Source organism: Tenrec ecaudatus, chromosome 2 (genome assembly GCF_050624435.1).
Source record: "Tenrec ecaudatus isolate mTenEca1 chromosome 2, mTenEca1.hap1, whole genome shotgun sequence".
NCBI lineage: Eukaryota > Metazoa > Chordata > Mammalia > Afrosoricida > Tenrecidae > Tenrec > Tenrec ecaudatus.
Window position 1 is genome coordinate 191,864,819 of NC_134531.1, and position 282,495 is coordinate 192,147,313.

The 282,495-nt window shown below is 45.5% G+C and overlaps 6 protein-coding genes, 1 non-coding gene and 3 pseudogenes across 12 annotated transcripts; 3 read left to right on the plus strand and 7 right to left on the minus strand.

The window, feature by feature from the left end:
* The first annotated feature begins 31,803 nt into the window (after nt 1-31,803).
* NSD1 (nuclear receptor binding SET domain protein 1) lies at nt 31,804-183,749 on the plus strand. Of its 5 annotated transcripts, none has more exons than XM_075542015.1 (25): nt 31,805-31,991; nt 33,146-33,579; nt 33,994-34,083; nt 98,841-98,976; nt 107,960-108,132; nt 110,041-112,618; nt 126,741-126,865; nt 128,578-129,174; nt 130,056-130,320; nt 131,931-132,040; nt 136,773-136,848; nt 139,556-139,674; nt 140,578-140,721; nt 143,296-143,419; nt 149,212-149,412; nt 150,769-150,948; nt 159,722-159,878; nt 160,879-161,084; nt 164,711-164,823; nt 171,486-171,755; nt 173,704-173,820; nt 174,471-174,612; nt 178,062-178,168; nt 180,021-180,225; nt 181,838-183,749. In XM_075542015.1, exons 2-25 carry the CDS (start codon nt 33,163-33,165, stop codon nt 183,463-183,465), a joined length of 8,280 nt encoding a protein of 2,759 aa, XP_075398130.1. In that variant the 5' UTR covers nt 31,805-31,991; nt 33,146-33,162; the 3' UTR covers nt 183,466-183,749. The 5 variants fall into 5 exon arrangements, with proteins under 5 accessions (XP_075398128.1, XP_075398130.1, XP_075398131.1 ...); XM_075542016.1 differs by having other exon boundaries at nt 31,806-31,991; nt 33,146-33,259; XM_075542017.1 differs by lacking the exon at nt 31,805-31,991 and adding an exon at nt 32,057-32,080 and having other exon boundaries at nt 33,146-33,259.
* LOC142441139 (small nuclear ribonucleoprotein F pseudogene) lies at nt 40,875-41,164 on the minus strand (annotated as a pseudogene).
* LOC142442051 (U7 small nuclear RNA) lies at nt 70,697-70,741 on the minus strand (annotated as a pseudogene).
* Nucleotides 183,750-187,006: 3,257 nt separating the features above from the next.
* Nucleotides 187,007-191,169, minus strand: RAB24 (RAB24, member RAS oncogene family). The gene is made up of 8 exons (XM_075542021.1): nt 190,729-191,169; nt 190,576-190,644; nt 190,299-190,377; nt 190,116-190,183; nt 189,937-190,036; nt 189,684-189,734; nt 189,487-189,549; nt 187,007-189,395 (listed from the first exon to the last, which is right to left on the minus strand). Exons 1-8 carry the CDS (start codon nt 190,843-190,845, stop codon nt 189,331-189,333), a joined length of 612 nt encoding a protein of 203 aa, XP_075398136.1. The 5' UTR covers nt 190,846-191,169; the 3' UTR covers nt 187,007-189,330.
* Nucleotides 191,170-191,258: 89 nt separating this feature from the next.
* On the plus strand, nt 191,259-193,916 carry PRELID1 (PRELI domain containing 1). Of its 2 annotated transcripts, none has more exons than XM_075542018.1 (5): nt 191,259-191,520; nt 192,046-192,271; nt 193,164-193,301; nt 193,410-193,488; nt 193,673-193,916. In XM_075542018.1, the coding sequence occupies exons 1-5, from the start codon at nt 191,429-191,431 to the stop codon at nt 193,819-193,821; spliced, it is 684 nt and encodes a 227-aa protein (XP_075398133.1). In that variant the 5' UTR covers nt 191,259-191,428; the 3' UTR covers nt 193,822-193,916. The 2 variants fall into 2 exon arrangements, with proteins under 2 accessions (XP_075398133.1, XP_075398134.1); XM_075542019.1 differs by having other exon boundaries at nt 191,262-191,520; nt 193,188-193,301.
* A 515-nt stretch (nt 193,917-194,431) lies between these two features.
* MXD3 (MAX dimerization protein 3) lies at nt 194,432-198,395 on the minus strand. Its single transcript, XM_075542020.1, has 6 exons — nt 198,223-198,395; nt 197,896-198,001; nt 197,199-197,228; nt 196,957-197,071; nt 195,136-195,319; nt 194,432-195,061 (listed from the first exon to the last, which is right to left on the minus strand). The coding sequence occupies exons 1-6, from the start codon at nt 198,290-198,292 to the stop codon at nt 194,934-194,936; spliced, it is 633 nt and encodes a 210-aa protein (XP_075398135.1). The 5' UTR covers nt 198,293-198,395; the 3' UTR covers nt 194,432-194,933.
* Nucleotides 198,396-204,319: 5,924 nt separating this feature from the next.
* Nucleotides 204,320-204,458, minus strand: LOC142441787 (U1 spliceosomal RNA; annotated as a pseudogene).
* A 3,814-nt stretch (nt 204,459-208,272) lies between these two features.
* LOC142441574 (small nucleolar RNA SNORA61) lies at nt 208,273-208,393 on the minus strand. Its single transcript, XR_012782943.1, has one exon. It is a non-coding gene; the product is annotated as a small nucleolar RNA SNORA61 (small nucleolar RNA).
* A 31,493-nt stretch (nt 208,394-239,886) lies between these two features.
* Nucleotides 239,887-252,906, minus strand: LMAN2 (lectin, mannose binding 2). The gene is made up of 8 exons (XM_075542022.1): nt 252,662-252,906; nt 252,407-252,525; nt 243,406-243,523; nt 242,644-242,723; nt 242,389-242,550; nt 242,195-242,309; nt 240,744-240,863; nt 239,887-240,471 (listed from the first exon to the last, which is right to left on the minus strand). Exons 1-8 carry the CDS (start codon nt 252,861-252,863, stop codon nt 240,311-240,313), a joined length of 1,077 nt encoding a protein of 358 aa, XP_075398137.1. The 5' UTR covers nt 252,864-252,906; the 3' UTR covers nt 239,887-240,310.
* Nucleotides 252,907-259,271: 6,365 nt separating this feature from the next.
* Nucleotides 259,272-272,784, plus strand: RGS14 (regulator of G protein signaling 14). Its single transcript, XM_075542023.1, has 15 exons — nt 259,272-259,565; nt 265,530-265,551; nt 265,720-265,892; nt 266,163-266,255; nt 266,344-266,487; nt 267,468-267,611; nt 267,756-267,867; nt 268,166-268,272; nt 268,679-268,894; nt 271,002-271,078; nt 271,291-271,417; nt 271,497-271,578; nt 271,666-271,712; nt 271,795-271,900; nt 272,117-272,784. Exons 1-15 carry the CDS (start codon nt 259,521-259,523, stop codon nt 272,305-272,307), a joined length of 1,686 nt encoding a protein of 561 aa, XP_075398138.1. The 5' UTR covers nt 259,272-259,520; the 3' UTR covers nt 272,308-272,784.
* The last annotated feature ends 9,711 nt before the right edge of the window (nt 272,785-282,495 follow it).

Sequence of the window (282,495 nt, forward strand, 5' to 3'; positions counted from 1 at the left end):
CCCACCATCGGGCTGGCAGTCTCAGCCAGCCTCTTAGACGGCAAAAAGAAAGCAAACGCATCCAAGCTGGCCAAGAAGCAGTAAAACTCTATTTGCAGATTATAAAATTCTACATGTGGAAAACCCCAAAGCTGGCAAGAAGCCATCTAAAGTGGTCTCTCCCTGGCTAGAGGAAAGATGAGTGATCAAAATGAAGGACACATGGAAACAGTTATTCCAATCCACTAATGAATCGCATGAGCCCCAGTCTCCGGAAGAGCTAGCTGGTACCTGGCTACCACTGCCGCGTGCTCAGCAAGGCACTGAGTCTGACCAAGGTCCTGGAGAAGGCAGGAGAAATTAAACTCAGAATCATGCCAGATACCACGCTTGCTGGCCCCTGAAACGACGGTCCTTGGTCACCCTGCCCATCTGAAACTGAACTCACCTCGATGGCTCACACAGGTAATAATAACACCATCGGCAGGCGCACACCTTCAGTTCAGCAACCACTTGGGATCAAGGCCAAGGGGGCAGCATTTGCCGGAAGGGTGAATGGAGACAGGAAACCCAAGGGATGGGGTGAGGTGGCTTGTGTCACAATTGCAATGACTGGCTTTTCCGAAGCAGAGAGCCAGGGCTCACTGCACGTGTTCTCTGGGGGACTCAAACCTCCCAGGCGCTCGTGTGGCTGCAGTCCCAGGGTCTCCCCTTCCCAGGTGCTGGAAGCTACTCTGGTTACTGAGGATGGCCTCTCTTCTGAGGAGTGTCCAACCCAGAGAGGGAGACGGACGTGGAAAAAGCACCGCCTAAAATGCTGAATTTAATGAAACAGCGCAGAAGACCCTGGCAGGAAGGTGAGAGGGGCCATATGGGCTGATCCTAGCCAGGTTCCGAAAGGCTCATGAGGAAGAGGTGTCCACATCGCAGGAGTCCTGGCCAAGGAGCGCTTAGCCTGGGGCTAAGGGGGAGGGGAAGCACACATTCTAGGACGGGCAAGAGTCTACAAAGGTCTGAATGGGAGGAAGGGAATAAGAATCAAAGGACCAGGAGTGCAGCTGGAGATGAGGCAACAGCCTAGGCGGGCAGAACCCCGACCACTCCCCACCCCCTCTCCCCCAATTCTGCCCCCCCCCCAGCCTCCTCCTCAGCAGTCCGCATGCACTTTTCCCTCTAACTACAATTGTGCCCCGAAAATGCAGCCCGGAGGCAGGAATTTCCAAGAAGTTTCTACTCCAACCCCAATCCCCTTCCCATTCTCTGAACGGGGACCCAGAGTCTCTGCGAGGAAGAGGGTAGGAAGGTGAGCTGAGCGGGACCCTGTGTGATGCTGCCACCTCCTGGCAGACGGAGGAAGTGCATCACTTCCATCTGGAACTGGGAAGTACTTGGGGCTCTAGGGCTTCAGCCGTTGTCTTACTTAGATGGGGACCTTGAGAGAGGGTGTCTTCTGCTAATAGAGCTGGGCCATTCCTGGAGGACGTCCACTCTCTTATGAATATTATGTGTTTTAGGAAAGTGTGGATAAGTCACTCTCTTGTCCAGGGAAATTGCAGGTGAACAAAATTACCCTAACGGCCCTGTTCAAAATGCTCCCAATGCCCTCAGGATTGGACACAAGCTCCTTACTACAGGACTGGCCTGGACTCCCCTCAGCCCCTCCCCTCAGCCCTCATTGCCCTTAGTTTGCTTCCCCACCTACCCTCACCCACCTCATCCCCCACCCCCAAACATGTCCACGCAAACACCAGGTGTTTGCACAGGTTGCTGCCGCCTCCTCCTCCTCCTCTTCTTTTTGTTCATTTCCTCTTCGTGGAACACTCCCCCCTTCCCTGGTGGGTACCCAAATTTCTCCTCCTCATTCGGATCTCAAATGCCCATCCATAGCACGTCCACATTAAGTAGGCAAAGGGTGGGGTGCGCATGCAGAGTGACCCAGGTGGTGGGAAGACTATGTAAAGAAAGGCCTGAGATGGAAGAGAGCCGGCATGCTGGAGACCAGAGAGGCTGGCGGGACTGTGGTACAGACCCCAGAAGGCTGTGTGGGTCATGGTGAGAGGTTTGGACCTTGTAAACAATGAGGAGATAAGATGATACAGCAAAGGGCATGCTTAGTCATGTGTTTGGGAAAGGCTACTAGGACCGCCAGGTGGGAAGGGACTGAATAGGCATGAGTGGACTTAGGGTAAGCAGGCAGGGGGTTCGTGCATGGGGGATGTGGGGACATGGATTCCCCGAGGCCCACTGCATGCTAGGTGGGCCCTGAGCTGGGTGCCCGGTGATAGGCTCTAGTCTCCCTGGTCAGGGAGCAGACCTAGATGGGTCCAGCCCAATACTACTTCCTGAGGCCCCTGAGAGCCCGTGGCTTATCTCATCATGCCCTCCCTCCACCTCCCACGCCCCACCGGTGCTGGATGTCTGGTGTGACCTCTCCCCTGCCCACCTAAGCCAGTGCCCACCATCACATTTCACAGAGGAAGAAACTTGGGTTCAAAGTTGGCAGGTCAGTAGGAAGTGCCAGATTTGTGGATCTGTCTACTCTTTCCTCTGGACTAGATGGCCCAGTAGTTTCAGGCAGGGCTCTGCTCCTCCCTCAATGCTGTGTGACTCGGGGTAAGTTGATTTACTCCCCTTCTCTCTTCAGTTCCCTCTTCTGCAAGATGGGTGGAGTGTGTCAGGAGCCCAGCACAGAGCCAGGAACATAGCAGGTGCTCAATAAACAGTTGCTGTTCATACACATCATGTCCCAGGAACCTAACATGCTCACTGGGAAATGGGCTTCAGACTCCTGAGTGAGTGAGGACAAAGGGGGTGGGGACAGGGAGGCGAAGGAGAATGGAGAATTTCTGGTTTTGGTCCAAGCGCCAGGTTGGTATTCAGGGCATCAGCTATAAAGGGTCTTCACTGTCACATTTAGGGGCCCCCAGGTTCTGGGATCCACCACTTGTCTGTCAATTTGACCTACTGTGATGAAACAAACCATTCTGTCTTGAACGAAGTACGGCCAGAAGGCCCTGTGGAAGCCAGAATAGTGAGACTTCCTCTCACCTAGTTTGGACATGTGGTCAGTCCCTAGAGAAGAACACCATGCTTGGCAAAGAAGAGGCAGAGAGAAAGAGAAAGACCTTTGACAAGATGGACGGGCACAGTGGCTGCAACGGTGGGCTCAAACATAAGAGCCATGAGGGTGGCACAGGGCTGGGCAGGGCTTCATTTTGCTCTTCATCGAGTCGCCATGAGCCATAGTTGACTCAACAGCACCTAGCGACAGCAGGCTCAGAGACGGCATGGTCATCGCTCAAAACTTGGGGGTGGGCTCCTCTCTCTCCACAGGTAACAGCGCTGATCCTGATGGTCTGAGGGACTGTGGACAGCAGAGGAGGGCAATAGTATCAGGGAGCATCATTTTATCCTTCAGAGAGCTCCAGCGTCCTGACACCCTTGCCCCAGGCAAGGACCTCCCCCATGTAATCGCCCAGCTCGTCATGCAGTGGCGACAGTGCACCGTGAAAGCCTAGTTTGTCCCTCTAAGCAAAGGGATCAAAGCAAATATCTTCTAGCATCCATAGGAGGTCTCGCTAACTTTGAGCTCATTCCATTAGGCTATAAATCATCACAGGAGCAGAAAGCCTCATCTTCCTCCCAGGGAGCGGCTGATGGGTTTGAACTGATAACTTTGTGGTTTGCAGCCCACTAAGCCACCGGGGTCCTTTCTGTATGAGGTAGAGTCCTAAACCAGTTAACTTCCTGCCACTTCTGACACATGCTGAGCCTGTGTGGTGCAGAGTTGAATTACTCCACTGGGTGTTCAAGGTTTGCGGAAGTGGATGATGGCCAGGCCTTTCTTGTGAGGAACCTCCGCGTGGGTTTTGAGACGCCAACCTTTCGGTTAGTAGTAGAGAAGTAAGCATTTGCGGCACCCAGGGGCTCGCAGAGTCCACTGATTCAAGTAGTCCCTGGCGCACCACAGGGTTCCGTTTGTCCCATCACTTGGTCCTAAGTCAGTTCTGCATAAGTCAAATACCTCTTTTTACCCCCTTTGTAAAAAAAAAAAAAGGCATTCAACTGTGTGGATCACAACAAACTACAGATAGCCTTGAGAAGAGTAGTGTATTGGACAGGGTTCTCTAGAGAGACAAACCAGATTGCTAGTAATTATATATAAATATATTTATAAAGATAGATATATAATTCAAGAAATAAACCGTTAAATAATATACAGATAGATAATACAAGAAATTAACAATTAAATTATAAAGCAGTGAGACACTAGCAGTCCTTTAAGGCTTGAGAGCCGCCAGTTGCCAGTCCCCTTCTGTAGAGAGAGCTGGGCTATATATATCCAGGCAGCAAACAGCAAGGCAGGTCCCCAACTGTCATCAACTGTCAGTCCCCAGCTCCAGAGATGAACATTCCAATCGTGTGGGCTTAAAGGGACCTCGACTTACAGCGACACAGTCCACAGGGTAGGCATCCCACAGGTAGTGTACCCCTTTAAACTGAGGCACAGAACAACCAAGGTGAGGCTCACCGAGCCATTTATCCCTCTGCCCTTCAGTTAATCCTACTTGTGTTTATCGGCCAGGCTGGCACAATAAACTATAGCAAGTAGGAATTCCAGAACACTTCCTGGTGCTCATGTGGATCAAGAGACAGAACCAGGGAATCCTGAGTGCTTTTTTAAAAAGCCTGAGGGTGTATGCCCGAGTTCTGTCCCCTCGCCATATTTATTCAGTCGGCATGCTGAGCACATGATCCAAGCCGCTGGACGACGTGAAGACGGAGGCTTCGGGATGAGAGGAAGGCTTATTAACAACCTGCGCTATGCAGGTGACATAACCGTGCTCGGTGCAAGTGAGGAAGAGTTGAAGATAAAGAATTGCAGCCTTCGGTATGGATTACAACTCCGTGTAAAGAAAACCAGAATCCTCCTAAGTGCACGAATAGAAGACATCATGATAAACAGAGAAAATATTGAAGTTGTCAAGAACTTCATTTGGCTTGGATTCAATGCTCACTGAAGCAGCATCAAGCAATCCAACGCTCTATGTCAATGGGCAGTCCCGCTGCACCAGATCTCTTTGAAGTGTTGAAAACCAAACATGTCCCTCGGAGGATGAGGGTGTGGGCGCCCCATTCTATGGATTTCCAGTCACCTCCTATGAAGAGGGACACTGAATAATGAGGAGACAGGATGGGTCAATCAATGCCTTTGGTTTGTGGTGCTGGAAAAGGATATCAAAAGTGCCGTGGCCTTCCAGGAGAACATGAAAACCTGTCTTGGAATAAGTACAGCCAGAAGGGTCCTTAGAAGTGAGGATGGTGGCCATCTAGCTCAGAAGCAACAAAGCCCACATGGAAGAAGCACACCAGCCTGTGCCATCATGAGGTGCCAAAAGGATCGGGCATCATCAGAGCAAAAAATTTTACCATAGTGAATGAGTGGGGGAGTGTGGAGTGGAGACCCAAAGCCCATTTGTAGGCCACTGGACATCCTTTGGCAGAGGGGTCTCGGGGAGGAGATGAGCCAGTCAGGGTGCGATGTAGCAACCATGAAAAATACAACTTTCCTGTAGATCCTAATGCTTCCTGCCCCCCCCCACCCCCACACTGTCACGATCCCAATTCTACCTTGCAAGTCTGGCTAGACCAGCGGATGTACACTGGTACAGATAGGAACTGGAAACACAGGGAATCCAGGACGGATGATCCCTTCAGGACAAGTGGTGAGAGTGGCGATACAGGGAAGGTAGAGGGAGAGTGGGTTGGAAAGAGGGAACTGATTACAAGGATCTACATGTGACCTCCTCCCTGGGGGGTGGACAACAGAAAAGTGGGTGAAGGGAGACTTCAGACAGGGCAAGATATGACAAAAATAATAATTTATAAATTATCAAGGGTTCATGAGGGAGGGGGGAGCGGGGAGGGAGGGCAAAAATGAGGACCTGATGCCAGGGGCTTAGGTGGAGAGCAAATGTTTTGAGAATGATGAGGGCAATGAATGTACAAATGTGCTTTACACAATTGATGTATGTATGGATTGTGATCAGAGTTGTATGAGCCCCTAATAAAACGATTTAAAAAAAGAAGAAGTGCGGATGGTGAGACTACATCTCACATCTTTTGGACATGCCATCAGGAGAGACCAGTCCCTGGAAAAGGACCTCATGCTTGGTAAAGTAGAAGAGCGGCAAAAAGAAGACCCTTGTCAAGATGAGTTGCCACGGTGGCTGCCCGATGGGCTCAAACAGAGGAGCCACTGTGAGGGCGTGCAGGACTCGGTAGGGTTTCTTCTGTGGTCCGGCAGTTTTGCTCTGAGTCAGAGCTATCTACGGCACCTCCTAAAAACAACATCTTCAGCAGTACCTTTCACTATGAGTAGCTTTTAAATCCAATCTTTGTTTGGGGGGTTGGAAACATTGCATATGAACATCTGCAGTGAACATCTGAGATGAATAATAGCAAATTACACACTGTAAACTGTATGTGGTGAAAAACCAGATGGTGGAGAGTGTGGTCCTGGTAAGTGGACTACGTAGTTAAATCAGGGACTACCTGTATTCAGATTTACAAAGAGAAATGGTCACCCAGAGAAGTTAATAGCATCCCAAGATGACCCCCAAAACAAACTCGCTGCCACCAAGTCAATACCGACTCACAGTGACCCTTAAAAGGGCAGGGTAGAACTGCCTTTGTGGGTTTCTAAGACTGTAGCTGTTTGCGGGAGGGGGAGGGGGGGCAGAGCCTAGCCTTTCTCCGAGGAGTGGCACATCCACCGTGCTGCGGGCCAGTCAGGATTTAAAGGATTTAAACGCTGGCCTACAGCAGCTGCTGACTGGGGGCGGTTCAATAGCCTGCCCCCAGCGTTGGCCACGCGGCTGCCTTCACTAAAGCTAGCAGACTGGACGCCGGGCCTCGACATGTTATTAGGTGGAAACAAGAGGTCCCCCATTTCTCTCTTTCTCGAGTTTAATTCAGGTATGCGGCTTTTGCATTGGTGGGTGGGGTGATGTGACGGTTCTCACGGGCGGTGGAGGTGGGCGGAGCTAGTGTCAAGGCTCTCCTGCGGGGGCGGGGTGGGGGCAGGGTGGGGGTGGAGGGGCGGAGGAGCTGGTCGGAGGGCTGGTCTCTCCGGGCTCCCAAAGCTCCCCAGCTGACCCCGACACCAGCTTAGGCTCCAGGGACTGAATTCTCAGGCCTCTACATCAAAAGAGGGAGGGAGCTGACTTTGCCCCCAGCACCTGTTCTGGGCCAGACCCGGTGCCCACACATCCATCAGAATGAAGCACTGCGCCGGAGCTTAATAAACATTGATTGTGTGAATGGGACTGAGGTACTTGTACGACTGTAGCTCATCTCGGGAGACACCGAGGCTAGAAATTGAGGCTCAGGCACTGCTGGCATTTAAGGGATATTAGTGATGCATAAATGGGACCCCTCAGGGCGCCTCAAACGGGCCTCTGGGGTCGTTTCCCTGGCAGGAAAACGGGGAGTGGCACGGCTGAAGTCTCTGGGTGGTGGCTTGTGGGTGAAGAGGGGTTGGTCACCGCGGTGGTAAAGGACAAGAGAATGTGGGATGCCCTGAACATGCTGCCGGTTCCAAGGGGATGGAAGAGACCAACGCTGCTGACCACGAAGCAGCCAAGGTTCTAGACTCTTCCCTGTGGGATTCCGCTGGACCGAAGCCAGCCGGGCTGGGTGAGGAGGGAGAAGGGACGTTCTGGGCGCGGTTGGGAGGTTTCTTTTTTAGAATGGCGGTGAGTGGCACCGTGCCCGGAAGGAGCCAGGAGACAGGAAGGGGCTGGCGTTCCTGGGAAGTGAAAGGAGCAAGATGCACAAAGGGAACGATGGGGCGGGAGCCTGTGCTCACGAGGAGGATCGGCTCCATCTGTCTCTTTCTTTTCCTCGGAGCGTGGCGGCATGGGTGGTGGCGAACTTATACGGCCCGGAGGATCGCGGGGGGATGTGGGGGGCGCCGGGTTTCGTGGGAGTCGGAGGCCTGCATCAGGACCTGCCTAGCGTACAGACGACCTCTCCGCAAGGTCTACACGGGTGCGGGGCGCGCGGCCGCCACACGGCCCTTGGCGGCTGCTGATTGGCCCAGGGAAGACACCTGACTGCGCCGGCCAATCCGCGTGCTCTCCCAGGAATGCGGCCCACGTGGGCTTGGAGCGCTAGCCGCAGCCCGGTTGGGCCCGGCGACCGTGCGGGCCACGTGCATGGGAGCGGACAGTCGGCCTCCGTCGCCCGGTGGCGCGGCCCGCCTCCCAAGACTTCGTGTCCCTTTGCCAGATTCCTCTCTTCCCTCCTGCCGATTCCTGCGACTCACCCCTTGTGGGTGCTTCTGAGCATTAACTAGTCTAAAGTAGGTGACTGGCTTAGAAAGGAGCCCTGGTGGCACAGTGGTTAAGCGGTTGGCTGTTAGAACGGTTGGCCCCCACCAGCTGCTCTGTGGGAGACGAGACCTGGCGACCTTCCCCCATAAAGATGACAGTTCAGGAACCGCTAAGGGGAAGTTCTGTGTCCCACAAGAGCTCAGGATCAAACTCAGGCAAATTTAGTTTTGAGGCTGCCGGCCGCAGTCAACTCAGGGTTGAACTTCTTTGAGCCTCAGGTTTTCATCTGTAAAATGACCTGCCAAGAGGGTTTGGGCCAGGATTAAATAGAAGGCCTGCAGTCCAGCTGACCTGGTCCATACAGTTGGGCCCCACATTAATTCTCCCTACCCTTGAGGAACTCCCAATTACTGCTTTAGTTATGTCTACCTTTGCTGTGGTGAAGGGCTGTTGAGAAATCTGTTGAGTTGTGTGAGACCTTGAATTGTGAGCACCTCAGCATGCAAAGAGCTATGGATGGCAGTGATCTGCTAAAATCCGTTTCATTAATCAAAGATGTAGACCATCTTGCGCTTAGGGAGAGTGCATGGACTTCTGCCTCTCCAGCCAACCCACGTTGGGGCAGGTAGTCTCTCTTAGGGGCTTCCCTGGCTGAGCCCTTGATGGAGCTCACCAAAGAGGAGATGGTGCAGTGAGTGGAGTAGCCATGGGGCATGGTCATGGTCAAAAGGGATTCATTGGTGGCTTAATGCACTCAGTCTTGGTCATGGTTATGGTTATGTTCAAAAGGCCCTAGACTGATCTTGTAAGCCCTTCCATCTAATGTGTCCCAATCCGGGTCCTGTTCCTGCTGTAACCCCACCTGTAACTGATGGACTGATAGGCGACCAGTCATGAGTTTGTGACAGTTTCCTTTGTGTTTCATGCCTGATTTTAGCAGTTGTGTGACTACGAATCTTTGGATGACATCTTGACCTTGTGCTATGACCTCCTTCATCCAGGTGATGGTTTTGTGTCTTTGTCTCCTGTAAGACTTAATATTCTCTTTCAATTATATTTGAGATGGGGGTTTCTTGTACCTGAAAACAGAGCTTAAGTTCTAAGTACCCAAGTTTGTAGGCTATGAATGACAGTGAAAACCCAAAATCCATTTGCAGAGTCACCAAGTGGATAAAGCCACCATTGAATCTCTGGATCATTAACTAGGGATGAGGGATAGCCTTGATCACAGGCAGAATGCATTGGAAAGTAGATTTTCCGGCCAGCCCAAGAAGACAGTCTCCCTGAGATGCTAACCTGGCTGTGTCCTGGATGGAGATCACCCTGCAGGTCAAAGAGCCATGACTTATGCCCTGACTGCCTTGGTCAGAAGGACCCCTGGACTGATCTTGCACACTCTTCTGTCTAATGTAACGTATGTGTCACACAATCTTGGGCCTGTTCCCATTTCTGTAGTCGCACCTGCAATTGTGATGTGTTGTTGATCTGCCACTCATCATTAATCTGTGAACGTCCCGTGTGTACTTGGCCTTGAGCAGCTATGTGTCCACGAATCAATCCTTGGTTGCCACTATGAGTCCCTGCTAATGGTTTCCCTCATCCAGAAAAGACGCCTTTGTTTTTGTCTGTTTAATACGTGTGCTCCTTAAAATTAATTATATTTGAGATGTTGGTACCCTACAACACTACTCTGACACACAGTGGCCCAGTGTAGGAGGGGACTTCAAAAAGTCTGTTGAAAAACGGAATAAAAATATCATGGAAATTTTCCATGACCTTTTTGACATTTCATCCTATAACGGAACTAGAGGTTGCCCAGTCTTGTACCATCCTTTAAGCAAGCCCATTGTGGTGGACTCCTTCCCACTCACAGTGACCTATAGGACAGAGCAGAACTGCCCATGGCCTTCCGAGGCTGCAAGTCTTTCCAGAAACAAACTGCCACCACTTTTTCGTACAGAGCAGCTGGTGGATTTCAGCTACCTCCCGTAACAGTGCTTAGCCACATGCGGCCAGGGCCCCTACTTCCCTCTTACTGGCCTGAAAACTACTTGCCAGGAGGGCTCTACCCTTATGCCTTTTAAGTAAAGTCTTTTCTCCCTAGTCTTCACCCGGCCCACCCGTTCACTTGGTCTGACTAGGGTAGACTGAACCTATAGAATCATGTGGTTGATATCATAGGGAATCCTAACATTATGGTGATAATAATACAACCAGGATATACTGGGAAACCATTTTGTCAAAAAACTGCCCTGTACAGCCCCCTGTAAACTCTAGAAGAGCTGGACCTGTCTGGACTTCAGTAGTACGATAACCATGACTGCAACTGTCGGAAGACTTGCCAGCTGCCAGTCCCTGTTCTGAATTACCAAGGAAGCCTCAACAGCTCCGTTTCACGGAGGGCTCGGGCACAGAGAGGTTCTGCCACGGGGCTAAGGTTGCAAAGGGATGCAAAGTAGCCCTGCAGGCTAGAGTCCGAGTTCAAAACCTGACACGGTTCTCACTAGTGCAGGCAACTAACACACCCAAAACCAGTCACCTGGGACTCACAGGCAAAGGCTTCTGTGTCCGGCAACCCAAGGTGGCCAGTGGAGCTGAAGGGTGGAGAGAAAGGGGGTAAGGAGAGAGGGTGTGCCTGGGCTTGCAGGCGGGGCCAGATCTCTCAAAGTCCCTTAGGGCACTATGAGGAGCTGGAGTCCACATGGGGGAGGCATGTCACTGGGTTCTGCAGTATTTCAAACCACCCATAGTTCTTCGGGAGAAAAACTGGACTTTCTACTCCCATAAACAGTTACTGTCTCAGGAACCCACAGAGGGTGACTGTGAGTCAGCATCAACTTGCTAGCAGTGAGTTATTCACCGTAGCTTCATCTCAGACCCTGCCAAGCCTTGAGGCCCAGGGCCCATCCTAGTCCTAAGAACTCTGCGTGCTTCCTGGGCTCCGTCCTTGGGCAGAGTTGCAGTCACCTTGAGGCCACCCAGCTCCTTTTTGGTCTCACCTTTTGTCTTGTTGTTAGGTGCTCTCAAATAGATCCCAACACATAGGTACCCTATGCACACAATACACAACACTGCACCGTCCTCACAATTGTCCCTGCGCCTTAGGTTTTTTTAAATAGGACTCATTAGGTCTTCTGGCACCAACCAGAATAGTAGGGCTATCCATGTTCTGACCTTCCACTTTTTATTTCAGAGATGCCCTATCAGAGGAGCCCTGGTGGCGTAGTTGCTGCAAGATGGGCTGCAATCAGCAAGGTCAGTTCAAAACCCCCACCCACTCTGCAAGAGAAAGATGGGGCTTTCTACTGTAAATGGTTACAGTCTCAGAAACCCACAGGGGCAGTTCTACCCTGTCCTATAGGGTCGCTATGAGGCAGCATGGACTCAATGGCGGTGGGTTGAGTGAGTACCATTTAAGGACTCTGCAAGTGCTCATCAACTCGATTCACGAGCTGCCTTCTCAGGGGAGAGTGGTGGTTTGGGAATGGGGAAGAGCAGAGCTTCCGGCTATTGGGTCTCAGGTGGCCATCTCGTTGGTCTTGTCTTACCCCTGACTCCTCTGGAAACCTCTCTCTGCATTCTCCTCCTCAGAGTTCCTGGTTCCCCTCCCTTGCCCTCCCATTGCATCTACGATGAGCCTCAAGGTACTCTCCCTCTCTTACCTTGTTCCCCGCCAGATCTTCAGACCACATTTATATCCAACCAGTAGCATGACTTCTGCCCTTAGATGACCTTCAGGTTCTTCAAACAGACAATTACAAAAACCCACTAGTATCTGCCTTTCTTAAGAAACCTTGTCAGAAATGTTTAGCCGAAGTCTAGTAGAGTCCCGTGGACAGGAAAAGCCAGTGACAGAGGCAAGCGAAGTGTCACCACGAGGAAACATCAGCCACACATAGTCACTTCCATTGTCCTGGAAAACACAAGGCGAGGGATACTTTTAGAAGGTAAGTGAATTAAGAGATAGAAGAACCAGTTACAATATATGATCTCAATTAGAATATAGTTCAGCAAAGCCATCTGCCAAAGGTATTTTGGGAGAAATTCCACTGGATAAAAAAGGTATTGGATATTAAGGAAGTGTGGTTAGTTAGTGTGCTGGTTAGGAACACCGCTGCCATAATGGGGGACAGCTCGGGCAGCAGTTTGAAACCAGCAGCAGCTCTGTGGGAGAAAGATGAGGCTTTTTACTCCTGTAAAGGCTTCCCCTCTCAGAAACCAACCGGGCAGCTCGATTCTCTCTTAGAACTCTTAGAACTCACACCATGAGTCACTGCTGACTCACAGAGACCCGGTAGGACAGGGCAGAACTGCCTCTGTGAATTTCCAAGACTGTGTTTTTTTTAGGGGAGTAGAAAGTCCTGTCTTTCTCCTGCAGAGCAGATAGTGGTTTCAAACTCCTAACCTTGTGCCTAAGGTACAACCACTACCAGGGCCGCTAGGGTCAGGATTAATTTAATGGCAGTGGGTTTACTTTGTGAATATTTTAGTTATATAGCATGTTCTCATGTTTTGTTAAGTATGTGAGTGACAGGTGTGATGTATCTAGTTCCCTTTGAAATTGTTCAGAAAATAAAACTATAGAAAGAAAATACAGCAAAATGCTAACCTATTTTTGATCTCGGTGGTTTGGTTTTATACATACACAAGAGGACTTCAAAGAGTTTGTGGAAAATGGAATGAAAAGAAACTGGAAGTTTCCCACAAACATTTTGAAGCCCATGTAGATGTAAGGGTGTCAAAAATATTACCATTAGGGTTCCAGTTCAAACACACCAGTTTATTCCAAGAAAAACATTGTTACAAATGTTGGTGTAAGCAGTGACAAGGCCTCTCAGGAATATGCTTGTCTGAGTCCCATTCAGGTGCCTTCCAAAAGAGGCACAATCAGAACAGCAGCTTCGAGGGGGTTCTCCTAGGCCAGTTCATTCAAGCCTCAGGAGTCAGCTCAGAAAGCCACGGCTATTTGGTCTCCGAAGGGGTCGTCTTGATGGAGTTCCTCAAAGGACACAGAGTGATCATGGGGGATTATTATGAAGAAGTGTTAAAGATTAAAAACTGGATTGGTGAGAAAACGGCCAAGAAAGTTGTGCTCAAGAAAAAACTTCCATCACAACAATGCACTTGCTCATGTTTTAAGGGTAGTGAGAATTGGGCATGAGAATTTTATTAGGAAACCCCACCCCATCCATCCTACAGCCCTGGCTTGCCCTTCCAGACTTCATTTTGTTCCTCAAACTCCAAGACTCTTTCAAAGGCGCACAATTTGACTCCCTTGATGATGCCCACGTCATGTTGGCGTAAACCAGAGAGCACAGAGGAAGGATCAGTTGTACACAGACCTGGATGGAGGATGTGTCAAGACACAATAGCTTCAATAGTGCCGGGCAATCAAAAGATACAGCGTCTGGGGTCTTAAAGGTTTGAAGACAAACAGCGGCCATCTAGCTCAGAAGCAACAAAGCTCACATGGAAGAACACACCAGCCTGTGTGATCACGAGGTGTAAATGGGATCAGATATCAGGCATCAAAGAACAAAAAATCATATCATTGTGAATGAAGGGGAGTGTGGAGTGGGGACCCAAAACCCATTTGTAGGCAACTGGACATCCCTTACCAAAGGGTCATAGGGAGGAGATGAGCCAGTTACGGTGCAGTGTAACACCAATGAAACATACAACTTTTCTCTAGACCCTAAATACTTTCTCCTCCATTATCATAATCCCAATTCTGCCTTACAAATCTGGCTAGACCAGAGCATGTACACTGGTACAGATAAGAACTGGAAACACAGGGAATCCAGGACAGATAAGCCTCTAAGGACCAATAATGAGAGTAGCAATACCAGAAGGGGAAGGGGAAAAGGGGGAACTGATCACAATGATCTACATATAACCCCCTCCCTGGGGGATAGACAACAGAAAAGGGGGTGAAGGGAGATGTTGGACAGTGTAAGACATGACAAAATAATTTATAAATTATCAGGGGTTCATGGGGTGTGGAGGGGAGGAAGGGCGAAAATGAGGAGCTGTTACCAAGGGCTCAAGTAGAAAGCAAACGCTTTGAGAATGATGCGGGCAACAAATGTACAAATGTGCTTGACACAATGGGTGTATGTATGGAGTGTGATGAGTTGTATGAACCCCCAATATGATTATTTAAATTAAAAAATAGCTTATTTTGGTATTTTTACTTAATGGAGGTTTCAATGATATTTGTAGCAATTTTAACTCCGTGTGTGTATGCTTCCAAGCTTTTCTGTATGTTTGCAAAATGCCACAATTAAACACTTTCAAGAGTTTTATGGAGATATAGTTCACATACGATTCAATGGTTCAGTCGCAGTAAGAAGGTCTGTGCACTCACCACCACAGCTTTGCAACGGTTGCTCTTCTTGGTAGCTTTTGCTGTTGACTGGCTATCCCCCACCGCACCTTCACATTGTCGTGCTTCATGGCAGCAGATTTAGACCCATGCTCTGGAGCTCCTCCTGGGCGTCTCGATAAGCTCTTGATCTCTTCTTTCCCCTCTCTCCTCTTTAGCCCTACTCAACAACTTGAGCTCTACAGATGCTGAGACTGTCTCTCAAGACTTCCTGGAGGCTCAAGAATATTACAACTTCTTATGGATTGAAATGTGTTCTTGAAAAATGTGTTAGAATCTTAACCGTTATACCTTGTGCACACAATCCTGTTTTGGAAATAGGATTTTCTTTGTTCTGTTAGCCATACCCAAGCAGGATGGGTTCTAAACCCAGTCACTTCTGAGTTAGGAAAGGAGATTAACCTCCTGACTGGATTGCATCTTCACTCTTGATTGGCTCAAGCCCTTCGAAGGGCTTGGCCAATTCCCGCCAAGGGATACTGCCTTCCCTCCCCCACCCCCTGCTTTGCAAGTTCTCCTACTTGATTGGCTCCTGTGTGGCTAGGCGCTCCTCCCTTGCCCCCCGGTGTTCAGACACCTCAGGGGGTGGGCGTACCTTTGCCAATTTCCTGACCATTTGTTCCTCCAGCCCCCTCTGGAGCATGGCCCAGGCTCCTTGCAGGCCCCTCCTCACATCGGTTCCATCCCAGAACAGCTGCTAATCAAAACCAAGGCCATGACGTCATATGTTCTCTCTAGCATCTCACCCTGCGATTCCACATCTGTATGCCTACCTTCCGAGAAACGAGTAGAGGGTGTGTACTGGTTAGGCCCAAGCCAGGGGTAGGGTTCCTGGAGCCCGCAGTGGCTCCCTCAACTTCCTTCCTTTCTCACTGCCTCACCACGGCCTCACCTCACAAGTCGCAGAGGATGAGAGCTTTCCCTTCTGGTCCAGTTTCTCCCAGCATCCCTAAGCACACACCTTACACCTCCTTGACCTGAGTGAACTCACCGCTTTGTTTCTCAGGCTCTCCAAACTCTCAGTTCTCAATTGCACTGGACTCAGTCAAGAACGTGTTGGGCCAATCCACAAACTGTATTCAGACCCAACTCTGCAGCAAGCTTTGTGCGAGGCCCTGGGAATATCATGCGGGTGTTCGTTGCTATCAAGGGGACTCCAACTCATGGTGGACCCAAGTGCCAAGGAACAAAACCTTGCCGGGCCCTGTGGCATCTCACAGTCACCCGTATGCCTGAGTGTCCATCTTTGCAGGCCCTGGGTATCTTGAGTGCCTTCCTCTTTCAGCATTGTGCCCAACACTACTCTGTGTTCATTGGCTCTATTAGGGTTTAGCTCACCAAGTCCTTCTGTTTAGGCTGTCTTAGTCTAGAAGCTCTTCAGAAACGTATCAACTATGAGTAGTCCTGGTGGTGTTTAAAGTACCAGTGGCATAGCGCCTACCATTGTAGCAATAAACAAGATGCCACAGTATGACAAACTGACACATGGGGGTACTTGTGAACATCCATGGGGACAAAGTAGTGAAGGAATCCTAACCTCTTAGAATTTAAACTCTAGAGAGACGTTTCGCAAATAGGTGACACCACACACCACACCCTGGGACGTGCTGGGCCCATCCAGTGGGGGTAGGGCTGGGAGGGGGTGGGCGGGGCTACTGCAAAAGCAGATACTTAGACTTTATCCTGGATTCTGGGCTACAGTACAAACGTTTTCCATTGCCAGGAGGGCATGGTGGTTTGGTTTGTTTTGTTTTCCTGAAAAGGGAGGAGAAGGCTAAGTAAGTTTGGGAACCTATGCTTAAGAGCAGTAATTTTGCTACTGTTACGAATTGGGCGGCCCCTGTGAAAGGGTCATTCAACCCCTAAAGGCATTGCGACCCACAGTTTGAGAACTGCTGCTCTAGAGAGATGAGATTGAACCAAGAAATCCCATACAATAAAGACAAAGCAATAAGGTCAATGAAATAGGATGTAGTTTGTTCAGAAATAAAGCCATACTTACATTCAATGACATTTCACTCTGGGGTCAAGACAATTCAGCAGGGGAAAGAATAGTCCTTTTCAATAAAGATTGCTGTGACAACTGGATATTATTCACATGTGTAAACATGGCATGGGGTGGGGCAGAGAGAGCCCCACACAATCATTGGTGGTCATTATAAAGCCAGACAAGAAAGGCCACATGTCAATGATCCATTGGAGTACAACCCCCCCCCCCTCGCCTCCTGCTTCTCTAGCCATGAGTCTTGCATGCGTGGAGCATAACTTCTGTCTCTCAATTACTTTACCATTCTAAGTCGGTCCTTGGTCGTTGCTCTTTCCGGAGGAAGAGCCCTGAGGGTGAAGATCCTCGGCTGCCAGCCACTTGCTCTCCACGCAGCCATCTGGTCTGGTTAGGCTCTCTAAACGTCATCACGCTGCACTCTGCCTGGGATCTGCTGAAGTTTAGCTGAGAGGAGATTCTGCCTTGCTCTGAGCCTCATGTCACGTGGTGTCAGTGTACCCAAACCTTCCAGGGACGTTGGGCTTGGTCCCCGTACTCGGGTCCAACAGCTTAGTTCACTCAGGCAGTGCCGTCCTAGAGCTGCTATCACCCAAGGGGTGACTCGCGGTCCTCAACCCTCTCCCATGCACATGGCACACGACCCTCCTCCTGTGCCAGGCCCCGCAGCACCCTTAGTAATGGTCATTATCACGTAACCCTATGTGGTAAACGGTCGCACAATGCTTAAATTCAATATTCTTAGGTTCTATGAAAACTAAGCACAAAATTGATTTGTAAAACCTTTCTACAAATATTGAGTGACAACATTGTTAGCTACATACAGAGCTATTCATAGTGACCCTACAGGACAGGGTTTCTAAGGCTGTTAACTCTCCATGAGAGAATGACCCCTGGTCTTTCTCCTGAGGATTGACTGGCGGTTTCCCGTGGTGGACCTTAGCATTGGTGGCCCAACTCATAACCACTGCGCCACCACACTTGGCTGCATGAGTGGGAGTTTCTGTTCACAGTATTATTAGTTACCGAGTAGAAGTAGAACTTTTAACATTTTCCTCATTTCTTCCCTTAAATTATGACTTTATTCTCAAAAAAGTTACTGGCCCGGGTTCACAAACTCTACTTGCCATGATACTGTAGGTCAAACACAAGAAAACGGGGCCAAATCAGTGACTATAAAAACATCTGTGGCAAGGAAAGCCGCAGGTTTGTGGCGCATGCAGACAAAGCCATGTGAATTGATACACAATTGTTATAGGCTATTAATAGCATTTCTGATCTTGGAATGAATTGAATGGTTCAAAAAGTAAACTATCATAAAGCCTTGTTTTGGTACCTTGATATATGTAAGCCAGACTTACCATAAAAATGTTTTTATTATTATAATTAGCTACAAGTCTACTTTTATTTTAAAAAAGAATAAATTAAACATTGCACAAACGTTATCACCCCTCGCATAGTGTCACTCGGTGTGGAGGTCCACCTCCTGCACACACTCCCTAAGGCTGTCACAGAACAGTTTTACATCCAATTAGCCCTGCTCCCACTCACAACTAAACCCTAGAATCCTGCCAGCACCTTTCCCCACTGTCTCTTTCCTGGCCCCAATCAGGGAAAGAAGAATCTACCCTGTAGAGCTCCTCCTGGCTCCCCGGCATTTTGAATGCAAGCAAACACACAGAACCATAGAAGCCAGCCCACTTCCTGCTTGGATCCTCCCATTTTAGATAACCTATTTCTAAAGGACGTGTCTCTACCCATCAGGACTCCAAAGAGACAAGCATGTTCCTTGAAATGATGAATCTTCCGTTCCAGTAATAACTTTGGGCATCTGCATCTATGAGCAAAGTCCATCAAACTGGAGTGACCTGCACCAGCTCATAGTGTCAAACCTCTCTTCTCTTCCCTCTTTATTTGGAACCAGATCATCTGAACTCATCTCCTCCCCATCCCCATCCCCATTCGGTGGAGGCCAGCTCATCCCTAGCCATCTAGACTAGATCAATGAGTACCAGATCTGGGTTCAAGAGTCCACACACCTCCATGCACCTCAGATAGGTCCCTTCACTCATTCCTTGGTCACCTAAGCTAGGTCAGCTACTTTCAATGGAACATATCCAACGCTCAGGTACACTTCCCCTACTTCCACTATTTATCAGGGTCCAGGTGACCACCTCGAGGAAGAAGCATACTAAGCTGCCAATTCCTTTTAGTGCTAGCAGGACGTTCTTCTGATAGACAGTGACCTCGTTCATTCTTGCTTAGATGCATCCAGTTGTAAACCACTTGCTCAAAATAACCCCCAGCCCACTTTGCGCCTTTCTTCAAAAGCAAACGTCTTGCTCTCTCAGCAGTTCTGGGTTGGTGGGCTTATCTTTTCAAAGGCAAATTTCTTGGCTGAAAATTTGTGCACCTCAGGTTTTTCACCTAAGTCCCCAATATTCTCTACACAGGGCTACTGGGTTCCAGAAGAGGGTCTGAAACATGCACTTGTCCACAGAGTGCTTAAAGCCAAGGGGAGAACTGACGAAGTAAAAAAGCTGAACAGAATATTTCAGGGGGGCGGGGGGGGGTTTGAAAAGAAAACTATTATAATGAAATGTGCAAATATTTGGCATTAGAAAAACCAACAGGGAAGAACACGGTGGACAGTTTTCAAGCTGACAGGACTGAAGAAAAACTTCAACCTGGAGTTGCAGTATAAAGGAATTCTGTGGGCAAGGGTGTTCTCGGAGGACTGAGGTGCATCAGACCCAAGGCCTGCTACTTCCATTGCCTCATTTGCATGTGAAAGTTGGACATTGAATAAGGAAGACCAAATTGTTGCATTTGACTCATGGTGCTGGAGAAGAATATTGACAGTGCCATGGAGCGCCAAAAGGTCAAACACATCTGTCTTGGAGGAAGGAAGGCCTGAGTGCGCCTCAGAGACAAGATGGCGAGACTTCCTGTCAGGTTATTTAGACATGCTGTCAGGAGAGCTCGGTGCCTGGAGAAGGAAATCATGCGCGGTAAAATGGAGGGCAGAGAGAGAGGGAGGCCCTCAAGTAGATGGGCTGACCCCGTGACTGCAATGGCATCAGGCATGGGGACGATTGAGAGGCTGGCGCAGGACTGGGCAGTGTCTCGTTCTGTTGTGCACGGGGTCACAGTGACTAAAAACCAACTTGATGGTATCTAACAACATGGGCAGTATAGTGAATGACAAAAGAAGCATTAAAAATGGAAGGAATATACCCCCAAAATGTGGTCAATGTGCAACCATTTTAGGTGGGAACACTTAATCCAGTACCACTGGTATCGAAGGAAGAAGTGTACGCTGCACTGAGGCAGTGGCAAAAAAAAAAAGGCTCCAGGCATGGACAAAATACCAAGTGAGAGGCTTCCAATAAACAGATGCAACTCTGAAAGCACCCACCCATTTGTGCCAAGAATCTGGAAGAGATCCATCTTTGTGCCCATTCTACAGACAAGGTGATCAACAGAAAGGGGAGATTTTCAAACAGCATCAATATTATGTGGAAGTAAATTTTAACAGAAGATAATTAAAAAATAATTGTAGAAATAAATTAACAGAGATGAATACTAACCAGAAATTTAAGCAGGATTCAGAAGAGGACATGGACTGAAGGCGCATCATTGCTGATATTGAATGGATGGGGGTTGAAAGTAAAGCATATCTGAAGGCTGTTTATGTGTGTTTTGTTGACTATGAAAGCAGTGAGCTGTGCGGACCATAATAAACTCTAACTCACCTGTGAAGAGCGAGAACGTCAGAATACTTCATTTTGCTCCTGCAGCACCTGTCCAATAGAACAAGGCAATGCTGCATGGTGTAAAGTCTGGAGAGCTATGTGCCAGGACTATATCATTCCACCATATTTATTCATTCTGTACATGTGCAAATAACCCTGAGAAGCTAGACTGTCAGAAGAACTGGGCATCAGAAAGGGAGGAATGCAGATGACACAAAGTTGCATTTTGAAAGCCAAGAGGACTTGCAACACTTACTGATGAAGATCAAAGACAACAGTATTCAGTATGTATCACATCTCAACACAGAGAAAACAAAACTCTTCACAAGTTGGCCCGGGCCAATAAGTAACATCATGATAAAAAGAGAAAAGATTAAAACTGCTAATGATTTCATGTGAACTGGGTCCATAATCAACACCCAGTGAAGCAGCAGTGAAGTACTGCACTGAGCAGACCTGCTGCAAACAAACTCCTTTACAGTGAGCACTATGAGGCATCTCAACTAATGCGGGGTTTTAAAACACTGTTCATATGCACGCGAAAGCTGGCCAATGAACAGAGGAGCAAAGCAGAACTGATGACATGACATGATGTCGGTAAGGAATATACCATGACTAAAGCCACCACCCACGGGGTCAAGTGTTACTCTCGTCTTTGCATAATTCACTGCAGTATGTAACTTCCCTTTCAGTATTTTTTCAGAAAGGAGCAGCAACATCCAGAAGATAACAAGCCTAAACGAGACTCAGTTCGGACCCCTATCCAAACACAAGGCTTTCCAGCCAATGGAACCAATTTGTTAAACCCTGCGTGAAACTCCCTGCTTTCCCCGGAGCACAGATTCTGAACACTTTCTTTTTTTTCCTGAACACTTTCAGTACACCTGTGTAGTGAAGTAAAAATTGCATTGCCTTTTAAACCTAATCATACATGAGCACAACCAATCCCCAGTTTATCCCACCCCTTTCATAAAGATACATAGTCTTGCCCATTTCTCTATATCTCTGAAAACCCCAGCTATTTGAAGCATCAGAGTTGAAGAACCATCTTTCTGGCTCTGTGCTTTTCAAATAAAGATACTTTCTCTTACTTTGAATACTGATGTTCAGAAATTGGATTTCTGTGCAATGGGGCAGGAATGCTTTTGGTTTGTTTATTGGACAGCCAGAAGACTCCTTCAAAGCAAGAGTGATGAGACTTCGTCTTGTCTATGGACTTCGGCTCATATGCTCCAAAAACAGTTTCCGGAGAGGGACATCATGCTTATTAGTAGAGCGTCTGTAAAACAGAGGAGGACCCTCAGCAAGATGGACTGATATACTAGCTACAACAATGGGTTCAACCATAGAAAGGATTGTAAGAGTGTCTCAGGACCATGGAGTGTTTCATTCTGCTGTAAGCAGGACTAGGGTTATAGCTACTCTCACCACTGGTCTTGAAGGGATCATCTTCCTGGATTCCCTGTGCTTCCAGTTCCTGTCTGTACCAGTGTACATCCTCTGGTCTAGCCGGTTTTGTAAGGTAGAATTGGGATCATGATAGTGGGGGAGAGGAAGCATTAAAGAACTAGAAGAAAGTTGTATGTTTCATTGTTGATACCCTGCATCCTGACTGGCTCATCTCATCCCCACAACGTTTTTGTTAGGAGATGTCTACTTGCTTACAGACAGGCTTTGGGTCTCACTCTGTACTCCCCCTCATTCACAATGATATGATTTTTTTGTTCTTTGATGCCTGATACCTGATCCTATCAATATCTTGTGATCACTCAGGCATGAAACTCTTTCTTATACCCATATGAGTGTCTATGAATTTTGTTTCTCTGGTCAATCCAGGCTAACACAAAGAACTTCATCAAAATAAAAGCCTTTGTACCTAGAAGAACAGGATGAATTAAAAAAGAGAACCTGGAGAATTGGAGAATATACGTATGAGTCTGATATCCCAAGTAAATGAAACTCTTACAGTCCATTAACATAAAAGACAAATGACCTAATTTAAATTATAGGCAAACAATCCAAATAGACATTTCTCCAAAGAAGACAAATGACCAATAAACGTATGAAAAGATTCTCAAAGTCCTCGTCAGAGAACTAGGAGTGTAAAATACAATGAGATACCATTTCCAACCTGCTAGAGTTTGGTTTTGGAGAATAGCTCTATTTAAAGGAAAGAAGTGCCTGAGAGCTTGTGGAACACCTGGAAGATCTCTACCTCGCTAATGTGAGTGTGAAATGGTGCAGCCACTTGGGAAACATCAGTTTCCCAAAAAGGTAAAGAAAGAAAAAAGTTGAACATAGAATTAACGCATAACCAAGCATTTCTTCTCTCAGGTATATGAGTAGACCCAGGATAATTGAAACTGTATCGACTCAAAAACATGCTGTTCATAGCAATATTATTCTTAATAGCCAAAGAGCATAAACTGATGTTCAATAAGCACTCATCACCCGAGGAATGAATAAAGAGAATGTAGCATAACCACACAATGAAATATTATTCAGTCAGGAAAAATGAATGAAGTTCTTGGATGAATCTTGAAAACACACTGACTAAGAGAAGCCAGACACAAAAGGCCAAATGTGTGATTTCATTTATATGAACTATCTCAAGTAAGCCAATCCATAGACAGAAAGTACTGTAGATTCATGGTTACCATGACTACAGGGAGAAGGGAATAGGATGTGACTGCTACTGAGCACAGGATTTCTTTTGAGGGTGATGAAAACGTTTGGAATTTGGTCATGGTCACGGTTGTACATTTTATGACTATTCTAAAAATCATTGGATTGCATACTTAATTTAAAGGGGTTGATTTTATAATCTGGGAATAATATCTAAATCAACAAGAAGCAGAGAAAAAAGCAGGCAATTTCAGAGAGTGGGGATTACTGTAAAAGTCGATGCAAACTTGTACACTTGTGTTATCACAATACTTTTTACAACAGCCAAGTTAAAAATACCAAAAGGTCCACCAACAGATGAATGGCTACACAAAATGTGGTACAATGAATAAGTCAGTGCAGTGAGCATACATGCTAAATAGAACATGACTCGGCCTTTAAAGCAAAGTGAAGCCTTCATGCAGACCACAACATGTGCGAACCTTGCCAAATAAACCAGTTCACAAAAGGACAAATGCTAACAGATAGAAACCAAAGATGATTAGTGCTTACTAAAGGTGGGAGTGGGAGAGAGAGGGGGCTTTTTGCTCAGGGAGCGTTGAGTTGATGTTACTGGTGGTGAAGGATTTGGGAAGATCCAGATAGGATGGCTGCACAACTTGAAGCATGTAATCAATGTCATTGACTTGTGCGTGTATCAGTTGGTGAGATAGCATGTGCTTTGTTACCTATAGTTTTACCACAATTAAAAATACAAGTCAATGCAACAAGCATGTATGAGAAAGTGACCTGGGGACTCCTCAAGGTGTGGGTGGGCCAGGGCTGAGCTATCTCAGGAGACACTCCTGTGCCTGCCCTCGGGAGAGCTGGGACTCTGCTCTGGCTGAAACCCAAGCCTGAGGGGAACTGTCTCCTTCAGGACTTATCTTTTCTGCCTCCCTCCCCCTCCCCATCTCTCTTCAACCTACTAATGCTGTTTTACAAAGTAATACATTTCTAATGCCGAACAGTCTTTAACTGAGGGGTGTGACAAATTTTCAGGTTGTTGTAAGCCTGATGGATTGTCTGGAGACCTTTCACTTCCAGATGAACTCCTAGGTCAGACGGAGAAAGCTTCTCTCACTAGCAAATCGGTCTCATTGGAAAGAATCTCCCTGGGGGGAGTGGGGGCGGGGTGGGGAGAAAGAGGAAGGATGACTTTTCCAGGACTTACCTCACCCAACAAATACGGACCAGGCCTTGGCTTGCTTGTCTCTCTGCCCTAGAGGTGGAATCCGTCCTGCAGAGGGATGGTTGTCATAGGGGCACGTATTAGCAGGCTGGTTTTAACTGGGAAATGGCTGAGAGTCCGTCTGGGATTTGAAGACGGGGCTTGGGTTTGCCATTTGAGACCCAGGGGGGACATTTTAAATACACAGAGAGAGCCAGATTTACAGCTTCCAGGTTTTGAGGAAAAAGGTGTTTTGGTTTTTTTAATCATTTTATTGGGGGTTTGTACAATTCTTATCGCAATCCATCCATCCATCCATTTTGTCAAGAACATATGTACATTTGTTGCCAACATCATTCTCAAAACATTTGCCTTCTACTTGAGCCCTTAATATCTGCTGCTCATTTTCCCCCTCCCTCCCCACTGCCCCCCACCTCATGAACCCTTCATCATTCATATATTATAATTAGGAAAAGGTAACGTGCACACCCAGGACACCAGGAATTATTTGCCACATGTGACTACATGAAACAAATTAGATGCTGACTGTCACTGTGGGAGTGGATCGGACATACCACTAACCAGTTGCTTTTGAGTTGACAGTACAACTGTGCTCCATACGGTCTTCAGGAGCTTGCTTTCTCAGAAGTAGATTACCAGGCCTTTCTTTGACTCGCCTCTGAATGGACTCGAATTTCCAAACTCACGGTAAGTAGGCAAATTAGTAGGCAAGCACATGACCTGTTTGTACTCCAGATTATCTACATACCATCTCCAAAATCATTGCTGAGTTGCTGCTAAGGGTGATAGTATACTTGGGAAATGGGTAACGAAAAAGATAATTAATCACCACTGATCTGTATACATTTAGATTGTTGAAATGTCAAAGGTTTTGCTTTCTATCTATATATATATGAATATCTCCATATAAGCTACCGCCATTGTGCCAATTCCATATAAATATATGAACATATAGGCATGTTCATGTATACCATGATAAAAATATACTATATGATATATATGCCACATGACACATATAATGTATATTCATATATACCATGATAAAAAATTTTCTTCAGAAGGGTACTTGATCGAAAACTTTGGAATACCATTCATGGTCTTCTCCACACTTCGTGTTTATTTCTTACTCTTGATTTACCACATGCCTGAAACAATTTCCTCCGCATTCACCAACACGTTACTCCCAGACTGTTGATCTCTAGCCTGACCTTTGCTGACGTCCTCGAGCATTTATGGAGCAGCTACTGGGTGGAAGCTCTGCCATTCCATCACTTTGCAGCACTGGGGGCATTCACTAGCCTCCTCTCTCATCTGCCACTGTTTCCATCTGCAATATCCTCTTCCTGCGGAGAGACAATGGCTCTTCTTGCAGAGGGACAATGGCTAGGTGAGTTGTAGGCCAATAATCCTGTGCTGGCCTCTAGGCACTCACTTTCCTGGCCTCTGGCTGCAGACCCTTCCTTTCCCTGATGGTCTTTGGGATGCAGCCTCCCGGAGACAGCATTCTTCCACCCCCCCAGTATCAAGTACTGGACAGGTTTGGGGTGAGGAGAAGGGGAAAGAAGAAGTTGGGGTGCGGAGCATCTGGAAGGAGGTGTCCGGCTGGCAGTTTCTTGGTACTGGGCCCATACTTGAAACTACCCCCTTACAGATTTGGGGAAATACACTCAAGGAAAGTGAGTGTTGTGGCTGGATTGACTCCATATCTATTTGACTCCAGAGCCCATGGGCGCGTGGGTGGGGGTAACAAAACAAAACTTGGGTGGGTGGTGGGGCGGACACATCATCATCATTAGGAAACATTTCCTGAGCACTCACTTTGAGCTTCACCCTCCGGGGCTTGGTCACTGGAGGACAGAGAAGTTATTCTCCGCCCGTTGTGTATAACATCACCAGTTAGTTGGCCGGGACCAGATTTCAGAAGCCAGTGCAGGGGCTTATTTAGGTAAAATGACTGCCTGTAAGAGGAAGGGCCAGGGGGGATTTCTTGGAGAAGTCTTCAAAATAGGCTCTGATGAGGGACGAGGAGTTTGCCTGACGGAGTGTGGGCGAAGACAGAGAAGCCGCCATAGGCACAGGCTAGATGGAATGTGGCCTGTGCTGGTACAGTGGGCACACTGGGCAGGTGGGAGGAGTGTTGAGAGTAGAAGGGCAGGGATCAGTGACCAAGACACATGGGGCTTTGGAAAGAGGATATTGGAGAGGAAGAAAACTCTGAAGTAAACATGTAGGACCGTGGGGCTACAGAGTCAGCTTAGCAGACAGACCGTTGGTATTTGGGGAACACAGTAAACTTTGCTGGACATGGCTAGGCTTTCCTTGATCCCGAGTCAAAGCTAGGTCCAGTTCTGGGGAGACTCCTTGGAGAGGAAGGAGACAGACTCATTATCCTTCCTCTACAGAAAATGGGGAGAACAAGTGTCGATCTCATTGGATTCAGAGAGGATGCCTCCAAGAGTGGCTGAAAGAGGAGCCCCAAATACTAGTGGAACAAGACACACCAGGGACCTGGCCCTTGCTGGGGATCGGGACACTATGGAACAGTGAGGGAAGAAGATGGGCTTTCTACTCTCATGAAGAGTTACAGTCTCAGAGACCCATAGAGGTCATTCTGTCTTGTCCTATAAGGTCATTATGAGTAAACATCGACTTGATGGCAGTTGAATTTTTTTTCGTTCTCAACTTTCCATGGCTCCTTACTGCCCTTCAGATAAAGTCTAAATGCTTTAACTTGGCCTACAAAGCTTTAGTGAGGTCTCTTACTGCGCTCATCACACATTCCTGTGGCCACACTGAAGTGCTCTCAGTTCCTCCAAAGCCTTGTTTCTCTAGGCTCCTCTGCTGAATCTTCTCCCTTCTTCTTATTTCTGCTTATCCTCCCAGACGTCCTCTGGGCATCAGTGCTTGGAAAGGCTTGCCCTGACTGCCTCAGAGACTGATCTAGAGGCCGGCCTGGCTCCCCCAGCTCAATGAGCCCAGCTGCCTTGCTCTTATATTTCTGTTTTCTCTGTCAGGCTGTGAGTGAGCTCAATAGGATATGTCAAGTGAACGAGGAAAAGGGGTCATTGTGCACTGGTGAAATGTTCCCGTGGGCATCTATCTATTTCAGCAGAGTGGGACCCATCAGGAACTGCAATGTACAAGGGAGGAAACTGAGGTGAAGGTCACTCACAGACACATTCATGAGCACCTACCTGCGTATAAGACCCCATGCTGTGTCTCCCCACGGGCACAGGCTGTGGGTGAGCACCCTCAGTGAGCAGGGAATGAGCCACCCACACTAGGCAAGTGTCAGTGTGCTAAGATCGTGCGGAGAAGCCTACTCTCTTGAACCTCAGCTCTTCACAGGGTAGGTGAAGGGCTTAAAGGACTGGCGCAGGGAGCGTGCGTGTCGGCAGAGTGCACAGTACAGGAGCGGCTAGCAGTTATGGATTCTTAGCTGTCTTGAGGCTGGGGGAGACAAGCTCGGAAAGGGTACCTGAGCTGAGACATAGCCCAATACCTTCTTCCCCCACTTCAGGATCCACAGTCCTTGTGGGAGCAGAGCTCTGTGGGGCCCTCCGCCTGGTTTGGGCACACGTGAGGGCCTGGCCAGCTGGGACTGCTGGGGGAGGCCTCTGTGGCCACGCTCTGTTAGAATAGGCAGAGACAGTTTCTCTTGAGGCCTGGTGTTCTGAGGCAGGTTATCTCATCTTTTCTTTCTCACACCCACCAGCAAAGTCCGTGGGACTCTGCGCACTCAGACCTGATAGTACTGTTCCTCTCAGCCAATCCTTCGGTAGCTTCTCCACCTCTTCCACGGAGGCCCTGGGTGATGCCGAGGGTTCCTGTGTTTGGCCGCTAAGTGAAAGGTTGGAGGTTCTTCTTCACCCAGAGGCACCTGGGAAGAAAGGCCTAGCAACCTACTTTGAAAAACTCAGTCTGAAAACCCCATGGGGCACAGTTGTCATCTGGTACACAAGGCTGTGTGGGGGAGGCACCCTAATCCAAATTGATTAGAGGGCAACCGGTTTCCTCGTCCCCAGGGCAGGATGCTCACTGAGAGGGTTCTCGAAGGGCAGTGATACCCAGAGGTCTGTTCTGGCAGCAGCCTGCTGGCTCCTTTTCACACCTGCTGCCATCAAGTAGATGCTGACTCATTTGGGGTTTCTGAGACTGTAAATCTTCACAGGCACAGAAAGCCTCATTCCCTCCCCCCCCCCCCCCGCCCCGGAGCAGTTTAACCCACGGCATCACCAGCACCAGGCAGGGCTCTGTCATACACCACTGCTGTCGTGAGGCTCCGCAATCATTAATTAATCATCTTGTCCTGAGGCCTAGGGTGCTCCATTAGGCAGCCTTTCTGCCCCAACACCCAGGACACTTCCTGCACTCAGGGAATGGCTGCTGAGTAAAGCCAGGAATTCCATTTTAGCTTTCATCCATTAACCCCAAACCAGAATGGCTCCCGTGAGTTTCCGAGACTATAACTTTCTGGAAGTAGAAAACCCGAGGAGCAGTTGATGGTTTTGAACTGCTAACCTTTCAGATGCAGCCCAAGTCCTAACTACTGCACCACCAGGGCTCCTGCATTCTTCCATAGAGCCACCATCCCATGTTCACGCTGCAGGAAATGCGGCTTAGTGCCTCAAGGACTTGTTTCAGGCCACACAGTAGTGGCTCTCGCAGTGACTGGTGGGAAAGCAAAGGGCTGAGAGGATGGATGGAAGCAATCGACAAAGACAGGAGCGCTAGTGGCACAGGAGTTAAAACACTCCCAAGAGAAAAAGGCAGTCAGCTTGTCAAGATTCACAGCCTTGGAAACCCTCTGGAGCTGTTTCCCTCTGTCCTACAGGCTCTCTCAGTTGAAATTGACTCAATGGCAAAGAGCTTTTGCCTTTTTTGGTTTAATTTTCACTTAGACATGCCTGGATCAAATGACAGAGTGTGAAGACAGAATCTCTCAGAGCTTCCCCATTGGATTGTTCCGGAAGGGTAAGAGTAACTCCTTAGAAGAACCAAAAAGGCTAGTCCCTAGAGGGTGGGCCCCTGGGGTGTAGACTTACTTTTTCTGCGACTGGACCTGGCCTGGGCACTGCCAACTTGACTCTGTCCTCGTGAACCCTCTGTGTAGTTTCATCTTTTGTTCCAAGAGAAGGAGAAAGGGGGGTCCTCAGCGTCCTCATCATGCTGGTCTCTAGAGGCGCTCGCTCTCCCATGAACAAGGTCCACTGGCTGCGGCTCGTTAGGACCTTCATCCCAGCACTTGCGCCCTGGGTGCTACCCTTGTTGACCCGTGTGCCTGCATCGCAGGGCTGTGGGCCTCAGAGAGCTGGAGGCATGGGGTAATTTGGAGCCCGGAGCTCGTTCTGGCTGGCTGCAAGGTGAAAGTCCCAGAAAGGCTGAAGGACTGTTTCTGGGGTTCAGTCCTGATGCCGGTTCGGTTCAGGGAAACCCCAAAGATGGTCTTTCTCCTAGAGGGCTCACGGGTGCCAGATACCTAGCTACGGTTAAAAGTACCGTGCGCCAGGGCAAAAATTACACACATTTTCTAAACCCGGGGTTGGATTTTGATTTGGGAGGAATGGAAGTCACGTGGCTCTCGAGGGCGGTGCCCTCGGTTTTGAGATGGCTTTAATCCTAAGGCTAATCACCGAAGGCTTTCTGGAGGCGGTGGCATTTTTTGGGCGGTCGATGGTGGCTGTCTCTCAACAGTGAGGACGCTTTTAGCGCTCTAGATTCCACTCGCTCACCCAGTGAGCTTCTTGCCGGGGAGCAAGGCGCTCGCACCGGGCTGGGGTAAGAGCCTAGGGACCGGAGTCGCGAGGTCAGGCCCAGCCTGCGTTTCTCGGCTCGACTCTCCAGGCCCTTGTCTTGGTGGCTCGGGCCCATTCAGCGGCCGCGCGAGGCCTGTGCCGCGGGGCCCAGGGTGCAGCTGCAGGCCACGAGGTCCCCGGGGCCGGGTGCTGAGAGCCCTCGGCTGGGTGTGGGCTCAGGGCCCGGGCCCCGCGAGCTCGGCGGCTCTCCCTCCCGGTGCCGTTGCGCTCGGGTGCCGACGCCAGGCCCGGGCGCGTGCTCCCCGGGGAGCCGGGTGCGTGGGGGCGGCGGTGGCACGGGAGGGCCATCTGCCTGGGCGCCGCGAACTGCAGCGTCCGCGCTGCGAGGCGCCGCTCCCCGGGCCCCCAGCCTGCGCCCGGAGCCCGGGTGCCAGGCCCAAATCCAGACTAGGCGCGGGGGGCGGCGCAGGGACCAGCGGTCCCCTCCCCCGGGGCACCCCCCGCCCCGCCAGGACCCTCGGGCCTTGGGTGGCGTGGGAGCTTCGTGCCGGCAGCGCCCGCGCTCGGGGCGCAGTGTCGCGGCGGGGGCCGCACGGCGGCTGGCCGAGGTGCGGGCGAGCCGTCAGGCTACCGCCCGGCCGGGCCGCCGGGGGTGGGCTCGGTCCGGGGGTCGCCCGGCCACCCCCGCCCCTCCAGGCGCAGGGCGCGGCCCGCGGGCACGGCCCGAGCGGGTAACCCGACCCGGCTCCCCGGAGCCGCTCACCCCGCACGGCCGGGCAGCGGGAGGGAGGGGAAGGGGCGGGAGGGGGAAGGGGCGGTGGGTGAGGGGCTGTGCGGACCGCTGGGCCGCCTTGCCAGCCCGGCCTGCGCGCCTCTGGGCGGCTGTCGGCGGCGCCCGGGACGAGCCGGCGCCCTGCCTCGCGGGCCTCGGGCCTGCGGCTGGAGGGAGCCCGGGGTGCACGGGCTTGACTCGGGCAGGCAGACCCGAGCTGCTGCCTCCATTTTGTTTCCTGCTCAGCTTGGTCGGTGGTGGTGGTGGTGTGGGCTTGGGGTGCGGCCGGGCAGGGGGTTCACCTGCGGCGGCGCCTGCTCGGGGCCTGAGGCCTCGAAGACCCCGGCGCCCAGGTGAGCCCCACGGCAGGAGGGGGGTTGACTGGGCCTGGGGCCGGGCCGAGCGGGCTGAGGGCAGGTGCCCCGTGGATGGGGAGCCCGGGCTGTAACCTAAGATGGAGGCCGGCACTGACGCGGGCCCGAGCGGGGCTGGCGGGGCGGTCGGACAGGCCGAGGCCGGGCCAGGTGGCGTCCGCGCTCGGGGCTCGAGGCGGGTAGGGTGCGGGGGTCGAGGGGAGCCCGGGCCCGGCCCAGCGCCCCGAGGTAGGTGAGGGGCCTGAGTACCACCCACGACGCCCGCCGGCCCGGCCACTCCCGGGAGGCGCGCGAAGCCCCAGGGGAGCCCGCCTCAGGCCCCGCCCGTGCAGCCAGGCCGGCCCGTAGGCCCGGGCCGCGAGCGGGCGCGCGGGGGGAGGGGAGGGGGCCCGGCGGCGACTCCGCTGATTGGGCAGCGCGCTCGCGAGCCCGGCTTCACCCGCCCTGAACCCCAAAGAGCGAGGCGAGGGGGCGCGCGCGGCGGGGGAAGCGGTGCGCGCGCACTCCGGGCCCCAGCCGCACGCGGGCCAGCGCGAGGCGCTCGGTCGCACGCGCCGTGGCGGGGGCGCGCGCGGTGGGGGTGTGAGGCGGCGGCGGCGGCGGCGGCGGCATAGGCCGGGGCAGGTCGCGCTCGCTGCCTTCTCCCCTGAAGAGAGACGCGGGGGGAGGGGGGTGCGGCGAGCGGCTCCTCTGGCTCCCCTCCGCTCCGCACGCGCCCCAGTGTAATGAGGGTCACCCCCTCCCCCCAGCTGGCCCGGGAGGGGGCGCGGGGCACGGTAACTAGTGCGCTGGGCTGGGTGGCGGGCAGGCGCGAGGAGGACGTGGGAGGAGGCGGCCGGGCGGGGAAGATGGTGGTAGCTGCGAGGTGAGGGCCGGCGGCGGAGGGCCGGGCGCGGCGCAGGGTTGGTGGCCGGCGGGCAGCCGCCGGCCGGGGCCGTCACGACCAGCGGGCTGAGGCCTAGCCGGCCGGGCCGCCGCGAACTTCCTCCGGGCGCGGCCCGTGCCCCGGCGGGCGGCCGCGCGCGCCCCGGCCCCCGCCTCCCGTCTAGGTGGCCGGCCAGGGCCGCGGGGCCGGCTGCCCTCCCGCAGCAAACTTTGCTTGTTGCTGAATATTAATGAGTGCGATCGGCCCGGCCGGAGGTGCAGCCGCGGCGGAGGGAGGGAACGAACGCAGTCGGGGCAGGCGGCGTCGGCAGCAGCAGCAGCAGCAGCCATGTTTGTCAAGCCGTAGCAGCTGCTGCTGCCGCCGCCGCCGCCGCTCTGTCTCGGCTTCGCCGGCTGCCTCCGTTGCTCCCACTGCTGCGTCCCGCCCCGTGGGCCCTGCAGCTGCAGCTGCAGCCCTAGCAGGGCAGCCGTCTGGAAGGCGAGCTTCGGGGTTGCAGCCGACGTCGGCCGACTCGCCTGTGGCCTGAACCCGGCCGCTGCAAAGGCGCTGGCGCCGGCCGGGCGCAGGGTGCAGCGCTATTGTGACCGCTGTGCCCGAGCCAGCCTGGAAGGCAGGGGTGGGGGGGGCTTTTTGTGCAGCGTCCGGGAGCCCCCCTTGGATCCCATTGCCTCCTCCCTTCCGGAGATCTGGCTGCTGCTGAACGCGAGAGGGGGGATGCTGACGCTTCCTGTTGGAGATTTGGGAATTTCGACTGCCAGAGGGATTTTCATTTTACTTCTGCCAAACTGCCCACCAGCCTGCACTGCAGGAAAAAGGGACGGGCTGTTTCCATGTGGCAGGATCTTCCCAGCTCCGGGAAGATGGAGTTTGCGGAGGCTCACCGGGGCCATTTTCCCGTCGTCAGCCGGGGGGAACTTTTTCTGCCCATGGAAGTGTAGCAGAAAGGCATCGAGGCCACTAGGCCTTGCTTAGTGGCTGCCATTTTGAAGAGAAGAGCTAAATGGCCTGTTAACTCAGATTAATTGCTGTGTTTTTGCATTCCAGGTTGATGCTTGCCCAGGATGGATCAGACCTGTGAAATACCCAGAAGAAATTGTCTGCTGCCCTTTTCCAATCCAGTGAATATAGATGCCCCAGAAGACAAGGATAGCCCTTTTGGTAATGGTCAATCCGATTTTTCTGAGCCACTTAATGGGTGTACTATGCAGTTACCGACTGCCAGTGGAACATCCCAAAATGCTTATGGACAAGATTCTCCATCTTGTTACATTCCACTGCGGAGACTACAGGATTTGGCCTCCATGATCAATGTAGAGTATTTAAATGGGTCTGCTGATGGATCAGAATCCTTTCAAGACCCTGAGAAAAGTGATTCAAGAGCTCAGTCGCCAGTGGTTTGCACTTCCTTGAGTCCTGGTGGTCCAACAGCACTTCCTATGAAACAGGAGTCCTCTTGTAATAACTCCCCTGAACTCCAGGTAAAAGTAACAAAGACTATCAAAAATGGCTTTCTGCACTTTGAGAAATATACTGGTGTGGACGATGTAGATTCTGAAATGGACCCAGAACAGCCAGTCACAGAGGATGAGAGTATAGAGGAGATCATTGAGGAGACTCAGACCAATGCCACCTGCAATTATGAGCCTAAAGCAGAGAATGGTGTAGAAGTGGCCATGGGAGATGAACAAGACAGCACATCCGAGAGTAGACACGGTGCAGTCAAACCGCCATTCTTGCCATTAGCTCCTCAAACTGAACTACAGAAAAATAAGCAAAGAAATGAAGTGGACGGCAGCAATGAAAAAGCAGCCCTTCTCCCAGCCCCCCTTTCACTAGGAGATACAAACGTTACCATAGAAGAGCAATTAAACTCAATAAATTTATCTTTTCAGGATGATCCAGACTCCAGCACCAGTACATTAGGAAACATGCTAGAATTACCTGGAACTTCATCATCATCCACTTCACAGGAGTTGCCATTTGTAAGCAGTTTTTGGTACAACTTAAATATATACAGGCAACGTAAAGGGAAGCTTATAGCTAATTGACTTTTGGTTCTTAGGAGTTCTCAGCTGAAAGCATTTGGGGAGATTTTCCTTTGATTTTTAAGTTTCCGAGTTTGGATCTTTGCACCTATTCTCAAGTAACCCTCTTGAAGATTTGCTAAGTGTTAAACTTATGAAAGTTCAGATGTAAATTTTCAGGTGGCGGTGATGTTTGTTTAGCCCACCCCTCCAAAAAAAAAAGTGGGCTCTGGCTTGCTAGTGTCTTTTGCGTTTAAGGGAACCAGTTTATTACCTTGAGTCCCGTTCCCGTACAAGGCATGGCTTAGGTTTTCTCTTGTTGGAGTGACCACTTCCTGAAGGTGGAGGTGCATTCTGGGCACAGATTGAAAGTGGCCCAGATGAGAAAGCTTACTTTCTTGGATGTCAGTCAAGTTTAAATTAGGCTATTTTCTGAATGACTTTGAAGGTTTCGCAACCTATGCTTTTGTTAATTGGCCCCATCAGAATTGGCTCTTGGAATCTTTTCTAGTTCTTAATTTTGAAGTGTGGATTATATGTATGTAAAGAAATGGAAGAAATCAGTTTGAGTGATTTCCATTTGTTGCGTAATGCTGTGAAGGGGGTTGTAAATGATGAGCATCTTTTATGTTTGAACTTAACGCAGACTTTTGTGACTATCTTTGGTTAGTGCCTTTTCTCGCCCCCAGCCTCTAAAATCTGAAACTGCTTGATGGCTGAAAGATTTCATTTTAAAGCATTTGACTCTGATTTTATTTTTGGCTAGATCACCAGTAATGTCATCAAAGTTAAAGGAAAATTAGGGGCAAACAAATAATTTTGAAATACAATGTCAGAAAAATTTTTGTGTATGTGGCGACCGTCATGAGAGTTACCATCTAGGCGGCCTGTTTTAAAGTTAGAGAGGGAGAATGTGGGTGTGTCGCTTTTGTTTCTGATTCATATCATAAACATGCTTTAGTACTCCTTGGTTTCTTAGCGTGGCGGTTCCAGATTAAAAAAAGAAAAACAAATTATTTTTGTAGTTATCTTCGTCTGTATTGTCCTAGAAATTGATGTTATTTACTAAGGCGGATAGGTTATTTTGAAAATCACTTGGCAGTTCAAACAAATCCTTTTTCTTGGGTACACATTGAAGCTTACTTTACATAAATACGGTTTTGTCTTTGTTTTCGCATCGAAACCCAACAGATGTTTGTCTGGAAGTGTACTAGTAGAAATGTAGATCTGTTCTTCTCATCAAAGAAATATCGTGAAATAATTGGTTTTACTTACAAAAAGTAGATATATGGTCAGTGTGTTTGTGATCTAAAATAAGTGTTAGTAAACTTTAAATGCAAAAAAGATTTCAGGGAGGAAAGTCCACATTGATGAGACTATGAGCTTTAAGAAGTATTATTAATCTAATCTCCAAGATTGTGGTTGAAATCAATTACTTGTATTTTTTTAATTACTTGTACTTTTGCTTTGACACTTTTTTTAAACCTGATGACTTCAAACAGTGAGATCAGTTTCAATAACATGTAAATCTAACCAAACAATAGCCGAGGAAGGTGTAATTGAAGAGCACCCCATGTGGTGTTAGGCACTTTGGAGCTGGTCCCGACCATGCTCCTTTATGTTTAGCAGAAGGAGACATTGTCTGGCCTGTGTGCACTGTGATCGCTGTGTTAGAGCCCATTGCGGCAGCCGCCGAGTCAGCGCACCTCACTTGAAGTTCTTCCTCTTTTCCGGGATTCTTTGTCAAGCATGATGCCCTCCAGGGGCTGGTCCTAGCATGTTCAAAGTCCATGAGAACCATCTCGCCACCCTCACTTGTGTTGACATACTCAGACTTCACAATTGCTACGAGTTCATAAATTAATGCAGCAGATACAGAGTCTGTGTTAGATCTGTACTTTAGAAAGGCTTTCGCAAATAAAGTGTGTGTGGGTTTTCTGTAATTTTGAGGTGCAATAAGATTTTTCCTTTAGGATAAGACCAGTTTTTAGGGTTGTAAACTCTCTTGGGTTAGAGAAATTAGAGTACCTATTTGAGGAAGAATGACTCAAGATTCTATTGACTGTTTTATGTGCCCAGCTGTAAACACACTGCCTCCTGCCAATGACTGACTGGCTTCTTCAGTTTACCACTATGTGCGCTTTAGTTTTCCTGTCTCTAAGGATTACACTCTTGACTTGGTGCTTTTTAATATTTAACCTGTTGGACGGCTCCTTTGTGCTTTCTACCTAGTAGATGCTTGATAAAATCTTGAAGGTTGGTCTCAAAAGCCCTGAGTTCCAAACAGGCAGTAACTTGCGGTTTATTAAGTGCATGAGTCTCTATTGTCTAATAGATTGATTCATCATAGCCTTCTAGTGGTAAAAGTCAGAACACATAGGCCAGTCTTTAAGGCAGTGGAGTCTTTAGCGACAAGACTGAAACGCTGAAAATCACAGACTGATGTGGATACCAGTGGCTTTCTGTAGTGAGCACTGAGAGTCTGGCCTTCTTCCCAGCCCTGAAGTGAGTCCTGGCTTTCTCTCGGGACTGGTCGGCAGCACTTGTTTCCTTCTCTACTTTTGCTCACATAGATTTTTATGGTCCTCCGAGTTCTTCCGGAAGCTAATTTCAGGATGGTCTGACATAGCACTAGACTAGTGATCTTTTTTATCTAAAGAAAGTTCACCAGAAAGGAGTTCACTTAACATGAGGACTCAAGTTTCACAAGTAATTATGGGGGAAAGGTTTATTTAGGTTTTATATTGATAACAGGTAATTAAGAATCATGGGGGAAAGACTTTCTTTAACCTTTAAAATTTTTTGTTGTGTTGACAACTATTTGTCAGAATAAGGAGAGAATCAAGGGGACTTTTTAAAATGATCAAAACTAATGGGAGGGTGGTAACATTTTACGTTTCACTTATAAAGAGGGGACGTTTGTAATAAAATTATTTGGATGTTTTAGTGATGTTCTCTCTAAAAACATTTATTAAGGAAACCTTCCTGCCAAAGAAGAAAAAGCAGTAGACTTTTCTTCACCAATCTTGTTTCTGTCCCCATTATACCACTCACTCGCATCTCTTGATCCTGGAATGTTTGCCAAGTCACTCTCCTACTAACATCCCAGTGGTTTTTCTCCTGTTTGCTGGTTACTGGTTTGATCTAGATGATCTTTCCTTGCCTTGTAATGGAGTGGTTCTTTATTATTTACATGCACTTTTATGAAATGCTGGATCTTGTCAGTTTTGTGTGCAGTTTTGACTTGTACGTGATAGATGCTGCTTTACTGGGTGAAGAGTGAGATATCCAAGGCATAGATTTTTTTAAATTAACCACTTAAAAATAGTTTTTTTTTGACATTGTGACATTCGTTTCCCTCTCTAACTTTGGTGCGCGCGCGTGTGTGTGTGTCAGAAATACAAGCTCCCCTTTGTGCTATGGATGTCTAACTGGCTAGGACGTTGAATGGATGTCTAACTGGCTAGGACGTTGAATGAAGAGCTGCACAAGAAGAGAGTCGAGGCTTCAAGAAGTGAGACTGAAATTGACTGCCTGGGTTGTGCTTGGTTACAAGTGGAGAATTGAATGAACAGGCATTTTCAGAGTGTACTTGAGGGGGATTGGCTGGGGAGGAAGGGGGTCCATAGGTAATAAGTCCTTTGCTCTTATTGATGTGATATGAGTGGATTTTAGTTAGCTAAGAGTGATACTATCAAACTTGTATTTGGAAAAGTCTGGCTAATGGAGATTAGAGCTAAGAGTCTGTTGTGATAGTGCTTAAGGAGTGGACTCAGTACTGGAAACACTGGGTAAATCCAAAAGATTATTTCAAAGTGAAAATATTGGTAGGCCCTTTTGGGTTTGCCTGGATTGCAAGCACAAAATTTTAATATGCTTGTAGTGTTTGTGCCTGTGAGGACAAAGGTTCTTGAAGAATCACTACTTATTTTCTTAATTTTTCGGAGGAAATTCACACTTGTCTTCAAATCAGATTCTCACTATCCAACTACCCCATTTCTTAGTGGGCAATATTGTTTTAGATTGTGCTTTCCCTTTTGTCTTAATGATGACATCATCGCCTGCTCATCACAAGGCTGGAAATCTTGCAGTTGTTTACCCATTTATATGATGAAAATACCAATATTCGAGTATCTCCTATGCCACCTCCCCAGTAAAAGAAAGACATAGTGTAAGCTTTTAAGGAACTTACCTGGGGAAGATTAGTGTAAGTAGTAACAACACGAGATATTAACTGGTCCGGAATTGATGAACCCTGGCCATGAGAGAAAGGCATGTCTGGAGTAATCAGGGAAGGGCTTCACCAAAGGTTGTATTTATTAGCAGTGATAATGTGGGCAAGCAGGAATAGCTTAAACAAATGACAAATGTTTCCATAGGACTCTGGTGCAAGTGGGGTTGTCAGGAGAGAAAAAGGTATAATGGTAGGCCTTGTATGCTGTACTATAGAGTTTATCTTGTTAAAATATAGCCTTAGCAATCTTTTTCTTTATTGTCATTCTATGAAGTCTTTACTCACTGATCATTTTTATATCATCCTTTTCTTTAGTCTGCTTACTATGTAATCATCCCCTACTGCCACAGTGAGAAATACGGGATATCTTTTTAAAAGTTTGACTTTCAGTGCCTCCCACCTCCTCTTCCCATTTGGCTAATAAACCCAAATTCAGTGTCATCTTGGACAGGATTCTTCTATCCTGGCCTGCCCAGATCTGATATACTGTAACCTCTCGTGCACCTTGGGTTCAGCCAAAGGTAAGTGGCTCCTGCTTCACTCTCTACCCTAGCCTCATGTCGCAGTCATTTTTCATCACTTAAAAAAACAAACAGGCCGTCTCCACATGTACAGTTTAGTGACATTGATCATGTTCTTGGAGTTGTGCAGCCCTTCTCATTTTCCTTTGCCGAGTCTTCCTTCCCTACCAACTTAATTCACAATTCACTGCCCCGTCAGGTTCTTCTTCTTTTTTCCTTTTATCGGTATTAACCTTTTTTTTTTTTAAATCGTTTTATTAGGGGCTCATACAACTCTTACCACAATCCATACATATATCAGTTGTTTAAAGCACATCTGTACATTCATTGCCCTCATCATTCTCAAAACATTTGCTCTCCACTTAAGCCCCTGGCACCAGCTCCTCATTTTCCCCTCCCTCCCTTTTCCCCCCTCCCTCATGAACCCTTGATAATTTAAAAATTATTATTTTGTCATATCTTGACCTGTCCGACATCTCCCTTCCCCCACTTTTCTGTTACCCATCCCCCAGGGAAGAGGTCACGTGTAGATCCTTGTAATCGGTTCCCGCCCCTTCAGGCTCCTAACTACTCTAATTTCTATGGCCAGTTTGATCTCACAGTGATAGTTCTTAGGTTCTAATGCTCAAGGCTGACCTTTTTTTTACAAGTTCAACAATAGCAGACACTGTTGCTCAATTTTAAGATAACGTCAGGGCCTATTTTGGCGTAAGCTTTAAAGATTATCTCAGGGCAGCAGTTTTCAGGTGTTCATCTGTCCTCCAGGGCCCCAGAAAATTTATAGCATACACCAGGATTTGTAATGTTGTTCTGCATTTTTATTTTCCTCTTTTTGATCAGGATTTTTTCTATGGAATCTTTGATCAAAATGTGCAGTAATAGTAGCTGGGTACCATCTAGCGGTGTACTGATCACACAACAAAGGAGGCAGTTAGCCACATGTTCTATTTTCTCCTCTTATTCATGACTCATTCTCTTGTTCCAGGTGAATAGATACCAATGGTTGTGCCTCAGATGGCCCTTGAGGTGGTTATACATTGGGCTGCTAACTGAAAGGTCAACAGTTTGAAACCACCAGCCACTCAATGAGAAAAAGATGAGACTTTCTGCTATAAAGATTTACAGCCTCAGGAATGCACTGGGACAGTATTACTCGGTTCTTTAGGGTCACTATGAGTAGGAATTGACTTTATGGCAGTGAGATGGCACTTGAAAGCTTTAAAGACCTCAGAGACTCTGCAACTGAACTAGGAGCACTTAGACGAGTGGTTCTCAACTTTCCTAATGCCGTGACCCTTTGATACAGTTCCTCTTGTTGTGATGAACCCCCCAACCATAACATTATTTTCATTGCCACTGTAATTTTGCTACTGTTATGAATCGGGAGACCCCTGTGAAAAGGTCATTCAACCTCCAAAGGGGTTGCAACCCACAGGTTGAGAACCACTGACTTAGACCAATTAACAGGGCTAGCCTATGAAACCTCCAAACCAAGGAACTAAATCCCATGGTGTTTGGCTGTACTTAAGCATCCCTAGCAGCTGAATTTTTTTGGTCATTGTTGTAAATATACAATTTTTGCTCATTCAACTTTTTATAGGGGTACAGTTTATTGTGTGCAATTAAAGTAAATGGCTGTTACCTTATAATCGTGTGATTTTTCTATCACTGCTAATCATTTTTCTCTTGCCTCTGAAATAATTTGATCCATTTTTTGGTTTGGTCATTAGAATTTAATTTGTGCAAAAAGAGTCAGTAGCCGTCTGTACCCCCACTGTTAGTGGTATAAATTTATTGATTTTTTTCTTTTGGCTGATTGCCTTTTGTCATGGATATAAAAATTTCATTTCTCACCTCTGGTTTTCAGAGGAGCCCAGTGAAAAGGATGCCCCTCTATTGTTTCCTGAAGGCTGGATTTGAATTGAATGGCTTTCCCCCCTCTATTTCTAATGTGTTTTTTTTTTGAAAACCAAACAAATCTTTATTGCCTAGAAATACACATATAAAAAAACCCCACAAAAGATGTTATGCTCGCATTTCTCCATCTTCTTCCTCTTCTTCAACACCTCTGATACAAAAGACATTATTACACCTTATTAAGACTTCACCCAGATGTCCAGACAACACCCCATCTATGAAGTCTTCTGTATTGCAAGCTGCGTGTTCATACAGCCATCTGCAGACACCAGGTAGTCCTCGCACTCCACTCCCCACTTCAGTTCACCTTCACTGGCTTTCCTGTTAATCCGTTCAGGAAAGGTTTGGGACTGAGGGGTAAACTCATCGCGACTCCTGGTGAGTGGTGCAGGCTCCTCTCCGCCGACCCAGCTGCCGCCCGGCCCTCGTGACTATTTATACAGCTTTATTTATTTTTTAATCTTGTTAATGTTCAGGCATTGGCATATTGTAAAACAAACTACATAAACAGAGCTTGCCTGTAATCTAGGAAAAAGAATGTCAGAAGTCAACAAAATGTGATAAAGTGCTAAAAACAGAAGGTTCTTGACAAAATCTTGCACAGGTATTTTTGAAACTTGACTAATAGTCCCAAATGTAGACTTTTGAGGAAATGTGTATTTCTAAATTAGAAAAATAATACACGTCAATGGTTAAAACCCAAAATTTAAAAGTGCAATGTAAAAATCTCATTACTTAATGTTCCTTTACACACACACACACACACACACACACGTTCTTTATCTTTTTTTAAAACATTTTATTAGGGGCTCATACAACTCTTATCACAATCCATATATCTATATATATCTTCTGTCAATATGGCTTATAAGATTGTCTTTTTACGTGGTGCCCCAACAGACTGGACTGGAAAACGCTCCTAAGGGCCAGCAAACGATCCCTGAACTAACTACAAGCTTTTCTCTTGTGAAAAAAAAAAAAAAGATTGTCTTTTTATATAAAGTAGCTTCGGACCTCTGGAGCTCTGGTGGTATAGTGGGTTGAGTTGGGTTGTTAACAAGGTGAGCAGTCAAAACCTGCTAACCATTCCAGGGAAGAAAGATGAGGGTTTCTGCTCCTATAAACAGTTTGTGGAAAAATTGAATTTAGATATAATGGAAATTTTTTCCCCCACATAATGGAATTTTTGAAGCCCCTCTGTAAATAGTTGTTTCTTTGGTAACACAAATGGTTTGTTGCGCATCTTGTTTAAAGTGCTATCAAGTCGATTATTGACGCATAGTGACCCACTATGATAGAACTCTACCATAAGGTTTTCCTGCCTATAATCTTTATGGAAATATTACCAGGTTTACCTCCCTTGGAGCCACTCAAAAACTCAAGCTCTTGCTAGTCAGTCAGTTCTGACTCAGTGACTCTGTAATGTCAGAGTAGAATTGCCCCTGTGGGTAGAAAGCCTCATCTTTCTTGCTGTGAGCGACTCGTGGTTTCACATTGCTTAGCAGACCAGGGAACAACATGCTATGACTCCCCCGAGGGCACTGGATGGTTTCAACAAACTGCCAGCCTTTGGTTCCTATTTGAGCACTTCACCATTGTGCCACCAGAGCTCCTCATGGCACATATAATAAAGGAAACTGATGATACTCTCAACAACCGCAGTGAATCTCATTGGATGGATTATGCTGAGTGAAATTATCAATCCAAAAAGGTAAATGATTCCATTTAAGTAACTTTTTTTTAATGGCAAAATTCAGAAACAGTACCAGTGTTAAGAGTGGAGGATTGCTGAGAGGGAGATGATTGTGGTTATAAAGGGGCAACAGGAATGAAACTTTTGGTGTTGAAATGATTCATTATCTTTACTGTGATGGTGAATATCCAAACCTGATATCAATTGTGATCACGTAGCACATGTGAGTGTTGAAGTAAAACTTGAACTATGGCAGTAAAATTTGTGGATTCTATTAATGTCAGTATCCTTGTTATGATATGAAATGTGTTTGCCAAAAAGGTTGCCAGTAGGGCAAACCTGACAAAATCCAAAAAGGAATTACTATTATTTATTTCCTAACACTGCATATGAATCTACAATGGTGATAATAGGGGAAACGTGACTCTATCTAAATGGTTACTTGAAGAGATGGCCTTAATGTTAACAGGTATTAATAGTAATAATTACACATTTTAATACACTGAAAATGAGATCTATAAGTTAAGCCCTTGACTCTTACCTGGTGGTTTAAAGGGACCCTGTGATTCTGCAGGAGAAAGGTGTGGCTATCTGCTTTGGGAAAGAAAGCCCTGTGAGGCAGTTCTGTATATGAGTCTTAAAACCGACTAGCTGGAGCCGAACTCCAGTGTTACAACAGATGTTTAATTATTCATTTACGGAAGGTCATCTGGACTGACTGCCAAAAACAAATTCATTGCTACCAATCACTAGTGACCCCATTGGACAGGGTAGAATTGTTCCCCTGGGTTTTTGAGACTGTAACTCTTTTTTTGGACTGTAACTTTACTGGAGTAGAAAGCCTCATCTTTCCCCACTCAGTGCTGGTGGTTGTAAACTGCTGACCTTGTGTAGGTCAGCACTCTGCTAAGAAGTTCCTCTCTTGAAAAGCAAAGGGCAGTTTGCATGCTGCACAGCAACCCAAGCTCTTGAATGGCATAGTTGGATGAAACAAGGTGCCCCTCTCACAGATGGTGCGGACCATGCTGTCTCGAATTTGTGCCACTCTCAACATTTCCGGTACTAATCCTGGCAGAACTGAACCTTCCATCTTCCAAATTTCATTCTAGGGCTTCAACCCCTAATGTTTTACCATTCTAGTTACCATGCCAGTATACCCTGCATCTTGCAAATTTGCATGTGGTACAGTTTCTGGCATCAGCCGTGATTGAACTATTAGCGCTTAGAAGAAACCCTGGTCATAAACAAAGCTGCTATGAACCTTGATGTACATGGTTTTTCTTTCTTTAGGATTAATGTTCAAGAGTGCACTTGCTGGATTATATGGTAATTGCTTCTTCGTTTTATGAGAAATTGCCAAGCTGCATTCTAGAGCTCACAAGCAGTGTTGAGTTCTTAGTTTTCTATACCTGCACCACAACAATTGGTATTGTCACGCTTTTGTTTTAGCCACCTTGATAGGTATATAGTGGTATATTGTGGTTTTAATTTGAATTTCCTGATGATGGATGTTTTCTTGTGTGTTTGTTTCCATTTGCATACCATAATTTGTAAAATATATTCATATCTTGCTCAGTTTTGGATTGAATTGAATTTTCTACTGTTAAATTTTGAGAATGATAATGTAATTTAGAAGAGCTACATTCTTTGTAATTGTTAAAAGTGCTGATGAGTTGATTCTGACTTAGTAATTTATGTATAGCAGAATGAGGCTGCCTTGTGCCATCTTCAGAATTGTCACTCTACTGGAGCCCAATTTTGGTGCCACTGTGTCAAGCCATTTCACAGAGATTCTTTTTTGCTGATTCTCTACCAAGGGTGATGTCTTTGTCCAGGGCCGGTCATACACTCATTTCTCACCCCCCCCCCCCCCCGCCCCAATAATATGTCCAAAGTACATGAGACAGCATCTTTCTTTCTGCTAAATGAGGATTCTGGCTATGCTTCCTCCAAGACAGATTTTCCTGGTCATCCATGTGATATTTAGTATTCTCTACTAAACCATAATTCACAGAGAGCAGTTCTCTGTTTCAGTCTTACCATTGTCCAGTTTTCACATGTACATGAGGTGATGAAAAGATAATGGCGTGGTTTAGGTGCGTGTTGGTCTTCAAAGTGCTATCTTTGTGTTTTAACTCTTTGCAGAGAGGTCTTTAGAGGAACCCTGATGGAGCAGTGCTTATTCACTGCTGCTTATTCAAAGGTTGAAGATTTGAACTTAAGTCACTCCATGGGAGAAAGATGTGGCTTCCACAAGCATTTCCGGCCTTGGAAACTCAAAAGACACCTCTACTCTGCCCTACAGGGTCCTTAGGAGTTGGAGTCTGCTCAAGGCAGTTTGTGTGTATATATAAAATTTTTTGCAGTAGATTTGTCCCTGCAAAATGTCATTTGATTTCTTGAATGCTGATTTCATTGCATTAGTTATGTATCCAGGTAAAGTTAAATTGACAGACAAACGGTGGGCAGTGGTCCGCTGGAATAGCTGTATGTAAATTTTAAATAATGCTTTCATTTCGGGGCTATGTGTTTTAGAATTAGTAAATCATATATACTTGTCATCTGCCTTTAGTTTTTTGTCACTGTACTAGCTGAGATTATTAAGATTTGTAAAGTTCATTTTACATCTCCAGTGACCTTACATAAAATACCATAATGCTCTCTTAAAGATTGCCAGAAGGATAAAATATGTTTTGGAGGATGAACAATTATATTTACACATTAGATTAAATTAAGAATAATTACCGGTTATGTGATACCCCCTCATATACCAGGAAGAACCTGCTGGTAGTCATCCTTTGTAAATTATGAGAGTTTATTCCCTGTGTCATCTCTGATTTCTCTTGATGCTGTAATTGGAGCTGTTGGGGCTCCCTGGTGAAAGTTGGCAAAGTGCAAGTTATATCTGTACCCAGTGAGAATAACAGACATAAATGCTGTGCTAATTGACATTGCAATTGTATATCCAAAGGCATTTTTTTGAACATTGCAGTTGACTCAATTGAGAACCCATTGAGTCTCTTTTTATAATTATTATATCAAGGAATAGCATATCTACTATGTCATGATCTATAAAGAATTGTAGAATAGTTGTTTTGAGAGGTAATAAAGTTTTACGGTTTAAAATACTTTTTCTTTTTAACAGTAGAACTTGGAGGCAGAATGTTACAGTGAAGGTAATTAAACCACTGAAATTAGTTCTTTGGGGAAATAGATCTTGGAGCTCTAAGTGAAGTCTTTTAACAAGTACCTGGGAACCCGAGGGGTGTAGTGGTTATGCCTTGGGCTGCTAACTTGAAGGTCTGCAGTTAAAAGCCACCAGGAGAAAGAGGAAGCTCTCGGTCCCCATAAAGAGTTCCATCCTGGGAAACCCACAGGGCCAGTTCTGCTCAGTCCTGTAGGGTCACGATGTTTTAGAATCAGCTCAGTGGCAGTGATAAGTACTTGATGAATTGTATACTAATATCTGTGAAATTCTTTCTTAAGATGTTGACAATTGAATTATCGGGGCAAAGGGTTACACATTTTTGTTCTTGATGTACTTACTTTTTGTGTTTTTCTAAAGGATTGTGCTATTTTACACAGTTTACATGGTGTATGAACGTGGCATTTGTTTCATAATAAGCATTGCGTGTGAGTAGATTCTTTTAATGAAATGTATAATGCAGCATGATTTAATTAGTGCAACTTTACAGTGAAATGATTTATTTTTGTTTACTGTATGTATATTTTCCTATGATTCTTAAATCTATAGTCTTTGTTAACTTATGAATTTAGATTTTAATATTTTGCAGCTATTAACCTTTTATCTCATTAGCATGACTTGTTTTTCCCCACTCTGGTTTTCATTTTAATTAATTTTCTGTAGTATAGCAAAAATTTCATGTGTTATGTATTCTGAGTTTGGGGGATGGTTTCTTTTGTTGAAGATTGTGCTTCTAGACATTTGATAAAATCACCGTTACAGATTTTTGTAAAGAATTGAAGATATTCTGCCAAAATCTTACCTTATTGATTTAATTTTAATATCTAGCACTACCCTAGAATCATTTAATGTCCTAATGTCAATATTATTTTTGAGAACATAATTTTTTTTTAGACATAATTTCTTAAAGATGTGCAAAGAATGTTTTTCACAGTACTTTCTATCTCAAAATAGCACCTTGAAACAATTCAGAGCTAGGAGAATGACTTAACTCGGTAGTTTTGGCTCAGTCTTTCGTGAAGTTGCTGTCAAGTTAATCGCCAGGACTCCAGTCAGCTCAGTTCCTTGCCATGTCCTCTCCATAGAGCTCCTCACAACGCGACAGCTAGCGCTCCTCAGTGTGAATGACCCAAGAGAGAGGTGGGGACCAAGCAGGAAATGAAGTGCATTCTGTGAGTTACTGCAGCCCAGCCCTAATAGAGTGTGGAAGGGAGACCACCTGGGCATGAGGGCCGTGAGGTAGAGCTCATTGGGAGCCATCTAGAGGACTGGTTATACCCACCCAACACGCAGTTATTTTCTAACAACATTAGAAGTATTAAGTGTTCAAAATAGGTTAACCAGTATATGCTTTTATTGTTTTAAGCTTACTTTATTCCCGAGCCTTGGGTTTTTGCTTCTTCCGTTTCTTCTGGGAAATCTTTTCCTTCAGTGCAGCCTCCTCTTCCGGTTTAGGAACAATGTGTTCCTTCTCAGGCAGGATCATGTCAACGTGGCAGGGGGAGCTCATGTATGGGTGGATCCGACCACGAGCTCTCTCAGTCCGGCGGCGCATCCGGAGGCTTTGTTCACATCTAAACCCTTTAGTTCGGCATTACTTTCTGCGTTTTTAAGCATGTGAAGCAAAAATTCAGTACTCTCTTTGGCCACCGAACCTGTAGGGTTTTGTTGGTCAAGTGAGTAGCAAGCATTTTGGCAGGTCACCTCAGGCCGCTACAGTAGAGCCCAGTATATACTTTTAAGGAGATCTAATGGACCTTCTGTTTTCAAATTAATTTTTGAATACACAGTTATAATATGTGACTCAAAGGTATTTATATGGCCCCTAAGCTAGACTTTGTATCTTCTATACTTTAGATTCCTAAGGCACTTGATTTTGATGTTATTTTAAATGAATACTTTATATTTAATCAAAACTATATAATTAGTGGTAAATGCATATATATATATATATAATCTAGATATTTCACGTCATAAGATTCACCCTTTCAAAGTGTAAAGCCCAGTAGTTTTTAATGTTAACAGATTTTTTTTTTAAACCAGTCTCCACTGTTAATTTCCAGAGCTCTATACCCCATTGCTTATCCTTCAACCCTGCAACCATGAATCTTACTGTCTGTTTTTCTGGTTAACCTGTTCTGGGTGTCTATAAATGTAATCATGCAGTATTATAGCCTTTGTATTTGGCTTCTATAACTTAGCATTATAATATTTTCAGATTTATACATATTGTAGCATTTGTAAGTACTTCATTCCATTTTCTTGTCCATTTTTAAAGAGAGGCAGGACTTTTCAGTACATTGCAGATGTAACAGAAAAAACTTCACTGTCATCAAAAGAACTTCCATTGTGGGTTTCTGAAACTAACTCCTCTTTTTTTCCGTGGAGCTGCCGATGTTTTTGAACTGTTCATCGTGGCAGTTTTCAGCCCAACGTGACACCCACTGTGCCACCAGGACTCCTGAAACTAACCTAGTTGGTGTGATTGGTGTTTTACTTGGGTTTGATTTGACTTTCCCTAGTGAGTAATCAAGAATTTTGGGCAGTATTGTGGTTAAAATGCACAGCTACCAAATGAGAGGTTGGTAGTTTGAGTCTACCAGCCGCTCCTTGGGAATATGAGGGGGCACCCCCCTAAAAACCTGGATATTTTCCCCCAGAGCTATATTAAACGTTTTTAAGACAAAAGATCCTTATCATTTTCAAAATACTCTTGATTACACTTAATACATTTGTCAAATCTGTGATTTTATTCTTGGGAACATTTTTCAAACCCATCTGTTTGGATGGCTGATGGCACCTCCCTTGTTTTTCTATTCACCTCTTATGCGTCGTCAATTTGCTGTCCTTTCATGTCTCTCTTCATTCACAGAAACAAAAAGAAGTCACACAGCAAGGTTAGGTGAGCAAGGTGCATGGGGCAAGAGAGGCATGCTGCTTTTTACACTTGATCTTAGCCAAAAGGCCAAGAAGCAATAGAGCCATCCTGTTGTTTGCCAAAATGGGCACACTGAAATGGCTGTGGGAGCAGGTGCATTGTCTTGGCAAAGTGGTAAAATCATTACCTTGTCTGCCTCAAATCAGGACCTTTGTCGCACATTGTTGTGGAAACTTCGGAACCTCTAAATAGAAAGCTTGATTAACAGTCTGACCTGGTGTAACCAGCTCCAAATACACTAGGAGTTTGGGAAGTTGATGGATGTCCAGGACGAGGTTTGTCACCAATCGACAGTACACTTTTTTTTTAATGTATGTTTATTTAAAATGTATATTTAACATTGTTTTATTATTTTTAATATTTTATTGGGGGTTCATACAGCTCTTATTGCAATCCATACATACATTCATTGTGTCAAGCACATTTGTGCATTTGTTGCCATCATCATTTTCAAAACATTTTCTTTCTACTTGAGACCTTGGTATCAGCTCCTCATTTTTCCCCCAGCCTCCCTTCCTCTCTCCCACCCTCTCTTCCTCACGAATCCTTGATGATTTATACATTTTGATTATCTTTTCATGTCTTACACTGACTGATGTCTCCCTTCACCAACTTTTGTGTTGTTCATCCCCCTGGGAAGGGGTTGTATGTAGATCATTGTGATCAGTTCCTCCTTTCTCCCTCCACCTTCCCCTTCCCTTCCTGTTGTTGCTACTCTCATTATTGGTCCTGAGGGGTTTATCTGTCCTGGAGTCCCTGTGTTTCCAGCTCTGCTCTGTACATTCACCTTTTTTTGAAGGAGAAAACCACGCGTTTGAGTTTTTCCCATAGTGCTGTTCTTGTAAGCTGTGTTCAACATCACAACAGCTTCTGTGGCGTCTCTCCCTCCCTCCCCCTCCCCCTCCCCAACCATCCCTGCAGAAAACAAAATTTTACAGCAACACGCTGTTCTCTTAAATTAGCCACCACAAAAAGTAAGCTTTGGGTAAAACTGCTTTTTGGAAAAATTCACTGTGACCAGGCGACACCCCTGGGTGCAGTAACTGAGAGTTACTCAATGATGATGCCTGTAGGGGGAAAATGCATATTACAAAAACTCCACCCAGTGGAGCTTTTTCTTTCTTTTTTGGGGGCGGGGTGGGTGGGTGTTGGATACTGCATCATTTGTGTGTCTTCTTCTGTAACGATTTATGGCCTCGGATGCCCTATGGGTAGCTATTCTGTCCTGTAGGGTCACTCTGAGTAGCATTTGACTTGACGTCAGTGGGTGGGTTAAAGATTACTAAAATGAAGTTCCCTGGTTGACATATGCTTTGCTCTTAGCTACTGAGCAGTTGGCATTTAAAACCCACTCAGTGGTACTGTGGAAGGAAGCTCTGCCTCCATACGGATTACAGCCAAAGAAACTTTGTGGAGCAGTTCTGCTCTCTTAACATGTGCTTACCATGAATTAGAATAGACTGGTGAATGACAACATTTAAAAAATAACTAATGGTGAGCATCCCCTTTCATGTAGTTATTGGCCATGTATTTATATCATCTTTGGCAAAACATATAAAGTCTATTTCAAAAGCATTAGGTTTGACGTTGTTGAGCTGTAGAATTTTCTTACATGTCCTAAATTCAATAAATTCCTAATCAGATACGCAATTTGCAAATATGGTACTTATTCTGTAAGTCTTTTGACATTCTTGATAATGTTCTTTGCACAAAATTAAAAATTTTGGTTGTGTCTAATTTCCTTTTAAAAATTTTTTGTTGTTGCTTGTGCTTTGGGTGTTCTATCTTAGGAACCATTTCCTAATCCAAAGTCATGAAGATTAGTTTTCTTGTAAGAATTTTGTAGTCTTGATGTACTTGTAAGCCCGTATACTTAGGACTTGGATTCTGCTGCTTTTTATATATGCTATGAGTTAGGGCTCCAACTTCTTTGCAGGTGGCAATTCAGTTGTTCAGAGTCCTGGTGACACAGTGGGTAAGTACTTGACTATAGAGTTTGTTGGTTCACTCCCATCAGCTACTCGGTGGGAGAAAAGTAAGACAGTCAGCTTCAGTGAGGAGTTATAATTACTGCTATCGTATCAATTTTGACTCATAGCGATCCACTGAAACATGTCAATGCCTTTAACAGGAACCCTTGTGGTGTAGTTTGTTATGCATTGGGTGTTAATTGCAAGGTCAGAGATCAAAATCCACCAGCCATTCCTCAGGAGAAACATGAGGTTTTCTATTCCTGTAAAGAGTTAGTTCTTGGTAGGGTGTGATCAAGGGCGATGTAACCAAGAGGAATTACTGAATGGGACAAGAGGAAAGTCTAAGGAAATGGAGGAAAGGGCCAGGAGGCAAAGGGCATTTATAGTGGTCTCAATAAAGGCATGTACATATGTAAATATATTTATATATGAGGATGGGGAAATAGATCTATGTGCATATATCTATATATGAGGACGGGGAATTAAGTTAGCAGGAGGACATTGGGCTTCACTCAAGTATTCTTCCTCAATGAAAGAGTACTTTCTTCTATTAAATTGGCATTCTATGATGCTCACCTTCCCGAAGACAAAGCAGGTGAATAAGAAAATGTGAAGAAAGCTGATGGTGCCCCGCTATCAAAAGATATAGCATGTGGGGTCTTAAAGGCTTGAAGATAAACATGTGGCCGGCCATCTAGCTGAAAAGCAACAAAGCCCACATGGAACACACCAGCCTGTGTGATCATGAGGTGCCGAAGGGATCAGTTATCAGGCATCAAAGAACAAAAAATCATATCATTGTGTGCTCACCGCCCTGATAGGATCGCTGAAGACGAATGGGTGCATATGCAAATGTGGTGAAGAAATCTGATGGTGCTCGGCTATCAAAAGATACAGCGTCTGGAGTCTTAAAGGCTTGAAGGTAAACAAGCAGTCATCTAGCTCAGAAGCAACAAAGCCCACATGGAAGAAGCACATCAGCCTGTGCCATCACAAGGTGTCAAAGGGATCAGGCATCAGGCATCATCAGAACAAAATATTTTGAATGAGGCAGGGAGTGCGGAGTGGAAACACAAAGCTTATTTGTAGGCCACTGGACATCCCCTTACAGAAGGGTCTTGGGGAGGAGATGAGCCAGTCAGGGTGTGATGTAGCAACGATGAAAAATACAACTTTCCTCTAGTTCCTAAATGTTTCTTCCTCCCTCCCCCCTCCCCATCATGATCCCAATTCTACCTTACAAATCTGGGTAGACCAGAGGATGTACACTGGTACAGACAGGACCTGGAAACACAGGGAATCCAGGGCAATGATCCCTTCAGAACCAGTGGTGAGTGCAATACCAGGAGGGTGTAGGGAGGGGTAGGGGTGGAAAGGGGGAACCGATTACAAGGATCTACATAGAACCTCCCTGGGGGACAGACAACAGAAAAGTGGGTGAAGGGAGACTTCAGACCAGGCAAGATATGACAAAATAATAATTTATAGATTATCAAGGGTTCATAAGGGAGGAGGATGTGAGGAGGGAGGGGAGAAAATGAGCTGATGCCAGGGGCTTAGGTGGAGAGCAAATGTTTTGAGAATGATGAGGGCAATGAATGTACAAATGTGCTTTACACAGTTGATGTATGTATGGGTTGTGATGAGAGTTGTATGATCCCCTAATAAAGCGATTTAAAAAAAAAAGTTAGTTCCAGAAACCCATAGGAGCAGTTCTCTGTTCAATCGTGATGTTATGAGTCAGTAAAGATTACCGCCTTAAAAAATCCTATGGTGTAGTTTTATTCTTCGCTACAGTGGTGCTATGAGTTGAGTTTGATTTGATGGCAGTGGAGTTTTATTTTAAAACTTTTTAAAAATTGTCTTAGTGACGTTTGTTGAAAAGATTTTTCTTTGTTGCATTGTCTTGTCAAAGTTCATTTGTCTGTGAATGTATTCCTTTGTGTTTGAACTCTCAATTCTATTTTATTGATTTGCTACTGTTCTATGCTACTGAATCCAAATCTACTTGATGGTAGTGATCGTTTTGGTGTGTAGCAAGGCTTGAAATCATGAATTGTGAGTCCTTTAAATTTGCTCTTTTTTTGTTGTAATGTTTGCATCCAGAGTAGGACCAGCTCCATCGGAGGAGTCACTCCACTCTCAAAGGTGCAAGATGCTGCCCAGAGGTTATGTGACCACAGTGCTTTTCGTTTTCAACATTATTGTTATTTTATTTTTGAAGGTCCTCTGATTTTTAATTCCTTAATAATTTTTTTACATTAAGTCATTTTATTGGGGGTTCTTACAGCTCTTATAACATTCCATACATAATTGTATCAAGCATATTTGTACATATGTTGCTATCATCATTTCCAAAACATTTTCCTTCTACTTGAGCCCATGGTATAAGCTTCTCTTCCCTTCTCCCCTCATTAACGCTTCTTCAGTTATATATTATTATTTTGTATCTTACACTGAATTGTCTGTCTCCCTTCACCCACATGTCTGTTATTTGTCCCCTGGGATGGGGGTGGGGGCTATTTTGCTTTTTTGAGGTCTCTTTCATTTATTTCCATGTAACTTTTAGGATCACTTTGAAATTTTTCGCAAAATTGGGAGCCTGGGCTGTTGGATAGGCTTTGTGTTGATTCCGTGTGGGATGTACCATATTCACAGTGCTGTCTTCTGATCCATGAACATGGAATATGTTTCTTTTAGTCATCTTTTATAGTCCTTAATGTACACGTTTTGTACGTCTTTGAAAAATATAATCTTAAGAACTTTCATTTTTGGATGCTATTGTAAATAGAATTTCTTAATTTCATTTTTGAGTTGTTAATTTTTAGTATATATAAATACAAATGAGCTAGTTGTATGTTGGTCTTGTATCCTGTAATCTTGCTAGTCTTAATAGTGCTAATGTGCTATCAAGTTTGTTTTGAATCATAGGGACCCTATGTACAGCAAGACAGAACAATAGCTTTTTTGTTTACAATAGCTTTTTAAAGGATAGGTTTCTTAGGATTTTCTATGTATGAGAGAAGCTTCAAAAAGATTGTGAAATAATGGGATGAAAGGATAATGGTTTTCCCATGAACTTTTTCCCCTATGAACTTTTTGAAGATTGTTATATATGAATCGAGATGAGTTTCTCCTTTTCAATCCGAATGCTTTTGCTTTCATTTGCCCAATTGTCCTCCAGTCAAATGTTCAATGAATATGATAAAAGCAGGCATCCTTTTTAATTCCTTAGAAGGGAGGGAAGCATTTAGTTGTTCACTATTAATTATTCTAACAGTAGGTTTTCATATGTATCAATGCATTTATGTTTCTTACGTATCCTTTATAGTTACTCTTGACATTTTCAATTAAAAGTGAACGAAGCAGGTATACTTCACAGTAATTTTGTGTTTTGATAATTGTTAAACGTTAACTGGCACAATGCACTTATTCATCCAACCTTTAGTTACTTGTTTGCTTGTTTTTTACTTGCTTTTTCTGTGCCAGCAATATGGAGATAGTTTGGCAGCAGGACAGTGTGTGCTTGACTGAGAGAAGTGGATCTAGGATTCTGCCAGGAAGAAGCTGTTGCCTGGAAGAAAAAGGGGTGTTACATGCTATAATTATGAATGAATATGGTATAGACCTTAACCTTTATTTTCTTATTAAAATGTGTGTGTGAGTGCATGCTTTATTGTTATACCTGTTGTGGTGTTTGATTTGTTTTGTTAGTGTTATTAACCTGTTTTTGTTTCTTAATTTTTGCTGCTATTTCAATTAGGAAAGGACCATAGATTAAATCAACATTTTAAATGTCTTAAATCTCTGGGTCAGGCCTGGCATTTACCCTAAGTATGTTTATACTTTACTGTAGTAACTGGAGATCTGGTGGTGTAGGGGTTAGGTGTTGAGCTGCTTGCTAACTAACTGCAAGGTCAGAAGCTCAAAACCACCAGCTCTTCCTTTGGAGAAAGATGGGGCTATCTACTTCGGTAAAGAGTTACAGTTTTGGAAAACTCACAGAAGCAGTTCCACCTTGGCCTATAGGGTCAGATTGACCCGAGGACAGTGAATTTATTTGGTTTTTAAACTGGGAGTTTACTTAATTTCTGCCACAGTTGAGGACTACTGCCAAAAGCGCTAAAGATAAGTAATCTCGAGGCTGCTTGGCAGCGTAGAACAAATATGGTACTTTAGAATAAGTAACCTCGCAACTTATAGAACAAATATGGGACTTTAGAATAAGTAACCTCGCAACTTATAGAACAAATACGGGATTTTAGAATAAGTAACCTCACAACTTATAGAACAAATATGGGACTTTAGAATAAGTAATCTCGCAATTTCTGTTTTTAAACTGCAAACAATTTTTAGAATTAATTGATACCAAATGCGTGACACGTAGTGGCTATTTGCTGCTATGGTTAAATATAGTAAACGTCATGTTTATCATATACCAGGCAGTCATGCTCTCTACTAAGCATTTAATAAATATTATTTAATTCTATGAAGAACCCCCCACAGCTTCTAGTTATCAGCCATTGTTTCAGTTTACAGATTAGGAAATTGAAACAACGTGGCCTTGATTCTAATTCTACCACCATCACTTGTGTAACCATGTTGTTTCAATTTTCTCCAGATTGCTTGTAAATTTGGTCAGAAGACAGAAATGGAAGATAGACCAACTGTAAAATTATTCTTGTATTCCAAACACAAATATAACTTCTTGTAATTTGGGGATTCATTTCTCCCTTTGACTATTGATTTATTGTATGTGGTTAGTTACAAATAACTAGTCTAAATATGACTAGACAGTAATGAAACATTCTTTTTGTCATTCCTTTAAGTGACATTTAACTCAAAGTAGTTATCTTGGATGATTAGATAAATGCTATTTAGTTTTAAATTTCAAAATCTAGGCAAAAGTCAAACTTAAAATCCCCCATTTTAACTCTTTAAATTGCCTTAGTCATTGCTTTCCAGTACGTTCATAATGTGCAATCATCATCGCTCTTTAACTCCAGGGTATTTTTATAACCTCAAAAAGAACACCCCCCCCCAAAAAAAAAAAAAAAGAAAGAAAGAAACTGCTTATCCTCCCAATTTTTTCAGCTTCTGATCTTGCTATTTCTGTGATTTGCCTATTCTGGACATTTCATTTTGTCTTGGCCTGCTAATTAAATGGTTGTTGGTTTGAGCCCTTCAGCTGTTCCGATTAGTGAAGCAGCTTGCTTCTGTAAAGATATATTGGAAAACCTGTGGAGCAGTTTTCCTCTGTTTTATAGGTTCACTGAGTTGGAGTTTATTTGTAAGGAGTAGGCAGTTTGGATTGGACATTCCATACAAATGGAATCATAAAATTGTTACCTTTTTTTTTTTTTTTACCTTTTGTTTTTAAACAGTTACTTTTTATGTGTATCTGGTCACTTTCATGTAGCGTGCTTTCCAGGTTCATTCATGTTGTTTCAGTTAACAATATTTTATTTCTTTTGTGGATAAATAATATAATATTCCATTGTTATCCTTCAGTTTATAGACATTTGGATTGTTTTCACTTTTTTACTGTAATGATGAATGTTGCTATGAACATTTATATAAAAGTTTTTGTTTGAACTCCCTTTTTCCATTTACTTAGTAATGGATTTAATTTAAAGTCAATGTCATTGAGTCATTTCTAACTTACAGTGTCTCTAGGACAGAGTAGAACTGCCCCCATGGGTTTCTGAGATACATTGTATGGGAGTAGCAAGTCTCGGCTTTCTCCCATGGAGCAGCTAGTGGTTTTGAACTGCTGGTGAGACATGACTACTTATACTTTGGACATGTTATGAGCATAGACCAGGCCCTGGAGGACATAATGCTTGGTAAAGTAGACAGACAGCAAGGAAACAAAAAGCAGTCCCTTGACAAGCTGGATTGATACAATCTCTACAATAGTGGGGGCTTAACCCTAAGAACAATTGTGTAGTACTGACCTGTGTTTTGTTCTGTTGTACATACCAAAAACCTCACTGTCATCCAGACCATGCCAACTCATAGGGACCTCTCTGTGGATTTCCGAGACTGTCCTTGTTTATGGGAGTAGAAAACCCCTTCTTTCTCCTGAGGAGCAGTTGGTGGTTTCCAACTGCCAACCATGCAGATCTCAGCCCAATGTGTAACCATTAGGCCAACAGAGCTGCTATACGTTGGAACCAATTTGACAACACCTCACAATGAGAGTGCACTTGTTTGAACTGTTTTGAAGTACCAATAGACCGTTGTCCATCGTGGCTATACCGTTTTATTTGCCCACTCTATATTTTGACCGTTTGATTTTCCTTTGTCAATACTTGTAATTTCCTAACTTCTTCTCTCCCTCCCTTCCATGATCATTTTGAGTATCACTATAGAGCACAGCTTTATTTTACTTCACATGGTTTTGATCATGAATTCTACTTTATATGGGGTTCTTCATGAATTGCAATCGATTGGACAGTAATTTGTTTTAATGGGTGTCATGTGATTTCTCCTGGTGTTTTTTGTTCTCCTCTCCTAATTCGATGATGTTAAGCATTTTTTTGGTATATCTTGGCCGTTTTTATGTTGTCTTTGGAGGTATGTATATTCAAGCTCACTATTATGTTTTTTCTCTTTTTGTTGTTGACTTCTCAGAAGTCTTTACATATTTTGGATACTGGACAAATCTCAGATGTAGGTAGTCCCTGAGTTGCGTACTTCTTTTAGGATAACTCCTGTCTACTTCAAGCAGATTCAAAGCAGCATGCCATGGCCCACAGAAACAACAGGAAGGGACCTACGTTCTTTATAGTTAGAGTGATTCATCATGGTGATCATGGCTGACCTTGGTATTTGAGATATGGGCGGTCAGCTTGGAGCATCACAGTAGCTCGCAAGCTCCCACAGTCTGACAAGCTGACAGGCAAGTGATGTAATTGTTTTCCACTCTGACTTACTCAGTGTCTTAGCGCTACTGTAATAGAAACATAAGTGGGTAACCTTAAAGGGCAGAAATTTATTATCTCATAGTTCCTGAGTTACCCACTGCCATTGTCAGTTTTGACACATAACAATAGAGTTTCCCAGAAGAAATCTTTACAGGCACAGGCAGCGTTCCCTCAGCTTTCAAATGCCGGGTGGCTGGGGGGTTTGAAACCATAGACCTTGTGGTTACAGCTCAGTGGTGAACCCTACAGCACCACCAGGCTACTTAGTTTACTGTTGTTATTAGGTGCCATCGAGTTGGTTTGGACTCTTAACCACCCTGTGCATAGCAGAATGAAACACTGCATGACCCTGCACCGTCCTCAAAGTTGTTTCTGTTTGAGCTCCATGTAGCCACTGTATCATAGTTTATCTCATTGAGGGCCTTCTTATTTATTGGTGCTCCTCTACCAAGCATGGTGTTATCCAGTCACGGGTCTCTCCTGACAACATGTCCAAAGTATGTAAGCTGAAGTCTTGTCATCCTTGTCATCCTTGCCTCTAAGGAGCTCTATGGAGCTCTCTAGCCACACTTCCAAGACAGATTGGTTTGTCCTCTTAGAAGTCCACAGTACTTTCAGTATTCTTCTCCAGCACCACAGTTCAAGTGCATTGATTGTTTTTTGGTCTCGCTTATTTAATGTCCAACCTTCACATATCTATGAGGCAACTGAAAATACCATGGTTTGGGTCAGGCACACCGTAGTCCTCAAAGTAACATCCTTGCTTCTCAGCACTTTGAAAACGCCTTAAGAAGCAGCAGATTTACCCATTGCCATACATCTTTTGATCTCTTGATCAGCTACTTCCGTGAGCACTGATCCTGGACCCGAGCAAGGCAAAATCCTTGACAACTGGAATCTTTTCTGTTTATCCTGATGTTATCTATTGGTAAAGTCGTGGGAATTTTGGCCTTTACACTGAGTTGTAATCCATGCTGCAGGCTATAATCCTTGATTTTCTTTTTTTTTAAAAAAAAACATTTTATTAGGGACTCATACAACTCATCACAATCCATACATATACATACATCAATTGTATAAAGCACATCTGTACATTTCTCTGCCCTAATCATTTTCTTTTTTTCCCCCCTCTTTTCTTTTTTTACATTTTATTAGGGGCTCATACAACTCTTATCACAATCCATACATATACATACATCAATTGTATAAAGCACATCCGCACATTCCCTGCCCTAATCATTCTCAAAGCGTTTGCTCTCCACTTAAGCCCTTTGCATCAGGTCCTCTTTTTTTTTCCCTCCCTCCCCGCTCCCTCCTCCCTCATGTGCCCTTGGTAATTTATACATTGTTATTTTGTCATATCTTGCCCTATCCGGAGTTTTAATCCTTGATTTTCATCAGCGTTTCAAGACCTCACTTTCAACAAGGAAGGTTGTGTATAAGCCTTCTCCCAATTTTAATGATGCACTGTTCTTCATATAATCCAGCTTCTCTGTTGATTTATGAGGCTGGAAGTCTGAATTTAGGGCTTTGGCTTTAGGGCAGTGGTTCTCAACCTGGGGGTTGTGACCCCTTTTGGGGGGGGGATGTCAAATAACCTTTTCACAGGGGTTGCCCATTCCTAACAGTAGCAAAATGACAGTTAATGAAGTAGCAACGAAAATAATGTTATGGTTGGGGGAGGGGGGAGTCACCACAACATGAGGAACTATTAAAGGGTTGTGGAATTAGGACAGTTGAGAACCACTGCTCTAGGGAAAGGCACTTGTCAGTTTTGGGTCAAGATTCTTTTCCTAATTCCTTATGATCATTTATCTTTCCCATTTGTTCTTTGTGCTATGTCTTTGTTACTCATAATTCAGGTTTAGGATACATCCTATCCTGATATTGCCTCATTAACATAACAAGTAAAACTTTAATTCCACAGGTGTACCCAAAACTCACTTCTGACACATAGCAAACTCAATTCTCACACATAGTGACCCTATATGGCAAAGTAGAATTCTCAGTCCTCAAAGTAACAGCCTTGCTTTTCAAGGATGTTCATTTCCCCGTGGGTTTTTGAGATAATAACACATTTTTCACGGTGAAATCACTTTTAAAATAAGTTGCATATACATCATCACAATCAGTTCTAGAGCTCCCTCCCACTGCCCTGCATTCATTGCCCTCCCCACCTCTTACCCTCGCCTCCACATCCCCGAGAAGCCATCGCATCAGTTACTAACTCTCTGCATCGACTCCCTATGTGCTTTGCAAACTGAGAAACCCAATAGAAACAAAAAAACCAAAATAAAATGGTAAGAAGAAAATAATAACAACAATGTAAAGATAAAAATATAAGAAAGAAAAGACTGTCAATATTTTAAAAGCCAGAAAAGACATTGTTTTGGAATAAGCAAGAAATACTTGAGCCTGGAATAAATTCAGGTTGGTCAAGAGGGAGGTCAACTGACCAAGTATCAAATGATTCCATGTTGAGTCCACCATAGTAAAGTTTATAGTGCTCTCTCTGATAGGAAAGAGCCCCTTTCCTGTGGCTGGAAGGGAACTGCCAGAGGCGTAATGTGACAAGATACTCTGCAGATGGAATTTGGGCTCCCACTGTTCTACTTTGCCTTTTACAAATTGGGTGTCCACAATTTAAGCTCTGATACTTTTCCCTTTATCACATTTGGATGTTTTTATTGTCATCTGTGGATCACAAAGGCTGGTGCGCTTCTTCCATGTGGACTCAGTTAACTCCTCACTTAGATGGCTGCTTATTTGAATACAGGCCTTTATGACCCCAGACACTATTCGAAATCCTAGCCCTGCACCATTTTCTTTCTTCCCGATGCTCTGCTTCAGTGACCCTTTCCTGTAGGCAAGCCAGGGCCATGTGATCAGAGAACTAACTGTTCTTGGCATTGGGGCTAGAGTTAAGTGAGAGCCTAGAATCTATCTGTCCACGGGTTATGAGGGACTCAGGTTTGCTTTGGAAGTCCTATTATGACAGAAGCAAAACCCCACAAGACTAACAGCAACAAACAAACAAAAGGCAGAAATACGAAAAAACTAAAGAAACAGAAGAAAAACCTTGTCAGTCATCCCTCTGGGGTGTAAGGCTATTTGCATTGATAACATCAAGTTGGCAATGACAGAACTCCAGTCACTAGTGATAGAAGGCCTCTGTTTGATCATCTCCCAAAGTATAGCGCTCTGCTTACACTGAGTATGGGGATTGCTGAGACTAACTCTTTAGGAGAGCAGCGGCTGTGGATTTGTACTGCTGCTGATCAGACCAAGGAGTAGCCACTATCAGGGATTATAATTCCACAGATGGAGAAGTGGCTAATCATTTTTACCCCTTTTTTAGGTGAGTGAGCGAGTGAGAGGTGATTGTGTTAGTGATACGTGGCACATGAGTGGTGAATGAGTGGTAAGTGAGAGAGTGGTGAGTGAGTGAGTGAATGTTGAAGGAGTGAGTGGTCAGTGAGTGTGAGTGGTTAGTTGAGTGTGAGTGAGTGAATGGTAAGTCAGTGAGTGAGAGGTGAGTGGTCAGTGAGTGATGAGTCAGTGAGTCGTGAGTGAGTGGTGAGTAGTGAGCTCTGGCTAATCATTTTTAACTGTATGTTTCGTAGTTTCTGTATGTGCTCTATAATTTGTTGATCAGAACTGGTCATTTTGAATATTACAGTGCAAAAAAAATTGGAAATCAAGTATTGCCCTCTTTTCTAGGGTTTGTTATTTTTGCTTATTGTTATTGGTGTTGTATGTGTAATATAATTTTTGAACCACTTTTGTAAAGTCTTTATTTTGTTGTGTTCAATTTAGATATCTTAGCTGTTACTTAATAATTCATGAGAGATTTCCCAAAGAATAGTAAAACACTCCCAATTCTATACTGATGGGTTCTCTTTGTGTGTGTTGAGCACAGTTTTGAAATTTTGTATCTTGCTCAGAATCTGATTATTAGTAGAGGTAAGAGTTTAGGGCCTTTTCAGTTTTGTTTTGTTTTTTTGCTTTCTGCATGTGAGACCTACCCAAGGCATTCATGGGTAACCCTGGCTTTCCAGGAATAAGTGGAAAATTTCAAAGTCCATATTCCCCCGAGTATCTCAATCCCAAGCTTTTCTATTTATTTTTCTTTTTAAAAATCATTTTATTGGGGGCCTCATACAACTCTTCTCACAATCCATCCATCCATCCATTGTGTCAAGCACATCTGTACATTTGTTGCCATCATTCTCAAAACATTTTCTTTCTACTTGAGCCCTTAGTATCAGCTCTTCATTTTTCTCCTCCCTCCCCCCTCCTTCCCTAGCCTTTGATAATTTATTGTTATTTTGTCATGTCTGACGTCTCCCTTTACCCACTTTTCTGTTGTCTGTCTCCCAGGGTGAGGGTTATATGTTGATCCTTGTGATCGGTTTCCCCTTTCTCCCCCCCACCTTCCCCTTCCCCTCCTGGTATGACTACTCTAATTATTGGTCTTGAGGGGTTTATCTGCCCTGGATTCCCTGTGTTTCCAGTTCTTATGTTCCTATCTGTATCAGTGTGCATCCTCTGGTCTAGGCTGATTTGTAGGTAGAATTGGGATCATGATAGTGGTGGGGCAGGCAGGGAGGAGAGGGGGAAAGCATTGAAGAACTAGAGAAAAGTTGTATGTTTCATCATTGCTACACTGTCCTAAGCCTACCTTTCTTGGCTTACAGAAGTGTCAACTGCTCTAGGGGCAGTGTCTAAAACATTTCCTTGCAGTTTTTTGTGTGTTGTAAAAGTTATATAACAAAACATTTGTCATTTCAACCACTCTGTGTATACAAGTCAGGGCCCTTGCTTTACACGCAGCATATTTTGCAATCATCACTACTGTTCCCGTTTTTTCCATCTCTCAACAGAAGCTTGTACCCCTTTAAACCATAATTCTTTGCTCCATCTCACCACCTCTGATACAACCACCAGTAAACTTTAGTTTTGATTCACTTGCCTATTTATTCTAGATATGCATGTATAAATAGATTCATACAATATTTGTTCATTTGACTTTGCTCAGAATGCTTTCAAGGTTCCATCTATGTTGCATATATTAGAACTTCATTTCTCTTGATGACTGAATAGTAATCATCAGTATGGATATACCACAGTTGTTACCTATTCCTCTGTTGATGAACATTTAGGCCGTTAGTACCTTTGACTATTGTGGGATAGTACTGCAACAAACATCGGTATTGCCATGAAAGTTTTATGACGAACACTCCCTTAGGTAGTGCCATCTGTGCTCAGGGAGAGTTGTGGATTAGGTATAATAAAGAGTATAATACTTTGCATTAGAAATCCTAGATAGGTGAAAAATAAAGCCACAATTCTTTTGAGAACTAGGTTTCTCTGCTACTTCCATTACTACGGTATGCCCAGTCAGCCTGGACCATTATCTTCGAGAATGCCAGTAAACTAAGGAGAGGAAGATGTCAGCTCTTACAAAACCAAAAACTAAACTCAGTGCCATCGAGCTCATTCCGATTTGTGTGGACTTTTGAGGCAAGGGTAGAACTGCCTCTGTTACTTTTGAGACAACCCCTCCCCTTAATTTTTTAAAATCATTTTATTGGGGGCTCATAGAACTCCTCTCACAATCCATATATCCATCCATTGTATCAAACACATTTGTGCATTTGTTGCCATCATCATTCTCAAAACATTTGCTTTCCACTTGAGCCCTTGATAATTTATAAATTATTATTACTTTGTCATGTTGCACTGTCCGATGTCTCCCTTCATCCACTTTTCTGTTGTCCATTCCCCCGGGAGGAGGTTATATGTAGGTTCCCCCTTTCTACCCCACCCTCCCTCCACCCTTCCAGTATTGGTACTCCCACCACTGGTCCTGAAAGGATCATATGTCCTGGATTTCCCTGTGTTTCCAGTTCCCATCTGTACCAATGTACATCCTCTGGTGTAGTCAGATTTGTAAGGTAGAATTGGGATCATGATAGTGTGGGGAGGAAGCATTTAAGAACTAGAGGAAAGTTGTATGTTTCATCGTTGTTACCCTGCACCCTGACTGGCTCTTCTCCTCCCCAACCTTTCTGTAAGGGGGTGTCCAGTAGCCTACAGATGGGTTTTGGGTCTCCACTCTGCACTCTCTCTCATTTACAATGACAGGACATTTTTGTTCTTTGATGCCTGATACCTGAACCCTTTGACACCTCATGGTCACACAGGCTGGTGTGCTGCTTCCATGTGGGCTTTGTTGCTTCTGAGCTAGATGCCACTTGTTTACCTTCAAGCCTTTAAGACCCCTAGACGCTGTATCTTTTTACAGCCGGGCACCATCAACTCTCTTCATATTTGTTTATGCACACATTTGTCTTCAGCGATTGTGTTGGTAAGGTGTGCATCTTGGCATGCCAATTTAGTAGAACAAAGTGTTCTTGCATTGAGTAAGTACTTGAGTGGAGGTCCAATGTCCATATGCTGCCTTAATACTAAACCTATAAATATATGCACCTACGTGCATCTATTACCCCACCATCCTATATAAATATATTTACATATGTACATGCCTGTGTTTAGACCTCTATAAATAACCTTTGCCTCCTAGTTCTTTCCTCTATTTCCCTTTACTTTCCTCTTGTCCTACTATCATGCTCAGACTTCATTTGGGTTTTTAGTAATTTCTCTCGGTTACATTGCCCTTGCTGAATCCCTACCAGGCCTCTCACACCCTGCTTGCCACTAATTTTGGATCACTTGTTGTTCCCTTGTCCTTGGGTTGGTCAACCCCACCTCCTATCCCCTACCTCCCCCTTTCCCATGTGCCCCCTGAACCATCAGTCCCATTGTTTTCTCCTCCAGACTGTTCATCCAGCCCATCTTATCTAGATAGATCTGCAGAGATTATAATATGCACCAAAAAACAAGGCATAGCAAGACAAAGCCACAAAAGAGAACACAACGGTGACAACAAAAAAGAAAACCAATGACCCAGAAAAGAATACATTATTTAAAAAGAGAAAGAAATAATTCTACAAATTTTTAAAAGAAAGAAAAACTGTAAATAGATCAAGGTCTGATTTTTGACCTCTAAGTATGTCCTCCAGTCAAGTCCAATGGGGTGCTTATGCTCTGCGCCCCCCATTGCTCTGCCACATGCCTTTAGTGTTTTGCCTTGGGATCAGACCTGGCCAATTCCGACACTGAGTCTCCAGTGTTGTCCCCTTGTGGAGCTAGAGGGTTTGGACTGCTGGCTTTGTGGTCAGCAGCTCAATATGTAAGCACTACAACACTGGGCTCCTTCTTTGTGATTTTTTTTTTCTTCTTCAGACTAGCGTTAGTGAGGGATTGACATAGCATATAACCCCCTATTTCAAAGTGTACAATTCGTAGAGTCTTGCTAATAAGTATGTGCAGCTAGCACCATAGTCAGCTTTAGAACATTTTTATCAACTCAAAATGCATGATCTCTTGTTGACTTTAGCTGTTACATCCCTCCTCTTCTTTAGATCCAGGATGAGTATTCTTTTGTCTAGTAACCTCCCTATTTTGGACTTCCTTATAAATTCATTCAGTATCTCGTCTGTGACCGGCTTCTTTATTGCTTTGAAAACTCATCTATGTTGTCACATATCAATACTTTATTTCCTTTTATTGATGAATATTTCATTGCACAAATAGGATATTGTTTATTGACTTATGAACCTTTTTTTACCTATTATCTTTAGTGAATAATACAATTAAAATATTTGTATACAAGTTTTTGTAAAAAAAAAAACTTTTTCAAAAAAAATTTTGGTGTTGAGCCTATAGAACAGCGGTTCTCAACCTGTCGGTTGTGACCCCTTTGGGGGTCGAAAGACCCTTTCACAGGGGTCACCCGGTTCATAATAGTAGCAAAATTACAGTTATGAAGTAGCAATGAAAATCATTTTATGGTTGGGGGTCACCACAGCATGAGGAACTGTATTAAAGGGTCGCGGCATTAGGAAGGTTGAGAACCACTTAGAAGGAGGCTTCAAACAGTTTGTGAAAAAATTCCATTAACTTCTAATAACATTTTTCTCTGAACTTTTTGAAAGCCCGTTGCACACAGCTGAACACGCACCCCTTGAGCAGTTTCTCCATGTGCAGCCATTCTCACCTTTTCTGAGTGGTCTCTTCTCCCTGAGCACAAATGCACTTTCCCTAAGGTTTCTGTCTAATGCCTCAATTGCTGTTTGAGTTTGATCTCCCTCCCTCCCTGTATTTCCAGATTTCCATTCCTAACCCTTCTGAACTTTCTCCTTGGGTAAATGCTGCCCTTTGGTGGCAAATGGTTGGTACTTTAGAGTGTGCCTACTTCACTCGTGTTATTGTTCTCTAGATAGAGCTATTTGGCTGAAAATTGACCAGTGGAGTGAGCTCCCTTCCAGACATGAAAGGCCATAATCTTGAGAATTTAAAAAATCTATCTGACCAGTATGCCTAGTCTATTTTATTATTAGAAGCCAGCTGGACTGAGTTTAAATGTTTCCAATTTTGTTGACAAAGTGGACCATCAGATGCCAGGTGACTTTCCTTCCTTCTCTTGTGCAGGCCTGATTAAGGTGTGGACCATGGCTACATTGTGTCATAGAGCTTCTTTACAGCCTGTTTGATCTGTTGCTTGTTGGCCTTGACATCCACAAAGGACACAAACATATAATCATCTTCAATCTTCATGGTCAATAGCCAGGAAAAGTTGATAATGGCATAGTGATCAAGTTTGTCTCTCCCTGGGCTGCTCTTTCTAGGATGTTTAACTGCCTTTTTAGCCTCAGTGTCTTGTGCTACTGGGAGGTAGGTGACGTGCAGATACTTTTTAAAAATCATTTTATTAGGGGCTCATACAGCTCTTTTCACAATCCATACATACAACAGTTGTGTAAAGTACATTTGTACATTCATTGCTCTCATTATTCTCAAAACATTTGCTTTCCACTTCAGTCCCTGGCATCAGGTCCTCATTTCCCCCCCTCATGAACCCTTGATAATTTATAAATTATTATTTTGTCATATCTTGCTCTGTCCGATGTCTCCCTTCATCTACTTCTCTGCCGTCTGTCCCCCAGGGAGGGGGTCACATATAGATCCTTGTAATTGGTTCCCTCTTTCCACCCCACCCTCCCTCTATGTCCCCAGTATCGCCACTCACACCACTGGTCCTGAAGGGATCATCTACCCTGGATTCCCTGCGTTTCCAGTTCCTATCTGTACCAGTGTACATCCTCTGGTCTAACCAGATTTGTAAGGGAGGATTGGGATCATGATATTGGGGGAGGAGGAAGCATTTAGGAACTAGAGGAAAGTTCTATGTTCCATCATTGATGCATCGCACCCTGACTGGCTTGTCTCCTCCCCAAGAGTCTTCTGTAAGGGGATGTCCAGTGGCCTACAAATGGGCTTTGGGTCTCCACTCTGCACTCCCCACCTCACTCACAATGATATGATTTTTTTGTTTTGATGATGCCTGATACAAAAGTTTAATAGAGGTCACCAGCGGTTTCTATCTATGTACTTTTTTGGCAACTACTTCAATTATCATTCAATTTAATTGTAATCATATTAAGAGTTGTGCAATCATCACTACAATCAATTTCAGAACATTTTCTTCTTTCTCATACTCCTTGTTAGCTCGTCATTTCCCCCAATATCCCCTGACATGTCCCTAGGTAATTACTAATCCAGTTACTGTTAATTTACCTATCCTGGATTTAATCTAAAGACCATTCAAAACACAAACAAGATGTGAGCAAAAAAAAAAAAAACAAAAAACCCAAGACGAGGATTAGAACCAAACAGAAAAACCTCAGTGGAAAAGAAAGAAAATATTAGAAACTGAAACAAATTTAAAATGAGTTAAAGCCCATAAAAAGAGCTGATACCAAGGACTCAAGTAGAAATAAAATGTTTTGAAAAGGATGATGGCAACATATGTACAAATGTGCTTGATACAGTGAATAGATGGAGTGTTAAAAGAGCTGTAGGATCCCCCAATGAAATGATTTTTTAAAAAGTTAAAACGGAGATCAAATGATAAGGCTTTACATTTTTTAACCTAACTACATCCACTGTAATCAATTTTTCCCTTTCCTCCCCCTCTTGTGAACCTTTGCTTATTTATAAATTATTTTTATTTTCATTTTTTATACCATCCTCTCTAATTTCACCTACGTTTCTGTTTGTCCCCCTGGAAGAGGGTGTGTGTGTGTCGGATCATTGCTATTGGTTCCTCCTTTCCCCCTCTCCTTCCCCCACCTTTTCCCCTATCTTTCATCTCATTATTGGTCCTGAGGGGTTTATCTGTCTTGGGTTTTCTGTGTCCAGAGTTCTTTTTTGTTTGTTTTTAAATCATTTTATTGGAGCCCTCTTACAGTTCTTACAGCAATACATCCATCCATCCATTGTGTCAAGCACATCTGTACATTTGTTGCCATCATTATTTTCAAAACATTTTCTTTCTACTTAAGCCCTTGGTATTAGCTTCTCATCCCCTCTCCCCCCACTCCCAACCCTCTCTCACAAACATTTGATAATTTATAAATTACCTTTTTTTTTTATGTCTGACACTGACTGATGTCTCCCTTCACCCACTTTTCTGTTGTCCGTGTCTTCCAGGGAGGGGGTTATATGTCCATCATTGTGATCTGTTCTCCCCCCCCCCCCACACACACACCTTCCCCTTCCCCTCCTGGTATGGCTGCTCTCATTATTGATCTTGAGGGGTTTATTTGTCTTGGATTCCCTGTGTTTGCAGCTCTTACCTGTACTTGTGTACGTGATCTGGTCTAGCCGGATTTGTAAGGTAGAATTGGGATCATTATAGTGTGGGGTGTGGGTGGGAGGAAGCAGTAAAGAACTAGAGGGAAGTTGTATGTTTCATCATTGCTATACTGCATCTTGATTGGCTAGTCTCTTCCTTGTGACCCTTCTGGCAGGGATGTCAAATTGTCTACAGATGGGCATTGTTGTCTCCACTCTGCAATCCCCCCATTCACATTGATATGTTTTTTTGTTTTGGGTCTTTGATGCCTAATACCTGATCCCACATGTGGAGAGCTCTTACCTGTACCAGTACACATGCTCTGGTCTAGCCAGACTTGTAAGATAGAACTGGGGTCACAATTGTGGGGGATAGCATTAAAGAACTAGAGGAATGTTGTATGTATCATAGGTGCTATACTACACCTTGGCTAGGTTTCCCTTCTGGCCATCCTTATTTGTGTCAAAATGGTTGTCACCTCGTGATCACATGGATTGGTGTGCTTCTTCCATGTGGGCTTTGTAGATTCCCTGATAGATGGCTGCTTGTTTAACTTCAAGCCTTTAATATCACAGGTGGTATATCTTGTAATAACTGGGCACCATCAGCTTTCTTCACCACATTAGCTTTCACCACCATTTTTCTTCAGCGTCCCTGTTGATCCTATTGAGAAAGTGAGCATCACAGAATGCCAGATTATTAGAACAAAGTATTCTTGCTTCAGGGAGGGCATGAGTCTCTAGAAGTTCAATGTCTGATGCCTTTTTACTTAACCTATAAATATATGTACATAGGCATACCAGTATATCCCTATCTTTACATATGAATATATTTACACATGTACAACCCTATGTTTATACCTGTATAAACTTCTTGCCTCTTAGTTTTTTCTATTTCCTTTTACTTTCTTCCTGCACACCATCATGTTTGACCTTCTTTCACCTCTCTGAACGTCCTCTCAGCTACAGTGAACTTCTGAACCCTACCAGGCATTCTTTGCCCTCCTCCTCATCGATTGTAGATTTTAAAAGATCCCCCCTTTATTTTATGGTTGCAGTTTCCACATCTAGGTCCTTAATCCATTTTCGTTTAGCTTTTGTGTATGTTGTGAGGCATGGATCCTGATTAATTTTCTATGTGGAAAACCTTTTATTGAAGGATTTGTTTTATTCTGCCATTAATTGAAGGGATACTTAGAGTTCTTTTCCATTGGTCTATGTGTATATTGATGTTATTATCAGGCTGTTTTAATTTTGAGGTTGGTAGCATAGTGGGTTAACGTGTCAGGATGTGAAGTGCAAGGAGAGCAGTTTGAAACCACCAGGTTCTCTGCAGCAGAAAGATGAGGCTTTCTAGTCCAGTGAAGAGCTACAGTCTTGAAACTCAGAGGCAGTTCTCCGTTGTCGTTTTGGGGCACTATGAGTCAAAATTGATTGATGACATTGTTTGGTATAGTAAGCTTTGAAATTGGAAAATTTAAATCTTTGTCTTTGAATATTGTTCTTTAAGGCTTCTTGCCTGCCATTCTATATAAAACTGAGGTTGGTTTTTTCCATTTCTATAAAGAAGACTTTGGAATTTGGAGTGTGTGTGTAATAGATTGCTTTGGGTGGTGTTGATATGAAAATTGAATCTTCCAATCCATGAAAACAAAGTTTTTCCCATTTATTAAATCTTCAATTTCTTTCAGCAGGATCTTGTAATTTTCACTGTAGAATTTGTTTTCACAAAGTTTTTTTTTTGTTTTGTTTTAAAGTTTTTTTTTTAGAACCAGTGAATGCTTTGTTGTTTTGCTAAACGGTTATTTTCACTTTCTTTTTTGAAGTACAAAAATGGTTACTTTTTATGAAATATAAATTAATTTATTTGATTCTCTTTGTTCATGCGTTTGCAATCATCAGCCAACATTTCTTCCTTAATAGATTATAGCTGGACAACAGAAAAGTGCGTGAAAGGAGACAATGGTTGGTGTAAGACATGGTGGGCGGGGGGATTATAAATTATCAAGGGTTCATGAGGGAGGAAGGAGCGGAGAGGGAAGGGAAAAAATGAGGAGCTGATACCAAGGCCTCAAATAGAAAGCAAATGTTTTGAGAATGATGATGCCAACAAATGCCAACAAATGTGCTTGACACGATGGATGGATTGTGATAAGAGTTGTATGAGCCCCCAATAAAATTATTTTTTAAAGTTTATTTAAAAAATCTTCTGCCGATGGGCATCTATTATTTAGGTCTTTGTGCGAGGAAGAAGGTAGGTAAGAGATGAAGAAACAATCTCTTAAAATAATCTATAAGGTTAATTGTACACTAAAATATATTGATGCTGAATAAAAAATAGAGTTAAAAATAGAAAGAAAACATGATTTTTTTTCTAATGTGATGTGTAGAACTGACTTTTGTGATTTCACCTGCTAGACAAATTCTAAAAGAGCTGTAACACTTGACTTTAGTGATTTCTGTAATCACCACTTGTCTTTTGTGTAACACATAAGCTGAGAATACTTCATATCTTTTCAAATATTTGAAAGTCAAACTCACATTTCAGTGTTCATATAAAAAGTTGTATTGCAACATAGCAACTCATTTATGCTTTGTTTGTGACTTAACTTTTGTGCTATAGTTGTTGACTTTAATAGTTCCCAAAGAGACATATGTTTTATAGAACCTAGAATACTATTTGATCCATAATAGAAATTATTTAACAGTGATTTTTGGTAAGACCTTGCTAGAATGGAGTGCTCTTCCCCAAGATTTGCTTCTACTAACTTTGTTGTGTGTCTGAAAGTCTATTTTGTGCATAGCGTATCTAATATTTTACCTTTCAATCAATTGAAGCAGTAATTTGATAGGTACAGCTTATCTGGCTAGTGGACAAGGGTGTTTATTGAGAGTTTGGTATTCACAATGTTTTGGTCAGCGTTCTTATTCTTTAATGCTTTCTCTTGGACTTCAGTAAAGAGGGTAAAAGCATTTTTTCTTTAGTGATTTCATAATAGTATGATAGATATTCCAGACGCACTTTGATTATTTTATGCACTGTATCTGTACCTAATCTTACAAAATCTAAACCTCAAATAACTCCAAGCTTACTGCCATCTAGTAGATCCTGACTCATAGTGATCCTATAGGATAGAATAGAACTGCCCCTGTGGGTTTTCCAGAGACGTAACTATATGGGAGTAGAAAGTCTTTCTCTTAGGAAGTGCAACTGGTGGTTTTGAACAGCTTTCCTTGTGGTTAGCAGTCTAATGCGTGATCCACTAAGCCACATGGGTCCTGATAATAAAAAATAATAGAGTAAATTTCTGTAATTTTATGTGAGTACGAAGATAGTTTGGGTGCACATCTAATTTATAGAAATATAGTAGTCTGATGTAGAGGATTTTCAAAGGGAACATAATAGAGTTTTTACTATATTTGGTTTGTCATGTAAGCTACATGGAAAAGCATACCTTCTGTGCCATTTAAATTAGTAACCTGCAGATTAAAATTTCAGAATATTAATTTGCAGAATGAGAAGTAATGTCATGTTTGTAATTTAAAGTAAAGCATATTTGTAATATGAGCAGTCAAGTGAGAAAATCTTACCTTTCCACTTCAATGTCGTTCAGAAATACATTTATTTATCTATTTATTTGTTTGTTTATTTTAAAGACCATTTTATTTGGAGCTCTTACAGCTCTATTAAAACAATCAATTGTATCAAGCATACTTGTACATATGTTACTATAATTATTTTCTAAACATTTATTTTGTATTTGAGCCTTTGGTATCAGCTCCTCTTTTTCCCCCTTCACTCCCTCCATCCTAGAAATACTACTTTTAATGGATGTTTTTCACAGTCATTGTTTTGAAATTGAGGAATTAAAAACTAATTATGATATTTTCTATTAATATTTCTATGATTATCAGTTGCACCAAAAATACTTAAACTCTTTGTCATAAGTACGGTAAAAATCTAAATGGACTCTGTATGTTAAGATGAAATTGGAGGAAAATTGGTTGTTATTTTTAAATAGTAAAACATGAATCAATGATGTTAACAAATTGAGAGGTCAGTGACAGATCAGGTTCTAAAATTTGCACGGTGGAATCACCTGGGGAGATTTAAAACTACTGCTGTCCAGAGACACAGTGTATTTTCTCTCCAAGTGATTCCACTTTGGGTCAGATTGTTATTGCTTTGAGGCAACTTGAGATAATTTATGTGATATTTTCATGTTTTCTTTGCTTTGTATGACATGTCTTAGTACTACAGACAAATAGGGTTTTTTTGGGGTCTTAGTTGAATGAGTGTTATTGAAATTGTTGCCTGTAGCTAACCCTTACTTTCTTAAGTAGGGTTCTTTCACTTAGGGCTTATTTTGTATAGGTGGACATTCATGTATTTTAGTTTAAAAAAGGCTTTCCTATAGCTATGTATTTTTTCCTTTTCACTAGAATTTTAAATTCTAGTCCATTGGCTAGATTAATGATATTCCTAACATTATCCACTGTTTGTAAGGTATTTCTCGAACTAATAATGCTACCTGTAAAGTGTATTATATGTGCTTGTATTCTCATTCTCTCTCTCCTCTTTCCCCGCTCCCTTCTCCCCGCTCCCCTCTCCCCTCTCTCTCATCAGTTGTCAAACAGCTCCACTATGGAGCAGTAAGGTTTTGGGGGAAAAATTCTACAGTGTTGTCACTTTGATCTATAGTTGAACTGAAAGTCAAGTTGGAAAAACTTGTATGGGCTGAGAGCAAGTTACGAATTGTATCTTGCCAAGGACACAGGGGTGACTCACATCAGCCTTAAGCACTGATCTTGCACAGATGGCAGGCATGTAATGCTTTAGAACATTAGTCATTGTTGCCCCCACCCCTGCGCTCTATTTGCATAAAATATCGTAACCATGGCTCCACAGAAACTTAGTGAGACCAGCATTAAAGCTACGAGGAAACTGGAGAACCATGATAAAGTTAAAGAAATCATTACGAAATTTGAATGAGATCTCCGCTTGTCTGATTTGACTGCTGAATGCAACATGGCTAAGTTGACATTATCAGCATTTTTTTTTGGTGGTGGTGGTGGAGTGACTAAAGCAGCTAATGTAGAAAAAGGCGTGAAATCACTGACCACAGAACAAAGAACCTGGACTATGAAGAGTTACTGTTAATTTGGCTATATTGGGAATGACCTGATGGCGGCAGCATATCTGAGACAGTGATATGCAAGAAGCCAGAGTGAATTTATAAGTGTGATTTTTGCGTCTCAGAATCAATTATTTGGTTTTCCATTATAGCTTATGGGAAAAATAAATATGTTCAGTCCTCGAACTTTTCCGTGTTCAAACAGAAATTTGGAACGAGTTGAGTTCTGCACCTGAGGTATCACTGTGTTTGTATATTAATATATATTATACCACATATTGCACATACATTGTTTCTGATATATATATATAATATATATAATTCACCTTAGATAAATGAATGAATTTTGAGCTCACTTTATCTAAGCCTTTGTTTAAGAGCAGTTAATCTCTGCTCTATACTAATCCTCATACAGTGTTCACTAAAGATAGAGATGCTATGAAGAAATGAGATGGAATCCAGTTATCAGAAAGAATAGCATTTGGGGTCTTAAAAGATTCTCTTAAAACAAGCAGCCATCTAATTGAGGTGTCAGCTAATTCCACATTGAAGACACCAGCTGGTGTTGTTAAATAATTATTAATAATATAATCCATGGTCATGGAGATTTATAGTAGTGCTTAAGTTCTGAACACCTTCATGCAGAAGGCTATAGTGGCAGTGAAACCCAAAATTCATTTGCAGACTGCCAGAGTGGATTAGCTCTCCATTGAATTAATTCTTATCATTAACCGAGGCTATAGTTTTGCCTTCAGGCAGAGTACGTTGGAGAGTGGATTACCTCTACCCTGTTCCAGGCAGCCCAGAGATTGTCTTACCTGGGTGTATCCTTGATGGAGATGACCTTACTGGGGACAGAACAGGAGGTCTCATGGTCATGAGGCATACATACCCTTTTAGCTGGGCCCTGACTGTCTTGGGGTTAGAAGACTGGGCTAATCTTGTAAGGTCTTCTGTCGAACAATATGTGTGTCCCAGTTAGGGTATTATTCTGGCTTCTATAGTCCTACCTGTAACTGTGATATATTGAACTTCCACCAATTATGATTTTGTAACAAAACCTTTGTGAATCCTTGGACGCCATTTTCACCTCATGCTAATGGCCTTCATTATCTGGATGATGTGCTTGTCTGTGTATTGTCTTTTTTAAGACTTAACAAATCCTCTCCTTAAATTGTGTTGTGTTTCGGGTCTCTCTTGTATCCTAAAACACCTTCTGTGTATTCATATTTTAGGATGAATATTTGTATTTTCATACTTAATATAATATTTAAAATAGGAAACATTTTTAAAATTGGAATTTAATCCTACCCTAAAGTGTTTTGGAACTTCTAGAAGTTTTTTTTAATTGTTGTAAGTTTATATGTATAGCAAAATATTTGCTTCATCATGGTTTACGATTTGTGCAAAGAAAACATGCAGCTGCTCAGGTTAGTTACTCGCAGATGTTCAGAGGCTAACATTGTCATACATAAAATAGGCGCTTGCAGTAAAATGGCCAGTAAGGCCTTTGCGGTCAAGTAATTGGAAGTTTAGAGGGAACCATCCCCCAAATAATAAATGTGTAAAACAAGGTTCAATGAACTTGATCTGAAGTGTGTAGGCAGTACATGGAGAAGAAGGAAGCCAGTCAGCTGTGTCTGTGGTGTTTTGTAACTGAGTATTAAGAGATGAACATAAATGAGAAGAAATCACATACTGAAATCAATGCAATGATACGATGTTGGGGAATTTGCTTCAGAACAGTTCAGGCACAGGGTGGTGTTATAGGGTGGAAATGGCTGGTAAGAAGTAGATGAACAAATTTGGCCATAATGTGGGGTAGTGATTCCATTTTATATAGGATTCCATTTTAGTTTTCTGCTTTTAATGTAAACTTGATATTTTTAAAGTAAAAATGGAAAATGAAGAGTAAAGTGAAAAGTTCTGGATAATTTTTCAGTAAGTAGGAGTTGCTTACTAATGGATAATTTAAGAATTATAGACTACTTAGCCTGAGAAATGTGTTTTTAAATGTGTTTAAAACTAATTTCGCTCTATCTATGAAAGAGCCCAGTCATTTTCCCAGTGTATATATTTTAAGGATACTTCTTTCTCGTGGTTATTTGCCTATTTAGATAGTGCTATACCTGACTATACCTTTTGAACTTAGTAAGCAGAAGGATATTAGTCATTATGTTAAAAAGTAACTTTAGTTGATTGACAAGTTAAGTCTGTTATCAGTTGTAAATTATGCAAGGCTTTGGGATTAGTTTTAATCCATTAGGAAACTTGTTCTGATAGTAACTTAATATACTAGCAACTTGATTAAAGTGTTGCAGTCTGTATATATTTATGTGCTTATAGTACTTTTAAAAATTTGTTTTGTTGTTGGATATACACAGCAGAATATGCCAGCTCAACAATTTCTCATCATAACCAGTGATTGTCCGACTCTGAATCGTGCAGCCTTTCGCATCCTCCTTTTGGGTTGTTCCCTTTCACTAACATAAACCCACTGTCACCTCAGTTTCCTATTCAGTCTTTTGAGTTGCAGATGTCCGTTTGGTTCCACATAGAAAGAACTTAGAACATAATGCTAAAGGCAGAATTCTTTACTAGTTAAGCTAAACTTTGCTTTTAAGAAGATTCAGGAAGTAATTTTTTGGATAACGTTTAAAGATGATCTAAGGAAGCAATGGTTTTCTCTACTTAAAGAAAGTTGGGAGTCCTTCAGCAATTTAAATTCTGTTCTAATATTTCATTTTGATTAAGATTATTTTATAGAACCCTGAATAAAATGTTTAGTACTATTAGCAGGTCATCTTCCATTTGTTCTGATCTCAAGACAAAGGAGACTGTTGTGAGGTTATCAACTACACATTTCAGGTCCTTCTCCTATTCCTGATTCTTCTCCCTCTGTTGCTGCACTTTGGAGCCCTAGAGGCGCAATGGATTATGCACTGGATTGCCAACCTTCAGGTCAGCCATTTAGAGCTAACAGCTTCAGGAGAAAGAGGCCTTTTACTCCCCTTGGTAGTCTCTTCTACCCTATATCCTATAGGGTCATCATGAGTTGTAATCTACTTTATGGCAGTGAGGTGTGTGTGTGTGTGTGTGTGTGTGTGTGTGTGTGTGTGTGTGTGCGCGCGCGCGCTCCTTTAGTGGCAGCTTGCTAGCTCTTAAGCACTATGCAACAAAACACGATTAAAACAGGACTAAATATGTTCCTAGATCTTTACCTGGGATGTCCGTGACCTTAAACCTCCCAGGACAAGGAAATAAATTCCATTGGCAGTATGTGAACAACTTCAACAGTTACTCTTTTTTCTTTTTATTATTTAAAAAAATTTTTTTTCTTAAAAAAAAACCATTTTATTGGGGGCACTTATAATACTTATCACAATCCATACATACATCCACTTTGTCAAGCACATTTGTACATTTGCCATCATCATTCTCAAAACATTTTCTTTCTACTTGAGCCCTTGGTATCAGCTCCTCATTTTTTCCCCCTCCTTCCCTGCTCCCCCTCCCTCATGAACCCTTGTTAATTTATAAATTATGATTATTATTTTTTCTTTTTGGTCTTTACTGTAACAGCAGTTTTGACCATAGTTGATTAGCTAGGAACTGATATCAGGTTGGTATGATTGACCCATTTTTAGATGAGCTGTACAAGATCACACATTCTCGGATTTAGGGAATGGACCGCTGCTGGAGAGGCTTAGCTAGACCTGGACTAGCATCACTGTTTATGTGGAGGTCAGGCTCCAGAACTGAGGAGCACACCAGAGAACATAGCCAAACCTTGAGCTAAACGGAGTTTTATGCTTTCTCTTTTAGGGAGAAATTGCGTCTAAATTATTCCTGTAACCCTAGGACCTAACAGAGCTTGTTGTTAGAGGTTATCGAGTTTTGTGTGAAAAATTGTAAGTGCCCTGTGGAGTTTTCTTGGTGGTAATCTTTACAGAAGCACAATGCAACCAAGGATTTACTGCTGTGGAACCATTGGGAGGGGTTGAATCGCAGTCTTGTGATTAGTAGTGAAGTGCTTAACTGTTGGTGCCACCAGGCTCCTTAGCATAGTCTGATGGTCAGTAATTAATGAATGTGTACTATTATGCAGGTTTATTGCAGTTTAGTTCCCCCCCTCCTCTGCAGTTTAGTTTTATAAAAGGACACCCTCCTCAATAAAAACAAAACTCACTACCTTGTTCTTGTGAGTCATGTACTGTGTCCTTGCTGAAGCAATAACTGATTTGGAACAGGCCTGGAGGGACTGCCATAGGTATGTCACCAAGCTCTAGTCTCAGCTTTATGTGCTTGAGCAACTTCAATCCAAACCTTCAAGTAACTTCATTGACTTGATGACCAAAGCTTGTTTTTGACATAAGGTTAAATGTCACTTATTTGAATCATGAGTTGTAGATGAATTTCAAAAGTACTTAATTATTCTAAGGCTAAGAAATGTGCAATATATATCCATTACTTATTGTCTGTTTTGTGACAGAACTGTGCCAGACCCTCTATAGACATTTATAGATAATCACCATACTCCCCATTTTACAAAAGAAGTAATTGGGGCCAAGAAAAGTTAAATAACTAGTCTGAATGGCAAGCAAGTGTTACAGTCCGCAGTTTGTTAGAGCAGCCTGTGCCAACAATTTTGGCTCCTGAACCTCTCCATTGTTTAAGAGGGATGGATATCGTACAGTTGAAGAGCTAGTGCATGACTTCTGGGAAAGGGCACAAAGAATAGATAGTAGGTCTGTTGTTTTGAGGAAATTACTTAGGTGGGTCAGAGCGTTTCATTTTATTTGAATTTTTAAAGGTGGGTATAAAGTTTGGAAATAAGTAAAATTTCTTTTAAAGTTTATTTTTTTTACTGTGAGCTGGGTAGAAATTTACAAAGCAAGTTCCATTCAACAGTTCATGCAAATTTGTTTTTTTTGCATTGATTACAATCCCCATTGTACATTTCTCACTTCCTCTTTTTCATTGCTTGGCTTTCCTTTCTCCTCTTCTGAGCTTTATCCCTGAGTGATTGCTGCGCTTTTGATCTTGTATCATTGATTGATAGGCGTTCTACCTCCCTGATGTTATTGTTCACTTTTCAAACTAGCAAACTCACGGTCACAGGGATGGAGTAGAACGGCTCCTTTGGCTTTGAGACTTTAAGACTTTATAGGAGAAAATGACATCCCCCTACCCCCACCTCTACCCACTTCCCATCTAGGAGCAACTGGTGGATTTGAACCAGTGTCCTGTGGTTAGCAGTTCAATGCTAAGCCCACCAGGGGTCCATTGCTTACTTTATAGGCCTTTCTATTCTGCTGAAAGTAGAGCCATGGGGGCTCATTTCGAAGTAGCAGGGCTAGTGGTATAGTCTGGCGGGTGGGTGGGGGGGCGTTCATACTGTCTTGATATATGCTCTGTTGTATGCTCTATTTGATTTAGGTGGGAGTTTACAGAGCAGGTCATTAATTTTACATTCAACAATTCAGATACATTTTTAAAAATTAAGATACAGTTTGTATCAACTTATTTATTGCAATCCCTTCAGTTTATCATCATGCATTTTACTTCCTCTGTGTTTCCTGTGTCCATTTTTCCTACTATCCTAACCCTCTGAATGTTGTCCCTGGGAAAATGCTGACCTTTTGATCTTCATGTTTGATAAGTCTAACCTGAGTTCAGTTCTAGACCTAAAAGGACCATAGTCTTGGGGCCCCTGGGGTGTGTGTGTCTTACTACTGTCTCTGACCAGTAAGCTAGGTCTCTATGATTTTGCATTTTCTTCCCCATTTTGGTCTCAGGGTTGTGGAGACTTATTTGTGTGATCCATTAGTCCATTGGACTGATTAATTGTTTCCGTATGTCTTCAGATTCTCATCTCTTCTGGATAGGGAGAGACCAGTAGTTGCACCTTTGTCTGCTCACGATCTCTTAAGACCCGTTGTTATTTCCAAAGTAGGGTGTTGAACATTGTGTTGGACATTGTCTTTTTGAGCTATGTTAGACCTATTGACCTTGTTGTCCCTGAGACTAGACTCAAGTTTATCATTATCTATTGACTTAGCCTATTAGCTATTAACGTGTTTTTATCCACATAGTGCATAGATGTGTGTGATAGGTCTGTTTTCAAGAGATTTTAAGGGCTATCTTCCTGGAGCCCTGGTGGAGTAGTGCAGACACATTATACTCGTTTGCAAGATTAGCAGTTCAAAGTGACCAGCTGCTCCGTGGAAGAAAGAAAGTTCTTTCTACTCTCTTAAAAAGTTACAGCTCCGGAAACTCTGTTCTGTAGGGTTGCTGTGACTTGGAATGGACTCTATGGCAGTGATGAGTGTGGGGCACCTTCTGTTTGTTGAGTTTTGAGTGTAGAGATGTTTTGAGGAATATTTTGCTTGGTGAGAATTTATAAGCAAAATTCCCTTATGGAATGAGAGGTCTAGGACACTAACCATCAAGAGGCAGTTTTTGTCTGTGTTTGACATTTTGGGGAAAACCACACATTAGTTGAACAAACATGGCTTTCTCTCCTTGGTATTTGGCCATCTCACTTTCCATTTCTGATCCTTAGATTCTATACCTAGACCAAGGGATGGTAATTATATTTGCGTCATTATCATTATGAACTTTAAAGTAGACAAAATATGAACATTCTTGGTGTTTTTCTGGGAATTAGGCATTTAATAAATGCTTCCTTAATTTCCCTATGCGAATTAGACAACATCAGAAATAGAGTAATTATAAAATTATTGGGTTAGGTTCATACTTTCTTTAAGACTGTTCTGTCCTCCCTCTTCCCCCGCAAACAAGTAAATAATTGCATCTGAGAAGTAACTAGTTCTAGTACAGATTTGTTTTCACCATCACTGTTCATTAGAATTACCAATGAAACTTAGGAGGGGGGAAAAAGTGTCAGATGTACTAAATCAGAATCTCCAGACCTGAGGGAGGAGGTGGGGTGATGTTTGGGGAAGGTTGGGCATGTGTTAGTTTGTAAAACTCCGCAGGTGATTCTGATGTAGTTCTGGGGTCCAACCAGAGTTGAGAATCATTGATCTTCCTTAGCACACAGGAACAAGACCTAAAAAGTATATATTGAAACAGAAATCAAAGGAAAAATAGGTACTAGTCCATGTTCAACAATTACACGATGGTGTAATGATAATTGAACATTGCTGAGTGTACAGTAGGTTCTCAAGGATTGAAATAGATATTTATTGGTAGAAAGACTGTGCAGAGTAGTGTGAGCACTTGGTTTTCTTTTGTGGTCAGTGTTATGAAGTCCCCAGGATTGAGTGCCCACGGAAGGCTCTGAACGATTGTTTTGACTCATTTATTTCCTTTATAACATAGTGTATTACAAACCTGTACACAAGTTTCTTTTGTTGCCTCAGGCCAGAGGGTATAGCTCTCCTCTCTTTAAACCTCCTGAGGTTACAGAGAGCAGTACCAGTCTAGACCTGTTCTGTGTACTGTAGCCAAACCTGTTTTATTATGGGTGTATTTATATATGACACAACCAAAGACCTGGGCTAGCAGCATTGCCTTGGTCTGGATATTTTTCTTGTACTTCTTGAGCTTGCAGGTTTCTCTCCTACTGTTGATGATTTTGCCGTTTGTTGATAGTCTCCTAGCTGCAGTCCTACCTCTGGGTCCTCAACCAAAATTTCTGTAATTAGACTAGCAGCTGTTCTACTTTCCAGTTTTCACTGAACCTGTTTTCGGTCTTCCTTTTCCCAAGATTTTGGCAATTACCTTTATCTATAACCCAGACACTCCCTTTGATCTATTGTTCCTGGGATCTAGTAAGCAATCAAGCTTCTCATATTGCTTTCATAGTAACAATGATCCTTTTTCTCAGTTATCTGTAGTCTTTTCACCTTACATTGCTACAGGCTAAAATTATAATATGGCTACAGAGATTCTTTGTTTAATTCCTCTCTTGCTAGATTATTTTGACTATGTGGATCCCAGGTGTAGCTTCTTGTATTATTCTGCCAGTATTAACAAACAGATGACTCTGACTTGGCTAATGGCGGGGGGGGGGGGGGAGGGGGGGGGAGATTTGGTGGTTAGAGAATTTAAAAGTTCCTAAGTTTCCCCCTTTGTTCTTAGTCTCTAAACTTAGTCTGCTTAGTCTCTAATCTGCTTTTTGCCAAGGATGCTAAACTTCCTCCTTTGTAAATAGACAGCAGTTTTATGTCTATCTCATCTAGTTGTTTTGGAAACTCAGGTTATAATAACCAAAAAACAAATTCAACTGTCCTGTAGTGGATTCCAGCTCACATCACCCCTATAGGAGAGGGAACAACTGTCCCTGTGGGTTTTCAAGACTATAACTCTTCATGGGAGTAGAAAGCCTTAGCTTTTCCCCCTAGAACCCCTGGTGGTTTTGAACTACTGACGTTGAGGTTAGCAGCCCAACATGCAATTAATACATCAGCAGGATTAGGGTTCTTACTCAGGTTATGTAATACATTAAACGTGTTTGATGACTAGAAATACATTAATGTATTTATTCTATTGTGTGGTTATGAAGGAGACAGGATTAATGCATATGTTCATACTAAGTAGTTTTTTTATTTTTATCACATTATTCTAGACTTGCAGTTTTGAGTTGGATGCTGGGAAAGGAAATCATAATTCTAGTAGGGTAGAACTGTAATTGCCAACTAAAATAGGCACTGATTATTGCTGCCCTCTACTACTAAACTCCAAAAAACCTCACTGCCATCAATTTGATCCTGACTCATAGTGACTCTACATCGTTTCCCAAACTAAATCTTTATGGGAGCAGACCACTGCATCTTTCATGGAGAAGGCCAGTTGTTTTGAACTACCAACCTTGAAGTTAGCAGCCCAGTGCCTAACCACATTGCCATCAAGGATTAGGCAGTGACAATTCCTAAACCAACACCAAGACTATTGTCACCGGGATAATTCTGACTCCCAGTGATTTATTTAGAGCTTCAGAGGATATTTTCATGGGAGCAGATAGTTTCTCTTCCATAGAAACTCGTGGGTTTAAACTGCTCACCTTGGTGGTTAGTAGTCCAACACATAACAGTTTCACTACCAGGTGTCCTGCTTTAAGCTATGTCAGTTTGCCCTCCAGTTGAGGCAGTTCAATGCCTATTTGCAACATACTTATCACTTTCACCTTCATTTACTGTTCATAAAGCTTTTAAATAACTGAAAATTACTTTAGCCCTTTCTTGCATTTAAGTAAGTCTAAATAAGAATTATGTGTACCTCGTGTGACTTACAAATTATTGAAGATGGTTATTAATCTCACTCACAACCAGGGGACATGCCGATAGGGAATAATCAATTAAGATTTGTGACAGTTGTGATACAACTTCCCACAAAATAAGGAGGCAATATCATCCTAATTTTACAGGTAAAGAAACTTAGTTTACCAACCTGAAGTAACTTTACAAAATCTCATAGGAGATTAAAGGTAGTGTAGGAAGCCCATGACTTTCCAATGTGACAAAGCATCTCTATTATGGTGGCATAGAAAGTGTTAACCTTGTGTATAGTTTCTCTTATTTAATCAGAAACAAATTATCTAAATTTTTAGGTTCCCTGGTTCATAAATGCAAGAAATAGTCTTGATACTTAACTTTTGACCATGTCATCAAATCAGTTCCAAGTTCATGATGACCTTTTATGTGTCAGAGTAGAATGATGCTCTATACCAGCAGTTCTCAATCTGTGGGTCATGACCCTTTTGGGGGGGGGGTCGAACGACCCTTTCACAGGGCTGCCCAATTCATAACAGTAGCAAAATTATAGTTATGAAGTAGCAAAGAAAATAATGTTATGGTTGGGGGTCACCAGCACATGAGGGACTGTATTAAAGGGTCGCGGCCTTAGGAAGGTTGAGAACCACTGCTCTGTAGTGTATTTTTAGTGTGAATCAAGTGTGGGCATTTATATGTCAGATAATCATTTTGGCATTCAGCTACTTCGTGAAGCTACCAATGGTTTGCCTTGTCCCTCCATTCCCATTTTCCCACCACCTCTTGTATTATCTTCCCATTCGCCCTGGTTAACACCTGTTTATCCTCTAGCCATGGAGCCCTGGTGGAATTGTGGTTATGGATTGGGCTGTGATCTGCAAGGCCAGGAATTTGAAACTACCAGCTGCTCTGAGAGAGAAAGGGCTCTCTTCTACTTATGCTAACAATCTCAGAAACCCACGGGGACATTTCTTTTTCTTACCCCTCCTTCCCTGGGGACAATTTTACCCTGCCCTATGGGGTTTTTATGATTTGGGCATTGACTCAGCTCTCATCTTTCCCTCCCCTCCCCTCCCCCCCTGAAATAAAGTCTTTCCCTTTTGGTATGAAAACTTTTTCTTAATAAAAAAAAAATAACAGTGACCTCATACAACATTTGACCTTTTGTGATTGACTAATTCCATCCAACATTTGTCCTCCAGATTCATCCATGCCATGAGTTGTTTCACAGTTTCATTGTCATTCATGTATGGATGTATTGTATTTCACTGTGTATATGTAACAAAGTTTGTTTATCCTTTGTTCCACCAATGGGCATTGTTGGGGTTTTGGGGGGGCTTTTGTGAATAGTGCTGTGATGAACGTGTGTGTCTATATCTCTTGTACTACGTGTCTTATTGCTATAGGACATATATCAAGTAGTTGGATTTCTGCGCCACATGTTATTTCTGTCCCCGATTACTTGAGGAAGCTCGACACCACTTTCCATAATGGCTGTGCCATTTTACAGTTCCACTAGGAGCGCTTTAGAGTTTCAGTCTCTTCTCACCCACTCCACCGTTGCTTATTTTTTGCTTTTTAAAAAAAATTTTGCTGTCACTTCTAGGAGGATGTGGTATCCCCTCATTTGTTTTTCCTGATACTCAATGACTAGCGTAGTGATCATGAGCATTTCTTCATGCTTGTTGGCCACTTGAATGTCTTCTTTCGTAAATGTGCCTTTGCACTTAAACAATTTTTTTAATGCCATTTTATTGGGGGTTCTTACAGCTCTTGTAACAATCCACACATTGGTTATATCGAGCACATTTGTACATATGTTTCCATTATCATTTCCAAAACATATTCTTTCTACTTGAGCCCTTGGTATCAGTTACTCTTTTTTCCCTTCCCTCTCCCACCCTCTCACCCTGGTGAACCCTTGTTAAATTATATATTATTATTTTCATATGTTACACCGTCTGCTGTCTCACTTCACCCATGTTTCTGTTGTTCCTCTGGGGGCATTGTACACCGATCACTGAGATCGGTTCCCCCTTTCTCCCCCCACCATCCCCCTACCCTCATGGTATTGGTACTCTCTTTATTGGTCCTGAGGGGTTTCTCTGTCGGGATTCCGTGTATTGAGAGCGCTTTTCTGTACCAGTGTTCATGCTCTGGTCTAGTCAGATTTGTTAGATAGAACTGGGGTCATGATAATGGGGGTGGGGGAATCTGCATGTTTTTAATTGGGTTGTTCATCTTTTTCTTGTTGAGGTGTTGAAATTTTCATTAGATTTTAGAGATTAGTCCCTAGTCTCATTTTACGAGGTCCCAGTCACCTATTCTGTCTTCTGTTGTGTGCATGTTTTTCATTATATTTGATAGTGTAAAATTAATCCATTAGGCTTCCTAAGTATGTCCCTATCTTTTCGTTAGCTAGTTCTATGGTTCTGAGGTTTATAATTAGGTCTTGAATCCATATTGAGTTCATTTTTTTTAAAGTAAAGTGAGGTATGGGTGCTGATTAATTTTTCTTAAATGGGAATCTGATTTTGCCAGCATCATTATTTCAAGAGACAATTTTGTGGCATAGTGAGTTATGCATTTTGCTGCTAACTGCCAAGGTCAACAGTTCACAATCACCAGCCACTCCACAGGAGAAAGGTGAGGCTTGATATTCCCACAAAAAGTTGTAGTCTTGGAAACCCAGAGGGGTAGTTTTATTCTGTCTCAAAGGTCATTATTAGTTAGAATTGATTTAGTGGCAACGATAGATAGATAGATAGATAGATAGATAGATAGATAGATAGATAGATAGATAGATAGATGGATATTTTTTTTGAGGAGACTATCTCTACCCCATATAGGTGTTTTGGTCCTTTGTAAAAAAAAAATTAGCCGTCTCTGTGGGTGTTATTCCTGGGCTCTCTGTTCTATTTCATTGTTCTATGTATCTCTCATTGTACCAGTGCAAGACTGTTTGTGGACTATTGTAGCTGTGTAATAAATTGACACTGTGGCTGCAATAATGGGCTCAAGCGTAGGAACAATTATGAGGATGGCACAGGACCAGGCAGTGTTTTGTTCTGTTTTACATAGGATCAATTTGGGTCTCTACCCACTCCAGGGCACTTAACAACAGTATGAACAGCAGCTGTGTAAATAGGCTTTCAGATCGCTCAGCAAGAGGCTTCTTACTTTGCCCTTCTTAAGTGTTGCTTTGCTTATCTTGGGTCTCTTTCCTTTTTATATAAAGTTGGTAATTAGTTTTTATATCTTTTTAAAGAATGAGGCGGGAATGTAGATCAGAATTGCATTCTCTTTTTAAGTCACTTTGGTGGTGTAGTGGATACACATTGGGCGGCTAACTAGAAGGCCAGCAGATTGAAGTCACCAGGCCCTCTGCAGGAGAAAGACGGGTTTCTCCCCCTTTAAAACCGTTCCAATCTTGGAAACCCACAGGGGCATTCATTCCTACCGTGGCCTATAGGGTCACTGTGAGTTGGCATTGACTCAATGGCATTGATTTTGGGGAAAAAAGATGAAGCACTGGTGGCATAGTGGTTGAACCCATTAGTCACTTTGTGGGAGAAGAATGAGGCTTTCTGCTCCAGTAAAGATTACAGTAAAGATTACAGCCTTGGAAACTCAAAGGGGGTAGTTTGACTTGACATCAGTGAGTTATTGTTTTTTATTCTTGGGTGGTTGGGAGTGGGCTTTGAGTAGTAGTGACATTGTCACCATTGTTAATTTTTCCTATGAACCTGGTATATTCTTATATTTATGTAGGCCTCTTTTGTTTGTCTGTAGTAATGTAGTTTATAGATTTCTTTGTAGGTCTTTTGTTTCTCTGATTAGATTTATTCCTAAGTATTTCATCAACAACCAGTAAATGATTTCACCTCTTAAAAATTAAAAATGGGTTGAAATGGGATTTCCTCCTTAAAAAATGTTTCTAGAGCTACTAAAAAACTTGCATTTACAAAATAGTTGTTAAAAATATTCCTGGATTGTAAAAGAAGGGAGGTAACAGGGCCCACTAATAAGACATGATAGGAAAACATTAATCAGACTTGGAGTCTTTTTTTCCTGCTGTTCATCATAGGCTGGACTCTCCTTGTTTTTCGTTTCTCTGTTTTTGGCAGGTAAATTTTCCTTAAGTTTCTTGGTTAGCTACTTCAACCTATTTTCCCTTACTCCTCCTTTTCTCTTTTGCTTGTAGTTTTTTGCTTGAAGATTGATTTGCCTTTTGAGGCTTTGTCTCTACTTTTGCAGGTGCAGGTTTCCTGACAACATTGCTGATCTCCTTTTGGGCTCCTTCTCCACCACCCTTTTGACTGAGCTGACCTTCCTTTTGGGCATCTTGGCTGTGGGAAGGGCGGTAACCACATGCCTGCGGACATCGGGCCACGGAGAACTTTCTCCAGGCTGGATTGCCTGGCTGCTGCCTCTCTGCCCACCTCCTGAGCTGCTAGGACCCTTGGTGGGGTTGGGTGGGGGAGTTGATTGATTTTTTTTTTTAATGTTGATCTTGTACCCTGCCAGGTTGAAGTTCCAACAATTTTCTTGTCGTGTATTTGAGTTTCCCAAGTATAAAACTATATCATCTTCAAATAGAGGTTAACTTCTTTATCATTTTGGATGCCTTTGATTTCTGTGTGTTGGACAATGTTGAAAAAGAGTGGTGACAAAGTTCCTATTAGCAAAGGGAATGCTTTGTTTCTGCCCATGAGTGACATGTTGGCTGTTGTTTTTTTGTGTATGATCTTTATTATGGTAAAGGATTGCTCTTTTATTTCTATTGTTTTGTTTTTAATCAAGAATTGGTATTGGATTTTACCAAATACTTTTTTAATGACTTTTTAAAATATTTCAAGATAATTCTTAGCTTTCTCTGGAACTAACTTTAATTAGGTTTATTAATTAGCACTGATTCATTTGGGTGGACACAATTTTAGGAATAGAGACACAAGTGACACAATGTGGAGATGTGTACTTTCTGCTCCCAGGTTCCCTCACAGATGACAGAACAGTTTCCATGTGCTGGTTACACGGGCCCTTTGCAGCCGAGCTTGTTATGCTCGGCCTTGTTGGTCTGGTACTTGTTCTAGTGCAGGAGACTAAATACTCGCAGGTGCAGGAAGTTGTCATTGCCCACATGGACCTGATAAAGTAATCTGTCCCAGCAGCCACATAACTCTTGAACTTCACAGCCTTAACATCCTGGTGATTCCTTGTTTTCTTCTCTTCCACCTGGGGCTTTACCTTGTCATTGATCTCTTGGATCTCCGTGGTGGCCAGCTGTGTGACCAAGGAGCCTCCATATACCATGTTAGTGGACAGAATGGGGACAGCTGGCATGGAGCAGAAGAGCAGGTGGACACAGCAGTGCACCAATCGATGTGCCACCTCCTGGGCCCTAAATAGGCCCAAATACCTTTTTTTGTTTCAATTAATATGATTATGTAGTTTCCCCTTTTGTTTTATTTACTTGGTTTATTACATTGTTTGTTCTTTTAATGTTGTATTATACTTCGAAAACTGGGATTGATTAAAAAAAATTTTTTTTTAATTCTTAGAATGTTTAATAAGATCCCCCACTGAAGCCATCTGGATTTGGACCTTTTTGTTGGGAGTTTTTAATGAATAGATCATTTTCTTTTATTATGGGTGCCTTCAGTGTTTGTATACAACAGTGTGTATTAGCATAGGTAGTGTGTTTATGGACAGTTGCACATTTCTACGTTTCCAAATTTTGTTTGAGAATAGTTCTTCATAGGATTGTGTTGTTACCTTTTGCATTTCAGTTGGTTCTTTTTTTAAAAATCATTTTATTGGGGCTCATACAACTCTTATCACAATCCATACATACATCAATTATGTAAAGCAAACGTATATATTTGTTGCCCTCATCATTCTCTCAGTTGGTTCTTTTTTGATGTCACCCATTGCATTTTCATGATATTTCCATCATCTTTTCCTGTTTTAGATTTATCAGTGTTGTTAATCTTTGTTAATCCTTTCAAACATCCAACTTCTTTGTGTGCATCAATTACTCTATATTTTTTGAGTTCTGCTTATAGCTTCACTGTTGCTACAAGGCAGGTCAGGCGTGCCTCCACCATGCATCTCTCTGTATCTATTTTGACACCACCTGTTATTCCCATTGCACTCAACCTTTAAATTGGATTCAATAATTTGTTGCAATGTCCACACAGAACTCACAGACCAAATGTCCAATTTGGGGAGTTGGAGAAGTTCATAGTCAAGATCAGTAAGCAGTAAGGAATACATCATTGTTCCACAGCAACACCCTCCTCAGGCAGCAGCAGTCTCTCCAGTTCTTAGCCTCTCATCCACATGGTCCCTTGGCTTTTCTGTTCCTTCTGTCTCATGATTGCCTTGCCCCTTTGGTCTGACCCATGGTCTCTTGTGTCCAAGCCTCTGGTGCCTCAGGTCTTGGTCTCTGCCATTCGAAACAGAGACCATATGAAAGGGGATTGAGGAACTGTGATTCGATGATGTAGAAGAGGGGACTAGAAAAAAAAGAGGGAGGGGCTGTCAGCCATCCAAACAGATGCTTTTGAAAAATGTTTCTAAGAATGGAATTGCAGGTTTTACATACGTAGTGAGTGTAATTTGAAGGTGATATTGTTTTGTGAAAATATTTAAATACATGGCTTCCTTTTTTGGGGGGCGGGGTGTTATTCCCCCAAAGAACATGAGTATCAAACACATATTTTTTTCAAGTACTAGAGACATAAAAATGAACTTTTTGTATCACTTTGCCCCTATGAAATTTAGAGACTGGTGTGGTAGATAAACATAAACTGTTGACATGGCATGGTGAGCCTATAGGATGGCATAGGGTGTAGTTGGAAGGTACTTTGGCCCAGCCAAGAGTTAAAGCCTCTTGAAGTGGCCAGGACAAAAGAAGAGTATTTTAGAAAAGAGGTGATGGATGTGTGTGTGTCTGTGTTCCTAATTAAAGTTTAAGAAATGAAAAAAAATGCCCCTATAGTTTTATCCCTAACAGTGAAACTTTGCATGCTTTTCTTAGATACATTTTATTTTTTTGAATGGAGTGATAGCATCAATATCCCCCCCACCCCGCCATCCTAACATTTTTCTGGCTTCCCGTTATAATTGTTAATGACTGTTTTAATTTTGCTTAACTATCTTCCAGTTATTTTTTTCCTTTCACTTGTGTTACTGTGTTTAAAGATGTAACAAAATTGTGTATAGCCTTTAATCTTCCCTCCCTTTGGATTGTTTTCCTCGGATGGAACCCTAGGAATTAAGAGTACCACATCAAGGGGGCATTACCACATTGCTTCTGCTTTGGTTGTTATGGTCCATTGAGTTGGTTCTCACTCTTAGCAACTCTATGCACAACTGTGAGACAAACACTGCCCAGTCCTGCGCCATCCTCACACTTGTGCTTAGGTTGGAGTCCACTGTGTCAATCCACCTTGTCCGGAGGGCCCAGCACTTTCCCAAGCATCATGTCCTTCTCCAGTGACTGGTCTCTGCTGACAACGTGCCCTAAGTATGTAAGATCAGGTAACCAGATGTCCCGCTTTTGACTTGACAGTGCCAATTTAAAAAAATTTGTCCTGCATCCTGCGTCGTTTTAAAAAAGCTCCAATTTTTGGAAAGAATGCAGGACAAGCTAGGGAAGGAATGTACGGTTTTTGGCTGCCATGTGACTATTTCGTCTGGATATGAGTTTTATATTATTTTTGTTAATTTTATAATGTTAAACTTTAATAATAACAAATAATTATTTATTGTGGAGAACTGATTTTCAAAGTTCACATTGTTGACCAGTTAGATTTCGACCATCATTGTTTGGACTTAATGAACAATGGCAATTTTTGGCATTGGTAACGATGAAAGCACTTTGTAATTCTCTCAGACGATAGACATTGTACTGCGTGTTAGTGCTAGTTAAACAAGTGATGTCAACAAATCAGCTATTCAGATAATTTAGGTAAGGAATTTATTGATTTATTTAATAAATATATAAATTTTCTTGAATTTAGCAGACAGTACTCATATTATTTATATTTTATAGTGGCGACAAAAAGTCTAACGCCAGCCTTGAAAGTGACGTGACTTACGTTACGGCAAATTCAGAGAAAAAAATAATACCAATTAGTATTGTTTTTATTTAGAAAGAAATATAGGATTAAAATTAAAATACTTTAAAATATATAGTTACTTTATAACAATCAAATCAATTTAATTTATAAACTAATAAAATATGTTCATGTAATTATGTACCTACTTGCTGTGTATTTAAGCAATATGTATATAATAATTTATAATATAATATTGTTATTAAAATATATTATTATTTCTATATATACCCTGTGCACATTGAAATGCTTAAAGAATTTTGTGAAACTGTAGAAGTCGAATATCAGAAAGTACTTGGATACAGTAAAACGCACTGGTTAGCTCTTTTGCCAACTGTTGATAGAATTTTGAAAATATATGATCCTTTGAAATCCTACTTTCTATCACGGGATAAATGTCCTAGAATTTTAGAAGATTTTTTTTGGAAAAAAAAAAACCTTAAAAAATTGGGCTAGAGTTTGTACACAATCAAGCAGCTCTTTTTCAAAATGCTATAAAACTTAATGAAGGTGACAAAATTTTGATAATCAAAGTAGCAAATGAAGTTAATAATTTAAAATTTCAGTGTCAAGAGTGTTTAGAAAATAATTTTCTTCCGTTAGCTATCCGTAATAGTATAAGCCACCTAGAAGAACAAGGTACAATAAGTCGTGCAGATACCGTGAATCACGTTAAAAAGTTCTATAATAACTGCATAAATTATTTAGAAGAGCGGACGGTACAGTACAGTGATATTGAACATTTTCATTGGGTTACATTAAAACAAGAACTTTATTGAAATGATGCCCCGAAATCATTTGATTATATTACTCAAAATTTTCCATATAGTAATATTTCTGAAAATGATCTTTTTAATGAGGTATCATTATTTTAAAAATATATTGATAAGGAAAAGGTTAAACCTTGGGCATCAGCTAAAATCACAATCCAAAACAAATGGTTAGAAATATGTCATTTTGAAACAAACCATGTTCCATAGAATAATGCACTAAAACTTGTGGAATACGCGCTGTCCTTACCCGGAACTAATGCTGCGACTGAACTCGTTTTTTTCTGTGGCAAATAAAGTGTGGACATTAGAAAAATCACAATTAAGTGTTTAGACTTTGAAAGCCATTTTATGTGTGAAATATAATTTAACAAATTCTTGTGAAAATTTTCATGACCCTTTAAACAATGACAACAATCTACTAAAAATTTCACTCAAATGAGAAATATGCCAAAGAATAAAATACTATAATTTTTAATGTATTATATTTGTAAATTGTACTTGTGTTGAAATTTTAAAAATATATTACAGTGCTATTTTGCATTGTATGAAAATTTTTGTTGCTCCATATAGACCAAATTTTTAATCAAGAACATCTCCCCCACCCCCACCCTGCCCCGGTGTCAATGGTGTCCTGCTTTACCAGTGTTAAAATCTGGTCACCTTAATTAATGTAAGACAAAGCCTTGCCATCCTCTCTCTAAGGAGCACTCTGGCTGGACTTCTTCCAAGCAGATTTGTTTGTTACTTTGGCAGTCCAGCATACTTCAGTATTCTTTGTCAACCCCATAATTCAAATACATGAATTCTCCATCTTCCTATTTCATTGTCTAGCTGTCACATGCATATGAGGTGATATAAAATACCGTGGCTTGTGTCAGGTATATCTTATTCCTCCCATTAACATCTTGGTTTCAGTACTCTAGAGGTCTTTGGCAGTAGATTGACCCGTTGCAACACGTTGTTTGTTCTCTTGACTGCACCTTTCATGAGCATTGCTGTGGATCCAAGCAAAAGAAAATCCTTCATGCCTTCAGCCTTTACCCCATTTATCATGTTAGCTATTGATCCAGTGGGGATTTTGGTTTTCTTTATATTGTGTCAAAAATCGGTACTGAAGGCTACATTCCTTGATCTACAGCAAGTGCCTCAGTTCCTCCTCACTGTCAGCAAGGTTATGTTATACACATATCACAGGTTGTTAATAAACCTTTCTCTAATTCTGATACCACATTCTTCATATAAGCCTGCTTCGCTGATGATTTGCTCTGCATACATATTGAATAAGTATGATGAGAGGATACAACCCAAACACATCTTTCCTGATTATAAACCATAAAGTGTTATAGTCTGGGAAACCAAAAGGGCCAGTTATATAGAGTCCTCTGGAGTTGATAGGAATTAGAATCCACTTGGTGTCAGTGATTTAAAAAAAAATTTATAGAAAATACGAAGAAAATGAATAATTCCTGTAGAGTTTCTAAAGAATCTACATATTTCTATGCCCCACCCCTTAGCTAGCCCTCTGTTTAAAAGTTTATACTCTTGATATCAGCTTCCTAAAAAGGCCCAAGCTTTTATCTCCAGCCTCAATCTTCCCAGAACTCCAGAATCATATATATAGTGGCCTTGGTCTTCTTGACATTTTCAATAGGATGTAAAATAGGGCTTTCTTTCTTACTCAAAGCCAAATTTGAGATCATTCTTCCCCCAACCTGCTTCTCCATTTTAATAACAATGGAGATCATCTCTGTTATTGTTAGATGCCCTCAAGCCTATTCCAGCTCATAGCTTTCCTACATCTGACAAAATGAAACACTTCCTGGTGCCCTGCTCCATTCTTGTAATTGCTATGTTTGAGCCCACTGGTACAATCCATCTCCTTGAAGGGTTATTTTTTTTTTTTCAGTGTCTCTACATACTTCATACTTTACCAAACATAGACTTTTGAGAGACTGGTCTCTTTTGGTAGCACATGCCTTAACTGTACTGCAGTCTTCCTCATTCATGTCCAGTTTCACATGCAGATAAGGTGATTTAAAATACTATTTCCTGGGCCAGGAGCACCTTAGTCTTCTAAGTAGCATCTTTGCTTCCTAACACTAATAAACAAGTCTTGTGGATCCAGTGGCAGTGTAAGCATCTCAGCGCTGGCAGGGGTCTTTATGTGGGTCCTCCAGCTCAGAGCACTAACTTAGCTTCATGGATCTTGTCACTGCAAAGTCTTACAGGGAGTGAGTGAGCTTATACTCTGCCTCCAATGAGCTATTTAGCACCTCCAAATGATGTCATCGAACTGAGATCTAATAGGCTAAACTATCCCTTCATTCTTAAGTCTCAAATTGACAACAGGCTACGTAACTACCACAGGTATTAAGGAGGAAAAATTGGGACTATGTGGAACTCTACCATGCCCTTTTTAAAAAAATACATAACACAGAAAACAAAAATACACATACCTCCTCAGGTAAGCCCTAGTAGTGCAAGGGTTAGGTGCTGAGCTATTAACAGGAAAGTTACCAACTCGTTGGCTCCTGTAAACTTTATAGCTAAGAAAACCCTATTGGACAGTCTCAACTTTGTAACACATGAGTTGCTATGTATGAAAATTGGTCTGCAGGCACCTAGCAAAAACAAACGTGTAAATGAGGAAGAGGTTGCTGTTTCTTTTTGTTTATTTTGATTGTCCAGACAATGGAGGGAGTCTCAGCATACTTGACGTTCATTTGTGGCCCACCAAGTGAGCAGTAGATTGTACTGTTTGTTGAATGTGGACCCTAAGACTTGGATAGGAGTTTTGAGATGAGATGGAGGCATCTTTTATGACAAGTCAATCAGGAATGTTAGTTTTGGAGGAAAGTTGCCGCTGACATCACTGCATTTATAATTCCAAGCACCTCCATTCGTATGAGTGGGGTTCAAGAAGTTGTGGGAAAAATCCATTCTCTCCTCAGTCTATTTTCTACAACCTTTTAATACTTTTTGTATTATGTTGTATGTGAGTGGGGTTCCTTCCATGAGCTGCGTGGATTGTCCTGGATGCATCTTGTCTGTCTTACGGAAAATATATATTTACTGTTAGACAATTATATATATGACTTTCAGTTTTGTTATATTAGAGCTATTATTGCTCTGTAACTAATAGAAATATCTGCCTTTTAAAAAGCACTCCGGATAGGGCAAGATATGACAAAATAACGATGTATAAATTACCAAGGGCACATGAAGGAGGAGGGAGGGGGGAAAAAAAAGGAGGACCTGATGCAAAGGGCTTCAGTGGAGAGCAAATGCTTTGAGAATGATTGGGGCAGGGAATGTATGGATGTGCTTTATACAATTGATGTATGTATATGTATGGATTGTGATAAGAGTTGTATGAGTCCCTAATAAAATGTAAAAAAAGAAAAGAGAAAAAAAAAGAATGATTAGGGCAAAGAATGTACAGATGTGCTTTATACAATTGATGTATGTATATGTATGGACTGTGTTTTTAAAAAAACAATTTATTAGGGGCTCATACAACTCGTATCAAGTACACTTGTATATATATTGCCAACATCATTTTCAAAACATTTTCTTTATACTTGAGCCCTCAAATCAGGCACCCCATTCCCCACCCCACTCTCCCTCCCTCATGAACCCTTTATAATATGTAATATTTTTTCATGCCTTATGACTGCTGTCTCCCTTCAACCACTTTAACCTTGTCCGTCTCCCTGGGAAGGGGATTATATGTAGATCATTGTGACCGGTTCCCCCTTTCTCCCCCTCACCTTTGCTTTCCACTCCTGGTATCTCTAGTCTCGTTATTGGACCTGTGGGGTCTATCTCTCCCGTATTCCCCGTGTTGCGAGCTCTTCTACGTACCAGTGTATGTATTCTGGTCTAGCCAGATTTTTAAGGTAGAATTGAGGTCGTGATAGTGGGGGAGGGTGGAGATGGGGAAAGGAAGTATTAAAAAAAACGAGAGGAAAGTTGTATGTTTCATCAGTGCTACACCTCACCCTGACTGGCTCGTTTCTTCCTTGTGACCCTTCGGTAAGGGGATGTCCAGTTATTTCCAGATGGACTTTGGGTCTCCACTCTGCGCTCCCACTAGAAATATAAGTCCTACCAAGAAGAATGTAGAATTAGTGCATGCAAGAGAATACTGCATGTGACAATTGTTAATTCCTGTATAATTTTCTTTATTCTTGATGTTGTTCAAGGACTAGGGCAATGATATCTTTTCCTTGGGATGATTCAGGTTTATGCATGATTTAATTCTCTGGCTCTACATAAATAAAAGGGCTTAATTTTCAGTTTTGAAAAATTTGATCTTTTAAAACTATATAGTTTTTTTTCTTTGTTCTCCCACTTTCTTTTTTTAAAGCAATTTATTGGGACTCATACAATTCTTATCACAATTCATACATATACATACATCAATTGTATAGAGCACATCTGCACAGTCTTTGCCCTAATAATTTTTTTCTCCTCTTTTTTTACATTTTATTTTATTTATTTTTTTAATCTTTTTATTGGGGCTCATAAGGCTCTTATCACAATCTGTACATACATCAATTGAGCAAAGCACCCTTATACATTCGTTGCACTCGTCACTCTCATAATTCACCTTCCACTTGGGTTCCTGGAATCAGCTCGGTTTCCCTTTTTTTCCCCCCACCCCCCTCCCTCCCCAATCCCACCCCTGGTCCCTTGATAGTTTATAAATAATTATTATATCTTATCTTACACTCCCCGGCGTCTCCCCTCACCCGCCTCCCCCTTGCCAATCTCCCAGAGAGGAGGTTACACATAGATCTCCGAGATCGGTTCTCCCTTTCTACATGCCCTTCTCTCCTGGTGTTGCCACTCCCACCGCTGGTGTTGAGGGGTTCGTCTGTCCTAGATTCCCTGTGCCTCCAGATCCCCACTGCACCGCTGTACATCCTCTGGTATAACCAGGTCCGCAAGGCAAGGTAGGATTGGGGTCTTGATGATTGGGAGGGAGGAAGCGTTCAGGAACTAGAGGAAGGTTTTGAGTTTCATTGTTGCTACACTGAACCCTGAGTGGCCCATCTCCTCCTCACTACCCCTCTGGAAGGGGTGTCCAGCTGTCTACAGGTGGGCATTGGGTCCCCATCATGCACTCCCCCTCTTTCACGGTGATGTGATTCTCACCACCACCCCACCTTTGATGTTGGAGACCTGGTCTCCTCTGTCCTTCATGGTCACCTATGTTGGTGTGCTGCTTCCGTGTGGGCTCGGTTGCTTCTGGGCTAGATGGCAGCTTGTTTGCTTTCAAGCCTTTAAGTCCCCAGACGCTATATCTCTCAGTAGCCGGGCACCATCCGCCTTCTTCACCACACTTGCTTATGCACACTTTCGTCTTCAGCCATTATGTGAGGAAGGTGATCACACAATGATTGTTTTTGTTCCTTTGTATCTGCTACATGGTCCATTCAACACCTTGTATTCGCTTAGGCCGTGTGCTTCTTCTCTGTGGGCTTTGTTGCTTCTGAGCTAGATGGCCGCTTATTTGCCTTCAAGCCTTTAAGACCCCAGACGCTATATCTTTTTTTGATAGCCGACCACCATCAGCTTTCTTCACCACATTTGCTTACACACACGGCTGTCTTCAGTGATCATGTCAGGAAGATGGGTATCCTGCAATGGCTGCTTAGCAGGGCGAGGTGCTATTGTATTGGGGGATTTTTTTACATTTTATTAGGGACTCATACAACTCTTATCACCATCCATACATATACATACATCAATTGTATAAAGCACATCCATACATCCCCTGCCCCAATCATTCTCAAGGCATTTGCTCTCCACTTAAGCCCCTTGCATCAGGTCCTCTTTTTTTTTTTCCCCTCCGTCCCTTTTCCCCCCTCCCTCATGTGCCCTTGGTAATTTATACATCATTATTAAAACTATATAGTTTTATTGGGGGCTCCTAATGGCTCTTATGACGATCCATACATCAATTGTATTAAGAATATTTGTATATATACTACCACCATCATTTTCAAAATACTTTTTCTATTTGAGCCCTTAATATCAGGCCCCCTCTTAACCCTTGATAAATTATTATTGTTCTTATATCTTACACCATCCACTGTCTCCCTTCACCCACATTTCTGTTGTCATCTTCCCGCTCCCAAGATCAGTTCTCCCTTTTTTCCCCTTCTCCCCCCCGCACCCCTACTTTTCCCTTACCCTCATGGTATCGCTACTCCCATTACTGTTCCTGGGTGGAGATTATCTATCCTGGATTCTGTGTGTTGAGAGCTCTTAAGCTGGGTTTGTGAGGTTGCACTGAGGTCATGATGGGTGGTGGGGAGAAAGTATTAAAGTACTAGAGGAATGTTACATGTTTCATAGGTGCTATATTGCACTCTGGCTGACTTGTCCTTTCCTTATGACCTTTCTGTGAGAGGATGTCCGCTTGTCTACAGATGGGCTTTGGGTCTTTTGATGTCTGATACCTAAACCTGTCGACACCTTGTGATCACACAGGCACCCGGGCTTTGTTGCTTTCCTGATACATGGCTGCTTGCTTAACTCCAAGCCGTTAAGTCCCCAGACACTATATCTTTTAATAGCTGGGCACCGTCAGGTTGCATCACTACATTTGCTTATGCACCCATTTTGTCTTCAACAATTGTGTTGAGAAGGTGAGCATCACAGAATACCAGATTGTTAGAACAAAGTGTTCTTACATTTGAGGGAGTACTTGAGTATAGGCCTGATGTCCATCTGCTACCTTAATACTAAACCTATAAATATATGGATATAGATCTATTTCCCTATTGTTATATATAAATATATTTACATATGTGCATGCCTGTATTTAGACCTTTGTAAATGTCCTTTGCCTCCTAGTCCTTTATTTTCTTTTACTTTCTTCTTGTTCCACTGTCTTGTTCACCCTTCATTCAGCTCTCAGTAATTCCTCTCGGCTACGCTGGCCTTGATTGAACCCCACCAGCCATGCCCTCCTTGCCATTGATCTCGTTGTACCCTTGCCTCGGGGAAAAAGTTTAGTCTTCATGTAACATGAATGGAAACAGAGCTTTTACTGTATACAGGACTACTACTATGTACAAGAAAGATAAGTTAGGAATTTTTGTAGTTCGGAGTTTTCACTCTGATTTTTTTTTTCTTTTTTTTGTATTCCTTTTCACTCTGATTTTTTTTAAGGCATTTCTTTTGCAGAGGGAAATAGGGTGTGATGCATTGTTTCAAAGGGTTTTGATTGTCATTGATATGTCCTTATTTTGTCTGTTTAGTGTCAACCCAAGAAAAAGCCAGCACCACTGAAGTATGAAGTTGGAGATCTCATCTGGGCAAAATTCAAGAGACGCCCATGGTGGCCCTGCAGAATTTGTTCTGATCCATTGATTAACACACACTCAAAAATGAAAGGTAAAAAGATAGTATTGGATTGTAAATTTTCAGTTGCATTACTGTAGCATACTACATATAGCATAATATTTGTTAATTTTAGTTGTAACCTATTTTTTTAATTATAGGTTTTTGTGAGTGGTTCTTTTTCTCAATAAGTCACTGTAACAAAAAAAATATCAGTTATTTAGCTGTAGATTTCCAGAAAAATTGGGTTTGCTGTTTACATAGTCCAGAATAACTTTGTACTACAATTTTGGTTCTATTTAGATCTTCTGATTAATATAATTTTTAATAATTTTAAACCTGAAATTATTCAACAGTGCTTATCAGTTATTTTTAATTTGAAGGTCTTGGTTTAGATTTTTCCCCTTTAATGACTGCAGTTTGTTTCTCATTTAATTATTTTTTTGGAATCTCGGGTCCCTTAACAGTGGTGTAAAAGTGGAATCTGAAATTCAATCTTAACTCATAGCGATTGAGTTGGTTTCAATTCTTAGCTGCTCTGAATGGATTTCCAAGACTTAAATCTTTACCCAGTAGATAGCCTTATCTGTCACCCCTGGAGAGGCTGATGCCTTTTAACCAGTGACATTTTGATTAGCAGCCCAATGTATAACTCATGCCACAAAATGGCCTTGAGACCACCCCCCCCCAATTTTAAAATAATGTGTGTGTGTCCCCAATCAGATTAGGTATTTTGTTCTCTTCTGATCATTATCCACCTTTCTTTCAAATAGGTAACTCTTTTGTTATCAGTGCATTTTCCCAAACTTTGTCGTTTTGTTTTTTTTCCACCCATCATTATAGAGGTTTATTAGATAAGCTAACAGGTTACAAAATGTTAAGGATACACTTAGTTCTTTAGCCCACGGCACCTCTTCCAAGCTATGCTGGCAGGCATGTCTCCAGTCACTGGTCCTCAGCTTCAGTCCCATGGTCCCTGGGCCTCTGCCTTGTTTTGGCCTCAGTGCCGCAGCCTCTGATGCTTCCACCTTTCCCACAGGGATCTCAAATGCATTCTGTTGGTGACTCTTCTTTCCATTTGGAGGTAGGATTCCTTCTCCATGCTTGGAGCTGGCTCATTCTTAAAGGTAGCATAACGGAAAAACTGATCAACACCCGAGTTAAGAGTCTTCTACACATTTTTTTTCATGATCTTACCCATTCATCTGTTGGGAGTTACAAATATTCTAGATACATGAGTCATACTCAGCAATTTAACTTCACATTAATTAATTGATGTATGATTTTTACATTATATGCCTGTGGTATGTCACATTCTTTTCCTAAATCAACTTACTGTGATTACCTTGCATTAAGCCAACACTTTGGAGCTCTGGTGGTATGGGGTTACAGCAACACTTCGGATAGCAATCTACTTGGCTGCCCGTTCAAAAGACAGTGGCTGTGCCGGAGAAAGCCTAGACTCTCTCCTCCTATAGTCAGCTACAGTCTCCAGAATCCACAGGGGTCACTCTGAGCCGGCAGTGAGAAGCCAGCATTTTAGCAAATTAATATTGCAGGTTTCTTGGCTTAACTGAGTGACTTTGTCTTTCTATAAAGTCAAATACATAAGGACTTTCAAAAAGTTTGAGGGATAATAAAACTTTGCCACAAACGTTTGAAGCTCCCTCTCTAGTAATCTGAACCACCTGTCCCTGATTACTTTCACACAAATGTAACCAGTTATATATACTGTTATGCAACTGCTTTCATCACTTCTTAAAAAGTTTCTCATGTCAGTTCATTGAAAATGCCTTTTATTTTTCACAGCTTCCTATTTTATCACTTTTTAAATATGTTGAGTTGAAATTGACTCAAAGGCAAATGTGTTTGGGTTTTATACTTTTTATAACCAGACCCCATGTTGATGACTGTTTCTAATCTCATTTTATTATAGCAAATACATTGAGGATAACTTTATTTCATATGCGCATGTATTACTATCAGTTGAATGAGTTTATATGGGGTTTTTTTTCTTTCCAATTTTGATAATTAGATATTGTGATGCTTAAAAACCTTAATGGTTTATGCTGCTTGATCTCTGAAAGAGTTGGTGCCTTATCCTTTGTGGCCCTTTTGGACTGTTACCCCCTTTTCTAGTCTAATACTACTGCAGGATACTTGATTCTTACACTCTTGATACACACTAATAAGGGTCCATGCCACTTATTCAGAACATCCTTAGTACACTACATAGGCTTAATACTCTACTAGGTACTAACATTTATAATTGGGCATAACTATCAGTTCTGTTTCCTTTCATTGGAAATTAAGTTCTGTTTCCCTTCATTGTCTAGTTCAGGGAAAAGATAGTACACCAATTCACAAACAGGTAAATAGTGTGTCCAAGGAAAAATAGCTGTATGCAGTGAGTGTACATCACTGGGGCACCTAGCCTGGCCTTTGGGAAAGGATTGTTGATGACGGTTCCTTACTTATCCTTAATTTGAAACTTGAGAGAGTGTGAGTTGGGAGTTAGCTTTAAAAAGGAGGGAGAAAATGACTCCAGAAACAGAAAATAGAATGTGGTCTGACCATGAGACTTGCAGCCCACAGAAGGATAGTGAGACACCATGAACCATGGGGAGCAGATATGGTCCACATTATGGAATGCTTTACAAATTTCAAGGAGCCGTGGTTGTGTAATGGATTCCCCAGTTCGACTGCTAACTGCAAAGTCAGTTCAAAACCACCAGTCACTCCACGAGAAAAAGATGAGCCTTTCTACTCCTATGTAGAGTTGAAATCTCAGAATATCACAGGGGCACTTCTACCCTGTTCTGTAGGGTTACTATAAGTCAGGGTTGACTTGATGACAGTGAGGATTTTAATAGAGTTCATTTCAAATGTATTTTATTATAAGAACAATGGGATATTAAATTGTTATGAGCAGAGGGGATGTGATTTGATACATGATTCGGGAAAGTTTACTTAGGCTGCAGTGTAGAAAGTAGATTGGAAAAGGGGACTTATGGGGGAGACAGATGAAATAAGAAATCAGGATGTGTGGTTTCTGAGAATAAACAATCTTTAAGGAGACAAAATCTATCTAATCTTGTAATGGTTTGGAATAGCACCTGTATTTTTAGTTTCACTAGTTGAATAGTGTTGCCATTTTCTGGGGTAGCACTAGAACATCTATAACTTGGAAGTGCCATTTGCTTGTTGATATTAATTGCCACCATGAGTATGGCACAGAGGGAGATGACCTTGGGGCAAAATAGAGAATAATGGGAAAAAAGGTAGTGTTGAGAAAGCAACTGTTAAATGTCTGCTTGCAGAAGACTGAACTTGGAAAAGATATACAGAAAAATCAGATAGCAATGGAAAAGAAAAAACAGAGAATTTAGTATCTAGTGGTGTGGTGAGTTACCTATTGAGCTACTAACCTCATGGTCAGCAGTTTGAAACCACCAGCCACTCCCGGGGGGGATGGGGGGAGAGAGAGAGAGAGAGAGAGGTCTTGTCTACTCTCATAAAAGTTAGTCTCTGAAACCCACAGGGGCAGTTGCTATGAGTTGGCATTGACTTGATGGTGGTGAGTTTGTTCCCTTTTTGGGGGGCAGGGTGCAATGGGGGAGATTCATCCCTTTGGTTGAATGCTGATGGTGATCAATCAATTAAAATGGTCCATCAGAGATGAGAAATGGCAGCAGTCATGATGACCTTTTTTTGTTGGTATTGTAGCAAAAGATGGATTAAGACACGAACAGCTGGAGAAATGGGAATATTACAGATGAAGACATTGTGGGGTTCAAAAGGATTTTTGTTAAGTCAGAATGATCATGCAATTGGTGAGAAGAGTCTGGGAGATAGGGAGAGGTTGAAGACGGGTAATATGGGATGAAAGATGGGATCATAACATGATTTCTGAGAAGGGAATTCGTGGTTGGTGATTCACATCACAGGTGAAGGAATTAGCCTTGAATGGGGAAAGAAAAACCCTTTTAGTGAACAAAAGGATATTTGAGAATTCCTGTATAGCTTGTCTTTCTGAGTCAGAATGTGGTTACTACAAAAACCATCACTGTCAGGCAAATCTCATGTTTTCATTGACTCCGAAAGCTTAGAACTATAAATTTTAAGAGAGCTGCCCAGAAAGGAATAGTTCACATAGCTCCTCGGTATGACAAAAACAGGAGAATATGGATCTATTTTAATTAGTAGTTTTATATCAATTACTATTTTTCCATTTTCTCTTTGTATTCATGATTCAATTTTGTTTTCCTTGTGGTTTGTGGCAGGCTGTAGTCAACCTAGTTCAGGGAAGCATAATTAATGCTCTTACTAGCTATGGTCCAGTATTCCTCGTGTTCTTTTTTTCCTGTTCTCTTCATAGTAAATTCCTTATGGGACCACCAGTCTCATCATTGATGCTATCCAGTTGACCATAGGAAATGTTAACTGACTCCTGTCAGTGATGTCTTTCCTCACCACAGTGAAACCTGTGACCACATTTGTAACTCTGAAAGATACAATAAAACAAAATAAGCAAAACATACTACCATAGAGTAGATTTCAACTATTAGTGACCTATAGTGGATTTCTGAGACTGTAAATCTTTATATTAGCAGATAGACCCATTTTTCTCCCAACAAGTGGCTGGTGTCTTTGAACCTCTGGCCTGGCTGTTATCAGTCCAACACGTATCAAACAGCCACCAGGGCTCCTTTGTAACAGTATAATTTTTCCCCTCCGTAATTTTATTTTGAAAACACAGAAAAGATGTAATAATAGTACAATCACTTCCCCTTAGTAGTTTGCACAAATTATTGATAGCAGTGTGTAAACATCCAGAATTGTAGTGCAATGTTCATATTGTTGGAATCAGCATGTTTATTGTTTTCTTACCTAAGCTAAATATTTCAGATTTAAGAATACAACGCATTTTTTAAAAATTGTTTTAAAGCCATTTATTTTTATCAAATACAGGATGTTGTTGTTAGGTACCTTCAAGTCTGTTACGACCCATAGTGACCTTAATCACAACAGAAGGAAACACTGCCCGATCCTGTGTCATTCTCATAATTGTTCCTATGTCTGAGCCCATTGTTGTAGCCACTGTGTCATATACATAGATGTGATATATAGATAAATAAAATTTTAAGTGGCTAATTCTGAAAATCTTGTTAGGAAAAGTTCTTCCCAGCGAGTACCATCATGTCTTTTATCTTTAGCTGGATTTTTTGATGTGTATTTCTGTCTTGCAGAACACCAGATGTAGCCATCTGTTTTCATAAAGATTACCATCTTGGAAAACCCTGTGGGTTTCTGCTGTGCCCTGTAGGGTCACTATGAGTCTGAATTGACCAGCAGGCGCGTTATCCCAAGATGCCTTCTTATAACTTTATTTTCCATAGCAGCTAACCCTCCCCTTTATAACTGTCCAGAAGGAAGAACATGCCCACAGTATCCTGAAAGAGCTAAGAGTAGGGGTGGTGACAAAAAAGAAAAGCCTATTAATAATTCCAGGTCTGTTTGTTGACCTTTAGGAGTGTTTTCCAGGTGAGTCTGATGGGGCACCATGCCCTGGCCCCACAGTCTATTTTTTGTATTCCCTGGGGACCTCATTGCCTTGCTCTCTTTACTGCTCTGTTGCATTCTATTAGTGTTTCACCCCAGTGTGATGGGGTCAGATAGGCCATAATTCTTGCCCTGTGTCTCCAGTGTTGTCCCCTGTAGCCCTATGTGTCAGTGAGGGTCATTGTGTCTGTGTCTCATGGTGAGGTCTGCCCTATGGTCCTCTCTGTGCATTGGCTACTCTGAGCAGGACTATCATCCTTGGGGCTTGGTGGGCCAGGATGTGATCCACTCTCTTTCCTTCCCTTTTGTTTCCGCAGATGTGCCCTTCTCCCTGAGCTGTAGCTTCAGTGCTCTTCTCTGAAGTGCTTCTTTGGGGTCAGGGAGTGTGTCCATGTGGTTGGGATTGGGACCGGCCATGTCTTGGCATACCAGGTTGAAGCCCAGTCCCTCTCTCCCTCTCCTGTGGAAATATAAACAAACCCTCCTCTTGGGTAAATTAGTACCCTTTTCCCCTGCTCCCCATATTCCACCCCCCTCCTATCTAGTTGGCTGCCATATGTATCCCTGGATTGGGTTTGGTCCCTGCCATAGTACCTGGACCTCACCCCAGGATTGTATGCTTATAGTAGCTTTTCTTCTATGTCCCTTTTGCATTTTTTAAGCTTACCTGAGTGGACTCATGTACTTGTCCTTTTGTGCTTGGCTTACTTTTTTTATTTCTTCCACTTTTTCCCATGCAGTGATGTGCTTCATACATTCACCACTGCTTTTTTAGGGATGCGTTGTACTCCATTGTACCACAGTTTTTGATCCTTTTGTCCGTTGATGAGAATTTGGATTGTTTCCAACTTGTGATTGTGAACTATTCCGTGATGAACATTGGAGCACAGATGACCATGACATTTTCAGTTGCCTCATACTGCATGTGAAAGTGGTCATCGAATAAAGTAGATTGAAGAAGAATGGATAACTTTGAATTATAGTGTTGGTGAAGAATATTGAACTGCAAGCAGAACAAATCTCTTTTGGGAGAATTATGGCTAGAGTGCTCCTTCGAGGCAGAAATCATGAAACTTTGTCTCATGTACTTTGGAAATATAATAAGGAGAGACCAGACTTTGGAAAACGCATCATTCTTGGTAAAGAAAGAAGGGGCTTGACAAGATGGATTGCCATGTGGCTACCACAATGGACTCCAACATGAGCATCACTGAGATGATGGTGCCGGTCTGTGTGTGGTGCATGGATCACGATGAGCCAGAACTGACTCAACGGCATGTAATACTGTGTGTGTGTGTTCCAACATTTATAGATTTAGTATGTCTTTCTCCCAATTAATGAGGCCAGGAGGGTATTGACCATGTTCTAAAGGAGACTTCCATCCTCTTCCAGGCTTAGTTCCTGCTTACTTTGCTTAGTTTTCCAGTATTCTTAGTTTATTTTGTATTATTCATTCATTCTTTGGAAGATTCTGGGTCCTTATTCCACAATACTCTCCCTACCACCTCTTTACCTTTAAATGTTCTGTCTAGGGGTCCTAATCTTGATCTAATTAATGACTTCTACTCTTGTTAGTTTTAAAATAATGACTCTTTGTGTTATAGAGTGCCTGGTGTATCATAAGTAAGTAGTCGAGTTTATGTGAGAATTATTTGCTAAGGTAGGGTTCTTATTGTGCTTTGGCTATACATTTTGAAATAGCAATTTACAAGACAAATTGCCATCAACATTTGCTTGATATTTTGGCTGTTTTCTTATTATGAATAAAGGTGTTTTGAAAATAAATATTGTCCTTTATGTCAGTTTTGATCTGAAAATCAGTTTATATATGCTCTCTTCTTTCTTACTTATGTATGTCATCCTGAAGGAAGTGTAGGCTTTTTCTACTTTAAAAAATACTTGTATTGGAGGACTGTTACATCTATCATAATTCATACATTCATCAAGTGTGTCAAGCACATTTGCACATATGCTGCCATCATAATTTTCAAAGCATTCTCTTCCCATTTGAACCCCTTATATCAGTTCCCCATTTCTTCCCTCTCCCCTGCCGCCCAGCTCCCTCAAGAATCCTTGATGAGTTATAGATTATTACTGCCATATCTTACATCACTGTCTCTCTCCCCTCACACACTTTTTCGTTATTTCACCCCCTGGAATGGGGTTCTAGATTGATCCTTGTGATCAGTTCCCCCTTTCTCCCCCCACCCTCCCCTAATCCTCCTGGCATCTCTACTTGTTGGCTTGAGAGGTTTATCTATCCTGGATTCCCTGTGTTGTGGGCCCTTTTCTGTAGCAGTGTGCATGCTTTGGTCTAATCCGATTTGTGAGGTAGAATTGAGGTCATGATAGTGGGGGGAAGGAAGCACCAAAGAATTAGAGGAAAGTTGTATGTTTCATCAGTGCTATACTGCACCCTGACTGGCTCATCTCTTCCCTGTGACCCCTCTGTGAGGGGATGTCCAATTGTCTACCGATGGGCATTGGGTCTCTACTCCACTTTGAGTATGCTTTTGTTCTGGGTCTTACTTTTCTACTTTTTGGGGAAGAAATATATAGATTATTCTCTTTGCAGTAGGTTGCAGTAGGATGTTCTAAGGGAATTAATTTTATGGGGAATTTTATATAAGAAAACCAACTTGTCAAACTTAATCACCTTGGTTATAATTACTTAATGTTTTATTTGTCTGCTATGAAAGTGTTAAATGTACACAAGGTACATAAACTGATAAGTCTGATTATATAACATTTTTCTTATTGAATTTGCATGGTTTTACTTTATTGTAGCCCTAATACTTTGGAAACCAAGTAAACTAGCGAATTTTTTTAAATTGCTGTTGAGCTTATTTTTCTTCTTCCCATTTCTCTTTTAAAACTATATCGAATTGCACTTTTCCTAGGAAGCCAATATTTCACTAGTTTTCCTTTTTTTGCCTTCTCTGAAGTCATTGGATTTTATTGGGATGACTTTTTACTTGTTAAGGTTGTTGTGAGGAATTCGTATATATATATTCAGTAGAATATAACAGAGTACCTGCCCTGGCATAGCTATATAAATGGTACTGCGTTGAAATATTTCTTCCTCTCTATATTTTAGCCACATGTTTTTAGATTTTTTTTGTTTGATTTATATTTATGGTGCTGCAGCTTAATATACCTTTTCTATATTTTCTACCAATGATTGTTGTTAATAAAGTTGGCTGCTGTATTAATTTGCTTTGTGATCAGCTAATTAACCTCTGTTTTGGGGTATATAACATATCAGCAGACTAAACCATTGAACTTTTTCATAAGCTTTGAACATGTTTTTGTCCTGTGAATTTATCATTTTCCTTTGACCTTCAGATTTATTGTTCTGTAGGCATTTTAGTATGTTGACTATAATCAGATACTTCGGTGGTAACTATGATGTGGCTGTTAATGAAGAACATTCATCTTTTTAAAAGTAATAGCACTGGTTCTTATCCTTATCTAGTTTCCAACCGGAGGCCCTACCGGCAATACTATGTGGAAGCTTTTGGAGACCCTTCTGAGAAAGCTTGGGTGGCTGGAAAAGCAATCGTCATGTTTGAAGGCAGACATCAATTTGAAGAGCTACCTGTCCTTCGGAGAAGAGGGAAGCAGAAAGAAAAAGAATATAGACATAAGGTAAAAAAAAAAAAAGAAAGAAATTTCATTATCTGTTTGTGGAGTGTTAGGTAGAGAGGAAGTATTAGATTTGGGGAGATACGCTATTTCCTTTGGTAGTAGGATATGTGAAGTATAAGAGACCGATCATCATAATGAAAAATTCTACTTTATAGATTAACTATCTTAAATATGAGAAAAATATGATGTGTGCCTGCATTTATGTGTTTTATTATTTTGTCTTTGTATTTTCATCTTTATGCTGGCATCTTTTTTACCTGATTGTATTTCAATGAAAAACGTTGTGTTTTTCTTCCTTTTGCCTGATGTTTTGTGTTAAAATTGGGCTAGTCATAAAACTATGGCTTATTTTCTTGGAACATGTCTTAAGTAGTCCATTCTAGGAGGGGAAGTTGCGGCTGTTTTCTACTTCTCGGTGTTTACATACTTGGAGACTATTTTTAATAAATCACAAGTAAGAGGCAGTATATACCACCCCCTACCAATTAAAACTACCGTGTTAAGCGTCAGTGTTTTCAATTATGTCTATTTTATAGAGCTGCTGTGACGGTTAGATGTAAGTATGAAATACTTAATCTGTCACGTGGCTGATTTTCAAAAGATCAGTATCTGTCCCTGTTGGGATGAACTAGGCTAATTGCATCCTTTCTCATTTTGGCTAATTGGTTAGTGGGGAGTTTATTAGAGTGCTTTTGTGTGAAGATGTTGATTGCGTGAATTTTACTAGATCTCTTTTTAGAGGTCACTGGGGCTTTCATTTTTTTCTGCAACGTATGTATTTTAGTCATAGACAGTAGCCCTGAATGGCATAGTGGTTATCATTGGGCTGCTAACTGCAAGGTGCATAGTTTGAAACCACTAGCAGCTCCGAGGGAGAAAGACTCGTAAAGAGTTACAGTCTTGGGAAACTCACATGGGGCGAGTCCCACCCTGTCCTTCCTGTAGGGTCACTATGAGTGGGCGTTGACTCAATGGTAGGGGGTTTGGTTTTTTGCTTTTGGTGTCACAGGAGAATTAAGTGTGCAAGAGTGTGTGTGTGTTTTGAAATAAATCAGATGGTCAGTTTATTGCCTTTTTCTGAGGACTCTACTTATCCAGTGAGTTGAATTTTTATATACTCTGCAAAATCCCTTACAATATTAAAATATTTGTGAATACTAACTCGTAATTAAAACTCTGACTTCTAGGTGTTGTAGGAAACTAGGGGTATATATGAGACTAGAAAATTGCATGTATTTCACAGAGCTTTAGTGTCCTTATGGTACAAATAAATATACACACACTCATAAGGGGCATATGTTATTTGTTATACCAATCTGAATTACATGATAAAGCTCAGGAGATAGTTTGGCTATAGTCTCAACTTATTTATTGTATGTAAAGAGTTGTTGTGGTTAGCCATGGATTCAGTGATAACCAAAGGTTAAATTTTAGGTCCCTCAGGAGCAGAGTTTTTCAAGGTTTTGCTTTCTCTTTTGTGCAACTAATCATGTGCTTGTCCTTCGTAAATCAAGGAGAAATCAAATCTGAATTAGGATTTGTTGTGTGACATGAAAGGAAGGGTCTGAATATTCCTTGATTTTGAAAAGTGATCTTTTCAGTTTAAATTACATCGCAGCCTATTTTATGTTTAAAGAGACAAGGGTGATGGATGGTTTGTTGAATGAATACACCCTTTATTGATAGACTAGAGCAGTGTTAATAACTCTTGATATTGTAAATTCTGGATGAACTGTGGAGGCTAACCACCTGACCAGTCCCATTATGAGACCTTAGAGAAGTACAGCAAGACTTAGCAAAGCTTAGAGGTGGGAGAGATGTTTCCTAATTATCACTCTGGTTGTCTTTCCATTTCTTTGATAACTGATCCTTTGTCTCTCCCCCTCCCCACTTTCTTTTAAATTTAAGGTTCCTCAGAAAATTTTGAGTAAATGGGAAGCCAGTGTTGGTCTTGCTGAACAGTATGATGACCCCAAAGGCTCAAAGAACCGAAAATGTGTCAGAAGCTCAATCAAGTTGGACAGCGAAGAGGATATGCCATTTGAGGACTGTCCCAACGACCCTGAATCAGAACAGGATTTGTTGCTTAATGGCTGTTTGAATTCTCTGGCTTTTGACTCTGAACATTCTGCAGATGAGAAGGAAAAGCCTTGTGCTAAATCACGAGTAAGAAAGACCGTTGATAATCCAAAAAGGACTAGTGTGAAAAAGAGCCACATTCAGTTTGAAGCACATAAGGATGAACGGAGGGGAAAGATTCCAGAGAACCTTGGCCTAAACTTCATTTCTGGCGATGTGTCCGATAAGCAGGCCTCTAATGAACTTTCCAGGATAGCAAATAGCCTCACAGGGTCCAGCCTCACAGGGTCCAGCCCCACCGCGAGAAGTTTTTTATTTTCTTCTTGTGGAAAAAACACTGCAAAGAAAGATTTTGAGACTTCAAATTGTGACTCTTTACTGGGCTTACCTGAGGCTTCATTGATCGCTAAACGTTCTGGGGAGAAGAAGAAGCCCCAAAGAGGTCTGGTTTGCAGTTCAAAGGTTCAGCTCTGCTATATTGGAGCAGGTGATGAGGAAAAGCGCAGCGATTCCATTAGCATCTGTACCACTTCTGACGATGGAAGCAGTGATTTGGATCCTCTAGATCATAGCTCAGAGTCTGACAATAGTGTCCTTGAAATTACAGATACTTTTGATAGAACAGAGAGCATGTTATCCATGCAGAAAAATGAGAAGGTAAAGTATTCTCGGTTTCCTGCTACAAATAGTAGGGTAAAAGCAAAGCAGAAGACTCTTATTACCAACTCACATACAGACCACTTAATGGATTGTACCAAAACAACAGAACCTAGAACTGAGACCTCTCCGGGTAACCTCTCTGATCCTAAAGCATCCACCCTTATCTGCAAAGCTCCGTCTGACTTTAGAAATGACAGCCTCTCTCCAAAATTCAACACGCCTTCACGCATTTCCAGTGAGAACTCCCTAGCAAAGAGTGGAGCTGGAAATCAAATTCTGTTACATTCAAAAAGCAAACAGCCTAAGATCCGAAGTATAAAGTGCAAGCACAAAGAAAACCCAGTTGTGGTAGAACCTCCAGTTAGTAATGAGGACTGCAGTTTGAAATGCTGCTCGTCTGATACCAAAGGCTCTCCTTTGGCCAGCATTTCCAAAAGTGGAAAAGTAGATGGGCTAAAACTACTGAGCAACATGCATGAGAAAACCAGGGATTCTAGTGACATAGAAACAGCAGTGGTGAAGCATGTTCTGTCTGAGTTGAAGGAACTCTCCTACAGATCCTTAAGTGAGGATGTCAGTGACTCTGGAACACCCAAGCCACCCAAACCATTACTTTATACTTCTGCCTCGGGCCAGAATCATATGCCTATTGAACCAGACTACAAGTTCAGCACATTGCTAATGATGTTGAAAGATATGCACGATAGTAAGACCAAGGAGCAACGGTTGATGACATCTCAAAACTTGGTCTCCTATCGCAGTCCTGGTCTTGTGGATTGCTCTGCTAGTAGTCCTGCAGGGGCTTCTAAGGTCTTGGTTACAGGAGGTTCCACCCACAGTGCAGACAAAAATGGAAGTGGCACTCAGGACTCGGCCCATCCCAGCTCTACTGGGGGTGACTCTGCACTGCCTGGAGAGTTGTCTACCTCCTTACCTAACTTAGTGTTTGATAACAGAGACCGTTGTGCTTCTGGCAAAAGTCGTTCAAACTGTGTTACTAGGCGCAACTGTGGGCGATCAAAACTATTATCCAAATTGGAAGATGGTTTTTCAACCCACTTGGGAAAGAACACAGTGAACCGGAAAGCCTTAAAGACAGAGCGCAAAAGAAAACCGAACAGGCTTCCAGAAGCCCTTGAGGGTGCACTGCAGGGAGATAGAGAGGGTGCAGGCTCAGTGAGTGTCTCTGCAAAGGGTGAGGAAGAAGATGCTGGTAAAAAAGAGCACTTTCAATTAAAGGGCCACCTACCAAATGAGGAAAACACCCATCTTCCTGATGTTCATTTTGATAACAAGGTCAAAGAGCCTGACATTGATAAACTTTCTGACAATGCCTCGTCTTTGGAAAACAGGAAAGGCCCAGAGCTGGACTCTGAAATGCATAGTGAGAATGATGAACACAACGGTGTACGTCAAGTGGTGCCTAAAAAGCGGTGGCAGCATTTAAACCAAAGGCGCACTAAACCTCGCAAGCGCACTAACAGATTTAGGGAGAAAGAAAATTCTGAGGGTGCCTTTGGGGTCTTGCTTCCTGGCGACCATGTGCAGAAGGGGGATGACCCACCTGAGCATAAATCTACTTCCACGAGTATACTGGAAGATGCACCGACAAATCCAAATTGTACAGGCTGCCTCGATTCAGTTGGGCCGCAGTTGAATGTTTGTGATAAAACCAATGCCAACGTTGAGGTGGAAAAGGAGCGAGGAATTCCCAGTTTGACCCCCCAGTCTGAGCACCCAGAACCAGGTAAGAATTTCAGCGGCAATAGGAAGGGGCCTGGGAAGGGGATGATAAGGTTGCTCTTCTGAAGTTGGTCTGTTTTAATGGAAGGGCTGAGTGTAAATTGGGATGGAAGAATTATCACATTAAGTGAGGAAACAGGTTTATGTAGAAGAATCTGAACTCCGAGGACCAGGTTTTCTATATACTCCTAGAAGGTAATGTTCCAAAACTGGGTGTCGTGTGTGTGTGTGTGTGTGTGTGTGTGTGTGTGTGTGTGTGTGTGTGTGTACGTGCGCGCGCGCGCGCTCTGCTGTCCCAACATTCCACTAAATTTGGGGGGGAACCTTATTTGTTACTGTGTGTAAATCAGTGGTTATGTGAAGCTGTGGTGACACCGTAGGTTAAGTGTTGGACTGCTCCCTCACAAGTTGGTGGTGCAAGTCCATTAGCCTGTGCTTACAAGGATGTACGGTGTCGGGAACCCATGAAACAGTTCCACCTAGTCCTGTTTGGGTCCTTCTGAGTCAGATCCTTTCACTCACAGGGGGTTGGGGTTTGGTTTGGTGCTGTCACTTGAGTCACTGCTTCAGACATTTAAAACCATGTTATTAATATAAAGAAAGCACAGAACAAGCTTTGGGTACCCACTTACCTTTGACCACAACTTTTTAGAGGTCTGCTTGTTATGTAGATAGAAATTTTGGTTTGATAAAGTCCAGTTTATGTATTGTTTTTTGTTGCTTATTCATTTGGCATCATATCTAAGAACCCATTGTTTAAAACTATGTCTTGATATATTACTCCTGTGATTTGTTTTAAGATTTCTTTGGTTTAATTTCTAACCTTAGGTCATTAATCCATTTTTAGTTAATTTTCATATGTGTTGTGAAATACAGATCCAACTTCTTTTTATGGAGATCGAGTTGTCTTTACACCAATTATTGAAGAGAAGTGCCTTGTCCTCCATTGCTTTAGACAATAGTACCCTAGTTGACTATTAAGGGTTTTATTCCACTGCTCTGGTCCTGGTATGATACCATCGTACTGGACAGTTTTGATCACTTTTTGTATGTTTTGAAATTAGGAAGTATGAATCATTCTAGTGGGTACCCACCCCTCACCTCTGTCAAGCTTATTTTTAATTATTCAGAGTTCCTTGCAATTTCATTTTGATTTTAGAATTGTTTTTTCCATCTCTTTAAGGAAGGTTACTGGAATTGCTTTATATACTGCTTACAGCATTAAGTCTTCCACCAAATGTTTTCTCATTTATTTAGGGGTTTAAAATTTTCTCTAAGCAATGTTTTATCACTTTCATTCTTGGAGTCTTTTACTTTTCTGGTTACATTTATTCCTGGATATTTTATTCTTTTATATGTCATTGAAAAGGGAATTGCTTTTTTTAAAATTTCCTTTTTAGATTGCTTATTGTTTGTTGTATAGAGACCCAGTTAATGTTTGCGTTGGTTTTATATGTTGCATCTTTGCTAGTTCATTAGGTGTTAGTTGGATTCTTTGGGATCTTCTGTAATGTATAATTGTATTCAATTCTATAGGCCAATTTGTACACTGTTACCATTTTAACAATTTGTCCCATCCATGAACATGGATTTCTTTCCATTTATGTAGGTCGTCTTTTATTTTTTTAAACAATATACTTGTAGTTTCTTGTTTACATTTCTTAAATTTATTCCTAAATGTTTTAATTATTGATGCTATATACATATAATTGATTTTTAAAATTTAATTCACTGATTAGTCATTGCAAGTGTACAATTGATACTTCTATATTGATCTCGTATCCTGGAATCTTGCTGAACTCTATAATCTTGAATAGAGTTGTGGAGGGGGTTGTGTATGCCTTAGTATTTTCTAGGTAAAAGATCATGTGATCTATTCATAGAGATAATTTCATTTCTTCCTTTCTAATTTGGATGTTCTTTCTGTTTTCTTCCTTTCCCCTAGTTATCTTGACTAGAATCTATAGTACAAAATTGAATTTTAGCCAGAAGGGAACCTAATATTGTCTTCAATATTAGGTGGAAAGCCCAGTCATTTACCATTGAGGGTATTGGTAACTGTGGCTTTTGTAGGTGGCCTTTAAGGTTGGGAGAATGTACCTTTCAACTTCTGGTTGAATTTTTCAAATGCTTTTTCTGTATTCATTTTTATTATCTTGTAGTTTTTGTTCTTGAGTCAGTTTCGACTCATTAATGACCTTATGTAAAACAAAACATTGCTCAGTATGTTCATTAGTATTTATTACATCGATTGATATTCTTATGAAACATTCCTAGGATAAACTCTTATTTGGTGGTCATGGTGTGTGGTTCTGTTTTTTTTAATGTCTATGAAATCATTTTCTTGAAGTTTATCTCATCTGTATACATATGATCTGTGGTTTTTGTGTGTGTGTTATATTTATGATATAACTTTAGTTTCAGTAATACCATTTTCCTGAATTGTGTGATGTATACAGTATAATTTTTTATTTAAAATGTGCTGCAACCCAACTGACCTTTCCTTCATTTTTTTCACTTTCCTTTTTTCCCATTTATTGTTCATGGTTAGGGTTTTTAGGTCTTTAAAAAGTTGATGGAAAAGTGGAATTAAGAGATAAAAACAAAATGCAAGTTGCGTTAAGTTCAAGATAATTTTGAAAGTAGTAAAGCCAGCCATTTATTCCATCCATCAAAGGACTGACAGTTAACACGTCAGTGTGGTCTTTTTTTCGTATTTGAACTGAAAAATAAAGATTGCCCTTTAAAGGTTTGGTGGTTTGTTTTTTTTTGGGGGGGGGGTTGTTTTTGACGATTAGGAAATAGGCTGGAAGGAGTGGTACACCGCAGTGTAATACTTTAGAACTAGCTAATATAGGAGGAGCCCTGGTGGCATTAGTCATACCGAGTAGGACTGTGGTCTGATCTACAAGGTCAGTTTGAAATCAACAGCCACTCCAATGGAGAAAGACAGGGCTCTCTACTCCCATGAAGAGTTACAGTTTAGGAAACTCATGGGCAGTTTTACCCTGTTTATCGATATTGACTAAATGGCAGTGAGTTTTTGAGAGCCAATATAAAAGTAAGGTTTCATTATTTCTTTTAACTGTATAATATTTCTTCTTCCATATTGCAAATCTGTGTCACCACTCAGAATGTTGTCATCAAAAAAACCATGAATGTCTCTAAGAATTGATATTGACTCTGGGAAGAAAACAAGCAATCCCTTAAATAAAAGTATTTCCTAAAGAAAAAAATTTACTATGGTTATTTGGAATTTGCAATACACCTTTCTAGTTTTCAGTCTTGTCAAATTTACAGCTGTACTGAATAAACGGAAAAGAACTCCAAAAAAATTGTACTCTTGTATTGCTAAAGGGTGACAATGTTACATTTTAACAGTTCACTTCTTTTTTGAGATACATATAGAAGCATACAAAAAATGAAATTATATGCTCTTCAGGAACTGTTTGAAATTCACCTTTAACCCATGGGTCATGTGATGTGAATCTGAAAAATGGGCCATTTCCCACCAATCCCAGCACCAGAGAAAACTCCCAGGACAAATTGTGTCTCAAGAATGGTATCAAAATCTGTATCACCTCAAAGATAATTTTTATTTCATTCAAAATGCCTTCCTTCTGTAACTTAAAACACATGGTTTCAATAAAAATCCAAGGCAAAAGCATTTGATTCAAATTACACCGGAATAGGCCCAAAGAGGGTTGGCATAGAGACCATAAGATTGGCCCTGAGTTTGTAATTGTTTAAGCATGGATGACACGGAGGTTTGTTAAACCATTTTTGTATATAGTTAAAATTCTGTATAATAAAACATTTTACAATTTGAGTAAAAACAATGAGGTAAATCAAAATGAACAATGACTTTAAATGTAACAGTACCATAGGGAGTTAAATTTATTTCCATTAAATTAAAATATATACTAACAATAAACCCCATTAAAATGATTTAAAACTGAAAAAAAAACACAATAAAAATATTGGTAGAGTGGGAATTAAAGGAGCTCTATTGTTCCTCTGTGGAGCCGTGGAGGTGTAGTTGTTAAGAGTTCGACTGCTAACCAAAAGATCAGCAGTTCGAAACCATCAGCTAGTTCTGAGGGAGAAAGATGGGGTTTTCTACTCTGCCTTATAGAGTCGCTGTGAGTCAGAATTGACTCGATGGCAGTGAGTTCTGATTGCATGTTGAACCACTAACTACAAGGTCAGCACTTTGAAACCAATAGCCATTCCAAGGGAAAAAGAGAGGGCTATATACTCCCATTAAGGGTTAACAGTTCTGCAAACACACAGGGGGCGGTTCTAACCCTGTGTTATGAGATCGCTTCCTGTGTTATGGGGTTGCTATAAGTTGGCATCAACTCGATGGCAATTTTTGTTGTTGCTGCTCTGGATTAGGCACTGGACTACTCACCACAAAGTTGGAGGTTCAAACCCACCAACCACCCTGCAGGGGAACGATGAGGCTGGCTGCTTCCATAAAGATTTTTAGTCTTCTCCCCACCCCCACCCACCCAAAAAAAAAGATTTGTAGTCTTGTACACCCTATTTGACTTTTGGTTTGGTAGGTAGGTTGGAGGTAGGTGGAATTTATTTCCTTTTTCTGTTTGCGAAGATGATAAAGATACTAATTGAACTTTAATAAGAATACTTTAATTTTAGAATAACTTAAATACTTAAAATGTAGGACAGAGTGCGAGTAGTGGAAGACTAAAAGGCTCCCTTGCAGTTTATTTTGTTGAAGATTTGTCTTGGAGATTTTCTGTCTGTCTTTGCTAATTTCTGTCTCTGCGGTATAGTTTAGTAAATTTCTCTGGCTTCTACATGCCCACATAATTGGTAACAATACCCCGTTGCTCATGATTTGATTTTGAGTAATGGCGCCTTCATAACTGTCAGAGTAGAACTGTGCTCCATACGGTTTTCAGTGGAAACAATGTGGAAATAGATTGCCAGGCCTTTCTTCAGAGACTTACACTTCCGTCTAAAGACTTAGTCAGGTTTGATCCACTCCCTCTGGTACTGCTTACCTACATACTGGTCTTCAACCCTTTCATGTGGAGGAGTAACATAGCTCATTTTTTTTCTGACCGAAGCAGCCTTTGTTAGAGTACTTGATGGTACTTTAAGAAAGGTAGGAGATGGGAACTGCTGGGTATTTCTAAGTTTAAATAGAGTGAGCTTTGTTGTCTATCTGGGCTTTTTCTTTTTTTCATTCATGTTCCTTTGTTTTCTTTAGCACTTTATTATATCTATTGATAATTTATTTCAAAAATTATTTGAGAGGGGCTTCAAAGAGTTCATGGAAAGGTCGAGTAAAAGGATGATGAACCTTCCTCTTAATGGTATTCTTTAATACTATTGTTATCGTTTTTATTCTGTTTGGGGACTTAATTCATTTATACAAAGAATATTTAAAATTACTTATTTCAAACACACAGATGCTTGTACCTGAACCATAAAACTTTAAATTCATAGGAAGACACAGAATATCTCAAAGTTATTTCAGTTTTGCCAAAGCAACGTTTCCTCGGGTCTCTTGGTGGTAGAAATGGTGATGCTTGGCATGTTCATTTCTTTGTCACCACTGCCCTGAGAATACAGACCCGCAGGGAGCCTTAAGTCTGATCTTCTTTCCACTCCTGCCCTCTTCACAAACAACACACCTAAAAAAGGAATTCCCGTTGCATCGAATTCAACTCCTGGCAACTTCATGTCCATGAGTTGAGTACATTTGTTTCATAGAATTAACATTGTTGCTGACAGATGGATCTTGGCTAAAAGGAAAGCATACCAGAAAGAGGTTTGCCTGATTATGAAAAGGCTTTGTGGATCATCACAAACTATGGATAACATTGTGCTAAAAAGGTGTAAGGGTCACTTCGTATGTCCTCCAGCTCCCAAGGCTCATTGCTACAAGGCAAAGATAGATACCTCCATCACATTTTAATCCTATTTACTGTAGCCAGGCAACCTGCGTTTCCTCCCTCAGCACTCTACTTCTGCCCCAGGGTTCTGTAATTCATTGCAATGGTCACATAGAACTCAAAAGTGATTCTCACTATTCTGGAGTTTGTTAAGGAAATTAGATTATAATTCATATGAGAAATGCGCAAGATGCAGTTCAGTCTGGACTGGGTCTTACCTGCTGTGTTCCCAGGCAGATGTCTCCTGGGTCTTCAGCCTCTTGCCCTGACTTGACCTCTGCCCCACTAAGGCAATATTACTAGGCTCTTTTAGGGTTGCCAATAAATGCCTGAAGGACTTGCCAATCCACCGTTAAGTCTAAGTCTAGTGGCACCCTATTCCACAAGCCGTCCTCCTGCCGAAAAGCACTCCGCTTTACTTGCTCAGAGGGGGCTGAGACGTCAACTCTGACGTCGCATGCTTGTAGTTCTGCTATTGCTGTTTCTAGTCTAGTGTCAAAATTGCTTGATGGGTCAAGGGTCAAGGAGTAGGGATATCGAGGTCCAAAAGACATGCTCCACTCCTGGCATTTTTCTCTTGCTGGTAATGAGAGCCCTCTTCTTACTTATGAGATGGCTGATTTATATCCACCAGGATGACAATCACAGTTGTGTGTGTTTCACAATCATACACAGTTAAATCAGAATCCAATCAGTATTTTCTCCCATCTTACCCAGATTTAATCATGGTGGGAGTAACAAAAGGTCTGGCTAGAAGAGCCATAAGTAATTCACAGCCCTGCAGGCCAACCTCTGGCCCTTCTAAGCCATTGTCCTTGCATTAATGAATGATTCAGCACCCCGCCCTCTACCACCTTTAATAATTTTACTGTGAATGCTCCCATTATTCAGAGGGGATAAGAATGTGTTTCATCTGATCTAGTCAGTTTCTTCAAAAGTGGTTTCAACTTTATGATTCCTATCCCCTGATAAAATTTAACTGAGAGAATTGGCCTGAGTCTCTTGAGGATTAAGCATAATGTTAGATTTTTTTCCCCTGTTGCATTATTCTTTACATTTGTCTTTCGCTCCTCAAGGGACACCAGGTTCAGCCAATGTGTCAGTCTGGATGGCTAGTCATGAGACCAGTCTAGCAAGTAGATCTCCCTCAGTCCATTCTGATTCATATTGGGTGAGGCTGCTTAGTTAGGATCAAGATGGTTGGGCCCTCTTGACCACTATGTAGTATGACACTACTCACAGTCAAACCTAGTTTTGCCAAGTGTAAGAGGAAGTACAATCCATCCATCATCAGCACTTTGATAATTTGGACGTACAAACCAGGGGAGACAGTTACAGTCTCTTCCCAAGGGCTCAGCCTATTTCTGGCACTTGTAGCTGCAACCTTGGTCTTGGTCCCACAACAGTCCACTAGGGAGAAAACTCTATTTCAAGTGATTATGGGAAGAACTACAGTTGTGACAGCATCCCTCCGTACACCATCTTTTCCAGATCATCCTAAGAAACAGAAATCTGTGTATCTGGCAGGATAACAATAACTCACAGCTGAATCATATAATCCAACCCGCATTTTCCCCACACCTTCTTTACTCCTTTTTTTTCCCTAACCCTAACCATATCCATCCCCACACCTTCTTAATGAGACTCAACATGAAGACACCGGCCATTCTGTAGGAGGAGCAAAGACCAGGACCAGAAGAGTCATTATAGGTATTCACTGCATTGCCAGTGCTGCTTTATTTACTGGCTTGCTTATTTAAGTTGTTGCCCTTTTCATACATGAGGAATCGACTTCCCCTTTTAATAATTGTTACTGTGAACATGCCACTGCATGCATTTCTCTAAGATTTCCAATTTTTAAATTGCATGTAGACAAAATCTGTGAGGCGATTTATTTCTTGAACTGAAGGATCTTCTGTTCCTTTTGGAACTTTGGTCACTTGCTTCTATAAGCAAAGTCTATCCAGAGCAAGCCATCAAATTCTGGCAGTTTAAACCAGCTCACAGTGTCAAACATCTTTGTCCACATGCTTGTGTTCTTCTTCTTCCCCCCACCAAGTATCACAATGTTTATTGATAGATACAAGTGTATGAAATTAGGGCATGGACATGACTTGATAAATTAAGTAGACTTAATTTCAGTACATCATAAGAGGGACCAATTAAAATTCTCACCCCATGGTTGTGTTCTTGTTTTCTCAGTTGTGTCTCTCCATGGGAGGCCAATTGGGTGTACTGCTTGCAAGCTTGGGTGACAGTACCGACTTCCCTGCACTGCAGAGTAGCCGACCCCTTCTCAGCAGTCCTTAGCCCCTGGATCAGTTAGACATTTTATCTCTCAGCTTCCAATTTCCCCTTTTCTCCAAGCTAGGTTCTCTTAACCTAGTTTCCAGATTTGCCCTTTCTTTTCATTGCTGCATCTTCCCCACTCCCATTTAACAAGTGAACCTGGTGATTACCACAATGAGCATACACCAATCTGACTGGCTCCCTTAAATTTTAGCCCTCAAAGGAATTGTCTTCTCTGGGTATGGGTTTTTCGTGCCTGGATACGCTTAATTTTAAAGTTAAAAAAATCCCACAGTCATTATTTCCCTGCTGGTCTTCCCTTCAAATGTAAACCTTCAGTTCTCTTGATAATTCTGAGGTTTCGCCTACATAAAGTTCTGGTTTAAAATAAAGTCTGTTCCTTCCCTCATCTCCTTTAGCATACCTAATCAACTATAGGCTGAAGGTGGGCTTAAAAGCTCTCTCTAATAATAATTTCCATCAAGTAAACTTATTAAAAATTCAGATAGGAGCCACATTCAACATCCATAGTGCAATTAAATAAACACCTTACCCATACTCAGTGCATATTTTCTTCTCCATTCCTGGACCGTTTCTTCAATTATATGTATATGGCCTTGGGCCCCTGGCAGGATGTGTCCAGTAGACCCTGGCCCCATATCAATCATGCATGACTTAAGCACCAGACCAATCCAGAACCAACTTTTTCCACTGTAGCAGATAGTTTCATACATTCCTTTCAGCCATTACAAGTAATAATAACCAATATAACTAAGATTAAAAAGTTACCCTTCCACCTTTCTCTTACCACAAAGCCTCATCCTTTAATGAGTCTGGAGCCATTGCACTGTATCTCACGTCTGACACTAGCTGTGAGCAAACAACCTCCGCCAGCTCCCAGTGCTGGTTGCCACAAGGCATAAGTCAGACATCCTGCTGCCCTCCATCCCCTTTCAATCCTATTTACTGTATTCTGACACCACCTGTCTTTCCCACAGCACTCGACTGTTTGTAGCTGGATTCAATAATTGATTGCAATGGCCACAAAGAACTCACAGATGATACTTATGATTATGGGGTTTATGGAGCTATTTTAACTGGCTACAATTCAGGTGCGAAATGATCACAATACCGTTCAGTCACCGCAGAGTTGTTGTTCTTTTCCCTGCTTGAGCCCTGTTGAAAAGAAAGGATTTTAGGGTTGCTAAGAAATGCCCAAAAGGTAGTCCACTCTGCTATAAATAGAGGGCACTCAGCCCCAGATCCGTAAATCAACAATTTCAGCTTCCCCAATTAAATGCTCAGAAGCATCCAGCTTCCAGAAGTTTTCCTTATTCTCTGGGCTTTTGCTCTGTGGGCAGGGAAAACCTAGTTCTGTTCCGGTCATCTGGTATCAATGTTGTCTCCTGATTCAGGGAGGTTGAGTGTACAGGGATCTCATGCTCCAAAGGACATTGTCTTCCCTCTTCTCTTTTGCTGATAGTGAAATTCCCTCCTTCCTGCTTCTGAGATGACTTATTTTATACTGAGCAGGACAGAGTAACCCACAGTTGAATCATATAATCCAATTAGTATCCTTCCCTACCTCTTACCCAGACTCATCAGGAAAAGGGAAGGACATTTGGCGGGAATAACAAAGACTATGCCTAAAAGAGCTGTATAGGTAATTTGCTACATTGCACATTGCAAAGAGTGAGAATTTCAGAATTCTTAATTGTTCGCTTGCAGAACCTTTACATTAACCAAGATAACAGTTGTTCAAACACAATGAAGGCATGCTGTGGCTTATAATTAGGAAAGATGTAATGTCACAGTTGTATCATTTCAACATACTATATGCTATTCACATACTATATGCTAAGCACGTAAACCAAGAAGCTGCACTACAAGAAGGTCCCAACATCATGATGGGAGGGAGAAAGGCTTATTAACAACCTGTGAAATGAAGATTGAATACAGCCTTCGAGATGGATGCCAAACACACAACTTTCTTGTCATGAAAACAAAATTTCACCACAAGAGGACCAGCAGAGAAAATGCCAGTCATGACTGGAAAATGCTGAACCTGTCAAGGATCTCGTTTTACTGGATCCACAATCAACGTTCATGGAAGTATCCGTCAAGAGATCAAATGTCAACTGGGGACCATGAACTTTTTATCAGTATCTCTCCTTCCAACAGAAACACAAACTTTGTAGCAGATTTCTAGATCTTAAAATTAGAAGTAATATCTTTGTCTTCTTCTCTAGCTATGTATCTTAGATATCTATCTATCATCTATCTACCATCCCCCAGTAAGGTCCTTATCACTTTCTACCAGGGAATACTTTGGTTTGACCAAGATGTTGTTTCTATATGAATATTACAAGTTCCTGATGTCAGAATCATTCATCTTTGTATCACACCTATATTTGCACAGAATGACTCCGTTTTTATTGAATAAAAGATTATTAATTTAAAAAGAAATGTCTAATTACATTAAGCCAGTCTTCTTCTGCACAGACCTCTTTAAAGTGTTAAAGAGCAGATAGAGTACCTGAGGACTAAAGTGCACCTGACCCAAGGCTTGGTATTTTCACTTTCCTACCATGCCCGTGGAAGCAGAACTTTGAATAAAGAATAGTGGAGAAGATTTGAGAGAATTGAATTTTGGAGATGTTGAAGAATATTGATTGTACAATGGATTGCCAGAAGAACTAACAACTTTGTTTTGGGGGACTCGATAGCCAGCATGCTGCTTAGAAGTGAGGATGATGAGATTTCATCCCATGTACTTTGGCTATGTTGCTGGAGAGACCAGAACCTGGGAAAGGACATCCTGAGGAAAGGAAGCTCCTCATTGAGTTAGACTGAGGTAGTGGTACAACAGCTGGCTCGAGCACAGTGACAGTAATTAGGATTGACATGAGGCACAATCCACTTGACATTGGGTTTGGGCTTATTCAAGGGAATTGTTTCAGGTCATTGGGTCTTTATCCTATGGAGTCACGGGGTGGGTTTTAATTACCAACCTTTTGAATTAGATTCATGAACGCTACATTATGAACAGTATCTTACACAGCATCTATATTGTATTGCCTGCGAGCAGAAAGCAGTTACCATTTATTGACTAAGATGTGTTTGGGCTTGTTATTTATTTTTTGTGTGTGCAAAATGTGAAAGGGAATGATTAGTTTTTTGGTTTAACTCCTTCTGAAATAACTGCTTGAGGCAATCTGGGGCATTTCTAGGGTATTTGGGGGGCCCTGGTGGCATTGGACGTCTATCTATAAGGTCAACAATTTGAAACTGCTGCCTCCCATCATGTAACGAGGTATTTCATGGCTTCATTGTTGTTTTTTAGGGAGCTGGAAATCAATATTCTGAGTTAAGTTAGTCAATCACAAAAGGACAAATGTTGTATGAGTCCAAGACTATAAGGATAAACGTCAAGAATGAAGACAGGCTTCTGCTCCCCTGTCACGTAATCTTTTAATCTGGTCTCCTAATAAACAACTCTGGTACATAGACACAACAAGGCAGAGAGAGCCTGCCTAGCCCCATCAACCATTTACCACTCCCTACGTATATACACCTTTAAAACCACTGTCACAGAGGAGCCCCCGCTTCAACTGGGATCAGGTTTTCAAGATGGGGGAAGAAGGTGGCCATACAATATTGTGCTAAATTAGTCACCCCAAAATAACAGATATTCATATAAAAGTGATAAGCAAAACCTACTGGAAATTTAAGTCAAGATAAGGGAGAGGGAACCATGTATGTCTGTGAAGGTGATTACCTTTCTCTTTGTCAGCCACATAATTCAGACCCATTAGTTGCCTACCATACTCAAGTGTCCACCTTTCGCATGGTTTTAAGGGAGTTAAAAATAACCATGGCTTAGGTCAGGCTTGCCTTAGTCAAAGCATTCTCCCTTGCCTTTCAACACTCTTGTGCAGGTTTGCCCAGTGTAACTCTTCTTTTGGTCTCTGGATGACTGCCTCCATTAATAGTGATTTAGGATCCAAGTAAGACAAGAATCCTTGACAGCTTCATTCTTTTCACCATTTATCATGATGTTACCTATTGGACTCAGTTTTTCGAAGCTCCCCATCAGTGTTCTGCTACAACCATTGTTGGATGATTTTCAGCGAAATTTTACTTGAATGTGATCTTAATCCTATTCTGTACCTTGCGCATTCTGTTGAGTTACCTTTCTTTGAGATTGGTACCAGTCTGGATCTCTTCCATTTAGTTGGCCAAGTAGCTGTCCTCCAACTATAGATTGCTTTGTCAGCTTGTTGCAACATTTTGAATGTTATTCCTTCAGTGTTTGGAACTTTTGTGGGGTCTAGTTTTTTTTTTCAGCGCAGCTTGAACTTCTTCCTTTAGTACCTTTGATTTTAGTGCTTTTGATTTTATACTAACTCCTGAATGGTGGAATGTGACCGGTTCTTTTTACTGTTGTGACTCCTTGTATCCTTTCCATCTTTTTGATGCTTTTTTGATGCATCATTCAGTGTTTTTCCTATAGAAAAATTTCAACATTACAACTGGAGACTTGAATTTTTTTGTTGAGTTCTTTCAGGTTAAGGTATGCTAAGCGTGTTACTCCTTTTTGGTGGTTTGGTTGCAATGGCTGGTGGTTTCCAACAAGTGACCTTATGGCTAGCAACCTAACACTGTAACTGTAACTGCATTGTACTGTAGTCCCAGGCCACCAATCTTTGGGTATGCTCAAAGGCCAACAGCTGTCCATTCCATAACTTTGGGAGGTCAGTCATCGACTTCTTCTCACACTAGGTTTCATCGATAAGCAATACCAGGTGTGTTTGAGGTCAAGCCCAGTTCACTTAATGGTGTTTCCACTTTGACTCTGTGTGGACTGCGAAGGTTGTTGTAAGTGTTGAAAGGGCATTCTTTAGAGTCAGTAGAAATTAGCACATATCCTAGAACACCAAAGGCTGGGTAGAAACCAGATTAAAATTGTCCAATTAGAAACATAGGACCAGATGTATTCTCTGGTCCTTGAGTTCTAGAGAACTATTGTTACATATTTTTATTTGGTCCCTACTTCAGCATTCTATACGCTCTCATTTTGGTAGAGAGCATCAGTTAGGTCACCAAAGCAGGAGCACCTTCTTACTCAGTCATACCATAGAATGCTTCGTGCCTTTAGAGTGCCCTACTGCAGGCACTAGTAAAATGACTGCTAAGTTACGTGTATTCAGAGTAGTACAGAATATAGAGAAATGAAAATTATTTTGAGTCATATAAAATGATGTTATTAAGTTAATTTCACCATAAAACCTCCCCATTAAATACTTCAAATCCTATATTTTTAAAAATATTTGTTCTTGGTCTATATGACATTTAGTAAATGTCATTGATAGTATGTACATGTCATTAGTTTTATATTTATAATTCTGTATAGAACGTTTTCAATTGTTATGTGAAATTCATTCTGCAATCATATACTTAGTTGATAAAATGTAAAATACTTTGTAAATTCATGCAGCTTTGTTCATTAGGTAAATATTCTATCTAAAATGATTCAGGAAGATGTTTAAAATAACCCATGGTTTATTTTATCAGTTTACCCGATTCAGAATTTATTTCTTTACATTAGGTATACATTGGTTTTATATATGCGATTATCAGTAACTGTATAACATTAAGTTTAGTTTACCCTTTAGATTGAGTAGTGTTTGTATACTTCTAGAGTAATCTAATTTTTTTCTCTAGTATTATACATTTTCCATGATATTTTTTGGGGGTGGGGGCTATTTGAAGCCATACCATATAATTTCTGAGCCACGTGGATGCTACAGTTTTTAATTTTTGCTAGGTGCTTTTCCACTGCTGTAATTTTGAGGGTTTAGAGATGAACAGCTGGTGTTTCTGTAGATTAATGCTGAGTTCTTCTTACAGTTGTTCCATCGGAGAAGAAACGCCTTAGGAAGCCAAGCAAGTGGCTTCTAGAATATACTGAAGAATATGATCAGATATTTGCTCCTAAGAAAAAACAAAAGAAGGTTCAGGAACAGGTACTTAAGGTATGTTCCATCTTTTCAGGAGATATTCGTTGGTCCTGTAAGATACTGCAGTTTTGCCATCACACTGTATCTTCATCAGGCAGGCAATACTTTCCTTAGGTGAGGATATTGCCTTTTTAGTTTTTATTCTTAGCTCCTAGCCCAGACATAGCGTCTAAGAATTAGTCAAGATTTAAATGAATCAATATATTTGTGAGTTTTCTTTTGCTTTCAATGAATATTTAATGACTTAAGGATATTGTTTTAGTATATTAAATTATATAAAACATGATATGAAACAAACGATAAAAATGTTTATAATTTAGCTATGATGAGGGCTTAAAGTTTTTATTCAAGGTGTAATTACATGTAAGTAATAAAATTCAGCCACTATAAGTGTACAATTAAACGATTTTTATTAAATGTACTACTAAGTTAAGAGACCATCACTGTAAGCTATTTTTCAAATATTTTTCTTACTGCTACTGTGATAGTCAAGTTGCTTTACTTTCAGATTTACTAAGCCATAGTATTGTTTTAAGCTGGAGTATTAATCAAGTTTGTTGGAAGTGACATTATATCCCTAAATATTTTATTATATACCTCTAAAATATAGAACATAGACCAATTTTACATTATCACATCTAATAGCAATTTTACTAATATCAGCCCATATTCAAATGTACTCTCTTTTTCCATACCCTTGATTAATCAAAACCAGTAATAAATGTTATTTGTAATATCATGTAATAACTCATTATATCTCTTAACTCTTTTAAAATCTAGAACAGCTCACCTTTTCATGACCCTCTTTGCCTAAGCAGAGAGAGGTGGATACTTACATAGACCTTCTAGACTTGGCTGATTTCTTTGTTATGAGTATTACTCAGCTTAGTGTTTTTATACCCTATATTTGTTCTTAAATGGTTTGACCTAATGGTTTGATAGATTCAATGTAAGCATTTTTAGCTAGAGTACATTTTCAATGATGCTTTATCACATGTTGTATGACAGTGGAAGTTATGCAGTATCTAGTTGCAAATTAGAGTAACTACCTGGTTGCTTCTTTGAAGCCATATTTTACTTTTGAGTAGGAAGCAGTATTTGAGGAATTGCTTTGGCTCTAAAACGACATCCTATTAGCTACTTCCTGATGGTTTTAACATCAATTTAGTGCCAATCATTTCACTAAATGCTATTAAAGACTTGCAGAGTGCTTTATAGCTTCTGCTTTTATTAGCAGGTATCCTCATTTATTGACTTACTTTATTGTTCTCAAATAAATGTAAGATAAAACAAATGCATATTTTTATCCCATTAATTACCAATTTTAATGTTAATGAGCTCATTGTTGACAAGTATAGAGAGAAGCCTTTTGTTTGTTTGAATTATTATTATATACTTAAAAATTATTATTATATACTTAAAAATCAGTTCCTTGTGTATTAAGTTCCCAGGGTAAGGATGTCTATCTTGAAGACAGCTAGTACTTAGGAATAGACTGCTGTACAACATGTTGTGTTAAAAACTTGAGTGAAATACAATGGTTTGTGATAACGAACAAGCGCACTACATTCTGCTCTTGGAAATGTTGCTTGGCTTCAGCAATTTGATGGAGAACACAATCTGACTCTTAAGTCGGATCGCTTTGCCTTTTACACTGTGTTGAGTGTGTAACTTTGTATTTGGCTTAAATTTCCCTCTTATTTACCCTTGTAACCATGCCTCCAAAGCGTAAATCCGATGCAACTGCTGGTGATGTATCAAAGAAAAGGAAAACGATCACGATTGAAAATAAAGTGGAAATAATAAAGCGATCGGAGAGAGGTGAACCGCCATCAGTCATTGGAAAAGCATTAGGCTGCAGTCGGTCAACGATTGGAAACATTTTAAAGGATAAAGTGAGAATAATGGAGCATGTGAAAGGCTCTGCCCCGATGAAAGCTGCAATTATCACTAAACCACGCAATGGTTTAATTATTGAAATGGAAAAGCTATTGCTCATTTGGTTAAATGATCAAAGTCAGCGTGATAAACCCATTAGCCTTACTTTAGTACAAGAAAAGGCCCAAAGCCTTTTCCGTGATTTAAAAGCTGCCCGTGCAGCAAAGGAAGGTGATTGTGATGAAGAATTTGTTGCAAGTAGGGGTTGGTTCAATCGTTTCAAAATGAGGGCAAATTTGCACAATCTTAAAGTGCAAGATGAAGCAGCAAGTGGCGATTTAAGGGCTGCAAGTGATTTTCCCGAAATGTTGAAAAAAATTATTGAGGAGGGAGGTTACCTCACGAATGCCCCTTCCGGTATTACACAAGACGGCAGTGAAACGAGAGTAAGTGTTAACCTTTAATCATGATCTTTTGTTCTTTTTATTTCCTATCTGAACTGTTTAAAGAAGTCCTTCTGTAGTACTTTATAGTAATGTATACCTATATACATATACAGGCTCTTTCTTCAGCACAATGCCACGTGTAGTTGTTTTTATTAGCATTCTGTTATATTTAAGATGTTTTCTTGTATTTAGAAATAGTTCTTAATGTTTTATATGCATATGTATTATATACTAAGACACGTATTTGAATAATTGATAAGCTACTATATGTATCTGTTGGGACCTGGACTTTGAACTAGTACTTATCAGTTCATTCCTGGCCAATGAAGCGGTAAATACTAAAGTGTACCCATAATAATCATCGCTGGTCAGTGCCCTGGTAGAAACTTAATTCCTCTCTTCGCAAAGCAGGGCGGTGTACATGTTTCATAGCATTGATACCTTTTGATTGCCAGAGTCCTAGTAGTGTCTTTGTTAAAGACTGGCCTGTCATGCTGCTTTGAATATGTCTCACGCTCCACAATCCAGACAGTAATAATACTACCGCCACCAGCATCAGGCTCTTAAAAGGGTTCACCATAGCCTCTATCATGTCTTCCATTTCTGGGCTTGACCTCTTATTTTCGCCATTCTGGTTAACATTCTACTTCACACTAATATTTGTTTGAATTGGTTCTGATTTTGCCATGTTGGGAATGCCCAAACTAGCTTAAAGAGTTTCAACGCTCTGGGTTAGACTTGACATGCAAATTTGACTGAAAACCAGACTCCTTTGTAACCTTGGAACTGCCTGTTTATCAGTCGATTGTATTATTTTTTTTTTGTCACCCAAATCACAACAACTGGGGTCTGTTGATTGCCTTTTCATTTATTATTCTCAGATAAGTTCCCGCTCTGAAGAGGAAAGCCTTCAGTGTCGATCTGGTGCTCAGAACAAGCAGGTGGATGAGAATTCTTTGATTTCAACCAAAGAAGAACCTCCAGTTCTTGAAAGGGAGGCCCCATTTTTAGAAGGGCCCGTGGCCCAGTCAGAACTTGCAGGGGGACATGCTGAGCTGCCACAGTTGACCTTATCTGTTCCCATGGCTCCAGGAGTCTCTCCAAGACTTGCTCTTGAGACTGAGGAATTGGTCATTAAGCCACCAGGTAAGGTGGGAATGGGACCTCTGAATACATGTAGGTATGCTAAGAAAAGGTTAGAGACATTAGTAATATGTATCAGTATTACAAACTGGACCTAGTTGTTCTTAATCGATGAGCTCATTAGACATCATTTGCATCAGCAACAATAGTAGCGTTCCACTACCTGAGTAGTTTGTGCATTAATGACACGCAGTTAGCAGTAATGAATATGAAATGCCAAGCGAGAGAGTCCTGTTTCGCTGTGATGGTTAAGATTATGTGTCAACTTGATGGCCCCTCTTTCTCAGTGGTTTGGCGGGGCTTGATGATGTAATTAGACAGTTGTGTACTAATGTGGTCACCCTACATTTTTGCATAATCAATTTTCACACAAAGTCCCTGACTTTGGAAACTAATAACCATGTTGATTGGTAAGGAATGAGTACATCCACTTTGATGAACTGACGGCCCCCCCCTCCCCCCAATCTAATGTGCTAACACACTGGAAACAGTTGTTTACCATGAATCTGTTGCACACTCAAGAAACAATGTTTTTACAGTTATGTCTGTGCTTCATTCTTACTCTTCATGGTTTTTGGATCAGCCAACTAGGAGGACAGGGTTTTTGGGTAGGGTGCTTCATATAAGAACATTAGGTACTGGCAATCTTAAATTACAGGAGTCTGTAACCTCTGAACTTGTTTTAGATCATAATGTAATTATATATGGTGTAAATTACCTGATAGATTAGATAACAACTAATATGTGTTCATGTTACCCAAAATTCATTACCAGTTGCCTCGCACTTTATCTTGCTTCATATGGTATATTATATGGTGAAGCTTAGGACGTACACGTATTGTCTTTAGTTAAACTTTTGACTGTTTAATATTGCAGTCAGCCAAGGAAGAAGCCTGCTTCTCTTTAGCTTTAAAAATGGGCTGTAATTTTGTTGTTATATTCCCAACAATATCTTGTGATATTCCTCCTCTAAAGAACACATAAGAAAGAACAGTAAATATTATGACTATTTTAGTCATAATTTTGAGTGCCATACCACTTATATAACTTCTTACAGCAATTCGTATTGTTGTGGATCTTGTCTAGCCGATTCCTATTCCTAGCAACCCCTTGTGACAGAAAAGCTGCCCCATAGGGTTTCCTGGTCTGGAAGAAGCAGATTTTTCTCCCACTGATCCTCTGTATACGAACAGACTTCCCGTGGTCAGTCTAATGCTTGTCCTTTGCCACCATCTTTCTATGTATGCAGATGCAGTGCAAGAACATTTGTCTCGGTCAACTCGTGCTCAGAAATCCATCTTGACTTCACCTCACTTTTCTTCCTGTAATTGTCCTTTTCACAAATTAATTGCTGTAAAAGCATTTCCACTTTTGGATTTCTTCCTTAATTCATTTGTGATTATAAATAAATAGTTTTTTCACATTAGATTGACTGCTTCAAGAGCTACTCACTTGTTTTGCTTATTTTGTTAACCAATATTTCAAAATAAAAAGTCATCCTGTGTTACACAACATGGTAAGACATCAGAAATACTGTGACTTACGTGCTATATATTTGAAAGTAGCTTGTGCCAAGTTTCTAAGTCATCTAAAGAAAAATACATGTGTTTCAGGAAATTATGAAAGTAAACGACAGAGAAAACCAACTAAGAAACTTCTTGAATCCAATGATTTAGATCCTGGATTTATGCCCAAGAAGGGAGATATGGGCCTGTCTAAAAAGGTATGGTATTTCAGTCAATTCTAAGATGGTATAATACTAATTTAGAAATTATGGTATTTATAAAAAGGATTTTTTTTTCATATTGATAACATTCCTATGCATGGAATGTCCATACACATGATTTGTCTACAAGACCCTGTGTTAAACAGGCAATTTTATAGGTACAGGGGTATTTGTTTCATATAGTTTCTTAAAAATGCAACAAGATTTAAGTTTTTAGTACATGTCTGGGATCAAAACCTCTTACTAGACTTTCAGCCATTAACTTTATAATAGCTCAGAAAAGATGTAGCCTGTTGAATATCTACTAGAAGTACTTCACCGGGGTCTCTGTTTGCAAACTTGGTCTTGAGTAGTCCAGAAGGCATCATTAAATAGCAAAAGAAATAGAATGTAAGGGTTTTAAGAGTGGGGGTTTTTCTTTGTGTCTTTTATTATATCAAACTTGTGCCATGCAGTGCTTTTTTTAAAATCATTTTATTGGGGATCTTACAACTCTTATCACAATCCATACATAAATCCATTATGTCAAGCACATTTGTACATTTGTTGTCATCATCCTTAAAATATTTGCTTTCTACTTGAGCCCTTGGTGTCAGTTCCTCATTTCCCTCCCTCCCTCATGGACTCTTGTTAATTTATAAATTATTATTATTTTGTCATGTTTTACACTATCCGATGTCGCCCTTAACCAACTTTTCTGTTGTCCGTCACCCAGGGGGGCTAATATGTAGATCCTTGTCATCAGTTCCCCCTTTCTACCCCACCTTTCCACCACTCTCCCAGTATTCCCACTCTTACCACTGGATTAACTGTCCTGGATTCCCTGTGTTTCCAGTTCCTGTCTGTACCAGTGTATATCCTCTGGTGTAACTGGATTTGTAAGGTAGAATTGGGATCATGATAGTGGGAGGGGGGAAGCATTAAGGAACTAGAGGAAAGTTGTATGTTTCATCGTTGCTACACTGCACCCTGCCTGGCTCGTCTCCTCCCCATGACCCTTCTGTAAGGGGGTGTCCAGTTGTCTACAGATGGGCTTTGAGTCCCCACTCAGCACTGCCCCTCATTGTCAATGATGTGATTTTTTTGTTCTTTGCTGCCTGATACCTGGTCCCCTTGACATCTCATTGATCACACAGGCTGGTGTGCTTCTTCCTTGTGGGCTTTGTTGCTTCTGAGCTAGATGGCCGTTTGTTTACCTTCAAGCCTTTAAGACCCCAGACGCTTTACCTTTGGATAGCCGGGCTCCATCAGCTTTCTCCTCCACATTTGCTTATGCACCCGTTTGTCTTCAGCGATCGTGTTTGGAAGGTGGTGAACATCATGGAATGCCAGTTTAATAGAACAAAGTGTACTTGTATTGAGGGAGTACTTGAGTGGAGGCTCAATCTGCGACCTTAATCCTAAACCTATAAATATATGCACGTAGATCTATTTATACATCATCGTGTATAAATATACTTACATATGTACATCAACATGTGTCTTGCCATCTTAAATTAAGGCTCCTAGTGTTTTTGTTAGTCACCCATCCAAGAATGCATGAAATCATAAAACTTTCATTTATTTGTGATTTATACTTTAAAATTATCATTATGTCTTATAATCACGGTTTTTCTTCTTAAAGCAGTCTATTGACGGGGTTTTAAATTCTTCATTTCCCTTTCTTCCACCCTTCCTTTGCAGTTTGCACAGTCTTCAGGAACAGTCTCACCTCTGATTCACCATTCTCTCCTTTCTCTTGTATTCTAGCATGGATGTGGTTATCTTCCTCTATGGCACTTTCCCTGTTTGCTTTACTTTTTTCAAATCCTAACCATTTTTGCATGGAAATGACCTTTGTAGCCATATCACAAATTTAACATTATTGTGCAAGATGTTACAACACTAGTTAGTGGAAGTGCGATGCTGAGAAACTTATTATAAGAAAGCTGAAATTAGGGGCAGTTAAGTGAATGATCTGAAGGGATAAGATGAATTATCAAGGTTTCAAAACTGGATACTTAATGTGCTTATGTCTAACCTTGCTCTCTCATTCACAAGTTTTCTTTTCTAAATTGTGATTTGTTAGTTTTTTCCTAAGGGGTTGTAAAGTTTTGAAAAATAGGTTTCTTTTATATACTTAAGGTATAGACAAATATTTTGCCGACTACTTTGTAAAAAATTGAGGCCAGGTTTACACCTATGAATTTCAGAAATCTTAATCCTTCTGTTTCATTATTTTAGACAATTGTGTATACTTATGTAACTACTACCCAAAGCCAACTATAATATATACCCATCAACCTAGGATGGCTTGTTTCAGTCAATCGCCATTCCCCTTCTGTCCAGAAGCATCGCTTTTTTACTTCTGTCGCGCAGCATTAGTTTTATTCTTGGATGATTTTGTGTGTGTGTGTGTGTGTGTGTGTGTGTGTGTGTGTGTGTGTGTGAGAGAGAGAGAGAGAGAGAGAGAAAGCAAACATCTGTAAAGATGAAAGGTGTCATAGAAAGGAAAACGCAAATGAGTTTCACTATTAGAGTGGTTTGTTTGTTTGTTTGTTTGATTGCTTTTAATGTGAAGAATGTACTAAAAAAATGTGCCCTGTCAAACATGGCAATGTTGGGATCTGGCTCTCAGAATGTTTCTTTGCCCTTGTTGCACGCATGAATGCCTGTGGAGTCAGCTCTCACTGCCTGTGCATGACAGCTCCCACAGTCAGAGTGTAACTGTGTGCCTTCGGTTTTCCAGCTTGCTTTTTTATCAGAGGTTACCTGGCCTCCTTCTGCGGTCCCTTCTTTGGGTAGCTTGAAACCTCTCACCTTCCTATTAGCAGCCCTGTATATTAACCATTGTCCCCTAGAAATGATTATAGATTTTAACTTGGCCACTTTCACGCAGCACTTGTTTTTGAGATGCATCCACCATGGTGCTTATGTCAGTAGTTCTTTTTCTTCCTGAGTAATTCCCCACTATCTGATTCTGTCATTTTTAAAATTCATTCTGCTATGGATACACATTTAGCTTGTTGTTGCTCTTTTCCCTCCGCTCTGGAGGCCATAATAAAAAAGGCTGTGAATATTACTACCATGTCTTTTTGCAGACATGAGGTGTCGGCTCTTGATGTGAATAGTTACATGTGGAATTGCTAGCTCCTACATGTTTACCTTTTTAAAAAAAACTGTGTTTTTCAAAGTGATATTCAACTCTAGACATTCCCTCTACCTTTCCATTTGTTCCATGTTCATGATTGATATTGTCTGTCATATTTAATTGTTCATATCATTTTAAAAAATACTTTTCTAATCTTCCATTTGGATACAATTAATAAATCACTCTTAAATTGTAGCTTTTTGAAGTGAAGAGAGCCCCCAGATTTTGGCACTAGAATAAGAGAAGCCGTGATACACTTAAATCCCTACAACTAGATCATGGTTTACAAGGTAGACCACCCAGCCAATGGATGGGTCAGAAAGAAACTATTGCTTGTTGAGAATAACCTTAATATTACACTGGCTTAATGCGTATTCTTAGCAAACTGTGTCTGTAAAGTAAGTTATAGCAACTTACATCTAACGCTGGGGCTCTTACAGTTCTTCAGTATTTTTTCCTTCTGAAGCAGAGCAGATAAATTGTTTCCATATTCTATGAATTCTTTTACTTATTTTAATTTATAAATCTGTTAAGATTGAGATCTTTTCTATATTGTTCACTATATGCAGAACATTCTAATTAATTTGCTCCACAACTTTGTGTGACTGGTTTCCTAACAAATAATACCAAATGAAAACTGTCTGCCATCAAGTTGATTCCCACTCACAACGACCCAGTAGGTCAGGGGAGAACTGCCCCTGTGAGGTTCCGAGACAGCTAATGGTTTCCAAATGCTGATCTTGGAGTTGTCAGGCCAACACGTAACCACTATACTACCAAGGCTCCCTCTAAATAAAACATCTGTTGCTTTTAAAAAATGCAATTTTATGTTTTGAGTTTGGCTAAGAAAGAGTCATTTTACATTTGCCTCTTCATTTTAACTCATTAACACCATGATTTATGCTGAACATGAACTAAGTTGTACCTTGTGGTTTATTAATAAAATAAAAGGAGCATCCTGAAATAAATAGCTATACACCTTGTTTTCTTCTGACATCTTGGCAACTTTATGTTAAGACTAGCATGTATTATATTCCTTTCACTCATGACATGATGAGTATTAGTCATTCCCATAGGAGAAGACAGTTTTTTGGAATGGAATTTATTCATACATTCATTACTAGTAGGTGAATAAATTGGTTAGGCCATTGTTCTTAATGTTTAAGAATTTGTATTGGATTCTAGTGCTACTTCAATTTAGATGAATCTGAAGTTCAGTTAGAAAGATGTTACATGTTTAATAGCTAATCTGAATATTCATAGTTCATCAGTTAAATAAGTCTTCTTGAAATTTATTGAGTATACACGTGATCCTAGGCAAGTGCATTTTAAATACTGGGTGAGATGGGATTGAACTAAGTTGGTAATTCACTGAATTCATAGCCCTTCTCTCCCCCTTCCTTGAGAGCAGCACTCTGTGTCTGCTACTGCATCAGGAGTCTCACACTAAGCTTTTATCATAATGTTCTTTTAACTGTCAAAAGTACCCAGGGGTCTGTGTCCTTGACTCTAGATAGTTCTTTTTTATTTTTTGGCATATAAAATAAAAGATTTATTTTCTATTCTTTATGAAATGTGTTGCATATTACTTATTTATAGTGTTTTGAAACTGGCCACTTGGAGAATGACATTACTGAATCATGTGCTGCAACTCATTCTAAGGAGTTTGGTGAAGGTGAGTATTTTTCAGATTTGAAAAATAGAGATAATGTGAAACTCCTTGTCAACTAGAAAAAGTTTTTGTTCAGTATAAAAACCAAGAAGAGTAAAGTTACAAGTTCTAAAGTTTTCTTTGCCTAAATTAATTTATGTCAACATACTGAAAATTACATTACAATTTTACGCGTTACCCTGACATCAGGTGACTATACTTTGAGTTATATGTGAATAAAGAAATGTGTGGACATATCTGGAAGTAGATGGTCCCTAATTTTCGTGTTACTACAACTCTAGAATACATCATTTTATTTTTGGGGTCTTGATTGCTGTTGTTGCTGTTGATGTTTCTACTGTGGAATAGAAGATAGAAGGGAAATTATAAATCATGAGATACCCTTTCAGAAAGCCTTTGAATCTTCTCTCATCTTTGACATATGAGCACTTGTTGAAAAAGAGATTACACTCAACGACTCTTACATTGTGGTGTCTGCCTAAAGGTTAGGACCTTCTGGATTAAATTTTAATCCACCTCCTGACCTATTGGGCTTGATTGATTTATAGTTCAAACACTTATTTCATGAAGCCCCTTGCTTCATGACCCATTGTCTTTATCTAAAGAATGACGAAGGGAATGCCAAATGTAGCATAAGGATAACCCATTTCCATTGAGTCAGTTCCAGTACATTGAAAGCCTAGATCAGTGGTCGCAACCTTTCTAATGCCACACTCTTTAATACAGTTCCTCAGGTTGTGGTGACCGCTTCCCCCCAACCATAAAATTATTTTCATTGCTATTTCATAACTGTAATTGTGCTACCTGTTAAGAATCAGGTGACCCCTGTGGTGAAAGGGTCATCTGAACTGCAAAGGGGTCACAACCCACAGGTTGAGAACTGCTGGCCTAGATGGAAGAGAGTAGAATTGTTTCTAAGGATTTTTGATGCAAAAAAAGGGCATGAAAACGGCCTCATCTTTTTTCTCACAGACTGGCTGGTGACATAGCAGTCCAGCATTTAATTCACAGTTACAGCAGGGTTCCCTTAGATCGGATAAAACCCATCCATTGCCATCGAGTCAGTGCCAAGTTACAGCAGCCATGGAGGACAGAGTAGACTGCCCTTTTGGCTTTCTCAGATTATGAGTATTTTCAGGAGCCGAAAGTCCTGTCTTTGTGCGTTCCGACCTGCTAACACTGTGGTTAACAGCACTGCATAACCCACTGTGCTACGAGGACTCCTTCGGGAAGAGGGTAGCCCTGTTTAACAAGAACCATGAAGACCAAACAGGTGGCAGGGTTGAGGAATTAAAGTCAGATTTGACAAAATTAATTGTCACACTGTTGTCTTATTAATCACTTCATATTTTCTGCATGTTCATTCTACAACTTTGTGGATATTGGCCTGTCTAAAGAATATGGGGAGATTATAATTCAGGTGGTTTTAGGTAGCATACTCTGATGTTGAAATACGTGTGACAAATGATGACAGTAATTTTCATGTGTACATTTCAGAGACATTCATTCACTCTTGATAATTCAGACTTCTTTTATTGGAACCCATGTTAATTTATTCCAGAAAGTAAATCTAGCAATATATTAGCTATTCTTATTTTTGTAGGCCGTTATAATCCTATCAACTAGCTTGTTTGCTTTTAAAATCAAATACTTTCAAATAACATATATCTTGTTCTCTACTTGTATAGTTGTTTGTTTTTAAACCAACAACATGAATTTTATCGTTTACAAGTTTTGTCTCTATTCCAGTTCATGAGGATTTTGGACCTTTATTCTGCCATCATCATATTAATGCCTTTGAAAGCGGAGCTTTCCATCAGGGTCCAACACCTAGAATAAAGATTCTGGACTATTTTATCAGCTGTCCCTTTAAAACTCTCTTATTCCATACCGAAGAGTTAAATTGTGGATTAGAATATGAGATGGACTGGAATGTACTTTTCTAAATATGCGGAATAGAGCCAACCATTCGTTTTCCACAGTTCAACATTTAAGGACAAACTATACTCCACCAGGGCTATTAAAGATACACTACTATTGTATATATTTTTTATTTCATTCTCTATGAGGAGACTTGGAAGATCTTGGAAAATTTCCTCTATCATTTAAATTTTTCCACAACCTTCTATTGCTACCTGCACCCCCTGTACAAGCCAAATCTTTCATATTTCAACTTTTCATCTTAATTTTTAACCTACGTAAAGATGTAATGTTTTGTTGTTTAATCTTGGAAGCCAGGAATTTTTTTCATCACTGACCAATAAATGTATCATTTATGTCATCCATCTAAAATGAAATTTCTTTAAGGCCTATATACATGTACTATGTAATCTGTGTGAGCCAGAACTTAAATGAGGCCATTTCCCTGGATAGTTATAAATTCATGGGTTAATTTCTTTCTCTGCATCTGTTTTCCAACTCTACAAACTAGAAGAATTTAACTGTTGTTAAACTTTATTTTCACTCAAACCTTTCTTAATTCTGTGATATATCTTTATCCATGGTTTCTAGTTCCTGCACACGTGGGTAATAATAATGATACTTTTTAATTATTAAAAGATGATTTTGCTAGAGGCTCTTACAACTCTTAGAACAAACCATATATCAGCTGTATCAACCATATTTGCACATGTTACCATCATTATTTTCTAAACATTTTATTTTCTATATTAGCCCTTGGTATCCACTAATGCCTATGTTTTTGCCACAGGTACTGCTAAGCTATTTGATAAGCCAAGGAAGCGGAAACGACAGAGGCATGTTACTGCCAAGATGCAATGTAAAAAACTGAGAAATGACAGGGCATCGAAGGAGACTGCAGGCTCAGAGGTATTATTCAGTTCCTGAACTTTTGATCTTTTGAAGGAAAGCATCTTCTTACAATAGAGGCCACATCCCTCTTTCCCTTGAGTTTACTTTAGTGTTCTTTTGAAGTAGCTGCTAGCGATGAGAAATCAAGTAGAATAGCCCTGGTCCTGGTGAAAAATCAAGGCATTTGTGGGAATTGTGGGTATGGCCTTTTTAAAAGATCATAGCCAATGCTGAAGTTATCAGATAAGTAATTCATCCTAAAGGAAACTTGTTCCCCCGTCCAGAGGCAGTCTCCCCAAGTAACCATGAACATCAATGAACATATGACATTTTAAAATTTGAGCCTGCTGCGATTAATGGGAAAAAAGAAATCATTTGCTTATATCGTAAGACCATCAACATTATTTTTAGATAATGTTCTCAAACATTGCCTTTGAGAAACAAACATTGATTGGACACAGTTTCCTTGCAGGGCATCAGTGCAGTCACTGGTGCATCTCTGGCTCGCTATCGCAAGATTAACGACAATTAGAATGAGTCCGGTCAGAGTGTTTCTTTCCAGGACAAATGGAGTAGAATGCCCAAGGGGGGGCATTATATACGAACACTGGTCTCGGCAGGACAAATAAGTAATCCAATAAACTGAAGAATGTTTTCTCTCCCTTAGTGAAACCTTAAAATGGAACAGCTCAGAAAGTTCCAGTGGAACAGCCTCAGAGCAGTTAGTGGCAGGCATGAGGCGCCCACTACCCGCCCAATCACAGCAGGGTTAGAACTAACATTGCATGCAGTCCGCCCGCGTGATTGGCTGAACATCTGTAAGTGCTTAATGACTAGACAAATAGCAGCCCTGAGGGAGGGGGTCCAGATGGAGGAGACATCAATAACACAGATGTGGGACGTTGTGTTTTTCTCTGTAAGGGAGAACTGATGGCACACGGCATGGCAGCAAGCCCCAAGGAGGCTACTGAGGATGGTGCAGAGCAGGACCATGGGATGCCTGCATCTAAAAGAATGCAAGGTGAACGTGGGGGAGGAGCTGCCCTCAAGGAGAACGTTTGTCAGGTAGAGAATGCTCACTTCTCTTTTGATTGCATGCTTTTAATTATGGTTGTTCCAGTGGAGACTCATCTTTTACATATTTTACTCCGTCCCCTCCCCACAGAAATAAAAACAGAAATAGTTTAGTGTCGACGTACTACCAGCCTTTGTAGTCAGTGGGCACATGCTTTGAAACATGTCTGAGAGGATGGATGGGAGTCTATCAATGCTTAGTCAAATAGACTTCTCCTTTCCCTCTCATAGTTTATGAATTGGGGGTTCCAAGGACTTTTCCTAGATTACTTTAGCGGATAGATTTGGGGAGGGCACTTTTAAGTAATAATTGTACAGATTTTATCACCATATTTTCCCATGTATTTCATATAGTTAGTGTTTATTATGTAAAGAATATCGTTCCTGTTGTTTATTGTGTTCATTACTATGCTGAACACTTTATTAGCATTACATGATTCCAATATCATATAACCCCATGAAATAGTGCAATGCCTTTATTACTCCCTGGTACATAGGAGGGAACTCTGACCCTCAGAGGTTAAATAACGGAGAGTCATGTAGCAAATCAAGGATTAAAGCCCAGGCTGTTTGGGTTTAAGTTCTCAATCATTAATTTAAATTGCCTCTGAATATATTGATAGAGAACCTTTATCTGACATTGAAAGTAAAGTCAATCAAATGATTGTTTTGTTTTCATTTGCCTATGTAAATTATTTTAACCTGAAGCACCAAGAGTTGAGAACATAAGCTTTTTTGTTGGTTTATTTCATTTATTTTAATTGGAACAGGTATAATGTAAAATATACCTAAACTCTAGTGTATTGTTGAGATCAGTACCACGTCAACCGAATTTCTTTGTATATTTGTTTTTATTTTAAAATTAAAAAGTCTGTGATCCTATCCAGCCCAGGCCCCAAACACAATGTTTGTAAATAATGTTAATACATATTATTATGTTAGTGAGACAAGTTTGGGGTATGAATATACTTTATAAAGGTTACTAGCAACATGTAATTGAAGGCAGCGTAATGCTGCTGCACTAAATAGATTTGCTAAATCTTTGTTTAAAACTCTTGTATTGATATGATTGTTTCTTATCACTTTCTTTAGCTCTCAAGTACTATTACATTGGAACAGTGGTTCTCAACCTTCCTAATGCCATAACCCTTTAACACAGCTCCTCATGTGTGGTGACCCTCTCCCCTCAACCACAACATTATTGTCATTGCTACTTCATCGCTGTAATTTTGCTACTGTTATGAATCGGGCGTGACTCCTGTGAAAGGGTTGTTTAACCCCCGTAAAGGGATCAAGACCCACTGGTTGAGAACCACTGAATTGGAAGACTAAAAGATGAATTCCTGGCATTTCTTCAATTTAAAAAGCTAATCTTTATTTTATACTGCACTAGGTTTTCCTATTTCCGCGATATAAAAATTAATTTGTTGATTAATGCTTGAAAACATAACTGGCACTTGGAATAAACAAAGCGAAGTATATAACATTGATATAGCATTAATCAGTTTTTAATTGTGAATAGTGGGTAATGAGAGGGGCAAAAATGTAAGAATATTTCAAGCTCCAGGTTGATTAATAATTTCTGTAAATCCTGGGCTGCCTCTCTGGCTCTCCTGTTCTTTTGTTTATTTCAACTTTTATGTTTTTAAGTGGTCAAGACCTTTTTTCTTTCTTTGTCTTTTGAAAGACAATAGAGTTTCCCATGTCTCATTCCTCCTTTTGTTTTTCAGAATAATCAGATTAAGTATTAGACCTTTTTTTAAAAATACCAATTTCCTCCAAATCACAAGAAGTTACCAAGGTAAAATTTTGAAAAGTAATAAATCTTTGGAATTCATAGGGTTATTCTAATAGATCCTAGGTCCTTATTTCCTGGGTCCGTGTCCAGGCGAGATCATTGCAGAAAGGCAACATCCCTGTAGGGTATGCTTGACTTGGTGAAATAAAGAGCTGCTCAGATCTTGCTAGGAGTACACTGGGAACTGCTATAACCCAGGGACCAGCCCACCAGTACCTCTAGCTTAAACCTTTTCTTATTTTCATCTTTCCACTCTTGAACTCATTTTCCACATTGAAAGGTTTTTTGAAATAGACATGTGATTTAAGCTCTCCAGTGGCATGCTGTGCTAGAAGGACAGACGGACCGACCACTCTGCTACAATCGGAGTTCAGACTTGCTTTTCTCTTGTCTCGTCACGTTTCCCTCTCTCACCTTATGCTTTACTACTTTGATCTTTTGTTCGCTTCATTGCAGTAGTACTCGTTTCCTTTGTGATTCTCAAACATAGCACAGTTTTTGTGTTCCTTCCTTTTTGATTCTCCCCTCAGATCTCCTTGCGTCTTGCCCAATCCAAAGTAGCTAATTTTCTGCCTAATACTTAACCTCTCTTGGGTGTTTTGCCTGCTTGCATATTTGTTTGGTTTTGTTCTGTATATCTAAAATATAAAAATCACCAGAGCTGGAGAGTGTGGTGTCTGGCACAGAGAAGGTAATCAGAGACTTCCTACCTGGGATTCTGTTTTAAAAACCTACTCTGTAGCCAAATGTTTTCTTTCTCTGAACAGAACTGTGAGAAGCTGGGGGAGCTGCTGTTGTGTGAGGCTCAGTGCTGTGGGGCTTTCCACCTGGAGTGCCTTGGGTTAACTGAGATGCCAAGAGGAAAATTTATCTGCAATGAATGTCACACAGGTAAAGTAGATAGAGAATATTCTTCTTTCAAAGAAACTTTGAGTTTTGGGTTTTTCATGGTACTATTTTCTTAACAACCAACAATATTTATATGAGATGATACTTTATGGCATCTCCGGACTAATTGTTAAAGGCACAGGGACGGATGCAGTGTGGCTTCTGCCTTGTGAATAGTGTGTGATAAACATTGTAATGGTGATGCATTTAAAGTTCTATGGGAAAATACATGAACTCATGTCATGAAGGAAGCTATCTCAATTTAGAAATTGGTGCAGAAAGGACATAAGAACCAGCAATGAAAGTGTTTAGGGATTCTGCATTTAGAGCAGATGTTAATTATTTTTTCTTTTATTTTTTTAATCATTTCATTAGGGGCTCATACAACTCTTATCACAATCCATACATACATCAATTGTATAAGGCACATTTGTACATTCATTGCCCTCATCATTCTCAAAATATTTGCTCTCCACCTAAGCCCCTGGCATCAGCTCCTCGTTTTTTCCCCTCCCTCTTCACTCCCCCTTCTCTCATGAACTCTTGATAATTTATAAATTATTATTTTATCATATCTTGCCCTATCCGATGTCTCCCTTCACCCACTGTTCTGTTGTCCGTCTCCTAGGGAGGAAGTTAAATGTAGATCCTTGTAATCAGTTCCCCCTATCTAACACACCCTCCTTCTGCCCTCCCAGTATCTCTACTCATACCACTGGTCCTAAAGGGGTCACCAGGTGAGCCCTGGATTCCCTGTGTTTCCAGTTCCTATCTGTACCAGTGTACATCCTCTGGTCTACCCAGATTTTGGTAAGCTTTTAGGAACTAGAGGAAAGTTGTGTTTTTCATGGTTGCTACATCACACCCTGTCTGGCTCATCTCCGAGACCCCTTTGCAAGGGGATCTCCAGTGGCCTTTGGGTCTCCAATCTGTACTGCCCTGTCATTCACTATGGTAAGGTTTTTTGTTCTGATGATGCCTGATACCTGATCCCTTCAACACCTTGTGATCGCACAGGCTGGTGTGTTTCTTCCATGTGGGCTTTGTTGCTTCTGAGCTAGATGGCCACTTTTTGCCTTTAAAGGACCCCAGACGCTTTATCTTTTGATAGCCGGGCACCAATCCGCTTTCTTCACCACATTTGCATATGCACCCATTCGTCATCAGAGATCTTATCATGGAGGTGAGCACACAATGATATGATTTTTTTGTTCTTTGATGCTTGATAACTGAGCCCTTCGGCACCTCGTGATCACACAGGCTGGTGTGCTTCTTCCATGTGGGCTATATCTTTTGATAGCCAGGCACCTTCAGCTTTCTTCACCACATTTGCATATTCACCTGCTTTGTCTTTAGAGGTTGTGTCGGGAAGGTGAGCATCATAGAATGGCAATTTACTATAAGAAAGTATTCTTGCATTGAGGAAGTGCTTGAGTGGTGGCCTAATGTCCTTCTGCTACCTTAACACTAAACCTATAAATATAGGCACATAGATCTATTTTCCCCATCCTTAAATATAAATATATTTGCATATGTATATGTCTTTATCTAGACCTCTATAAATGCCCTTTGTCCCCAACTCTTTCCTCTATTTCTCTTGACTTTCCTCCTGTCCCACTATCATGCTCAGTCCCCACCAGGGTTTCAGCAATTCCACTTGGTTACATTACCCTTGATCATGCCCTACCCAGCCTCCCACACCCTCTCACCACCGATTTGGATGATCACTTGTTGTTCACTTGTCCCTGGGACAGTTGTTAATTTTAAGGAAGGAGACATAAGTAACAACTTTGAAGGGGGCAACGAGTTGAAAACTTCTGGGATTCTCAATGTTTTGTGTTTCTGTATCTAAGTAGTGAAGAGCATGTTTACTTCATGAATATTTATGCAACTGTAAATGTTGCATTTGTGCAGTTGTGTATGTCATAGTTCATTAAAACTGTTTACCAAGACAAAATATATTTGAAGAGAGTTTAAATCTTTAGATTTGATCTGACACTGGGAATTGATAGCTGAATCTCTTGGCCTATGAAATACTTCATAACATGTGCTCATAAGATTGTCCTGTTTTGCAACATGATGATGTGTTAAGGTCATATTACTCAAGTGGTTAAGAGTTAAAGACGGGCAACATAGCGAAGTGGGCGAGGGATATACCCAGGGATACACCAACGTGCAAAGGCCCACTGGAGAGGGAGAGGCTAAGTCAAAGAAAATCCATGAAGTCCAGGAGTGGGGCCTTATCAGCAGTGTTAAGTATGTGCTAAAAGACCGAAGAGGTTCTGGAGTCTATTGTACAGTACTTCACATTGAGAAAATGTTTGACTTTTTTCCAGCAGTGTTTGGAACATTACAGCCACAATAAATAAAGCATGAGGATGTGTGTACACTTAATGTTTTAAAGATTACAATGCAGTAATGAACCTGTGGCATTTTAGGGTTCAAGTAAAGAGCACTTTGAGTGTGTATAGGACAAAGTTTAGAAACTGTTTAGGAGTGAGCTTTGCATTGGAAGAGGAAATGAGAAGGGAGTTCTGCCACAGAGGGTCAGAGAGGATGGTCTCAAAGAGAAGAGAAGCAAAGCTAGCTCTAACGGAGGAAGGAGAATGCCTCTGTGGGAACTGAGACAGAAGGAACCCTTACTTATAGATGTGTGATGTGCCCTTTGCCACATTGAGGGCCCTAATCAGTTTGGACACTCTTAATTTTCCTGCAGTATGTCAGAAGTGTTGGAAGAAAAGATAATTGTACAGTTATTTTGCTTTCTGCACAGTTGAACTTTTGATAAGAAATAGTGCCTTCTACTTCTGAACATGAAATTTAGAAAAACTTTTCTGTTAGGTTCCTGGCGGCCCTATTCCAGTGTTAGAAAGGTCTCCTTGCCTCTTGTACCACTGTTCTATTTTGCAGTTCTTTTATTCGATGGTGACTGAGCTGAGCACCGAATTCCTGAACTTTCTAGCTCAGCCCCAGCCCCAGCAGAGGTCAGAGAAAGGCAGGGCCTAGAATGCAGCAAGGCAGGCCTCTCTGTAGTTTTGCCATTCTTATTTTTTGTGTTGTGATGTGCTCTGGACAAGTTTATCTCAGGCGAGGCGAGGCACTTTTTAAATCAGTGTTATCCAAGTATAATTTACCTGGTATAAGATACACTATGAAAACATTACTAGAAATTTTAATATACATTGTGTAATGGCTTTTAATAAATTTAGGCACCCAAGTAACTACAGCCATTGAGCACCAATGAACATAAAGAACTTTTGGATCACTCCAGAAATTCTCATTTGCTCCATCTCTTTCAGTCCTCACTGCCGTGGTCCCTAACTCTAGCGATGAGATTTATCTTTTCTCTAATTTTATTTAAGTGGAAGCTAACAGTATGTACTTTCTATTTAAATAAATGGAAACTGACTTTTTTTTCATTAAATAATTCATACACATTTTGTTTCATCTCAATCACTGCATTCCCTTCAATGTACCATCACTTAAATCACTTCCCCTCTGTTTTCTTGTTTCCATTCCTTCTCCTTTCAAAACCCCCTGAGCTTGGGCAAATACCATATCATTTTAAATGAACTTAAATGATTGATCATCCTTAAGTTGTGCCTGCTTCTTAGAGCTACACTCCTTAGCAACCTTTGTGGGCAACCCTAGTGTAGATTCAGTTCTACTGTGTCACTTAGGCTCTTTTTGAGATGGGATAAACTCAAGGGAAATGGGTTTTATTTTCATGCAATCTTTGTATGGTATGTTTCTTTCTCCCCCCCACCCCCCACCCCCCACCGCTCAGTAAATGCTTAAGAATAGAATATCTAGATTCCTTGGGTGGTTTAACTTTCTGAGAAACTGCTTGTTTTCAAGAATAGTTGTACTATTGTACATTCTTATCAGTATAGTAGGAGAGTTTCACCTTTTCTACATATCCCCCAGTCCTTGATATCATCCGTCTTTTTCATTTTAGCCACTCTGCTAAATGCGTAGCATTATCTCATCTTGTTTTTTAATTTCCAGTTCTCTAATGGTTAGCATCTTTTCATTTGTTCATTTCAAGTTTTGTGTATGGACTGAGGCAAAAAATGACAGTTTTGTTTTTAAATCATTTTATTGAGGGCTCCTACAATTCTTATCACAATCCATACATACATTGTGTCAAGAACAGATGTACATTTGTTGCCATCATCATTCTCAAAACATTTGCCTTCTACTTAAGCCCTGAATATCTGCTGCTCATTTTCCCCCTCCCTCCCCAGTCCCCCATACCTCATGAACCCTTCATCATTCATAAATTATTATTATTTTGTCATATATTACACTGTCTGACGTCTCTCCTGTCCCTCCCCCAGGGAGGAGGCTATAAGTAGATTCTTGTAATCAGTTTCCCCTTTCTACCCTACATTCTCTCCACCCTCCAGGCATCACCACTCTCACCACTGGTCCTGGAGGAGTCATCTGTCAGAAGTGACAGTTTTTGAGGTTCAGAATTGTGAAGTGTATTCCAGTCCCAGTAAATTTAATATTGTTAGATAGAGTTGTTTCCTATCATGTGGGTTAATCTGTTTTCCTGCGATCAGAACACACTGTAATATTTAGGTAATTCTAGTTCAATTAATTAGCTGCCAGCTTTCAACACTTTTACTTCTTTATAAGTAGTGGTTTAAATCCACCCCCACCCCCGTAATTGTTAACAGCTGAGTGCTCTCAGCTTTGAAGAATGATTTGAATGATCTCCTTTTTCTGTCAAAGAGAATATTCTGGTCCAGGTTCTTCCAACTTTTAACCGGGGTTCTTTTTTATACCCTGCACTATCTCTAAGAGAGGTAGCTTCCTGTTGTTGTTGTTATTATTATTATTGAAAGCTTAAACACAAAAATAAAGTGAAGATTGTAAAGGAACTTGCCTCAGCTAAAACAGATAGAACCATCATAAGACATGTCTCATATAACAAGATTATATGGTGTGTGTGTGTGTGTGTGTGTGTGTGTGTGTGTGTGTGTGTGTGTGTGTGTGTGTGTGTGGCGCAACTATTTACTACTCAGGGCATTTTCAAATTTTCTTATTCATCCTACGGTTATTTAAAATCAAGATTCACTTGGGGTCTATGCTTTGTTGTTTTGTTTCATATTTCTCTAAATCTACAACAGTATTGTCCTCCCACCACCACCAAGTTTGGAAACATAGCATATAGTTCTCATATGAACCTTTAGTGTTGGGTCGGTGTTTTCTCTGTTAGCAAATAGAGTGGAGTGTCCACTCACCTTGTTTTTCTATTTGCTTGTTTTGATGACTGAGGAGGAATGATGTGGCTTCTTTCTCTAATGTAGACGTAATCTCAGAAACGCACAGGGGCTGTTCTGCCCTGTCCTTATAGGGTCACTGTGAGTCGTAATTGACTCAAAAAATGTGAATTAGGTAGGTTTGCTTTGAAATTTGATGGACTGTTTCATCACAGTGACCATTTCTCTTCCTTTCTCTATTTTCTGTAGTTTCTATAAACTTGTACTTAGAGCTAGAGGCTAAATTTAGTTCTGGTACAATATCCGCCAGCCTACCCCACTCCTAGGCTGTGGCAAGAATGCTGCAGAGATGACATCGTGTACTTAGTATTGCTTTGATTCACTAAGCATGGAACCCCAGATTGTCTTACTTTTAGGGATAGTAACATTGTTCTGTGGATACAGATTTTGTCAGCCTGAGAAGTCTATTATTGTAAAGATCCTCACTTATTTCTCGCCCTATGACTTAACAGTAGATTAACTTTTGAATTGATATTCATTTGTGACCCTGTTTCTGTTTTTCAGGAATACATACCTGCTTTGTTTGTAAACAAAGTGGGGAAGATGTAAAAAGGTGCCTTCTGCCCTTGTGTGGAAAATTTTACCATGAAGAATGTGTCCAGAAATACCCACCCACTGTCATGCAGAACAAGGGCTTCCGGTGCTCCCTCCACATTTGTATAACCTGCCACGCTGCTAATCCAGCCAGTGTTACTGCATCCAAAGGTATGAGTTCTATGTAGACTTAATTTATTTTTTTGTGTCTTGGTTTCCATGGCAAAAGATGTATTCATTTGCAGTCTAGCATGTATCTTCATGGCTTCTCTCTTTTTTCTGTTAGCGTACCGGCTTTATATGTAGTAGGGAAAAAAAGTAGAATCGCCATTTCCATATTCTCTGAAGCCCTGGAGTTATGTGGCAGTTATTATTTGGATTTCATGTGAGAATTTGCTAAAGTTTTCCTTAATTATGTCACTATCAGAGCTGATGCCATTCAGAGAAGGAACTCAATACAGAATCGAGGTGTTTGTTTTGATTTGGTTTATATTAAAAATGGAAAGTTCTGTAACTCTTCTGCTTCATAGAGCACATATTTCCAAAATTGCCTGCATATGTAGATAAATTTCTTCTCATTAGGTATATTTTGGTTTTCTTTGTTCAAAGAAAGTAGGCCTTTTACTAATTTTCTCTTACCCTCGAAACCAAATACTATAATTTTTTACACATTAGTAGGAGATTAAACATTTTGACTACAGCAGTGCTGATTTTCTGTTCATCTGATTGAGCGTACCTTTTATTAAGTGATGTCTTGGCCGTGTAGGTCTTACCAAGGAGTCGTGGTGACTCCGGGGGTAAGTACTTGCTAGGCTGGCTGCTGTCAGGCCAGCAGTTCAAAGATGCCCAGAGATGTGGCAGTCTGCATCTGTAAAGAGTGCAGCCTTTGAAGCCATGCAGGGCAATTCCCGGCTGCACTGTAGAGTTAAATGTGAGTTCGCATTTGACTTGATAGCAGAGGGTTTGCTTTCGTTTGATGAGGGAGCCTCTGATAATCAGAGAATTGTGTGTTTGTTTGTTTTGTTCAGAGTTTGGAGTAATTTTAACATGCTTGATTGAAATTTCAGGTTAACCCATCAGCTGGTTTTCCTTTTTCCCTTAGTGAGTGTAGGTAACCGCCTTAAATGTAATGGTTTCTTGTTGAGGTATATTAGAAGATGTGTTTCATTTCAGTGAGGTGCCCAGACTCACCTGCAGAGGCCTATGAGCCAGAATCAACTTCATGGCAATGAGTTTGAGTTTTGAGGCGGCAAATGCATTCAATTCATGTTATTATAGCTCACCCTCCTCACTCTTCATTTAGTGCTTGGTTAATCTCAAGTTTCCCACAAATCAATGTCGTAGTTTGAGTAAGTCTTTCCTCGGAGGAGAGAAAGTATACATACATCTGACTCATTTTGAATATTATGTAGTTCCTCTACAAGCTTTCCTGGTGCTGGGTTATGAGCTATGTTAGCAAAGAGATCATAGTTTTTATCTTTAATTTTGTTTTTGCTTTCTCGTTTTTCTTGTTTCTCATACTTTCAGGTCGTCTGATGCGCTGTGTTCGCTGCCCTGTGGCATATCACGCTAATGACTTCTGCCTGGCCGCTGGGTCAAAAATCCTTGCATCTAATAGTATCATCTGCCCAAATCACTTTACCCCTAGGCGGGGTTGTCGAAACCATGAGCATGTTAATGTTAGCTGGTGCTTTGTGTGCTCAGAAGGTAAGACATGATTTCACATTGTGCGGGTAGCACAGTATTTTGATTATAAAAACATACTTGCTTCACATTGCCAATTAAGGAATTAATAAGAAATGATCTCCTCAGTGACACTCTTTTAAAGTTGATTTGCTATTTTGAATATTGGTTTCAGACCACAATAGTCAACATTGTATGCAATTCAAAAAGGACAGAGCAAGAAAAAAAATCACTCCAAACATCATCATAGTGACTGCCATGACTAATTATCAGTACTTTAGAAATCTTTGCATAGACATAGTTACAAGAATCTTCTTTGGTAGATAGAATTCTAGAGACCGGATCAAAAGAATTCTTTTTCAAAACAACCTTAATTTTCAAAGATATTTTCTATATATACAATTCACCCATTTAAAATGTAAAGTTCATAGATTTTTAGGATATTCACAGATACTAACAAATAATGAATTTGATGGCATCCACTCTATTTTATAATCTTTTGCTATTTGTGCTTTTGGTATCATCTAATAACCTATAAATAGATCTCTATGCTGTTTTCCTATTTTGTTAGAACAATTTAAGGTTTTAGCTCAGGGATCCTCAAACTCTGGCATGCGGGCCACATGCAGCCCGCCAAGGCTATTTATCCAGGCCGCTGGGTATTTTTGCCCCGTTTTGTTTTTTACTTCAAAATAAGATATGTGCAGTGTGCATAGGAATTTGTTCATATTTTTGTTTTGGTTTTGGTTTTGTTTTTCACTACAGTCCGGCCCTCCAACGGTCTGAGGGACCGTGAACTGACCCTGCTAAGGAAGATTGAGGACCCCTGTTTTACCTTTTACGTTACGTAGTTTCGTTTTGAGTTCACTTTTGTGTTTGGTGTTTGGTGTGTCCAGCTTCAATTGCCTAGAAATTCTATTGTTCTGGCTCTACTTACTGAAGATCTTGTTCTTTTCACAGGAGGGGTGGTGTGTCCCGGGTTATGCGTTGGGCTGCTACCTGTGCTTGGGAGAAAGATGAGGCTTTCTGTTCTTGTTAAGATTTACAGCCTTAGAAACCTTAGGGAGCAGGTCTACTCTGTCCTATGGGGTTGCTGTGAGTTAGAATTGCCTCAATGGCAATTGGGTTCATTTTTCTTTGCCTGCTAAATGGACGCCTCAGCCCAGGAATTATGTTTTCCCAACAGTATCCACTTATGGTTCTTTACGTGTAACAATGCTGTCTTACAAGACTCTTCAGTTTGAGTCCACTGAGGGATCCAACAGTGGTGTAAGTTGCAGAGCAGGGAAATCTTCAGGGAAGGGTTAGACAGATGGCAACGCCACCTCCTGATGAGGATATGTTGAGAAACACTAGCTCCTTCATATTGATACTTTAGTTTAATAAAGGTTCCTGTGATTTATATCAATATTTTTAACTACTATTTTCTAATTTCTCATTTGATTTCTGTTTGATCCCTTGTTTATTTAGGAGAAAGTTGTTTGATCTTTGTGTGTTAGTGAGTTTTCCCCTCCAAGACCCCTGCTTTTGATTTCTAATTTCATTTTATTGTGATTAGAAAACATATATTGTCCTTTTAAATTTTTTATTGTTAGAACTTTTGCTAAACAAATTTCAACAACTTCATGTCCTTTCAGATGTATTGAGCTTTATCTGTAGTAATCCCTGTGTGTTTGCTTTAATATACTTTGATATTAGATAGTTTCATATGATTTCTTGTCATTGCTGTTTGCTTGATGTGTTTACTTTCAATCTGTTTGTGACTTTGAATCTAAACTGTTCTCTGCAAACAGCGTGTCCTTAGCTCTATTTACTTTTTTAGCTCTATTTTTTTTATTCTGACAAATTTTGTTTGATTGGATTATTTGACTTTTTACATTTTAATGTTATTAATAGTGTTGGATTTATGCTTGTCATTTTATTTTTTGCTCTCTATAGGTCACATTATTTTCCCATATATTCTTACTATTTTTTTGTGTGCCAACTCTGGTGTAACAATTCATCTTTTCCCTAATGCCAAATATATGACATATAATAAATAAAATCAGAATTTAAATCTTTTTTTTTTTTTTTAGAATTTAAATCTTTACTCTTCATTTTTTGTATACTTTTAATACCTGTTACACATACACCTCATCATCTGATACTGCTAGTCAACTAAAGCCATGGCAAAGCTCACAAGTTAAAGGGAATAAGCCCCATATTCTCAAATAGGCTCAAGTTTTCATATATGAGCTACAAGTATGGCTGTCCATATAACTCCCTCACATTTGACATGTTGATTATAAATGTTTAAGTTTCCTGTACACTCGCCCCCTCAAGAATAGTAATTGTTAGCTCCAGGATTTCTCATCCCCCTTTTCTGTAATGCACTGGGTACCAGTACTACTTTTGGTTTCATATAATTCATTGGAATGGCACACAATTCATAGAAAGCCATATTCAAGTGGGCCTTCAATGTGCTCCTGGAAAATTTTCATTATCTTTTTCCATTTTGGCTAAACTTTTGGCGCGTTGATTGTATCAGGAGTATAGTAATGACAATGGGAAGGTACATGTGATGAGGTATGTATGGCACGGTCTAAAAGTACGCCTAGCACGGAGGCTCCGCTTCACTAAGAACTGCTGTACAAGTCCCCTCCATGGGTTGATGTTTTTCACCAGTCAGGAAGCCATGGGCTCCCGTGTACAGAACGGGTATTGACTTGATTTATTTAGACTTGATTGAGACATTGTGCCTAGGTATGATTGATTAAATCTTTATCCTCACAACGCTCCTTGTTAGCTGTTCAAACCACAAGTCTTTGTGGTGGCTGTTCTGATTTGGCTAGACACCACACAAAATAACACAAACACTCAGATGTGGTTTATGTGTAACAAGGATAACTCAATTATTCATGAAATTCTGAATATTACCTCTGAGGGAATAAAGGCAACTTATTCTGCATAATTCTACTTTGTAGACCTCTATCTGGTCTTTTTGTTACACTTATATATATCACAAACCCCTAAATATATTTTTATTAATGCTATTTTAATTTTTAGCCACTCTTCAGCCTACTATATTTATACTCCCAACCATTTCCTTTAGTAGCAAATATAATACACATGTTACATTTCAATTGAAGGAAGGAAAAAATGTGAATTCAAACTTTTTCTTTTTAAAATTTTTTTTAACTTTTTCTTTTTAGTAGTAATTAAAGAAATCTTTGTTTTGTTCCTGAATTAAAATTACTGACTGTAACCATGTGTTTATAGTCAATAAAACTTAAAATCCTATTTGAATCTGCACTTTATTTGCAAAATGTTTTCTTCCCTTCATTTTTGAAAGATAGGTTTTCTTCATTAATCATTTTTGTTCAACATATTTTTAAAAATCATTTTATTAAAGGGCTCATACAACTCTTATCACAAGCCATACATACATCAATTGTGTAAAGCACATTTGTACATTCATTGCCCTCATCCTTCTCAAAACGTTTGCTCTCCACTGAAGACCCTGGCATCAGCTCCTCATTTTGTCCCCTCCCTCCCCACTTTCCGCTCCCTCATGAACCCTTGATAATTTATAAATTATTATTTTGTCATATCTTGCTTGGTCCGACATCACCCTTCACTCACTTTTCTGATGTCCGTCCCCCAGGGAGGAGGTCACATGTAGATCCTTGTAATCGATTACCCCTTTCCACCCCACCCTCTCCCCACCCTCCCAGTATTGCCATTCTCACCACTGGCCCTGAAGGGATCATCCACCCTGGATTCCCTGTGTTTCCAGTTCCTATCTGTACCAGTGTACATCGTCATTGTGTCTTCAAAGAAGTCATGCAATGAATTATTTTTCCTTTGCTGCTTTTGAGATTTTTCTCTTGACTTTGATTTCACAAGTGAATCCCTGTGTTTAGACTATCTGGAGTTTAATGAACTTCCCCACTGTGTCAACATCTCTTTTTGTTTCATAATTTTTTCCTTCAATACATTTTGCAAGCTTTCAGCCATTATTCAGTGCATATATTTTGTGCGCTCTCCCCTCCCTCCTCCCCAGCCTTTTCCCCTTCTGGTCCTTCAATTACAAGTATGTTGATGTTCATAAAGTGTCCCACAATTCTGTGGGGCTCATTTTTCTGTTTATCAGATCACATAATCTTATCGACCTGGTTTTCTACTAGTGCAAATCTACAATCTACCTCTGTAGTAAGTTTTTCTTTCAGTTATTGTACTTTTGAATTCAAGTTTGTATGTGGCTCTTTTCAGTAATTTCCTTCTCTTTTGCTTTTCTCTATCGGATGTGGTTTCTCATCGTGCCTTCCTTAGCTAATGTGTAGGCCCACATTCAATTTATGTTGTCTGATTTTCCTAATGTACACGTCCTACTTTCCCATTTCTTTGTACATCTTAAATTTGTTGTTGGGCTTTTATAAAACTGGAAATGAACAGTAGAAAGAACGGGAACATAAAGGCAAACACATGGAGACTAAGCAATATATTACTTTTAAAAGATTGGGTAATAGATGAAATAAGGGATGAACTTAAGAAATTCCTTGAGTCATCTTGCTCAGAAGCAACAAAGCCCACAGGGAAGAAGCACACCAGCCTGTGATATCACGAGGTGCCAAAGGGACCAGGTATAAGGCATCATGCAAATACACACACACCATAATAAATGAAGGGGGAAGTGCAGAGTGGAGACCCAAAGCCCATTTGTCGGCCACTGGAGATCCCCTCATAGGGGGGGTCTAGGGGAGGAGATGGGTCAGTCAGGGTGCGAGGTAGTACCGATGAAGAATACAGCTTTCCCCCAGATCCTGGATGCTTCCTCCCCCCACAACTACCATGATCCGAATTCTACCTTGCAGGACTGGATGGGGTAGAGGTTGTACACTGGTGCATATGGGAGCTGGAGGCACAGGGAATCCAGGGTGGACGATACCTTCAGGACCAGGGGTGTGAGGGGCGATACTGGGAGGGTAGAGGGTAAGTGGGTTGGAAAGGGGGAACTGATTACAAGGATCCACATGTGACCTCCTCCCTGGGAGACGGACGGCAGAGAAGGTGGGGAAGGGAGACTCCGGATAGAGCAAGATATGACAAAATAACGATGTATAAATTACCAAGGGCTCATAAGGGAGGAGTGCAGCGGGGAGGGAGGGGGGAAAAAAGCGGACCTGATGCAAAGGGCTTAAGTGGAGAGCAAATGCTTTGAAAATGATTAGGGCAAAGAATGTACGGATGTGCTTTATACAATTGATGTATGTATATGCATGGATTGTGATAAGAGTTGTATGGCACCCTAATAAAATGTAAAATAAATAAATCAATAAAAAAGAAATTCCTTGAAACAAATGAGAATGATTACACATCATACCAGAACCTTAAGGTCACAGCAAAAGCATTTATCACTGGACCATGTATAGCAAAACACATGAAAATAAAGAGAAGTCCAAAACCAACACTTTAACACAACACTTTCAGTAACCAAAATAAGAGCAACAGCATAAGCCCTCAAACAGCAGAATCATACAAATTAGAACAGAAATAAAAGAACTGGAAAACAAAAAAACTAAGGGGAAAATGCATTAGGAATGGCTTTGTGGATAATGTGACGCTAAGTACAGAAGTATTGGTACAAAATCATAAAAACTTAGGTTCAGTGTTTCTCATTGTATCTTCTATCTAGGTTTATACACTTCTGAAAATTGTGCTTCCATCTGTCTAATCCTTTTTCGAACAATTTCTGTACTGTGGCAGGGGCTGAGGCTCTTAATTTTTATGAGCCTACTAAGAAAAGATGGTAAAAAAAAAACCCCTAAAGAAGGTCTATTATAGAAGTAATTTTTTAATAGGATTTTGGCAGGGTAGCAACGTAGACCATGAGAACAAAAATGAACTTTTGAAGTGTGTACCTTGTTAAGGCTTCACTCCACATTAACTCTTAGCATAAAGTGTGGGAATACATGTTGAAAGTTTAGCATGTTTTAAGCATGCTAATTATGTCACGAGTTATGGATGACATTCTTTATATATGACTCCCAACCTGAAAATGGTAATGTAGTGGTTTATGGGTTGGTTATAATCCAAAAGGTCTGTAGATAACAAACTACCAGGCGCTCTGTAGGAGAAAGACGGAGCTTTCTATTCCATAAATCGTTAATAGGCCCTAAAATTCCCTGGGACAGTTTTACCCTATCCTACAGGGTTGATTTGCGTCGACATCAACTTGCTGGCAGTAAAAAAACCATAAAATCCTTAATCATGTCTGTAATCATGAGGATTTCAGATTTAGATAGGTTAAGTGAGGATCATACGAAGTCCATATCGATAGGATGGCAGTGCATAGAGGTATTAGTTGGAAAATCTTTTAAAAATGGAAAATCATTTTCACTCTTCTATGCAGTTTACCTGGGGTCTGTGAACTTGCATGAGGACAAAATGACATCTAACTGGAATTGAGGCAATAAATCAAAATAGTACCTATTATTACTTAATTAAAATGGTAAATTGTGGATTTTAACATATATCACATGCCATTTCAGCTAAATTTACCTTTACAATTCAGTGGCATTAATTATGCTCATTATCTTATAGACTCATCACCACTTTCTATTCTTAGATCTTCCCCCCGCCCCACTATCTTTATCAATATTGTCCTCATTTGTCTCTCATTCCGCTCATAGTAAACAGGAATAAACTTAGTTCTGTTAATGTTGACTATAAACCGATGATTTTCTAATTTTCATCCATCTTTGAATAAATGCCATTTAATCAGGCTGATACTATACATATAATTAATTTGTTAGTATTTTTATCATGAAGTACATCTATAGACAGAACTGTTTGTGTGTATGTGTGTGAGACATCTTTGACATTTGTATGGGGAGGTACTGGTTCTTGAGTCAGGAGGTCTTTGTGTTTCAGGAAGAATTTAAGAACAATTGAGTCTGATTAAATTATTCAGTCAAGTCATGTGTTTTATTACTTGAGATTATTTTATTACTGACACATTTTTATTTAATCAATCTGTTGATATTTTGTCTAAGTAAATTTAAGTCATTTAGGCATTTCTGAGAATTTGTTCATTTCACCTAAGCAATCTAATTTGTACCATTCTCTTAAAATCTTATTTTGTCAATTCATTGGTGATTCCGCTTTAATTCAGTGAAATTGTTAAAGAACTAGCTTTTGGTTTTGTTTATTTTGTCTTATGTTTTCATTTACTACTAATTGTTTTTAATGCCTATTGAAATTATAGATATTCCTGTTGTATTTAGCATAAAAGCTATATGCTAGTAATTTTGCTGGATATTTTTTTATATCTTACATATGTCATGTATTACCATAGAAATACATATATCTTGTTTTTCCTTACATTTGACAAATATATTTTAATATAATTGATCTTTTAAATATTTTTTACTAAATGAATTAAGTTTATGTATTTTCAATATTATTTTGAGAAGTGTCCATGATGTCAAGGGAGTGCTAAACACAGAATGCGTCAACAGCCTGTTCTGATAGAGTATTACATACCATATATACTCGTGTATAAGCTGATTTTGGGGGGGATTTTAAAAATCATTTTATTGGGGGCTCATACACCTCTTAGTTGTTCTCTCTTCCAGCTTGTTTATCCCGCCTATCCCATCCAGATAGACATGCAGTGACAATATGCTCAAACGCAAGATGGAGCACAACAAAGCAACAATAGAAATTAAATCAATAACAAAAAGGAAATGGCATAAAGAAAGGAAAGCCTATAAATAGTTCAAGGTCAATTTGTTGTCATTTTCGAGTGTTTTCCAGTCCAATCTGATGGGGCGCTATGTCCTGGCCCCACAGTTTATTTTGGGTGTTCCCTGGGGACTTTATTGCTCTGCTCCCCTTGCTGCTCTTTTGCATGCCCCCAGCATCTCGCTGGGGTGTGGTGGGGTCAGGCAAGCACAATTCCTGCCGAGTGTCTCCAGTGTTGCTCCCCTCCCCACCCCCACCCCCTTGGTGCTATGGGTCATACGGAACATTGTGTCTTGTGGTCGGGCTGGCCCTATGGTCTTCTCTGTGCAATGACTACTCTGAGCAGAAATACTGTCCTCAGGGATTGGTGGACCAGGATGTGCTTCACTCTTTTTTCCTCCTCCCTTGTTTGCTCCTGTGAGCTCTGATCAGACACGTCCCTCTCCTTGAGCTGTATAAACTGAAATTTTCAGCACATTTTTAATGTAGTTTTTGTGGTAAAATTACGTGTCTCTGCTGATATTTTGGTCCACTTCTACTCAAGTATATATGGTACATATGCAAAGTGCCTTGTCTCCATTTTTGTTTTGTTTTTTTCTCTTCTTTTTGGCAACAAAGTAAAATTACCTGGCTAAATCTGCAAGAAAGTCCTACGTTTAGTATCTTTTTAAAAAGTGCAAAGAATAAACCTTATGGAAACATTTTGTGTTTGTTTTCCTGTCAGATGATACTTAGGTTAGGTTATTTATTAGTTTAATCAATCCTTAAAAAACTTTGTAGTTATATTTAATGTGATGTCCTTTAGTGAAACAAAGAAAAATAATTGCGTGTAGATACATGTATATCTTAGCTTTATGTCTGACCACAGTCCCATAATTTAAATGTGCCAATAAGAACTCATATTTAACACACATACATACACACAACTACTGGAGATTCCAGGAATTTTGGAGAACAGAATATTCTTCTCGATAAGTCTTTGGGTAACTGAAAGACAGTCACTGTCCAAGTGATAACTATGCCATGAATATGTAGCCTTGTAGTTCTGAGTGCCCCCTTTGTCTTCCTGCAGGAGGCAGCCTTTTGTGCTGTGACTCTTGCCCTGCTGCTTTTCATCGTGAGTGCCTGAACATTGACATCCCCGAAGGGAACTGGTATTGCAACGACTGTAAGGCCGGCAAAAAGCCACACTACAGGGAGATCGTCTGGGTGAAAGTTGGACGATACAGGTGAGCAGCCATTCGTTCCATTTACTACCTTTTCATGGCAGTCCTTAAATACAGTGAGTACTGAGCTTTGTTTTTCAATGGTCTCTCTTACTAGGTAAGGTCTTTGTCTTCGCACCTCCATCTCAATTTTTCTTTATGATAGAAACTACTTTTTTGTTAGTGATTACTGAATTATATATATTCACTCTAAAGATAGTTTTTTTTTATCTCTAACAGTAAACCATACATTTGTTGATTTTTTTTGCTATGTTTACTTGAAGATATATACATAACAATACACAAAAACCTCCAAAATAATTGAACTCTTATTTCATACCCAATTTTTTTATCTTTCAAAATTTTGTTTTCATTGATTTTCACAAAAGAATATAACATGCCGCATTTCAGCGAAGGGAACCCCAGTGTCATAGTGGTTACATGTTGGACTTCAGTCCTCAAGTTCCAACAGTTTGAAACTGCTAACCACACCATAGGCTCAACATAGGTCTTTCTACTCCTATAAAAGTTGCAGTCTCAGAAACTCACACGGGCAGTTATGCCCTTGTATGGCTCCAAAGCAGTATCATCAGTGAGTTTGGTTCTGGAATAGGTACTGAATGTTTTCCTTTTATAAGAAATTTTAAATTATTTGAATATAAAAAATGTTTATGCTACCATTGTGTTTGACTGTATGAACATATATTAAGGTTCAAAAAGTTTGTGGGGAAATAGAATTAAAAGAATTTTTTCCACAGACATTTTGAATTCCTTGTGTAGTGTGCAATCTAGTTAATGTGTTACCCTAAATAAATAATTCAGAAGGAAGTATGTATAGGTTTGTGTGATGTTTTCAGCCTTGTTCAGAGTTTTCTACTTACTTGTTTGTTTGTTACCACTTAGCTTGTAAGAGTGGCCTGCCTTTAGCACTGATAAACATTGCTATTTATTCCTCTTCTCTAGAAATTATTTTCCCAGTATCCAACAGCCCTCTAGAGATTTTCTCCATCTTTGCCTTTCCTAGGTGGTGGCCCGCTGAGATCTGCCATCCCCGGGCTGTACCTTCTAACATCGATAAGATGAGACATGATGTGGGCGAGTTTCCTGTACTCTTCTTTGGGTCTAATGACTATCTGTGGACCCACCAAGCTAGAGTCTTTCCCTACATGGAAGGAGATGTTAGCAGCAAGGATAAGATGGGCAAAGGAGTGGATGGGACATATAAAAAAGGTACCATCACAGCTTGTCTCTCTCAGGGTGATACAGAGTTCTATGTACTGAAGTGTCTATTTACCATGTGTTAGAATCTTCACTGATTCCATTTATCACCTGGTTTCTGAGCTCTGGGACAGTAGGTGAGTATGGCTGCATGATTTTATGAGGAAGTTGACCCACTTACCCAATCCCAACACCAACTGACATTGAGTTCATTCTACTAAGGACAGAGTGTAGAGCTGTTCCGTATAGTTCCCAAGATTACAAACACTTGGAGAAGCAGAGTGCCTCGTCTTTCTACCCAGATCAGCTGTGTTTGAACTGCTGCCCTGCTGGTCAGCAGCCTAACATTTAGTCCACTGTACCACCAGGAGATTTTTTGGCTCACCCTTTATTTTACTAGAATTCTTAGAGGAAGGATATAAGGTTCGTTTTATCAGTGCCTTGTCCGGTGCTGGAGTTCTGGGACTAATAGTACAGCTAACACTTTAATATGTTAGCCAAGGACTAGAATCTTATGCAGAGCCATATTTCTGAAAGGCATTTTTTTTATCAGCTTCTTGGGAAGAAATCAAATTTATAAAAATTGTTACGCTGAGTCAGGCAATATCAAAGCATGAAAGTAAGCCAAGGATACATAGCTAGTATACTTGTAATTGTAGTGAACTTTTCATCCAATACAAAGCTCTTGTTAGATGAATATGTTGGTATTGAAGGCTAGGTAGTCGGATGAGGTGAAAGACAGCACGTGAAACTTCCTAGATTTGGAATGGGAGTGATGCTTATAGGGAACAAGTTTACGTACAATTCCAGTTGTCTCATATTATTTCGTCGGTGCTTGCTTAACCTGTGGGCCCTTTGATGTCTGTGCACAGATCTGGGCAGCTGGCACTGGTGCTTACTGGGGGAATTTAGGTCTTAGGTCTTGTAGTTTAAGATGACCAGACACCAAATAAAAAACATGCTGGCCTCTCCCAATGCTGAGGGGTGAATATTAGTACAGGGAATACAGCAAATCACAGTCTATTGAAGTCCAGATTTTCTTCCTTCAAGGAACCAGTGTTTTATGAAGCAATCTGACCTACTTAGCAGTCAACAGCATTTACTAATTGTTATGACAGAAGTGTGCATAGTATGTTTTTGGAAACAGCCTAAGAAAAAGCAGAACTAGGCGTCAGTTAGGGTTTGGTGGTTATGATCTCTTAAGATACACTTATAGTATGAATCATAAAAATAGTGGCTGTCTTCTATGTACCATGCCCTGTGTACAATTCATCTTCTCCTTTTATACCTTTGGGTACACTCTAAGCTATACAAATCATTATCCTCGTTTTACTGCTGAAGGAACTGAGGCACATTATCAGTTCAATTACTTGTCCAAGTTCCCGTGGCAATAAGTGATAGAGAAGGATTCAAAGTCTGGTAGTTGTTGCCTCTAGACCCCCTGCTCTTAATCCCTACACTGACTGAGTAGGGAAGGTATTTAAATATTGTACAAGCCCACATTAAAGCATACTTTGAATCCAATAAAACAAATTGCAAAGTCTGAAGTATTTCAAACAGTTTGGGGGAACACTATTTGCCTGAAAAGGAAGGTGGAAGTTCAAGTTGTTTGAAGTTATATACTTTGCTAAGTATGAAGTTTGTGTTTGTAGGTAGGTGCATTAAATGGTCCAATCTGAGGCGTAGAAATTGCATTTTGTGTTAGTGTGTCAGCTTGATTGGAATGCATGAAGCTGTTGCAAGGAAGATCCCTGAGCTGTTCCAGAAGTCCCTTACAGAGATGGCAAGACTGTGACAGGGAATTGTCCAGGGGAATGGAGAGAAAGGCTCATACTGAATAGACAAGAAGTAGACTTGGCAGGACCTGTGGAATAATTGGATGTGGGAATGAGGAATTTTTAGGACAGTTTAGAAGACAGCACAGCACAGTCTCCACTAGCTAAATGATGTTAGGAAAATGGAGATGAAGGAATGACCCACAGAAGAGATGTTATTTTAAAATTTATAATAGCATGGGACAAAATCACTGGGATGAAAAAGAAAGAATTGCCCCCTTTTTTTTTTTAATTTTTTTATTTTAACAATTTATTGGGGCTGATACAATTCTTTTCACAGTTCATACATATACATACATCAATTGTATAAAGCACATCTGTACAGTCTTTGCCCTAATCATTTTTTTCTCTTTTCTTCTTTTACATTTATTAGGGACTCAAACAACTCTTACCACAATCCATACATATACATACATCAATTGTATAAAGCACATCCATACATTCCCTGCCCCAATCATTCTCAAGGCATTTGCTCTCCACTTAAGCCCCTTGCTCGATGGCATCTTTCAAGGAAGATCTGGGCAGGACTTCTCCCAGCATCTTGATAGACAGATGAGCAATTTAGCAAGGCAGATCAGAGCAGATCTCCTATCAGCATTTTGCAGGGAAGATCAGTGGCGTTTTCAAGGAAGGGCACATCACAGTGATCCCATCTCACACGTAAGATCCTATCATCTGTGAGTTCGGGAGTGGTACTGGGAATAATTTTCAATGAGGGTACTATGTGAAATAGCTTTGCGGGTCATCTCATGGAGAATCTGCTTCTAGGTCTACATTATTGGCATGTTGTGCCTACCACCGGAATATGCTATGTCTTTTGCACCACCTGAGTTTCTGTTTCTGCACGCTGGTTAGGGCCCTTGCCCCCATTTTTTAATGTGTTTTTAACCTGGTGAAGAGTGATAAATTTAGCATATTTTATAAGTGGATAAAATTGAAATTCTTAAAAGTTTTGTTCATTTGTTCAATATATTACAATCGTTTAAACCCTTAAGAAGACAGTGTTTGGATGTCAGTTTGATAAGAATACCATGTATCTGAGCTAGTTGATAGAGAAAGAGTCTCAGGAGAAAAATCTGATAGGCATTCCAAAGAAGTGAACAGGAAGAGGTACACCTTAGCTCTGGGTTTTTTCCCCAGAATGAGCATGGTACGCAGAGCACGTAGGAAAGTGAATCTGTCTGGAAGCCAGAACTATAATCTTTCCAAAGGGACCTCCAGTGATGCAGTGGCCAACTATATGGCTGCAAACCAAAAAGTTGGCAAGTCAAGCCCACCCAACAGAAACAACTGGCAATCTACTCTCTCTTTCTTTTTTTAATAAATCATTTTATTGAGGGCTCTTAGAGCCCTCATAACAATCCATACATCAATTGTATCAAGCACATTCGCATATATGCTGCCATCCTTGGTATCATCTCCTCCTCCCCCCCCCCCCACTCCTTCCAGCCTCATGTACCCCTGATCAGTGACATCTTATTATTATTTCCATGTTATACCACCCACTCTCTCCCTTCGCCTATGGTACTGTTCTGGGGTGGGGTAGGAAGTTATATGTTAATCATTGTAGTATAAGCCGACTTTTTCAGTACATTCTTTAATGCACTTTTTGTGGAAACATTAGGTGCTTCGGTTGATATTTGGGTCGACTTCTACTCGAGTATATACACTTCTTAGTTTCACATATATTTGTTAACTTTTACTTAAGATGTCAGTTTCCCCAACTCAAAAAGAGGAAGGAGAAGTGCAGTAAACATTCCACCCATAAGTTTTTTAAATGATTTCTGCTGTTTGTTTTCTTAGCTCTTCAGGAAGCTGCAGCAAGATTTGAGGAATTAAAGGCCCAAAGGGAGCTAAGGCAGCTGCAGGAAGACCGTAAGAATGACAAGAAGCCACCACCTTACAAGCATATAAAGGTGAGAAAAGGTCTCGGAAGCGCCTTCTCCAGGAGAGACGCTGTATAACTTTGCCCTCCTACCATTTTTTTTCCTTCAACTCCAAGTGACTTAAAGAATCTCGGCCTTCCTCAGGCAGGCTTTTATCTCCTCAAGCTGGGACGGCACAGTTAAAGTTATTGGCTGAGCTTGACCTCACTGCATGAGTTGTAAGCACACACACCTGTCACGTGGCTGGTACTAGTCTGTGACCCAAGTCGATGTCTCACCTGGGCCTAGAGGCTTGTGTTTGAGTAGGCTTAGTTTGATCTTTTCACAGGTGTCTAATGAACGTACCTTTGTTGTGGCTCTATGCAGGCACTGGGGAGACAATCCCTCTCAGTCCCTATTCTGGCTACCTAACATTTCTCCCCTGAAGGAGATACATCTTTGGGGATACTGTTACAACTACTGTCTCTAGCTGCCTCCTGCTGCTAATGGACACAAAGTGGGGTTTTGCTCTGTTGAGAGGGGTTGTTATCCACTCAGAGGTCCATGGTAGATGAGGTCGAGGAGATCCTGGGGATCTGCCAGCTCGGCTCAGTGTCATTGGTGATCTGATGACTTCTGGAGGAAATAAAGCAGATGAACAGTTGAGGTACGCTTATGGCAAAAGCTACGGGATGGAAATGCCCCTGGAAGTGTGGGTTAGCGTCACACTGTAATATTCCAAAGGAAGTCTCAGGAGGTAAGTATTGTTAACCGAGCCTGCAAACATGCTTTAAACACAGAGATTGTGTCATAGTGTGTGCTCGCTTAAAGACTGTTGGGGTTTCAGGTAGGGTGTTTTGTCTGTCTTGGGGTGTCGATAAGACACCACCTTAAGGCCGTCTAATGGTTCACAGCTGTACTTATCTTGCTCTGTTTGTTCTGTGTCTGAGTGCTCAGGTTACAGTGGCTTCTACAGCTTTACCCGTGAGTAGCGGATCCATGCACTTTGCCTTGAACTTAATGGCAGTGGCAGTGGTAGATAGAAAGTATTCCTGGGACAGGACCCTTCCAGACTAATAGGAGCTGAGAACTGGGGAAACTGCCTTTTCAAATTTTGTGGGTTTTTATCCCCAAGTTTTTATAAGAAGTAAATCTCAAAAAAAAAAAAAAAAAGTCATTTTCGAGGAAGGCACAAGGATGGTAGTTTTCTCTCTCGGGCCTAGATAATCACGTACTGGTGGAAGGCCACTTGGCATCGGGATACTCTTATGGCATTGCTGTAGTAGGCTGTGCTATGCTTTGGCCAGGTTTCCCATCACCTAGAATGCACCGGGGCCTGATGGAGTTGCACTTTATTAGTGTCTGCAGGTCAAATCTAGACCAGTAGATAGGATGCAGTACAAAATCCAGGCATTAGTACCACCAGCTATGAGGACCTTTGAAGGGGATCAACACCAGCTAAGGGTGACCTGCCCTCTTACCAGTTTTAAATGAGGAAACATGGATATATGTACAGATGCTTTTAGGCAGAGAGGAGCTTGAAAGAAGATCAGGAAAACTTGCTATGGCACCATTCCTAACATTAAAAAACTATCCTTTGATAGTCTTTTTTCGACTGCCTTGGGATATCTTCTCAAACAAATTTATTACGTTCCGTTCATTTATAAGAATCATGAAGGCAACAAAGCCCACATGGAGGAAGCACACCAGCCTGTGCAGTCACGAGGTATCGAATGGATCAGGCATCATCAGACCAAAAAATCATATCACAGTGAATGAAGTGGGGAGTGCGAGTGGAAACACAAAACCCATTTGTCGGCCACTGGAGATCCCCTTGCAGAGGGTTCTTGGGGAGGAGCTGTGTCAGTCAGGGTGTGATGTAGCACCGATGAAGAATACAGCTTTCCCCTAGTTCCTAAATGCTTCCTCCCACCCCACCCCACCCCACACACACACTATCATGATCCAAATTCTACCTTGCAAGTCTGGATAGAGCAGAGGAGCTACACTGGGTACAGATAGGAGCTGGAGGCACAGGGAATCCAGGGAGGATGATCCCTTCAGGACCACGGGTGTGAGGGGCGATACTGGAAGGGTAGAGGGTGGAAAGGGGGAACCAATTACTAGGATCTACATGTGACCTCCTCCGTGGTGGACAGACAACAGAAAAGTGAGTGAAGGGAGATGTTGGACAGGGAAAGATATGACAAAATAATAATTTATAAATTATCATGGGTTCATGAGCGAGGAGGGAATGGGGAGGGAGGGGGGAACATGAATGAGGAGCTGATGCCAGGGGCTTAGGTGGAGAGCAAATGTTTTGAGAATGATGAGGGCATTGAATGTACAAATGTACTTTACACAATTGATGAATGTATGGATTGTGATGAGAGTTGTATGAACCCCTAATAAAGTGATTTTTTTTTTAAAAGAATCATGAAGAATAATCATAAGTGACCCTGAGTTTGGTAATGTTAATGACTAACACTGAAGATATAATAAATAGCCGATATGGCCAAGGTCAGAGAATTGCGTAAGCTGTGAAAGTTTTACTTCCTTTTAGTCTAGCTGGTAAAATAATCATGTCCATTTCATATTTGTATTGGCTTTTTAAGGAATGGCTTACCAAAATAAAAATACAGGGATTGTGAAGAACATCTTTACTAGAAATTTTAATTTTAAAACTTTTTATAAGCCTCCTGTAATTAAATGTTGGTACTGAAATATAAAATATAAAAGAATGCTATTAGCAAAGTAAGGTGGCCTCGGTTCCTGTTACAAAATACTTAACATCCTTCCTGGATGAGAACACTGTCTTTTCTTTGTTTGCAATACATTATTTCTTCACTCATTGGTTTTTAGTTCTAGAAAAGTGAGTTAGAATATGGTCATCTGAAATCTCACGTGGAAATCATTTCACTACTATTGATATTAGAGTATTTCCCAAATATTGCGTGTAATGTACCTAATAAAAGATGATCCGAAATGCATTTAACTTGCTGTTCTAGATTGCATTTGCTAAATAGATAACTGCTAAAAGACTATAGAGTGTTATCTCCTGCCATGCTTTTTTGATAGATGATACCGTACTTGGAACAACATGTTTATGTGTGATTACAGCATCCTTCCAGCTTATTTTAAGATTGTTTAACCGAGTTTGGAGTAATCATAACTGATTAAGTAGTAAAATGTGTGAGACATAGGATGTTTTACCATCTCTGACTGTAGAGTCACAGTTTTTCTGTAGTGACATCTCTCTCTGTTGTTGCACTTATGTTGCATTGTGAGTTTTTGACAAAAACTAGACACTAAAATCCCGCAAAATACCTTAGGTTGATTACGGTGTCTATTTAGTCCACCTATAAACCCATGTGATGGTTGTAAGGAAATTAATTTAATTTATACTTCTTTTATAACTAAAGTTTCTTGCTCTTTGTCAGACTCTGAAATAAATGAAGCGCATGAAACGCCAATCCTAATAGGTCAAACTGCTTTAAAAAATCTCAAAGCTTAAATTTGAGTCTAATGTATTCTCGTGTTCAGACATACCAATGGAGTATTGTTACTCACGAGAAGAAAAGTCCTGTCTCCCCAGTGCTCTAGCTGTCTGCCTTCAGAGTAGCACAGCAGACAGGCCAGTTAACTGCAATGTCCCTTGAAACCACGAACTTAGACATTCTATCCAAGGAACCAAATCCCAAGAGGTGTGTGTTAGCATAGTAATGATCCTTACAGCTAGTTTTTGGTCATTAAAAATAAGTATGTGCGTGCTATCAACTTTTGCCAATTCAGCTTTTTATAGGTATGCAACAGCTTATTGTAACAGTTGTAATAATGAAACCTATTCTTAGGTTTTTGTATCACTGTTAGCACCCTCTCTGTCTCATTCCTGGTAACCATGAGTAAACCATCATCTCTGATGTTTACTTTTTATTGTCTTTCTACAAAGGTAAGGTCAGACAGTAGCAGAGGGCTTTGTTTGTTGGGAAAATATTCTGTTTTAACCCTCTTTTTCTGTGATTTTTTTTTTCTTAAGCCTCTTAATTTTTTACTTTTCTAGAGTGACTAATTTGCTCATCATAATGTCATTAAGCTCCATCCTTCCTGATTTGTTGTTGGGTACAGTCAAGGGCATTCCAAATCATAGTCACCCTATGTAACAATAAAATTCTGTCTAGTCTTGTGCTATCAAAATTGCTATGTATTCAGATATTTGTTCTACCTGATAAACATATCTAAAGTACATGATACAGTTTTACCATCCTCAATCTATGAGTATTTTGACTGTATGTCTTTCCAGACAGATTTATTTCTGCTTTTGGTAGCCCATGGCATATACAGTACATCAGCACCATAATGTGAACACAGTATTTTCCAGTTCACTGCCCAAAAGATTGCAAGTGTCATGGCTTGAATCAGGTACGCCTTAGTCTTCAAGGTGACAGGCTTTCCCCTGTACTTCATGAAAGACATGTTTTACAATAGATTTTCCCAATGATTTCTTGACTGCGGCTTTCATATTCATTGATTTATGGTTCCAAGTAAAATGATATCCTTATCTTCAATCATAATATGCTGTTTGTTGATACAGTTTTTTTATTTGTTTTTTTTAATGGTTTTATTTATTTACTGAAGTTTTTTTTGGCGGGGGATAATCATTAGATATTTCAAAGAAAACACAACACTCACTGTCATCTAACTAATGACAAAATTATAGGTAAGAATAGAACTGCCTCTCTGTAAATCTTTATGGAAGTAAAAAGCCTCCTATTTCTCCCAAGGAGCAGCTGGTGGTTTTGAACTGCTGCCTTTGGAGTTAGTAGGGAAACCCGTAATTCGTTCTGCTACCTAGAATCAACTAGATGACAATCTTTTTTTTTTTAATCATTTTTTTGGGGGCTCGTACAATTCTTATCACAATCCATACATACGTACACCCAGTGTCAAGAACATGTACATTCGTTGCCATCATCATTCTCAAAACATTTGCCTTCTTGAGCCCTTAATATCGGCTGCCCATTTTCCTCCTCCCTCCCCATGTTGATCCAGTTTTAAGAATTTTTGTTCTATTTACTTTAAAGTATAATCCATTCCAAAGTCTTTGATTCTTATCAGCAGATACTTCAATTTGGTTAAGTGATGAATAGGTTAGTTGTATGGTTTCTGAATATATTCTCCCAGTTGGTAGCTTATTTCACTCTTGTTTTTTATGTACAAAACTCTCTAGTAAAAGTTCCATTTATTTATTGTCCTTGATTGCCTATGCTTTCATTATATGAGATAATCCCCTGTAAGCCAAGCTGCATTGCCCCTGCTTGTTCTTTTAAGAAGTTTGCTGTTGGCGCTCTCTCGGCTCCTCCCTTGACATCTCCTTGGCTCCCTCTTTTCCGTTTCCCTTTCCCCTTGTCCTCATTTCTTTCCCTTCCCCCTCCACGTGGACCACCAAGCAGGGCTGACATTAAAGAGGCTCTAATGGCAAAGGGGAGAAAATTGGAAAGCAATACAGACACTTGTCTTAAAAACACTAACCAGAAAACGGGGCATATTATGAAGACACAAGAGCAATGGCAGAAGCGTGTTCAGGAATACTTGCAGCGGTTTTTTATATTGTCTGAGAAGTTTCACATGGATCTGAGGAAGAAAAAGAAAAACTAGAAATCATTTTTCAACAGCACCAAAGTCTTCTAAAACAAGCCAGAAGTCTTCTGCACTACATACAGCAAGTAATCAAAGATCCTTATCAGCAGTTCCAAAAGAGCTTGGGGGACTGAGAAGAACCAGTTCCCTGGTCTGCTGATGCACAGAGAGAAGTTACAAATTAAGTGATTTCATTTCAAAGAGAAATCTGAATGGAATATGGCCAGCAAGTAAAGAGGCTCTAACCACAACTGTCTTCTTACCACGATGCCTTGATGACTGGCCTGATGCAGCCCTTAAATGACATGACAGGGGTTTTAGCCCCTGGTTTAAATGAGTGTGTCTTGTTAATCATTTCCTTGTTTGTTAAGCATGAGACTGCTCCTTGGTTAACCCCACAAATATGCCTGCACAACTATATGCGTGTATGTTTTCAAAGTCACTCATGTTTTGATTGGTTTGTTTTAAAGCAATAGGAAATTACAACGCATTGTTCTATCAACTGTGTCCTCCAGTGAACATTGTACATATTTTGAAATCTGTGTCTTTTCCCCTAATACTCAGTGAAATACTTTTCCAATTGATTCTATGGCCTGATGGCCCAAATAAATGAAGTTTTAGCTTCAAAAAAAAATGTTTGCCGTTTTAATTTAGACATTTAACTTTTTAATCCATTTTGAAATTTTTAATGTATGGTATAAGGCCATACATATATCCTCTTTTCCTTTCTGCATGTAGAAATCCTTTTTTAAATTTTCACTTAAAAATCTTTTATGCTTATTTCCACTTAAGCATGCAGGGTAGAAATTTTCATTTAACAGCTAAAGGTGTGCTACTGTGTGACTATAGCAAGAACCCCATGTACAACTAACTTGCCCAATCAGCCTTGAAATTTTCATTTTTAAATGAATTCTTAAAAGTTAGAGGCATCTATATTTTGTATATCAAATTAAATCTTTACCAGTTTTCTTTTAACAACCAGAATTCTTAATTGCCAAAATCATATCAGATCTAGCATGAAACTTCTTGAAAGGTCTTTGTTGACTTGGCCTGGTGTTCTTTGTGCTTCCTCCCAGGTGAATCGTCCTATTGGCAGGGTCCAGATCTTCACTGCAGACTTGTCTGAAATTCCCCGCTGCAACTGTAAAGCTGCTGATGAGAACCCCTGTGGGATTGACTCCGAGTGCATCAACCGCATGCTGCTTTATGAGTGCCATCCCACAGTGTGTCCTGCTGGAGGGCGCTGCCAAAACCAGTGTTTCACCAAGCGCCAGTACCCGGAGGTTGAAATCTTCCGCACTTTGCAGAGGGGTTGGGGCCTCCGAACAAAAATTGACATTAAGAAGGTGAGGAAAATTTTTCATGGTGACTAGGATTTTATTTTTGCACTTGTTTATATGGTCAGTTCTTCTTAATGAATGTGAGAAAATTCATCAGAGAGGGAAATAATCGTTTAAGGATTAATATGATTGTCTCACCATGTCCTTCCTGGTCTCCTTTGTTGCTAAAGTTACATGTATTTTATATGGGCAGTTAGTTATATGTAAGAAGATAAGTAAAAACGTATTGTTTCTAGGGTTCTAGTTCAGACATAAGCACCCACATGTTTAAGCCTATCTCTTCCATCAGCAGATAGCTATAGACAAGTTAGCTCAAACATGTGTCCTAGCCTCATTCCTGTAAAAGCATAAACAAGTTGAAATCAAAGCTATTAACAAATTTTAACACAACTCAAGTGAATATCTTTCCAAATCATTGGAGTTTTACAGCATGTTTACAGCAAGGAATTCTCCATGTGAAGTAACTTTTTAGTTGGTTAAGCATTAAAGATCTCAGAGATGAGCAAGGAAGAAAAGTCAGCTCAAAGGGTTACACCAAAACAAAACCAAACAAACTGCCATCGAGTCAGTGCTGGCTCAAGGCGACTGTTTACAGATGTTGGTGAGTTCCATCTGCCAGCCATGCCAGTTGCAGCCCAGCTTGTCACCACTTCACCACCAAGGCTCCTCAGAAGATTGTAGTGACTTGCTTCTGGGGATTCCAAAGGGATTGTCCCGAGGACAACGACAAGGATCAAATAAGTTAAAAAATACACTACATTTGTGAAAGGGCAGGGAAGTTGGGTCAAGGATTTCTTTTCCAACAACCACGCAAGTACTCCTTTACAGGGGCTTCCTAGGAAAATGTCCTTACTCCATCCCCTACAACCCTGATCTTGCTCCTTCAGACTTCTTGTCTGCAGAATTCAAAGGCCCATTTCAAAGGAACACTCTTTGAGACTCTCAGATGCCCAACTGCCATTTTGACTTGGTCTAGATAAGAATACAGCATTCTCAGTGTAAGCGTTAGAGACATGGAAACAGGAATTTCAGAAGTATGTAGATGTAAGATAAGCTGAGAAATAATACCTTCATATGAATTTTGTTTAATAAATCTTTTAGCGATTTGTAGCAATGTTTTCTGTCCTTACCGTTTTGTTGATCATGTTTGTTCTGTATCAGACTGAAAATGGGGACTTCATACAGATGCTTTGCCTTGTTTACTCTGTGAAAATCTTGGAGCCAGTAGACTAAAGAGCACACGATACAGGAAGTGTTCATTTCATAAAGTGAAATCTTACTTAAAATGCAAAGATTACATTGGGATTTAAGGAACAAGTAAAGAGTTTGATTGCGTTTGTTTTTAGGACATCAGTGAAAATGGCTCAGATTCATTTGCTCTAAGTAGTTGTGATATAGTCATCATGAGCTAGGCATGGTGAGCACGTTTATCCAATTGCTTGACTGCTGCTTCTGTGAGTACTGACCTCTTTAGAGCATCGCAAAGCAAGGATGGTACTTTCAGGAGTGAGGTACACCTCACCCAAGCCATGGTATTTTCATTTGCCTCCCATTAATTTGAAAGTTGGACTGATAAAAATCAGTGTGTTTGAATTGTGCTGCTGGCCTGGTGAAGAATATTGAAAGTACTCAAAGAAGCTGGCTTTCAACTCCCGGGTTTGTAAAGGGGTCAACTGTCCATTTGTCTCTCTGCTGTCAATTATTTATTTATTTGTTTTGCTAGTTGATCCTTCTAAAAGATCTTTACTTTAGTGTCTGCTATAACCTAATCTTTTTGTTGGTACAAATGGGAACGTGGGTTTCATTGTCAGATACTTGAGGTATATTTAATGTTTCTCTAACAGACTACTTACGCATGCGTTGACCACATTGATTTATTAATTTAAATCTAAACAGTACAGATAAACACAGTTGTCCTTCATGCTATTACGTCAGGGACTGCTTTTTGTTGCAGGGTGAATTTGTGAACGAGTATGTGGGTGAGCTCATAGATGAAGAAGAGTGCAGGGCTCGGATTCGCTATGCCCAAGAACATGATATCACTAATTTCTATATGCTCACCCTGGACAAAGTAAGTTATGGAACAGTGCCACTTACATGGATTTTCTGGGGACTTTTATTTGTGCCTAGGGTTGTAGTTGGTACTTGTTTGTCATTTCCGCATCCAAATGTGTTTTGTGGTTATTTTTCATTTGTTTCCCTGTATCTGAAATTATTCTTTGCTCATGAATATTCGGTGCCTCTATCTTCCCTACCCACTCCACGAGTTTTTATTACAGAACCCGTTCATAGTATATACCTGAGCATTTGTCACCTTTGCCCTTACAGTTTGGGAGGTCCCTCATCTCTAGGCACTCTGAAACACTTGGAACTCCGGTGATTTCCATTGTCGAGGCAAGGCTGAGAGCTACCTCATTAGAAAATGGGGCACGCTAGGGCTTCTAGAGCAGTGGTTCTCCAACATTAGCATGCAGTTGAATCACCGCACTGAGTCTTGCTCCAGAGTTTCTGCTGTAGTATATCTGAAATGAAACTTACAAATGGACATTTCTGACAAGTTCCCGATGGTAATGTTGATGTAGGGACCACACTTGGGTAAGTAGTTCTCTGGGAGAGTCAAAGTTAACAAAGAGGGGCTTGGCTGATTGTATAGTGTTAATTTTAATCAACCACAGCAAAGATCTCAGAAAGTCTGATGAGTAGCTTCTCTTGGAATTCTAGGACCGGATCATTGATGCTGGTCCCAAAGGAAACTATGCTCGGTTCATGAATCACTGCTGCCAACCCAACTGTGAAACACAGAAGTGGTCTGTGAATGGAGATACCCGTGTTGGCCTTTTTGCCCTAAGTGACATCAAAGCAGGTAAGAACCCATTAAGGATGTTGTGTGAAATCTGGAGCTAGGTAAACTGAACTTCAGATTTTGTCATCTAAAAATTTCATTACTCCCATAATCCACAGTAAACTTCTAAGGGTTGATAAAGACTTGCTGTGTGGTAAGGCAAGCATGGGTGGTTTTAAAGCAATGAGTTTTGAGACTTTTCACATTTATATGAATTTTCTGAAAATTAGCCTTTAGTAGTATGGGGCCCAGTGATCCAAGCTACTTGTAATATGGATGAAAATTTCAGAACTGTGAAACAAGCTCTGGCTCAGGGGGTTGTGTTGGGCTGCTACCCGCGAAGTCAGCAGTTTAAAACCATCAGCCACTCCTCGGGAGAAAGACAAGGCTTTGACTCCTGTAAAACGTCTCAGAAACATAGGGCAGTGGCAGTTCTGTCCTGTCCTAGCATCACAGTAAGTGGGAATTGACTCGGTAAAAGCAAATTTGGCTTGGGTTTTTAAAAAGCACCTACTTGCCAGCTCTCCTTTTCTCACCTTCCCTTCTCCAGCTGCCCTTTTCCCACCTTGCAAACTCTCACTCGTGCAAATATTAAGGTCCTTGAATCCTTGTCCTGTAGGCGCCAGGTGACCTGACATAGGGAGAAGGCAGGTTCTGTCGGGACCTTGGTGTTTCTAAGCATGAGAGTGCAGCAGTACGGTGGTCTGTAACCAGGTCATGTATTTAAATGGCCATTTGAATTAAAAGTCTGGTATGGTTAATTGGTTTGACAGCAAAGTTATTTTCATGTATTCTAAGAACTGATTCAATATATAGTTTCATTATGTGGATGAATATTTTAGGCATCTATACATATTTAAGTTTCTAAAGTTTGCTAATTGTGAAATGTATAAGGAAGGACATAGTCTTTCCAAGTGAATTTTTGAATGCTAGCAAGTTTTCTTCCACATTTTTTGTGAATTAGTAAGAATTTACTTATCAGGCTATTGGTTTTGCATCTAATTAACTTAGTTAACTTTTCAACCCTCCCAAGTGATTTTCCCTGTTTCACCTGCCTCCTCCTTTTTCCCACCACTCTTATGGAACATTATCTTTCCTTCCCCCAAGTTAACATCTGTCTAACCTCCCTCTGGTTTTCCCTCCTTTTTCTTCCCACCCTTGCTAACCACGGTTAGTTTGTTTTGGTATGAAGCCCTTTTCTTAAATGATAATATTCACACATCATGAAGAATGAATGTAACCCATGTTTCCCAAATGGGGTGATCCTGCCCCCTGGGGCACAGTGAAATGATCCGGGGATCTGCAACAGCAGATCCCTACACACACTTCTGGACCATAAGTTGTGTAGACATTTTTAATTGCCAGGGAGGCACAGTAATTTTTTTTTTCTGATAAAGAGACACTTGGCCAAATGTTTGGGAATTTCTGTCCTAATTGTTGGAGATGTTGGTTTACATTCTGATTTTATTTTCGGTTTTTCTCTCCTTTTTTGGATGTGCATTTATTGCTGTAAATTATGTGCACCCCACCCCTAGCCCCAAGTACTGCTTTAGGTGTGTCCCAATGGTTTTAATGTGTTATTTTTTGTTCTCATTTGTTTCAAGGAATTTAAATTTTTCGTTCCTTATTTATTCCGTTACCCAGTACTTTTTAAATAGGTTGGTATTCCATTTCCATGTGTTTTATTTTCCCCCTTAAACTTCCTATTGTTGGTATCAGTTTCCTATTGTTGTGATCTGAAAAGATGATTTGTAATATCTTCATATTTTTAAATTAATTAAAATTTGCTTTGTGGTGGGTAAAGTGATTTACTCCCGAGAATGTTCAAGAATGCACTGGAGGAGAATGCACATTGTCATTGGGTTTTTTATGTCTGCAAGGTTAAGCTGATTATACGTGAGTTATTTAGTTCTTGTATCTTGGTTTAGTTTCCTTTCTAGTTGTTTTATCCTTTTTGGGTGGATATTGAAATCTCCTAGTATTACTATAGTATTAAACCTAGTTCTCTTTTGAGCTCTTAAGAGTTTAATGTGTTTTTTTAAACTTTTTGTGTTTTTGATGTATTTTGAAAGCCTTTCATTATGTGCATAAGTATTTGTTATAGTTATGTCTGGTTCAATTGTTATTTTATAGTATCTGTCACTTTGTGTGTGTGTCCCCTCTGAAGTGTATTTTATCAGAGAATAATAGACACTCCTTTTAAAAATTGCTAGTGGTTTCATATTTTTCAGCCTTTGATTTTTATTGTATTTCTGTCATTGTGTCTAAGGTATGATTATTGTAAGTAGCATAGTGAAGAGTCCTGTTTTTGTAGCCATTCTGCTGCTTTGTTTCTGTGGCTGCTGCCCTTTTTCAGTTTTGCTGCACCTGGGGTGGGGGGGGCTTTCCTTCTTCATCTTCTGTGCTCAGTTCATTTTGCTTATGGGTTTTCTTGTCTTTTTCTATTTGGTTTTGCTATTATTTTACTTTTAACTGGATCTTTGTGATTTTTCTCTCTATTTTTATGAGTTTTATGTACATTTTCCTTGAGGTTACTCTGTTATATCATGCTTTCTTCTCAAGTTGAAGAGTCTGTTCTCTTTTGAATTCAGCTTGACTTCCTTTTTGCCCCATTGTTTAGTATTTCTTCCTAATGTAATTGTATTCTTGTGGATTCTTATCCCAGGCTCCCATTTGCTGGAGAGGCAGGAATATCATAGGAACATTTTGCAAGAAGACTGAAGTTCTCACCCCCATTGTTTTTGTTAGTTCCTATGGAGTCAGCTCTGAAAGATCAATTTAGTCATTGTTTGGTCCTTTGTTTGTTTTAATTTCTTTGTTGGTTGTGGTTTGTTTGTCATACTAATATGTGGAATTCCTCGAGTGTCTTTTCTCCAGAACTTTAATAATCGCCCAGAAGGCTTTTCAGATTTTAACCATTTTGCAATCTTAATCATTGAGCTACTAGTTTCTATCTCCTTTACATACATTTTGAGGGTACCAACATTTGACTAATCACCACACTCTCCTGGCCTACATGACTTTGGTTCTAAGAATTTGGTGTCTTACATGTGTGCATCTCCTTTGAAACATTGTAGATTACTTCTGTGTGCCATATGGCATAGTTCCTCCAGTGACTTTTTCTGAGATTGGCTTCATTATTTCTTCATTGTAGAAATGGGCTACTTAGAGGCCTTAGGGGAAAGATAAATGTACTAACCAGGATTGCCTCAGTAGATTGTGGTGTGATTGGAAGGTAAAGCCAACACCGACATCTGTTCAAGAGTTCTGTTCTTACTCTGGACTGTGTTCCCCCTCCCTTGGGTGTTGCCAAGGAAGACCTTAGCGCAGACTGACAGGCTGTCTTAGCAGTTGTACAGTAAGTTGTTGCTGTTTTTAAATTTTTTTTAATTAATGTATTTCTAAGTTAGGAGCAATTAAGCAACTTTGTAATTAAGTGAGTATTACAATTTCTGCATTATTTTATGCAGGTACAGAACTTACCTTCAACTACAACCTTGAATGTCTTGGAAACGGAAAGACCGTTTGCAAATGTGGAGCCCCAAACTGCAGCGGCTTCCTGGGTGTGAGGCCTAAGGTACTACCATCCCAAACTGCTCTACTGGGAATACTGGTCTGTTCTTCTTGGGCGCACTAGGCAAGGCTTTATCTGTAAGAGATGTCTCTGTGAAATAATGACATTGACTAGGTAGGGCCACTGACAGTGAACTCCTCTGGTGATTTACACAAGTGAAGAACTCTGAGTATTGTGAAAAGGTTTTTAGCAACTTGACACTGCAACTGGTGAGATACCCTTTGAGCTGCAAGCCCTGCGCAGAGGAAAGCGCAGTCTTCAGTTACTGTGCTCCTCTTTGGTCCCAGCTGATCGCAGTCCTATCTCTCCATAAGCTACGTGGATACTCCTCATATCTGTCTCCATGGGCATCTATCACCTCTCCTTTTAAAACAATAGCAAAGAATCTGTAGTTTAATACAGATTCTGGGTGTAGTAGAAAACTAGGTAAACATAGTGTGTGTGGTAGTCTGGGTACTTTAGAGAAACAAACCCACAGAAACTCATGTATAAGAGAGAGTTTTGTATAAAGGTTAAGTGCACATCAAGAAAACATCCCACCCAGTGCTGCCCAAGTCCACAAATCCAACATTAACCCATATGTTCAACACCAATCCACAAAGTTCTCCTCCATCCCACAAAACACACGCAAAGATGCCGACAGCAGGAGGAAAGCCAGGGGTGCATCAGGGTAGATCCATGTGGCTTCTCCTTGGGGATGTCTTGCAGGAAGTCAGCCTTGCCAGCTGAAGCAGGGAACTGCTAAAGCAGGTGCACCCTGGTCCGACCATCAGATGCAAGAGACCCAAGAACTAGAAAGGCAAGGCTCACCGAGCCATTTATCTCTCTGACCTTCAATTAACCCACATGTGTTTATGGGTCAGGTTGGCACAATAAACTAACTCAGGGTCTTAATCTCACCATTATATAATAGTATAGATAATGCTGTATATAAATATTTGCAATTCTTCCTTGCTTTTTTAAAAAATGATCACTTTCAGTTGGTTGCTTCTTTTTCTACTAAATTAATGGAACCAGACTAGATTTCAGGTTTCATTATCATAATTAACTGTGAACCAAAAAAGCGAGGCTTAATCTTGTTACAGTGTGTGTGACTCCTACTTATTTCCCATTAAACATTTTCTTATTATAAATGTCAATATGAATAAAAAATGAAAATTAGCTTCGTATCCAATAAGAAACCCAGAGTTACTCATTTTAAATAATGTTACATGAATATGCATTAATTACTCTTCTAGTTTCTTTTAAAAATCATCCTTAATTATATGAATGGGCCTCAAAAAGTTCTTGGGAAAATCGAATATAAAGATTGTGGAATTTTTCAACAAACTCTTTGATTTTCAACAAACTCTTTGAAGCCCTCTTGTTTTGTGTTTTCTTTTGTCTTCTTGTCTGGTTAAAAGTTCTTATTCTAGCTGGCTTATTTTCTGTACATCAGAATCATAGTTGAGATCACTGGTGTTCTCAGGCCTTTAGTGTTCTGCCTTGTGCTCTGGATGTATGGACCCATTTCACAGGTTAAGTCAGAAAGGTGATCACTGTGTGCTAAGAGTAGAAACATTGATCCATTCAAATCGCCCTTCGTTAGGCCTTTGAGATTGATCTTGGATATTTCCAGGCTAAGAATAATAATGATAGAATAACTACCACAAAGTTTGGTGACGCAGTGAACTGCAGGGAACATTTGAAGAAAACTCTTGCTGTTGTTATGCCTGCGTTTATCTTTTTAACAGTCTATTGAGAATACTGTCTTTCAGAGACAGGCTGAGAGGGAGCGTTTAACCCAGCTGCGATGGTACAAATAATATGTCCACAGGAAGAGCAAAATGCTGACTGCTCATTATCTGCCTTCTAGAATCAGCCCATTGCTACAGAAGAAAAGTCCAAGAAATTTAAGAAGAAGCAACAAGGGAAGCGCAGGACCCAGGGAGAAGTCACAAAGGAGCGAGAGGATGAATGCTTCAGCTGTGGGGATGCCGGGCAGCTCGTCTCCTGTAAGAAGCCAGGCTGCCCCAAAGTCTACCATGCAGATTGTCTCAACCTAACCAAGCGCCCAGCAGGTTGGTGTCAAATACATCTCTCTGCCGCTCAGGGCCTAGTGCATTTACCTCAGTCTAGGAAATGTGCCCTTTGGTCTTACAGGGTCTCGGGGTGGGGGGGTGGGATGCTAACAAAGGCTTGGAATCCTAGAGGAAAGGTCACAGCACCTCAGAGCTGAGTGTCACTGTTATTTCATTCTCTCAGCAACCTATTGACACAGGTCTTCTCATGAGGCTGAAGCGAAAACCAAGAGTTAAGACTAATGAGATAAATAGTTAGGGAGGTTAGCTCAAACAAATGGAGCAAATTGACTGACCCTTCTGAAAAAAGATGATCGGACACATGTACCTTTGAGACTTCAGAGTTATGTTGACATGATATCGTTCCCTCTGCCCTCAGCGCAAAGCTCCTCTTAGGAAAGCAGGTTGTCTTTGAGATGTGACAGTGTCCATTCACAGATTAGATAGCTGAGCAGATGTGCCCAGGAATATATGGCTGTAGAAATTGTTGACATCATAGCAAGGGGTGGTTAAGATTTGAGAATTTTAGAGACTTGGATATACAATCTATTATAAAGGATCCTTGGTTGTGTAGTGGTTATATGTTGGGCTACCATCCACATGTTCAGCAGTTTGAAACCACTAGCAACTCTGAAGGAGAAAGACTGGGCTTTCTACTCTCGTAAGTCTTGGGAACTCACAGGGGTCTCTCTGAGTCAACATTGACTGGATGACAGTGAGTTTGGTTTGGGATCTATTACAAGGAACCATTCCAGGGTGAGGACATCCTGCATAACTAGGATGTGTAGAAGAATTGCAGAAAGATACTCATTTGAGAGTTCGAGTGAGAAAAGTTTGACCCTGCATTGGCTTTGTCACATGTCCTTGCCATGAAGAAACAAACCAAGTAGTGTGAGGGAAAGGCCATCGATGGCATCAACCTGTTAGTGCCAGGAAGTGGAATGGGAAGTTGTTTCAAAATCACTTACCCGGGGCTAGAGCAGACTCATGTTGTGATCGAACTGATCGTAGCCATGAGCCAAGCGTGAGTGCAGAATCAGTCCCTTGTAGGGAGTTGGGGTAAACACTGATGGCAGAAACACTCCGGTTTCATGAAATGAGAGCAAATAGCAGCTCAGGTTTGCTGTGAATATTGTCCACAATGCTGTGTGGACAACACAGGTTGTATTTTATGCTTGTTTCAAGATTTCAAGTTGAGCAAAGATAAATCCACAACTCCCCCTTTTTTTTTAAACTGTCCCTTTCCTGCCTTTATTAATAACCGAATAAATGGGTGCAAATTAAATATTTAAAAACTAGCTATGTAAAGGGAGCTTCACAGGTCTTTCTGTGGGTGGGTGTTCTTAGATAATAGAATTCATTGTCTGCTATATTTAACTAATATTTAGTTGCTGTTTGATACTATGCTTTTATTTTTACGTTATGTTTTCTCTAGAAGAGAAAACTAAGTTCTAAGGGAGAAGAAGGACCAGGTGAGTGGCATGTGCTCTCTGAAGGAGACAGCAATTTCAAGGAGGCTTTGAAACCATCCCTGTGAACCGAAAGCCGAGCTATGACTATCTTGTGCACATTTCTTATTTTTCTAAACTTGAGTTACTCCTGGATTTTTCAGGGAAGTGGGAGTGTCCCTGGCATCAATGTGACATCTGTGGAAAGGAAGCTGCCTCCTTTTGTGAGATGTGTCCCAGCTCCTTTTGCAAGCAGCATCGTGAAGGAATGCTCTTCATATCCAAACTGGATGGACGTCTGTCTTGTACTGAGCATGACCCCTGTGGACCCAACCCTCTGGAACCTGGGGAGATCCGTGAGTATGTTCCTCCCCCAGTACCGCTGCCTCCAGGCGCAACCTCTCACCCAGCAGAGCAATCATCAGGAATGGCGGCTCAGGGGCCGAAGACGTCGGAAAAGCCACCTGCAGACAACAACCAGACATTGTCTCTCTCCAAAAAAGCTCTGGCAGGGTCTGGTCAGAGGACACCGCAGCCTGAACGACCTCTTGAAAGAACTGACTCTAGACCTCAGCCTTTAGATCGGATCAAGGACCTTGCTGGACCAGGGACCAAATCCCAATCCTCGGGATCCAGCCAGAAGTCAGTGGACAGATCTCTTGCAGTAGGAGGAGCAAGACCCCATCTCTCTGGCAAACCCTCTCCAGTGACCAGCCCAAGCTCCTCACCTTCAGTCAAGTCTCAACCACTGGGAAGACCTCTGGGTGCACCAAGGCTGGATAAATCCATAGGTGCTGCCGGCCCCAGGCCTCAGCCGTTGGAAAAAGCCCCAGTCCCCACTGGCCTGAGGCTTCCGCCATCAGACAGACTGCTAATCACCAGTGGCCCCAAGCCCCAGACTTCAGATAGGCCCCCTGACAAACCCCATGCCTCTTTGTCCCAGAGACTCCCACCTCCTGAGAAAGTACTCTCCGCGGTGGTCCAGACCCTTGTCGCAAAAGAAAAAGCACTGAGGCCTGTGGACCAGAACACCCAGTCCAAAAACAGAGCTGCTCTGGTTATGGACCTCATTGACCTGGCACCTCGCCAGAAGGAGCGGGCACCTTCTCCTCATGAAGGCACTCCACAAGCCGATGAGAAGATACCAGTGTTGGAGTCAACTGCTTGGCCTGCCAGCAAAGGTCTGGGGCAGATGCCTCGAGCTGTAGAGAGAATTAGCATGTCAGACCCTGTCCTCCCGCCACCTGGGAAAGCAGCAGCCCCTTCAAAGCATCCCTGGCAAGCTGTTAAATCACTCACCCAAGCCAGACTTCTTCCTCAGCCCCCTGCCAAGGCTTTTTTATATGAGCCAACCACTCAGGCCTCCGGAAGAGCACCTACAGAGTCTGAGCAAACCCCAGGACTTGCCAGCCAAGCCTCAGGCCTGCTGAAGCAGATGGCTGGAGGCCATCAACTCCCTGGACTTGCTGCCAAAGGGACAGCACTGAGTGGGCAATCCTTTCGGCCTCTTGGGAATGCTCCAGCCTCCCTGCCCTCTGAGGAGAAGAAGTTAGCCACCACAGAGCAGAGTCCCTGGCTCCTGGGAAAGACCCCCTTGGGACCCGGGTTGTGGCCCATAGTGGCTGGACAGGCACTGACACCGTCTCGCTGGTCCTCTGGGAGCACACAGACGTTGGCACAGACTTGCTGGTCCATTGGAAGAGGGCAAGACCCTAAACCAGAGCAAAATACTGTTCCAGCTCTTAACCAAGCTCCTTCCAATCACAAGTGTGCAGAGTCAGAACAGAAATAATACTAGTAAATGTTATGGCCAGACAAACTGCCCCCGGGGTACCATTTGGGGAGGGGAACTATTTCCTTTCTTTTCCCCCTTACAAAAACAGACCCCCAAACCTTTCCACTGTTACTCTTATATCCCAACACCCAAAAACTCTTGTGACATCAGCCAGTGGGAGCTCATGGTTATGTAAACCATGTATGGAAATCCAAGTGGGCCCCCGCCAAGGGGACAGACAGACTTGGGTCTCTTTCCCACGACTTTTACACATGGTAAACTTGAAATAAAAGTCCCCTCTGGAGTCAAGCATGGAATTCAATTCCGCTGGTCAAGTCGTAAGGTAGAGGTGCTCACAAAGCTATTTCCCTGGCCCTGCAGTAGAATCCTATTGAGGGCACGTGATGAACTTTGGGAAGAACTGATGTCCATTTAAATCAGTGGCTCGTGTGCTAGGCCAGTGCTGGTCTATGACCCAGAGATAAATAAGGCCTAACAAGTCTGCCTGCATTCTCAGGCTGCCAAGAACCTTTGATCAGGAGGAAGGAGAAAAAAAAAAAAAGGGTGTGCTGAGGGGCCTTGAGGCTTCCCAGGTCATTCTGAACTGTTCTTTGTGGTTAAGTGTCTCCTGACTGAGGTATGTGTGAGGGTGTGACCATGCAGTCACCGCTCATAGAGGTGATCTCTGCAGGCTTGAGGGTGCTCCATCAAGGCCAAGTGGAGTTGTTACAGGGTGGTGGCTGCCAATTACATCAGCTGTGCAGTCTTGAACACCTGTCTTTGGCAGAGCATCTGGCTAAGGGGAGCTGGGCTTTATGAGCATGTAGCTTTCCAGCAATGGAGCAAAGCAATTGGCAAACCTTTCTTTTCTACCAATTCTTCTTTTACATGAACCCACCCCACCCCAGTGCCCCAAATACCCAGGTGCTTCAGCTTTGAGTCTTGGACAGTGAACATAAGGGAACCTGTAAGCTAGACATTCCAGCTTCAGGGAGCTGGGCAGATCCTGATTGGAAAATGTTTGACCTTACCCAATCCTTTACCTTCCTGAGTGGAGGGACTCCCAGTGTTCATCATCGCCCCCGGTGATGTGCTGTGTGCTTATCATGAGCGCCTGTCTGCTGACTCAGCTCAAAGCCGCCAAGCCAGAACTCTTCCCAGAAGACTGGTTTCCATGGGGTTCAGAGCAGTGGCCAGTCTAAGACTGCTGATGGTTTGTTACTGCTGTCCTGAGCTGGGCCCAGTAGCTGGGAAATCTGTTGGTGCTACCCTGCCCTGCCACTCACCCAGCTAGCCAACTGCTAACAGGAAGTGCTGTTTGGCCAGTTCCCTCCCACCTCTCGCCCCTCCTTTGCCCCTAGACCAAACACGTTTACCTCCGCCTTGCCAACTTAGCCAGCAGCTTTAGCCAACAGGACATCACCCGGCCCTAACATTACCTGGCCATTCTGTCCGTTCTGGCTTTTATACCCTCAATGGGATTCTGTATTCTTCCCCCCCCTCCCCCCCGATTACCCTCCTCCTAAATTCCCATAGTGATTACTCTCATCCATCACTCTCAAGGAGGGAATCGTCATTCTAGAAGCATTTGCGCTTTATATAATAAAGATTTTTAAAAGAATCTGCTTTTATTTCCCAAAGTCTGTCTCTTAGGATGAGACACTTGGACTCAGGCAGAAGGAGGAGGCAGGGTTGAGCTGACCCGAGTTGAGGAGCCTGTCCCTGCATCTCACTTAGACCTTGGACTTGCCTCTCTGAATTCCGCTTGCCTAGTTCTCCCTGTTCATTTTCTCTTCCAACACCGTCAGAGGGAAGCTCTCTGTGCAAAAGGAAGACAAAGCATAAAGCATCTTATTTTCTTTTAAAAGAATTTTAAACCATGAGAAAGATATTTTTAAAGAAATCCACCAGAACATTAAAGTTCATTATATTAAGTATTTATCATGTGTGAGAATAATAAGTATATAACTGCAGCTAGTAGGTCCTGTTCCCTGTCCTAATCTCTTAGGTTGTATGAGTAGGGTTTGCCTGGTGCCAGTCCTGTGCCCTTTTCTCTCCTGTCATCTGTAGTTGCAATCAGAACAAGATACTCTGCACTGTCAGAATCCCCTTCCACTAGGCTGTGTGTTCAATTGCCGTAGCTCTTTGTTTCATGAAATAAACTGTGAATTTTGGGCGGGGGGAGGGTGCAGGCTTTGTAAACCTTTTCAGCAGAGAAGCATGATTCTGAAGTAGCTTCTCTGACATCAACTTTGATTGGTACTTGACTGACAGCCAGCCACTCTGGAAATGTCTCACAGGACGGGGGACTGAGGGGAAGGGGGGCAATGACTGGCCACTTTGTGGTGGTCTTTATTTGTGTCCATTCTCTCCACCTTTCGCTACAGACTTCATTCCAGACCTGCTGCTGGAAAACAATGGCCGGTCCCAGCCTGGCATTGGGGTCTTTCCCTTATCCAGATGGATGGATGGATGGATAAACCAGGCTGTGTCTTTTGAGGGCCAATGAAAGAGTTTGTTGAATGGAAATTACCGAGTTGAGCTACCAATTAGATCAGGACAAATGTGGGGAAATTGAACTGCTCCAAGAAGGGGGTGGCAGTGGCCTTGCCAACCCTTGTGGGTTCCCTGGAAACCCGTCATGCATCGTATCCTCCAGGGAGGTGTTGGCTAGCAATCAAAGGAAATCCTTCTGTTGGCAATTTCTGACCTCTGCAAGGGGTAGTCTTGGGTGTCCCGTCAAATGCTTGGAAATCATGGGATCTCAAGAGAGAGTGCCTCCAAGGTGGCTCCTCAGGGAGCATTTTCAAAGTGGGATTCAAGATGGACATGCACCAGAGGCATCCAGAGTGCCCTTCTGGCCGTCGGGTCAGGACAAAATATAGAAACTGTTGACATTTGTGTTCAGAGTCTCATTGGCTTCTCCAACTGGAATAAATCCATTCAAGTAGTAAGCTAGCTGTCATTGTTACATCTGCATCTACATTTTTAAATGTTTACTTTCCCCTGAAGTTACTGATTTCAATCGTTGTCTATAGATCCCTTTCTGAATGATGACACCCACATCTTTAGCATTGATGAAAGTAACTATTTTACCCTTCATACCCTCCACCCCACATTAGTTCCGGGCATGGAGTGCCTTGATCCTTTCCCAGGCTCAGCACATCTGTCACTGTAGCTGGACTCCCAGGCTGTATGACTTAAGGTTGCCTTGTGAGAACAGAGGGTAAAGAGAGTAGGAAACACAACACCTGGATAGCTTCTTCTCGGTTTTCCTGGAGATGTTGTCATCCATGGGAATTTGTCAGAGGTGGCCCACTGTCCTAACCTGAAACCATGTCCAGAAAGGAGCCGCCTGTAAGCCGCCTTTCCTACTGAGTAGCTGATGAGCTGCTCCGTGTTAGACATTCCAGGTCACTTAAGGCGAGGTAGCTGCTGCAGAAAACTTCCTGGCTTTGGCCAGAGATCCCTCAGCCGAAGCTTCCCAGGGCCAGTGCAGCAGGGCCAGAGGTGGCTGTAGTATAAACTGATGTAATCGAAAATTGCTTTGTATACACACACACACACACACACACACACACACACAAAACGCAATGGTGCTAATTTCCTGGTATAAATAAGCACTGCCAAGGGATGAGAGACTAGCAACTTGAGAAACTTGGGTTCATATTGAGTAAGCAGTTGTGTACAGATTTCTTTGAAGCCATCTTGGAGGTAGAAGGCAGAGCCTCGGTGAAGTCCCAGTAGTGGAATGGCCCACCAGACTCCAGCAGTGGGCAAGAGCCTGGCTCACCCTGTTCACGACCTCTATCTGGTCGAGAGCTCTGGAGGGGACATCTCCTTCAGTTACCTTCTGCCTCTCTGCTCATGGGAACACCTCTGCTGCTTATGAAGATGAAGGGAAATGTTTCTTAAGGAAGTGGAAAGAGTTTTTATTTTAATGAAAAATCCACAACCTAATAAGAAATGTTGCCCACCAACGTAAGCCAAAAAAACCCCATGTAAAATTCTGTGGGCCCTTTGCTAGCGCTTGTTTCCCGGTGACTTTCAAAACATCAGGCTGTTCAGGAGCTTTGGCAGGAACACCTAGAAGTCAGAGCTTTGACAGGTGAGCCCAGAGAAGGAGAAGAAACTGGGCTCTGGTGCTGTACATGTCCAGGCTAGGGCAGAGTGGAGGCTCGCCAGGTCCACAGGGTGCTGCCTGTGTGCCAGGACAGGCGAGTACCACACACAGGAGTGCGGGGAAGAGCAGCTTGCTAGGTCTTGGCAAAGAAACAAGCTGACAATAGAGATTTGTTTATATTTTTAAGAAAGGGGTGGGTGGAGGGGTGGGGGGAGATAGCCAAGATCCATCGCTGTTTATTTGCCCCCTCCACCATAGATTGTCAGCTGTAAGTGAAACTCCTAGTGAAAAAGAGGGGAGCCCTGTACTAGGAGTCCCCATAAACATGTACTGTAATTCTTTGTATATAGAAAAAAATTACTGTAAAGTAAAGTTTAACTTTACTCTTCTGGCCCTTGCCCTGTGTTTTGTTTTCTTGTCTGTGGGGAGATGTAGTCTAACAGGAGGGTGGACTGTTTGGCTAGAGAGCAGAAGCTGGCCACACCCCCTTCCCAACCCCTCAGCGAATTCTTAAGCTGAGCCCTGTCTCCAAGCACCGCCCAGGGAGGTGGTTTGGGTTTCCTTCCAGTAACAACTAACTGTCCCATTGGTAGTGTCAGTTGTAATCCCTCCACAGGAAGTCTCCATCACCCATAAAGGAAGAGTATTTTGAGGAATTGGTTTTATAAAAGGAAGTGGAACCAAAGCCCTTTCTGCACAAAGAATCTCACCATCTTGGTTGTTTTTCATTCTTCAGAGACAGGCATTGGGCACTTGAGAACCCAGCCCAGGTCCAACTGCAGAAAAGCAAATGCCAGGGGTGAACGAGAATGTAAGACCCTGCTGGGGATCTACACCTAGGGCAGAAATGGGCTGCAGAACACTTGTTTACAATAACTGATCCTTCACAAAAGGCTGCGACCGCCCAACCCAAAAATAGGCTCTGGACGTTGGAACCCTTTTCTAATCCAGCCCCAACTTTATTCTCCAAGACAACCTCACTGAGAGTGGGGAGATGCCCATTTTATATTTTTAAGTCTTAACAATCCTGAGCCAAATGGTAGTCACTTTCCTTAAAACAAAAAATTCAGCCTTAGGGTTAAACTCTTTCCCCCTCCCATACCCCCCTTCAAGTTAATAACTGAATTGGATTCTTAATGGCCTCTCCACCAATAAGCCACATTGTAGGGTGTCTGGCTCGGGCCTAGTGCAGTAGAGCCACCGGACCAACCTGTTACCCTTTTTACTTTGGATGCCATGTAAGTGCATGCCTGGCTCTTCTGGGCACTCACAAGGAATGTTGAGTTTTATTTATAGGGCCTTGCCATGTCTTGGCCCCATTAGAAAACAGAAGAGGGTCCTTTGTCTTCCCAGTACCTTAGCAACTTGGGTTACAAAGGAAACGAAGATAGGAAGAGAGCCTTAATGTAGAAAATGACTCCAGGCAGGTGTCCCCAGAAAGAACTAGGTGTCTTGTTATCCACATAGCAGGGAGAAGGGCTAAGTGATTCACAGTGCATTGATTTTATTTACAAGTCAGAAGCTATTTCAATAATCCGCAGACACGTGCTGTCCGGGGCTGATGCCTGGGGTCCATCATGTCGGCCCTCTTCCCGCCTCGTTTCCATCAGTCAGCCCAATTCCGGGGGCCAGCACAGGCAGGTGCCACCTCTGCTGCCATGGGAACCTGGGGTAGCTCAAACTTGACCACCCAAGCCCAGATGAGCTGGGCCCAGTCCCTCAGGAATTGATTTAATTCCCCAGGCCTGGTGGGTGGTGACTCAGTGGTGACAACAGCTGTAGAAGTAGGGGTTTGCCTTCTGGCCCAGGTCCACACCCTTGTCCTCTGTCAAAAAGAGAGATGGCAACGGAACATTCAGCTGAAGGACCAGGTACCCAGGGCTTAGGAAGTCTCCACAGAGGCTAAGGAAACACACCTGTCATCACCTCGAAGGCAGCCACACTGACGTAATCCTCCGCCACTTTCTGGAAGAGCTCGTCTGGCAGGAAAAAGGATGGCCAGTGAGGGCCTGAAAGCAGCAGCCCTGGAATCTCCAGTGACCCAGCCCTTCAGGGCCCTGTGCCTCGGGTGCCCCTGCCTATTCTTGCTGTGAGGCCTCCGGACAGCACTCACCCACGCTCTGGCCAGTCTTGCTAGATGTCTCAAAGAGCTGCGCTTTGATATCTGCAAAGAGAGGTGACTAAACCCTCACACTTGAAAATACCGGTGCTGCTCAAAAGGCGGCTAGACACCCCCCCCCCCCCCCCAACCGGTTCAGGGAACCCAGAGTGCCTTAGGACCCTTGCCGAAGCAGTCCCTATTTTCTGTGACCCGACCAAGCTGACATTTCCCATTCCCACCCCATTGGGATTGAGGAGCAATATACTGTCTGCATAGTCCTGAACATCATGGAAGTCCACACGGCGCCGGCGCCGATCCTCCTCCAACAGGTCACTCTTGGTGCCACAGAGGTAGATCTGACAGCCCTGGGGCAGAAAGTGAGTCACCTAAAAGGACCACCAATTTCCCCTGCCCTTAGTCCCACGGCTAAATGTGGCCACATACCTCTTCTAGGCTTCGGAGTTCCTTCACCCAGAACTTTGCTCTCTCAAAGCTGCTGCTGTCTGTGAGATCTGGGGGTGGGGGCGGGGGTGCGCAGGAGACACAACCAAGGGTCGGAACTGGTCTCTAGCCAGCCTGGCACCCACCCCTGCTGCCTGAGAACCATGCGAGAAGAAAGTCCCTTACCATAGCACACGATGGCAGCCTTGGCACCCCGGTAATAGATTCTGCTCATGGCCTCATATCGCTCAGAGCCCGCTGTGTCCTGAAGGGCAGTGGGGACGCTCAGCTCTAGCCCAAGTTGCTAGGCTACTTTCCAAACTGCCAACTATGGCCACATCCGCCATACTCCCACTTCCCAGCGACACAAACTAGTGTCTAGGGAACAGCCTCGGCGGCCCTGGGTCAGCTAGTGATGGGCAGCACCTAGGCCTTTTCAGGAATAGGTTTCCCCGGGACTTACCCAAATACCCAAAGTCACTGTCCGGTCTCCGACGGACATCACCTTGGCCACGAAGGCCGCCCCGATGGTCTGCAAGGAGGGGAAAGATGAGGACCGCTGGTGCGGGGCTGCCCCCGCGGGCCCACGCACGCCCGGCCTGCGGGGCGCACTCACATTCTGATAGGGCCCCACCAGGAAGCGGTCGTGGACGTATCGCTCCACCAGGCTCGTCTTGCCCACGTACTCCTTGCCCAGCATCACCACCTTCACGTCCACGCGCTGCCCGCTCATGCTCCCAGGGCCGCCTCGCCCACGTCAGGGTCGGAAGCGGGGACGGATGGCGAGCCTAGATCTCGGCTCGACCCAGGCCTCTGGCCCGGACCGCAGGCGCCAACCTTGCACCTCGACGGCGCCCCCGCCAGTCCCAGCTCTTCGGCCCCAGGTATTGAACCTCCAGAGGGCCAGGTCCCTGGGGGCGCGCGGGGCAGCGCCCTTAGCGGCGCTGCACGACGACGCCCAGCCCGCTCACCCGCCCGCCCGGCTCAGGTTCCGCCAAGGCTGGGATTCCCCACCCCTGAACCCGGTTCCGCGCTGACCCGGCTCCGGCCCGCAGCGCAGGGACTCCCGCGGGATGGGAGGAGGGAGGGGCGGGGCCGGCGCGTCACGTGGCGTGGGCGCCGGAAGTGGCGGGGCTGCGCCGGAAGTGGCGTGCGCTTTGACCACACCTCATGGTGGCGGCTGGTTGGGCGCGGTGTGGCGGTCGCTGACCTGCGGGGCTGGCGGGCGTGCGCCGAGCCCCGGCCCGGCCTCCGCGTGCCCCCGGGCTCCGCACCCCTGATGCTGCGCGGGTGCTGAGCCCTCTCTGGCCGGGACGATGGTGAAGTATTTCCTGGGCCAGAGCGTGCTCCGGAGTTCCTGGGACCAAGTGTTCGCCGCCTTCTGGCAGCGGTACCCGAATCCCTACAGGTACGTGATCCTGCGAAGAGCAACCACCTCTCTTGCTTGCTTGGAGATTGAAGAGTGGGCCACCCCGAAATTGGGGTGGGGGTGGGAAGCCGCCCAGAATGTGCCTGCCTTTCGGGCACGCACGAGGAAGCGGCCAGCCCTGGGAGGAAGCTGGGCCTGGGCAGTGGTTTATGCGAGACCGGCTTAGCAGGCTCTCCACTCCGGAGGCGGGTGTACGTGGAGGTGGCGGCCCTGGAGTTGGGAAAGATCGTGGGGTTGGCCATCCGAGCTCCTGCTCACCCCTGTGCCCGCTCGCCGTTTCGTTCGCCCGCAGACTTGCTTTAAAGCCCGAGTGGCAGCCTTCATGAAAGGCCCTGGAATCCAGGTCAGCGAGAGGGCATGGTTTGGAATTTGCCCCTGGGGGAAGGCTCAAGGTACTTGGGCCGTTCAAGTCTAGACCACAGCGAAAATCATTCCCGGGGAACAGCTGGCCCGACTGGGCGGGGAGGCCCCTGAAGTCGACCACCTCTTCCCTTCCACCTGCAGCAAGCATGTCCTGACAGAAGACATCGTGCACCGGGAGGTGACCCCTGACCAGAAGCTCCTATCCAGGCGACTCCTGACCAAGACCAACAGGATGCCCCGCTGGGCCGAGCGACTGTTTCCTGCCAATGTCGCTCACTCGGTGTACATCCTGGAGGACTCCGTTGTGGACCCACAGAATCAGACCATGACCACCTTCACCTGGAACATCAACCATGCTCGGCTCATGGTGAGTGAGGGGCCCTAGGGGGTCGGCAACCCTAGTGGGCTGCCTCAGGTCTGGCTGCTGAGGGTATCCAGCGGGTCAGTCTCTGAACCTGCCCTTTGACTCATTCATACAAAAGGGGCCGGGTGGCTGCTCCAAGTACTGAATGAGCTAGTGGTTTTCAAGACAGGCGCCTACCGGCCCATAAGGCTGCCCTGGATCTCCCAGGAAGGAGAACTTTCCATTTGTCCCAGATTCTTCGAAGGCGTACCACGCGTATTTGTGTTATTTAATGGATTTCTGCCAGAGATTTGGGGGGAGGGGCTTTGCGTGTCAGTGCCTCGAAGGTTTTCGCAGAACCCTGGCTCAAAGCAGCTGATCTGGACAGTGAGAGGGGCAGGCAGTGCTGTCCACCGTGCAGAGGGGGAAGTGAGGCCTGGAGAGGGGAAGTGTCCTACAGGATCACAAAAGGGCCTGGCTCCCCTGACAGTCAGACAAGTCTGACAAGACAAGTGTGCCCCCAGAGTTACCCGAAGTTATCACAGAACTACCAAGGGAGCACTAGCTCCAGGTGACTGATACCTGGTGAAGCATTTCTTCTGGGGGTACTGGCCCATGGTCCCCGCTGATTGATCATGCGGTAACTGGTGACAGTCGGCACCCCAGCTGCAGAGGAAGAAGACAAGCTAAAAGTACACTGTCTAGCTTTAAAATACAACCCAGACTCCCAGGCCGCACCTCCCGATGCTGTCACATGCCAACATCACCAAGTCAGCGTGTTGTTTGGCCTAAAGGACCAAACGAGGCCCCGTGTCTAGTTCGGTCAGAAGAAAGGGTTCTAGAGCACAAAGGAGCTGTTACATCAAAAGAGCAGAGGGTTGAATATGGGAGCTGGCAAGCTGAGAGACTCCGGCAGTCCTGGTTGCCTGGCCCCATGCAGGTGGTGGAGGAGCGCTGTGTTTACCGTGTGAATGCCGACAACAGTGGCTGGACCGAAATCCACCGGGAAGCCTGGGTCTCTTCCAACTTGTTTGGTGTCTCCCGAGCTGTCCAGGTGAGCGGTGGGGGGAGGGGGGACGACGACTCTGGGGCCTAGGCTGCTTGGCCTAGAGGCTGGGCTGAGTCGCTGGCAGCTCAGCTCCTTTCCCTCTCTCATCATCAGGAATTTGGTCTGGCCCGGTTTAAAAGCAATGTGACCAAGACTATGAAGGGCTTTGAATACATCCTGGCCAAGCTGCAAGGTGAGAGCCCTGGGCCTTTCAGGGGATCCTCTGGGGAGAAGGCAGCACGTCTCAACTCTGCCCTGGCATATGTGGGGTCTGGCTTGGTCACTGCACACTCTAAGCCTGAGGTCCGCCCGTCCAAGGGTTGTCTCGGTGGGCCTTCTTGGGGTCGTCTGAAGGCAGCCCCTGACCCTTGCTACAGGTGAGGCCCCTTCTAAGACGCTTGTTGAAACTGCCAAGGAAGCCACAGAAAAGGCAAAGGAGACGGCACTGGCAGCTACCGAGAAGGCCAAGGACCTGGCCAGCAAGGCAGCCACCAAGAAGCAGCAGCAGCAGCAGCAGTTCGTGTAGCCAGCCCAGCCCCCTGCCCCCACCCATGACCAGACGATCTGGCTCCACCCCCGAGGAGCCTGCAGTATGCTTTCTTAATTAAAAATCAACTTCCAGCCCCTATGTACTGTCTGGGGGCATGCGGGGGGGAGGTGTCCATTTGGCACTACAGGACACCAAGCACGTCACCCATGTGTGTGCCAGGCCTGCTTATTTCCCCCGTGGGCAGCTGAGGGACAGACAGAGAGGTGCAGACCTGCCCTCACAGCTCACAGTGGCCAGGAGATGTCTTGAACACTGGACTGTAAGCTCCACAGGAGCAGAGATCTGTTTGCTCTCTGATGTGTCCCAGGTACTGAAACCATACTTAGCACATAAGAAGCACTCAATAAATACTTGTTGAATTCAATTAGCCTCAGCTCTGGAGTCCCAGCTGTGATCTAAGTCTTGACTCCTCCAGTCCTGCCTTTGGACCTCAGACCAGTCACACCCCCTGAGCCACCAATGGGCATTGTGGAGATGGAGTGCACTGCCAGGCTTCGGCAGTGGTGGCCACAGCTCAGTTTCCTCTTTTCCAGCTTGGTCTGTGGCTGGAGTACCCAATTTTCATCAGACAAACCATGGACAGAGGAAGTTTTTAAAAAGAGGCTTTTAATGAAAATAAGACCCAGTGGTCATCAAGTCCATTGGAACCCAGCAACCCTGTGAGCCATAAGGTATTCAGGGCTGTGAATCTTTGCCGACGCCAACAGCTACATCTTCCAAGAGCTGCTGGTGGGTTCAAACTCAGCCTAACCACTGCACCTGCGGGGCTCCTTTTACATGAAAACACTGGACAGTAATATATAGGACCAAGGCCCAGGGGCCTTGCTCTGGTAGTAAACAGGTTCTAAAAAAGCTCCCTACCCCTTTGGGGGTGCAGAGCCAAGTGCTACCCAAAAAAATGCACAAGCTGCCTGCCTAGCAGGGCTTAAGCACGCCCCCTCTATTCAGCAACTGCCTGGCTGCCAGCTATGTGGCAGGGAGTGCCTGCACACACAGGTCCTTCCAGTCCATTGCAGCGGGCTGCACCGAGCAGCCTTGGAGGCCTCCTGCCTGGCTGGGTCAGTCTGCCGTGTGCAGTGCGATGGTGGTCATAGCCAGGCATCCTCACCCTGTGAGAAGTTGTGTGAGTAGCTGTGTTCCTGGCCAGCGCTGAAGCCACGTAGCAGCTCTGCCTTACCCCCAAACACCAGGCTCTCCACGTCCACCTCCAGGTCCTCTGCAAAGAAGAGTGCCGTCAGAAGGTCCGGTCACCCTGCCAGATCCCTCTACCCACACCTGGAGGGCACTTACCTTGGTCGGAGTCCCAGCGCTCCGAGGAGAGGCCAGAGGAGTCCAAGCTGTCTGCCCGAAGCCGCTCGCGCTCACCCAGCCCTGCCGGTGCCCGGAGCTGCTCCAGTTGCTGCTGCAGGCTCTGCTGCCTGCTGCGGAGCTTCTCCTTCAGCCGCTGCGCCCGCCGCTCCTGCTCCTCCAGCTTCTGTGGAGCCCAGGGGCAAGGCTGGAGCCACCAACCCAGGGGCTTGGCCTCAACCACCATCCCTCAGCAGCAGGTTGTGGCCCTGTGGTACCTAGATCTGGACTCCAGAGTAACTCCCTCCACCAGGAAGCCAGTCCCCTCCAGCCCCCCTCTTCACAACTGAGATGACCTTTGGGAATTTGGCCTGTTGGGGTGGGGCCTGCCACACTCTCAGAAGGCCCAATCAAGTGATTGAAGGACAAGCTCTGGTGGCACAGTGGTCACACAGTGGGCTGCTAAGCACAAGATCTACAGTTTGAACCCACCAGCCGTTCCTCAGGAGGAAAATGAGGCTACCTACTTCCATAAGGCTGTTCTACCTTGTCCTATGAGTTGATTCTGGGGCAAGGCAATAGGGACTGGGTGAGGGGTGGACTCAGGAAGGAGAGCTGGAGCCTGGGAGCAGTCGGGGAAGGTGGTGGGCGGAGGGCAGAATCCGACATTCCCAGTGGGAGGTTGAGCTGATGAACAATGATCCTGTCAGCCTGGGGTTGCATGAGGGAGGCTGACAGGTGATGACCAACACACTGAGGAGCTGCCACACATCCTTCACACCGATGTAAGAACTTAAGGTCTGGAAAACCTAGGAGATGGAGGGGAAGCACTAGAACTAGGGTAAGGGGTGTCAGCTCTCCAGGTCCCAGCCGAGTGTGATTCAGACACGAGGGCAGTGTGAACGGTCCCCACACCTGCAATTTGGTGACACATGGAGGTGGCGTGGATCCCTGTGTCTAGAACTCAGGTGGAGCGCGGGCAGCAAGGGTGCAAGGCCAAGTTGTGACTCCACCCGCCTTTCCAGTTTGAGTAAACTGGCGGTGTCAGCAGAACCCTGGCCCCCTCCTGTCCAGCTGTTCCAGTCAGGAGCCCTGGAATGTTACTGTGAATGTTATTGCTCCCCTCTGCCTCCCACCCTGCCTCCATCCCATGGCTCTGGTCTAGAATGGTGCCTGGGGATACCTGTTGAAGGAAAGCAGGTGAGTCGGGGGACTTGGAACTGGGCTCTGAATCTGCCTCTCAGCTGTGCAACCTGGCCAGCAGCAGGCCTGCGTGTCAGGCCATCTGCTCCTGACAGCCAACTTAGATCTGGAGTCGCACACTTGCTCCTGTCCACCAGGGGGCGCGCAACAGCCCAGCATCCGCTGGGCCCAGAGGGCCAGGAGCTGGCAGGGTCTCATTCCTCTCTGAAACAGCCTCCAAGAGTGGCATCAGGACAGACTTCCCAGAGTAGGCCTTGAAGGATGGGGTGGGGGAAAACGTGGACAAATCTGCCACAGTCGGCAGTCTCAATGTCCCTTACATTCGACATATCACAAGCATTTGAGCATCAGGCCAGCCCTCCCACCCTGCCAGACAGAAGAAGAGTGGGAAGTTCAGAGGGTGGCTGACCCAAGGTCTCAGAGCTGGATATAAGTAAAACCCACAGTAGTAACAACAAACTGCTTTTCTTCCTGTTTACCAAGAATGAAACTAAAAGCCTAGACAACTGTCCAGAATAATAGTGGGGTTATGACCTCCGGCCTCTCCCCAGGCCTCCCCAGTCCCACATACTGCACACCTCCTGGCCAGCTGGCCCCGGGTGGACACAAACGTGGCCCTACCTGGATGTGTACCCTGGCTCGACGCAGGAGGCTCAGGGTAGTATATCGGGCACTGTCAGACCCCAGGGGCATCTGCTGCTTTAGTTGCTCCAGGCACCGTTTCAGCTGGGCCCTCCTGCAGGAGAAGGGGTCTGGAGGGCAGTGCCAGCCCTTGTTGCTGCCCCCCCCCTCAGGATGACAGGGGAGGGGAGGCGAGAGGGAGCAGTTTCTGGGGCCTTATGCAGGACACAGCTGGGACTCACCTGCGCTTCTCCAGTTCATTGTGCACAGACCTGCCAGGGCCAGGGAGGAGAGGGGAAGGGTGGTCAGCCACTTGGGAGTGACCTGGGGCCTAGATCCCCAGGCGGACGAGCAGGGACACTGACACAGGGCGACAGAGTCTGCCTCGGGACTATGAGAACTCAACCCTGGGGTCTGTAAGCATCACCTTGTGAGGATCTGGTTAAAATGTAGAATCTGATTCAGTCTATCTGGGATGGCAAGGCAAATTCCCAGAAGGCAAACTGGAATTAGTCGGTTGGAAGCTCTGGTCCAACCAGACATCAAGGGCTTCCTGGCAGAGTGAACCTTAACTGCTGAGCCCAGAAGTAAGTTTCCTAAAGAGGGAGCGTAGAGGGAGGGGCATTCAAGTAAGAGGCAATGTCATGTGCAAAGGCGGCTAAGTAGCTTGCCTTGTGAGGTAGAGGAGAGGGTGGACCAGGCCCAGAACGGTCTGGCTCCCAGCTCCTGGAATATCGGAGATCCTCAAGAAATCGCCCTTAAATAAGTGGAAGGATGTGTGACTCTGGCACAAAGGGGGTAACGAGTGAGGGGTCTGAAAGCCTCCCTGAGTAGGGTACCCGACAGACAATGCAAATGAGGAGGAAGTAAGTGGACCTAAGAGGGCCACCAAGCAGGACACTGCCCATCCCCCACCCCACCGCTCCCAGTCCTGCTCACCGTCCACTGTCCAGCGCGCCGGGCGCTTGAGGGGCTCGTTTCTTCCTCCTGTGGATGGAGCCTGGATTGCGGTGCGGGCACAGGGACGCATAGCCATGCTCAGCCTCTGCCAGAGAGAGCCCCCCGCGGCGGAGTCAGGTCAGGAAGGGCCTTTTGGCACCAGGGCTCTTTCCCTAATCCCTCCTTGCTCGACCGCCCGCAGTCCTCTATTTGGATGCGAGCTGAAGGCTGGGGCGACTACGCTCGGGCCAGGCATCCTTCGAGTTGGGAGTCAAATCTGGTCCAGGCCCGTGTCTGCAAGACCGCCGGCCAGGGGCTCCTCCTCACCTCTCTCCCGGCGCTCCAGGTACTCAGCGGCTTGCAGCAGGACCTGGATATTGCTGGCCACGGGTTCCATGTCGGCGACAGCTGGCGGCGGGCTTACCTGGGGTGCCAGCAGATCAGCGCTGCAGCACTTTTGTTACAATATAACTGACACGGAGCAACAAACACAGGGCCCAACCCCGCCTCCCGGACGCCCCGCCCCGGACCCGCCCCCAGGACCCGCCCGCCCGCAGACCGAGCCGCCCGGGACGCCAGCCAGGCTGGTCGCACCCCCGGCTCTCAGCCTGGCCCTTCGGCGAACCCACGGGCTGGAAGTAACGCGTCGGGACGCTTCCCAGAACAAGCCCGCGCCAGTGACTCAGGGCCCCTGGGCCGGCGCCCAGGGCCGCGAGGGCCGGGGACCGGCGCCGGCCGCAGCTCTGGGGCCAGGTCCTCCCGGGAGCCCAGGTTTGGCCGCGCACGTGGGCGCCGCGGAGGCGGGGCCGGCCGCGCGCCGCGCTCCCATTGGCCCGGGGCGCACTCTGCGGCCCGGTTGGCTGGCGCTTGGCCCCGCCCTCTCCCGCCGCTGGTCAGCACGAGCGGGCGGGAAAAGAAACAGGTTTCAAATTTGAAAACCAGGGCGACTCGGGTGGCGCTGAGCGGGGAACAGGGCCGCAGTGCGCAGGCGCAGGGGAGGGGGGCGGTGGTCCGGCCCTTCCCAGGGCGACTGGTGTCTGCCCCCGCGTCTGCCTGCCTTCTGCCCCTCGTAGGCCTCCGCCGGGGTTCATCCTTCATCGTGTCTAATGGAATCTCCTGGTTCGTCTTCAGGGAAGCAGTTGTTGCTGAGAATGTCAGTAACCACTTCCCAGGATGCATGCGAACTGGCTTTGTAAGAGCGTCATCCAAGTAGCATCCCTCCCAGTCAAGGTCACTGCTACCTCTTAGGATGCTTACTTCGGAAACCGGAAACCCCATCGGCAGTCTCAGTGGAGGGCCCTGCGCATGGAGCACCTCGGAGCTGCTGCAGATTCCCCAGAAGGCGGTGCCTTCCTCCCTCTGGGGAGCCCCTGGTTGCCTTCCTCAGAGAGCCCTTCTTTAAGGAGGCTTTGCCCACACCTGTGGGGGCCTGTGACAGGTGGAGACTGGAAGGTGAAAGCAGCTGTGACAGGGTGAGACGACCACAAGGGGAGGGGGGCAGGAAACTGGACTGGACGCACGGCAGTCACTTCTCAGATCAGGCCAGAAACTGGAGTTTCGCCAAGGGCGCCTCCCAGGGCCGTCACTCACACATCAGCCTTGAACTGCGGCTGGGTCTGTCCACCTGACAACTCACTAAACCTTTCTGAGGACCTAGGAGACACCAGGCATTGTGTCCAGCATCATCCCCAGAACTGCGGGATGCAGAAATAGGCAAAAGCCACGTCCCTGAGGAATATGCAGCATTCACAGACTGTCCGGGAAGACCAATGCCAGAATGACACAGACATAAAGGCACAGTTTTGGCAGGAAGAGCGTGTGGCCTAATCAGGTCGGAGACGTCCCTAGGGTAGCGCTAGGGGCACTCGTGCTGTTGTTGAGAAATACCACAGGTGGTGGCCTATAAACCCACACAAGAGCAACCCTGTTGGGCAGGGTTGCAATGCCCCTGTGAGTGTCTGAGACTAACTGTCAGGGCGTAGAAAACCCCATCTTTCTCCCCAGGAGCCACTGGGAGTTTCCAACCTGGGACCTTGCAGATTGCAGTCCAGCGGTAACCACTATGCCACCAGGGTAGATGCCCATAAATAACATTTATTTTCTCACTGTTCAGAAGGATTGATGGCTGAATTTCCAGTGGGCTTTTGGGGGAGGTCTTCCTTGTCTATTTCGGTGTATAGTAGCCACCGGCCGTCTGGAGTTGCTAGGCTGATGGATTCCTCAGCCTGCGACAGATAGTGTCTTCTTCAGGCGCCTGTCTCTAATCCGCTTGGTTTATAACTGAGGAGTAGTGAGGCTGTGACTCACCCTAGCTTGGTATAGCTTCATTAACCTAGAACTAAACCAAACTCACTGCCCTCGAGTCCCGTGTGGCTCATAGTTACCCCCATAGAACTGTAGGACTGTCCCCGTGGGGTTTCCAGACTGTAACTCTTACCAGGAGCAGAAAGCCTTGTCTTCCTCCAGCAGAGCAGCTTGTTTTGAACTGCTGACCTTGCCGTTAGCAGTTTAATGCATAACCAGTATCGTTAACCTTAAAGGAAATTCTATGTCCCAACAGGATCACATCCACAGGGATATACGGGCTAGGCTCCCAATGCAGATGTGAGAAGACACAATTCAGTCAACAGCACCCCACCCTTCAGCTACTCTCATGTCTATGCCCTTCCCGTGTGAAAAACACGCTCATCGACCACATGGAGGAACAGGAGGTAACTAGGTAGAACGATGTGAAAGAAGGCCCCAGAAAGGAAGGGCATGTGCAAAGGCCCCAAAGCTAAGAGCAACGTGGCAGGGTGCAGACCAAGGCAGCAGGGGAGCAGCTGACACTGGAGGGGCTGACAGGGCCCCAAACAGGCACCTCCTCCAGCCAGTGAGATCTGAAGAAAGACTTGTGGGTGAACCTCCCATTTTATTTCACGAACATCAGCAGCCACAAGGCTGCCAGTCAGACATAGGGGCTACCGGGAGCCAATCTTGGAGGAGGGGTGTGGGACTTGAAGGAGGAGAGTCCCCAGATTGTAAGAGAGGTGTCCCTGAGGTGGGAGGGATCCAGGCGACTGGAGCCTGGGGGTGCAAAGGTGACGCAGGAGGGTCTGGAGAGGTGCCTGGCCTGGTTCCTGAGGACCACATCAAGGAGTTTGGACTGCACGGAGTCTTGGGTAGATTCCAGCTGGGGAACCTGCCGGCAAGTCAGCACCCTGAATGTGGGCCAGACCCACTGGCCAGAGGGACATAGACTGAAGGACCTCCGCAAGGTAGGTGAGGACAGGACGTGGGCCCAGAGCTCTGGGCCAACAGGGCTCCTGCACCCAGCACCTGGGTGCTCCTCTGAGGCCAGGCCAGAGATGCTCAATGGCTTTGGGGCTAGGACCTCCTTGTGAGGCCCAACACCAGCCCCAGATCCTGCCAGAAGCTAAATCGTGCTCCAAGGTCTGCCCTGAGTTTCATCTCAGGTACTTGCAGACCAGAAAGCTTCCCTAGAGAGGATATCCACTCTACCCCACCCCCCAAATGGCTCCAAGGGACCGGTGTAGTCAGAAATGGATGCTCCAGAGGACACAGGCCTGGTCACCGGCACAGACTAGGGCAGCAGGACAGGCACAGAAGACCTGGAGTGAGGGCAGAGAGAGGAAGTCTCCTGAGCATCAGCCCAGAACCCTCTGCGCTCACCGTCACCAGGGAGGCCTGCTTCCCAGCTCCACTTTGTGATGAGCCACTGAGCGGTGAGCCGGCCTCCCAGTCACGGGGCCCCCATGCAACATGCCCCGAGTCCAGCTGCAGGTCCGGGCTTTGTGCTCAAGCAGGCTTTCAATGGTGAGTGCTAGAAATAGATCACCAGGCCTTTCTTCCTAGTCCATCTTAGCCTGGAAGCTCCTCTGAAAGCTGTTCGGCAACATATAAGCCTCCATGATCCCCTGGGGGAAGGGGAGAGTTCTACCCCTGAACCACCACTGCCCCCGTCTCCAATTTATAGATGGGGAAACTGAGGCCAGGAGAGGCGGAAAGGAAGCCAACGCACAACCAACTCGGTGAGAGCTGGCGCTTGAAGCTGCCCTCTGCCCTCACTCCTGTTGGTATAGGAAGGGGACCTGTGTGGAACAGGAACAGGAAGTGAACTGGGGACAAAAGGATCCGTCCTCCTCTGACAGAGAGGTTTGAGTGGCCTGAGATGGGGCAAGACCCTTAAGAGGGTCTTTCCCCAGAGACTGGATCTGAGGACAGGATTGATGGCCCCGGAGGAGACTGGGTCGCAAGAGGGGACATGGGAACGAGGTCTCAGGAAGAATTGGCTGGCTGGCCTCGCCTGAACCTCAGGCACCCCTGTGTCCCCCTCTCAGAGCGATTCTAGTGCCAGCGGGGCCCAGGAACTGATGCTCCTGCCCCTCCTCAGAGTCCTGGCTGAGGCTTCTGTGCTGCACCCACTGCGAGGACTCCCCAGCCCAGGCCCGGCTCACTCCCTGTGGTTCCTGAAACAAACTCATTTGCTTCAGCTTCAACCTGAGCGTACAGCAACGATCCTGATTAAAATAACCTGAACAGACCCCCAAAAAACAACTAAACAAAAAAGTCCTCTCTGATGAAGAATGCAAGCCCATTCCTCTTGATTGTGCCCTTCCCGGCATCGTGAGCCATGCGATGTCCTGAGTCAAAGTGGCCGGTTCCAGCCCCTGCCAGCTCACCAGCACCTGGGCTATGGATCAGCATGCTTTCCATTCCATCCTTGACAACTTCCACCTTTCCCGGATTCATACTTCAGGTTCTGACCATTCACTGAGGTTTGCAGCTGTTTCATCTCGCCTTGAGGTATGCCCCTGAGCACATGAAGACCCCGAAAGCTTCGCCCCCACAGGCTTTACTCCATCCGCATCACCGTGGCCCCTCTGCCTCTACTTTGAGAAGGCAGCTTCCCCGAGGGGCCCAGCCCCTGGCACTGTCTCATGCAAGTTTGCTTCCTTCACAAGGCGCTCAGTCTAGGACCGGGTTTCCATTCTGGGCTTTAGGTTTTCAGTGGCTGCATTCTTCAAAGTGGGGAGCCAGTCCCTCTTCGTATTCTGTGCTTCGTCTGGAAGCTCCACGGAAAACTGGTCATGCTGGGTGACCTTGTTGGGATTTGAAAGGGCAGAGACATGGTTTCCAGGACCGCAGCCGCACACAAGCCACCACAGCACGACAAACTGACCGACAAGTCGTGGAACCATCCGCTGGTGGTGGTGAAGTTCCACCAAGTCAATTCCAACCCACTCGACTGTGCACCACAGGACAGCCCGCCGTGCAGTCCCATGCCTGAGCCCATTGTGTGGCCACTGCGTTAGTGCGTCTCCCCGATGCCTTCCTCTTCCCCGCCCGTCCGCTCTACCAGGCATGATGCCCTTCTCCAGGGACTGGTCTCTCCTGACGACCTGTCCAAGTCCGTGAGATGAAGTTTCGTCATCCTTGTCTCAGGTGTGCTCTGGTTCTACTTCTTCAAAGACATTGGTGTGTCCTTTCAGCAGTCCAGGATACCCAATGCTTTTCATTCGCACCACACTTCCAAGCCATCTATTCTTTGTCCAACCTTCACATGCATGGGAAGCAATTGAAAATACCATGGCCGAGCCCCCAATAAAAAGATTTCCAAAAAATACCATGGCTTGGGTCTGGCACACCTGAGTCCTCAGAGTAACATCCTTGCTCTTCAATACTCTAAAAGAGGCCTCATGGAACACCTCTTTTGATCTCAGCGTCCAGACAGGGGGTCCAGAGGCGGCAGTGTTGGCAACCCAGGCCAGGCTGGGAGTCTTTGTCCTGAAGCTGTGGGAGTTGGTGCCAGGCTCTGTGCAGGGCTAGATGTGTGCAGGTCAGGGAGAAGCCAATACGCTTGGCCCTTCGGGCAGGACAACCAGGAAGGCCAGTCTGCCCCTTGCCTGTGGCAGAAGGCGGTGCTGCTGGTCCAGGGAAGACAGACAAAGGTTAAAGCAGTGACTTTCAACGGTGTCCAGCAGCTCTGCCAAATGGCAGCAGCAAGATGCACCACAACATGCCCGAGACTGGCTGGGGTGCCCACTCATCTCTGGAAGTTCCTGGAGAGAGCCAGGTCCTCGGGAAACCTCTGCGGGTGGGCGGGGGTGGTGGCAGTTGGGCTTTGTTCGCATTTACCTCAGCCTGTGGCTCCTGTATGGAGGGTACAACGATGCATCGCTGTACGTTTACAGAAAGAAGAAGGAAAGAGAGAGAGTGAGATAAGGGTCGCTTGCAGGCAACAGGCCATGAGGCCCAGCCTGGCCAGACGACATCTTGGACGTGGTTGAGAGCTCCGACTGTCGTGGCGGCGCCCACTGGAGACAGACTTCCTTCCGTAGGGTCGGGAGTAGGTCCACTTGTTAAAATTCCAGATAGAAGTAATTTGGTCCCTTTCTCTTTTCTTGATAAGTTTTTCTTTTTTCGGGGGAGAGCGCGAATGCAGTCCCTCACTACCACATTTGGGGAAATCGCAGGGGTCAGCACACCCGCAGCGCAATGGGTGAGCCTCCCCTGGGAAATCCACCTTCGTGATCATGGTATCTCCCCTGCCAGGTAAGTATTCTTGATAAGTCTGGCTGAAGGTTTACTGTTCAGACTTACTACTTTTAAAACAACTTGGATATTAATTTGTTCCTCTTTTTTTTCTTTACAGTTGGAAAAGTGAGTAAAATCGCTCAGAGCTACACATTTCCCTCAAAGCACTGCCTTGGCCACACCCTCAGATTTTACTGCGGCTTCTTTGGCTTTTCACGCTGATATTTCCCTCATTCCCTCTGAAATTCCTTCTTTGACGCACGACTCATGGATATGATGGAGTGTGTTTTGGATTTCCAAACATGGGGAATTTTCTAGAGATTCTTGTCTTACTAGTATTTTATTTAGTTCCATTGTTGTCAGAGAATGTACTATTATGAGGTTAGAATATTGCAGCATGATCTTTCTTGATGACTCATGCACTGAGATAGCAGGCATCGTCAAGTTGTTGTGTGGCATTCTGACAACGTCCATGAGCTTAATTGATTCTGTTACAAACCATATACACTGCCTATATATCCTTATTGAGGTTTACTTCGATAAATTCCCAAGAGAAGAGTGTTATAACTTCCCACTATAATTGTGGATTTTTCTTAACTGCCAAACCACGGAGAATTCTGGTCCTGCCAAGTTGATACAGAAGTTTAACTATTACACAAGTTTAACGTTTTTCTTGCAAACAGCATATAGATGTTCGTGTTTTTTAATGTATTCTGAAAATTGCTGCCTTTTAATGTAATGAGATTGCTAATATGGTTGGGTTCAAGTCTATCATCTCGGTTTTTGTCTTGCATCGGTCTTGTCTGAACAGTTCTTTTCCTGTTTTGTCTCCGTTGGCCTCCTCACACCCACACCCGTGCCAGCGAGGCAGGCCTGACCCACAGCGATGCCGTGGAGACTCCACAGTCTGCTGACGGCAGCCCGTCGTTCTCTGGTGGAGTGACGGGTGCCTTTGAATGCTGACTTTGGGGTTTCCAATCCAGTGCTTCTTTAGGATGATTTAGATGCGTAGCATTCCATTTCACGTGTGTATGTAAGTGACCGTAGTCTACTTCACATTAATACTACATCCTTCATATGTAATGTAAAAAGACCTGCCATTATGTGTCCAGAATGACTGACAGTCTACCATCCTTCTGCCACTCTTGCCATATATTTCACTTCTATGAGCATTAAACTCCTAATACACTGTTGTATTTTTGCTTAAATAGCCAATTGACTCCCCCTCCCCACTCCTCTTCTTGTGTCTTGCCTGTCCCTTCGCCCTAGTCTACACGTGCCGCTCCCTCCCCTAATCCCCGGTACTGAACAAAAAGCAGCCAATTGGCTTTAAAATCAGACGGGAGGATAGATAGTCTTTCATAGTCCACTGCACCTTCACCATTTCCAGTTTGCGGAGCTGAGTCTTAATTTGGTAACATTTCCCTTCAACCTGAGGAATTCCTCTTAGCATTTCTTATAAGGTGGGTCTGTGACCAGCAAATCCGCCCAGTTTTTGATTAGCTGAAAATGTTTATCTCACCTTAAATGTTTTGTTCTGTTTTTCACGAACGTTTACACCGTAAGCTAGGTTTCCATCGACAACGTCTGTGCACATCGGGCCAGTCCGCTGCGCCGGGCCTCTTGCAAGCACTGAAAAGCAAGAATGTGACTCTGAGGACTGCTGACCCTGACCCGGCCAGGGAATTGTCTTGGTTTTGTTTTTTGTTTGTTTTTTAAAAATATTTTATTGGGGGCTCATACAACTCTTATCACAATCCATACATATACATACATCAATTGTATAAAGCACATCTGTACATCCTTTGCCCTCATCATTTTCAAAGCATTTGCTCTCCACTTAAGCCCTTTGCATCAGGTCCTCTTTTTCCCCCCTCCCTCCCCGCTCCCCCCTCCCTCATGAGCCTTTGATAATTTATAGATTATTATTTTGTCATATCTTGCCCTATCCGGAGTCTCCCTTACCCCCCTTCTCTGCCATCCATCCCCCAGGGAGGAGGTCACATGCAGATCCTTGTAATCAGTTCCCCCTTTCCAACCCACTCACCCTCTACCCTCCCAGTATTGCCCCTCACACCCCTGGTCCTGAAGGTATCATCCACCCCGGATTCCCTGTGCCTCCAGCTCCTATCTGTACCAGTGTACAACCTCTGCCCTATCCAGTCCTGCAAGGTAGAATTCGGATTATGGTAGTTGGAGGGGAGGAAGCATCCAGGATCTGGGGGAAAGCTGTATTCTTCATCGTTGCTACATCACACCCTGACTGTCTCATCTCCTCCCCTAGTTCCCTCTGTGAGGGGACCTCCAGTGGCCGACAAATGGGCTGTGGGTCTCCACTCTGCACTTCCCCCTTCATTCACTATCGTATTTTTTTTTGGATGATGCCTTATACCTGGTCCCTTTGGCACCTCGTGATCGCACAGGCTGGTGTGCTTCTTCCATGTGGGCTTTGTTGCTTCTGAGCTAGATGGCCGCTTGTTCACCTTCAAGCCTTTAAGACCCCAGACACTATCTCTTTTGATAGCTGGGCACCATCAGCTTTCTTCGCCACATTTGCTTATGCACCCGTTTGTCCTCGGCGATCGTATCATGGAGGTGTACAGCCAATGATATGATTTTTTTGTTCTTTGATGCCTGATAACTGATCCCTTCAGGACCATGTGATCACACAGGCTGGTGTGTTCTTCCATGTGGGCTTTGTTGCTTCTGAGCTAGATGGCCGCTTGTTTATCTTCAAGCCTTTAAGACCCCAGACACTATCTCTTTTGATAGCCGGGCACCATCAGCTTTCTTCACCACATTTACTTGTTCACCCGCTTTGGCTTCAGCAGTTGTGTCGGGAGGGTGAGCATCGTAGAGTGCCAATTTAATAAAAGAAAGTATTCATGCATCGAGGGAGTGCTTGAGTAGAGGCCCAAGGTTCTTCTGCCACCTTAATATTAAACCTATAAGTGTAGACAATTAGATCTATTTCCCCATCCTCATATATGTATTTGCATGTACATGTTGTTGTCTAGACCTCTATAAATGCCCTTTGACTCCTAGCTCTTTCCTCCCTCTCCCTTGACTTTCCTCCTGCCCTACTACCATGCTCTGTCCCCACCTGGGCTACAGCTATACCTCTTCGTTACGTTACCCTACCCTTGATCATCCCCTACCAGGCCTGCCACTCACCCCCACCACCAATTTGGGTCCCATGTTGTTCCCTTGTCCCTGTGTTTGTTAACACTACTTCCTTACCCCCCCCCCACCTCCCCCTATCCCAAGTCCCCCCAGAATTGTCGGTCCCGTTGTTTTTCCTCCAGATAGTTCATTCAGCCTGTCTTATTCAGACAGACCCGTGGAGACACTAACATGCACGAAAACAAGACAGAGGAAAACAAAGCAACAGTATACAACCAGACAACAAAACAACAAAAACAAACCACTGACAAAGAACAGAACAAAACAGTTCACAAGAAAAAAGCTTGTAGTTAGTTCAGGGATCGTTTGCTGGCCCTTAGGAGCGTTTTCCAGTCCAGTCTGTTGGGGCACCATACCCTGGCCCCAAAGTCCACTTTCAGCATTCCCTGGGGACCTTGCCACTCCATTCCCTTGCTGTTCCGCTGCACTCCCCCAGTGCTTTGCCTCGGTGTGGTGGGATCAGGTCAGGTGCAATTCCCACACTGTGTCTCTGGTGCTGTCCCCTGTATCTCCCTTGGTCACTGAGGGGCATCATTTCTCATAGTGGGGCCAGCCATGTTGTCCTCTCTGTGGTCTGGCTGCTCTACTCAGGAACATCATCCTCACGGCCTGGTGGGCCAGGCTGTGTTCCACTCTCTCCTCCCCATTTTCTTGTTTTTATGTTTGAAATGAACTTATGCATCATTAATGACTCCAAGTCCACTTCAGTTTTATTTTTCTTCCTTTTTCAGCCACTCAGACCAATATTCAGATCTGAGGGGTAAGGAATCTGGAGGTTTTTTGTTTTGTATTTTTTCTCAATGAAGCAACTTTTAATTTAATAAGTTTTTAACATTTTAATTTTTTTATGTTAAACCCCCCCCTGCCGTTTTATTGTCATTGCCCCCCAATCCCTCCCCTCTGTCTGCTCCCACTCCCACCCCTCTAAGGGCAGGTTTATACCATGAGGAGGAATCTAAGAGCTAATGAGTCCACACAGCAGTACAGTTCAACTCACTTCTGTGGAGCAGTCAATATACTGGAAGCCCTTCAACTCACGTGGGCTGCAGGGTCCAAGCAAGCAGCAGGGGGGGTCACCAACAGTCGTAGCTTGGGAGCTTAGGGAAGCAGGCCCGGGTGGGCTATGGAATGCAAGCAATGAAAGGTAACAGGATCCACCAGACTCAAGGGCAGCGTGGCGAAGCAGGTCTTGAAGGAGCCACAGGTGGAGTGGCGCACAGGTTGGGGCAGAGGACTAGCTAAGGCAGCAGCTCACTCCAGCAAGCTCTAATCACCAGAGAAGAGAGACGTGAGCGGGCCTTGCAGAGCCATTTATCTCTTTGTCCTCAATCAAACTGTGGCCACATGAATCCCACATGTTCCTGTCGCCCAGGTTGGCACAACCAACCGAAAGATCACATCTACCTACCAATACAGAAACCACTCTTCCTCTTCCTCTTTCCATACAGCAATGGTGACAGTCTGTCCCTGTAAGACTGACTGAGTTTGCTAAGCAGAATGTTCTCTAGTTTTGTCCATGTCTTGTGGAGTCTGAGAGAGTGCCGTCATTGTTTTTTATTGATGCATAAAACTCCATACTGTGCATGTAACCCAGCTTGTTTATCCATTCCTCTCTCATTGGGGTTTCTGGTTGGTTTGCCATTGTGGAGATGGGAGCGCTAAATCTAGGTGTATGTATGTTCATGTTATATTCTTCATTTCTTTTGGGTATATACCTGGTAGAAAGGTTACTGGGTCATAAGGTTCTTGGATTTGCATCTGTTTAGGGAAATGGCATCCTGACTTCTATAGTGGTTGTACAATTCTATGATCCCACCGGCAACAGAAACGCAGTTCCAAAAAAAACTAGACGAAAAGAAAAGCATTTCCGTCTCTCCACATTGTCTCCAGCAAGTTTCCATTTCACTGAGTTTTGCCAAAATTTGAATTTGTATTTCTGCTCTTGTTAATGACCGTGAACATTCCTTCGTATTGTTGTTAGCTGCTGATTGTCATCTTTGGAAAACTGCCTGTTCATGTCTTGTGCCCTTTTTAAAAAATTGATTTGTGTTTTTCTTGTTAAGATGTTGTGGTTTCTATAGAGTTTGACGATTGTCACCGAATATTTTTTTCCCAAATCCGAGAATTCTCCGTTGACTTTTTGATAAAGTCTTTGTGGTACAGACGTCATGTTTTTAATAGGTCCCAGGACTTTATTTTGTCTTCTGTCGTGTGGATTGTTTTCATTATGTTCGGTAGTGTGTCTAGGGTCGCTGTGTTTTCACTGAGGGTCTTAATAAGTGTGTGATTTTTATTTAGGTCTTTGGCCCACTCTGGGTCTGGTTTTGTGCACGGTGTGAGGTGCGGGTCGGATTCGTTCCTTTTGCAGGTGGACATCCCATTTTCCCAGTGCCATTGGTTGAAAAAGCTGTCTCTTACCCATTTAATGTGTTTGATTTCTTTATCAAAAATTAGGTGTTGTTCAGTACTTGGCTGTATTTCTGGGTTTTCAATTCTAACCCATTGGTCTCCATATCTATCGCTGCACCAGCACCAGGCTGTTTTAATTACTGGGGCAATATAGTGGGTTTTAAGGCCGAGGAGCAAAAGTCTTCCTACTTGTTTTAATTGTTTTAGTAACGTTTCAGTTATCCTAGGTTTACTTCCTTTCCGTATGAAGTTTGTAATTTATCTTTCCATTTCTTTGAAAATTTGTGGTGGGATTTGGATTGGAAGGGCATTAATTTGTAAAGTATGTTTGGTAATACTGACATTTGCACAATATTGAATCTGCCTGTCTAGGAACACGGTGACGTGTTCCGTCTGTGTAAGTTCCTCTCTGTATCTCGCACCCATGGCACTTCCTCTCTCGTCCTGTGCAGGGGACACTGGACACTGAGTGAGGAGGACGAAGGAGAGCTGGTGTGCTCGCGGGGCGGTGCTGCGGAAGACGAACGCGGCTGCCAGAAGAACAAACAAGGCGTCTTGGCTGAAGCGCAGCCGGAACGCTCCTTGGAGGCAAAGATTGAGAGACTTTGTCTCAAATACTGTAGACAGCTTGCCAGGAGAGGCCGATCCCTGGAAAATGGTATCGCGCTTGCCTTGCCAAAGTAGAGGGCTGGTGGAGAAGAGGAAGGCAGTCAAAGACAGGACTGACCCAGCTCCCGCAACAACGGAGCAGCAAACGCAAGAACAATTGGAGGGCGGCGTGGACGGGGCAGTGCTTCCTTCGCTGGCCCTTCGAGGTGAAACTGACTTGACAGCACCTGACACGAGAGCTTACAAGTTGTCCAGTAACATTAGTGACATTTTTCACAAAAGGTCAACATGCCCTTCCGTTGTGTCCCGGCTGTTTCCTTTCACTTTTATTTTTAAGCACATTTATACTACCTGTGAGCATCCGGGTCGACAGCCCTGCAGCACTTTATGATGGAGAGTGCTTTTCCCTCTGACTTGCCTTTTTTCATAAGTGAGCTGACAGTCACTCTTCATGTTGCCTTGCTCTTTTTCTCTACAGCTGCTTTTAACAGTGTCCCTTGTGCTTGGTTTCCTTTGTGCCTATTTGACTTGAGTATTTGAGCTTCAAGATGTGGATGTTAGGTGAAGGTCAAGATGGATGAGCTGACCCCTCAGAGAAAGTGACGACGTGGAGATTCCCTGAGGGCCGGAGGAGGGACGGAGGGAAGCAGGGACGGGGGTTAGGCAGCATGACGGTTGAATGGCCCCATCCGGTGGGATGGACAGCAGAACTGTATGTGAGTGGATATGTCGGTAAAACTCTTGTATAGAGAGAAAAAGATCTGGATGTCCGTTCTGCTCCAAGAGTTTTATTTCGATGAAGTCCAATTCATCTGTTTTTCCCTTTTGACGTTTGTGCTTCGTGTCTTATCCGAAAAAGTTTTTCCTAACCAAAGTCATGAAAATTTACTCATATTTTTAAAAACATTTTATTAGGGACTCATACAACTCTTATCACAATCCATATATATACATACATCAATTGTATAAAGCGCATCCGTACATTCTTTGCCCTGATCATTTTCAAAGCATTTGCTCTCCACCTAAGCCCTTTGCATCAGGTCCTCTTTTTTTTCCCCTCCCTCCCCCCTCCCCCCTCCCTCAGGAGCCCTTGATAATTTATAGATTGTTATTTTGTCATATCTTGCCCTATCCGGAGTCTCCCTTCCCCCACTTCTCTGCCGTCCATCTCCCAGGGAGGAGGTCACATGTGGATCCTTGTAATCAGTTCCCTCTTTCCAACCCACTCACCCTCCACTCTCCCTGCATCGCCCCTCACACCCCTGGTCCTGAAGGTGTCATCCACCCTGGATTCCCTGTGCCTCCAGCTCCCATATGCACCAGTGTACGACCTCTGCCCTATCCAGCCCTGCAAGGCAGAATTCAGATCATGGTAGTTGGGGGGGAGGAAGCATTTAGGATCTGGGGGAAAGCTGTATTCTTCATCAGTGCTATATCACACCCTGACTTACTCATCTCCTCCTCTAGACCCCTCTGTGAGGGGGTCTCCAGTGGCCGAAAAATAGGCTTTGGGTCTCCCCCTTCATTCACTATGGTATTTTTTTTTTGGTTGATGCCTTATACCTGGTCCCTTTGGCACCTCATGATCGCACAGGCTGGTGTAGTTTTATTGCGAAAAAAGGAGTTTAAAAATTTTATTTTATTGGGGGCTCGTACAATTCTTATCACAATCCATACATCCATCCATTGTGTCAAGCACATATGTACATTTGTTGCCATCATCATTCTCAAAACATTTGCCCTCCACTTGAGCCCTTAATACCTGCTGCTCATTTTCCCCCTCCCTCCCCACTGCCCCACTACCTCATGAATCCATCATTCATAAATTATTATTTTGTCATATATTACACTCTCCGATGTCTCCCCCCGCCTTCTTCTCTGCTGGCCCTCCCCCAGGGAGGAGGCTATACATAGATCCTTGCAATCAGTTCCCCCTTTCTACCCCACATTCTCTCCACCCTCCAGGCATCGCCACTCTCACCACTGGTCCTGAAGGGATTGTCTGTCCTGGATTCCCTGTGTCTCCAGTTCCTATCTGTACCAGTGTACATCCTCTGGTCTAGCTAGATTTGTAAGGTAGAATTGGGATTATGATAGTGGGTGGGGGGAGCATTTAAGAACTAGAGGAAAGTTATGTTTCATTGTTGCTACCCTGCACCCTGCCTGGCTCATCTCCAAAAAAAGAGTTTTATTGTGTTAAACAAGCGGCCATCAAGCTCAGAAGCAACAAAGCCCACATGGAAGAAGCACACCAGCCTGTGTGATCACGAGGTGTCAAAGGGATCAGGGATCAGGCATCAAAGAACAAAAAAATCAAATCATTGTGAATGAGGGGGAGTGCAGATTGGGGACCCAAGATCCATCTGTAGGCCACTGGACATCCCCTTACAGAAGGTCCGTAGGGAGGAGACAAGCCAGTCAGGGTGCAATGTAGCAACGATGAAACACACAACTTTCCTCTAGTTCTTAAATGCTTCCGTCCACACCCCCATCATAATCCCAATTCTACCTTACAAATCTGGCTAGACCAGAGGATGTACACTGGTACAGAGAGGAACTGGAAACACAGGGAATCCGGGACAGATGATGCCTTCAGACCCAGTGGTGAGAGTGGCGATACTGGGACGGTGGAGGGAGGGTGGGGTGGAAAGGAGAACTGATTACAAGGGTCTGCACATAACCTCCTCCCTGGGGGACGGACAACAGAACAGTGGGTGAAGGGAGTAGGTAAGATGTGACAAAATAACAATAATTTATAAATTAGCAAGGGTTCATGAGGGGATGGGGAGGGAGGGGGGAAATGAGGAGCTGATGCCAGGGGCTCAAATAGAAAGCAAATGTTTTGAGGATGATGAGGGCAACAAATGTACAAATGTGCTGGACATAATGGATGGATGGATTGTGATAAGAATTGTACGAACCCCAATAAATGATTTTTTAATTTCATCGTTTTAGCTCATTCATCGAGGTCTGTAATCCTTTTCAGTGAAGTTGTGGTGTGAGGAAGGGGTCTACCATCATTCTTTTGCATGTGGCTATCCATTGTCTCACCACTATTTGCTTTTTGTTTGCCTTTTTTTAAAATCTATTCTCTCCCCATTGGATTGTCTTGGCACCCTGGTCTAACATCAAAAGATTTTTTTTTCAGTGCTTGAATGTATAATTAGAATAGATACACCTGGCAACTGAAAGAGCACGCACAGAGGTTTTCTGACTTATGTTTGACAGCCTTTGTGGTAGAGAGGGACAAGCAGACGTTCAGGAACTTCTCCATACAAAGATAGTAAGCAACGACACTGCCTGTCCGGGCAAGTTCAGAGATTAAGACGCTCACCCAAGGCTTTCCGGAGGCAGGGTGGTGACATGACCACACTTTAGCTCCCCTGTGGGAATCAGACAGAGCGGTCATGAACCCATTCAAGTGGTGTGCAGATCTGACCTTGACAACACCCTGATACGCACTTGGCATGTATCTGTGCACCTGGCAAGTACTCTTGCTCCACACCGATTGGTGAGGACCGACTGAAGCGGGTTTCACTGGCCGGGCCATCAGCACACTCCCCAGCCTTGCCTCAGGTCTGTTGGACCCACTTGCTCTCTCCCTTAACACGATCCAGAGATTGTGATCACACTGATGCCTCATAAAGCTTCACGCTGATCTCCTCTTGACATTGGCATTAGCCTGGCTGCATCCGATGAGCTGGAAGAAACAAGCACTTCAAACACCTTAATAATCAGATGCAAGTGAGAGGCGAGGCAAACTACACCCACTCAACTTCAGCACTGGCCGTTTCAGTGCAAGAGTGTGTGTGTGCGAGTGTGTGTCTGTGTGTGCGTGCGAGTGTGTGTGCATGTGAGTATGTGTGTGAGTGTGTGTGTGCGGGTGTGTGCGTGTCTGTGTATGAGTGTGTGTGTGCGAGTGTGTCTGTGTGAGTGTGTGCGTACGAGTGTGTGAGTGTGTACGTGCGAGTGTGCGCGAGTGTGTGAGTGTGTGCGCGCAGGTGTGTGTGTGTGAGTGTGTACGTGCGAGTGGGTGTGCGTGCGAGTGTGCACATGTGTGTGCACGAGTGTGTATGCATGTGTGTGTGCGAGAGTGTGTGCGTGCGGGTGTGTGCGTGTCTGTGTATGAGTGTGTGTGCGTGCAAGTGTGTGTGCGTGCAAGTGTGTGTGTGGGTGTATGTGTGTGCGTGTGCGAGTGTGTGTGTGTGTGTAGGGGGTGAGGAAAAGGCGTGGATGGTCCCGGGAATGTTAATCTAGGTCCTCCTGAGGAAAAGGCAAGTAGTCTTTTAGACAACTCCGCCCCCAAAGAGAAAGAGCGTCTCGTTGGCTTCTCCTTGTCTTTTTGGAGACGAGGGGGTGTGAGATATACCTCGTTTGAAAGTGATGCTTTGGCTGCCAAGAAGGCAGGTTCGCAGTTTGAAGTGGGGACCAGAGCAAAGCCGGCTCTGAAGCAAGTCCACGCTGCTGTGTGAGCAACTCCACTGTGGAGGCGAATGATCCAGAAAGCGCGCACAGACCCGAGGCAAGGCTGGGAAGCGTGCTCACGGCCCGCCAGTGAAAACCTGCTTACGCGAGGCTGGCACTGAATCTGAGACGTGACTGAAATAGCCGGTGCTGGGTCCGATGGCTCTTGGGACTGCACATCTTCAGGAGAGAATGACGACCACGTCTTCCCTTGTAGGAGGGAGGGCACGACAGGGTGGGACATAGAATTGATTTGTCATGATGCAGAAATTCGACTTGGGCCGAACTGCACCCGTGACCGCTCGCTGTGTCTGTGGGCAGCTGCAAACCCTGCCTGCACTGTGCTGGTCAGCACGTGCCCCAGGCCAGCTGTCCAACAAGCACTGTCAGCAGAGGGCGCCAGACAGACACCTCAGGAGGGAAGGGCTCTCTGCTTGGTCTGGAGCAGCTTCCAGGCTCACCCTCCAGTTAACCAGCCTCCCAGCGGGGGTTCCCGGTGGTTACTCTGGGTCTGCGGTTTCCTGTCTGCCACCAAGAGTCCAGCGGCTGTGGACAGCTCTGACCAGTGGGATTCTCCGTCCAGCAGGCTGCGATCAGACCCTCTCCCCGCAGGTCTGCAGCCCAGTCCTGGACAGGGAATCTTCTTTTAAGTTTGTCTTTCCTGGGGGATTCTCCTCGCTGCGACCTTCAGCATTCTCCTTTATCCACGACTGGACCGGAGTGGATGCCGACTCGCAGCGACCCTGTGGCACAGGGTAGAGCTGCCCTTCTGAGTTTCTGAGACCGGACTCTATGGGAGTAGAAAGCCCTGCCTTGCTCCGGAGGCGCTGGTGGGTGGTTTCCAACGGCTGACTCTGCCACCAGGGCTCTTTTTTGAAATCCCCAAGTGGTAGCTAAAGAAATAAAAATAAAAAATCTCAGCCCGCGGCCATTGAGTTCAGTGTGATGCTGGGTGACCCCGGGCTACGGGCTCGAGCTGAGCTCCTTGGGGCTTTCTCGGCTCCAAGCTGATCACCAGGCCGTTCTTGGTGGGTCGGAATCAGCAACCTTGCGGTGAGCACCTGCCCCATCCAAGGAAGCAATCTCTGTCACCTTTTCTCTGTTTCTGCCTCCCACCCCAGGCATAGGTCTGCTCACTGGGAGAGGAAAATCCCACCCGAGACGACCACAAGCAGCTCAGAGATGTTTAGTGCCACAAACAGAAGAGCCAGGAAGCTTTACCAGCTCCGTTCCCCAGGCCCAGGCCCACAGGCCTGCTTAAATTTGCAGGCTGACCAGAACAACAGAAACCTCCTGGCCACCCCAGCCCCAGCCCCACCCCAACAGAAGCACGATGAGGGTGGCGGCATGTTGGCATCAAGTAAAAGGAAAGCGTGGGTGATCATTCAGGAAGGGGCAGAACCATGGAGGACGCCTGCCTCTGGGGCACCCGCCTGTGAGCTCAGCTGGAACCTCAGGGAAACGCAGGAACACTGAGGAAACCTCTTCAGTCCGTCAGCCATGACTCAAAGCAGGAGGCCACTGCACCCACTACGAGGAGAATTAGAAACCTGCAGCCCTCTTACGGGAACCATCGTCCCAACAGCACCCAGTCCCAGCTCAGCTCCGGCCTTGGATCAGCTGCTGCTAATTCGGTGCAGCTGAGTCGGTCTGGCTCAAAGCGACCTTATAGAGCAGTCTTTGTGAAGCAGAGCAAACCCTGTCCGGCACCATCCGCACAATTGCTGCAGCTGCTGCGTCACCCCTTCCGTTGAGGAGGATCCTCTTTTTCAAGTTCTTTCTACTTTACGCAGCATGAGGCCCTTTTCCTGGGGCAGCGTGTTCAGCGTGCGCCCGAACACGGCTCACCATCCTTGCCTCTAAGGGATATTCTGGCTCTATTTCTCCTAAGGCAGATTTGTTGGTTCTTCTGGTAGTCCGTGGCATCCTCAGTATTTCTTAAAAACCAAGACCACAAGTCATAGGCGTCCATTTTCCTCCGTCTTCCTAAGTCATTATCCACTGTTGGCATGCACGTGAAGCAGTTAAAAACGCCAGGGGTTGGGGCAGATGCACCTTAATCTGCAAAGTGGTGTCTTTGCGTTCCATTCTTTACAGAGGTCTTGTGTGGCAGATTTGCCGATGCAACGTTGTTGCTGCAGTGAGGTGCTGCCGACGTGGTCCCTAGCCACAGTGACCCTGCAGGCCACCGACCCGATACACAGCACATGGAGCTCGGTGCCAGCCCGACAGCTGCGTGTTTGAGCTCATAATAAACGCACACGGCTGGAACTCACTTAACGAAAAGGAACGGATTTATATGTCTAGAGGGGGGACTACAAGATCACTGGATGTTTCCCCTAGGTTTTTAAAGCCCCATGCACAAAAGAGCCCTGTCAGATGCCATGGGGCGATTTTCAAGATTTATTGATCCAAACAATTGTACAAGGGGAAGTACAATCGTTTCCCTAAAGATCGTGGACATCTATCGTAAACAAAAATATCAAAACGTGAAGCTATTGTTCTTGCCTTATGCTCCCTCGCACGCTGTCCACGCACAATAGCTCTGTCAGCACGTGGCTAACACCTCGCCAGCTCCCGAGTCAGCGAGCCAAGCAGCGTCGTTCAATCAGAGCTCCACGCACGTCTGAAGGCAGTGCTTCCTCCTCCTTGACTTCCCCGAAGAAGTCCATGCTCTCCCACTTGCACCAGGGCAGAAGGGCAGTCTGGGCCTCCTCAGGGGGCTCCCAGTGTGCTCTTTGTAAATGGCCTTTGAGCTGGCAGGGGGCAGGGGGGGGCGCAGCGTGTGGAGGAGTAAGACGTGGACTGTACGGTCAGAGGGTAAGGTTTCTCAACAACATTTTTTTTGTGTTTGTTGTTGCTTTTTAGCAGCTTTATTGGCACACAATCCGCATATCACACAGTTCACTAGTTCAGTCCTATTGCACAATCATCACCATGATCAATTTTGGAATGTGTTACTCTTTCTTGTACTCATTGCTTTTTAACTGCACATTTCCCCCAACCTCCCTGCCATGACCTCAATTAATTCAGTTACTGCCTCTCTAGACTTGCCTATCCTGGATCTCAGGGACGGAAGGACACACACCCACACAACCCCACAACAGAAAGAAAGTAGAAAATATTAAAAACGAGAGCAAATTGCAAATGGATCAGAAGGGAGCTCAAATGACAAGGTATTAAACTTTCTCCTCCCTGCAGCTGCAGTCGTCCACTTGCCAGTGCACTCGGCACAGGGGCAAGGCGGCCTTCTATGGCCAGACGGCACTCAGCGGAGACTTCATTCACAGGTACTTCCCTTTACTCAGGAGGCCTTGCCCTACCCGACCTCAAAGCCTCAAACAGCCATTGTAGTCAAACAGCCTGTGCGGGTTTCATGGCACACCAGTGAAACAGAGCAAAAAACCCAGAAATAAAAGCATCCACCTACAAGGGAACAACAAGTGAGATCTAAAACAGAGGGGGAGGAGGGCGTAGGCTGCTTGGTGGGGCTTGATCAAGTGCAATGTAGACTAAAGAAACTCCTGAGAGCCGACTGAAGGCCGAGCCTGCCAGTGAGACAAGAGGAAAGTAAAAGGAAATGGAGGAAAGAACTAGAAAGGGTGGGGTGGAGAACCAAAGCCCATCTGTAGACAATTGGACATCCTCTCACAGAAGGGTCACAGGGAGAGATGAACCAGTCAGGGTGCAGTATAGCAAGGATTAAACAAACAAATTTCCTCTAGTTCTTTAATGCTTCCTCCCACCCCACCCCCACTTTCATGATCCCAATTCTACCTTACAAATCCGGCTAGACCAGAGCATGCACACAGGCACAGATCAGAGCTAGAAACACAGGGAATCCAGGACAGATAAACCCCTCAGGACCAATAATGAGAGTATGATACCATGAGGACTGGGGGAAGGTAGGGGGAGAAAGAGGAAACTGATCACTATGATCTACATATACACCCCCCAGGGGGATGAACAACAGAAAAGTGGGTGAAGGGAGACAGCAGATGATGTAAGGTATGAAAATAATAACAATTTAGAGGACCTGATGCAAAGGGCTAAAGTGGAGAGCAAATGCTTTGAAAATGATCAGGGCAAAGAATGTACAGATGTGCTTTATACAATTGATGTATGTATATGTGTGGATTGTGATAAGAGTTGTATGAGCCCCTAATAAAATGTTTTAAAAAAAATAAAATAATAACAATTTATAATTTATCAAAGGTTCATGCGGGAGGGAGGGAGGAGAGAAACAAGGAGCTGCTACCAAGGGCTCAAGTAGAACAAAACGTTTTGAGAATGATGATGCAACACATGTACAAGTGTGCTTGACACGATGGGTGCAGGCATGGATTGTGCGAGCCCCAATAAAATGATTTTTTAAAACTGAAAAACAGTATTCACCCACAAACAACTGATTTTGACAAAGGACTGAAAAACACTAAATGGGAAAGAGACACCCTCTTGAACAAATGGTGCTGGGAAAACGGGATGTCCACCGACAGAAATGGACACGGGACCCAGACCCCACCCACGCACAAAAACTCCCTCAAGACGCATCAGAGGCCTAACTGTAAGCCCTAGAGCGATCAGGATCACGAATGAGAAACCTGGGACAAACGTAAGGGCCTATCGCAGGGCACACGCAGACTGCCAACAGAACAAACAAATCTGTCTTGGAAAAGTACAGCCAGGATGCTCATCGGAGGCAAGGATGGCGAGCCTTTGTCACCATACTGTGGACTTGTTATCGGGGACCAGTCCCTGGCGAAGGCACCACGCCTGTTAAAACAGAAGGGCCGCGAAAGAGGAAGCACCTGGACTAAACGGCGGTCCTGCAAGGAGCTCCAACACACGGCACTTGTGGGGTGGAGCAGGACAGGGCGTGTTTGGTTCTGGTGTGCTGGTCAGTGTGAGGTGTAGCCAGCTGGATGGCACTTAACAGCAACAAGACACGTGTCCTCCTGAGAGAAGTTGTCCGTGTCTCTCCACGGCTCCAAAGACAAGTTTAAGCACACTTTGTGCGGAACAAACTCAGGTAGCTGTTCAGGGTAAAAAATAGACCCCAACCTCAAATATAATTTAAGGGTTGAGGGTTCAAATAAGTGACAGTCACTATAATGTCTTGAAATTTAGAAGAGTCTTTTATTCGGTGAAAACCGGCCTGCGAGAATTTACAGAAGACTGTTTAGATTGCAGTCCTGGTAGGACATTTCAGCGAGTTTATAAAGGCAAAACCCCGTTATCATTGATCGGGGACTTAAGCAAAGTGTAGGGTCACAGCAGAAAGCAAGATTACTGTTCACGTTCTCTAGAGTCAGTGAGCGCTACAGGGCACTGGATTGAGTCTAACATCCTGGTTAATAAGATAAGAATAGCAGTTTCCTGGTTGCAGCATCAAAAGGAACAATATTCTTAATTACAACATCCAGAGCCCAGGAACATAGAGTACATTCTAAAATCAATCACCAGTGGAGATTTCCAAGAAGGGAAGGGGAAGGAGGAAGGTCATTCAGCAGTCAACAAAATGGCATCACTTTGGTCAGTTTGCCTCAAAAGACTATTTATTAAATCTTAAGAGAGACAGAAAAAAACAAACTCACTGCCATCACGTCTATGTCGACTCATGGCAAGCCTACAGGGCAGGGTAGAGGAGCCCCCGTGAATTTCCCAGACTGTTACTTGTTTACAGGAGAAGACAGCCTCTCTTCCTCCCTCAGAGGAGCTGGTGGGTGTGAACTGCAGACCTTGTGATGAGGAGGCCCCTCATCGCCACTACAGCCTCAGGGATCCTCAAAGAGAGGGGGGACAACAGAGACCAAGACACATCATCCAGACGAGGGCGGCCTTTAACACAAAGGGAGAGTGGCGTGCAGGGGTTTGGTGAGGTACAACATTAAAAAAAAAAAAACAACAAAGGAAACGGTCACAGAAGCATGACTGGTGGCAGGTGAATACATCACAGTTATAGGTGGGACTACAGAAGGGAGAATAGGACTATGATTGGGACATGCATGTACATGATGTCAGAGAGAAGGGCTTACACGATTGGTGCAGGGCCTTCTGACCCAGGTAGTCAGCTGGCGGCTGATCCCCTCTACTGTCTCCAGTATGGCGGCCATCAAGGACCCACCCAGGTAAGTCCCTAAGAGAGGCTGGCCTCTCTTGGATGGGTGGAGGTCATCTACTTCCCAGTGCACTCAGCCTGAGGGCAAGATTATCTCCATCCTTGGTTAATGATCAGAAAGAATTCAGTGGAGGTTTACTTGAAGTGGAGACTCAATTGGGGCTGTCACTGCCACCCACAGCCCTTTGCCAACCAAGGCGCTCAGAAGTTAAGCTCTAGTCCCCAAGTGTAAACTGGAACCCTGGTCTCCCACAGCAAACGGTCGCCCTCATATGCTAAATGCTCTTTCGTGTCAGACAGAGAGAAAAGAAAAAGGTAGATCAGATGTAAAATAGTCCTTCCAATGGATTATTTTTTAAAGTATGTATTCAATTTTTTTAAACAAAATAACCTCATCCCCTTCGAAGCACTCTCCATTACACTTAATACATTTATCAAATCTGTGATTCCATTCTTGGAAACATTTTTCAAATGCTTCTGTTTGGATGGCTTGTTTTTACCTTCACCTCTTCTATGTTGTCAAATCGATGTCCTTTCAGGTCCCTCTTCATTCATGGAAACAAAAAGAAGCTGCGCAGAGCAAGGTCAGGTGAATAAAGTACCTGGGGCCAGACAGGCATCCTGTTGTTGTTGGGTTTTTTTTTTTTGCCCAAAACTGGTGCGCTGAGATGGCTGTGTGAGCAGGTGCATTGTTATGGTGGCAAAACCAGTCCCGTCTGCCTCAAATCAGGCCTTTTTGGTCGCACACTATTCATGCAATCTTTGCAAAACTTCTAAATAGAAAGCCTGATTAACAGTCTGACCTGGTGGAACGAACTCCAAATGCACTACGAGTGGACACTTCCATGCAAAGTTGACAGACGTCCAAAACGAGGTTTGTCACCAATCAACATTTCACCTTTTTTGAAATGAGAAGACCACTCGTACACTTGAATTTTCCCATAGCGCTGTCCTTGTAAGCTGTGTTCAACATCACAACAGTTTCTGCAGCATTTTCCCCAAACAGGAAACAAAATTTCACAGCCTCATGCTGTTCTCTGAAATCGACCATCTCACAAAAAAAAAAGATTCAAGTGAAATGGCTCTCACAAAAAAAATTCGCCGTGCCGAGAGAGCACCTTTCCAGGCAATGCCACAGGGTGCACCAACTCAGAGCGTTGCTGGATGCTCGCCTAGTTGGGGGAGAAAAACGCATACTACCAAAATTCCACTCTGCCCAGAGCAATTCGGTTTTGGGGGTACCCCCTCGTACACCTAACGGATCACTCACAGCCTGGGTGGGCCAGGAATGTGACTGGGTTTGGCCGAGCACATTTCCTGACACTGGGGCTGGATCATGGCTGACAGTGGACATCCCAGATCTGGTTCAGGGCAGGATCCAGCATAAAGAGAAATGCACCCAACGAAGGACTGAGTCACCCTGCGAGTCAGCAGGCCCTGGATAGGCTAGGCTGTCTGTTTCCTGCGCATCGGTTGTCTTACTCCTTCCCTTGCCCCCTCCCTCCGTCTTCAAAAACCCTACTGCGGGCCTGCCGATGCGGCCTCATACAGGCCCTATTGCCCAGGGTAGTGCCCTGTGGGTTTCTGCGTCTAGTTCGTTCAAGCCGTCTGCGACCCACCTGGAACCACTCCACGCCCAGGGCTCCTCCCTCGTTCTGGTTGTCACTAAGTCTTTGCAGCAGGAGGAGGCCCTAGTGGTCACGTGCCGACCTGCTAAGCACAGGGCCAGCCGTGCAAACCCACCCGCCACCCTGCAGGAGGGGAAGGCTGTCCACTCCGGAAAGTTACAGTCTCAGAAACCTGAGGGGCAGTTTCCCTCTGCCCTGCAGGCTCTATGTGAGTCAGAATCCACTTGGTGGCAGCAGGTACTGCAGGGCAGTGGGAGGGAGAGACAGGAATTGAAATCGCTGCGGAACTCAGCCAGGTGCTCTGAGAAAGGCGAGACTGGGACCCTGGAAAACCAAGAGGCCATGCAGAGGCCTTTCCCTGCTGGAGCAGCGTGGGATCCTGCAGGGATAGAGGTTCATTCAAAGTTGACTTCTTTCTTTCTTTTGAGACAATCTATCAATCAAAACTGTTTCCTCTTTCTTTAAAAAATAGATTGACACAGCAGCAGCTGTAACAAAGAGTTCAAAGATAACATTTGTGAGGATGTTTCCTGCTTTTTTCTGCAAGGTCTCAAAGCGTCTAGACAGACTCAAGGCACCTAACAATACCAATGGAACCAGAAGATAAACTCAACAACCAGCTGATCCCCACCCACCCGCCCAGTCCTCACTCGCAGTGGCCCCGGTGTGCCGAGCCGAACCGCACTCCAGAGGGCTGTCAGGGCTGCCCGCTTCCAGAGGCCGTTGCCGGCCTTTCTCCCACGCACCTCTGGGTAGATGCAGCCTGCCACCTTGCAGCTGGTCGCGGAGGGCTTAGCCACTGGCACCATTCAGGGACAAAGAGCACCCGCAACCAGTGAGTCCATTTCACCTGTCAGCGCAAATGGCAGATCCCAAGCCAGTTTTCACTAACTGTTTGGACGAAACCGGTTCCCTTCCCGCCCACCCCCCAAGGCTCTAAACAAGACAGAAATGTATTTCTCGCTCTTCTGACAGCCCCAGGCTGACATGGTGGCTTCCAAGGATGGCGGCCCAGGCTCTTTCCCTACTTGTGTTCTGGGGTCTGTCGTGTGCCCCTGGCCCACTACAGCCGAAGGACGGGGTGGCGGAGCCGAGGGAAGGCAGGGATCTGTACGTCCCACACATCGCCCCCATGGCGCGTGGCCACGCCTAGCTGCAGGGAGAGTGGGGAACGTGGTGCTCCCTCGGAGCATGGAAGCTCCACGGAGAAGAAGAAGAAGAAGAAGAAGGCCACAGTCCCACAGCAGCAGCGGAAAGCAGAGGTGGGAACCTGCTACGGCCTCTGGTCACTATGCAAATCATGTCGCATATGAATAATAGCTGGGTCATGGATAATAACAGGAGTCCTGGAGGCATAGTGATTATGCGTTGGCTGTCAACTGCCACTTCAGTAGTTCAAAACCATGGGGGGATGTGAGGCTTCCTGCTTCTGTAGAGTTTCAGTCTTAGAGACCCACAGGGGCCATTCTGCTCCGTCCTCTGGGGCTGCTGTGAGTTCGAATCCACTCACTGGCAGTCCAGTGTTATTTGTTTTGTTTAATGAATAATAATATACAGGCAATTCACAATAAGATAGAGGGAACAAAAATCGCCTGTTCTTCTTAGGTTGCAGAAGGCAGAAGGATGGAGAGAAGCTTCTTAAGGTCATCATAAGAAATCTTACAATCAAAGCAAACAGGGGACCGCATGCTCACAAAGCATGCGAACAATACCACGTGCCGGCGGCGAGACCAGCACCGCTCAGCGTGGGAGGGGAAGCCTCGGCAGCAGGAGAAGACAGGGGAAAGGAGTGCGGGCTAACAAGGATGGATGAGGAGGAGCGTGCGGCTCACACAGAGGGAGTAGAAAGCACAGCCATGGGATTAATGACAGCTCCTTGACGAAGGATCAATTACAAAAACCAAAAGCATTCCGGCAACTTGTAAAAACGCACCAGTATTACAGGATGGCACCTACAGACGGCGTTTAGATCCGGCAAATGGACGGGACCCACGTGTATCGGTGGCTACCAGGAGCAGGTTGTACTTGGCACTAGTGGACCCGCTCTGGTTTTCCGCAGCTTCCACTCGAACTTAGAACTGAGCGACGATGGCTGTTCCACAGTTGGCCCCTCGCTCTGTGGTGAGTGTCCTCTCTTTCTGCAGGCTTAGTCCAGGTCCCCCACCTGGAGGGGTGGCACACGGCGTCAGATGGCCAGCGGCTGTGCTGTTGAGAAGGAGCATGTCACACAGAGTGGCAGTCACTGGTCGTGCACAACCCTGTCGCCGCGAGGTCGCCAGCACGGCTGCTCTCATGGAGGCCGCATTTTTCAAGTACCGACCCTTCCTCTTTGGTTCCGCCCGCCTCACTCCACGCTCAGCAGGAATTCTTAAGACATCTTGACCGCACCTCCCGTCAATCTCAGACAGCTGCAGGAGGCAAAGAAATCTTCTATTTCTGAATCTTTGACACTTGTGGATGATGAGTAAGTTTGAAAAATCAAAAAATGAACTGGGTTTTCTTGGACTTCCGGATAGCTCTCCAAATGTTCTCATTGGTGGTGAAAGCAATACTGCGCCTCCTCAGCTGGGGTCTCCGGCACCGTGGGTGGAGCCCGCACCCGGGTCAAGCGGCAGTGGTCTGAACAAGGGGGATGCTGCATGGCTCAAACTGGAGCGGGTACACAGCCAGAGTGCATCCACTCGCCATCCCTAGTGCAGGCTGCGGGCTGAGCAAGTCGTCCGAGCGCTGGGCCCAGCGACAGCAAGAGCATGGCAGCAGACTGGGAAGAAGAGTCATTTACAGTGTGTGGGACGCAGATAACATACCCTTGCTGGCCCCATGTGAAAATGACTTTGACGCACTCACAGGTGAAGGTCAAAGACTACAGGCTTCAATATGGATTATGCCGGAATGGGAAGAAAACAATAGTCATCACGGCCTGACCAATAAACATCCTGGTCGTTGGGACAATAACTGAAGCTGTCAACAATTTCGCTCTCCGTAGATCAATTATCAATGTCCACGGAGGCATCTGTCAGGAGATCTGCTGCAAATAAGCAGGGAGACAGCTCTTAGATGGCCGAGACGCACCTGACCCAAACCTTCGCGTCATGCGCACATGAAAGGTGAGCAACGAAGCGAACGAGACAGGAAGGACATTTGCGTTCAGGTGTTAGCAGAGTCCTGGGCGTGTGGCGCACGTCTAGAGGAGGGAACAATTTCCACCAAAAGAAATACGACCCAGATGCTCCTTTGAAGCAAGACTGCAGAGGCTTTCCATCCGCAGGGAAGACTGACCCCTGGAAAAGAACATTCTGTTTGGCAAAGTTTTCGGTGAAAGCGATGAAAACTCTCAGTGAATGAGAAGGATTAGTACAATAGCCAAGATGCCAGCGATCCTGAAGATGGCACAGGATACGCAACAATTTATCCTGTTAAACACCAAGTAAGCCAACACAACGGCACCTGACAGCAAGGTGGGGGCACTGGTGATTCAGTGTTAGAATTCTTGCCTTCAAGGGAAACCGAGCTGATTCCAGGAACCCAAGTGGAAGGTGAATTATGAGAGTGACGAGTGCAACGAATGTATAAGGGTGCTTTGCTCAATTGATGTATGTACAGATTGTGATAAGAGCCTTATGAGCCCCAATAAAAAGATTTTTTAAAAAAAAATTCTTGCCTTCAATGACAGTCAAGTTTTGGTGTCGACTTAGCTGGTTCTGGATTCTCTGTGGCTTGGCACTTATGAAGTAGCAATCCCCCATGATGAAATCTAACAAAATCCACACTGAGATCTGCCATGAGCAGTCAGTCTGGAGAGGACGTCTCCTTGGAGATGTGGTCTGCTTCCAACATAAATGGCCACTGTGGAAACGCTTACCTTGCTCTTTGCTAGGTCTGGATCCTACAACTGGCTCATCATCTGCCCTCCAGTTCTTTGCACTTGAGCCAATCGGTAGCCTAGCATCTTACCTGCCTAACTTGGATCCATTCACTTTTGCAGCTGCAAACTGTTACCTGGTTCTGAGGTAGCAATCTTTGGTTCATCAACTCCTGCAGCTCCTCCAGTCAAGAGAAGCCTCGAGCCTGACATCTGACCCCCAGACTTAGAAGCGGCAACACTCCTACAACTGTGTGAGCCGTTTCCGTGATATTGACCTCTCTGGTCAAATAGAAGTGATGTACGCACACACAGATGCACACAGACATCTAAGTTTTCCTAGTTTTGCTCCTCTACAGAGACAGGTGCCTAAGACACCTTCCATGTGGGAGACCTGTGTTCAATTTCTGGCCAGTTGCTCATGCAACTGTCTGTCTGTCTGTGAGTAGAGGTTTGCGTGCTGGTATGATGATAAAAAATAATCAAGGATTTGTAACGGGTGGGGGTGGGGAGCTCTGGTGGTGTAGTGGGTATGCATTGTGCTACCAACTGCAAGGTCAGCAGTTTGAAACCACCAGCTACCCCATGGGATAAAGGCAGGGCTTCCTACTCCTATAAACAGTCTCCGAAACTCACAGGGGCGGTTCTACACCTGTCCTATAGTGTCATTATGAGCCAGAATCAACTGGAGTTGAGTGATATGGGACATAATCCAAGTTTAAAATGAAGCAAGTATTAGCTCAAAGTAAAGTTAAACGCTCCACAATTAGAGCAAAGTAATTATGGTGTTCTACTTGACTCCAGATGGAATCCATTTGCATAATGATAATGATTATTTATTTATGTATAAATAGAGGTATAATTATATTGGGAGGTTGGAGAGAAGGAAGGTGCGGAGTAAAAGAGCAAAACCTCAAGTATCGCAACAGAAAGAAAACCTGTAATGCTGGAAACTAGAGAAAACAGCATAGGCGTGTCATTTAGGGACTCCAGTCAATAGGAGGCGCTGTGCCCACGGAGAGATCGCTGGGCCCCGAGCCGTTGTCACACGCGTTTAGACGTGTGTGTGTGTTTGTGTGTGAGCCCCTTGTTGAGGGTGTGTTGGACCGCGCCCATCCCCCTCCTCTTCCCCAACCCTCTCCAATAAAAGGAGAACAGAGACAGGAGAGCCATCGGGTCCCCTCTGACTGGAGAGACGTGGCTGCTGGCTGAGGAGGCCTGTTGCTGAGACCCACGACTGGAGTCTCCCTCAATACATGTCCCCTGAATCGTGACATAAACCTTTCTTTTCTTATTTACTTCAAAAAGTTCATGGGAAAATTCCACGACCTTTCATTTATTTATTTTTTCCCATACTGTTATTGGGGGCTCTTACATCTCTTATCACAATCCATACATTCCTCCAGTGTGTTGAGCACATTTTCACATGTGCCGCCATCATCATTTTCAAAGCATTCTCTTCCCACCTGAGCCCCTGATAGCAGCTCCCCATTTCTTCCCCCGCCCACCCTTCTTCACGAACCCTTAATAAGTTATAGATTATTATTTCCTTATTACATTGTCCTCCATCACCCTTCACCCACTTTTCCGTTATTTGTCCCTCTGGGAGCAGGTTATATGTTGATCCTTGTGATCGATTACTCCTTTCTCCCCCCACCCTCCTCTAATCCTCCTGGTTCTCTACTCTCCTTGTTGGCCCTGAGGGGTTTTTCTATCCTGGATTCCCTTTTGCGGGCTCTTCCCTGTAGCAGTGTGCATGTTCTGGTCTCATCCACAAAATAAACTTTACAGCTGTGCCAGCCCTGGGCGATACAAACCCCCAAACCAAATCCTGTGCCAGCCCTGGGCGATACAAACACCTAAACCACTGCTGTCATGTCGCTCCAACCCCAAGCGACTCTTCAGGACAGGGCAGACCTGCCCCAGTGCCCCCAAGACGGCAAGTGGTTCTGGAAGCACACAGCCTCAGCATTCTCCCACGGAGTAGCTGGTTTGAACTGCTGACCTTGGGGTTAGCAGCCTAGCGCTTTAACCATGGCACCGCCACAGGGATGTTACATCTGTTCTCAAATGATGTGCAGGTATAAAGAGGAGCCTCGCTCACGGCTGAAGTGTGTATGTGTGTGTGCGTGGGCACGTGTGTGTATGTGCGTGTGCGTGTGCGTGTGCGTGCATGTGTTGTGTGTGTGTGTTGTGAGTTTACAGGGAAGTTACATATCCAGAGTTAACTTATAAAAATTAGCTCCAACCCACAATTTGGGGACTTCAAAAACCTGCCAAGGAAAAGTGGATGGGCCGCTGGCCTTTGGCTCCCTGGGCGGCGCAGTGCAGATGGTTTGCACTGGACTGCTCACGTGCAGGTGGGCCCCACTCCGCAGCCCCACGGCAGGAACGCCAGGCGATCTGCTTCTGTCAGGATGACAGCCAAGACCAGCTCGTGACTGCGTGCTCCCTAGAGGGAGCCCTGGTGGCCTAGTGGTAACATGCTGGGCTGCAATCCCAAAGGTTAGCAGTTTGAAACCGTCAGCTGTGTGCTTGGTCTTGGGGGCGCTGTAAAGAGTTACCAACTCAAACTCACAGGGGCCATTCTGAGTTAGAGTGAGTTGGGGTGAGTTTGGTTAGTCTGCACTGTCTAGGTCATGAGTTCCAATTGACTTGAACTTGGGGTGGGGGTGGGTGCTGGTCTTCAGCTGAAGTTCCCTACAAAGGTGGCAGTGTCTAGAACAGTAGAACGTGGAGACCATGAGACTGCAATTCTAACTGGATTCCATCCTCAAACTCAGAAAAAGAAAACTCACTCAGTGCCATCAAATCGATTCCAACCCAAGGGGACCCTACAGGGCGGGCCTGCCGCTGTGGGTTTCCCAGACTGGAACTCTTCCTGGGAACAGAAAGCCTCCTCTCTCTCCCACGGAGCAGCTGGTGGTTTTGAACTGCTGAACTTGCAGTTTGCAGCCAACGTGTACTCACCATACCACAGGGATTCTGTCCCAGGTCTGGGGATGTGGACTGTGAAGCGTTGACAGGAATGAGCCACTGGGAGGCGCTCTTTGAAGACCAGTCCTGGTGAATGTTTGGCACTATTGAATTTCAATATTATATTTCTCTGCTTGGCCCTGGTGACGCTGTCAGGGAAGTGCTAGACTGATAATCTACCAGGTTAGAGGTTCAAAGCCACTAGCAACTCAGTGGAAGAAAGATGAAGCTCTCTATTCCAGGAAGGATTGTTTCAGAAACCCTACACAGGGCCTCCATGAGGCAGGACTGGCTGTGGCCGAGGCCTGGGTTCGGGCTTTCTGAAGGCAGACCCCGGAGTGCTGTCACCACGGAGATGCTGTGTCTGACGTGGTGAGAATGGAGGATTTCCCATTCTAGAACGGAGAGAAAACACTATTTTTATTTAACTGTTTCCTTGCGGTAGGGCTTTAAATACGCCTTGTAGCTAGCTAGCTTGGGGAGGCCACCACAGAACACTGACCGGGACAGGACCCGGTTGTTTGACAGATTGTGATGTAATCGAGGGGATTTTCTGAGAGGTGAACGATGGGTGAACTTGATAGTGGAGCAGGAGGAAAGAAAACAGAAATAAAGGCAAGAACTAGGAAGTGAAAATTATATACAGGTATAAATTTAGATATGTATAGATTTAAATATACAAAGATGGGTATATTTTTCAATATATATACATATACATGTAAATATAATAAGGAAGCAGACGGACTTTGAGCTTCTACTTATGTTAAGTCTTTTTTTATCATTTTATTGGGGGCTCATAAAACTCTTATCACAATCCATACATACATCAATTGTGTAAAGCACATTTGCACATTCATTGCCCTCAACATTCTCAAAACATTTGCTCTTCACTTAAGCCCCTGGCATCAGCTCCTCATTTTCCGCCTCCCTTCCTGTTCCCCCCTCCCTCATGAACCCTTGATAATTTATAAATTATTATTTTGTCATATCTTACCCTGTCTGACGTCTCCCTTCACCCACTTTTCTATTGTCCATCCCCCAGGGAGGAGGTTATATGTAGATCCTTGTAATCCGTTCCCTCTTTCCACCCCACCCTCCCTAAGTCTTACCTCAGTATAAGAATGATTTACTCTAATATTGTGGAAAGGTATGATACCTCCCCAACACAATCACTGAAAACAAAATGGGTACATAGCAAATGTGGTAAAGAAACCTGATGGTGCCTGGCTATTAAAAGATATAGTACCTGGGGTCTTAAAGGATTGAAGTTAAATAAGCGGCCATCTAACAGGGAAGTAACAAAGCCCACATGAAAGCACACCAGCCTGTGCAATAATGAGGTGTCAACAGGAACAGGTATCAGAAGTTCAAAAACAAGCAATCAAATTGATGCGAAAGAGTGTGGACATTGTGGAGACCCAAAACCCACCTATAAGATAATTAGACATCCCCTCACAGAAGGGCCACTTGGAAGGGATGATTCATCCAGGGTCCAGTATTGCATTGATTAAACACATCACTGTCTTCTAGTTCTTTAATATTCCTCCCCCTACTCTTATGGCCTTAGTTCTGCCTCCCTAATCTTGCCAGACCTGCATATGTTCACTTCTGTACAATCAAGATCTTTTAATGCATGAAATTCAAATAGATAAACCTCTCAGAAACAGTAATGGGAGTAATGATTCCCTGCGGGCACGGGAAGGGGGGAGTCGGGGGTAGGGAAACTGATAACAACGATGAAAGTGTAACCCCACTCAAGGAGATGGAACAACTGAATTGTAGGGGAATGTATAAATTGGATGGTGTAAGATATGGCCAAAATAATAATATACAATATATTAAGGGTTCTTGGGGTGGTAGGGGAGGGGAGGGAGGGGGATAAAGGGAGCTGATATCAAGGAGTTCAAGAAGAAAGAAAATGTACTGAAAATGATGAGGGCAGCAATTGTACAAGTATGCTTGATCTAATGGAACTATGGATTGTAATAATATCTGTAAGAACTCTTAACAAAATGTTGAATTAGAAAAACCCAAAAGAGTCTAACCTGGTATGCCTCCACTTTTATGTGGCCAGAACCTCCAGCTAGGCCCCGGCCTGGCTCCCTGACCCACAGCCACAAGCCTGGCTTCCCAAGGCAGCGTGTGCATATTGGGCAGACATGTCCCTTTTCTAGAACTCATACACCCACATCCACGTCCTTTCTTTCATGCGTACCGTTCCTTCAGATAAAGCCGCTGATACCCAGCTGTTGTCAGGGTGATCTTGGGGCAGGCCCAAGTTCCCAGGGGCCCCATTGGTCAAATTCTCTTGCGCACCACGGTTCCCATGGCAAAATCCCACTTAACAGATGGGGGGTGGGGGAAAGCAGCCCTGTGCCCTTTTCCCAGCACTTGGGTTCAGAAAGTCAACGTGTGGACCAGAAGCTGTCCCATGACTCTGGCGCCCACGCTGAGCAAGGTGGTCAGTGGTGCTGGTTGAGGTCCTGTCCAGCCAGCCCCTACTCCAAGGGATCTGCACCACAGGATCACACTCTGAACTCCTTGACAAAAGAGAGTTTCAGGATCTCTTCTGACAGTCTTTTGGCCTTTTCTTCCATGCTTTTTCAGTGAGCTTTGCATTCTTCCTGTATGCGATTCCTGATGCCATCCCACAACTCCTCTGGTCGCCCTGATGCATGCTCTCCCAAGTCAGGGGGGATAGCCTCAAGGTTGTATTTTGATTCTGTTGAACTTAGTTTCATTTTTTTCGGCTTCAACTTGACTTGAACTTGCATATGAGGAAGTAGTGAGTCCGTTCCTCTGTCAGTTTCTGGCCTTCTCTCTGACCGATATTGGGTTTCTTGGTCTTCTCTTTCTATAGATACAGTCATTTTGATTGCTATATATTCCACCGGGTGAGGTCCCACGGTCGTCACTTTCGTTGTTGAAAATGTTATTTGCAATGAAGAAGTTGTTCGTCTTGCCATGCCATCTCCAGCTCTGTTTCTATCACCAACACCTGATTTTCCAACTACTGATCTCTCTTGGTTTCCAACTTTCAAATTCCCATCACCAGTAATTATCAATGCATCTTGATGACACGCTTGATCAAATTCAGAAACTGCAGAATTTGGTAAAAACCTTCAATTTCCTCATTAGGCGTTTGTACATACATTTGAATAATTATCACATTAACTGGCCTCCCTTGTGGGTATGTGGAGATTACCCATCACAGACAGGGATCTGCTTCAGGACCTACCAGCTCCCCTGCCATGGAGTCAATTCTAGTTCAAAGTGATCTGATATTGAGTTTCTGAGACTGCAAATCTTTTTTTCATTTTTCCTTTCAAATCACTTATTAGGACCTAATCCACATACCATACCATTCCATAGTTCTATCATATCAAGCAGTGTTGTACAATCATTACCACAAGCACTTCCAAATGAGACTGCAAAGCTTTATGGGATCAGAGAGCCTCGTTTTACCCCCCCCCTAAGAGCAGCTCGTGAGTTTGAACCACCCACCTTGAGGCTAGCAGTCCAATGCTTACTTCATAGCAGCAGCAGCAGGGCTTCCTTGTACTTCTGGACAGACTTATGTGCTGTTTGCAATGGGGACTGGGGTGCCATTCACCTCCACTTTTCTCTCAGGAAGGGTTGGCCGTGCGAGCGCCGGATTCAAAGGCCATTCGCCACACGTCCCGGCCCACCAGGGCCTCGGATACTCACCTTGGGTGTTCTGGCTCACTGCCTAAAAGGAAACTCCCAATTCCCCTGGGTTCCCACACTCCGTGCTCTCATTAGTAAAGGTTCTGTGCAGCTGTTTCTTCTTGTGTGCAGGTGTGCCCCATCACCAAATGAAGGCCCACCCCATCCCATCACTCAGACGGACTCCTTTGCAAGGGCCGCCTCCTCTAGGCATGGTTTTGGGGTCTTTCACCGGAGGGACTCACCTTCAGGCACCACTGCCATCCATCCTGCGGTCCTTTTCCGCTGCAGTGCCTCTTCCTCCCTCCGGGCCGGTCTCAGCCCAGCAGCTCCACTGAAGCTGTTCTCCCAGGAACGACCTGGCGCTATGTCAGAGTGGTAAGCCACCAGTGCAGCAAACTGACTGATGAGTGGTGCAAATGTGGTCTAGCCCAGGCCATTTTCCTATTTGTCCCCAACATGCTGGACAACAGAAGATGGGGGCAAACTGTGTTTCCAAAGACCCCGGGTTTCAGCACTGGACACTGAAGTATCAGCTCTGGGTATCAGTTAAGTGCTATCTGTGTAATAGGAACACACGGTAATGGTTTGTGTGTCCAGGCTGCTGCTCAAGGAAAGGTCGGAGGTTTGAGTCCATCCAGAAGTACCATGGAAGAAAGGTCTGGCTATCTGAGTCTGAAGAGTAAGCTACAGAATCCTATGAAGCAGAATTCTACTCTGATACACATGAAGCGCCCATGAGTAGAGGCTTCTCCCCGCCCCCCACTTAGTAGTCACTTCTAACTTCAGAAAACCTGTGGGTCTTCTGTGTCTGTGTGGTAGGGGCTGTCCTTCCTGACCACAGGCAGAGGAAGACGAGGGAAGAGGCGATTGGGCGTGGCTCTGCAGCTTCAGTCCCTAGAAGGGAGCTAATTCCTTTTCTCAGGGTGGGTAAGCAGACACACCTGCCTGCTGTCAAACAGTATGACCCCCGGCTGCAGGGTCAACTCGAAGGGAGAATCGGCCAAAGGCTCAGGGTCTTGGTGTGGACTGGCTGTTTCCCAAGAACGGGATGACCAAAGCCAATGCCATCATATATCATTTCCCTCCTCTCCCTCCTCGGAGGGTGCTCAGCCTTCAGGAAAGAACCAAGGGACAGCGAGGAGGGGGAGTCTCTGCGGTGCTGCATACAAGGCTGCTGGTGTAGCCCCCCCCCCCAACTGTACCCGAGAAGAGCACAGCAGCCGGGGGAGCTCTTCTGTTAGGGTCCCATGTGGCTGGTGCTGGGCTGGCACGCATGGCAGACTTCTCAGCTGGTGGCTCTGAGCTCTGGAGCCAGGCTGCTGGAGAACCCGGTGGAGGAGCTAGGCCTTTGTGACCCGAGGCGTCACGGAGCCTGGTTTCTGCTGCGGGTCATTCCTGGTAGCAGATGGCCAACCTCCCCAGAGGCAAGGGGGGAGAAGGGCACATTGCCCTCCCTCTCGATGAGAATTTGGGGCAGTGTTAGAGAACTGTCACACTGGGGCCTCAAAATAGAAATACTAAGAATAGCTCAGGAAACGTCCCAGGGCTGACGAGAGACATCCATTTCACATGGAAAGAGGGCCCGAAAGAACCAGGGAGGAGAAAACGGTTTAAGACGTAAGATTCAAACCCCTCTTTCTCCGGCCTATCCCTGTCCTTTTGTCTAAGTGAGGCCACGCTTCGGTGACCTTCTGTGGTGGACTTCACTCCGTCAGCATAGCCACTTCAGCTTCAGCCACAGGGTCCCCTGTGTCAGCCTCTTGCCTCTCCTCTAGCTAAGCAGGATGTCATTGTTGTGTATGTGAGCACGTTGTTGTTTCATCTGTTCATGAGCACTGAGGTGGACACTTTAAAAATGTATTTACTTCTAACAGTGTCACCGACATGCCATCCACCAGCATCTGTTTCAGTCATTCAAGCACATTCATGAGCGTCAAGCAGCTGCCACCACAAACAATCCCAGGCCGTGTCTCCTTCCTTGTGCTCACTGCTAGCTCCTTATGTCCCATCAGCCTCGCCTGCTCCATCCCTGTGAAACTATCAACCCAGATAGATGTTCTCTCTATAGGTTTACCTCTCCTGGGTCTCGCATCCAGAAAGACATACAAAATCTAAGCAACGCGATAAAGAGACAGCCTAACAGTGACACAGAGAAAAACCTCCATCGAAAATATTAAAAACTGGAGCAATTGCACCTTGGATCAAGAGGGAGGTCAACGACACGGTGTCACATTTTGACCAAACTGCAAGTGCAGTGGTTCACAGTCAGAGGGGATTCACGGGCTGGGGGCTTTCGTTGTCATCCATAGCCTTCTGCAACGTTGGTGTTCAGAACGTAAGCTCTGATACCATTCCTCCCTCTGGGTTTGGGTTCTTTAACTTACAGTTCTTCCATCACATAGGTTGGTGTGCTTCTTTCCTGTGGACTCAGCTGATACCTCAGGTAGAAGACAGCTTGTTTTAAGACAAGCCTTTAAGAGCCCAGAAACTATACTTTCCGATGCCCGGGCATGAGGCAGATGCACAAAGACCAAAACCCGTGGTCATCGAGACAATTTTGATTCCTGGCAGCCCTGTAAGACAGAGTCGAAGGGCCCCATAGGCTTTCCAAGGCTGGATCTTGACCGAGACTGCCACGTCTTCCTCCCACGGAGCAGCTGGTGGCTTCGAACCACCACTTAGCAGCAGAACCCTACACCACTGCACCTTTCACCAATGATAACTGTCCCTAAACATCTAGAAAGAAATAGATCTATGTGCATATATTTATAGGGTTAGTATTAAGGTAGCAGATGGACATTGGGTCTCCACTCAAGTACTCCCTCAATGCAAGAGACTTTGTTCTATTAAACTGGCATTCCATGATGCTCACCTTCCCAACACAATCACTGAAGACAAAGCAGGTGCATAAGCAAATGTGAAGAAAGCTGATGGTGCCCAGCTATCAAAAGATATAGCACCTGGGATCTTAAAGGCTTGAAGGTAAACAAGCGGCCATCTAGCTCAGAAGCAACAAAGTCCACATGGAAGAAGCAGACCAGCCTGTGGGATCACGAGGTGCCTAAGGGAGCAGTTATTAGGTACCAAAGAACAAAAAATTATATCATTATGTGCTCATCTCCCTGATATGAGCGCTGAAGACAAATGGGTGCATAAGCAAATGTGGTGAAGAAAGCTGATAGTGCCCGGCTATCAAAAGATATACTGTTTGGGGTCTTAAAGGCTTGAAGGTGAACAAGCGGTCATCTAGCTCAGAAGCAACAAAGCCCACATGGAAGAAGCACACCAGCTGGTGTGATCATGAGGTGTTGAAGGGATCAGATATCAGGCATCAAAGAACAAAAACATCATATCATTGTGAAAGAGGGGCAGTGCGGAGTGGGGACCCAAAGCCCACCTGTAGGCAACTGGACATCCTCTTACAGAAAAGTCATAGGGAGGAGACGAGCCAGTCAGAGTGCAGTGTAGCAACGACGATGCATACAACTTTCCTCTAGTTCTTCAATGCTTCCTTCTCCCCTCCCCCCACTATCATGATCCCAATTCTACCTTACAAATCTGGCTAGACCAGAGGATGTACACTGGTACAGATAGGAACTGGGAACACAGGGAATCCAGGGCGGATGATCCCTTCAGGACCAATGGTGAGAGTGGCGATACCGGGAGGGTGGAGGGAGGGTGGGGTAGAAAGCGGGAACTGATTACAAGGATCTACATATAACCTCCTCCCTGGGGGACAGGCAACAGAAAAGCGGTGAAGGCCAGAGATGTCGGACAGTGTAAGATATGACAAAATAATAATTTATAAATTATCAAGGGCTCATGAGGGAGAGGGGAACAGGGTGGGAGGGGGAAAATGAGGAGCTGATGCCAGGAGCTTACGTGGAGAGCAAATGTTTTGAGAATGATGAGGGTAACGAATGTACAAATGTGCTTGACACAATGGATGTCCGTATGGATTGTAATGAGTTGTATGAGCCCCCAAGTATAAGAGCAAAAGCGGCACCCGGCCCACCTTCTTTTTCCCCCACTGGCCACAACCCCCCTCCCCCCTGCGCGGTGGGGGTAGCCGTAGGGTTCTGCTGCCCTGGAAAGTTGAAGAGCCCTCGGGGAGGGCTGGGTACACCTCCTCTTCAAAGGCCTGGGCCCCAACTCCAGGCACCCCCTCCAAACTCCAAGTCCCACCTCCTTTTGTTCCTTTGGCTTCCCACCCTCCGTTTCTGGGCTCCCCTCAGCGCCCCTGCAACCACTCTGTGACAGCCCTAGTGTGGTGGCCGTCTTTCCAGGATGCACCCCTCTCCTACCAGCCGCCTGCTCGCCGCCAGCCCGCTCACTGCGCACCGCTGAGGTGGTAGCCCTTCGAGGACAAGCAGTGTTGAATGCACGAATTAGGCGTTATTCAGCCAAAACTGAAGGTGGAAATGGACAAGCAGGAAGGGCACAGGGCGCGCACATGCGCAGAGCCGCATCTGACCGCGGGGAGGCGAGGAGGCTGGAGGCCAGGTGCAGGCTCACCCACCAAGGAAAGGGACTGCGTGACAGCTCACCGGGGAGCCGCGAGGGGTGTCAACAGCACGTCACAGAGAACAAGACTCTCTCCTTGGAGCGAATGGGGCTCCTTTTTCTCACGTCAGCGTCCTGCACTTGTCACTAAGAACCCACGCTCCAGAGCTGTGCGTCTTCTTTCTCCTTCACCAGCAACGGCCCATGGTGGCTTTGGCGCATCCCAGGCAGGAAGTGGGGGACGACGGGCAGACGGTCACCCAGTTGCTGCCTGGCAAGTTTTGTGCTGGGAAATTGAAAGGATCCCAGTGCCTCCTGGCCCACAGCTGTCACCTGGCCACCATGCTGAGCAAACGGGGACATATTCACACAACAGCCTCCCCTGTAGTCATCCAGGGAACCCAAAGGTGACACTGAGCAGGTCTGTGCACTACCACGATTCCCGGGATACCCTGCTCGGCGGTGAAGTGGTCGAGAAATGCACTGCGGTGGCTTTGGGGAAGGCACGGAGGTTCTATTCTGACTGCACATGACTCAGTCAACTGCCCAAGGGTGAAAGAACTGCATTTTTAAATGCGGGTAGCCAAACCCACTGAGCACCAATCCTGCGGGTGAGAACACATCTGACCTGCCAGGGCAGCCCTTGTTGGCGTGAACTTCAAAGGGTCAGACTTCTGGCGGCCAAAGAGGCTGTCCCAGGGGGAGGGGCACGGGCTGTGCCGAGGACAGACCAGCACAGCCCACTTCCACCTGTCCGGGAGACCCCTCAGCCTGGTCCCTCTGGCTCTTCTACAGAGCTGCCCGGGGAACCACTGGGATGGTCTGGGACTCGCCCTTGGCCAGCCCCCTCTCCAACTGCCCCCCAGCCCAGGACTCATTGGCTGGGTTTAGTCCCCAGGTGATGCTAATGTGCAGCCAAGGCTGGGACCCACAAGGTCAAGAGGCCAATTTGCCTAGTCATTCAGGAAGGGCTTGGGATGGAGTCAACACTAAAGGCTCCCTGTGGCAGTGTGGTGCTAAGGGGTCGCAGGCGCGGGGCTTGGCCCCGGGATGGGGGCACATCCTAGAGCAGTTCCAGTATCCCCGTGGGGAAGCGTTGAGCTTTAAGAGCTAATGCAGACCACATGGCACGGCGGGGCCCAGTGATTCGCCACATGTGAGATTTCTTTGAGGAGAGAAATTGAGGGACAAGAGTAAGGAGGCCGCGTGTGAAGGGAGAAGCGGAAACCTCAGTCCCCGGGAAGCCTTCCCCCACCCCCACCCCCGATTCGAGAGGGGTCTCTGGGCGTGCAGACCCGGAGGGCACTGGTGGCAGAGGACAGAGCTCGGTGGAGGGAGGCCCTGAGGGAAAGACTTAGGTGTGCTCTTCCACTCAGGTTTAGTGAGGCTCTGTGAGGACGGTAATGACAGGGCCTGGCTCCCGGGGGGAGAGGGAGAGGCCAGTCACCCAGCAGTGAGGCACTGAGGGAGGTCCTGAAGAGGTGTGACCCTCAAATTGGCAAGGGACACACAGGAGCCGAGCTGGGATGGTTTTGGGTAGATAGTGCCCATCACAGCCCTACCCTGTCCACTGCTGGCCAACTCCCACCCTGTACCATCTGTCCCCCAGGGCAACTCAAACAGCATGGCTGACTCTCCTCTCTCCTACCCCCCAATCCTTTCCACGTCCCCCCAGACGCCCTAGCTTTCCCTCAGGCCTGGACTGCAGTCTTGTCCACTGCATGGTCCACACCTGCCACACCGGCTTCTCTCCCCTCTGCAGATGCCCGAGCACTGGGGGAGGCGGCCCAGGGACAGCTGTCTGGACACATCCTTACCACACCGTCACGGTGGGCCACTGGGTGTTCTGCTTGACCTGAGTCATGAGTCCAGCCTAAGTAACCGGACTCCCCAAGTACCTCCCTGGGGGCCCTTGTGTAGCCAGGTGGGGTGGGGTGGTGAGAGGGGAGGAAGTGAACGCCGCCAGCACCAGCCAGCAGGGCGTCCTCAGAGAAGGGCAGCCACACGCCGAGGTCGGTTCATTCACTTTATTAGCAAACGGCCACACTCGGCCCTCTGAGCTCACCTCCTGCACGCCTCTAAATGAAAAGCTCGGCGGGTGAACAGAAAGCCGTTTCCCAGCTCGGGCCGGCGCAGCCCCACACGCACCACACCCAGCCCAGGGCCCCCATCGAAGGGGGGCTCCCCCCAGCCCCTTGTTCCTGAGATGCCAGAACGGGGAGAGGGCCCCCGCCCCCAGCTGTGGGGGCGCCGAATCTTTACTCCTCAGCCCTGCCACCTGTCCTGGCTGGGCAAGAAGCTAAATGTAAGAAAATACTTTAATCATTTCTGTGAAACAGTTAAGAAATAAGGTGGTATTGTTTCCTTTTACAATCCCATAAAAAAGTTCACATTGGTGCCGGCCGCACGCACGCACGCACGCACGCACGCGCACGCTCAGTAGAAACGCTTGTTCCGCTCCTGCCGCTTCTGGAACACCACGGCCCCGACCACGGCGCACACGATGATGCCCAGGAGAGCGCACAGCAGCAGCAGGAACACCCGCCAGCCCGTCAGGGGCCCACCACGGAAGTTCCCTGTGGGGTCGTCCACGTTGTCTGCAGGAGAGAAGGGGCGGCTGAATCGGCAAGGCCCCTGCCCACAGGCTGATGCTTGGAGGCTGTGGATGTGCAGGTTCAAATCCTGCCTGTGCTCTTCTAGCTGAGGGGACATGTGCACCACTCCGTTCCCCAAGGCCTACCAGGGGCCAGATACCCCCTGACCTGCTGTTTGTGTCCTTGAGCCCTTCCTCTGGGCCCTTTGTTTCCCCAAGCCCCACCAGAAGCTCCGGGCACCCCACGGGGCGGAGAGGGTATACATACATACATACCTTTGGGAGACTTGAGGAAACTGACACTGGGCTCGATCTTGGTCCAGTCGATGTTCTCCTCGTCAGGAGTGTGCTCCACCATCAGCTGGAACAGCTTCATGGAGATGATGTCGTGATTGTCTGCGGGACCCAGTGAGCCTAGGGTGAGCCTGGAGCCATCCTGACCCACATGACCCAGACCCTCCCCTAGGAGAAGCTGCTGCCTCCCCCAGGGCTGGCCGCCCCAGGGGGAGTACAGGCAGGATCTCAGGGCCAGCCCACCTGCAGGGCATGGCGAGACAACACTCAGGAGGGACAGCGCGCAGTGAAAGCAGCCAGGAGCCTACAATCAGAACGCTTCCTTGCTCAGTAGGTGACTCCAGCTGAAGGCACACCCATGGGGGACCTGGAGATGTGCTTCCAGAAGGTCACGCAGCCCTGAAGCCCCCGGAGCAGCTCTGCTCTGCGCCGGAGCCAGATCTTCTACACCGAGGCAACCAGCTGGAGCAGCAGCGTGCCCTCCGCATGCTTGCTCCGAGTGAGGGGCAAGCCAAGGCGCCGGTCAGGGAGGAGCAGCACGGCAGTCCAACGACTGCTGGAGGGCGAAGTGGGGACAGAATTCCTGGCAAGGAGACCAGCCCCTGGCATGCAGAATGTGTAGGAACAGGTGGAGGGGTGCATGGCTGCAGTTTTAAAGCAAGGAGTTGAGAAGGCCCTGAGACAAAGCCATGGAGAGATGAGGGAGTGATACTAAGTGCAGGCCAGCAGGGGCAGCAGAGCAGGGAGGCCGCCCACAGCACCAGGAGTCAATGGATGCGGCCCTCCAGGGGATGGAGGGCACAGGGGCAAACATAGGGCAACAGGAAGCGCAAAGGACTGACTGGGCAGAGACATGGCTCAGACGGAGGCAGCGGAGGAGTGAGCAAAGACAGTGTGGAGCTGAGGAGCCAGGATCTAAGGAGGGGAGTCCACAATGACATCAAGGTTATTTGGCCACTGGAAGTACGGTGGTATCATGTGCATTCACCGGTACTAGAAACTGCGGGGTTTGTGACAGGCGAGCAGAGAGACTGTGTAGGCTGGTGGCAGCCTAGGGCCAGAGATTCGATCCGACACAGTGCACCACCCCCAGAGTCAACACCCCTGATTGCCTACAGTCAAAAGAGGCACAGTAGCACCGTGGACCAAGCACGGGGCTGCCAAGTTCAAAGTCAGCAGTTCACACCACCAGCGGGCGCATGGGAGGAAGAGGAGGCACTCTGCTCTCACGAAGACTTATGCCTTGGAAACCCTCGGCCGGACACTTAGACTGTTGCCAAGGATGGCTCAGGGACTAAGTAAGCCCTGAGGCACTCAACAACATCTAGGCCCTTGGAGGAGAGGACACAGGCGAGCGGAGAGGGGAATGAGGCGGGTCCTCAAGCTAGGAAGCAGACATAAGGGCAGTGAGGCCTCACTCAGCCTGTACTCACCGGACAGGTCGCCGGTGCCGGCGGAGGCTCCGAAGTAGTAGCCGGTGGGCAGGCGCACCCCGGTGATGTCGATGCAATTCTTCCACTCGTTCTTGTCCTCCAGGTCTGTCATCACCTGCAGGACCAGCAGGTCAGGTACACCCCAGGCGGGCACGCCACCCCACGCCCTCACACAGCCCTCCCAGCCGGCTCACCGTCAGGCGGCCCCGAGAGTAGCGCACAGCCAGGAAGGTGTCATGGTCCCGGTTGCGCAAGTCGGCCGTGCAGCCCGCCAGCTCCGTCCAGCGCCCATCCTTGCTGTGGTCGTAGGACAGGGAGCCATTGTTGACCATCACAGAGATGTACGGGAACACGCGCTGGGACCAAGACACTGGTTACTCCACAGCCAGCCCAGGGCCCCCACCGCCCCCACCCCGGCCTTCCTCCACCACAGGGAGCTCGGAGCCTACCTCAGTGGTCTCATCATTAGGATACGTGTCCAGGAAGATGGCTAAGCCATGGAAGTTGTCTTTGCTTCCAAACACAGGTCCTGCAATGGTGCGGAATGCTCTCAGGCTGGGAGAAGCAGGAGTCCCTCACAGGCAACGCCAGCACCACCCACGTCCCAGCCAGGGAGAAGGGCAAAGCTCAAGCCACCTGCCTGAGGGGCGCACAGGGGCCCGGTCACAAAGAGCAGGTGCACACCTGAGAAGAGCCCTGGAGGGAGCCCCACCTCTAAAGCCAGAGCCCGCAAACGTGTTCCGTGAGGGGCCAGTGGGGCCACTAGTGTGTCACAAAGCCTCCCTTGGCTCTGCCTTTATTTTAAATAGGCCTTTAAGGTGACGGCAGAGCCATTCCGAGCCAGCGTGCAGCCAGGAGCCTACTGGTTTGGTCAACGCCAACCTGTCAGCACACATCGGATCTGCATGTATGGTCCTCACACTTCTTAGGTCCCATCTGAGGGTGACTTGCGAGTTAAGGATACTCATTGGGGTCCCTCGGAAGAAAGGCCCGGTGACCGACTTCTGAAAGGGCACAGTCCCACCCTGACTCCCAGGATATCTGTGACCCAGAGCAGCAGGCCGTGGGCCTGGGGGCCAGGATGTGCAGCACAGAGCTCAGCTGGGGACAGCAGTGAGTCACAGGATCGGTGCCCCCTCTTTATTGAGACACCCCCCTTCCAGAGTCAACCTCAGATCCATGGGGGTGGGCAGTGTCTCCTGGAGGCGCACCTGGCACGAGGCGGTCCCGGGTGTACCATAGGGCGATGCCGTCCCCGTGGAGGTTCTTCTTGCCCGTGCCGTGGACCCTGAAGTGGACGTGCATCTCCCAGTCCTTGAGGAAGCAGGGCTGTGGGGACGCACAGAGAAGCTCAGCGCACTGCCCCACAGACGGCCAGTCAGGAGGGACATGAATGTCCCTGACGGACAACACAGACCTACTCAGGCTGTCTCGGCAGGTGGAAGGGGCTGCGGTTGGCTGGCCTCCAGGTCAGGAGGGGGCAGCCACACCGTGCTCCAAAGCTGCCAGAGGCTGGCTGGTGGGCACCCTGGCACCCTCTCTCCTCAATACCAGCTGCCCACTCAATTAGCCCTGGCTCCTCACTGCCCCTGCCTGCATCTGTCTGAACCACCTAGTCTTTCACTAAAAGCTAAACTAACTCAGTCTCACCCAGGTCTGTCTGAGCCAAACCCCTGCCCAGTCTTCAAACGCTGTCCTCACCCTCCACCCCACTCGACAGCCCTTAGGCACCAGCTCTTCCGCTCGCCCACCTCCACTCTCTTCCCTTCCGGAGCACCATCCAAGACAAGGTGCAATCTGCCCGACTCCCAGGGACCAGCTGTGCTTCCGCCTCCTGCATTGGCCAGCTTACAGGTGGGCACAATGCCAGGCAAGGGCTAATGTCTCTCAACTATTGTAGGGGGGAGAAAGCGGGTGCAAAGCATGTTGGGCCCCACCCACAGCAAGGGGACAACCTGGCGTGGCCTACCAGTTAGTTCTATGAGAAAACACAAGTGTGTTTGTATACACACACACACACACACGCACTTGGGGAAGATCGTACTGTCCAGTGCGGATGAGAACATGGAGAATCGCCCACTCAAACAACAGTGGACTGACTGCGCAGGGTCCAGTCCACTGGGGCCACTTGGGAGCATCTGCAGCAGATCCCGAAGCACTTACACACACAGGTGCATTACCCACACTAGCCTTTAAGGGTCCATCAACAGGGGGCGGGGGGGATGTGGTATGTAGAGTATTACTCAGCCATCTCCCAAGGCAAAAACGACTCCAAATTCAACACGACATCCTACAGACGTCAGTACACTGTGCCTCTATGTTGCCGCCAGCCCCATCTGGTCGGTTCTGACTCAGGGTGACCCAGTCTAAGACGGGATGAAAGAAACCCCCAGCCTGAGGCCAGTGGGGAGTCCACTGCCTCCATGGCCCTGGCGAGAATTACACAGGAAGCCATCGCAAATCGTGATCGGTGGCAGATGAATTCATCACGGTCACAGGCAGGACAACATAAGTGGGTGGGGGGGGGCTGATTGTGACCCAGACAAACTGCAGACCGAGAGATTACAGGATTGCTTCTGGGCTTAACATGACTGGTGACTGTGGCCCAGGGCGGAGGGTGAATCATGGGGGGCCCCTGAGGGGACCTGACGGCAAACTAGATCCTGGAGGGGTGCTGGGAACCCAGGGGCCACAGCGGCCACAGGGTCGGCTAGTTCAAGGATGCAAAGAACGTACATGGAGGCAGAACTTGAGGCCCAGGCTGGAAATGGCAGGAAGCACATGAAGAAATGAAGAAGCCTGTCCTGCAGTGACTTGGGGTAACTGCACAATTATGAACGTGACTGAACTGCTGGAACCTGTGACTTGAGCTGTATGTTGGTGCAATATATGGATTGTTAAAAACAAACAAAAATTAAAACTCAACACGCTGTAAGCATAGCCTTCCACAGACGGAGTTCCGCTTTCGGATTTCAGTTCTGTCACAGTCACAGGCGGCAGTGAGGCTCTGACGCACACCACAGCAGGGACAAACCCAGAGGACATCGTGCTGAGGACAGATGCCGGACACAAGCAGCCGTGGACTGTGTGGGTCCCCTCCTATTACATGGAGGGTCTGTAAGGAACGGGTTGCTCAGCCATACCCTATAGCACTGAGCAGCCCAGCCCCCAGGCTCTCAGTGTTTCCGGGGCCAGAAAGTCTCACCTGGACAGCACCGTGTTTGGACTGGTTTTTTTTAGACAAAAGAAGATTTGTGATATCAGAGGCTAGAGGAAGGGCAGAATGGAGTGTGCAGTTTTATCATGTCAATCTCCACCTCAAAGATGCGATTTGAAAATGTGCTAAGGCACTAATAAGCATACACATCACAGGTACTGCGCAAGGCAGGGTAGGCAGTGGACAAAGGTAAGCTGCTGGTGGAGAGAGGGGGAAAGCACGAAGGTGCTCCCATGGGAGGGAGCTGTGCGCAGGTCTGTCGTGTGTGCATGCTGGGTCCTGACCGCACGGCTTCTGCGACTGAAAATCACCCTGTCAAAGAGAACAAAGCTTGCTGGCTCCCCATGGGAGCGTGGATGTTGTCCTCCTGGATTCACAGGCCTCACCGACTGGCCCACGATAAAAAAAAACACAAAAAATAAGATTACAGAAGGAGGGGAGGGAGTGAAGAAGAGAGGGCACAAAGAAACAAGGAAAACAGAATCTAAAAGCAACTAGGGGAGGGGGGGACAGATTCCCTTCAAAGGAGGACAATTAGCCTGCACCTGCCTTCCCCGCGGAAACGCCACCGAGGGAGCAAAGAGACAATAGATGGATATATTTGGCACTGAAAGGAAACAGCAGACAACCTTGGGTTCTATACTTAGCGAATGCCTCCTTCAGGAGAGCAGGGGAAAGATGGCATTCCACAACAATGAAGAGGCTCCGCAGCAGTGGCTGCAACCCGGTGCCACCCTCCAACCGTGGGGAGGGCACAGTGACCGGGAGGGAAGCCAGGGCTGCAAGACAGGGCAGTGGCGGAGGCAGTGCTCCGGGCTCAGGTCGAACTAGACAAAACCAGCTGTGTGGGGTCCGAAACAGAAAATGCCAGAGGGGGGACCACAGGGAGGCTGCGTGTCGGGGAAGCAGTTCTGGGGGCGCACGCACGGCCGTCTGACTTCGATGAAACTCAAGGGCAGCCGCTAAACAAACAGGAAAGGAGTGGGAAACTTCCAAGCTGCCAGCTGGGGAGGAAGCCAACCCACCCACCCACAGGACGTGAAGCTGGGGCGCCACTAGGAAGTGAAGGGGCCCACCGAGACGCCAGCAAGAGCCACACTCGTGACAGGACTGTACGCGGCGTGAAAAACCACACCCAGGGGTCCCTGGGAACTGTCTTACGAAGGGGTACCCCCCAAACCCCTGAATTCTAAGAACAGCACCATGTCTCATCATCAGTAATGACCCTGGGGAAAGAGGCTGGGTTGCTTCAGTGCTGTCCTTTCGTATCCAGCAAGTTCGCACCCCACGCTCTTCCCTGGCCAGTCAGAGCCCAAGGCACAATTTCACAGTGACCCTTCTCATTCCCAAGTCTTCCCTTAAATGTTGCTGGCCCAAGGGCCAAGATATTCCAGACAACTTCCCCACTCGTCAGTCCTCCACCATCGGTCCAAGAGCACAAGGGCATGTATTTTGTCGACATCTTCGTCCGTTTGGGACATTGACAAACATCCAGAACGAGGTTTGACATCAATCAACATTTCACCGTTTACGGAAGGAGAAAACCACTCGTACACTTGAGTTTTCCCATAGCGCTGTCCTTGTCAGCTGTGTTCAACATCACAACAGCTTCAGTGGCATTTTTCCTGAGCAGGAAACAAAATTTCACAGCCGCACGCTGTACTCTTAAATCAGTCATCACAAAAAACAAGGTTCGGGTGAAACTGCTTTTATGAAAAAATGCACTGTGATCGGAGAGAACCTTCCCAGGCGATGCCACTGGGCTGCTCGATGCTGGTCTAGCGGGAACGATGTGTACTATGAAAGCTCCATCCAGTGAAGCTTTTATTCCGGGTTTTGGGATACCCCCCCTCGTATTTCTCACAGCCACAAGCATTTATACCATTAGCTCAAACTAAAAGTCCTCTAAGTATTGCTTATAAGAGAATATGCCAAAACCACCACCATCACAACAAAGAAAAACCAGGGAAAAGAAATAGGACAGAAAACATCCAGAAATATGAACCAAGAGTAGACTAGTAGAGGCATACTAATAACAGACAAAAATTAAGGGAGACGTGGGGGGGGGGTTCTTTTGAATAACAACAGAGGTAATTACCAGGAAGGGTGAAGGGGAATTCCCATCTGTACCTCATCTGGCCCCAAGGGGCCTGGGGGTGCAGGGGTTAAAGCAGTGGGGGGCTCAGGGGAAGCTCGGGGATTCAAACCCCCCACCCCGCTGTTCCCCAGGAGAGAATGCCAGTCAGTCGGCTTCCGTAAGGATTTCGGCCTTGGAAAGCCTCTGGGCGGCTCTATTCTGTCTACAGGGTCATAGAACCAGAATCCACAGGACAGCAGAGGTAAGAGCTTAACAAAACACACAACAAATAAAGACAAAGACAACTTCCCCAACAGAAATCCTAACACACCTCCTTTAGGGACCCACCTGAGAGCACAGCACCGCAGCAAAGCAAGGGGAGGATCCACAAGACTGACACCCAGTCAGCGAGCCTGTCCAGGACCTTGTGCTCCACAAGGGCAGAATCCCCAGGGTGGCGAACGCACAGGGAACACTTCCCTCACAGAGAGCTCAGAGCACCTTCCTGGACATGACGCAGTTAAGTATGAAGGGAACAATGTAAACGAGAATGTGCAAAGCCTTCCGCTGCAGGCATGCGTCTGTGGAACGGGCACTGGGTGATCTGGTGGCTGTGTGAACCAACACTGCTCTTGTTTCCTCTTCAGGCGTCTCGGCGAGGGCGGCTTGCCTGAGCAGTAATCGGCACGGTGCTGACAGGGCCTGGCTCTGGGGCTGGGTCCGAGCCCTGTCTTTAGCCGTCTCCTGCTTCCCACGGGCCTCGCCGCTGTCGGTGCAGCCCCTCCTGTAACTGCCGGGAGAATTTGTCTCTGTTTGGAGGCCGATGCCAACACCCCGACGCACGAGCAAGCAGCCTTCATGGATTTCCCACCTCGATGTGGCGCAAGAATGTTTTTTGGTTTACTCCCAAACCTATCCTTCTCCCTTTGTCTCTCGCTGTTGCGATGATCCCTGGGCTGGTTTTGCTGTACTTAGGCACTGGGAAGGCACGTCCCCATAATGATACATGAGACTGGACGCTGGTGCCCAAGAGCCAGAGCTCACAAAGGGATGTAGGGGACTGGGGATTCTGACGATCCAGACACGGATGGTCCTCGGTGATGCACGGACTACCCCATCAGTGCCCTCGCTTTGTGTAGCAGAGACAGGAGATCCCCGTGCTGCATGAGGGAAGCTGTTATGTCTGCTAGCGCCCCAGCTCCAGCTGGTCATTCTGAACCCTGCTTGAACCCTCTGGGGCCATCGATGCAAATGTGGTCAACAAAATCCATATCTCACACATACAATTGTCAGCCAGAAACTAAACTTCAGACTGTCTCTTTGGCCCTGCAAGAAGATGCTGGTATGACTCCCAGGCCTTGGAAAGTCTCCCTCTGCCAGCGGATCAGAGGCTAGAAATAGAATGACCTAAGGGCACAAAGTCTCCGAAGGACTTTAAGCAGGGGAGGTCCCAGCTAGAAGAGGCCCCGAAGCTGCCTTGTGGGAGAAGGCAACACAGCTGTGGTTCTCACCTGGCTGCGTGGCCAGCTCACGGCCACTCAGGAAGCCAACATCCTGGCCTGAGACAGGCCCACCGGGCACTAACAGACCCCCATGCTGATGAGTACTTTCCCCGTCTCGGCTCTCAACAAAATCCACGGCACATCTGATCCAACTGTCACCTAATCTGACCACCAGCGAGCAGTCTGCAAAAGATGACGGCGTGACTTGGGGTTTATCAACTGGAGAAGCTCAGATCATTGAGCGCCTCCACCTCCCGGTGGGAGCTCAGCTCAAACTTCACTCTGCGTTCGTTCTCAAAATGGACAGGATGGGAGGGCTGCAGAAATGGCCCTGGGCTGACAGTCAAATTCCCGGGATCCCCAGGCTGCAGGGGTCACAGACGGCATCTACCAAGATACAGTTTACTAAAGGGTCCACTGTTAGAGGGGTCCTGCTGGCCCAGTCTGCTAATCAGGGCATCAGCCCTTGAACCCACAGGTCACTGTGGTGACCGGTAAGGCAGCTTGCTTCTGGCGCGATTTAAAGCCTCAAAAACTCGATGGAGAGGTTCCACTTGCCCTATCAGGTCACAGTGAGTCCGAGCCAACCCAAGGGCACTGGGCTCCTTTCCTAGTGTAATGATTCAGGACTGAAAATGGGCCGGGTAAAAAAAAAAAAAAAAAAGAAAGAAAATGGGCCGGGTGTATAGACTATGTACTTGGATTGGTTACATACTAACAAAATTTACAGCTCAATCCAGAAAAAAACATTACCACTTAATTTTAAAAGCCTCAAACACATTAAAAAGCTTAAATTATTATACTTATTTTCATTGCAAAGAAATGTGGCAGGCTCACCAGCTAAGAGATTTTCAAGCATGAAATAAATATGTGTATAAAGTGAAATCAAGCTCCAGCCCACAGAACTGGGCCAGACCATCTGGATGTTATTCACCTGACTTACAAGTGTGGACATCACACTGCAATGCTCTTTAGATGCCCCTGAAGATGTTTCTGAGTGCTAAACAGTTTTATTTTAAAATGTCAGCATTTAAAATGTGCTGGGAACGACAGACCAGACGAACACTTAAACTCGTAATAAACAATTTGAGATGACTACTTTCAAAAAGTGTCAGGGGATCATTTCAGAGGGCACAGTACGACGAAAAACTGAACCGCCACTCTCTGCTGGAGCCTCGACACAAATCCCCCCCCAGGACGGAGGGCTCTCCAGCTTCCCCTGTCTGCGTGCTGGCCACCAGGCACTCCTTCAGGAGGACCACCCCGCCCCCACATACAGGAGCTGTGTCTTCTCTCTATCCCGGAGACAGCAGGTGCTGAGTGCTTGCTAATTTAGTGCCTCTCCTGGACGGAGAGTGAAGGGACAAAAAGGAGAGACCTCTTTCCAGTCCAGTGAAGGAAGAGATTGTTTGCGGAAAACACCCGGCAGAAAACTCTAAGAGTCTCAACCTCCTCAGGGCACCCCCCAGGATCTCTGACCAAGGGCACCCAAGTCACTGGACTCTTGCCTGGTAATCACACTGTAAAATGAAGTCTAGTCAATTTCCCTCAGGAATGGTAGGAAATCACTCCAAGCCTTGTAGGAATCCCCCAAACCAAATCTCACTGCCATCTAGTCGATGCCGACTTACAGTGACTCCACAGGATCCTATAAGACGGGTAAAACTGCTTCTGTGAGTTTCTGAAACTCAACAGTTCACAGTAGAATGGCCCCCACACACACACCCAACCAGTCTCCCTCAGAGTGGCCAATGGTTTCAAACTCCTGACCTTGAGGACAGCAGCCCAACATGTAATATAGCCTACGATGCCACCAAGGCTCCCTTGGGAATACCAGCAGGGCCAAAAATGAAAGGTGGCCCTGGAGCAGAGACATGGGAGGGTGGGAGTGACCCCAGCCCCCGAGCCACAGATAATGCCAACCACCAGCCACACACATGACTAGGATGTGTCTGATACTTGGGGTTGAATCCAGTATTGCTAACAGTTCCAGCACTGCCTGTACCTTAAAAAATATATATCTGAAAGTCCTAAGGGGAAATAGTGTGAGAGACGTGACTTGAGAGAGATGCAGAGACGAGGTGGTTAATGAAGCACTCTGAATGGGAAGCACTCCAGCGGAGACTAACAGATGAGAGAAACCAAGCAAGCATGAAGAACCAGGAGACAGTGTCCTAGACTGAGGGAACAACCAGTGCAAGGGTCCTGAGGCAAGAAGGCAGCCTGACAGACTGGCACAAATTCACCAAGAGAATGATTACAGGCTTTAGAGGCCAGATTGTACAAGCATAATGCACGCTTATTCCTTCCCATGAGACTCGTGGCTCTGAGGATCAGAGAGAAAGCTGAAAAAAGTAACCCCAGATGCCCCTAGCAGCAGTGTGGAGGCGCAGGACAAGGAGGAGGAGGAGATGAGGGAATGGGCAGATGAGGCAACACAAGGGCTTTGTTGGCTTGCATTCCCTCCGCAAAACTAGCTGGGGGAGCCAACCAGAAAGGGTCAAGGGCCAAGGCGAAAGAGAAAACGGGATACTGGCCACCAGCTTACGGTGTGGGAGGAGCTGGGGTTAGGTGGGCAGAGGTAGAGTGGTTCTTACCCAAAATGTGACTCAGCCCAAAGTTACTTCCGTTCCACCTGTCCTAACTTAGATTTGTTTCACCCTTTTCTCACCAAGTTTCCAGGGGAAGAAGCTTAGGAGGTCCCTCAGGCTCTCTGGCCTCATCACTGGAACTCTCATCTGCTAATAGCATCAGAGGGAAACTAACCACGCCCATCCTCTCCAAATCAATCGCTGATGATCAGACCCTCAACCACTTGAACTTGCAAGAAAATTCTAAGTTCCCTACCGACCAGGGAAGGGCAGGGTGGGGGAAGGGCGGGTGCAGTGTAGTGCTGGGCTTAGACAGCAGACAGATCAGCACAGAAATAGTACTGGGACCACTCACTAGCTGTGTGATCTTTGTAAAAAGTCACGATCGCCACCTCTGTAAACAACTTGTGTGAGGAGGCAATTCGATAAAGCAGGTCAAGGTCATCGCCCAACTCGACGCAATTACCCAGTAAAAACATAATTCTTCCCACTACTGAAAGGGGTCAACTCAGGGGTCAACTCAGGCAGCCAGGGGAGCGCTTCCCTCCTCACTGGTTCGCAGGACTTTAGAGCAAGACACTCGGCGCTGGTCATCAGCTTCTTAGTAAAAGGGGGCTGACATCGTTTCCTTCGGACAGTGTTTGAAAGCGTGAGATGGGTGTAAAGTGTCAAACAGCGACTGTTCACTAGCCACTATCTCTTAACGACGGTGGGTGTGGCCAAATGGAGTGGGCGCGGCGCCACGGCGAGCGCGGGTCCCTGCTGCTGGGGAGGAGGTGTGGTGGCCGACTACACGAGCCTTTCATTCGTGTGAGAACCACTTACCTGGTGATTCCAGATAGAGCCCTCTTTGCTGCGTTCGTCAGGGGTCAGACGCACGTACTGGCTCGTGAGCATAGTGCTGCCCTGGAAGTCCCAGAGGGGCATGGAGCTGGAACCGACCCCTGTGGACAGAGAGCCGGGCAGGCAGCTGCATAAGAGGCTAGGCCACGATGGCCTTGCTTGGGTAGGAGACCGCGGGAGCGGCACTCCACTAGCCCCTCGCCCTGATCCTTAATTCACTCCCGCTCCGGGCCTCACCTTGGTAGGGTTTGATGAGCGAATGCTCGCGCTTGAGGTGTTCGCTGTTGCCATCAGTTATATCTGAAGCCACTGGCCCCAGCAACAGGAGGAGGACAAGAAGTAGGGGTGTAGTGGGGCCAGGGCCGGGGCCGGGAGGCCCAGGCCTTCCCAGGCACCGCCGGCCCCAGCCCCAGCGCCAAAACCAGTCTCCGGCCGCCATTCTCCTTTTCTCCCGACCACTTCCGCCCCAGCACTTCCGCCTTCCGGTGTCTCGTCTAATGGCCTCCGGCCGGAAGCCCACCAAGCCTGTGGTCGCCGGAAAAAACAAGTCCACGCAGCCAAGGGCGCGGGGGCTCCACAGGCCAAGCAACTCCCATCCTGCACAAGTGGTGTCCCATCTCCTTGGCAACTCAGAGGCTCCAGGCGGCCGCCTCTGCAAAGGGCTTCCACGAGCGACAACAGCTCCAGCCAATCGCGGAAGAGCACGTTAGGCTAGCAAGCCAATGGGGAGCTAGACTGTGGTCTGAGGCCCGGCAGCCCGAGGGAGTCTGTGACAGAGGGCATGCTGGAACTTGTAGTTTTTGTGGGCCGGTCGCGGGCGCCGGATGCTTAAGCATCGCAACCCTGCTGTGGCAGCTCTTCCAGTTCTCGGGAAAAGGAACTCTAAACTACAGGCAGAGGCCTTGGGTGCCAGACCCGCGCGCCACCTGGACTCTCTCATGGGCTCGGGGAGAGTCTTTGGCAGACTCTGGCTTGACCTGCCCTAGCCTGACACCTTTGGGGTCGTAGACTCCTCCGCTGTTTGCAGGCATCTGCGGATCCCAACCCATCTGGCCTTGTGGAACTGAAGCTGGAGGAGCTGCCCTTGACCGTGTCCTGCCCTAGGCCACCGCCACCGGATCCTAACGATCTATGCTCGGCCAAACAAGAAGTGTCCCTGGAAAGCTGGCTGGGGCTCGAAGGTAGAAAACTGTCCGAAGGCGAGAAGAGCTGTTTATCTTGCTAAAAACTGTTTAAATAAATAATTTGATCCTCATTCTTTTTAAGATAGAAAATTCAAATTAACATTACAAAGCCAGAGTTCTCGTTTCTTATGAAAATGGAGAGAACTAAATACGCCAGGCCCTTCCCACAAAACAACAGACTAGCGCTGCCTGGGGTGGCCTTACACACATAAGCTGGTCTCACCTGGCCCGCTCTAAACTTGCTGCCATTGAGTCGATTCCGACTCATAGTGACTCTGTGGGATGGGGCAGACTGTGCCTGTGATTTTCCGATGTGGCTTAGTGGTTACGAGTTGACCTGTGATCCACAAGGTCAGCAGGTCAAAAGCACCAGCAACTCTGAGGGAGAAAGACTGGGCTTTCGTTCTACTCTGGGCAACAGTTAGTGTCTCAGAAATCCACCGTGGGTCACCGTAACTAGCACTGGCTGGATGGCAGTGAGTTTGGAGGTCTTTAGAGAATGTCTTTACGGGACTCTCTGTGAGCCACCAAGGCTCCACCACACCCGCTCAGCCACTGAATGCATGTCCCTGTTTTAAGTCAGAGGGAGCAAGCAGAGTCGGTTGCTTTATTTAACTTGAAGCAAATGCCCTCTGAGGGTTTGGCACTGAGATAGCCTTTCTGGGTCATATTATTTTTAATTAACTTTTATTTTATGATTGTTTTACTACTTAAGTAAGACATCTGGTAAGAGCATCCACACTGAAACCTCTAACACCCGGGACTCCGTGGGGCAGGCTTGTTTACCATGTAGCACAGACTGCCCGCCGTTGGCAGAGTACAGTCTTGCGGCTTTTCTAGCACTCTCTAGCAGTAGATAATGTTCTAGTTTTTCTCCTCTAGCAGATGTCTACCTTAGGTTCTGGCTTTTGTGTATACACACACACATATCCAAGGGAACTTCAAAAAGTCCTTGGGAAAATCACATTATCGTTTTTTTTAAAATAAATCATTTTATTGAGGGTTCTTACAGCTCCTATAACAGTCCATGCATCCATTGTATCAAGCACATCTGCACATAGGTTGCCATCATCCTTTTCAAAACATTTTCTTTCTACTTGAGCCCTTGGTATCAGCTCCTCTTTTTTTTCCCTTCCCTCCTTCACCCTCCCACCCTCAGGAACCCTTGATAAATTATAAATTATTATTATTTTCATATCTTACACTATCCTCTGTCTCCCTTCACCCACGTTGATTTTTTCATTCACTTATAAGCGTTGGGCTGCTAACCACAAGATCGGCAGTTCAAACCCACCAGGTGTCCCATGGAAGAAAGATGAGCCTGTCTACTTCCATGAAAATGTACAGCCTCGGACCCTAAGGATTCGTCCTACAGGGTTGCTAGGCATTGGAACCACCCGCAGAGGGTGGGCTGGAGTACATCTAAAACAAACCTCCCCCCCACTGAGCCGGTGTGCAGTAGCATGATACATGTAGAAAAGACTGAAATTCCCAACGGCTGCGTTTGATGTGTCTGCATAATCCACAGCCATGGACACGGCAGTCAGGCAGGGAAGGGGCCTACTGACTGCGTTGGGCAAAGCTGCTGTCAAGGCCTCTTCGAAAGGCCCCAATACGAACTGTCTGTACTTCCCACTGCGTCCTGGGCGTGGGGAAGGCGGGCAATGAAGAAGGAAGACCGCACAAGAATCGTTGCGTTCCAACCACGGTGCTCATGAAGAATACGAAATCCGCTCCGGCCTGCTGCAAGGATAAACGAGTCTGTGTGGGAGAGACACAGCCAGAGTGCTCCCCAGAAGGCAGAGACTAGCTCACTTCCTTTGGGCATGGCTCCAGGAGGGAAAGTGTCTGGAGAAAGACCCTGGGCTCGGTGAATAGAGAGGATCAGAGAGGAAGACCCTCAGTGGCATGGACTGACACCATGGCTTCCGCAGTGGGCTCAGGCAGCAATGGGGAGGTTGGTGCAGGACCGGGCAGGGTTTCCTTATGTTGTACATCGGGTTGCTGTGAGTCGAACCAACTAGATGCTAACACCACCTGTACAATATGGAAATATGTCGAACCAAAGCCCCCTGGCACTCGCTCCCAAGAGATGTGTGACTGCTGATCCACCTTGACCTCTTTAAACAGGAACACGTGCACTCGCCACTAGCCCTCTGTCAGTTAAGGTTCCTAGGGGTTCCTGTGGGGCACACAGCTGGTGCTCAACTGCTGACCTGAAGGTCAGGAGTTCAAATCCACCCAGTGGAGCTGTGAAAGGACTGCCAATTCCCCTCCATGAAGATGACAGCCGAGAAAAGTCTGTGAAATGGTTCTACTCGACTACAGATGGAGCCGCATGAGTTCGAATTGAGTTGATGACAATAGGTTTGTTTCCAAGAGCCACTCGTCCATGCCTGGAGGGGTCCTGGTGTCGCAGAGGTCACACAGTGGGCGGCTAACCACGCCGTCAGCACTTTGAAACCACCAGCAGCTCCTCGTGAGAAAGGCGAGACTCTCTTCCCGTAAAAGAGTTACTGACTTGGAAACTCACAGGGGCAGTTCTTCCCTGTCCCAGGGTCTCTCCGAGTCTGAGTGTTTTTGGAGGGTAAATCCCTGGAGCCCTGGTGGCCCAGTGGTCAAGCACTTGACATGCTAACCCTGCCCTTCAAGAGAAAGACGTGGCAATGTGCTCCTGTGCAGAGTCTCACTCATGGCCACCGAGTCCACTCGGCATCACTGCGGCCTTGTCGGACAGCATAGACCCGCGCCTTTGGGAGTCTTTCTGGGAGCAGAAGATTGTCCTCCCTCTTCTCCTGGGGAGCTGCTCGTGGGTGTGAACTCAGGCCTGGTGGTGAGCAGCCGCTAGGTTACAGCCTTGCACACCCTTCGGGCCCGTTCTAATCTGTCCCATGGGTTGCTGTAAATCAGAATCGACAGCAGTAGGTGCTAACACCCCCCCCCCTCTCTAGAACAGCGCCTAGCACATAGGTGGTGATTAACAAGTGGGGAAGCGTGGATGTTTGCCCTGGAACTTGGGATGGAGTCATGAGGGCTGTGTAGGAGATGCCCAGCGGAGGGAACAGGAAATACAGGCTCACTGAGGGACACCTGAGAGCACCGAGACAAGTGGTTGGGGAGAATGGCTGAGAAGCTGAGGCCAGAGAGTTTGCCTGAGGCCACATCTCTGACTCACTACCATCTAGTTGATGCCAACCCACAGAGACCCAAGACAGGGTTTCTGAGGCTGTGAATCTTCAATGGAGCAGAGCCTCCTGTCTCTCTCAGAGTAAGTGGCTGGTGGATTTGAACTGCTGACCTTGTGTTTGGCAGTCCAACGGGTAACCTGTTTCACCACCAGGGTTCAGATGATGGGGGTGAATTCTGAGCCAGGGAGGCCTCCCTAGGGACGGAGGATCGGGAGAAGTCCCAGAGGGAGCTGGAGACCCAGGTGAGAGAAGCCAAGAACAGTTCTAGAGAGGTGCCCAGCACCATCAGGGGGTGGAGAAAACAAGGTACAGATTGAGAGGTGGGAAGCTCTTGGGTGAGTTGGGGTCCCTGGGGGGTGAAGATACAGTCAGGGATGGGACTGGCCCCATGAGGACAAGCTGAGGAGGGACTCTGGCCAGCAGCAGGAGGGGCTGGATTTGGAGAGGTGGAGCCTGGGCAGTAGCTGTCTACCTTGATGTGGAATCTTGGGCAACTCATTTTTCTCCGAGCCTCGGTTTTCTGTTCTGCAAAATGGGAATCGTGGGCGCCACTCCATGAGACCTTGTTGGGAAAGCCAAACCCACTGTCCTGAAGCTGATTTCTGACCCTAGAGGCCCTGCCCCTAGAGGGCTGCACACCGAGGACGGCATGGCACTTATTCCAACTCCTGGAGACCCTGGTGCTCCAGGGCAGACCTGTGCTCCAGGTGGCTTCCAATGGTGGGTCGCCAGGTCTTTCTTCTGAAGCACCTCTGGACAGACTGGAATCATCAGCCTTTCGGCCAGCAGCCATGCATGTTACCTGTTGTACTCCGCAGTTTCCCACATACTGGGTCCACGGCACAACAGCCATGGAGCCCCGCCTCCAGCACATCCCCACCCCGACCCGCACCTGGACACAGCCACACCCCTTCCTAACCCGGGAGGGCAGTGTTCCAGGCACAGTAGTCCCTTCTACCCCATCAACACACCAAGTCTGTCTGATCCCTCCTCCTGGCTGTCCTGGCACAGAGCGGCTGTGAAGAGGTGAGTCGGGGCTGTGGAAAGGTGCAAACCAACCTGGGCAGTGCTAGCTGCGGAAACTCGTGTAGACCTTCTCCTCGACGTGAGCCCAACACGGACTCTGGCACCACAGGACTGTAGTCCTCACTCGCCTCACAGCCCACAGCTGATGCTGCGGATTAAGAAACATCTTGCCTTTCAGCACCAATGTGGGCACCCAGGTGCCTTCCTCCTGTGGCCTGACTGGGTCCCCAAGGGTCGGGCCACTTTCTGCATGCAGCCAGCTAAAGGAATAGAGCGAGTGGGGAGGGCACACACTTGCTTCTTAAGAGCCTTGGCCCAGAACCAGTGCATGCCAATCCACCTGCATTCTGGGGGCGGGTGGGGGGAGCATTGGGGGCACTTGTCATGTGGAGCCTGAGACATGCACCAGGGAAGAGGCAGGGTTCGGGTCCCCACCCTAGACAGGAGCAGTGAGGTCGAGGATAGCATGTAGATGAGGGACTTTGCCTTGTCCCTAGCTAAAGAAGGGTCCAGCCCTTGATGGTAAATCATGGCACTGCAGGACTCTCAGCAAGTTCAAGCCCAAACCAAACTCAATGCTCTTGACTCCAGTCTGACTCATGGCGACCCTACAGAGGGCTTTGGCATTTGTCCATCTTTCTGGAAGCAAACAGACTCATCTTTCTGCCTCGACAGAAAGATGGCTTTGAACTGGTGGTGGCTTTGAACATTCAACCTTGCAGACGGCAGTCCAATGCTTACCCCACAGCGCCCCCAGGGCTGAGAGTAGAACATGAGCCCTTGTGGGAGGTACTCGCAAAAGCGGTCAACTGAGGACTCTCTGGCTAGAGGACTTGAGTTCTTCCAGGCTGGGGCCAGGCCCGAGAGGGCAGGGCCCCAGCGCCAGGGCTGCCCCCAATACCCCTGCTCTGCAAGTGTGCAGCTGCACGTGTGCTACCCGCGAGTAGGCAAGCGTGTGCACACGGTGCCTGGCCCGCACCAGCTGGAGGGGCTACCCAGGGGCCTCCTTCAAGAGGCGAGCTGTGTGCTGATGATGGGCACACCTGAATGACACAGGGGCTTCCCCCTCTGCACACATGGGCAGGCGCCTGGGGAGGGCACCTGGGATGGGGTGGGGGCCGGTAGTGGGCGCAGATCCAGCACACCGTAGGTATGTGGAAAAGTGAAGCCCATGCATGACCAGAAATCCCAGTGCACATGCCAGGGCGGCGGGTGGGGGGTCCAAGGGCCCCTGCTGGGTACCAGTGGGGGCCTGGGTGTGTGAGTGCCCTGCTGGGTGCCCAGCAGGACCCTGGAGCCCCTGGAGCAGGCTGGCTCCTTGCGGAGCACGCCAGGGCCTCGCCGTGTTCCGTGTTCCGGTGCCTGTGTGGGGTGCTGCCAAGGATGCGTTGGCGGCGTGTGTGTGTGTGTGTGTGTGTGTGTGCGCGCGCGCGCGGAGGGTGTGTAGGAAGAGGCGTTCGCTCCCTTAGACCTTGCTTCTTTCTGTGGTTTGGTTTCTATAGAGACACTTCCTGTGGCAGAGAAAAGAGGTAGTGAGCTGCTGTTGCAGGATGTGAGAGCCGATGTGAGAGCCGAAGGAGCCACGGAGCCGCGCGGGCTCTCTGCCGCCCGCCTGCCCTACAAGCTCCGGCCGCCGGCCCTGCCCGCTGTCCCCATGGTGGGCGCCCCCCGCGCCGGGGACCCCTGATCAGCAGCGGCATGCCAGGGAAGCCCAAGCACCTGGGCGTCCCCAACGGGCGCATGGTGAGTGTGGGCTCCGGGCCAGGGACACGGGGAGGGGTAGGCACACCCAGGGCAGAGCCCCAGAGGCGTGCCCCGTGGGGCCCAGCAAAGGAGAGAAGTTGGAAACAGCCGGCAACAGGCAGCGGGACTGATGCGCTCACCCCAGGACCCTCCCAGGTGGTTCTCTGGAGACATGGGACTCTGGGGATCAGGGCAGGTTAGAGTGGGCACTGCTTCTGGTCCAGGCCCGCCCCACCCCTCCAGCTCACTTGCTGCTACATTGGCACCGCCGGAGTTGTCTCTCTGCTTGGACAACGCCTCCCTGCCTGAGTGGTTCAAGCCCCCCGACACCCCCCCCACACCCTTCTCCCCAGGACCCTGGTGCCCAAGGGTCACCTCACTGGGTCACTGTCCCACAGCTGCGTTGGCTCCATCATCTTCCTCAGCTACTCCTGGGCCCTTGGGCGGGCTGGTCAGCATGGGCAGGCTGGGCTGCAGAATTGGTGCCACGTCTAAGTGCTCAGTGGTTCCAGGAAGGTGGTGGCACTGGGCACTAGGACAGCCTGGCCACACTGTCCCACTCCCACACCCTCTCTCCCACCCTGAGGCCACACTCAGAAAGCCAGCTTCTGCGTTCATTTGGCAGATAGGATGGGCAGGGCTGGGCCTTCCTGTCCCAAAGTCCCTAGCCCACCTCTGACCTTCCTCTACTTGGCTCCATTGGACCCCAACAGACCTGGCTTGAGTCTCAGCACTGCTGTCCTTTATTGGAGGTGGGGGTGGGAGAGGGGCGGGGAAAACTCCTCTTGGAGCCTCAGTTTCTGAGTCTGAAAAATGGGGAGATTACAGCAGCTCTCAAAGGCTTATTGAGGTGATTAAGTGGATTGATGAACCTGAGGACGGGGACTCATTAGGGGGGCTCCATACATGTCAGTCCAGTGCCCACCTGTGCCCTCTGCCTTCCTCATGGGCCTCCCGCCTCGAAGAAGCTGAGCCACCTTCCCTTCCCCCCACCCCACCCCCTAATTCCCAAGACCTGCCTCTAGTTCTTCATCTCTCAGCCTAAGCCAACCCCGCAAGGGTGACCAAGCCCCTCTTTTACCGTCTCTCTCACCCACAGAACTTTGAAAGCTCCAAGCACCCACCCTGCCCACTCCAGAGCCCTGACTCTTCCTCCACGGCTTGCCCTCTCTTAAGCAGGTGTCCCCCAGGGTTTCTTGACCCCAGCCTTGTTCAGAGCATGAGAGACACCCCTGCCCTTCCAGCAACCTTCTTGGGTCCTCTCCTGGGCACTGCCTGACTGGCAAAGGGCTATTGGCAGATGTCTCAGTCTGGTCTCAAGGGCAGGGGTGTGAACTTGAGAGACACCTAGGAACCAAGTTTCTCCTGCCTTCCAGAAGTGACCCTTGAGGGAGACTCAGTGGAGTGAATAACACCCAAGGTCACCAGTGAGCAGAGGGGCCCACATTTGACCCCATTAGGGAGGACTCTCATTCCAATGCTCTCCCACCTCCTGCACTGCCTGGCTGGGATGTCCTCCCCTTCCTCCACCCCCTGCCACCTCCCCCCATCCCAACCCACCGTGTTCCCTGCTAAGGCAGCTTCTTTTGCCTACCTTGCCTTTCTGCCACTCAGCTTGTCAGGCGCCTGCAATGAAACCTGTCACTTAGAGATGTCTCCACAGAACCCCCACCGCCACTTGGCTGATCCGTTCGTTCATTTATTTCACAGACACTCCTCAGCACCTGCTCTGTGAGGTCCCCCCTAGCCACTCAAGTCCCAGGCACAGGGCACCTGGACTCTGCCCACCAGCAGCCTCAGCCTAGCCAGTCGTGAAAGACACTAGATTAAACTGTCGGTTTGGGTAAGGCCCCGGAGCAGGCCGAGACAAAGTGGGGGTAACCTGCGGAGGGAGAGACCTTCTCTGCAGAAGGCAGTCCCTGCCCCAGCAGAGGCTGCAGCATGGTCTGAATATGCTGATACGGGGGAGAGGGGTCTGGAGCAGAGTGAACCCTGGAGAGGGAGCGGGGCAGTTCTCATGCCTGTTGCTCTCAGGGGGCCTGTGTGTCTCCCCACTGGAGGAGAACAACTTCGAGGGACCATTTGGCGCACTGGGGTCAGTTCTATGGGACTGGCACAGGCCAGGCGGTTGGGGTCAGGCACCCAGGGTTCTGTGGGGCATCCCCAGAGAGGCTCCTGGAACCTCAGTTTCCTCAAGTGACCAGCATGAAAGCTGCTCAGTAACTCAACCTCCCTCCACCCCCTTTGAGGCCTGACCCTTCCAAAACGCAGAGTTCAGTGGGCCCCCTTGAGCCCTTCACCCCACCTGTGCACCAAGGGCCGAGGCCCTGTGGCATCCTTCCTCCCCTGGTGCCTCTCTGCTCCACAGGCAGACAGCTTGGGTGAGGGAAGAGCTCGGGGCTCCAGTCAGGCACACTGGGCTCTAGGCACAGCCATGTGACTCCTCTGGGCCTTGGTTTGGCCATCAGTCAAACAGGGCATTGCCTGTCGTGCAGGATAAGGCTATGTGTGGAGCAACGATATGGGTACGTGCTGCCAAGGCTCGCCTATGGCAAGGTCAAAACCAAACTCAAACTCACTGGCATCCAGTCGCTGCCAACGCACAGTGGCCCTACAGTGCAGAGGAGAACTCACTGCCCCTGTGAGTTTCCGAGGCTCTCACTTTTTCTGGGAATAGAAAGTTTTGTCATCCCTCGAAGCAGCTGGCGGTTTTGAACCCCTGACCTTGCTAGTAGCAGCCCAGCGCAGAACCCACTATGCCAGCAGGGCTCCTGAGAAGCCTGTCACATAGGTGGAGCTCAGGAAAGTTAAGCCTACCTTTGGACTGTCAGATACCAACAGCTCCTCCTGGGCCCACTTCTGAAGGAAAGGTATGGAAAACAGAGGCCTGCCCATGGGGTCACAGGCCACCACATCCTCCCTCAACGCCTTCTCCTTTCTCCCATTCACTCATCACTTCTCCTCCTGCGGGCTGGGTGGGCTGGGCGAGGCCAGGCGAAGCCATCTCTGCCTAGCACAACTTCCCCAGGCCGGACAGCAGTCTGTCAGAGCCTGGTCCCAGGCTGACCGCACACTGACGTGTTCACACTCAACCCCCATTCAATTTCATCCAACTTGGTCCCGCCCAAGAGAATGGAAATCCCAAGCCCCATGTTAGCAGGGGGAAACTGAGGCTGAGAGGAGGGAAATCACTTGCCCTCAAGAGAAGGCACTAGAATTGGATTCTCTTTTCACTTCCTCCCACCTTCAGATTCCTGTCTCTGCTCAGCCTTGGCCCCAGCTGTACCAGGAGCCAACTGGGCAGGAGGCTGAGCCTCCCTGCAGTCCCTCCTGCAAGCCCGCTCTGCTGCCAAGGGTTACCAAACTAGCAAGCAGAAAGGCTGGCCACTCGTGTGGGCAGGGGTCCTGGGGAGGATCGGTGTTGGGGATGCCTGGCTTTAACAGGCAGCATCTGGGGGCTCTGGTGGGGGGAGTAGGAACAGATTCTCCAGGCAGAGGAAAGAGCAAAGCAGGAAACTAGAGTGTGTAGGGGTATGTGTGCTGGGTGTGTGGGGGGACAGGGGGTGTATGGAATAGAAAAGTTGGATGAAGTGCAGGGTGGGAGCTGGAGGGACCCCAGGTAGGTGGAAGGGGTGCATGAGTCAAGCCCTGGGGGAAATTCAGGTTGCAAACTGACCCCTCCAGGGCCTCCTAGGGCAGCAGTGGGGCCAGATGGTGGCACAGCTGGGTGGCGTAGAGCCAGGCCCACCTGAGGACGGTCTGTTCAACATAATGTAAATGGGCCAAACAAAATCTAGAGCCCCTGCCCCTCCTGCCCAGGAGGTAGAGTCTTGGAAGGCTCTGAGCCAGGCAGAGGAGGTGCAGGAGGAGGGCAGGACCAAGCAGCCATCCCAGGGAAGGGGAAGCAGGCAGAGGAAGGAGCTTCCCGGATGTTGGGGGGCCTACCTCCCTGGGGTGGGGAACCCAGTGGTCGGAGGAATACACCTGGGAGGAGTCCACAGGAGCAGGAGGTGGGCAGGGGTGCGGCAGCACACTTCCGCTAGAAGTGACAGTGTTGCTGGCTGTGTTCCCTGCATGAAAAGGTGTGGCCCAGCAGGAGGGAGCTCTGAGGGGGGGGTAAGGCAGGGAGTGGGGTGCGGAGTGACCCCCAAACCTCCTCCTGAGCATCTTATCCTCTGGCTCCAGGTTGCGAGTTCTTCCCTGTAGCAAGGCTGCTGTTCAGGGCCAGCCAGGGTTGCCCCTTTACACTTCAACAAAGTTTTTCACCAAAATACTTAAACAGAATTAACTTGTAGGCGTCAGTTCTTCGGCTCTGACTCATGGTAACCCCGTGTGTCAGGACTGTGCTCCCAAGGGCTGCTCTTTTGGAAGTCCATCACCAGGCCTTTCTCTGAAGGTACCTCTGGTGGACTCTAATCTCCAGTCTTTCGGTTAGCAGCCACACACATGAACTATTTTCATTACCTAGGGCCTCTAAAATCCTCCATCTGTGGGATGCCACCTACAGAAGATTGCTTTGTAAGCTGGGTGCTCCCAGGGTGCTGTGCAAGTGGGGAGCTGTGAGTGCAGCAAAGAGGGAGGAAGGGAGTGACTTCCTGGGGGGGGGGCAGGAATGTTTTGCAGGGCTGTTTGGGGGGGGGGCTGGAAAGAATGGGGCAGGTGGTGGAAAGCTTCCAGAGGCAGGGCCAAGTGAAAAATGTAGGAGGTGAGAAGGAGGGGAAACTGGGGATGACTCAAGCCCTGGAGTTGGGATCCCAGGTGAGAGGAAGACAGACAGGCTACAGAGAAGCAGCTTTGGCCCTCTGTATTTGCCAGTGCAGAGGGCAGGTTCCACGGAGGACTCCTGAAACACTTAAAGGAAGTTGAGTATGTGTGTCTGGATGTTTGTCTGGAGCTGGGAGTCTGTGGGTGGGAGCAAGGGGCGGGGCAGAGCCAGGTAGAGGTAGAAGCTGCTCTGAGCAAACATTAAGGAGTTGCCGGGGAGGTGCCCACTGAAGGAGTCATTTTCAGAGGAGTTTCTCTATTTCACTAAAGCTGGGAGCCAGGGGGCAGGGGGGTGGATTCCCAGAGGCACCTGAACCATGCTCTGGGATCTGGAGGGGGAGGCTGGATGGAGTGGATCTCTACAGTGCTGCTCACAGGGTGGTCCACGTGCCTGCAGAACCAGCAGCAGCATTGCCGGGGAAGCTTGTTAGAAAGGAAGACCTCTGAACCTGTAGCTGTGCAGGTGGGGTCCCAGGTGTGAGGACCACATCAGGTTGAGAACCACTGCTCTACACTAGAGCCCCAGCAGCTTGTGCTGAACTCAAGGTGGGGAAGACTTGTGGGTGACCATGAGTCCCAAGAAAAAACAGCTGCAATGGAGATCCTCAGCTCCGAAGACACTTCTGCCTCCGCAGACACAGGGTTGCAAACAATGATGCAACCCTTCCCACTTGCTGCCTCCTGGTAGACTCACTCACACACAGCCCCGGGAAGGGGAAGGGGGTTCCTATGGTTAGCATCAGCTCCTGTTTATAGATGGAGACGCAGAAAGGGATTAAGGAACTCACCCAAAGTTGCCCAGCTAGTCCTGTGCCAGAGGCAGGATTAAAAGTGGGTGATCCTACCACCATGCTGGGCCCACCCAAGGGTGATGGGCTAAGTCCTAGCCCATATGCTAATTGCCCTACATTCCTCACCACCCCTTTAAAAACCTTCACCCCCAGCTGCTGGGTACACTTCCCTGACCTGTTGGCCTAGATCACGAACCTCGTCCGTCCGTCTGGGAGCTCCCCACACCGAATAAAGCTATTTCTGTTTCTGCTCTCCCTTGTCCTGTCAGTCATGTCCGTCTTCCTCCCTGTTCCTCAGTTTCGCCTTTACAGTGGGTAGCACTGGTGTGGCTGGGGTGCCCAGGCTGGGGGTGGGGCACAGCCCAGCTCCTGGCTGCACCTTTGACTTTGCACCTGGGGTCTCTTTTAGGTTCTGGCAGTCTCTGATGGAGGTGAGTGACAGCCCGTGGGACGCCTGGACGCCTGGGTCAGGGCTGGGGATGGGCTGGGGCACCCCTGCCACATGCTGTCTTTCTAAGTCCTGAACCGGGAGAGTGGATGGGACTGTGCAGGGGCAGGTGGGTGGCCGAAGTTGACTCTTCCATATTCTTCCCTGGCAGAGCTGAGCAGTGTGGTGGGGTCCCAGGACCAGGGCCGGGGCAGCTCCCTCAGCATCCACAGCCTCCCCAGTGGTCCCAGCAGCCCCTTCCCCACCGAGGAGCAGCCTGTGGCCAGCTGGGCTTCGTCCTTCGAGCGGCTGCTGCAGGACCCTTTGGGCCTGGCTTACTTCACTGTAAGCCCTAGGGTGGGGTGGGGTGGAGTGGGCAGGTGGCAGTGGCCCAGGGATGGGGCGGGCACGGAGAAGTCAGACATGGAGCTGGCCGGACGGGCCTCCTTTGTTTCGCCCTCAGCTAGCCTGTCTTGTACCTTTTCTCTCTTCCTTTCCCTGGCTCCTGTGGGTCACACCTGTGGACCAGTCTGGCTCAGCCCCATTCTGTCCCAATCTCTAAACAACCCCTCTGACTAGGTGTCTGCCTCTCCCTCCCTCCTCCTCCCTCCCCAGGAGTTTCTGAAGAAGGAGTTCAGCGCAGAGAACTTGACTTTCTGGAAGGCCTGCGAGCACTTTCAACAGATTCCAGCCAGCGACAAGCAGCAGGTAGGGGGGCAGGGAGGGGCTGGAGCACGAGGTGGGGACTAGGGCTTGGGCTGCCCCCTGACCATCTCCTCTGGTCCCTGCTCCCCAGCTAGCTCAGGAAGCCCACCGCATCTACCAGGAGTACCTATCCAGCCAGGCGCTGAGCCCCGTGAACATCGACCGGCAGGCGTGGCTGGGCGAGGAGGTGCTGGCGCAGCCCAGGCCAGACATGTTCCGGGCGCCGCAGCTTCAGGTGCGCAGGCCCAGTGGGTGGGGAGCGGGAGACGAGCGCAGAGGCGGCTCCGAGCCGAGCCGGGCGGAGGCAGGAGACTGGCGCGCCGAGCGCCGGCGTCGGGCCGCTGTCCGAAAGGTGGCAACCCGAACCCACCAGTCGCTCGGTTGGGGACGGACGCGGCGGCCGGCTCCGGGGACGCTTTGCAGCTCAGCAAGCCTTCATGCTTGGGCACCGACCGCTGGTAGCGGGTTGGAAGAAACCGTTTCAGAAGCCCACAGGGGCACATCGATCTACCCTGCCCAGAAGGGTCGCCAGGAAGGAGGGTTCTGTTTGATTTGATATCCTTTATTTGAATGCTGCGGCGGCGGTAAGCCTTTCGGCAGCTCCCGGGAAAGCTGACGGTTTGCACCCGCAGCTGCTCCACGGGGAGAAAGAGGCGGCGGTCGGTTTTGCTAACCACGTGCCACAGAGGACGTCCAGTGGGGCCACTTGTCCTCTGGCCGGCAGGATGGGTCACCGTGAGTGGCTTATCCATCCAGCTTAGGGGAGAATCTGCCGGTGATTGACGTGGGGGGCTGCTCCCAACCTTTGCACCGCTCCGCGGGGTAAGGATGCGGCAGTTCTTCGTTGGGATGGACAGCTCTGGAAACCCTATGGGGCAGTAAGTCCCACTCTGCCCTAGGGGCTCCTATGAACGTGAACCGGCACTCAGCAACGGGTTTGACTTTGGGGTACAGAGCTTACTGTGGACATACCCTTCTGGGTTGGAGGGCCTTACGAGGAGGGGCTTTGAAGTAGGGCGGCTAGGGGAGGGGCGGAGTCGCTGGGGTAGGGGCGCGACTGACAGCCGGAGGGGGGGCTGGGCGTGGAAGGGGTGGGGCTTCAGGAACTGCTGAGGACCGCGGCCAAGAACGCAGCACCTAGGTTGGGGGGTGGGGGCCCTGCCCATCCCGAGAGCAGGGCCCCTTCCCCGCCACGTATCCGGCTCTCGCCCGCAGATCTTCAACTTGATGAAGTTCGACAGCTACGCGCGCTTCGTCAAGTCCCCGCTGTACCGCGAGTGCCTGCTAGCTGAGGCCGAGGGCCGCGCGCTGCGGGAACCCGGCTCCTCCCGCCTGCGCAGCCCCGACGCCACCAGGAAGGTGCGGGCGGAGGTGCCGTGGGAGACCGGGAGCTGGCCGACCGTACGCAGGAGGGGACGCCCCGGGTGCAGATCTGCGGGGGTGCGCCCCAAGTCTGCCCGGGGCTAGGGCCCCTTCCATGCCGGCGCCTTCCTGTGCCCGCAGAAGCCGAAGCTGAAGCCCGGGAAGTCGCTGCCGCTGGGCGTGGAGGAGCTGGGGCAGCTGCCGCCGGCTGAGGGTCCTGGGGGCCGCCCGCTCCGCAAGTCCTTCCGCAGGGGTGAGGGGGTGGGGGCCGCCGCGGAGAGGTGGCTGGGGGGGGGTGGAGTGGTAGGAGATGGGGCAGGCCTTAGGAATGCCCCTCCCCCCTATGTGTGTCCCTGTGACCATCGTGTTCCCCTCAGATGTTTAGGAAACCTCGAGGTAGCAATGCTTATAGGGATCCCAACCGCATTGGACACTTGCAAGAGGGCGCCCATAAGGCCCTGGAACGGCCAAGGAGAGGCCTGGGCAGAGCGGAGGCGGAGGGTGTGTGTGTGTGTGTGTGTGTGTAACATTCATGGTCCCCCCTCCCTCAGAGCTGGCTGGTGGGGCTGCAAACCTGCGCCGCGAGTCTCAGGGGTCCCTGAACTCCTCTGCCAGCCTGGACCTGGGCTTTCTCGCCTTTGTCAGCAGCAAGTCAGAGGTGAGCCAACTGAGGGGCAGACCACCACTAGGGCCACCGCCATTCCCTGTCAGAGGCCCACTGCCATCTCCTGGCTTGCTCCAGCCCGCCCAATTCTTTAGCCTTCCATCCCTCACCCCCGCCCCTCATCACATTGAGTCCTGTCTGCCCATGTGTGGGTCCCCGTGGCGGTTTCATATGCCCAGGTGGACACAGAGGTGTGTGTGTGCGTGTGCGTGTGTGTGAAGATGGACCTGTCTCCAGGGCCCGCATTTATACTGGTGTATAGGTTCATGCAAATGTGCTTGTAGGAGACTGTAACCACACGGGTGCCCTTGGGTATGTGCTCACCCCGTGAGCATGCTTGCCTCAAACTATCTGCACACCTTTGTGTGTGCACACATACCCTCCCCTCACTTCTGTCCAGAACCAGAGCCACCGGAAGAGCCTGGGGAGTGCAGAGGGTGAGAGCGAAGGGCAAGGGCGGCCAGGGAAGTACTGCTGTGTGTACTTGCCTGATGGGACAGCCTCCTTGGCCCTGGCTCGCCCTGGCCTCACCATCCGGGACATGCTGGCAGGCATCTGTGAGAAGCGAGGCCTCTCTCTCCCGGACATTAAGGTCTACCTGGTGGGCAAAGAGCAGGTAAGAACCTGGCCTGGCCCTCTACTCTGCCCATACCACCCCCCCACACACCCACAAATCCTGCCCCCTGGTCCTGTCTCTGGCCAGCCATGACCTCAGCCCCACTCCATCTCTAACTTCTAGAGCAAACTCCATTCCAACCCTACTCCCAAGCATCACCCCCTTCCTTTCCAGCCTCCCACTCCCATGCCCATCTCCAAACCAACCCCAGCACCAACTCCTCACTCAAACTCAGACATCTCACCCTGACGAAAATCCCATCCTCTACTCCATACCCCTGTTTTCCAATTTCTTCCGTCATCCACACCGGGATAGTCTTAGGGAGCTAAAGCTGCCCACCCCCTTCCCCCAACCCCCATCACTCCCAGAATCCTAATGCCATCTCCATAGCTCCATGCCATCTCTGAAATGGGCATTTGTAGGGTCCTCGCCACCTCTGCCATTAGGGACACCCAGCCTGACTTATCCAGGCAAAACTTCCCCTTAGGTGCAAACTAGCATTAAGCGTTAAAGAGGAGTCTAGGGAAAACAAGCCACACTTGAAACAAAGTCATTCAGTGTGTGTGTGTGTGTGTATATATAGATGGGGGGGGGGATAAAGGAAGAAGGCTACATTCATTCCAAGGGTGCTGTTGGGATTTCCTTCACCTAGGAAATGGGCCCCAAGGTCCTGCCCAGGTGGCTAGGCAGACATGGGGACTTAGGTACTGCCTGCCAGGCCTGCAGACTGGGAGTGAGTCGGGCAGGGTGACATCTGGACCAGAGTCAAACCTGCAGAGAACGTGTCTGAGAGGGCAGCAGGTGTTATTCCTGGCTGGTGTGGGAAGGCTTCATGAAGGAGGCAGCAGGTGGTGAGACTAGGGAAGTTTCCGGCCTGGATGTGGGGGCAGGGCATTCCAGACAGAGGACACACTTAAGAAAGGCCTGGAGATGGGTAAATGCAGGACACATTAGGGGCTTAGCGGGTGAGGGGGTGAGGGCAGCAATGAAGAGGAGTCTGCCCACATTCAGGCTGCCAGGGCAGCCGCCAGCAGCCCAGATGGGGCTTCGTGTCCGCCTAAATATAACTTCACACCCACCACACTCCACATGTCCCTGTAGCACAGACAGGCCTGGTGCCAGGGAGAGGCTGGCCCAGCCACCCCCAGCCCCTGGACTGGTGCAGGCACATGGGGCCTCTGGAGTGGAAATCGTTAGTTACTGTTTATGTGTGTACCTACTGTGTGTCCTGCTGACCCCTGGGTAGCTTAAATGGTACGCACTTAACAGCAAACCCAGTGCTTAGTGATTCACATGCTCCCTGGTCGTGTAGTGGTTACGAGTTGGGTTGTGATCAGAAAAGTCAACAATTCCAACCCCCAGGAGATCACCGGGAGAAAGACCTGGCTTTCCATTCCTGTAAACAGTTGCAGGCTCTGAAACTCATGGGCCAGTTCTACCTTGTCCTCTAGGCTCACTCTGAATCGGCAGTGAGTGAGTTTGAATTCTCCCAGCAGTGCCATGGAAGAGAAGCCTGCCATCCTGCTTCCGCAAGGTCATAGACACTGAGACCCTCCTAGAGCCCAGTTCCACTCTGAAGCACTTAGGGTGGCACTAGGTTTGGTGTGTTTGGGCTTTGGTACCCTGTTTTTCAGTGAGGAGATGAGAGGTGTCCCCAGTAAAGGGGAATGAGAGAGCAGACATATGTCCAAAGAGGGACGAGACCTGGGGAGGGTGTTCAAAGGTGCGGAAGGAAATCCATGCAGCTGGACTGACTGCAGTGGAGATACCTGAGGGACAAGAGGACAGCTGTCCTGGAGGGAGAGTCAGTGCTGGCTCGGAAGGGGTGACCTCCACCAAGAAGACCTGAATTGCCTCGTCCCTCAGCCCTTTGGCCATGTCGCCCTCCCCACCTGTTGCCCATAGCTCCTGTCCTTGCCCATGCCCTCTGCGCCATTCCGGCCACCCTTCTCTTGTGGCCCTAGCCTCCTATGCCAACCTGCTCCTACCTCATCTGCACCCCTGAACTGTAACGGGGTCGGGGCATAGCAACTGTGGCAGGGAGTGACCATGGCGGCCTGACTGATGGATCAGGGTGGGAGAGACTGACCTTGTTTGGCGTCCACAGAAGGCCCTGGTGCTAGATCAGGACTGCACCGTGTTGGCGGACCAGGAAGTACGGCTGGAGAACAGGATCACTTTCGAGTGAGTACCCACCCGACAGCTTGGGGGCTGTCCCCTCCTCTCCCCTCCTCTCGGTAGCTGGTCTCCCTCAGGCCCAGACCCTGGGATAGCCCCGCCTCTGATCCGAGGCCATGTCTTCTCTAGGCTTGCTGTGGGTGGGTTGGGGCACTGGGACGGGTCGGGGGAGGAGAGGGAGGGACGGCCGGCTTTCCACCTCCTGGGCTCCCGCGCAGGCTGGAGGTGACTGCGCTGGAGAGGGTGGTGCGCATCTCCGCCAAGCCCACCAAGCGGCTGCAGGAGGCGCTGCAGCCCATCCTGGCGAAGCACGGCCTGAACCTGCAGCAGGTGACGCTGCACCAGGTAAGCCGCGGGGGCGCTGGCGGGAACCGGGCGGTGCGGGCCGGCGGGCTGCCCCGCGGGCTGCTGACCTGTCCCGCAGCCTGGCGAGAAGCAACCTCTGGATCTGGAGAAGCTAGTGAGCTCCGTGGCGGCCCAGAGACTGGTTTTGGATACTCCTCCGGGTAGGAGACCTTGAGCCCCCAAAGACCCGCAGCCTCTAGGAACCGCGCAGGAGGCAAACCAAAAACAGTCTCCGCTCTCTGCCACAGGTACTAAGATCACCAATGCCGGTGACCTGTCCCCCCACCGCAGCCAGGTGAGCAGGAGGAGGGTGCCCTGTCCTCTCCACCCACTGTGATGCCTCTCCTGGCTATGACTCTGACCTCGTTTTCTCACAGCAAACGACCTTGCTCAGGACCCAGGACAAGGCCGCCCACTCCCTTCCACTCCCCCCCAACTCGCTGGCCGAGCTGGCTAAGAAGCGGCAGACTTGTGATATCGAAGGTACTTCGGGGATGGCGAGGCCAGGGGCACAGAGGGGTCAGGGCGGTGGTTTGGGGGCTCTAGAGGGTGTCATGAGGGAGGCTTGAACTGGGCAGAGGGCAGAGAGACCCAAGGGGCTGGGCCAGGAAAGGGTTGTTGGCTCTGGGGTCTGGGAGGCTGTGGTCCCAGGAAGGGGAGCTGGAATCTGGTGGCCCCTGACTCTGAGAACCCCCTCAGGCCTGGTAGAGCTACTAAACCGGGTACAGAGCAGCGGAGCCCACGACCAGAGGGGCCTTCTTCGCAAAGAGGACCTAGTACTTCCAGAATTTCTGCAGCTGCCTCCCCAAGGGCCTAGCGCCCAGGAAACACCCCCACAGAAGGACTCAGAGGCCCCATCCAGGGAAGGCCACTTGGACTCGGCCCTCTGACAGCTGCCCGCAGTCCTGGCTGGCTGCATGGCACCTGAGAAAGCATGCCGCAGGTCCCTCTGCATGCCCTGTCTGTGCCACAAGTGCCCCTGCCCCCCTTTTCATGGGCGGGACCCATGGGAAAGTGGGAAAGGGTGGAGAGGGGGCTCCGGAGAGCCACACCCCACAGCTACCCTCCCCTAACCCCTCACAGGCATGTCCACTGTCCCCTTGCATCCAATCCCCTGCGGGGGGAGGTGGGTCCACTCCAGAGAGGCATTGTTGGCAATGCCAGCCCCTCCCTTCTGCCAGGGATCAGTGGGGGAGGGCGGACCCCTCCTCAGGGAGCTGGTCTGAGTCCAGGTTGGGGGTGCAGATGGGTAGCTTCTCCTTCCACAGACACAGATGGGACTGTCTATATTTTGCAGTTGGCTTTGGGGCAGCTGGGTATGTCCTGGATGTATGATACTGTTATTATAATAACTATTATTATTCTGTCATGAGGTGTGTTCCTTGTGTGTCTGCCTGCCTGGTGGGCTTACCCCCGTCCCTCACCCCCAGCTCCTCTACAAATCACACTGCCTCTGTCACTCAGCCAAATCAGGAAGTTCTTGGGGCACTCAGGATGTGCCTCCTCACTTCCTGTTGTCAGACGCCCTGTTTGATTGCACTGTGTGTGTGTGTGTGTGTGTAAGAGAAACCAAAAAAGGGAGGGAGGGGAGCCCCCTAGGGGGAACCCCCTCGGCAGACTTGGTGCTGTCCTGCAGTCCCTATGCGTCTTTGCATATTGTTCTGGCCTGTGTCCTCCTCTTCTTGGTGGACCTATAGCTGGAGGCTGTGTCTCAAACTTGACTGATGACCCTTTCGGATGCACTGGAAGCCAGTATGGGAGACGCTGGCTGCTGTGGGGGCAGAGGGCAGAGCCAGATCCTGCTCTGCTTCGACTGGAAGATCTTTTCTGTCCCAGGCAACCAGGCAAGCTTGGACACCCCACAGCCACAGTCTGCAGGTGGGCTTGGGAGGCCAGACTCAAGTAGTCCCAGTCCAGAGAGGTAAATACTGCCACAGGGGGCAGGGAGACAAAGGCACTGGACAAGGCACCTGAGGGTGAAGGGCTCTCTGGGAGCCACAGCCGGTCCAGCTCTCTTCCCACACCTCCTCTGTACACCTGTTCTTTCCCTTACCTGCCCCAAAGAGTGAGTGGTTCCCTCTGGTCCTTGGACCCCAGTGGTTTGCACTGGCCAGTCACTCCTCTCTCCAGAGAACCATGCCTGTCTTGGGGAGCTTCAACCCTCTGCTCCCCTGGGCTTCCTTTCTTTGGCTAGGTTGACCCCAGCTGCTGGCTGCTGCTCCCGGACCTGGCCTTTCAGAATACTCCCTTCCCCTGGCCACAGTTTGGCTGAAGGATGAATGGTCCATTGGCCCAAGTGGAATCTCAATCCTGGTCCTTCTCGCCCATCTTCCGAGGATGGCGAGCTTATAGGAAGCCCCGTGGGAAGAGAGCGTGAATGTGAAGGACGTCAGCACAGGAAAGGAGAACTGAGATGGAACGTGATTTCAGACGTAATTCTCCGAATGCCTGATGCGGCCATGCAAGAGCGCTTAGGCGTTCTCCTGAAGCAAGCCAGAGAGTTCTTTTTGTGTGTCTGAGTGCGTGCTTGTTTCTCTGAGTTCAACTTCTCAGTCCTGCAACCACAAAACCGCCAATTGCCACTGACTGTGACTCTTGGCAACCAGATGGACCAGAGGCGAGCTGTGCTCCGCAGGGCTTTCAGTGGCTGTTTTTGTTGTTTTTCTAAGAACAGCACGCCAAACTTTTCTTCTGAGGCACCTCTGGGTGGAATTGAACTGCCAACCTTTCAGCCACCAAACAAGTTGCTTCCCCCACCCAGGGACTCCTGGAACCACAGGAATCCACAGTCAGCTTGTGACCAGGAAAGGGGCTGGGCGATGAACTCTGTTGGCTGCAGCGTTTCCCTCAAACTGCCCCGGACCTGGGGCTTCTCCCTCGTGGGAGGGGACACCCTTCCATGCAGCCCAGGAGAGACAAGTGAGAGAGATGGGATGTCTCTTCCCCTCCTCACAGCCCTGCACCTCTGCAGGTCCAGCCATGATACTTGTGCTTAGGGTTTCCCTACCCCGTGGGGGAGAGGGTCATGGGTCAGGTAGACATCCTCCCAAAGGCCAGCCCCTCCAAGGGGTGCAGCTCAAATTTATCCAGGCCCCCTAATGAAACCAACTCCATGACACAAAACAGCCAGCTGGGGATGCAACCAAGGCTGCGGGAGGGAATGTGACCAGCCCAGGATCCTGCCTGCCACACACCCCAGGGAGGGCTGCACCGCAGAAGTCCCTGATGTGTGTTCATCCAGGTTGACTAGAGAAACAAATTAATTGACACTCATGAATGTGTAAGAGAACTTTATATCAAAGAAAATTTTATATTAAGAAAACATCCCAGCCCAGTCCAGACCAAGTCCATAAGTCCAAGATTAGCTCACACATCCAGTATCAGTCTGTAAACTTCTCTTCAGACTCATGCAACACATGCAGTGACACCGAATGCAGGAAGATCCCAGGCCTGTGGGTGCAAAGTCTTGTGGATCCAGTGATGGCAGAAGCATCTCAACTCTGGCGTGCGTCTCCATGTGGCTCCTTCAGCTGCAGGGCTCTGGCTCTGTCAGCATAGCTCCATGAAGCAACAGGAATGGCTCACAGGGAGTGTGGGCCTGGCCTCCAGTGAACTATCTTTCTCAATTGCACCTCCAAATGAGGTCATCAAGCTGCGACCTGATTGACAGGCTAAACTCCACCCCTTCACTCTGAATAGTCTGAAGTTGACAGCAGATTATGTAGCTACCACCCAGAGACAGCCCTCTTGTCAGCAGATATATTGCTACGGCTACTCTGAAGGGCAGCTTGGGCATTCCTATTAAAGACTCTTAGCCCATGTCCCCAGCACTCCCCTAGAGAACCTCAACCCCACCCCATCCCAGAAACAAGGAGGCCCATCCCTGCGGCATTGTCTAACCCTGAACCTGCAGGCAGTCACATGTGGACAGGACTGAGGAGCGGGAGAGCCAACATGCTGTGGCCACTCCGTGCTCCCAAGGCAGGCTGCCCAAGGCCTGGTACAGTAGGAGAGCTTGCTAAGATATGTGAGTTCAGGGGCATGACACCCTGTATAAGAACCATTCCCACAAACGGACAAGTGTACAAGCAGGGAAAAGAATGTTCTAAAAGGGCACATGCCACCGACCATAGTGGTTATTTCTGGGAGGTGCTGACTAGTAGTCAGGTGACACCAGCCTCTGAGGGTGTGTGGAGGCAAGAATTCCACTTCCACAAGGAAACAGATGGGAGGAACACACCCAGCTGGCGATATTGAATCAACAGGCTCAGGTGCTGCCCAGAGGGGTCCTAATACTAGGGAGTGACGTTCATGTTTCACAGGAATCCTGCAGGGTCCAGGTAGGGGGCGCTGTGTGACCTTAGTGCCTGTCACCTGAGAAGTGGCTGGGGGTTAGAGCCTAGATGGAAAGGCAGGAAGAGCAGTCTGAGAATCAGGTGGGATGATGGGTGGAAAGGTGATCCCACTAGCCAAGGCGACCATCTTGTTCTGCTGCTGCTGGGAGGCTGAAGGAACTCAGAGCTGAGACCCAGAGGCAGTGGCCTGGAAAAAAAACCTAGAAATTGGCACTCAGGGCTAAGTATTATCACCAGGAATCTGAAGCCTAAAGCTGGTGTTTGAAGCCCAGAACCCAGAATCCTGAGCCTGAGGTCCAGAGCTTGGAATCTGGAATTGGAGTCTGGAACCCAGACTCAGAATCGAAAACCCAGACCCAAGATCAGAAACTTGGCACGTGAAACTGGACACGGGAGCCTGGGAGTTAGAAGTCAAATCCAGGTGCCCAGAACCCAAGGATTCGAGCGGGGCCCTTTAGTGCAAAGCGTTTGGAGCTCCCAGCTAGAGGCGTGGGCATCTCAGAGCCCAGAGGCCCATGCCTAAACCAGCACCAGGAGCCCTGGGCCTGAGCCCCAGCCAGATCTCAGCACTTCAAGCCTGGGCCCTGGAAGGCAGAGCCAGGGAGCATGCAGCATGTCTCTTCCTTGTTCCTGAGGACAGCACGCAGGACCTGGGACTAGAGCCTCATGGGAAAGGGAACCCCAGGGGAGGGGATTTCTGAGAAAAGCCCAAAGCAGCCTCAGCTATTTTGGCCACAGACTTTGGCCTCTTCAGTAAATGAGTGACTAGTCCTGGGCCACTGGGTTTAATAATTTCACGGCACACTTATCCCCAAACAGGGATGGGGCATCCTTGGGTCAGCCGAGCCTATCTTGGCCCACACGATCTATTTCAGTCGTGGGCACCCCTGTCTGGAAAGTGGGACTTGGGTTGGACAGTGTCTCAGGGGACTATGAAGTTTAGGACCAGCTGTGGATAGGTGACTATGTTCTGGCAGGTGGCACCGACCATGCCAGTCCACTGGTAAGGTCAGCAGCCTTGACCCCAGACAGAAGGAAGGACCCCTGGTGTGTGCTATGCGCACTGGTGACTGTGCCTTTGGACAGGGTGGAGTGCTGGTGTCACCGGTGGGGTAACTCCTGGTGTCAGCCACGCCTCTTGGCATCCAGCAGCAATGGAAACAGTAACGGCTGTTTACTGTACTGTTCACAAAAGAAACCATGTGACTCAACATGCCATTGTGAGGGAGTATTCACGACAGCTGACAGGAGCACATTAGAAGGCTGACAAAGTAAATGGGCATAGAATTTTAACCTTGTAGGTGTCTTGTGGTAGTTACATAATCTGGTGTCAATTTGAGCAGTAAGAGTGTAGGGGTGGAGTCTAGCCTGTCAACCAGATATAGCCAATGAGGCCTCTGTGTGGACATGGCCTTCTCCTGAGGATTCTGGGAACTCCTGTTTTTCCTCCTTGGAGGTGGGAGTCAGTCTCTCTCTCTCTCTCTCTCTCTCTCTCTCTCTCTCTCCCTCTCTCTGCTCACTCCCTGGGAGACATCCCTGTGGGTAAGACACATGGAGAAAGGCTGATGCAGCCAGACTTATGGAGCTGGAAATTCCACGTGAAGACTCCTGCCAGTGCTGAGATGCTTCTGCCACCACTGGATCCACAAGACTTTGCACCCACTGGTCTGTGATCTTCCTGCATTCAGCGTCATTGCATGTGTTGTGTGAGTCTGAAGAGGACTTTATAGATTGGTGTCTGGGTAATAGGGCTAATATCGGACTTATGGCCTTGAACTGCACTGGGCTGGGATGTCTTCTCAATATACAACCGCTCTTGCATATGAAGCTCTTTCCTATCCACATCTGAGTCTCCCTGGATTTGTTTCTCTAGTCCACCCAGACTCACACATGTATCGATACATGTAAGTTAGCTTACAAAAATGTTTTTATAAAAAATAAGTCGATTTCTGCTGAAACACCGCACAGCACTTTTATAGACAGTCATTTTGAGGTGACCCACCCCCACCCCAACAGTGTCACCTGGTTGTAGTCTTTATTCTACTCACATGCCACCTATGATGCCGCTGGCTGACAGCCATAGTCCAACGTAGCCCCTGGGTAGGCTCATTTCCCATGCAGGTGGAGTTGACTCCAATTTATGGTGAGCTCATTTTTGTCAGAGTAGAGCTCTTCCACAGTTTTATTCTCTACTTGTCTATCAGGATGAAAGGGTTTGTTGAGGAAGTTAACCGGTTGGAATACCCAGGAGAAATGCTCAGGATCGAGGTCTTCACCAGGACATGTTACAAAGTTCTCTCAGAGCTGTTAATAAATGCCCCAAAGGCATTCCACTCCATTAATGCTCAGCCCGAAGGCACTCAGCTCCACTCCCATGGGTCAGCTCTTCCAATTAATTACCCAGAGGCACCCTACTCCACAAATCAGCCTCCTGCACAAAAGCAGACGGCATCCTTACTTGCTCCGTGGGTTAGTAAACCCATCACTCTATTCAGTGCTCGGCTGCTGCCTCCCCTCTGATGTCACCGCTGTCTTCTGGATCCAGGAGGTGCACTGCAGAAGAATCTCATGCTGTACTCCTGGCACTTGATGGTAATAAAATCCTCCCCACGGCTTCTCAGAGGGCTTATTTTATACCCAGCAGGATGGCAGCAAGCCAGGGAACTCACGGGTAAATCCTATCAGTATCTCCCCCCATGCAAGAGAGGGCCATTTGTTGGAGTTAGAGACTTTGGCTAAAAGAGTCACATCAAATCACTCACAGCCCATGAATTCAGTGGCTGATTTTTTGGAAGTAGATCACTAGATCTTTCTTCCAAGATTCCTCTGAGTGGACTTGAACCTGTGACCTCTCAGTTAGCAGCAGAACATAGTCACCATGCACCACCCAGGGACTCTATGCATCCCTATGCCACTAGAGTGAATTCCAATCCATAGCGGGCCTGTAGGATGGGCCGAACTGCTCTGCAGGGTTTCCTAAGCTGCACAGCTGGTGGCTTTGAACTCATGACCTTTGGGGAAGTAACTGAGCATTTAACTGAGGCTCTACCAGGGCTCCTGGAAATTTACAGTGGGTTTATATACTTGAATAAATGAACCTGTTTGTAGGAAGACAAGAGTTCTCCAGCCATGTCTCTGGTGAGCCCCGCTGTGGGGTTACATTGGTCATTAGTCAAGTCTCCCTAAAAATCCAGTTCACCAGGGACAGGATGCTCTTGAGTGCTGGTTATCCGTCCCTCGATAGCCCCTACCTTTAGGTCCTGCAGAACACTCATCCGCTGCAAACTGTGTACAAGGAAAAGGTGGACCCTAACCACAATTGGAGCGCCGCTGGACGTGCCCACTTCCACAGCTTGCTGGTTCCTGGGCAGCCACACCTGTTCTCTCCCTGCTTCAGCAGGCACTCTGCTCCCGGGGGAGATGGCGTCTGTGTTGATGGTGTGACCACAGTCAGTAGAGGGCAGCCTCTCTCATTCCAGCTGCCCCCGCTGGTTTGCTCCCTCACCTCCTGCTCCTTCCCCAAGGCACTGGAAGCTGTCTCCTTCCCCAGCCCGGAGCCAAAGTCCACTCTCTGAGGTCACCAGGGGGGCCTCGTGGCTAACCCCGCTCTCTCCTCACGTGGCTGAACAGGTATCTCCAAACGTCCCCCTGGGTTCGGCTGGACCAGGAACACTACCCACTGTCTCCTCTGCCGGGCATCCATCTCGGACGGCCTAATTAACATAACAAAGGAACCCCTGTTCTCAAATGGGAAAAGATTATATTCACAACTCACTGCCATCGAGGTGACAGGTGACGCTGACTCATGGCGACCCTGTAGAACAAGGGTGGAACTGGCTCCTTGAGCCTCCGGGACTATAACTTTATGACAGTCGAAAGGGCCGTCCTTCTGTCCCAGAGCTGCTAGTGGTTTGGGACTGCTGACCTTGCAGAAGGCAAGTCAATGAGCAACCACTATGCCGCCAGGGCTCCATCTTACAGTCACAAGGTTTTTTTTTCAAGCAACTCCATTGCCATCAATTCAGACTCTCAGTGATTGCCCACAGGGCTGCAGACTTCATAGAGAAACCAGGCCTCGGGGCGCAGTGGGGTTTAGAATTGGGCTGCTAACTCAAAGGTCAGTGGTTCGAATCCACCAGCGGCTCGGCGGGAGAAAAGGAGGGTCCTGCTGCTGCTAAGTTCTGCTCTGTCTTACGGGGTCGCCGTGAGTCAGAATGAGCTCCATGGCAACGGGAATCTCCCGGAAGCAGACCGCCGGCTCTCCGGAGACGCGCCGGAGAGGGGGACCGGTAGGTGACCTTCGCGTTTGCAGTCAGGTGCCCAACTTCTGCGCCACCAGGGTTAGCCTTTCAACTCCCAAGAGTAAGCGGGTGGGGGTGGGGGCTGGGCATCCTCCCGTGGGCAGCATGCAGCTTCCGCTTTCTGATTCCCCGCGACGCCTCGGTTTCCCCTAACTGTCTCCCCTTCTGCCGGCTCCCTGGGCGGCAGAACTGGCCTGTGTCCAACTACTGCTCACACGCTCCAGGCCGCTCCGCGGGAGAAAGGTCTGGCGAACTGCGCCGGTAAGGTTGCCCGCGGGGAAAACAAACGCCACAGAGCAGAGGGTGTTGGGACCTATACTTTGCACACCATACAATGGTTGAAGCGTATTTTTTTTTTAAACATTTTATTAGGGGCTCATACAACTCTTATCACAATCCATACATATACATACATCAATTGTGTAAAGCACATCTGTACATTCTTTGCCCTAATCGAAGCGTAATTTTAAAAGCTGTACAATCATCATCACAGGCGGCTTTTGAAACATTGTCTTCAATCTTGTACTCCTGATTAGGCGCTCACCATTTCCCTTTACCACACCCTTAAGAAGCTATTGATCTAGTTACTCCTGTCTATAGAACTACCTGGAATTCAGCTAAAGAACACACAAAAATAAGTAAATAAATAACCACCCTCCAGCAACAATGGTGACATAAGATGCAGGAAAACCTCAGTCCAAAAGAAATCAGAAAACCAGGAAAACCACAACAAACATACAGCGAATGGGTCAGAAGGGAGAAGAGCTGACAAGGTTTATTGCCACCTAACTGCATCTGTATTAATCCACTCTCCGATGCTCCCTGTCTGATAACGAGGCTGTTCACACCTGTCACTGGTCAGAGGGGAGTCTCCAGAGGCTTCATCCACTTGGGGGCTCTGCAAATGGAGCCTGGGCTTTCACCGTCATCCATCACACTACCATCGAGTGACTCATAATGACCCTCTCTCTCGAACAGAGTGCAAATCGCGCCTGTGTTTCCAAGACCTTAGCTCCTTACTAGAGCAGACAGCCTCATCGTTCTCCTGTGAAGTGCTTTCTGTAACCAGATGCTCAGAATTTAGACTCTAGTACAGTTTCCTCCTCCTGTCTTGGATTTTTATGATGAATGAATGAATGAATGTGCTGCTGGGGCACAGGGTGGGGTGCAGACCCTGGGGGGGTTCTGAATTGTCACAGCTCCCAGGCGGCAGGGAGGCACATGCCTCCCTCCCACAGTGGGAACATTTGAGAGCAGAGGGGCCGGCCTTTAAGGGGAGAGGGGTAACTTTGTCACATTTGCACTTTGAAGAGTGGGTTGAAGTCAGGGAGGGAGGGGATTGCAGTTATCCAGGTGGAAGTGGACTGTGGCCTTGCTCAGAGTGGTGGTGACACAGGTGCCAGGCACTGGAAGAAGACAGGGTGATGGGAAGGGGAAGAAAGTGTCTCAGATGCCTGCTGGGTTTCTGGGCTCGGGACCCTGGATGGCATGCTGCCAGCGGAGTGTGAGGAAAACAAAGTCCAAGTCTGGGCAGGGGGAGCACCTGTGTACTACTTCAGACTCACAGCTCCCCCTGCTTCTGCCGAGCCCCCTCTCACCCTGCCCACACAAGACCCTCCAGAAATGCTGCCTCCTGGGAGTCTGCCATGAAGACTCCACCAAGCATCCAGGACTCCCGGAGAGCCAGGTGAGCAGACAGGAAGTGGCTCTCGTGGCTTACGAACAGGACAGGCGTCACCAATCGGGGACACAGAGTGCCAGGGACAGGCGAGGAGGCAGGCAGTGAGCAGGTCTTTGGGACCACCTCCTCGGCTGCTCTCAGGACCCCTAAAGTGGCTCTGGTCGGTTCTGAAGTTTGAGGCTTGCAAGCAGTTTAGGTTCCAGTGCTGTGGCGGCCCGTGGGCGTCGGAGTAGAAGCACGCTTTCATCGGATGCTCGTCTTTGTCTTGTTTCTGTGGTCACTCTACAGGTAGCCGAACCAGAACGTTTACCATCAACCAAGTCTTCACAAGTGAAATTCAGTGGCGATCCGTACGTTCATCACGTTGTTCATCCACATTCCATAGGGGTTTCTTTCTTGTTTTTATTTTAAAGAGTTTATTTCTTTTCTTTGTATTGTTGTTGAGAACAGACACAGCAGAACATGTACCAATCCAGCACCCCAGGGTTGTCCGTGGCTGGCTTTTGGAAGTGGATCGCCAGGCCTTTCTTCCGAGGCATCTCTGGGTAGACTCCAACCTCCAGGTTTGCAGCCACAGGTGTTAAGCCATTTGCACTGGGTGCACAAAGACTGCCCAACTTCCAAGCATTTTGTAAATTCAACCCTGTGACCCTCTCAGCAATAGCTGCCTCCTCCACCCTGCTCGCGGCAGCAGGGAAGCTGGACTCTGTAAAAATATAGGAATCACACCCCCAAAACCAC

Excerpts from the sequence above, each read along its gene's own strand:
- RAB24 (XM_075542021.1), bottom strand. The coding sequence starts at position 190,845 with ATGAGCGGGCAGCGCGTGGACGTGAAGGTGGTGATGCTGGGCAAGGAG. Across the intron at positions 190,645-190,728 it reads TGGTGGGGCCCTATCAGAAT|ACCATCGGGGCGGCCTTCGT; the intron begins GTGAGTGCGCCC and ends CCCTCCTTGCAG. Across the intron at positions 190,378-190,575 it reads CAGTGACTTTGGGTATTTGG|GACACAGCGGGCTCTGAGCG; the intron begins GTAAGTCCCGGG and ends ACTGCCCTTCAG.
- NSD1 (XM_075542013.1), top strand. The coding sequence starts at position 33,163 with ATGGATCAGACCTGTGAAATACCCAGAAGAAATTGTCTGCTGCCCTTT. Across the intron at positions 136,849-139,555 it reads TTCTAAGGAGTTTGGTGAAG|GTACTGCTAAGCTATTTGAT; the intron begins GTGAGTATTTTT and ends TTTTTGCCACAG. Across the intron at positions 164,824-171,485 it reads CACCTTACAAGCATATAAAG|GTGAATCGTCCTATTGGCAG; the intron begins GTGAGAAAAGGT and ends GCTTCCTCCCAG.
- PRELID1 (XM_075542018.1), top strand. The coding sequence starts at position 191,429 with ATGGTGAAGTATTTCCTGGGCCAGAGCGTGCTCCGGAGTTCCTGGGAC. Across the intron at positions 191,521-192,045 it reads CGGTACCCGAATCCCTACAG|CAAGCATGTCCTGACAGAAG; the intron begins GTACGTGATCCT and ends TTCCACCTGCAG. Across the intron at positions 193,489-193,672 it reads CATCCTGGCCAAGCTGCAAG|GTGAGGCCCCTTCTAAGACG; the intron begins GTGAGAGCCCTG and ends CCCTTGCTACAG.
- LMAN2 (XM_075542022.1), bottom strand. The coding sequence starts at position 252,863 with ATGGCGGCCGGAGACTGGTTTTGGCGCTGGGGCTGGGGCCGGCGGTGC. Across the intron at positions 252,526-252,661 it reads GCTCATCAAACCCTACCAAG|GGGTCGGTTCCAGCTCCATG; the intron begins GTGAGGCCCGGA and ends CTCTGTCCACAG. Across the intron at positions 242,724-243,405 it reads CCGGGACCGCCTCGTGCCAG|GACCTGTGTTTGGAAGCAAA; the intron begins GTGCGCCTCCAG and ends GCACCATTGCAG.
- RGS14 (XM_075542023.1), top strand. The coding sequence starts at position 259,521 with ATGCCAGGGAAGCCCAAGCACCTGGGCGTCCCCAACGGGCGCATG. Across the intron at positions 259,566-265,529 it reads GCGTCCCCAACGGGCGCATG|GTTCTGGCAGTCTCTGATGG; the intron begins GTGAGTGTGGGC and ends GGTCTCTTTTAG. Across the intron at positions 271,901-272,116 it reads GCAGACTTGTGATATCGAAG|GCCTGGTAGAGCTACTAAAC; the intron begins GTACTTCGGGGA and ends GAACCCCCTCAG.
- MXD3 (XM_075542020.1), bottom strand. The coding sequence starts at position 198,292 with ATGGAACCCGTGGCCAGCAATATCCAGGTCCTGCTGCAAGCCGCTGAG. Across the intron at positions 195,320-196,956 it reads GAGCCAGGGTACACATCCAG|AAGCTGGAGGAGCAGGAGCG; the intron begins GTAGGGCCACGT and ends TGGGCTCCACAG. Across the intron at positions 195,062-195,135 it reads GCGCTGGGACTCCGACCAAG|AGGACCTGGAGGTGGACGTG; the intron begins GTAAGTGCCCTC and ends TCTTCTTTGCAG.